The sequence below is a fragment of the Syzygium oleosum genome, unplaced genomic scaffold, assembly GCF_021117445.2.
Source record: "Syzygium oleosum isolate NSW1041296 unplaced genomic scaffold, Sole_v2.1 Sole_v2.02, whole genome shotgun sequence".
Lineage (NCBI taxonomy): Eukaryota > Viridiplantae > Streptophyta > Magnoliopsida > Myrtales > Myrtaceae > Syzygium > Syzygium oleosum.
The window spans coordinates 23234788-23467354 of NW_026607486.1; the positions used below are offsets into that span (position 1 = coordinate 23234788).

General features: G+C 39.8%; 21 protein-coding genes, 4 long non-coding RNA genes and 8 pseudogenes across 33 annotated transcripts; 17 read left to right on the plus strand and 16 right to left on the minus strand.

The window, feature by feature from the left end:
- Nucleotides 1-1479: 1479 nt before the first annotated feature.
- Nucleotides 1480-7520, plus strand: LOC115684820 (cycloartenol synthase-like; annotated as a pseudogene).
- Nucleotides 7521-8110: 590 nt separating this feature from the next.
- On the minus strand, nt 8111-11820 carry LOC115684948 (protein RETICULATA-RELATED 4, chloroplastic-like). Its single transcript, XM_030609913.2, has 9 exons — nt 11232-11820; nt 10605-10820; nt 10097-10165; nt 9668-9799; nt 9528-9581; nt 9402-9446; nt 8796-8935; nt 8400-8525; nt 8111-8310 (listed from the first exon to the last, which is right to left on the minus strand). Exons 1-9 carry the CDS (start codon nt 11766-11768, stop codon nt 8262-8264), a joined length of 1368 nt encoding a protein of 455 aa, XP_030465773.2. The 5' UTR covers nt 11769-11820; the 3' UTR covers nt 8111-8261.
- Nucleotides 11821-12100: 280 nt separating this feature from the next.
- On the minus strand, nt 12101-14157 carry LOC115684908 (uncharacterized). 2 transcript variants are annotated; one of them, XR_008815931.1, is made up of 2 exons: nt 13642-14157; nt 12101-13408 (listed from the first exon to the last, which is right to left on the minus strand). It is a non-coding gene; the product is annotated as an uncharacterized LOC115684908 (long non-coding RNA). The 2 variants fall into 2 exon arrangements; XR_008815930.1 differs by having other exon boundaries at nt 13547-14157.
- A 136-nt stretch (nt 14158-14293) lies between these two features.
- Nucleotides 14294-17426, plus strand: LOC115684863 (50S ribosomal protein L1, chloroplastic). Its single transcript, XM_030609796.2, has 7 exons — nt 14294-14742; nt 15318-15497; nt 15583-15637; nt 15853-15980; nt 16519-16602; nt 16912-17037; nt 17121-17426. Exons 1-7 carry the CDS (start codon nt 14383-14385, stop codon nt 17256-17258), a joined length of 1071 nt encoding a protein of 356 aa, XP_030465656.1. The 5' UTR covers nt 14294-14382; the 3' UTR covers nt 17259-17426.
- Nucleotides 17427-18209: 783 nt separating this feature from the next.
- LOC115684862 (structural maintenance of chromosomes protein 5-like) lies at nt 18210-37699 on the minus strand. 2 transcript variants are annotated; one of them, XM_030609795.2, is made up of 30 exons: nt 37504-37699; nt 36568-36745; nt 36249-36402; nt 35672-35745; nt 33962-34111; nt 33761-33865; nt 33545-33690; nt 31589-31700; nt 31325-31480; nt 30316-30437; nt 30075-30219; nt 29921-29986; nt 28115-28243; nt 27836-27934; nt 27536-27701; nt 27303-27448; nt 27044-27107; nt 26823-26947; nt 26573-26650; nt 23364-23436; nt 22710-22813; nt 22454-22570; nt 22299-22376; nt 20901-21000; nt 20768-20822; nt 19513-19561; nt 19348-19435; nt 19192-19264; nt 18763-18866; nt 18210-18640 (listed from the first exon to the last, which is right to left on the minus strand). In XM_030609795.2, the coding sequence occupies exons 1-30, from the start codon at nt 37539-37541 to the stop codon at nt 18573-18575; spliced, it is 3162 nt and encodes a 1053-aa protein (XP_030465655.1). In that variant the 5' UTR covers nt 37542-37699; the 3' UTR covers nt 18210-18572. The 2 variants fall into 2 exon arrangements, with proteins under 2 accessions (XP_030465655.1, XP_056164913.1); XM_056308938.1 differs by lacking the exons at nt 18210-18640; nt 19348-19435 and having other exon boundaries at nt 18760-18866.
- Nucleotides 37700-39068: 1369 nt separating this feature from the next.
- On the minus strand, nt 39069-42456 carry LOC115684907 (uncharacterized). Its single transcript, XM_030609854.2, has 5 exons — nt 42111-42456; nt 41627-41704; nt 40861-40960; nt 39767-39909; nt 39069-39411 (listed from the first exon to the last, which is right to left on the minus strand). Exons 1-5 carry the CDS (start codon nt 42408-42410, stop codon nt 39202-39204), a joined length of 831 nt encoding a protein of 276 aa, XP_030465714.1. The 5' UTR covers nt 42411-42456; the 3' UTR covers nt 39069-39201.
- Nucleotides 42457-47116: 4660 nt separating this feature from the next.
- LOC115684821 (receptor-like protein EIX1) lies at nt 47117-50255 on the minus strand. The gene has a single exon (XM_030609700.2). It carries the CDS (start codon nt 50253-50255, stop codon nt 47121-47123), a length of 3135 nt encoding a protein of 1044 aa, XP_030465560.1. The 3' UTR covers nt 47117-47120.
- A 5324-nt stretch (nt 50256-55579) lies between these two features.
- LOC115684790 (phenylacetaldehyde reductase-like) lies at nt 55580-58483 on the plus strand. Its single transcript, XM_056308364.1, has 6 exons — nt 55580-55858; nt 55958-56127; nt 56491-56682; nt 56961-57123; nt 57451-57637; nt 57939-58483. The coding sequence occupies exons 1-6, from the start codon at nt 55753-55755 to the stop codon at nt 58081-58083; spliced, it is 963 nt and encodes a 320-aa protein (XP_056164339.1). The 5' UTR covers nt 55580-55752; the 3' UTR covers nt 58084-58483.
- Nucleotides 58484-60793: 2310 nt separating this feature from the next.
- Nucleotides 60794-64947, plus strand: LOC115666101 (phenylacetaldehyde reductase-like). Of its 2 annotated transcripts, none has more exons than XM_056308363.1 (6): nt 60794-62226; nt 62761-62930; nt 63119-63310; nt 63832-63994; nt 64285-64508; nt 64593-64724. In XM_056308363.1, exons 1-5 carry the CDS (start codon nt 62109-62111, stop codon nt 64473-64475), a joined length of 834 nt encoding a protein of 277 aa, XP_056164338.1. In that variant the 5' UTR covers nt 60794-62108; the 3' UTR covers nt 64476-64508; nt 64593-64724. The 2 variants fall into 2 exon arrangements, with proteins under 2 accessions (XP_056164338.1, XP_030443755.1); XM_030587895.2 differs by having other exon boundaries at nt 60844-62226; nt 64285-64471; nt 64593-64947.
- A 4244-nt stretch (nt 64948-69191) lies between these two features.
- On the plus strand, nt 69192-71713 carry LOC130137385 (phenylacetaldehyde reductase-like). Its single transcript, XM_056308365.1, has 6 exons — nt 69192-69438; nt 69881-70053; nt 70147-70337; nt 70431-70594; nt 70848-71034; nt 71173-71713. Exons 1-6 carry the CDS (start codon nt 69318-69320, stop codon nt 71315-71317), a joined length of 981 nt encoding a protein of 326 aa, XP_056164340.1. The 5' UTR covers nt 69192-69317; the 3' UTR covers nt 71318-71713.
- Nucleotides 71714-72127: 414 nt separating this feature from the next.
- LOC115663277 (phenylacetaldehyde reductase-like) lies at nt 72128-75247 on the plus strand. The gene is made up of 6 exons (XM_030585293.2): nt 72128-72461; nt 72932-73101; nt 73323-73514; nt 74021-74183; nt 74665-74851; nt 74935-75247. The coding sequence occupies exons 1-6, from the start codon at nt 72143-72145 to the stop codon at nt 75077-75079; spliced, it is 1176 nt and encodes a 391-aa protein (XP_030441153.2). The 5' UTR covers nt 72128-72142; the 3' UTR covers nt 75080-75247.
- Nucleotides 75248-76670: 1423 nt separating this feature from the next.
- On the minus strand, nt 76671-82367 carry LOC130137346 (notchless protein homolog). The gene is made up of 8 exons (XM_056308152.1): nt 82226-82367; nt 79502-79724; nt 79050-79113; nt 78470-78580; nt 78048-78185; nt 77519-77661; nt 77388-77442; nt 76671-76772 (listed from the first exon to the last, which is right to left on the minus strand). Exons 1-8 carry the CDS (start codon nt 82365-82367, stop codon nt 76686-76688), a joined length of 963 nt encoding a protein of 320 aa, XP_056164127.1. The 3' UTR covers nt 76671-76685.
- Nucleotides 82368-82637: 270 nt separating this feature from the next.
- On the plus strand, nt 82638-83435 carry LOC130137387 (uncharacterized). The gene is made up of 2 exons (XR_008815832.1): nt 82638-82948; nt 83068-83435. It is a non-coding gene; the product is annotated as an uncharacterized LOC130137387 (long non-coding RNA).
- A 5291-nt stretch (nt 83436-88726) lies between these two features.
- LOC130137383 (phenylacetaldehyde reductase-like) lies at nt 88727-91255 on the plus strand. The gene is made up of 6 exons (XM_056308361.1): nt 88727-88978; nt 89426-89595; nt 89689-89880; nt 89974-90136; nt 90390-90576; nt 90715-91255. Exons 1-6 carry the CDS (start codon nt 88861-88863, stop codon nt 90857-90859), a joined length of 975 nt encoding a protein of 324 aa, XP_056164336.1. The 5' UTR covers nt 88727-88860; the 3' UTR covers nt 90860-91255.
- A 568-nt stretch (nt 91256-91823) lies between these two features.
- Nucleotides 91824-94882, plus strand: LOC130137384 (cinnamoyl-CoA reductase CAD2-like). The gene is made up of 6 exons (XM_056308362.1): nt 91824-92007; nt 92504-92673; nt 92896-93087; nt 93561-93723; nt 94210-94396; nt 94486-94882. The coding sequence occupies exons 1-6, from the start codon at nt 91890-91892 to the stop codon at nt 94628-94630; spliced, it is 975 nt and encodes a 324-aa protein (XP_056164337.1). The 5' UTR covers nt 91824-91889; the 3' UTR covers nt 94631-94882.
- Nucleotides 94883-95016: 134 nt separating this feature from the next.
- LOC130137380 (notchless protein homolog) lies at nt 95017-101034 on the minus strand. Of its 4 annotated transcripts, none has more exons than XM_056308358.1 (14): nt 100982-101034; nt 100749-100898; nt 100233-100314; nt 100046-100135; nt 99566-99691; nt 99089-99216; nt 98341-98540; nt 97890-97953; nt 97312-97422; nt 96890-97027; nt 96364-96506; nt 96233-96287; nt 95564-95620; nt 95017-95474 (listed from the first exon to the last, which is right to left on the minus strand). In XM_056308358.1, exons 2-14 carry the CDS (start codon nt 100896-100898, stop codon nt 95391-95393), a joined length of 1428 nt encoding a protein of 475 aa, XP_056164333.1. In that variant the 5' UTR covers nt 100982-101034; the 3' UTR covers nt 95017-95390. The 4 variants fall into 4 exon arrangements, with proteins under 4 accessions (XP_056164333.1, XP_056164331.1, XP_056164332.1 ...); XM_056308356.1 differs by having other exon boundaries at nt 100977-101024; XM_056308357.1 differs by having other exon boundaries at nt 100749-101034.
- A 2236-nt stretch (nt 101035-103270) lies between these two features.
- On the plus strand, nt 103271-106565 carry LOC130137386 (uncharacterized). Of its 2 annotated transcripts, none has more exons than XR_008815830.1 (4): nt 103271-103562; nt 104448-104659; nt 105828-105922; nt 106118-106565. It is a non-coding gene; the product is annotated as an uncharacterized LOC130137386 (long non-coding RNA). The 2 variants fall into 2 exon arrangements; XR_008815831.1 differs by lacking the exon at nt 103271-103562 and adding an exon at nt 104849-105057 and having other exon boundaries at nt 104630-104659.
- Nucleotides 106566-107199: 634 nt separating this feature from the next.
- Nucleotides 107200-112118, minus strand: LOC130137381 (polyamine oxidase 1-like). Its single transcript, XM_056308360.1, has 10 exons — nt 111849-112118; nt 111475-111724; nt 111124-111255; nt 110970-111031; nt 110710-110864; nt 109516-109659; nt 108666-108815; nt 107953-108207; nt 107508-107589; nt 107200-107413 (listed from the first exon to the last, which is right to left on the minus strand). The coding sequence occupies exons 1-10, from the start codon at nt 111898-111900 to the stop codon at nt 107337-107339; spliced, it is 1359 nt and encodes a 452-aa protein (XP_056164335.1). The 5' UTR covers nt 111901-112118; the 3' UTR covers nt 107200-107336.
- Nucleotides 112119-116559: 4441 nt separating this feature from the next.
- On the plus strand, nt 116560-125724 carry LOC130137379 (alpha-N-acetylglucosaminidase-like; annotated as a pseudogene).
- Nucleotides 125725-129081: 3357 nt separating this feature from the next.
- On the plus strand, nt 129082-130086 carry LOC130137347 (hypersensitive-induced response protein 1-like). Its single transcript, XM_056308153.1, has 5 exons — nt 129082-129270; nt 129402-129522; nt 129681-129772; nt 129843-129939; nt 130022-130086. The coding sequence occupies exons 1-5, from the start codon at nt 129082-129084 to the stop codon at nt 130084-130086; spliced, it is 564 nt and encodes a 187-aa protein (XP_056164128.1).
- Nucleotides 130087-131606: 1520 nt separating this feature from the next.
- On the minus strand, nt 131607-133596 carry LOC130137412 (uncharacterized). Of its 2 annotated transcripts, XR_008815862.1 has the most exons (3): nt 133027-133594; nt 132541-132856; nt 131607-132427 (listed from the first exon to the last, which is right to left on the minus strand). It is a non-coding gene; the product is annotated as an uncharacterized LOC130137412 (long non-coding RNA). The 2 variants fall into 2 exon arrangements; XR_008815861.1 differs by having other exon boundaries at nt 132541-133596.
- A 5793-nt stretch (nt 133597-139389) lies between these two features.
- Nucleotides 139390-140707, plus strand: LOC115667473 (beta-glucosidase 13-like). The gene is made up of 5 exons (XM_056308800.1): nt 139390-139695; nt 139821-139852; nt 139958-140060; nt 140155-140263; nt 140359-140707. The coding sequence occupies exons 1-5, from the start codon at nt 139626-139628 to the stop codon at nt 140525-140527; spliced, it is 483 nt and encodes a 160-aa protein (XP_056164775.1). The 5' UTR covers nt 139390-139625; the 3' UTR covers nt 140528-140707.
- A 9707-nt stretch (nt 140708-150414) lies between these two features.
- On the minus strand, nt 150415-153250 carry LOC115661450 (cucurbitadienol 11-hydroxylase-like; annotated as a pseudogene).
- Nucleotides 153251-154569: 1319 nt separating this feature from the next.
- LOC115661447 (cycloartenol synthase 2-like) lies at nt 154570-159072 on the minus strand (annotated as a pseudogene).
- Nucleotides 159073-160933: 1861 nt separating this feature from the next.
- Nucleotides 160934-163446, minus strand: LOC115661442 (U-box domain-containing protein 44-like; annotated as a pseudogene).
- Nucleotides 163447-166284: 2838 nt separating this feature from the next.
- On the plus strand, nt 166285-168203 carry LOC115661451 (ras-related protein RABA4c). Its single transcript, XM_030583724.2, has 2 exons — nt 166285-166840; nt 167634-168203. Exons 1-2 carry the CDS (start codon nt 166614-166616, stop codon nt 168079-168081), a joined length of 675 nt encoding a protein of 224 aa, XP_030439584.1. The 5' UTR covers nt 166285-166613; the 3' UTR covers nt 168082-168203.
- Nucleotides 168204-170165: 1962 nt separating this feature from the next.
- LOC115661444 (chaperone protein dnaJ GFA2, mitochondrial) lies at nt 170166-178253 on the minus strand. The gene is made up of 18 exons (XM_030583720.2): nt 178069-178253; nt 177846-177948; nt 177679-177753; nt 177240-177325; nt 176966-177049; nt 176842-176880; nt 175654-175749; nt 175042-175086; nt 174858-174945; nt 174673-174737; nt 174515-174589; nt 173156-173228; nt 171776-171867; nt 171585-171656; nt 171290-171346; nt 171141-171189; nt 170680-170746; nt 170166-170566 (listed from the first exon to the last, which is right to left on the minus strand). Exons 1-18 carry the CDS (start codon nt 178156-178158, stop codon nt 170470-170472), a joined length of 1353 nt encoding a protein of 450 aa, XP_030439580.1. The 5' UTR covers nt 178159-178253; the 3' UTR covers nt 170166-170469.
- Nucleotides 178254-180722: 2469 nt separating this feature from the next.
- On the minus strand, nt 180723-182400 carry LOC115661445 (60S ribosomal protein L6-like). Its single transcript, XM_030583721.2, has 4 exons — nt 182068-182400; nt 181556-181662; nt 181197-181378; nt 180723-181104 (listed from the first exon to the last, which is right to left on the minus strand). Exons 1-4 carry the CDS (start codon nt 182319-182321, stop codon nt 180949-180951), a joined length of 699 nt encoding a protein of 232 aa, XP_030439581.1. The 5' UTR covers nt 182322-182400; the 3' UTR covers nt 180723-180948.
- Nucleotides 182401-183246: 846 nt separating this feature from the next.
- On the minus strand, nt 183247-185278 carry LOC115661446 (thioredoxin-like protein Clot). The gene is made up of 2 exons (XM_030583722.2): nt 185047-185278; nt 183247-183730 (listed from the first exon to the last, which is right to left on the minus strand). The coding sequence occupies exons 1-2, from the start codon at nt 185189-185191 to the stop codon at nt 183477-183479; spliced, it is 399 nt and encodes a 132-aa protein (XP_030439582.1). The 5' UTR covers nt 185192-185278; the 3' UTR covers nt 183247-183476.
- A 1902-nt stretch (nt 185279-187180) lies between these two features.
- Nucleotides 187181-191455, minus strand: LOC115661443 (O-fucosyltransferase 20-like). The gene is made up of 6 exons (XM_030583719.2): nt 190573-191455; nt 190166-190334; nt 189247-189336; nt 188671-188954; nt 188280-188538; nt 187181-187813 (listed from the first exon to the last, which is right to left on the minus strand). The coding sequence occupies exons 1-6, from the start codon at nt 191205-191207 to the stop codon at nt 187574-187576; spliced, it is 1677 nt and encodes a 558-aa protein (XP_030439579.1). The 5' UTR covers nt 191208-191455; the 3' UTR covers nt 187181-187573.
- Nucleotides 191456-215301: 23846 nt separating this feature from the next.
- LOC130137398 (uncharacterized) lies at nt 215302-216451 on the plus strand (annotated as a pseudogene).
- A 5685-nt stretch (nt 216452-222136) lies between these two features.
- Nucleotides 222137-227194, plus strand: LOC115663171 (cycloartenol synthase 2-like; annotated as a pseudogene).
- Nucleotides 227195-228436: 1242 nt separating this feature from the next.
- Nucleotides 228437-230655, plus strand: LOC115663172 (cucurbitadienol 11-hydroxylase-like; annotated as a pseudogene).
- The last annotated feature ends 1912 nt before the right edge of the window (nt 230656-232567 follow it).

The window sequence follows — 232567 nt, forward strand, 5'->3', positions numbered from 1 at the left end:
ATGGTGACCATGCAAAATTTAAGGGATAAGAGCATTAGATGCACTTTCGTGACAAGAAGTGCACAATAAGTGCACGGGAAGTCCTAAAATTTGTCAGGAAAGTGTAATCAAATCCTAAAACATTAAATTTTCCAAAAATTTACTCTAGGAAAGTTATAATTTAGTATTATTTATGATATGGCAAACCAAAGCGTATTGGTGACCATGCAAAATTTAAGGGATATGAGCATTAGATGCACTTTCGTGACAAGTGCGCTATAAGTGCACGGGAAGTCGTAAAATTTGTCACGAAAGCGCAATCAAATCCTAAAACGTTAAATCTTCCAAAAATTTACTCAAGGAAATTTATAGTTTTAGTATTATTTATGATATGGCAAATATGGTCTGCTCTAGGGGTGTGTCTTTCGGTATTGATTGCTGGTCGAATTTTGGGTTAGATTAGAGTAGATTAGATGTGAAAAATTTCACCAGGTTTTTGGTGGTTGGATGAAACTGAAAGTACCTGTGGCTGTGACACACCCGTATGGCTTTTATTTTACTGACAGTTTGAAGAAAATGGTTTGCGTTAAACTAACAATTGCATGCTTTCTGCAGGATCCACTTCTATACATATAAGATGGGTAACGTGTGTTGTTGTGTCCAAGTTGAGGAACACACGGTAGGTTTAACGAAGAGGATTGAAAAGTTTGACAGAATTCTTCAACCTGGGTTTCATTTTGTTCCATGGATTTGCGGATATCAGCTCGCCGGGAAGCTGTCACTCCAATGGCAGAGTTTGCTTGTTACGAAAGTGCAGTCAAGTCCTAAAATTATAAAAAAATGTAATCAAGTCCTAAAATTTGTCAAATTGATCAAATCAAGTGATAAATCTTCGTGTTATTTACTCGAGTCTTTTTTTATTTAAGGGATAAGAGCATTAGATGCATTTTCGTGACAAGAAGTGCACAAGAAGTGCACGGGAAGTCCTAAAATTTTTCACGAAAGTGCAATAAAATCCTAAAATATTAAATTTTCCAAAAATTTACTCAAGGAAAGTTATAATTTTAGTATTATTTATGATATGGCAAACCAAAGCGTAATGGTGACCATGCAAAATTTAAGGTATAAGAGCATTAAATGCACTTTTTTGACGAGAAGTGCACTATAAGTGCACGGGAAGTCCTAAAATTTGTCACGAAAGTGCAATCAAATCCTAAAACATTAAATCTTCCAAAAATTTACTCAAGGAAATTTATAATTTTAGTGTTATTTATGATATGGCTAATATGGTCTGTTCTAGGGGTGTTTCTTTCGGTATTGATTGCTGGTCGAATTTTGGGTTAGATTAGAGTAGATTAGATGTGTAAAATGTCACCAGGTTTTTAGTGGTTGGATGGAACTGAAAGTACCTGTGGCTGTGACATAGGCCTTTATTTTACTGAAAGTTTGAAGAAAATGGTTTGCGTTAAACTAACAATTGCATGCTTTCTGCAGGATCGACTTCTATACATATAAGATGGGTAACGTGTGTTGTTGTGTCCAGGTTGAGGAACACACGGTAGGTTTAACGAAGAGGTTTGGAAAGTTTGACAAAACTTTTTTACCTGGGTTTCATTTTGTTCCATGGATTTGCGGATATCAGCTCGCCGGGAAGCTTTCACTCCAATGGCAGAGTTTGCTTGTGAAATGTAGAACAAAGACCAAGGTTTGTTCAATCTTTTGTGTTTGTGCAAACTTCCATCAACATTTAGGTTTCATTCTAGACGATTTTGCAATATAGTACACAAATGCTCCGGTGATCATCTTAGTGGGAAACAAAAATTGTTTGAATCAGCACATTGCTCCTTGAATGTTTTGTTTTCAAACTATTATGAGAACTACATTTTCACAATTAAACTAGCTTTTGTGGGTTTGTCGAGAAGTATTAGTGCGGATCTATTGATGTATTTCAAATAATTAGTGAATTTAGAGTTGAATGTTGATGAATTTATCAATTTCCTTTTCTCGTTTTAGTTCTATGATATGGCAGCCTGTCACTAGTTACCAATTAACATGTAAATGCTTGAATAAGTAATGACCTCACGTGATATTTTTCTCACAGGACGATGAGTTTGTCAATGTTGTTGCATATGTGGAATACTGAGCCCTCCCAAACAGAGCATATGATGCCTTTTACAGCCTCAGCAATCCGAGGAGTCATATCCATGTTAAAGCGATCACTGGTATGTGCCAAATGAATTTCATCACATTGGTATAAATATAGTATCGGAACAAATTTGTACAATTTGCATGCGCAAGTAACATACTTTAGTCCTTCAATTAACACTTGAAGTGAGCAACAATAATTGCATCCCTGATTTTGTTGTTTTAATCATTCCAGTGATTGGAGCTATGGTTGCTGCGCGAAACTTGGATGAAGTTTTTCAGCAGCAGGATGTAATTTCGCAAGTTGTTCTAAAAGAACTCCAACAGGTTGTCCACTCTAGACTTCTTGATATTATTATGAGAATTAAACTGAACTGGAGTTCTCTAAATTTTGCAGGCTATGTTTAACTATGGATATGATATTGAGCAAGTCCTGATCATTAACATTAAACTGGATGAGTGTATCGAGCAAGCTATGATCGAAAAAAATGCTGGTAAGCTTGAAATTTCGATTGCTTATTGATTCTAGATAATTGTTCAACATGGTAGAATTTTTAATTGGTTAGTGACACATGGCATTGTGTCATTTGCAACTCTAATAGTCCATATGTCAAAGGTTTAAATTTAAACCAGTGTACTTCACTGTAGATACGGTCCGTGCCATCGCATAAGCAGTATATACTATTTTGAATGTAGTTGGTGTGCACTTACTCTAATTGATACAACTTATTAGAGTAAATCTCATGTTTACAGAAGACAAAAAAGGATTCACATAATGTCTAACTATAATAACATTATTTCATTTGCATCAGACGAGAAATTAGGCTTTGTTTGGTGCTTAAATGCTACTTCCAAGATACACCACTACATGTAAAAGTATATTTTGATCTGCATCATATTTGGGTTTACTGAAGTTTTGTTTTTGTTTTGGACCGAGGGTTGCAGCAATCAAGAAGGCTAAAATCAAGAGAGCTGAAGGCGAGGCTGAGTTCAAGAACGTTGTGGATGGTGTAAGACAGAGTGTGCTTGGCTTCCTATAGAGCGTCCCAGGAGCAAGTGCAAAGGATGTCATGGATGCGGTGCTCACGGCTAAATACCTCGACACCATGAAGGAAATACGTGCATCATCAAAATCTGATGTCGTATTCATTCCCCCTGGTGCAGGAGTTGAAGTGGGCATCCATATCTGTCAGTAACCGAGGTGGGGGTTGATTGTTGGGAGGGTTATCTTTAGTGTTTGCGTTCTTCATGAAACACAAGCATGCATGTGTGCATTTGTGTTTGTGTGTATGTGTGTGTGAGAGAGAGAGAGAGGGGGACAGAGACAGAGGATAACAACAAGGTCTGTGATTGGAGGTGCAACAACCCTCTGCCTCCTGAAATATGGCTGCTTCCTTACATTCTTCCTATTCATCCAGGTCTTCCTCGATCCCACCAAATGTTCCTGGTTCCACGCCAAGTAATGTGTCTCAGAATATTATTCTCTTTGAAATGCTATCGATTTTGCCCTTCCGTACTTTTGTTGATCTGAGATAGATGGCGAATGTAACTTTTTGCCTATAATCTTCGTTTTATCGTGCTAATCAAAGTGTACTCATTACATCACATTGTTTCCGGTTTCAAGAATGAAAAGTTTCATCTCAAAATATTCAGTTAACAAATAGCTTAATTTTCCAACTTAACATATGTTTCTGCCAACTTAACATATTTGACTGCAAGTATAATAGGAACGACAAATCAAAAAGCAGTCGTGCATGTTTCTTCTTTTATAGGACACATGTGGTGTCACTGTCGGATGGTGTATTTGCCTATGTTTTACTTGTAGGTGAAAAGATTCGTGTCTCCATCGAGTCACCTCGTTTTATGCCTTCGAAAGGAACTCTATGTGCGACCTTACAATCAGATCTATTGGGAGCTAACTAGAAATTTATGTGCTAAAGTAATTCCTTTTCACTTGTGTGGTAATGGAACGGCAAAATCTCTGCTTCGGTTTCTCTTGTATTACGCCTATGTAAGACATGACAGAGACAACTGTTCACATGCATAGTTCCTGCAAGCTTAGAAAACCTTATCGCTGAAGTATGCACGAAAAAGATAAGTCGTCAAATACTGATTTCTCATACTTGCCCAAGAAGATTTGTACTATCCTCACCGTTGGATCCAAGACATGTTTTTGTCAGTTTTGGAGTTGTTTACGCAAGGTTGTGGAACCCGTCTAGCATGGTGGCCTTTCTATAAGATAAGACAGATTGCTCTAAAGACTGTAATGGAGCACATCCACTATGAAGATGAAACTAGTAACTACATTTGCACTGGTCCTGTTAGCAAGGCAACTCCATGAGATCCCTTGAAGTGATGTGAAAAATAGGGGCTTGTTGCACCTATATCCATCTTATTATATGTAGAAACAATATTGTATGCCGGGGACATGTGTTAAACATGGTCTGCTGTAGGGTAGAGAACCCAAATTGAAAGCATACAAGCATCATCTCTCCAGAATCAAAGATTATTTATGGGTGGCTGAAGATGGAATGAAAATGCAGGTACTGGATTCATATAATGTATTGTAAACTTTTTATACAGTTTGTTGTGTTTTATGTATAACGTTTATTTTGATAGATCTGCACAAAGAAATGCTTTCAAATTGGCTATACTTACAGGGTATACAGTGGCTCTCAACCGTGGGATGTTGCATTTGCTGTTCAAGCTCTCCTTGCTACCAATCTTGTTGATGAATGTAGCTCGACCCTTAAGAAGGCGCATGAATTTGTCAAAAACTCTCAAATACTTGTATACTACTAAACTCCTTTATCCTTTTCAAGCTACATATTTGTTTGATGACTTGCAGAAATAGTGTCTGAAGTTTTGCAACACAACTAATCCAAAGTTCTTTTCATTAAAGGTCAGAGCTGACAGCAGAAGAGATCTTGCCGATTGGTACCGCCACATAGGCAAGACAGGTTGGCCCTTCTCTACTCCTGAACATGGCTAGATCATATCCGACTGCACTGCAGAAGCATTTAAACTAATATTCTTAATGCTTCGTGTAATGATTAGAGCAAAGCTCATCTAGTAATATGCGACTGTAGCACACTTACATGGCTATTTCAGTTCAGAAAATATGTTCTAGTAATTTAGCATGGTGAGCTGGCTTAAAATTGACTTTTCTCGTCAGAGAAATTCATGAAGGAAGTAAATCATGTTCACCTTGGTTTTTGAATTACATGAAAAGAATTGAGGAAAAGGACTTATTTAATACAGAGTATAGGGGGTAATTCTTTTGCTTGCAGGCGGCATTATTATTATCAGAAATGAAGCCAAGCATCCTTGGAAATGCGATAGCATTCGATCAACTATATGATGCTGTAACGTGATCTTATCCCTTCATGTACTATAAATTAACATCAGCCAGTTATCCACCTTCATTATGGAAAATTCTTGAAAGCTGATCCTCTTTCAACTCTTTATGTTAAAGTTGATGAGAAGCCAACACTACTGATGTATTTTGGTCGTTGATCACAAAAAGTTGGTATTCTTAATTCGTATTATTAGAAAGTAATGTGACGATAATGAGAGAACTTGAAAAAGTTATATTTGGATGAGTTTTTATGCAGTATGCTGTAAAAACTTGATACTGATGTGGCAGAACCAAAACAGAGGATTTGAAACGTATGAGCAAACAAGATCATATTCATGGTTAGAGGTATGATTTCTAGCTCTCTTCCATCTGGTTTGAACCTGGAGAGAATCCGACATGTTTTAAAGTACACGAACCTTTTTTGTCATGCAGATGATCAATCCATCAGAAACATTTGGAGATATCATTATCGATTATTTGTAAGATCATGACGCAAAATTTTTCGATTTTTATGAATTCTACATGGAGAAATTACTTATTTGACGATGAAGAAAAATATATTACTCCAGGTGAACAGGAAAAATGCATGCTTTGCCCGGTAAATCTTTTTTGGCTGCACCAATAAGATTTTCTATCATCAGTGTAGCGTAGAATCATTCTTATTAGATGTCTTCTTGTTGTTTGACTAGCAAATTTCTTGTATTTAGGTATGTAGAGTGCACTTCTGCAGTTTAAGGCGTTCATTAAGTGATATCCAGGCCACCGAAGAAAGATATTGAGGCATGCATCTCAGAGGCTATTGAATACATTGAAAGGATACAGCTACCTGATGGTTCTTGGTCAGTTTCCTCCCTCAAGATGGTTATCACTTTTTTTAGTCATAATGATCTTAGCAAAGGCCAAATTTGGATAATAAAATGTCCCACGTTGTCATCTATTGATTTTGAAAGCTTAATTCGCCTTCAATCTGTCGGCAAATTATATTATCTAGGGTCTGTCTGGAGTCATTTCCTTATATGGGGAGTCTGTTACACCTATGGAACATGGTTTGGGATAAATGGATTGGTTGCTGGAGGTAGAACATATCAGAGTAGCGAGAGCATCACAGGAGCATGTCATTTCCTACTGTCCAAACAACTCGATTCTGGTGGTTGGGGAGAGAGTTACCTTACAAGAGATCAAATTTGAAACTTTCTCCTTTCTTTATCCAAGGTCTTTACGTTCAGTCCTTGAAGACAACTTGAATTGGAATGCAGATTGTAATGTATTTCAATTTTGAAATTTGACAACATGCCAACTACACCTAATAATTGCCATAAGACTGTCTACGAAGAACTTTGTATTGTAGATGATAAGGTGCTCTCTAACTAATTTTTTTATGGTATTTGGGTTTCCATCTGGGTACAGAGATATACAAACTTTGAAGGAAACAGAGAGCACTTGATGAATACTCGTTGGGCTATGTCGGCTCTTATTGAATTTGGACAGGTACATAGACGTGAGCTTGTCCTTGAGATGCATAAACGCTAGTAATTCGCTTCTCATGATCCTGAATGATTGATTAGGCTGTGAGAGATCCTACCCCTTTGCATCGTGCAGCAAAAGATTTGATCAATTCGCAGATGGAAAATGGTGATTTCCCTCAACATGAATGTTGAATACTGGAGGTGCAGCACACGCATGCAGTGCTATAACCTGCCTGTATTACTCGCCAAATATATTTGATAAGACTCTTGGGTGCTAACGTTTGAGTGTCACATAATTGACTTGAATCATCTTCACACTTACCTACTGTTAGTAAATAACAAGGATTCATAAAGCGTGTCTGTAAGTGCCATAGAACTTATCATGCCATGCTCATGAGTATTGATTGAACCATGTCCTCTGGTCATAATTAATTCTTTTCTCGCCAGAGTTTGTGGGAGTTTTTAACAGGAACTGTATGATAACGCATGCTACTTACAGGAACAACTTTCCTTTTTGGGCTCTGGGAAAGTACTACAATTGTGTACTGAGACATCCCGAGAATGTCAACTGAAATCATGACAACAAGGCAACTGTTGAGATGAATGAAGATACTTCTTAGTTGTGCAAATCACGATGGTATAATCTCATATCTGGTTATAACTTCATAATGTCCACTCATAGTGCAAAGTAATAATAATATGAAACAAGGATAAGGAAAATTGGGTACAGAATTGCGTTCGATTCTGCATGTGTTGAAGTAGAACTTGATATGATCTGCTAGCTCACTAAAATTCTTAAGAGAAAGAAATTAACACTGGTATTGTGTAAAACCAGTGGAGTATATGTATATGTTAGCTATCGGTATATCTAAATGGTGAAAAGTACATGAAGAAACATATAGGCACTATGTGTATCTATACCAGTTACATAATCATATGACTTCCCGTCATGACCTTTTTTTTGGGCCAGCCATGGAGACCTAATTTAAACATGTTACAAATTCATGTCTTCATATAGAACTAACTCCATTCCCTTGCATGACTTCCTGAAACATAGCTTGCCGACTTTAGCCAAAAAATAAATGATACATCAGATTCTGGTTCAATAGCAGAACTATTAACACTTTGTGTAGTCACTTGTATTATAAACAAAAAGCAACCGGAGCACAAATAAAACCACATCCCAATATATTTTTTCTTCTCATGAATGCGTCATACACTGATAGGTTTATTCTTGCACAGGTAATCTTACATATGCACATTCCAGAATTACAATTTGCTGGTGAAATGGAAGCTGAATGTCTAACAATGTATTATTCTCGAATCTTTTGAATTCCTATCCATCGCGCATAATCCACCCACCTGTTACAAGAGAGAGAACAAACATGTGCTTCTTAGAGCATTAAAGAAATTTGTGTTATTGAAATGACAGTCGGCGTGAAAAGTCTTACATCAATGAACCCAAGAATGTATTGCCAGTTCGAACAGCGAAGCATAACGCACTGAGAATGATCTTGTGCTGGTGTAGCAAGGGCTCTAGGATTCTCTGTTCTATAACTCCAGCCAGGACCTGATATCTGTTCACCAAAATAAATAGCAGATTATCTTATGAGATATATACACGTGCGTGCACACACAGATACAATAATTAAAAAGGAGAGTGAATGACACAAGTGTTCTCTAAAATAAGGCTATCCCTCTAGCTAATTGGTAAAGTTAGACTGAATGCAGACCACATTAGAAAACTATCTGCGTCTACACCAGTCCCTTGCAAACTGTAAATATCCAAAACAACTATCCAGATATAAGCATGGGCTATGAAAAGTGGGTAACACGCAGCCACAAACCTTAAATTGCTAGAAACTGCCATGTATACTCCGTATGCAACACTGGTGGAGAGGACAGGCACATCCTCTGCCTCAACCGCAAAGGTTTTATCGAAAAGCTTTCTTGTATTTATCAACACATTTGTCAAACCTGTACCAATCTGAAGAACAATTTTCAGGATTGTGCCCAAGAAGACAGTAACAATGTTACATCCAAAATACTGTTTCTATTTAGCATATACAGGGAAATTAAAAGTAACAAGCTTCAACAGTATTTCTTCCTTGAGTTCAACACCGAGAGGAAGTCCACAAATATTACTAAGAAATTCCTTCGATCTAAAGTCTGAAGGACCCAAACCAAAAGGTTCGACCTTCTAAGAGGTTCTGTTCATGTAAACTTCCGGCCAGGCCCTTGTTATTGGTATGGCAAGCAACTACAATGAAATATGCTGAAAAATCTCAGGAAAACATTCTTCTATCCCTTAGGTGAGTGAGGGGCTCGTAACAACCATAAAGGACTCAGAACAAGCATTAACTATACATAGAAGAGAACGACATAAACAGAGGAGACTCTGATGCAATGATAGCTGCCAAAATTTGAAGCATTGCTGATTCAAAGTGACATACCAAAGATGCACCAGTCCCGACTATGAAAAGCTTGGCCCCATTACGCTGTTCTACAGAAAAAACCATTATAAGTTCTGATCTGTAGTGAAACCATTTCGTCAAATTGAACTAAGTGCACACACATACCAGAATTGCACCTATTCTCTGCAACAATGAGTAAGAGCTACCAGCCAGAGCAACCTGCGTGTAGATTGTCAAAGTAAATGAATTGTTATACACCGTCAATCGTAGTTCAAAGAACTATATCTAATGCCAGAGTTAATGACCTGAAAAGCATTATCAGGACAGCCATAGAAGAACGTAGAAAGTGCTCCAGCATTGACAGCGAGGGGGGGTCGGAGAGAAACGGTGGGAGCAGGAAGCCAGACCAGCATAAAATCTGCTATAATGGCCATCACCTGTCGCTCAATAGAACGAGGATTATTAGGATGCCCAGAATGAGAGATTAAGAAGTGTATCTAGCAATTTGATTAAATGAAGACCAAAATGAGTTAGGCGTGACACCAAATTTTCCATTGTGGACCAGACGCTTTTCCCATTACTTAGCGGCTAAGCTAAATTTTAATGCCATCAGACTCACTCAATCTTTGCAACATGACAAGTGTATATTGAAACAAAGCATGGGGTTATCTAGAAATAATAGTTCATATATTCTAAGATGATAACCACATAACATTCAAGAGAGACTTCCATACCACATCAGCGAAAACAAAATCCAGCTCCTTTGTAAACTTTTCTCTTCGCCGCTCCAACTCTGCAGCACTCTGTTAAAGTAGCAAAAAGGTACATGATCACATTGTTGTATGTTGCATACTTCCATTTTATCTTTATGATGGTTTCAGACTTCAGTTAACTTTACCCATGAATAGGAAACACAATTAAGAAATCCAAAAAATTACTTTCCACTACAAGAAAGAAAAAAAAGAACAGGAAACAGAAAATGAACAGACTGTAATTTCAAGTAATTGTTCAGTGATTTGTGCAGTGCCTTTCAGATTTTTAAGGTCTCTTCCATTACATTTCCTAGACTTAAAAGTTTCAAACTTCACTAATCTTTGATAGCTCCTTGGACACCCTCAAAGAGTTTTAAGTTGAGAATAGTTTCAAGAGTCGCTTTTGGAGAACCGAGATATATTCTAGCGTGACCCGACAAAGCATGCGTGTGAGTGCAGTATAAGCAGTATTACAATCGGAGAGAGCAACCTTGGTGAAGATGCCAACACCACACTCCATTGCAACCTTGGCCAAGAACAGATCATCAGCAAGTAGCCTCTCCCTAAATCCTCCAAACTGAAGCAACCACCGGAACACCGCTGACTTCTCAAGCTCCAAGTACCTCTCCACCACTGCTGCCGGCACCTTCCCCGCCTGTATTGCTGTGGCCAAGTCCTTGGGGATGCTGTCCAATGTCCTCGAAACCTGATTGAGCACAATCGCATCAATGTAACATACAATGTGAATTGCATAGATTGAAATTGCACAAGTACGTTCAAATTTAACTGCGAGAGGGGACAAATAAGTCTTACGATTAAAGGAGTGCAGTTCCTCAAAGAAAATCAAACTGAACAGAGTGTACATTTTTATTTGGACATGCACCAAAAGGTAGTCTAAGGCATGCGCAAGGGTACATGCAAATCAATAAATATTATGCTAACATTTTGAATTATGACCAAATGTAACTCTTGATTAAGCTAAATGGATCATATTCAAGCATCTAACAGAAGCGTCACTAATCTTAGCATCTCTAGCACTATCGATGTAATATTTCAGCATGAACATGTACACATGGTATTACTGCCTTTATTGATGGATGCAGTTTGTGGAGGCTACCTCAGCTAAAGCAAGGAGAGCCTCGATTCTGTTGCGGGACCCAGAGCCATCGCCACCGTCTCCTCCACCGCCACCTCCTTTTCCGCCTCCGCCACTGCCACCGGGGCCACCCCCGCCACCAGAGTAGAGAATAGGTGAGAAGCAGCGGCCACGGGGGATGGCAGAGGAATGATGTGCAGGGGAAGTAGAGACCAACGGTCTAGAGCTCACACGGCGTGTCACGATCATGAAGCTGTGAGAGGGACTGTCATGAGAGTGGGGGCCGTGGTGGTGGTTATGAGCTGTAAACGAGAGAGCGGGAGAGTGTGGAGAGAGGCTTAACGAGAAAATGGCAAAAGCCATGTTTCTTGCTGAGTCTGGGTTTTTCTGAGACGGAGACAGAGAATCACACAAACACAAACCAACACAAAACACTTCCAGAGACAGAGGGAGAGAGAGAGAGAGAGAGAGAGAGAGAGAGAGCTGTACAGTAGTAATGACTGACTGATGAAGTGATGAGAGGCATGAAAATGAGTGGCAGAGCAAAATTGTGGCCATTTGTTTCTGTGTAGTGGTCCCACGTCCGATGACTTTTCAAGGAAGAAGACGATCCACAGGCTTTTGTCACTCCCTTCTTTGGATGGTGAATTAGTGGCTGCAAATTCTGGTCTTAACCCACACCACCCCCCTCCCCCCAAAAAAAAAAAGGACTCGAAAGTCTGGGAACTAAACAACAAATCTGGAAGAAAAGGTTCAGGTTATATTGCAGACGTGGTTTGATGAACTACGTTAATCAGAGCTTGGGATATTGGTGATGAACATAGCAGCTGCTGACCTATGATTACTGATTATGGCGATTATAAGACAAACATTATTAGATTAGTGCAAGGTTTAGAGGAAAAAAGAGATTCCATTTGCCTGATCAGTACATCAAGAAGAAAAAGCATACAAGAAGCACGGAATATAAGGCTGAAAAAACATAAAAGCAACATATTCTAGAGGTAGAAATTTCGTCTTAAAATAGATAGGTCCCTCAATGATGAACCTTCCGCCAATTTCAATGTAAAAAGCAAGGTCCATAATGCTGATCTCTCATTCTTTCTTCTTCCTATATCACCGTTGCGATAGAGGACAATTAGAGATATGCAGCTGCTGAAGCGAGGGAAACAGAAACAGGCCAGCTTTGGAAAGGAAGCAAGTACGGGTCAGTTGAAGACATTCACATACCAAAGGGAGGCAAGTTTTTGAAAACCTCTGGAACATAGATATTTCAGCTTCGGAAGATCTCCACCAATCAAGCTCGTCTAAGAGGCAGGAAGCAGCAGAGGCGATCCCTTTCTCACCGGCTGGAGGCACCAAATCAGGACATGTCCGAACCTGAGTTCTCTAAGGATTTTGAGTTGTGCAAACCCCATCAAAAAGGTGCTTGAATATTGTGACATCCTTACTCCAGAGTAAGGTTACCCTTCGATGGAAAAGTTGACAACCCTGCACATTTAATCATCCATAATTGTCGAAGAGAAGTGAGGTTGTACATGTGATTTGGCAGGGCATTGAGTTTGTTGCAATCATATATCTAGAACTCCCTAAGACGAGCTAGGAAACCCTCCTTCAACAAAGTATGCTTGGGACCCAACTAATCCCGACCTCTCTGAGACTGTTGAGGTCATGGATGCCTTCTGGTATGGAACTCAGGTTTTGAGTCATAGATGCAGATAGGCTCGAGGAACCAACATTCCTGGAGACAACAGTCCTGCAGTTGAGGCAACCAACATTCCACAATCTTGGGTTACCATTTTGTTCAGTGAAGGGAGCTGGTCATGTAAGGTTCTGTAAAGTTAGGACATTTGACAACAGAAAGCTCGATTAGCTGTGAAAATCGTTGGAGGCCATGTTAAGATCGAACTTGAGCGCCGTCAAGTTCAAGCTCATCAAAAACCAAGTAGGAGCATAACGCATAACTGTTCACCTTGCACTCTATCGCAACACATCTCAGCAGAGAATTCGTCTCCTCTGCGTCTTCCAGAATTGTCCGAATGGGCACCATGATCTTCCTCCACTTGCCTGGCTTCGGTTCGATCCCAAGCCTGCCTCGCCGCCGTAGGAGGCTGAGAAGCTCACAAGAGGCCAATCTATCGAACAACACCTGGAGGAACACGCCAAGGCAAAGCTCGCCAACCACCATCTGGTTTTGCTCACTGCACAGTGGAAGACGAAAATCAAGGCGAATAAGGCAAGAGGAGCAACGCACTCCCAGTGGCGAAACTTGATGGAAGAGAGATCAACAATGTGAAGATGAGCATAAGACATCAAAGGAGGAGATTCTGTCGGAGTACTTGAGAGCATTGGCAGGTCTACCGCTACTTTGACGTCTAATCCCTACTTCTGAAAGAAGAAGAAGTTCAAGTGCAACTTGGATTCAGAGACTCACATTCAAGTGAAAGTCTAGGGCTCTGTGAAACAGAGCAACTTCTCAGCTGTCACGCGGGTGTCGTCAGTTGTTAGCTATGAGTATGAATTTCATGTCATTTCCTTCAATCATGAATTCATTCTTACTGTGTTATGATTCCTTCCGCCATTTTTACATTTTGATTAAAAACTAGCAAAGTTCTTGACCATTTCCAGCCGTCTCGATGTTGACAAAAGAAGAAGCATGCATGCATATTGGAGAGCTACAAATTCCTAGAGCATTTATATAAACGGATGGTTTAGTCTATACCCAAAATCAAATTTCTATTTTTCTTTATTTTTCCGTGTAGGATTTCAAATCTTGTTAATGAAATTTCAAGTTCTACGATACTAATTCTATCACATTCTATAAAATAATCTCGTGTAAGGATGAATCATACGATCAATAATCTCAAGTGAGTAAGTCTTTTGATATTTTGTTTCTTTCATATAAAATCAGATAAATTTATCAGATAAAATTCACTTGAGATAATAATATTCTTTTCCTAACAAACTACTTAATGAAATGGCCAAGAAAAACAAAAGAGAGAAATGGGAAAAATAAAAAGGGAGGAGCCAAGAAAGTGAATTTTAGCGTATAGCAGAGAGAGAAACAGGATAACAGCTCCTCTTATCTCATCTTCTTTCAATCTTCCCCTTGGTATAGCATCGACAGTCCTCCGCTCTCTCAAAGCCAAGCACTAGACCCCAAAAAAAAAAAAAAATGGCGTCTTGCGCAACGCCGTCGCCGGTGGCCCTAGCGCGCTCGCCGTCCTCCTCCCTATCCGCAGCCCAGGAGCTCACCTCCTCTCTCCTCTCCTTCAAGAATCACCGCTCTTCCTTCCTCTCTCCCTTGATTCTCAACTCCCTCAATTTCTGCTGCTTGGATGATTCCAGAACCAGGCACCACGACTCCGGTCGCGGCAGCTCTCTCGGCCTTGTGGTGGCCGCCGTGGCCTCTGCCGCAGAGGCGGAGGTGGTTGAGGAAGGGGCGGAGGAATCCAAAGAAGGCGCTGCTGTTTCCACCGTTGCCCCGCCCAAGCCTAAGAAAGGGAAAGCGGCTTTGCCACTCAAGAGGGACAGAGTATGTAGTTTGTGTATTAGTAGGGTTCTTGTGTTGGCACTAGTTTTTTTTTTTTTTTACTTATTGTCTTAGTTCGACTGTTCAATCCGAGTATGAGGAAGAAAGATGATTCTTTTCCATGACTTGGCTTAATTATCCTACTAGTCATTAGAAAAATGCCCACTGGAATTTAGTTGTCTAAGGATTAGAAGAACGAGCCTCTTAACAGATTTCATGGTTTGTTGGTTTGTTCACTTAACATGTGCTTATGATTCATGATGTATCATCGTTTGTCTTACTTCTTTTTCCTTTATAATCTCTGATTTTTGTTGTTGGATAGTTGGAAAAATCAAGTAGTGATTCTTATGAGAAGTACGACTTCTAAGTTCGGTTTTCAAGTTTTACTTTCTGAAATTCTCAGAGCTCTTTATGATGATTTACAATAAGATCTACCTATACCTTGGCACCTGGTATAAGTCCAAATTGCGGAGCTCAAGTCATGTTCATATATTGCTCTTATCAAAGTTTTAGCAAGCATTTTGTCATTTTTCTTTATTCTCGCTTGCCCTGGTTAATTTACATCTTTTAAATGCCAGACGAGGTCGAAGAGATTCTTGGAAATTCAGAAACTTAGAGAAAACAAAAAGGAGTATGACCTGAGTGCGGCAATTTCCTTGCTGAAAGAGACGGCACGTAGCAAGTTTGTCGAAACTGCTGAAGCCCATTTCCGGCTGAACATCGACCCTAAGTACAATGATCAACAGCTGAGGGCGACTGTGAGTTCTCTTGCTTGCTTCATACCTTGAACTCATGTTTCTGTCAAATAGATTTTCCTCATAGTCCAATAATCTCTGTCTCTAGGTGAACTTACCCAAAGGAACTGGACAGACCGTCAAAGTGGCTGTGCTTACTCAAGGTGGTAGCTCAATCCTCAGTATCATTTTGCTTATTAAGCCGACTCATGCTTTGATGAATGATGGTGAACTCAGAACTGTCATTATATTATCCACTTGTCATCTGAACCGCGTATCAAGCATTGACTTGGAAGTAAACACACTTGATGAATTTTCATTGGACAGCAACATAGTTATTGTTGCTTTGACTCATCATGGAGGTGCTGATCATCTGTAGGTGAAAAGTTCGATGAGGCAAAGAATGCAGGAGCAGATTTAGTTGGAGGAGAGGACTTGATAGAACAGATCAAGGGAGGATTCATGGATTTTGACAAATTAATTGCTTCCCCAGATATGATGCCCAAGGTGCTTCTCTGCTATTTATATGACTGATTATTTGTTTATCCGAACTTCTGCTTCCATGTGCTTGAAGTAACTTCTAAATCTTGTCTGACGAAGAACTGTGAAGTAACATGTCTTCTCCCTATGATATGTTGTCCTGACAAGTTGCAAATCTTTGGTAAGCATATAATTTTGCGCTGGTACTGGTGGCTCATCTCATATTATACATGATGATGATGATGGTTCAGATGGAATTCAACTTTTAAGGGGTGTGTGTGTGTGTTTTACACATTTCTCAGGATTTGGTTGATTCATTTGGAAGCTAAAGTAGAAATTGCCTTTCTCTGATAGTGTTTTAGCCGGTCTTATTTGATATGCCTGCAAAATATTCCTGTGCAATTGGTTAAGAGGGACACTGAAGGTTTATCTAGCTGATCTTTAACTGGTAACTTTTGCTCACGGGCTTCTTGATGAACTTCTGTCAGGAACTTGCTATCTATGCACATATCCAAGCTCTAAGATTTCTGGTTTGTATTTTCATAAAGTATTTACTGTGTGTCAGGTTGCCAGTTTAGGAAAGCTTCTTGGACCACGAGGACTCATGCCAAATCCAAAAGCTGGCACAGTGACAACTAACATACCTCAGGTATAGTTGAACAGGCAAATTTTCATGCTTTTTTGTTCTGCAGTGGTTGCATCAGATGTACTAAGTAGTTCATTTGTTATTCTGCAAACTCTGTCAAGAGTAAGTCCATAAAACATGTAATTGCTTGATTTATTAATGAGATATAGAAAGTCAACGTTGTTGTGCATCCTATGATCTATGGATGGCAGTTGAGAGAGTAGCCGCAAGGCTAGTATATGTGGCACTGTTGGTTCTTTTAATTAGCTGATACGTAATTATACAGGCTTCGTGGTAGGTAGGAGGAATGACCATGCCGAATTGTTATTTCAGGCTATTGCAGAATTTAAGCAGGGGAAAGTTGAATACAGAGCGGACAAGACTGGGATTGTTCACATACCTTTTGGAAAAGTTGACTTTCCCGCAGAAGACCTCCTCGTGAATTTTCTTGCCGCAGTAGTATGTTCTCATGCTCCTATGAGATGAGTTGTTTCGTCATCATGCTGATAGTATACTAAATATCTGCTGTGTTTCTTCGACAGAAATCTATAGAAGCAAACAAGCCATCTGGCGCAAAAGGAGTGTATTGGAAAAGTGCACACATATGCTCCTCAATGGGGCCATCTATTCGGTTAAACATAAGGGAGATGCTTGATTACAAGCTCCCATCAAATGCCTAAACAGTAAGGCTGTAAATTGTCTTGCCTGGGTTCGTGTTCTTACCTCTTTGAGTATTGAGGAATGACATTGTCCATAGAGGGATATGAAAGTGAGAGCAATCATATGAGGGATTGCATGTCGCGAAGTACATTTCATTGATGGCCTCAAAATATCTATTTGCTTCTATAGATGGCTGTGGGCATGAGCAAAATACTAAGATGAATTGGGACCTTACACTCAGTGCTTGCACCTTAAATTAAGGTGATATACCAGCATGTTGTACATGTGCTTTGATGGTTAGAGGGTCCTATTTTATAAGTCATCAAACGGCAAGATTAGCAGTATATGAATTTTATTAGGAACTTCGGAATGCGACGTCCAAGAGAAGAGAAAACCCCATGCACATTATGTGCAGAAAACCCTTATGCCTGCCTTGGGCAATTTCAAACATAGCAAGCCGGCAAGATATGGCCTTTTTCAGATTAAGTTTCACTTCATGGAGTGATTTGTCTTCCGTGGGCGCAGATTCCTGGATTGATTAATAAGATCATTTACCTACCTCATGGAACGCTAAGTGCAGAAAAAGGTGGCCCCTCTCCGTAAAGTACATTGATGAACCACTGAAAATGACTTTTCACCCTCCTGAAGGAAAGAAGTTAGCTTTACGGTTGTGAGTGGTCCTTGTAGAATTCCATCCGGTCTGGAATTCAAGATGGAGCCAGAGTATGGCCAAAGTGGCATTCAGGAAACTTAACATCATCTTGACTTAGCTGCACAAACCCCAGATCATAATGCTTTGTCTTCGATCATAGTGTCGGATCAGATGTTTCAGCTTGGATGGTAAAATGAGCAGAAAACATTTTAGGCGCTGATCAGCAACAGAGAAAACAAGGCGCAGTTTGAAGGAAATTTCGTAAGGTTTTCCCATTATCCCTTAGATTTGATAAAATGTTCAACAGAAATCTGACAACTTCAGCCGGAGCTCAATGTGGAGGCTACACCAATATCATTTACTATTTAGATTAGTCGACATTACTGTGCCAAGTCAGTTAACTACAATCTATACAAAGAACAGCGCGGCAATTTGTCACCGAGCAGCAATGTCAACAGCGTCCCATGAGCACCAGGGGCATTACTGACTGACATGTTAAATACTATGGTGCTCGTAAATCCAGATGCAACCTTTATTTTTTCTATACAAGAACTAAGAAAACTCTAATGCCCAGCACCAAAACTTAGGAGGCATATTTGACACAAAACTGACATGTAGGCAGAAAATGTCTCGCATCACACTACCAAATGTTATTACATCCATGCAATAAATATAGTAGAGATCAATATCGGCATCGACTTTTGCCAACCAAGCCTGTGACTGAACGCCAACACTCACCGCTGCTCCACACTGCATCAACGCAACATAATAAGTAGAGCTTCAACGTGACTTTATAGGTAAAAATGAGAAGTGCACAAATATCAAACAAAGGGAAAACTAAACATTCTGTTAAACAAATGGTGGTGTATGACCTTTCGAAGGCTGCTCTATCCAAGGCCCATTCATTATATTCAGGATGCTACATGCTTCGCTGTATTCCAAATCCGGTAGCAACTTTGGAGTAAGAAGAAAACACCTGCACCATGTGGTTTGAACAAATTATTTTATTCCTCTCTCTCTCTCTCGGTGTGACAAATCCAAATAGAATTGTTTTCTTTCTTGGCAAGGAAATTAACAAATCTTTCATAATTAGAGGCTATAAACCAAATAGCATTGTCTATTTAATCTTGAACAGAAAAAAATATAAAAGATTTCAAGCATTCTTACTGTGCTGCATACCATGCTCAAAATTGGGACCTATACATTCCACACATTGGGGGATGAACGGAATCAACAACGTATCTAGGCTATCCTAATAAATAAATGCGGAAGTTATCTGCATCACTCGTAGGTTTGCTTACTGGGGTGTATTGGGTTGGCTGGCAGATCTGACTAATTGCTGAAACATCTTTCTTTCATTGATAGGGTCCATTCCTGGAAGAACCAAAAGATATCAGAGAAATGTTCCTAGGTATTATTCACGTCAACAGCTCAAGAGTACCAAGTGGCAGCAAGACCTTGATTTATCTCATCAACCACCCTAAATGGACAGTTAGTCAGGTCTTGAAGGGAAACAAGATAAAGAATAGTTGATACGGAGCGTTCCTGTATTTCAAAAATATGTTACCCACTCCCGTCATGCTTTAAGCAATGAAAAATTAAATATTTAGACTACCAAGTACCCCTCCAGATTGGTGGTGAGCGCTAAGAACTTGAAGTTGTCCAGCTTGCCTGATTTACCACACAAGAGGATTAACATCAGAATAAACAATGGAACCAGTATATAATAATACCGACAAACAGTGACTTAGAAAAGCACTCCATGTAAGGCAGAGTAACACAGCGGCTCTATGGCAAGACTGGATAATAGTGCATTTCATATAGAAACTGCAAAAGAAGTGCTTAAACTGAAGCAGTTTCTTCTTTGGTAACCCATGATTGTAACATATTTCACAGAATGGAAAGACTCAAATATAACCAAAAATTCATGTAAGAGTGACCAGTGCTTTATTTCTGAGTTAAACCGTATCCTTCCAAAGTTTGACTCCATAAACCTTTTGTGAAAACCTTAGAAATTACCCATGAAGAAAAAGATAATAATTATGCTTTCACATTCCATTGATCTCATAATAATTACTCTGTTTCAAGAATCCACTTAAAGGAAAGAAAGCAATTAGCTCCCATTTGTTGACCAACTGATGGCCGGAACATCGAACATCCTTTGAACTACCAAATTCATTAACATGATTATTACAATCCTCCCATAGAATCCCAAAGGTCTCCATAAAGATATTTGACGATGGTAGCGCAAACTGATCAAGTTGACGATACTCACATTAATAGTTATATCAATTCCTTTTCTTGATATAACCCTGAAACTGATAAACGTAATTAACTGAATAGGAATGATTCTGGATAAACTAATTTACATTGATAACCCAAAAGCTTAAACTATTAAACAAAGGTAGATTACAAGCATATAAAGCTTATATAAACTCCAATGACAAGCGATATGGGATACTTTAGCACCCCTGCTTACATGCATACAAGACTGCAAACAACACATGCCATTGAAAAAAGAAGACAAGCAAAATAAACCTGAGGCAAAACTTGACTCTGTAATCATGTTAGAAAGTCCAATCCAAAACCGTAAACTACTAAATGGAGGGAGACTTTGTGCATATAATGCTCATATAAACCCGTAGAGAAACAACGTGAGATAGTGTAATAAATTTCAAGCCGTCAATGGATCATAGAAGTAACTTCTGCCAAAATAGTTTTCAAGTCAGGCACACGCTTCTTCACATTGATCTTAATAATTTCCTCGATAAAGATATCTCTTGTATACAGGCAATAAGTTCATTCAAAAGTCAGTTAAAACATGAAGCAAAGTCGAACAGACTTAATAGAAACTATGGCAAGCTCGAATCCATATACCTGAATTTCACTTTTATAAGTATTCCATATTGATCAAAGTCTGAGCCATGCTCATCTGGACAATACCATTGAATAAGTGAGTATGTAATCTTTCCAGCAAATAAAAAAATTATCTTTAAAATCACATACACACCCAATGAAACCTCCCCTGCAACAGCCATCTCTTGGAAATTATGACTAAAAGTTTCGTTAATCTGACTCACAATATTTCTCAAGGTAGGCAGCCAGTATTCCTGCAGAGAGTTTCACATCAGAACTTCTACAGAGAAAATCAACTCATGAGGATGCTGGTAGAAGCAATCCTGTAGTTAACACATGCATCTTGGAGAAAACCAATGATAACAGCGCAAACCGGAAAACAAAATTATAATAACTAAACAACAGTTACTTATAATGACAAAAGAAAAGGAAAGAAAAACAACACCGATACAATCGAAAAAATAATCACAAGTAACAGTTAAATGCATGAAACAATGTTGCACTTGTCTCTAGTCTTGATGACTAAATGCTCTCAACACTTGTGATTATTCCAAAAATTTTACATAGGCTTATATGGCAAAATGCCAAAAACTTAAGCCGTCCACCTAGTAGTTGCACTTTCAATTTGCTATTGGCTATATATTACATAAGCATACAAAATACCAGGAGACAAACTTCATGGGGAAAATGGAGCTCTCTTCTTTTTTTTCCGTTGTATAATCCAGAAGAGCCTGAAGGATCCTCACACTAATATTCTAATCCATTTTTTTGTACCCATAATTTTCTTCACCAGCATCACTGGAACCAAAAGGTGAATAGCTTCTCGCTGGAATTTCATTCCCCAAAGGAAAATCTATCGAACCAAACAAACTGTTTTCAATATGATTTCTACTTTGGATCATGAAACTGTACGACTTGACCCCCCATTGCTTCTCTTTTCAACTAAATGAGGTTTTCACCCAAAACTACGTTAGACTGTATACGGTAATTGCACAATTTACAGATAAACATCCACAAAAGCATAGGCATCATCAGAATTAATGTAGAATATCCATGAAGCATAACGAAGTCAAATGGTTCAGGCTTTCCATTTACCCTATCACACGACTTATTATGGCCGAAAATTTGCCTTTCATTTGTTAATACACCCAACAAAGCGAGTAATTGCAAAAACTTAAGATGGCAAATCTTATAGTGACATATACGACAATTGGACCAAGTTTTAGCACTAATGAGAAAGAGATCATTGCATTAATTGAGCCACGTTGCCTTAATAATAAATGTTACAATACAGTATTAGGACATTATTTTGCATGAAACCTCCTGGATGCATAACTGAACGGAAAACAGCAATTTCTAGTAAGATCATGCTCAAATTTGGCAAACAAATCTACTCATCATATATGCCAACTTGTACGTCCAGATAAAACTGTAGAGGCCATTCATACATAGTGAAGATAAATGTATATACATGCGTGCTACATCATTTCAGCTTTGAGACTAGTAGTTAACCCATCCAGAAACAACTTCAAGCAACAACTAAAGCCCTCACCTTAAGGGCATTTATTTCTGCTAAACATCTTGTCAGTTCCCTTTTATCAGCTTCGTGTTTCCTCGCAATTGCCTCTATCTGTAAATTAAGTGAAGTTAAGGCAGAGGTAGCATATGTTTGATACCAATGAAAAAGCAAGAAAGAGCAAGAGTTGCCTGGCGCTGACGATCCTCATATTCTGCCAGTATATTGGGGTTTAGAAAGAGAATTGAATTAGCTTGAGAAATATTATCTTGTATAGCAGCCTCCAGTTCCTCAACAGTAGTTGGTATCTGCACACAAATCCGTTTACCCTCTGAGGAATATATACCAATATTGCCAAGTGAACTGCTTAGTAAATCTAAACCAAAAATGATAGCTTAAGCATTTGGGTGAAATTATTAAAAAAAAAAAATTAGAGCAAGGACCAACCTCAAGGAATGCCTTTTCAAGTTCTGGAGTAATCACTGTGACTGATTCTGCCTGCTGCTTGGCAGCACCTAGCTGCCGCCTATGATCTTCTACCTCCTTCTTACCTGATGATAAAGAAAATTGCAAGTTCACCAGAGGTAAGCACATATAAACTGCAATTGCAATTCTCATCCAACAATTAAACAGCTGCAGAATCCTTGCAAATGAAAGTTTCTGCTGAAATCCTGGAAACCTGGATTAGCATGATCGGTCAAGGTAAACAGAGCCACTAGCAAAAAAGTGTCACCGCCATGCCTCAGTGTTGGTCTATATCTACACGAGGTTAAGAATTCTTTTTCAAGAATTCCAGTTTTTTATATAGCATCAACATTAACAGAAAACCCTAAATATCTTTCATTTACATCCCCAAGGTATTGAGATAGTCAGAAACCTTCTGTGATCTCTTTTTAATTTTACAAGTTTCTCTTTTATATGTTGTATATAGTCTGTTATATTTTTTTCTGACATCTTCTCAAGATAGCATGACAACATGTTGTTAATAATACCCTTTCATGTTTAACTCCCATGTAGTGCGCAGGTCTACTACTAGTTTGATAGGGAAAATATATGAAAAAAGTACTTCAATCAAAAGGAATAAAATCACAGAACACTCACAATACTCCAGGTGCAATGATGCTTGCAGCGCAAATTTCTCATGCTCCTTGAGACTGATTTCCATTTCTCTAATCTAAACAAATAGAACAGGAATACAAAGAAGTAAGATTTAAGATGATATTAGCCCAATAAAAAACTATCCATGACAGATTAAAAATGATACTAACCAACAAATTATCCATGTTGTACAAGCCAAAAAGAGAATAGAAAAGGAACTCCTTGAGAGGTGAGACTTGAAAGCCAAAGATGGAAGAGGCACAGTAGTTATGGGAGCTTGAAATATACTAGGAGTCTTCTAAAGATGAAAAGCAAAACCAGCACTATTGAATCACTTCATTTTAGGTCATCCACTATCCCTCCCTTGAGCATGCAAAATGACTGCTGTGAAAATGCACATGAAAAACTAAAAACTTGACTAGTGACCTGCCCAGTTTTTCCTACAAGAATTTAAACAGATCCCTGGCATAGCAATCCCCTCCTTTAATTTATAAACAAAACTGTATTCCCTCCATGGAACTTGTTCTAAATTACTATTACATGAGAAATATTCAAGAGCAATACTCATTTAAAACAAAACTGAAAAAACATCGATTGGTACAACACTCTTTTTTGTTACAAGTATCAGTGGATGCAACACTATGAGATGGAAAAATCAGTGCAAGAACTCAATAATCGTTTCAAGGAAGTAGAGATGTATAAGGTTGAGAGTCTGATCCTTCAAACTATCTGTTATTGCACTGTCTTGTCACCAAAGCAAGTTGCACTCCAAAAATTCTTGGGAATGGAGACACAATGGAAGAATTCAAGACTGAAACAATTGAATAATGGTTCTCAGGATACCCAAGACAAATTGCCAAAGTTGAGAAAGAACCTCCAGTATTGTTGAGACATACAGTGGAGAAATAATTTGAGTGGATTCACCAGATGCTTTGCACAAACAACAGTAGTCTACTGAGACAAACTTCCACTTTCTGAGACAATGAGGAGATATTTATTCCAAGTCCTTCCAGCAGAAGGAGATCTCAGGTGGCACATTTGAAAGCCAGAGAGCTCAAGCAGAAAAGAGGCGGGAGGGGTATTAAAGAATTTCCAATAGCTAGGTAATAAGAATTAACGGGGAAAACTTCACTCTTTAGAAAGATTCAGCTTATCTTCCCCACAGCCTCTAATCATAGCATTAGAAAGGACAAAAAGAAAGAACAAACAGGGCCATGTTCCCAATGATTAAGACAGGACACCAATTAACAGAGGGTGAAACAAGAAGGGAAACAAGAATCATAAGGGGAATCAACATGAGAAATGTCATTGAGCATTAAACTCTATAACCATTACCAACATCGAATGGATGGATGAAAGTATCCTGGCCTTTTCCAATGTGTTTTCATATGCCAAGACCAGACCGGCAAGACACTTACAGAATTCTCGATGAACTTTGATGCAGAAGAGGAATTAAGGCAGGAATAAAGAATGAAGCTGCATCCGTAAGACAGCAAACTCAACCCAAAAGGAGGAAAAAAGAAAATTCACATCTTTAACTGCTAGAGCTATCTTAGTGATAATTCGAGAAGGATGCTAATCTGACATATTAGAAAAATAAGGAAATATTCTTAGATAAACTGGCCATAGGTTACTATGAATCGTATGAGATTCAAGTGAAATATATATCCTCCAACTTGAAATATCTTCAAATGGTTAATACGACAAGATCTAAGACTGATAAAGATCAATACCTAGTACCTTCTTATACACCATGAAGAACAACTCTGCTAAAGAGCAAACAGATCATAGAAATAAATAGGGATAAGAACACTAGGAGTGCCATATCTTTCGTACGGCACTCACTTGAGTACTATAACTTTTTTTTTGCTCACTTGAGTGCCACAAATTTAAAAAGTCAATCACTTGAGTGCCATTGGTGATTTGTCTCGCCGGAAAATCCGACATGGCATTAATTTATTATACATCATCCAACGTGGCGTGCCAGCAAGCTGAAATCAGCAATTGAGAAGGCAAACGGTGTCGTTTACTTATCTTATTGAAGAACCCTAGCCTTATTTTAAAAATTGGGGCAAAATTCAATTTTTCTCTTCAAGAATCCTAACCAAAACTCAAACCCCAAATCTTCAAATTGGGACAAATCAGCTTATCAAATTCGCAATGGGGGGCAGAAGCAGAGAAGCGACTCACAATTACATCAACAAAGCCAAGATTCGTTGCATAACAAGCACTGATTTTTCCCTCCATGTCGTTGCCTTCATTCATGCATTTACTCTTTGTCAAGTGAGAGAAGATGACAGTGAGGAAGTGAGAGCTCGCTCAATAGAGAGTGAGTGAGCGAGAGCTCACTCGACAGAGAGAGAGAGAGAGAGAGCGAGTGTCTAAGTAGAGAAGACAAAGCGTGCTCATAAGAGAAGAAAAGCCCTAAGTTTTTAGAGAGAGAGCTCACTTCAATTTCATAGAGGAAGCGTTGAGAAAGAAAGAGAGCAAAAAAACGTTGTCGTTTGAGGAAGCATGGTTAGAGAGATAGAAAAACGTCGTCGTTTATGTGGGCAAGCATTTAAGGGGAGAGAGAGAGAGAGAGAGAGTCCTTTGCTGAAACGACAACATTTATTAATACACTTGCCATGTTAGACAAATATTTCCACGTTGAACTTCAATATACTTTTAAAAATTCCACGTCGGAACGAAAAATTAAGTAAAAAATCCACTTAGAACGATTTGCCGGAAATGGCACTCAAATGAACGAGTTTACAACAATGTGGCACTCAAGTGAGCGAAAAAAAAGTTATGGCACTCAAGTAAGCGCCGTACGAAAGTTATGGCACTCCTAGTGTTATTATCCCAAAGAAATGAAACTAAAAATAGCTAATGATCAAGAGGATCCACTTAAGCTTGTTGAGAATTACTACTGCAACATGCCATATGACAGACTATTGACATTTTCTTTGGCAGCAAGGAAACAAAATTCCACGGATAAAGTAGGAATAGAAAACACAAGGGAATGGCAATAAGGTCATTCATATGAAGCTCCAGATAACTGTATTAGTGTTACTATTCTTAAATTATCACACAGGACCCCACTGCGGTCTCTCTAGCTTCATTTCCATTTGTTCCCATTCAATTCACAGAATGTGAAAGAAAAACATAATGGATTTGTCGTAGGTAAACAAAAGAAACGATGCATCGTATAGCTACTGCATAATAAGTACCTTTGCATCAAACTCAATAGAAGCCATATGTTTATCGGCAAAACTTCTTTTGTGAGAAAAAGCCTCACCAAGTAATTCCTGCAGAGTGTAAACAGCAAACTAAGAATCTGACATTCCTAAGAAAATGAGACAGGCTAGATGTCAATGTTTTGAGGAAATTCTGGCACAAAACAGCAACAAAATATATTGCAGAGTTAATATTCAAAAGGCAAAAGAAGCACAGGGCTGGAGCTTCAAGGTCACTCTAGACCTTCACACGAAGTGCACATTTGTATCGCTCAGCATTAAATCCAGCAGCCTGCTCAGCAAGCTTTTTCACAATAGTATCCAGGTCATCCTCCTCCTGCAGAGAAGCCAACTTCTTTTTCCTTTGATCTGAAATTGGTTAATGAAACAACCATCAAGATCATGAGCCAAACAAATAACGATGATATATATCGTCTTAATAAGGATTTGTTAATTTGAACTTACCAACACGATTTACCATTTCTTGCTTCTTTCTATTGTGATGATTGATAGTATTGACTATCTCCTCCTACAAGACATTAACAGCAAATAGTCTTTCATTAATGGGTCGCAAATAACGTCCACCATCAAGTCTATCTGAAATTGGCACTCATATATCAAAAACTAGTCCAATTAAGGAAACAATGGCACTTTTTTATAAAAATAACAAGTGCCGATGACAAAAACAAGCATAAAATGGAAGTTCCATTTCTTTTCTGCATACCCGCCGCTTCCGAAGCTTCGAAGCTTCATCCTCTATCTGTCTTATGTCAGACTGGAGTGGTTTCAGACTCTCCTCTAAATCACTAATACGATCTTCCAGGTCCTTTTTCCTGGATCGCAGCCTTTCTATTTCCCCGGCATCAGAACCTATGCAAATGGTGCGGAGACAAAATTTAGCAAACAGAATTCAACAAAGATAAGATATTGATCTATGAAGGTCTCTAGGATACATACTACACAAGAGAAGACGTGAGCGATCAACTGGGTCCACACTCCCTGAAACATGGTTACCATATCTAGACCTTGACCATCTGTAGTGATTATCTGGAGTCCAAAAATCTAAAATTCCCAACTTTGAAACGTCATCTGCCTTCTGATCAGTTTCTGTTGTTCCAATGTACTGATGAATCAAGAACACAGTGGTGAGGCCAAATAAAAGGGTTCTGTCCATTACTTAAAATTAACAAACTCCCTGCTACTGAGTTTATTTTCTTCATAATTCAAAACTGACTGCTGTGGAAGGCTTAAACATACCGAGTATTCCAGACCAAATTGACTGATCATAACCTCCTTGACAGCATCAGGAGCATCAAAGACTTGGTCCAGCCGGGAATAGATGCCAAGTGCACGCAACTGCCCAACATTCACAAATACTGTGAATAAAAGGAATTTCAATTACCTCAACCCATTCGACCAAAAAAAAAATTATCTCAAACCCCCACCTCAAAAAAAAAAAAGCCAAAAAAAGAAAAACGACCCAGAAGAAAAGGAATTTCAGGTTTCTCAACATTAAATTGGCCTGTCAGTTCATACCTTCTCTGGAATGTGAAGAGGTTCTTTATGGCGACCACTTTTACCCACATAATTCAATACAGGAACATCAAATGGCCGGAGATTTTTTACAAGGAAGTCTCGATCCCCAGAATCTTGAGTTATGAAAGACTGAAATCACGTAAGAACATCATCCAATGGGGTGAGAAATTATCACTGATGGAAGAGAAAAATACCAAATGGAGTGATGAATAAAGAGATATATAATTAGGGAATGACCATATGGAAATGCAGGGACAGTGATATATGCACTTGTGCAGAAGAAATAATAATAATATAAATTGGGTGCAGAAGAATTACTATAAAAAAGAATGTGTGCTGAAGGAACAGTACTGCAGTATATCTAACATTCTAAAAAGTAACCAACTATAATAAAACGTTGTTAAATTAAATAAAAAAAAGTCTCAAATCCATGCCCCAATTAACAGTTCTTACTTATTATCCTAGGAAAGCTATACTGTGTGCATAGCAGCCATACTCCAAATTTGTTATCTGAAAAAAGGATATAATTGTGGAATTCTTGGAACTGCCAATATGCCTCCTGCTCAAAACTTGCAGGGAAACTCGCAACTCATTACCTATCGCGCATCCTGAGGCATAATTGTCAAGACAATCAACACGGACTTATGCATATCTCCACTCCTATATGAATCAGTCTAGGATTTCCATATTGACGGAGTAAAAAATATATAGCCTAGCTACCCAAGGGCGTAATGTAGCATTTCCTTATTCCTGTCCCTTGCTGATTCTCAACTACCCCATAAATAGAGAGAATGCATCAACCCAACAGCTGGCTTTATAGTCAAAATAGAAATCCAGCCTTGATATGAAGCAATAGCTTCAATAAAGGCTTCATGATGCCAATATGCTCATGGCAAGCATATGCAATCAAATGGTGCAAAGAACAATTGACTACCTTGTCGTGCAGATTTTCACAATATTCGAGCAACTACTGTGTATAATAGGAGTTTATGCATCACCAGAGTAAAATGTTACTTTCTAGTCAAATAAAAGGATTGAAGAAGGCCAATTTGGAGGGAATAAGTTAGAAATGAGGATCACAAGTCCAATTAGTGGATAAAACAACTAGACTCTGGAAGTTAAGCTCTCTCAGAGACTGAAAAATATACCATTACCATGGCTTAGCAACTAGACAGCTATGTTACTACCTCAATTTACCAGGTGTCAGTTATGTTCATCAAAGCTTCAAGTGGAACTTAATAGCTGCTTTCCTTTCATGTTTTAATGACATAATCTGGCTCATCATATTTTTCATATCACAAGTTAATCATCTGATAACTAGAGACCTCAGGCCCACCAAATACATCTCCACAATTCAACTAAAAATAAGCATTCCACTGAAAAAATCTGGATTTCATATTCAAGCCAGCTCGGTCCTTGAGAAAGGCAAATCGCCAGCCCTTTCAAGTGCCTCACTGTCACGTTCTTCAGATAGGCCAATATACACAGGCCAGACATTTAGACTGTACCGCAGTAAAGGAAGGCCATGTCAACCAGCCAAAGGAAAGATAACATCTGCCAGGTACTATGCCAGTAGATACTGGAACACATGGGCCAAACTTTGCAATGGTTTAAGACACCATGAGTCTTTGATAACAAAAGGTATTTGCTTTTGCAACAGAAGCTGGTCGATAACAAAAAATGTCACTAGGAATGATGACCTAGAAATGAAAACCTACTAGACAAGAATATAATCAAGACTAGCCCAGAGTGGAAAGGAACAAAGTGTCACAAAATAACTTCAAATGATACATTCATCACATGTACCTTCCACATATAATAAGGGATGTGGCCTTCTAAGTAACTAGCATGGTCCCTGTCTGAAACATTAACCTGATTTCACAGTGTAATAGAGTTAACAGTGAATTGAAGGTAATAACCGTTAGAAGTAAAACTTGAATTAACAGAATTATTTGAGTACCTCAAGTAGCACAGGACCATACACCTCCTTATTCAATGCAGATCGATGTTCTTGCAGCCATTGATAAGCTTCATATATCTTCTCAGTTCCAGAATGTTTTAGCGCATATAGAAGTTTGCTCTTTGTACTCTCCATATCCTTCAACCTACAAAAAAAGCAAGTGAAATACCCACATTTTTCCCGATTTAAATAGGGGGGAAAATAGCAATTTTTGACAGGGTTAAGTGCCTGATCATTATACCTGTCTACACAATGATGCAATGACATTTTAAGTTGAACCAAACTTCTTTCCTGCTCTGACTTTTGCTGCCTCAGGTTCCTCTCAGAATCTTCTATTTCTAGGATAGAAGCGCGTAACTTGATCTGACAAGAGACAACAAACAAAGTATCAAGAGAAAAGGGATAGACGATGAATAAGGCTTGCAAGTTAATAAAAGTCCAACGGTACTATGAGCTGTTGATGTTTTTTAATAAGATTGGCTATTTAATAAGATTTATGTGACTATGCCATATAAGGATGCCATATCATGAGTGTAATTATATTTCCTTCAACACTCACTCTGGTGTTTTTTTCAATACACTATTTATTCAAGCTCATTCTTTATAATAATTGATATCGTTAATGGTTGTTAAGTGTACCACATCTTTTTTGACGTATAAACTCTATAAAAAGAACAGAGAAATGCATATTGAATGAAATCCAACTACAATCCCGATAAAGTGTCTCCTTCAAATCACGTAGCAATGGATTGACATCTCTCCCCTACAAAGAGTTCTATATAAGAAAAATCTGCAAGATAAAGACTGTAAGATGACTTGAGAGATTGGAGGCTACACATTTATAACCTCCTTGGCAACACTAGTTCAGAATTAGAGAGAGAGAGAGAGAGAAACAGAGAGAGCGAGAGAGATTCCTCTAATCATCTTAATATTCATCTCAGAACCTGCAAATCGGAAAAGGTACTACTATTAAACATCATCACATGCAAGTCAAATAATCATTCCTGACGGCATAGTACATTTGGAGAAATGGCATTAGGACTGTCAGCTTTTATGGAGCTTTGCCGAGAACAATGTCATGAAAATCAATAAAAGATATTGCTCTTAAGGAATTTGGCCACCGACATTTCTGAATTTAGCTTTTGTATCTTACCTTGTTACCCAGGCTTCAGAATAACTCCTTCTCAAGTAGAATTTCACTCAACTCAAAAAAATGAAAAACAAAATTTAAGTAATAAGTTATGGCATACAATTTCAGCTGTCGGTGGCTCGTATGAAGTCAAATCTTTAAGTTCTGATTCAGCAGCAGCAAGTTCCTCTTTTGCTCTTAAGATTCTTTGCTGCCGGGATGCTTCTTGCTTCCTCAAATCCTGGATTTCCTTGAACTTTCCCTGTGCTTGCACCTCCTAAAAGCATGAAAATAAAGTCGGCAATAATTGAAAATTTTTAACTAAGAAAGTGACAATCACTACAAATTTTTTACAGAGTAAGGAATACAAATATAGCCACTATACCAATTGGGTTTCCTTCTCCATAATTTCCATGCGTCTCTTGGCATTGTCACTTATGAGACTGCCGACTTTTTTACATTTAGCTTCCAGTGCCACTTTATCCTTCTTTTGTTTCCTATAACCAGTTAATACATCAGCCAACAATTAAGGTTCCAAAACAGGAATGAAACCCAACAAAGCAGGAGTTCAGTTTAAACTTAAATGTCTGACCAAAGAAAAATTATAACTCTAACTGCCGACAAAGAGAAGACGTCAAGCTGCTATTCCTCCAACAATTTTATTATTTGGAGGGAGAGAACCTGAGGTTATTTTCCAGTCTAGAGTCTTATTTTTTTATGTAAAGAAAAGATGGTTACACGTTTTGAGTAGTTTGTTAGACTTTGTAGACTCTCTCTATATAACTTTCTAGAAGGGTGGTACCCCCTTGGTATCTTTCTTAAATTAAATTCTCTATTGCACTAAAAAGAGATAAAAAAAATTCTTTGGCCCATACTCTCACTTCGAAAATCAAAATTACTCATTGACCTAATAAATGGAGCAGCCACATGATGGAAGTCAATTTTCCACAGCTGAAAACAACTAAAAATCTCAGTGGAAAGACAAAATCCATACTGTTCAATAAAATCCCAAGTATCGTCATGCAAAATTTTGCAATCAACACGAGCCACGAAACTACAAAATGAGAATGAAAGTGACATGCATACATACACCAGTATCTTCTACTTGATTATATTATAATCAAACTTGCACTTGGTAAGATCAAGCACAATAACTAGAAAAATCAGTTTGATTCACATAACATTGGAATTGCTATAAAAAAAAATGCTTGAAAGCATACCACCACAAGACCCTACCATCATATAATGCATCCACAACAGCTAACCATAGTATATCTCATTCCAATTTCTTTAGCATACTAACATTACGAAATGTCATCAGCACTACAATTTGCATATTTTTGTGACCCATAGTTCTCCTACATTATAAAGATCTAGAATTTTTAAAGAAAATAGATCATGGGCTGTGAGAGCAACAAAGATCATCTCTTGCAGGCAAACACTTTGGAGCAAAGATCTCATTGATACACCAACTGCTAAAGATATCCAGAAATAACAAGGATGATGTTGCAGAAGCCCAGTGACATCTCAAAGTGCACAATCAACTACTACAATTGCTTAGTACATAAGCAAAGTGGCACCATGGTAATGCCTAACCTGGAAATATATACTAATAGTAGTACATAATGTAAGCTTAAGGGAAAATAATACAGGACAGCAATAAAACCATTGATACTTGATATGATTGGGAGGTGAAACACCAACAGGTGCGCAAAATGAGTAGCAAACACGAGAATGACTAATTAGATGTATTAAAATTCGAGAAAAGTGAAAAGACTGGATTAGAAATGAATCTTTTCAAGGAAAAGTCGGGTGTCAACGTACTAAGGATATGATAAGAGAAGCTCGTTTTAGATGGTTCGGTCCCATGAAATGAAGACCTCCCAATGCTCCACTGATGATATGATTATTGGATGGAGCTTGGAGGAGTAAGAAAGATAAAAAAGTACGTGGAATTCGACAATAAGGAGATGTATAGAGCACTTGGATCTTTCAGAAGACTATCCACAGAATTGAGTTAATTGGCGCAAAAGGATTCACATAACAGACTCCACCTAATGACATAATGCCTCTGTTGCTAGTTGCTACAGGTATACGCAACTTTCTACACACATGTAACAACCAAGGCTTGTCCAACCTAAGTAGGACTAGTTACTTGATCCTCTGTTTCATTGCACAACCTTCCAATACACACAAACACATATATCACAAGGTCGTGTAGACAGTGAATACATGTCCATTCTGCTTAAACAGGCATATATACAGATACAAAAAATAGTACAATAGAACATATCCTCCACATCTATTAGGCATTAGCACACTCACAGATCAAGTTACATACTCAATGGGCTCTTTTAAATCATTTAAAGTCTTTGCAGCTTCATTTAATTTGTTCTTTGCATCATTTTCCAGCTCTTTAGCCTTCATATATTCAGCTTTTTTCATGTCATACTTGAGCCATGGCAACTTCTTCTTCATCACCTTAGCCTGCAAATGATCAACAAAAGTATGTAAATAAAGCAAATGAGAACAATATCAACAAAAAATGAACACAAACCTTTTCTAGCAATGCTTCCCTTTGTCGTACACGCTTAACATCTTTCTCTTGTTCAGCATTAAGGGCTTTCAACTGATCCAGTGTTTCTCCATTTCTCTCAACAGACTAAAACAGAGTGGAAGAATTCAGGAAAGTATGGTTATTTCTGAAACTTCTCACATCATTGACAGGAGGAAGAAAGAGACAAAGTATAAAACGGACCCGCTCGATAATCTTCAAGTCATGACTCTTCTGAATAAGAGCGTCATGCTGGATAGGAAGCTGAGGATCACCAACAGCCTTCTCCGTCTCTTTCAGAAGTTGCACAGGAGTCAACTTGGCAAATTCACAGACCCTGTCTTGCGGCAGAAACTACACACCAACAGCCATGCACCAAAGAAAAAAGGATGGAGTAAACCATCCAAGAAAAGAGATGAGTTGATTATGAAAGTTGCAAGTGAGAGATTTAACAAATGAGAATCTGTTTCATAATTCGTTCTTGTGTTATATGTAAATAAGCTATATGCAAATGACGACAAAAAACATAAAAAGGAGGAAGTTCAAAGAACAAAGCACAAACCAACATTTCATATTACTCGTACAAACAATCAAATAATTTAGATGTAGAAGAACTGCATGCATTAAAATAGAGAACAATAAAATTATGATACCTCAATAAAAATAGACATAAATTTGCATTTTTAACAAAATCTGCTGTACAAGTTTTACAGGAGCATATAAGCCGCAGTTTTCCCGAAAATAGAACAGAGCCAGACAACGGTGATATCATAAAGGAAGGGCAGGTTGGCTGCGAGGATGTTTACACTAAAAGCACAGCAATACTCGTAATTCTAGCTTCAAAGAAATTATAATAATCATCAGAATTTATTTTCAAAAAAGGATTTTCCTCCATCATACAAAGAACGTGAAGAGATAGCCAGACGATCACTCACAATATCTAAAAGGAAAAGCAGGTTGGCTTCAAGGATGTTTACACAAAACGACAAGCAGGATAGGTAAATCTAGTTTAAATAAATTATACTAAGCATCGGACTCTCACATTGCTTGTCTATGGGGTTCTAATAGGCCTTATATTCATATGGCCTCCCTCCACAGATCAACTTAAGCTCGGAGGTTGAACTTTCTAACATGGTACATGAGCCAAGTTTGCCCCACATTTATTTGTGAGTGAGGCTCCCCGTTCGTCAACTTTACATGCAGTTTGCAGTCTGGTTTGCACGTGATAAGGAGTGTTTAAGCATCTCACATCGCTTGTCTATGAAGTTTCAATAAACCCTTTATTTCTATGGTCTCCCTCCACCTATCAGCTTAATCTTTTGAGTTGGACTTTCTTAACATTGTTCAATATAAGAATTTCATTATCATGCCAAAGAACAAGAAGAGTTACAAATATGATAGCCACATTATGATATCTTAAGACTAAAATCAGTTTGGCTTCAAGGACATTTATGTAGGATCAAGCTAGACTGCAAGTTTAGCTTAAACTAATTTAAAGAAAGCCTCAAAATTGCTTTTCAAGACAGCGAGTTTGATTAGTTGTGCCAACAGATGTGAAAAGACCGTTTGCTATGCAACAATATTACAAGGGCCAACCTGAAACTTCTCTTTCATCACCTATACTGTGGCACAACTGGCTTCAAAAAATGGGACCTTTGAAAGCTCAGGTTAAAACTAAGATGCTTAAGCAGTTTATTCTTAGATGTAAGACTACTATCTAGTTAGGAATGATTAGTTGTCTCCCTTCTTTTATATAATTCCCCAATTCATCTTGTAATTCATGATGCATACACCATGTTTACTTGGTTTCTTCTATCTCCATTCCACAAAACAATCTAATTACATAAAAAAAAAAAAAGGCAAAAGAATGTTAGTCCGAATATAGAGCACCCTTAATGCTGAAACCAAACTTACTTGAGTTAAATTGTTGACTTGAATGTTGAATCTTTGAGTAACAGCGAGTATCTCTTTCTTGGGCACCGCTTTGCCTGAAACATGCCATGTATCAGTAAGTAGAGTCTCTCACGCCCCTCCACCCAACCCAAAGAAAATGGAAACTCAACAGAAAATTTTGAAACATTGGTTAATGCATCCTGGGAGAGAAAGAGAATCTGCTTTCTAGAAACTCAATTGCAATCAAATTATAGAACTGTTAAATGCAAATTCTACTAAATTTGAAAAGAGAACTACATTTGAAGCAACAGTGCTAGAGAAAGTGCTGCGAACCAGCAACGGTATATATCTACTAAGCAAAATGGGTGACGACAGTCAGTCTCATAATGTCAATTTCTACGCCAATAAACCTAGAAAACATATGTTTCATAAGACAACTCCACCAGCATTATGCACATATCTGGAATTCTAGTTTCTGTCTACTTGATACAGGCCTCCAATCTCAACTAAACACAATCATCGGGAAACGAAGTGGTAAATGGTGAATGCGGTGATAAAAACCTAAATTCCACTTCGTGCCAAGCATTAAATGTCTTACCATTAAACAACCAGTCAGAATTGTTCTGAGTACTAATTTTACGAGTGATGATAATCTGTTCCTCCTCCGTGTCCCCTCTCAAGAAAATTTTAATGTATCCATTTTCCTCTCCGCGCTTCACATATGCTCCAACATTTGTTGCTCTTCCAAGCAGCTGCAAGTAACATAATTCTGAACAAATTATAGATGCACTTGTGCATGGTGCACCTGCACATGCGCTCACGTACACACACAGACACTCGCACGCATACACACACACACACACACACACACAATATGTAACAAGCTAACAAGTGATCAAGTTCCAAAGATGACTAACCGAAGGGTCGCCTCCAAGACCTAAAGCAATGGCACATACAATAGAACTCTTCCCAGAACCGTTTGGACCAATCACGAGGTTCAATCTCGAGCATGGTTTGCATTTCAAGTAATCAAAAGTCATAAAATTACGAAGTTCAATCTCAACAATATTCCCGGGCAAGTAATCATCTTCTCCCCTGAAAGAAAAGTTCAAAAAGACAAATTCAACTCTCTGCAATTGTAGAATGTGACATCATTTTGGAAAATGCCAGAAAGCGAATAAAAGGTATCTTTTGGTTTGTAAAAGAGGATGAAGATTAGTAGAAAGACTCCATTCCCATGACTAATTCCAATCATGCATCCGGTCAGCAGACAAAGCTTAGCTCTATCTAAGAAATTTGGCCTGGCCGTATCACAAGAACCTGACATCCCTCTAGAAATGCGTACGTCCCGCTTGGCCAATGTTAATTTTTCTTTGCACAAGCTTAAGCGCCGTGCTGGCTCACTAATCTCCCCTCTGGATGTGCATCCAGACTTTACCACCCATTTCTTTTCTTTACTTCAGGGCAAGTCACCCATTGAATCCACTAGCTTAATCTTCAAATAAAAATCACCTACTGGTCCACCCAATTAACCGATCAAATCACCTATTCTCGTCACTTTCAAACTCTCTGCTTTTCGGATTACGAATCGAGCCGGGGACATCACACCAAACATAATTCTGTCAGTGAGAAAACATCAGTCCGACTACTTAAGGTTTCAGGCGATATCAGCATCAGTTTCTTCGGTCGATCCCACCATCACCGGTTAAGAAAGAGAAAGGCTCCAGCTCTGGTTCTCGCGGCGGCAATTCTCGAATGACGGGACTCAGGAGGAAGATGGGACGAACAACGAACAAACGCAAAAAGGCTCCGCAGAGAGAGAGAGAGGAGCGAGGGAGAAGGGTGGTGCGGACCTGACGATCTTGGGGCGTTTCGCGGGAGGCTCGGCCATCGGTCGCCGAGAAGCTTAGAGCTCGAGAGGTCGGCAGGGCGTCGGTGAAACCCTAGGGCGGGGGGGATGGGGATGCGGATCAAGCCATGGCGAGGAGCGAGCCTGCTAGGGTTCTGCCGCGGAGAGACGGCGAAGCATCCGCAGGGGGGTATGGAGAAAGCAAGAATTGGCGCGAAAGGAGGACTTTAGAGGACTGACGTGACGTGGAGGTCCAACAAAAAGAAGAAAATTACAAAAGTCGTCCCCGTGCTATTGGAAGAATTCAGTTCTGGTCCACGGAATACCATTTTGTTGCACTCTAGTCCCAAATTCATATCCGGTCGTGGGGGCGCCTACGTGTATAATTTTTTTAAAAATTAAGACTTTTGGTCCACGTGCTTTTAGGAATGTTCAATTTTAATCCCGGTGCCGTTGTTTTCGTTACAAAACTAGTCCTCCTGTTATTTTGCGAGGGAAAATTATTTCCTTCCATCGTATTTATATCCGAGATCTTAATTGGAATGTCGAATTAAAGCCGAGTAGTAACCAGTAGTTCCTATATTTACAAGTTCGCCGATTTAATCAAAAGCCTTATTAAGATAGAATGCCATTGTAAGCAAGTCTTTATAATCAGCATGATGTGGAGTTGCCGATGATACTATAATCTGAATATTTCTAATAAAATCTCTAAGCAAGTACAAGGACTACATTCTTTAAAATGCGAAGACCAAAAGATATAACTTTTTTTTAGAAACCTGTATACGTTGACGCCACGTGTTGATTTGCCAGTACCGACTCGGTATATTCCATCCATATATAGACGGAAAGTTGAATTTTGTCCTTGAATTGTTGCCATAAGATAAAATGGGGAACCAAATATGTCAGAGATATGGAACAAGGACCCAAACTGAATTCACGTAATAGTTCCAGCACGAGTTTTATTATTTCCCCTAAAGAAAGTCTTTTGTTATTCGATGTTTCTATACTCTTTCAGTACAAAAAAGTCACTAATTATTTAATGAATTAATATATAAAGTGAAGTTATAGACTGTAAACAACCATTTGGAAAAAGCTTTCGTAATGTATTTAATTACACTTAATGCTATTCGATAGTTACTTACATTTACACAATAATTAGCGCATCTTATCGGTCTAATTCTAATTTTGTTTGCCTATTTTAATTCAAAGAAAAATATTCTATCGTGATAGGCATATGATGATATGTAATTAGCGAGTGGTATCTCCTCCACCTTTGAAGTCTCTCTTTGCAAACATAATGCATGCTTATCGGTGATCTTAAAAGTTAATTTTTTAAACACAAGATTAAATCCAATTGATAACATAAATTTCCTAGGAAGGGTATGTTTCCAAAGCCAAAATAGCCAGGCATACAATCAATTTTGTGATCCATTGGATGTCCTTTGCAAAATATAAGGAAGATTGAATATTCTAGCTGATCAATTATTTGACTGTGTCTGTAGCCATTATAGGTGCGGAAATAACTGTAGCAAGTAGATGAAATAGAGGAGAAACTGAAGAGAGGGGCGCTTCTGTCCAAGCACTGCCGGATAGTATGTCCTTCATAAACTAATAATAGGTGCTGGTTCAACATGTACTTCTTTCTCAGATGAATTAACACTAAGATTACATTCTCTCTGTCGTGGAACCAATGGAGCCACTGTCACTCTGATTTGTGTAGATTATGGAGGATATACAACGAAGCGGATGACAGGAAAATGCAGACAGAATAGCTTAGCAGATCCAAGCCAGTCGCTATTGTCACCATCTTGCTCCTCTCAAACATCTTCACCAAAAGGATCATGACTATAACATGTCCCACTTTCGTCTTCAGTTCGTCGAGTGAACTGATTTTCATCCACTTAGGGCGCTCCTTCAAGCCAAAAGAAAAAACATTAAAAATACCGTTTATCTAACCCCGAAAAAAGCTGGAGTTACAAATAGGAAAGCATAAGCCCAAATTAAGAAGTCCGTCATTAAGCAAGGCTATTTAAAACAAGGGAAGATTGTCCACAGCTGCGCTACCTGCTACAAGTTGATCTGTTGAAACCTCTTAGACTGACAAGTTTTTTCTGTGTTTAATGCAATCAGCAAGAGCATGTCAAGTGTCTAAATCTTAGCGACAGCAGCTCATGACTATGACACAACATTTTTTTAGTGGTGTATGATACAAGCAAATGCTGATATAGCAGAAGGATGCCCCAGCAGCACACGAGTTCGAAGCTTACCTTTAGAGCAAACATCCCGAACAAAGAAGAGCCCTTGAGAGCACGATCACCAGAAGGTGGTGCATCAGGAGATACATTAGTGATAAATAATCCATACAAGCCCATACCGAATATTAGCATGACAGTTCCAGCCAGATAAACATCTGTATCAGACATATATATTATTGGCATCAGCTTGAGATGGGAGAAAAAGAAAAATGGAAGAGGTGGGAAGAATACAGTTCAAGAAACAGAACGTGTGCTTTACTGGGATGACATAAACGTACAATGTTGGTATTTGAAACTTCATTTTTTAAGACATCGCAGCATGATTGCAGGAACCAGTTTTTTTCTTACTCTACTTGCTGGATGGGGATTGATGTACTTGGCCATGATGATTGGAACACAGTACTCAAGATAAATTGCTAATATCAAATTTAGTATCTTTTATCCCATCTGAGGATATATTTACTATGGAGTAGTGTAGCTAAACAGAATTAGACATACAAAGAGATGAAACACCGATACACATAAAACAACTCCTTTACTACGGACAATTACAGCTCTTCAGTTTAATGACCAAATCCGATAATGGACGATACTGAAATGTAAAATCCAAGCATGGACCTAAAGATTGAGGACCTAAAGAAGTTAGAGAATTATAAGAGGACCTAGATGAATGATTTCTGCCATTTCAATGGCTCACTCAAAGGAACGAAATGGAGCACTTAGAGTTTACAAAAGATTTGATACAAGATTGAGTAAAATGGAGTTAAAAGGATTTCACATAACCAAGCCCACCATGTGGAATAAGGCTTAGTTACAGTAGTTGTTGTAATGGCTCACTGAAAGGAAGCTAACCATCGTGCAGCCTCTCCTCTCATATAGATACGGTGAATGGGAGTCAACTACTTAATATCTCAGATACGAAGTTAATCAAGATCAACTATCCTTAAATTATAGATTACTTGTTGTGGATGATGAACGGGATTTCTGATGTCGAGAGGAACGCATGCAGTAAATCAATGGTATAAATGCCAAAAGTTCAATGAGCTCGCTTGTTCAAGATGATGCTTGTTAAAGGCAGGAGATCAACTTATCTATCAAGTCCTTACCAATGGCTTCAACCAGTTTAAGAACCATCTGTCCAGTGTGAATTCCTTTCACGCAGCTTGACCAGTACACTTTATATGCCTCAACAATGTAAACACTACCCTACACAGATCAGAAGCAGTTATATTCTGCACCGCACTGAGAAGAACAGTATCTTAATTCGAAAAGAAAAAAAGGGATTTTCTCATTAGACAAAACTCAACATGAGACTCGAAACACAAAACGGCTAGAAAAGGATCAAAGCCTGTCCTCCGGGTTCAGACAGCAAGAGATTGTGTTGAAAGGGGTTTGATAAGGCCTCTCTTTAATCAGCAAAACACGAGTTCGGAAGTGAATCAAATAAATCTAGGTCAGAAGAGGGTATGAAATGGATTTATTTAGAGATGCAGTGCTAACAGTTAAGCACCAAATTAATTTGTTTCAAATCCCCAGAAATAACAACAGGAGTTGTGTAGCATATAGCATCTTCAATTGTTATGTGTTACGTAAGGAAGCCTGATGAGCTGCCAGTAACTTGGTTAATCCTTGGAATACAGATAGCACGAGCAACTCAGCAATATCTAGAAATGCATCATTCCCTTCACCCCTTTTATTGGTTTGGCGGATAAACTTCTTCCATTAAGTATCTAGTTTGCAGCTCCAGTGATATTCATTTTAGCATAAGACGAAAACTATCGCTGAAAACGTGCATTAGGATTTGGTAATTCGTGATTTTAAGGTTCGAAACCTCTAGCTAACATGGGCATTAAAAGTATCAGGAGGGCTTACATTTAGGAAGCACAAAACCGAACCCGCCAATGAACCTCCAATAGCCAAAAGCGCCAAGAAGCGGAAGTCAAAGATCACCTGCCCAGCAAAGGAGGACTACTCTTTGAACATAGATGCACTAATAAAGGCAATCAACACGAAAGAATACACTGTTCATGAAATCAGAAATAAAGAGCCACATCCAATAAAGCATTACAATCAAGCACAGCTCATTACAAGTCCATAGCACAGCAATAGCTTTGGCAGTTGATAACACGTCCTTCAGTTCATCAGGACCCTCAAGTAATTAAGCACATATACTCAGTAAGTAAAACAGGTACTCAAACATTCAAAACCAACAAACCCAAATCACCGAAGCTCTTTCTAATTCAATGTAGCCGAGCAATAAACAAACTTCGTGCAACTGAGGAACGATAATTGATCAAAGAAAGAGCAAACAATCGAGCGAACAGACAAGCTAAAGAACTGGGTCGGTTCGACTCACCTTCTCAATGTTCGACTCGGCAGCCTGAACGAAGCGGACGAGGGGGCTGCTGTTGGGACTAGGGGGTGCGTACTTGAAGCTCTTGTCCGGTGCTCTGGCGGAAGACAAGACGGCTCCGATCGGGTTCGTGGCCGTGGTCGACGGCGAAGACAGCGGCGACGAATCGGGAGACGTCGATGGCGTGCTGGAGGCGACGGGACGGGGGAGGCAACGTCGTTTGCATGGTCGGCGATGAGCTTGCGGTCGCACGGGCAGAGACACGAGCGCTGCAGAGACGGAGGAGGAGGCGAAGAGAGCCATCGGACACCGGCACGAACCCAGAGACACACGATCGGGGAGGTAGAGAAAGATATTTTTTTTTTCAATTATTGGGGCTGGTAACCGTTGAGTAATCAACGGTGGAGATCGCAGCAGGAGGCGCGCTGCGCTTTCACCAGCTGCAGTACAACTGCAGATATTTTTACACGCGCCTATCGAGATCAGTTGTAGCCCGTTTTCTTATCCGGTCGTTGAAAAATTTGACTGCTCCCCGTATAAACTTACTAAGGTAGATGACAATATATCTATCGAGTTATTTAAGTTTATACAAAACTTACTAATCACTTCTAAATATTGATAAATGAAACGTTACTAACCAGTAACCACATTAATCTGAGATTATTTTTCTTCTTTAATAAATTTAATACTTATTACTCCCTTATGGTAAAAGTTATTAAGCATCTTAAAAGTTAACTCAATGAATTCTGAAAGTAGTAATCATATATTTTACTTTTCTTTGTTAAAAGTTACTAACCATTTTGAAAATCAATTCTAAACTTTTCAAATTTGTTTAATGTAATCCTGAACCTTTTAGTGAAAATGCAATCAATTCCTCTTGCCCAAGTCTTGCCTGAAATTACCGACTTGGCAGTCTAGCGCCATGGACAATGACTCTAAATTGCATTATTTTGCTAATTTTTTCAGTTAGTAACTTCTATTTGAGATCACCGAGACTGACATATCAACATTCATTACATTAAGATGTGAATTAACTTTAATCTCTTGCTAACTTTTTATATTGGCAACATTTGTTTATACTTCCAAACTACCAAATATTGTAAAAATCTATCAACATTTATTTTTGTGGCTTATCGAGGTATTGAAGTTACAGACTTTTATTAAAATTACCAACTTTCGTTTGATTGATGTACCAAGCATGATAAAAAGTTAATAAGGGCATGTTTAGTAAGTGGCCCAACAGTGCCTGATTCTATTCTTTTGTTTCCGGGAACAAAAAAAGGACAGAAATCCGTTTGATAAATTTTTTGTTTTCGGGCACAAATTTGTTCCCAAAATCAGTTTTGAAACATAATTAAGAATAAAAAAAAATTGATTCTTTATTCTGGGAACAATAATAAAAAATGGAAAAGAATTTTTTTTTTCTTCTTCTTTCTTGGCATGTGGCCAGTGGCCGGCGAGGGCTGGAACCTCACGGCCTAGGAGAGGACCGCCCTCGCCAAATCTGGCAAGGGCGACGACGAGGGTCCAGCCCTCACCTAGGCCGCAAGGGTCTAGCCCCTCGCCCTCGCTTGTGGCCGGCGAGGCCCGCGACGCCCTCACCGCCGCCAGCGACTTGGCCATGCCAAGGAAGGAGAAGAGGAAAAAAAGAAAAGAAAAAAAAAGAAAGAAATATTAAAAAAATTCAAAATATTATAAAAATATTATTAATAAAAAGAAATTTTGTGCAGTTACTAAAAGCATTTCTGTTCTTTTTCTATTTCAAGAATAGAAATTTTGGACAGTTACCAAACACCTTCAAATGCTTAGAAATTATTTCCGTGAATGAAATAAAAAAAATCATTTATGAGCAAAAATTATTTCTAGGAACAGAATGGTTATTAAACGCACCCTAAAAGCGTGAATGCTAACCATTCTGTTCCAGAAATCAATTTATGGCCAGAAATAGATTTTTCTATTTTTATTCAATTGACGAGTTTCTTTGTCAAAACACGCGTTTATAATGACACAAAATTTCTTCCTCCCCAGCGGCTGGCGGGCGGTGGCTAGAGGTGGCTGGCGATGGCGGGAGGTGGCCGATGTTGGGTGGTGGTGGACGACAATGGGCGGCGGTAGAGGACGGTGGCGGGAGGGCGGCGGCAAATGGTGGGAGGTGGCCGGTGTCGCGCGATGGCAGAGGACTATAGACGACAACCAGCGGCGGAGAATGGTGGCAGGAGTGGGCCGGTGTCCACTCCAGGAATAGAAATTTTGAGCAGTTACCAAACGCCTTCAAATGCTTAGAAATTGTTTCTGTGAATAAAATAAAAAAAATCATTTCTGAGAAAAAATTATTTTCGGGAACAGAATGGTTACTAAACGCACCCGAAGTGACTAAATAAGGCGTTGGTAAACCACAAAATTACTATTGGTAGATTAATGAAGTAGTTGGTAGTCTTATGTTGATACTTTTCTGTACCTATATCAAGTAGAAAGTAACTAAAATTAGTTGATATCTAATTGGACGAATGTTGGTACATTAGTCAAATGTTAGTAAGGGAATTAAAGTAATTGGTATCTGTTTACACCAAAATCGGCATGGAAGTCAAGTCGATTTAATGTCAAAATCCGACGGACAATGGAGCTCAGTCATCTGCCGAAGTACGTTTGGATAAAATTCGGGAATGTAGTAAGCGTGAATGGCATCATGTCCCGAATTCTGTGATTGGAGAGAATCGGTAATTTTACCGAAAACATGAAAAGTTTACATTTCGGGAAATGCTGAAGCTATCGAAAATCGACAAGATCACAACCCAACCACGTGAATCGTGACAACAGGAAGTTATGAGCAAAAAGCGGAGATAGTGAGCACGAGCAAATCGTGGGAGATTATTTATCCAAATTGGAAGTCATTCCAGCGGTTGAGATCAAGTTTTGGTGGACAATGAAATTGGAAAACGTGGGTAGATAAGGCAGTTATTGAAAGCGCCAAGATTCAAAATTCGAAAACAAAGAAGTAACCGACAAGCAGTTACAGGATAGAAGGAGATATAAATACTCAGAAGAAAGAAGAGGAAAGGAATCAACAACAATGCAAAAACACTCAAGCTTATATGCACTTTAGTTTCCTCTGCACTTTTACCTCATGCGTTTACAGCTTCCTGTAGCTTTAGTTAACCTTCAAGTCCTTTACAGATTTCATAGGAGTATTGTAACGTAGTTAGAAACTTTGTTGATCTCAGATCCATTTTCAATCCACTCAATTTCTACCCGCTTCCTTATAACCCCGCACTACACTCTGTTTTTCGCTACGATTTTCCTAGAAATCAAGCTACAGAACCTACTTTAATAAAAACCGAAAATCGAAGTTTCGGTGAAGGATATTCCTCATTGTAAAGCGAGCGAACAGTATCCTAATGTGATGGACGCTAGTATACCAGTCAAATCAAAGTTGATAATTTCGTATAAAAGGTAGTAATTCCGAGGCCTTGATAAGCTCTAGAAATAAACGTTTGCATATTATTAAAATAGTTGACAATTTATTATGTACAAATGAAGCTCAATACTCGTCAAAACTTGTTAGTAAGTTACTAATGTGTGACTGAATAAGCAAGTAGACACTTTTTGTTGCGAACGATATTTGACATATACCAATCATATCAGAGCTTTAGGGTGCGCATGGAATGCATTCCGGAATAAAAATTCTGTTCCGGAATGCATTCTAGAACAGAATGACGTTTGTTAAAAAAATTTCGGAATGCATTTCAGAGCGATTTTTGCATTCTGGAATAAAAATGCGTTTGTTAAAAATACTTATTCCAGAATGCATTCTTGATTCCAGAATGCATTTTTGATTCCGGAATGAGTTTTTGGCAAGAAAAAGAGAAGCTACTTTTTGTAGCTTCTTGATTTCGAAATGCATTCTCCCTATTTTCTCATAATTTTTTTTTTTAGAAAATGGATAAAAATTGAAAAATTCTAGAAAAATTCATAAAAATTTCCAGAAAATAAAAAAAAGTCAGATTTCGGGAAAATATGAAATTTGGTGAATTTTTTTTAAAAAATAAAAAAAAATCAAAAATTTGAAAACTTCACAGAATAGCTTAAAACACATGTGGCCACCCACTTTTAGTGAAATTTAAATATTTTGAGGTGCCCAAAAAAAAGAAAAATAATAAAAAAATAAAAATTTTCAAAACTTTACAAAATGGCTTAAAATACCTATGACCCCCACTTTGAGTGAAATTTAAATTTTTTGAGGTGCCCAAAAAAATAAAAATAATAAAAAAATTCAAAACTTCACAGAATGGCTTAGAATATCTGTAGCCACCCACTTTGAGTAAAATTTAAATTTTCTGATGTGCCAAAAAAAATAAAAAAATAAAAAATTTCAAAACTTCACAGAATGGCTTAGAATACCTGTGGCCACCCGCTTTGAGTGAAATTTAAATTTTTTGAGGTGCCCAAAAAAATAAAAAATAATAAAATAATTCAAAACTTCACAAAATGGCTTAGAATACCTGTGGCCACCCACTTTGAGTGAAATTTAAATTTTTTTAGGTGCCCAAAAAAAATTAAAAAAAATCAAAAATTTCAAAACTTTACAGAATGGCTTATAATACATGTGGCCACCCACTCTGAGTAAAATTTTAATTTTTTTAGGTGAAAAAAAAATCAACAAATCAAAACAGATTTCTGGAGCAGAATTAGTCATGTTTTACCAAACAGATTTCTCCTCCAGAAATCAATTTCTGGCAAGAATTTGATTTCTGGAGCAGAATGGTTACCATTCGCACCCTTACCAACCCCGTGCTAGGTTTACATATTTAAGCACAGGGAACAAACAAAGTTCCCGTCCGCGATACATTACATATACACCTTTATGGCTTCGGATGCAGTTCTATAGACAGACAAAGAAATATAGTAAAATGGCACAGCACATGTCGAGTGCATTATTTCTTGGCATGACCCTGAAAGTGCATGCTTGGCCTGATCAAGGGGTTCAAGTTTTCCAGAACAAGGATCAAAAGCCATTTACCTCCGGCCTCGTCGCCTATTTCTCCGCAGCTTCGCCCTCCTGTTTCCAACGGGCAACCACCTTTCGGCAATTCTATCTATAATATCAAAGTATGCCTCCGCCCAAGAATTCTTGATGTGCAAGACAACAGCCGGAACTAAGATACCGGCAGCAAATCCAAGGCCAACGCTCAAGTAAAACCACTTATCGATGAACTCATCATCATCGCCACCATCCTTGGTTGTCCCTTGTTTGTCAGGTTCATCAGCTGGACACGTGACATTAAGGGGAGCACCGCAAAGTCCTGGGTTTCCAAAGTATGAAGAAGGGCCGAATGTTGTCATCTGTCGTGTGTAAGGAATCTTGCCTGAGAAGTTATTATCAGATAAGTTCAGATAACTCAAAAACGACAGCGACGACATGCTTTGAGGGATTGCACCAGAAAACCTGTTGCTTGAAAGATCAAGCGATGCCAGTTGGCTCATGCCTGAAATGCTTTCAGGAATCTGACCACCAATGCTGTTCCTTGATAAGTTCAGAACGAGCAATCCAGCCAGTTTTGTCATCTCTTCTGGAAGTTCTCCATCTAAATTATTTCCGGAGATGTCTATGCTAGTGACAAGGGAAAGAGTCTTGGTGTACAGCTGGGGCTGGCTTTTCGTGGTCACTACGAAGTTCTCATCATAGTACATGCCTCTGTACTTCCCGTAAAATAGGTACTCGTTTCTAGCTTGCCCTTCCACCATTGCTTTAAGATATCCAAAGCTTGTAGGAATGTTACCTGTCAAGTTGTTTTCTGCAAGATCCAGCATTTGCACTGAACTTAAACTTGAGAGCTCGTGAGGAATTTCTCCAGAAAATGCATTGGACCTCAAACTTAAAATTCTCAACTTGATGAAACCCTCTGCCATCCATGCAGGTATGGTGCCATTCATTTGGTTGTTGCCAAGATCTAGTGTTTCTAAGCTCGACAGGTTCTTGAATGAAGATGGAAGGTCTCCTGAAAGCTTATTGTTGCTCAGGTGCAGTGACTGAAGCTGTTGTAATTGGCCCAAAGATGCAGGTATCAACCCCGATAGAGAATTATTTTGCAGGTCTAGTACCTTTAGGAACAAGCAGTTCCCTATGCTTGCAGGAATGCTTCCACTCAAATTGTTGTTTGCCAAGTCGATCACCTCAAGCAATTGCATTTCTCCTATAGATTCTGGGAGCCGACCTGTTATTTCGTTAGATGAAAGGGAGAGGAAGATCAAATTTGGCATGTATTTGCTTAAATTTTGCGGAATGCCACCTGCAAATTGGTTGTTAGAGAGGTCTAATAATTCAACCTCAGAAATGGGAAGAGGGAACGGTCCCTGAAAAAGGTTAGAGCTGAGATCAACATCTGCAAAAGGAGCTATTGGCAATGGATTAGGTAATTGGCCCTGCAACTGATTTAGAGACATGTTTAGGAGAGAGAGATTGGAAGAAATATCCCAAAACCAGCTTGGCACAGGCCCCGAAATGCTGGCATTTGAAAAACCAAGATACATGATCTCATTTTGATATCTAAGCCAGGCAGGGAAAGACGGACCAATCTGGCACGATCCCATGCCAAGATTCCGGGCTTGGAACGGGGGCATCCAATTGGCACTGACATTTAAAGTGAAAGAGTTGGACGAGAGATCTAAGATCTTCATTTTGCGTAGACTTGCAAAGTGTTCTTCGGATAGTATACCCGACAAATGATTGAAAGACACATCGAAACCGTCCAACTCAGAAAGCTGTCCCAGTTCAACGGGAAGAGTCCCGTTCAATTGGTTCCCACCAAGGCCCAGACTGGTGAGGTTCTTCAGAGTCCCAAGAGAAGAAGGAATCGGCCCTTCAAGAACGTTATAGTCGAGGTTAAGTTCCTCAAGGTTCTTAAGTTGGCCCAACCAACTTGGCAGATAACCACTTAGCCGATTGTTGCTCAATGTCAAGTACCTCAAATTAGGCAGGGAACTCTGGGAATCACAAGTTTCAGATCCCCTCTGGAAGATTTGCGGCAAGCTACCTGTCAAGTTATTGATGGATAAATCAAAATTAACTAAACTGCAAAGTGAACCAATGGAGCTCGGTATTCCTCCCCTGACCAGATTGTCAGAAAGGTCAAAATTAGTGAGAGTGGTCATTTTCCCAAGGGAAGTGGGAAGTCTCCCGTGTATTTTGTTAGCAGCCAAATCCACAACTTCTATCCTTTTCCATGATCCTTGGAAATACTGAGTGCAACTGGCTGAGAGATTTTTGTTTCCAGATAAAATTAGGATTTGCAAATGTGGTAGCTCGCCTAGTCCAAGAGGGATCCTTCCATATAGACCACTGTAACTCATGTCAACACTAACAAGGCTGCTTACATTCACGAGCCATTGAGGGAACTTTGAATCGAAGATGTTGAAACTGAGGTCCAGAACAGCCAGTGAAGTGAAGTTCACCAAACCAGGTGATGATATCAAACCAGATAGGCCACAATTGGACAGATGCAACCCAGACAACGACGGGAACCCGTTTAATACATTGATCCATTCGGAACTGACCATTGAAAGGTCCACTCCATCAAGTGCAAGATATTTCAGAGAACCAAGACCAGAGATCCACCCGAGATTATTAGCACTTAAGCCAGAAAAGTCAGAAGAAAGATCAAGATACTGCAAATTTGAAGAATTTCCTAGATTTGGAGGAATTGCACCACTAAACCCGGCATGTGACAGGTTCAGGTACCACAGGTTCTCCAAAGAACCGACAAATTCAGGAAGTGGAATGCCATCAAATTTATTTGAGCTCAAGTCCAAGTATCTCAAAGACTTGAGTCGCGCTAATGAAGGTCTAATTTCTCCACTCAGTTTCCAATAACCGTAGGCACCAGAGTTTGGTCCATATGAGCCGTGAAGATCAATGCTTATTACCCCTCCGGTCCTCTCATCGCAGACTATTCCTCGCCACCGGCAACAATTGCTACCTTGCCATGAGGATAGGTGATTATCAGGATCTTGAAGGCCATTTTTGAACTCAATTAGAGCTTCTCTGTCAGACTCTGAGCAATTCCCAGCAGGGATATTGCCATCACAAGGCGATAGCCATGCTAAAATGGAGATAGAGACCAGTATAATACGAAGGGATGAATCTCTCTTCATCTTGATCAGAAGATGTAAAACTGTAGGTTGCAGCACAAGGACTAATAACCTGGGACTAGTTTGTTTCAAGTATTCCTCAACAAGACAAGGGGGATCAGCGTCATGACATGTCCTAAGAAAGTGAAAGAGATGTGGATTGATTGATTCTTTGCGGGTAAAATTTTCAGGCATGGAGTTTAAAAAGGTTCAATGATTTGAAAAACTAACGTCATCTATTGTATTAAATTCATTGTTAGGTTTTGGAGTCAAAGAGACGGCATTCATGGATTCATTCACATGACCCGGTCATCCCATTCCTGCATCAATATCAGATCTTTTTATTATATTGTGCCATCTCATACGTTGATCTCGTTTCTCAAGCACTGCATCAAGTCAGCTTTTGAAATTGCTCTTCTTTTTTACTAACAACAACAAAAATGGGAAAATTTTCAAATAAGGACATGAAGTACCCTTATTTTTTCAAATAAAAGCCTAAAATTAACCTTCTTTCAAATAATAGCTTAAGGTATCCAAATCGTCTCAAATAAGAGCTTGAAGTAGCCAAATCGTCTCAAATAAGGACTTTTGACCGGCTGGCCAACATGTGACTATTCCAGTAGGGGTATTTTAGTTAAAAAAAATAAATATATTTTTTTAAATTTTTTTGATTTTTTTTACTTTCCTTTTCTTTTTTCATTTTTCCTCTTTCCTCGGCTGGCCATTGCCACGCCTCATTGATGGCTAGCGACCTCCGGCCTCAGGTGAGGGCGACCCTCGCCAGATCTAGCGAGGGCAGCCCTCACTCTCTCCAGCACAGGCGAGGGCGACACTTGCCTAATGCCGGTGAGGGCTTCCCTTGCCCGCACAAGCAAGGGCGACCCTCGCCTAAGTATGGCGACCTCCGCTAGCCATTGGTGATGGCCGGCGGAGGGAAGAGTAGAAAAGAAAAAGAAAAGGAAAAGAGAAGGAAAAGAAAAAAGAAAGAAAAAAATTCAAAAAACAAAAGGATAGAAATGCCCTTCGGCCGGTTAGGTCAAGACCTTCTTTGAGACTAATATGGCTACTAAAGGCCCTTATTTGAGACAACGATGGCACTTTAGACTCTTATTCAAAACAATGTTTATTTCAGACTCTTATTTTTAATTTTCCCAAAAAAATATCTTGATGATCACACTTCCTGTAAGAAAAAAAGTGCATCTTGAACCCAGTATCTTAACTGATGCCAAACATGAATACTTGTAGACTTGAATAGAATAGGGGGAATTACATTTATCTTTTTGTAGGTTTAAGTCGAGGAAAAGAAAATAACGGGATTTAGAGAATGGTGGGAGTCTGAAACTAATTTGCAATATTCTTGCGCATGGATATATAAATTGTCCACACGCCTAATACGAGCACTTAGTTGACTCCTGTCCATGCTCAACGGGTCAAGCAAGGAAAGATTCTCCCTTCCTCAAGTCCATCACATCCTTCATTGATACACGGAAGGATTTGGCCAAAAGGCCTTTATGAAGAGATGACTATAACTCATGTAAATGAAGTAAAAAATGAAGGATACGATGGACTTGAGGAAGGGAGAATGTTTCCTTGCTTGACCCGTTGAGCATGGACAGGAGTCAACTAAGTGCTCGTATTAGGCGTGTGGACAATTGGCTAAGAATAACATGTCTTCAAAAGAAAGGCTAAGAAATGAAGGAGATTTGATGAACCTTCTTTCTTTTTTGTTCTTCTTTTTAACCATGGAAAGGAATGAAGTCGAGGGTAAAAACCTAAAATGGTTGGCACTTCAGTTGCTTCAAACCTTCTTTGGTCCAATTTCAATAAGCATGGAAGGTTACGATCCAAAAAGCAGGTTGGGTATGATCCAACATACATGGTTTGGTACTAAAATCAGGTTGCCACAACTTATGATAGCTAAAGAAAATTTACGATCCAAGAAAAGACAAGCCACGGCATTTTCAGAAAATTTTCTGCATTCATGAAAGGTCGTGAACCAAAGGTGGTATACGAAAATAAAAGCTATTTTGCGAGTGCAAAAGGTGATTTATGAACTTTAGTATCAATTATGATACAATTGGCATTTAACTGCGAAAATGAAAAGGTGAACTTACGAAACGTGAAGGCATCTTACAAACTCAAAGGTAAGTTACGAACTTTATCTATCATTTACCATACAATAAGTAACATTACTGCAGAAATGAAAAGATCGGAAGGGTAATTTACGAGACCAAGCCTTGAATCAGTCAAAGAGAAAGAAAGAATCAGAGGATTTTTACATTTTTATATTGTAGTCGGATTTTGTACTTTATCTGTTGAAATTAATATAATTTGACATACACTATATATGATCGAAATCATAGATTAGAATGTTATTTCTTATTTGTGTACAGACACGTGAAGATGTGTTCGCGAACATATATCCACGCAAAACACGTGGTAGTTTTTTGCCATGCCATTTAGATATAAACTTCAACTTATTGATTTGTCATTTACCAACTTCGGTCTTAGGACTTTAAATTCGATTAATTTAGAAAAAAAATCTTGAAATACATTTTTATAGATTAATTTTATTTTAAAATTAAACCATGATAGTAAAATCAATTTAAAATATTTTGTTTCTTTTAATTTGAAAATCGAAAAATCAGGCACAGATGAAATATCTTGAAACAAATTTTCGACCGACATATCTATTATATATAGTCAAAGCTAGAGCTTAGAGAATATTTCTTCTAGTATTTTCCATGTGGCACTTCACTTTGCAAGACACATGGCATAATTTGCAAGATGGACCATACCAATAAGCTTTTAGTTTATTTTTATTTTTATTTATTTTTTTTTTTTTGTAACCGAGGATTCGCCACCGTTCCCCGGGGACGAGCCCGCACAGGTAATTGGAGCGCCTATACATCGGGGGAGACTAGCCCAGCAACCCACCGCCATGGCCCCTACTTAAATTACGAAATCGAGCGAGGATTCGAACCCAGAACCTCTTTGAGGGAAGGAAAACGCCCACCAACTCGGCCATGCGCAGGTGGGTAGCTTTTAGTTTATTCATCTCTCATCTGTAAACTTCTTTCCTTATTAATTTTAAAAAATTCAAGAAATGGATAAATAGTTAAAGACAGAGTAAATCTAGATTTGATCTCTTACTAAGTTTAAACTTGAAAATTTTGCTAAATTAGAGAAAGCATTTATATACTTCTTGACATGTAACATATTGTTAATTAGTTTCTTATATATATATATATTCTTCAATATATTATATAATTTGAATTTAAATGATTTAATTTTTAATCAAGATAACAATAAGATATATTCAATAAAAAGTTCTAAAACTAAAAATAAAGAAAACGCTCCACAAAGAATAAAAAAAAAAAAGTAGAACAAATAACGACACATGTCCTTAATGGAGAAACTATTGTTGATTCAAACTATAACTTTTATTCCATTCAAATAAATCAATTTAGTGCATAAATAATGACAGTAAATAAAGAAATCCACTTAATTTAATATTCCAAAAGTATGGATTAGGACATCACGAGCTTTAATTTTCATAATACATTTTGTCTTTGTTGCTGTGACTTACTTACAACATAAAGCATTTGCATTTTATTAGTTATATTTAGGTTTCTGAATGAATTTTTTTCAAAAATAGCTTCCATTATTGTACTCTAAAAATTACCTGTTCAATTATGTTTTACATGCTTAGGAAACATAAAAGAGTCTTTCATGCCCGAATCTCAGGCATCCTCAAATTATGCTATTCTTCTGGAAAGATACCTGTAAAGACATGCTCGCGCAAAGCACGGGGTTAAGTAATGTAGTTAATTTTAAACTAAACAAAAAACGGACATCTTATGAATTTTTTTATAACAAAAAGTTTATGTTTTATTTTAATTATATTTATTTGATCTAGAGGGCTTAATTAGTGGATCAAGAATTAAGTAAAATGAGACAAGGAAACTTTAATAAATTAAGCAGGGATAACGTGGAAGCTTTTAGTATAGGGTTAATACCACGAAAAACTTCAGATTGGTACACCCGTGACAAATTTATCCAAAACTAATTTTTTAATCACAAAAACTCCAAAATAGTACACATATGACAAATTTACCATTTGTTAGTTTCCGTTAAATTGGATTAATATCATGAAAAATCCCAAACTGGTACATCTGTCAACTGCCACGTGTCATTCAACTCAACAATTTGATTGTAAAATTTAACGAAAACCAACGAAGGATAAATTCATCCCATATGTACCAGTTTAGGGTTTTTGGTGGTAAAAATATAAGTTTGCGGTCAATTTATCACATATGTACCGGTTTGGAGTTTTTCGTGGTATTAACCATTGTATATCTAGTAATTTAGCTTTGCCTGTACAACAACACAAAGATATAAAACGATAATTTCCTTTTTACTACCTAATTTTCTCTCATGATGATAGTAAATTCCCTAACGTTTTCGTAAGTTCTGTGCTCTTGGGATCGTAACTTTCTTTCGTTGTTTATAATTTTTCTCAACACCGATAATAATTTTCCTTATTTTCTCGTGAGTTCTGATGTCATATTGTGCGTTGTATTACACGTAACTTTCCTATGAAGTTCATAAGTTCCGTTTGTGAACTGCCTCAGCGATCGTAAGTTCCCTTTGTTCATTGTAAAGTTCTTCCATTGGTTACTAACTTACTAAAGGCTTAATTACGATCGCTGACATATAAGAAGTAATCCATTGTTACTAACTTACTAAAGGCTAAATTACTATTATACTTTCATAAAACTGTCGGTAATTTATTTTTTATTTTTTTTATTTTTTTGGTAACCCAGGGAACCCCCGCACGGCCGACAGCCGGGGAGTAAACCCTGGGGGCGACACGTGCTAGCCACCACACACGTGCCACCGGTTAAGTCACCCTGCGGCGCTCGGGATTCGAACACTCAACCTTTTGCGAGAGGAAGAGTGCGCGCTCCAGCAGCGCCACCCAGGCGGGTGGTACTGTCGGTAATTTATTAACATGTTACAGGTTCAATAAGTGGCCAGTCAGAGGTGAGTTACTAATAGGTTTGAAATTTAACAAAGCTTTACATGAATTTCCGGCACGGAATAATGTTCCGCATTTTCATGCACGGAACCCTAAAAATCTGCTTGTTGTGTTCTTATTCATGTAGCCCTTCTTGGGCTTTGTGGTTTGAGGGCCTTAACAGAGGAGGCCAGATGTAGAACCGCTTGAAAATGCGCCTATAGTTCCAACAACTAATGTCCAGAACCAGACATTATAAATTACCTTGGACGGCTTTCTTCATCAAAAGATGCTCCAAGAGCAAAAGATGCTCCAGGTGTGGCCAAGACTAGTCATCTAGAAACGACGGAAGCAATGAGTTTGTTACCTTCTCTGGTGCATCTACATAACAATCCAACTGCCAAGAAAGTCTGCTTTAAGTGCACCATTCTGTGAAGCTTTCCTAGAGAGGTCACAGACCAGTGCCATAGATCAGAGAGAGAGAGAGAGAGAGAGAGAGAGATGAAGGTGGTGTGTGTGACAGGAGCATCCGGTTATATAGCATCATGGTTGGTGAAACTCCTGCTCCAAAGTGGCTACACTGTCAAAGCGACTGTTCGTGACCCAAGTCAGTTCAAGACCCTTGATTACATTCGCACATGACATCGTTTGTGGCTTCATCATTCCAAATCATTACAACTTCTTGTTCTAATATTACATGTACCAGGTGATGCAAAGAAGACTGGGCATCTGCTTGCTCTAGATGGAGCCAAGGAGAGACTTCATCTTTACAAGGCAGACTTACTGGAAGAAGGATCTTTTGAATCTGTTGTTGATGGCTGTGATGGTGTCTTCCACACTGCATCACCTGTGCTTCTCACCCCAAAAGACCCCAAGGTTCTTTTGCTCTCTCAAAGGCTTGTGTCATGGTCTCTCAAATGTTCTTTTTTCCTTTGTTTCTTTGGAAACACAGCTTACAAATTTTGTTGCCAAAGCAGTGGTTTTGTATATTGTATATTGTTGTGGCCATTGCAATTAAATGCAGGAGTTGTGACAGTCTAGGTATAGAGGACAAAGTAGGAGCCAATTTCAAACTGTTAGCATGAAATCAAGGGCAAAAAAGAACAGAGAAGCTTTCTGCCAGGGCAACACATCTAAGTCTTTAGCACAATGCATTTATCCATATCGAGGTTTCTCCATCTCTGTATATGCTCGACTTCAATAAGTTCAGTAGTTCATACTTGTCTTTCCATGTCTCAGATGGAGCTGATAGATCCTGCAGTGCAGGGAACAATTAATGTTCTTTCTTCTTGTGCCAAAGTCCCAACAATCAAGAGAGTAGTGATAACATCTTCTATAGTTTCAGTTGCATTCAATGGAAAGTCTTTGACTTCCGATGTGACAGTAGATGAGACTTGGTTCTCTGATCCAGTCTTCTGTGAGAAATCAAAGGTAATTATACATGATATTTCTAAATTCAACTAAGTCATCAGAACATGCTGTTTTTCACCTTTCTTGTATCATCAAATAATTCTTAGAAAATGTCAGAAATGCAGAACATTTTCATTTTTGTTTATAGTTGGATGAACTGCATAAAAAATTTTTACTCAGATATAAACCTTGGATCTGTTACAAGTTCTTCCTAGTAACTTTAAACCATCACAGAGGAGCTAGCATGCATCAACTACTCAAATTTGTTTCATTGTGCACTTCTTGCTTTTCTGTTTCAGCTTTGGTATCCAGTTTCGAAAACCTTAGCAGAAGAGGTAGCGTGGAAATTTGCAAGAGAGAAGGGGATCGATTTGGTCACGATGCATCCTGGGTTTGTCATTGGTCCCCTACTACAGTCTTCGCTTAATCTCAGCGCAGAAATGTTTCTCAACCTCATCAATGGTAGTCTCAAGTAACTGACAAATTTATTACATTGTTTATTCTGATGAGATTAGGATTCTTACAAGTAAAGTTGTTCCCATTAAATGGTACTTTTTACACGATTTGTCCCCAATAATTTGTCCACAACTTAACAAGCAAATGTCAAGAGGAAATATATGTTGATTCATTTTATGATGTGTGATGGAACTTATTAAACTGATACAAACGGCAATAGATGTGATGGAACTTGATTCGATGAAATACACAGATTTATTGGAACCATCTTTATGACACTAGGAGACTTAGAAGTGAAGTTGTTCCCATCTGATGCTGAGATATTTGCTGCAGGAACTCAAACTTTTCCTGACACAAGCTACAGATTTGTTGATGTAAGAGACGTTGCACATGCACACATTCAAGCTTTCGAATCTCCTTCCGCTAACGGCAGATATTGTCTTGTTCACAAAGTCGTGCATTCTCACGATGCTTTGAAGATCTTGCGAGAGCTATATCCTGCTCTACACCTTCCTGATAAGTAAGATTCGCACATTAGATGTCCGGTTATGATATTCTTATAGTGTACTAAACTTGTCTGCTAAAAAATTCCTGGCCATCTTCCTCATCATTGATCCCTATCCCTCTGTTTTGAATGATGTCAAAAAATCTAATTTCAGCACTCTCAAAATTTTGTAGCATCAAGTATAAAAATTTAAGGAGTAATGTCAGGAAATCTTTGCGCAGAATACCAAATGATAGTCTCAAAACATTTCATGTTTTCTGTATTTTGTGCAAAAGACTATAACAAGACGACTCACATTTGGCTTTGCTAAAAGCAGAAGTGAAGATGAAGAGCCTTCCGTGCCAACCTATAAAATATCAAATGAGAAAGCCAGAAGTCTGGGCGTCAGTTTCACTCCCTTGGAGGTGAGTTTTCAGGACACTGTGGAGAGCTTGAAAGAGAAGGGTTTCTTCAAGGACTGATGCTACAACGGGCGACTAAAAGAATAAAAACTATGCCAAAGTCGATTAGATGGGCATTTTCTGCCGCAACACACTTACATCAGAGTTTCCTTCGGGGCGATCTGAAATTTTCAAATTTCTCCAGAATTTCTACAATGCCACCTGAAGCTTGCGGATGCAGCTATTGTCATTGTCAGACGAATGTTTGACTGTTATCTGTATTGAGTAGCTTGAAATCCAGCGGCAATCCAAGGAGTTCACATGTGCATGGTAGTGAAACTCAAGCGTCCTGTGTCAAAGGGATAAAAGAGAAAATGGCAATAAAGACAATGGGTCTAATAACCAAAAGTCTACGTGTAGTAAAGGTACAACCGATGCAGTCAATTCCAGGAAACAGGAAGATGTTCTGGCCTGCTATCCGAGGGCAAAATGCCAATCCAATTGAGCAACCGGCGCCACAGCATACACCTTTCCTCCCTCGTTCAAGAAAACAGCGAGCAGGGAGATCTTCTCAAGCCTCTTCGCAGGCTCGTAGCCTCTCAATGACAACATTATCCCCAGCCGAATAAAATGGCTATGGTGCGGTGGTCGTAAACAAGGTAAGTTTCATACGCACATCCTAAAGTCAAAGAAAAACTGAAGCATGTTTCCCTGGATCAAAGGAAGAGATGCTGAACTTCTTAAATTTCCATCACCTCTCTCGGTGAGGAAATTGCTAAGGCACAAGTGCTCAACTTCCACGAGCTATCCCATTTCACCGCATGTCTTTCCCAAACCCTACAGTAGATTACCACTTATTTATAGATTTTCAAGTTGGCGGAACTATTTGTAAATCATCGATAACATAATATTTCGACCATCCACAAGCCTGATAGAAGATTACCATATAACTTTAAATTTTACAAGAGGGACGTAACTATTTGTAAATTACCAATGAAATAGAATATTACCAACCAAAAATCCAATAGCAGATTTACCGCTTGGAAAAGCAATCAGCGTGGTGTGGTTGGATTCACAACAAAAGCAATATACTTAGTTCGGGTTACATGAGACAACCAGGGAAAGAGGAAGAGAAACAAACTAACGAGATGTTCCTATATTAATATTCCAAGCCAAATGACACATTTGAGATATGGAGAAATTTCACACATCCAAAAAGATTCGGATACTTGAAAAACATAAATCATAGATCGGCTCCTATAGCCGCATGGCACGCAAAGTTACTCGCCATAGATGAAGTGTGCATGATTCATGGTTTTTTTTTTTGCCTGTACACTCCGCAGGGATCCCACTATTTTTTTCTCGGCTACTTTTAAATCATATCTCGAATTTGAATCCGTGTACAAATCGTGACCCAACACACAAATCACGTAATAAATCGATGGATTGTTTTCTGTTGGAGCGTGTAGTGTACATCTGAAGAGCAGTATATTCAAGTTTGACCTGTTTGACTGAATATCATTAGACTCCTCTGAAGAGCGTCTAGTGAAGTCTCTTTGTTAGCCGCACGATAAAGGTGTTCATATCCATATATATTGGTTGTTGCTGTTCAGAGCAGTACTCGTGGGTTCTATTTAGTTACTCCTTTCAAGCCGCGAAAGAGGGATTCTTAGGGTGCGCATGACAACCATTCTGTGCCCGGGAACTATTTCTGAATAGAAATGATTTTTTTTTATTCTGTGCCCGGAAACAATTTCTGTGCATTTGAAAGCATTTGGTAAACTGTCCAAAATTTCTATTCCTAGAATAGAAAAGAACAAAAATGCGTTTGGTAAGTACAAACAAATTTCTTTTTATTAATAATATTTTGAATTGTTTATTTTTTTTTTCTTTCTACCCAGGCCATGGCCGGTCGCCGGCGACCGGCGGCCGGCCACAGCCCAGGGCCGGCGAGGGCGTAACGGCCCTCGCCGGTCGCCGCGGAGGCGAGGGTCCCCCTTGCCGGCGAGGGCGAGGAGGCTCGCCGTCGGTCATGGCGAGGTCGGCCTCGCCCGGATCGGGCGAGGCGGCTCGCCGTCCCGGTCGGGCGAGGCCGAGCCTCGCCGTCGCGACCCACGGCGAGGTCGGCTTCGCCGTGGGTCGCGACGGCGAGGCTCGGCCTCGCCGGATCTGGGCGAGGCCGTCGTGACCCATGGCGAGGTCGGCTTCGCCGTGGGTCGCGACGGCGAGGCTCGGCCTCGCCAGATCCGGGCAAGGCCGACCTCGCCATGACCGACGGCGAGCCGCCTCGCCGGCGCGGCGAGGGTCCAACCCTCGCCCTCACCGGCAGGGGGACCCTCGCCTCCGCCGGCGGCCGGCGAGGGCCGTGACGCCCTCGCCGGCCCTGGGGCGTGGCTGGTCGCCGCGACCGGCCACAACCCAAGAAGAGCAACATAAAAAGAAGAAAAAAAACCGATTCTAAAAATTGTGCCGAGACGGCGACCGGCCACAACCCAAGAAGAGCAACATAAAAAGAAGAAAAGAAAAAGAAAAAAAAATTGATTCTCAAAATTGTGCCGAGAAACAAGAAGCAACTTTTTTTTACTTCTTGTTTCTCTTCCAAAACTGTTTCTCGGCACAAATATTTGCAAAAATGTGCCCGGGAACAAAAAGTTTACCAAACGCATTTCTGTTCCCAAACTATTTCTGGGAACAAAAGAACAGAAATTTTCACTGTTTGGCACGTTACCAAACGGGCCCTTATTTGTCGCCCACGAACAACATCAAAGAGTATCTTACTTCCAATTGAAATCGTGTTCAAAATGTGAGGTAATTGTCAATGATTTGTTTTATCGAGCAATTACATGAGGCTAAACATAGTGGTTTTGGGTGTAAATTTGTTAGAAATAATAGAATTGATTTTGGTATAGTTCTCAAGAGCCTGTATTGTAGAACATGGGAAATGCTTCAGTGTTGAAGTCGGTAATATTTCCACGTTGGAGTAGAGGTAGTAAAGTTTTGACAGGAAAATGTCCAGCTTGCATATTGAAGACAAGAAGTGTTCCAATTGGAACTTGCTTCTTAAACCGACTTCATTGAATGACCTGACTCAAAGTTGGACTCCTCTTAGTGTGTAGACTACAGTGAAGCAAACACCAAGTCTTGGTTTGATTCTTCTTTGGCAGTAATTGTGGGGGTAGCCGTTATATATGTGTACGCTAAGTAGAGTTTCATGAAGAGAGAGAAAAGATAAGCTTGTAGAGTTAAGCTTAGAGAGAAAAGGCTTGTATTGTGAAGCTTGTATAGAAAGGTGTGTTCTCCGTGTAAGCCTACGCAAAGGGCATTTTGAATAGAGTACTCTCTCCTTTGGGTATTTGTGTGCTCCTCTTACCAAAACCTTCAGAATTTTTGTATCCTTTTGGTTCCAACAAAATTAGGATTGGTAAACACTCGAGCATGTTGGTGTTATAGCTCTTCAATTTTTCTATTGATTAGTGTATTATATGATGCTGGCTCTCTCTCCATGAACTAGGTACCAACACTTAAGCCAAATCACGTAAATCTCTTGTTTTTATTTATTCTCTGGTGATTTCACGTTGAACCGCATTACTATTACAATGCTTTGTATGGAATTTTAAGTTTTCTCCTAGTTTTTGCTGGAGTAGCGAGGGGCTTCCTAGTTACTTTAAATTTTTGCTAGGCCATAAAGAAACGTTGTAATCCGAATGAACTGAATTTCTTATAATCTGCAGAAGACGTTTCTTTCATCTTAGCCCTCTTCTCATAGCTCACTTTTTCTTTATAAACAATCGTACCGCTCATCTTTTCCGTTGTTCTAGAGATAAAAGCCACTCCATGAAAGAGACTTGCCTTGACGATCTATATCTAATTAGTAAACTATCCCTTATGGTCAAGAAGACTAGGTGGTCATTGTACCATTCAACTTTTTCTGGAAACAAATTTAAACAACGAGTGAAAGTCCATGCCTCAAGCCGGTCAAATAAATGATCTTGACAAAGTGCAGAGGTTGAATATCTCCTGAACGTAATAAAAGAGAATTCCCACTTATAAATGTATTGCACTCAGTAACCCTCTCATCCCCAGTTCCAAGGAGGAGAGGAGCAGAGATGAGTGCAGCAGAGAAGGTGGTGTGTGTAACCGGAGCGGCCGGTTACATTGCCTCCTGGCTTGTCAAGTTTTTGCTTCAGCGTGGATACACGGTCAAAGCAACTGTACGCAATCCCAGTAAGTTTTTATCTTTGTTCGCACTCCATTGTTCACAAATTGGATTTTTAATCTTTGGTTTGTCCATTTTAGTAGTAGAATGGTTTACTCTTTCTTAGTTGAAGCTTGAAACATTCTAGATAATACGGAAGTTCTACTAAAATCTGTTACTCAGTTATGATGAAAACTATTCTCTTATAATATATCTTACCTTTGCAATTAACTCATCTATACATGTGTAATTGTTTGTAAGTGTGTGTGCATGCCTGTATATATACCTTATGCTTCAGGGTACATACGATACAATAGCATCCAGAGTCACTAGCTAAAGACATGAAGCTCTTGTAATATCTGATTCCATTTGCTTAACTATTCAAGTTTGGTTTAATACACAATCATATGCTACCTCTATAGCAAGATCCAATGCGTGGCGTACATTATAAATTTATATTTGTGGTCTTCTTATCTATTGACAACATTTCATGTTATGTGACTGAAAGCTCCCAGAGTTTTAATCTATTAAATCAAGTTCTCCTTTCTTGAACGCATAAACAGATGATCCAAAGAAGACACAGCACCTTCTGGAACTTGAAGGGGCTAAGGAGAGACTCTATATATTCAAAGGAGAATTGCAGGAAGAAGGGTCTTTTGACTCAATTGTTGACGGGTGTGAAGCTGTTTTTCATACAGCATCACCGGTTTTTTTCTCAGCTTCCAAGCCTGAGGTATCGGTATATTGCAGTTGTACGTCATGATTTTCTGTATTTGTTAAATGTGAAGTGTCACATTTTTCAAATTCCAGTTCTTTTTCCCTGGTCTTCTGGTGCAGTTCATCAGACGGCACATGATCTAACATTTCTTGGATGATAAGACAAAACCGTTCTAATCAGATTCCTTTCCTTACACATTGCAGGCTGACATAGTCGATCCTGCAGTTAAAGGTACCCTAAATGTTCTCAGATCATGTGCAAAGGTCCCTTCTATCAAGAGAGTGGTTTTGACGTCCTCCATGGCTGCGGTTGTCTGCAATGGGAAGCCTCTGACCTCTGATGTGGTAGTTGATGAGACATGGTTCTCAGATCCGGCATTCTGTAAGGAATCAAAGGTGTGTAAGTAAGCTGGCTTATGACAGTCGGATCTCTTTTGCTTGGTCTGTGATGCCCCACCAACTGGATGAATTTTTCCAATGAAAAATTTTCAATAGATTTGATTTTGACTGGTATTGGAGCATAATTCATGTTAATTTAATCGAATACTGAGGCTGAACATGTTCAGTCCTGGCTTAATATTAGTGGCCCAGCAGTCAAGACGCATCGTCTTCCTTGCCGTAATGGTTTTTCATCGACCTATCTGATTAATTCCTCAACCTTCAAGCATGTCCGTTTGTTTGCCCATATTTGGCCATTGTAGATACTAGTTGAGTGCCTCGCCTCACAGAATACCTCTATATGACCATTAGATTTATGGGATGGACCCCTTTTGAAGAATTACTTGTCTAGTCCTTCTTATCCATTGACTTCGAAATGTCAAACAAGGCAGAGCAAATTCAGAGTCATGTTGATGTCAATCACATCCATCAGCGGTGCGAGCTCTCTCATCGCCTAACTTTGGTTTAATTATTTTCAGCTTTGGTATGTGCTATCTAAAACCTTAGCGGAGAAGGCAGCTTGGGATTTTGCAAGAGAGAATAGGATGGACCTGGTCGTGATAAACCCTGGACATGTGATTGGCCCTCTCTTGCAGCCTACCGTCAATCTCTCTGTGGAGATGATACTGAACCTCGTCAATGGTATTACTTAAAATTTAATGCTTGACATGTCTACCATGTTGTTTTCCATGAATGGAAATATCTTTCAACACATACCATTAGCCTTGTGTCAGCATTGTGGTTCTCATTTGTTGCCTGATATTGACGGTTCATTTGTATGCAAATGATTGAGGACTTTTCACCAAATTTTCTCTGTGAGATAGAGACCCAACTGCACATGGAAACTCATTTTCCTACCAAAGTGCACTTTGCTGTTGTGTTGTGACTACCAAAGTGCACTTTGACTACAATTTGAGGCTTATACAATGCAGGAGCTCGAACATTTCCCAACATCTCTTACAAATTTGTTGATGTCAGAGATGTGGCACATGCACATATTCTAGCTCTTGAAAATCCTTCAGCTTGCAGCAGATATTGTATGGTTGGAGAAGCTATTCATTGTCATGGCGTTTTGAAGATCCTGCACAACTTTTATCCTACACTGCACATCCCTGAAAAGTAAGCCCTCATATTTCTTCAATGTCTAAAGAGAGAGGTACATTTTATGAGCATCCCTAGAAGAAGTCCTATCTACTGCACATCAACATTATTAATGGTGCATGATTCATTGTTAACGCAGATGTGAAAATGACGAACCATTCGAGTTGGCTCCTCGGGTGTCAAGGCAACAGATTGAAGGTCTGGGTGTGAAGTTCATTCCTTTGGAGGTCAGCCTAAGAGACACTGTGGAAAGCCTCAAGGAGAAAGGCTTCCTCTGTGTCTGAGCTTCCTGACAAGCGACAAGGAAAACCCTATACTTCACCAGCATATATACAGTTTCCATGAACTTATAGTCATAATAAGCTTCCAGTAAAATTTAATGCTTCCCTCTTATTAGACTCCATCGAAGCATGCATGATGTCTTATAGTCACTTGCTCAGTGTAAGTTTGCAGACTCTAAACTTGAAAGTTGATGATGAACGTTGTTTGTTGAAGCAATTTTCTGCTTTTGCCAGTGATTTCTATTTCTAGCTTCATGTCCGACTACTTCTAACAACCTGACGTTTTGTATGTGAGTTGAGGTGAAGCTATGCCCTGTGTTTGTTCTGGGACAGAAAAGGCAACCTCTAACATGGATGATGGGGAATCCTAAGAACCATTCATGGTTCGACAAAAAGCCAAAAGAATCACTGGGAAGGTGAGATGTCGATCATTCCCATGTTCTGTTTGAAAGGCTTTTCATTAATCTACTCCTACTACGGGTCAAATGATGAATGACTAATAATAGGGCCACTAATCTCCACACTAATTTCCTGTTGGTGCTCCGCCATAATCCATCACAGTAAAGCTGCACTTTAGTTTCTTGCGTGGTGCACGATGGTCAAATTTAATTTTTAAAGGCACTGACATGTGATTGGCCCTCTTGGGATAGTCCATATATTGATACTTTCCATCTCTATCCCTTTTGGGCTTCTGGGAATAGCTCTTCTTCTGGCTTTAAAAATTATGCGAGTTTCGGTGATTGGGCGCTGATTGTGCTACAATGTTATGACAAATCCGTTCTTGCGGAACGAGAGAGTCTCTACATGCTATACCAAGTTGATTTATTTTTCAGATTTGTAGAATTTCCTTCTGACCAAAACAAAATTTGATGTTCATGTTTAAGGCAGATCAACTTCTAATGCATAAAATCGAGAAGACAACAAACAAATCAGGACTGATATTTTGAGCCCTTCCACCTTTGAATAAATATACAAACTTTACATTTGATTGGGACTGAGAAAACAAAAAACAAAATAAAAATCTATGATCTCTAACAATGACTGATGATGACGCACGATGTGTGGTGCATAGCATGTGGGTCGTCCGAGTCATTTTCACTAATGTCCATAAGCCTCGCCTGTTAGTTTTGACTCCTTCAGAGTCCGAATCCGACTTCCTCTCGGATTCAACTGCACCAAAATCAAACGCCGCCTGGTGAGACTCCCCCCTCCATCTGTAGTCGTCCACCATTCATTACGATGTTTAACATTTTTGTTCTGCGGACCTAATTGTCAACGTTCTCGTTCAGATGGACAGTTGCCTGAAACCCGATCCTGACGAACGTGATGAGCCAAACGGGAGAAAATTAGAAGTTGGGTGTGTGTTAGTCTCCTCCTCCTCCTGTCAAATTTCCCCAACCCCCACCACCTTTTTTTTAATTCTTTCCTTTTCATTTTAATCAAGGCTTATACGATGCAGGAGCTGTTACATTTCCTAATATGCGTTGAGGATCTGTCGATGTCGGAGATGTTGCACATGCGCATATTCGAGCTCTTGAACACCCTTCAACTAGTGCCGGGTACTGCATAGTAGGATAACTCCTATACGCTCACGACGGTTTGAAGACCTTGCACAAGCTTTGTCCAACATTGCACGTCCATGGTGAGTCCTCGCTTTATTTCAACTTCACAAGAAAGGAACATTGTCATTCTACCGTTGATTTATGTAGATTGAATTCAGTGCAAAGGATTTAAAACCAAAAGATCGAGCGACTTGAAAGGACAATGCTCAATTTCCAATCATCTGTACAAGAGGAAATGCAATGTCCTGATGCCAAACTGTTGCCCTGTGAGCCCACCTTTCAGAATGACATGGCTACCAAGACGAACGGCGACGGCATTTGGTGATCTGCAGAATCGAAATTGTATGGTGCATATAATTCGAACACATATGTTCGTTTCTCTTATATGTTATGCTTACCCATAACGTTTTACTAGCCCGGAACTATCAATTATATTGAAACTTTGGCAAAGAACAAAAAAAGAACGGCAATAGAATGAAAAGATGGTCATCTCAGAGAAAATTAGTAACGATGAAAAATGCTGCGAACCTTGACTGACGGAGAACACTGTAAAGTTTAGGGAGCTGTAAAATAATTTTATAAAATTTAACAACTTTTAACTACTAATGGAATCCAAATCTAACATGGAGAATAGTAATTTGAACTTCCAACTCGGCCAAGAGACGAGTCGGTCACAACTCTCAAAGATGTTTGATAAAAATGTCGGAGCCTTTTGCGTATATTATGTGTACTGTAGAACCTTGAATTGATGTATGATCAATCTAAGATTTCCCGTTATTAGCAATCTTGTAATTTTACTATTGGATGCGAGATTTGAAAATGATAAATTCGTTATTTCAAAATTTACGAGAAAAATATCAAAAAAGCTAGGCCTATACCATTGACATTGGTGCCAATTTAGTCTTAAACATTTTTTTTGTGACAATTAGTTCCTAAACCTTTTGTTTTTGCGCCAATTTAGTCCTTCCGGCTAATTTCGGTCGGATTTTGCTGACGTGGACGCCCACCAGTCAGCCACAAGAGCTGACGTGGATAACTTTTACTAATATTTTAATATTTTTTTGAATTTGTATTTCTTTATTTCTTTTCTTTTTCTTTTCCTCCCCTCCCTCTTCCTTCAGCCGGTCGCCGAATTGGCGATCGACCAGAGGCAGGCGAGCCACACCGCAGTGACGGCAAAGGCGAGCCTTGCCATGGCTGAGCGAGGCTTGACCTCGCTAGATCCGGCGAGGTCGGGCCTCGCCCGGCCTTCGCCAAAGGCCGCGACCTCTGGCGAGGGCCAAGCGAGCCTCGCCGATGGTTGAGCGAGGCCCGATCTCGCCGGATCTGGCGAGGTCAAGGCTCGCCCGGCCCTCGCTAGAGGCCGCGACCTTCACCCTCGTGGTCTCTGGTGAGGGTCGGGCGAGCCTTGCCGGCGGCTGGGCGAGGCACGACCTCACCGGATCTGGCGAGGTCAACCCTCGCTCAGCCATGGCAAGGTTCCCCTTCGTCGTCGCTGGTGAGGGCGAGTCTCTCCAGTGGCCGATGTGGCTCGCCAGAGGCCGGCGAGGTCTTCTTGCCCCTGGCCAATTGCCGGTCCGACGACTGACCGAAGGAAGAGGGAGGGGAGGAAAAGAAAAAGAAATAAAGAAATAAAAATTCAAAAAATATTAAAATATTATTAAAAGTTATCCACGTCAGCAAAATCCGGTCAAAATTAGCCGGAATGACTAAATTGGCACAAAAACAAAAGGTTTATGACTCAATTGGCACCAAAAAAAGATTTAGGATTAAATTAGCACCAATGCAAAAGGTTTAGGACTTTTCTAACACTTTTCCCCAAAATTTACTATTGGATGTGAGTGTGGTAAAATCATTATATTGTTTCTAAGTTACTAACGAATTGACGGGCGAGTTGCCAAATCTAATCGAAGAACAAGTGGTGGAATAGGGTGGCCATTCAAAGTTTCCGCATCCATCTTTCTAATTGAAGAGCAAGGGCAGAATTCCATGGCGTTACACGACCCTCGAACGGCACCAAAGCATAATGCAGCTGAGATGAACATGTAGATGCCTACTATGAACGTGTTTGGAAAGATTTAGCCAATGTAGATAACGTCGTAGTGTGACATTGATAAAATTTAGCCAATATAGATGTGGTGTAACATGGAAAAAATTTTATCCATGTCACACAATGGCATTGTCCAATGGCCGCGCCAGCTAGATTTTCTCAAATTTGGTGTTGGTGGGACTTGATTAAAAAAATTGGATAAGTAGAAGGACGTGATAAGAAAAAGTAAACGATTCGAAGAACTGTGTAAGTACAGGAACGAAGAGTAGAGTTCGGCTTTTTTATTACAGTAGTTACCAAATCTTTCAGAAATACACCACCAAGGAAAAGATAACGGAAGTCACCCTCAGTTACGTTACAACTGAAGGATAGATTCGAGTAATAAACTACTTTACACATCCTTGGCCATGATGGATAAAATACTAAACAAAGATTAGATAGACTTATTATGATATGCATTAATATTGATAATCCAGGCACGAGCACGGAGCTCGACTATTTGGAAATCCAGTAAATACCCCTTAAGTCTCATGAAGAGGCAAATTCAGTCTTTAGTTTGAATATGCGACTCCGACCCACAATAGTTTACACGCAATTAATGGAAAGTTACATGGGCTATATCGAAACGAATATTTCCTAGAGTCGCGGCATCGCAAGACATTTCTTTGAGCCGTCGCCAATTCAGAAAAGTAAGTTGCCTTTGAGTCAGGCATGACACAAGTGATCAAATAGTTTGGCCAGTGCCCAACACTTGTGGTCAAGAGTAGGTGTTCGTTCAAAGTTTCTCCATCTATCTTCTCTGATTGAAGGATTTAAGTCTGTCAGACATGTGATTCAAGTTGAATACTATCTAAAAGCAATCCAAGATGATTTTTTACCTTATATATATGTAGATTGCAATCGGTATATACCATCTGAAGGCACAGGAGAAGAAGATTCAGCTCCAAGGATAGCAGGGGAAGAGAGGGAAAATGAGCACAACGGAGAAGGTGGTTTGTGTAACTGGAGGGGCCGGTTACGTAGCATCCTGGCTCATCAAGTTGTTGCTTCAGAGTAGCTATACAGTCAAAGCGACTGTGCGCTCACCAGTAAGTTCATAGTTTTATCTTCGAGTTTTGTTCTTGACAATTTTTTTGTTTTAGTTTAATCATTCTGATGCAAGGACTTCGTACCAAATTCCGCTTTTATCAGGAAGTGCGCTTTTGTAATCATCTCTTACCTTTTGGGTTCACTCGCATATGCATGTATGTACTTGGAAGTGCGTCAGTGCATATACTTTTTTGTCTGTGTGCTTTTGGAGCCGCTGGCGATATAACATGTTCCGGAGTTCACTACCTAAAGAGTTAAACCCTTGCCATATTTGAATCCATTACATCTTAATCCTGGTTTATATAGTAAAGGATATATTGCACCTCCAGTCCAGATCAAGTACAAAGCATGTGTCATGATTCAATAATCTGATGTCATTCTATCAGAAGGGACTTAGATTGTGATCTATCAAATCTAATTCTGCATTCGTATATGTGCATATAAGCAGGTGATCCACGGAAGACGCAACATCTTCTGGCACTTGAAGGGGCCAAGGAGAGACTCCATTTGTTTAAAGCAGAATTGCTCGAAGACGGTTCCTTTGACTCGATAGTCGATGGGTGCAGAGCTGTTTTTCATACAGCATCACCTGTGGTTTTCTCAGCTTCCGATCCCCAGGTGTCTGCATATTTCAGTTCATTTCACTTTGCACTGCAGATGCTTCTTGGGCGATTCGGTGAAATCGTACTGATGATCTCCTTCATATTGCAGGCTGAAATAGTGGATCCAGCAGTCAGAGGCACCTTAAATGTTCTCAAATCATGTGCAAAAGTCCCTTCTATCAAGCGAGTGGTCGTGACCTCCTCCATGGCTTCAGTAGTGTACAATGGAAAACCTCTGACCTCTGATGTGGTAGTTGATGAAACATGGTTCTCTGATCCGGTTTTCTGTGAGCAATCAAAGGTAAGATACTTTTCTTGATATTGTTAGCCTCTTTTGCTTGGTCCGTTGTTCATGATCTCGTTCATCGCAATGTTGTGGCTCTGCTATTTTCGGCTTTGGTATGTGCTCTCCAAAACCTTGGCGGAGAAGGCTGCTTGGGAATTTGCAAAAGAGAAGAGGATCGATCTGGTCATGATGAACCCAGGACATGTGATTGGCCATCTTTTGCAGCCTACTGCCAATCTCTCAGTGGAATTGATATTGAACTTTGTCAATGGTATTACTTAATGGTTTCTAGGTCACATGTACTATATTCCATGGAATGGTTCATTCTTCCACACATCATGTCAGCATTTGGCATCTCTTTAGGTTCTGAAATTGACCAGTGGAGAATTCATTCAACGTCATAATTGCATAATCACATGTAATCCATTTCCATGTGCAAGAAGAAACACAGTCGCACGAGGAAATTCATTTTCCTTTAAAAAATGGTGTCTGCAGTGGGAATAATCGAGGCATGTTTGATGTAGGAACTGAAGAATATCCCAATGCGTCCTACGGATTTGTTGATGTCCGAGATGTTGCACAAGCACATATTCAAGCTCTTGAAAACCCTTCAGCCAGCGGCAGATATTGTGTAGTTGGAGGAATAATGCACCGTCACAAGGCCTCGAAGATCTTGCGCCATCTTTATCCCACATTGCACCTCCCAGAAATGTAAGGTCCCATTTTTGTTTTAGTCCGTAGATTAAATCGTAACTTTTTTTTCTTATGAGCAAGTCGAGAAGTGGTCTTTTGTCGAGCATATACACTAACGTTAGCCGATGCTGCACGAATCATGCATTTTGAACACAGATGTGAAGACGACAAGCCTACTGTGCCAACTCATAAGATATCAAGGGAAAAAGTAGAAGGTTTGGGCGTGAATTTCACACCTCTGGAAGTTAGCCTAAGAGACACTGTCGAAAGCCTCAAGGAGAAAGGTTTCCTCTCTTTCTGAGCTTTTCCTTTGGAGGTCGGCCTAAACGACACCGTCGGGAACCTCAAGGGCGAAGGCGGAGCCTCTCTGTTTGAGCTTTTCTCGATCAACGACGCTGACCGCATAGTCATACTCGAAAGGTTTCACATAATGTATTGTATTTTTCTTCTAGTTACCGTCGTTGGGCCATGTATGGTGTCTCGTACACTTGTTGAATAGAGCTTTGCATCTCTAAACTTGAAAGATGATGCAACGCTGAATGTCTATCCTTTGAGTTCTATTGTCTTAGCTCATCTGCAGCGGTAAAAGTTCTCTTGAGTTAGGGTGAAGTAATATGTCTAGAAGCGGTCCAATGACCGCGGTGGCGTGGTGATTGTACGCGAATTTTGTTTATATTCAATAACAATATCGGGATAATTGAATGTACTGACATTGGAAGGATTTTATGGAAAAATCGAGCGAGTTAAAGAGCTCAATATATCCGAGAAAAAGTTTGAGGATCCGATTACAAAATAAGAGAAGCATAAATTAAGGGTTCAAATATGATTTATCCCAAATCAAGAATTAAATAAGTACAACCACTTGATTTTTTTTTCTGTTGACTGAAAATATAAAAGAAAATTCCAAATTGACATCTCAAAGCTTAAAATAAAGCTGCTTATGAGGAGTTGCAAGAGTTCCTCTTGAACTTGAGGGCGCGCCCCCAGGATATTGGAAAGCAATGCGAACCTTTGGGCTCAAAGAAATGGAAAAATCTGAACTTTTCAAAGAAAAGTCCAAACGGAAGTGTAAATTATCATTCAGAAAGGGGGTCGACTCGATCGGTACAGTAATGTCGCATGCGTAATGGCTTACGAGTTGCAAGAAGCCATCTGTCGTCAGTCAAACGCGACAAAAATGGGTTTGGATCGTGACCAATATTTGGTTTTTATAAGTCTATCTGCTCCACCTCCGAGTCTCCATTATTTGTTCACTCTCACCGGACCACACGGAGACGAGACCAGTGCGTGCGAACTCCACTGGTTCTGGTGCCAAGAACCAGAGAAGATGAGCAGTGCAGAGAAGGTAGTGGGCGTGACCGGAGGGTCGGGCTACATAGCTTCTTGGCTGATCAAGCTCTTGCTCCACCGTGGCTACACTGTTCGAGCCACAGTCCGAGACCCATGTAAAAAAAAAGTTCCCTTTCTTTACTCTCTGCTCTTTTAGCCTTCTTGGGCATTGTCAAGCTGTTGAAATTTGATAACTCGCATGAAGTTGTGTCGAAACCTTTTGTTAGTGTGAAACCATCATGTTATTGCTTTTCTCTGAGAGAAAGAAGAATTTTGGTAGCTTCGTTAGTGTTGTGTTGTAGATTGCCCTCTAATCTATATATCTGCCCAAGAAAGTTCAAATCTTTTTGCATCCTGTTCGACTTTGTTGGAGGAGCGGCACGCTTAAATCATCGTTTAGATTCCGGATTCTTGATTTACTATAATTCTCGTGTCGGTTTTGCATAAGTGAATCGAGGAAACTCTTCTTGTTCCACCTATGCCTTTCTGACTATAGATGCTACTAATGTGTCAGTGAGGGTGCTTGCAAGTTTTTGAATTTCAATCAGTTGAACAGAGATTTCTTATTCTTGTGCGTGTGCAACAGCCGACCCAAAGAAGACAGGACACCTTCTGGCACTCGAGGGGGCTAAGGAGAGGCTGCATTTAGTCAAAGCGGAATTGCTGGAAGAAGGGTCTTTTGACTCCGTAGTCGATGGATGCGAATGTGTTTTTCACACTGCATCCCCTGTTCTGCTCTCAGCTGCTGACCCCCAGGTGCTTCAATCTTGCCATGCCAATCATCTTTCATGATTTGTTATGTGTTTAAATTCCAACATTGTCCTTGCTTTCCTTAATAAGTAGATAGATCACGGACAAACGATTCCATTCCGTGTGGAAGGGGGTTTGCGTTTCTTCTGCCACGATGAGTTTAGTTTCGTTTTTCTGATACTTTTTATGAGAATTTTCTAAATGATTTCTTCTATTGCATAACTCAGGCTGAAATAATCGATCCTGCCCTAAAAGGCACCCTTAATGTTCTAAGATCGTGCGCCAAAGCCTCTTCTATCAAGAGAGTGGTTGTGACGTCCTCTATGGCTGCAGTTGCATTCAGTGCAAAAACTCTGACTTCGGGCGTTATCGTTGATGAGACTTGGTATTCAGATCCAGAATTTTGCGAGAAATCCAAGGTTCGTGTATCAAAATTTCCTGACAATATTGCTGTCCATTTCTTTCACCTGTGAAATTTTACTGTTAGAATTACATTCAAAGTTCCTGTTACACGGTGAAACTGGTAAAATGCTGATCCTGAGAGGAGTTGGGACATCAGGGAACATTTCTCTCTTAAATTACATAGCTTTCACTAGACACTTTTTACGGATGCCCGAACCAAGGAATGCCAGTCTCATCGCTGACAGTTGTTTGGGTTACTCTTACAATTTAGTCTGGCACAATGGTAGATGCTACATATGCTTGTTGAAGATAACAGTTTCTATATACTTCGATTCCCGGAGGAGAATTACTTATCTTTCGTTTCCTTTAATTGGTAATCTCCGAATGGCTTAGATGACATCGAATGAAGTCCCTGTCACGTCAATGGTTATTTTTTTTTTGGGTTGAACATGTCGATGATTATTATATGTGTTGAATGAGGCTAAAGATTCTAACAATCTAACTTTGATTTATCAATCTTCAGCTCTGGTATATGCTTTCAAAAACCTTAGCAGAGAAGGCGGCTTGGGAATTTGCCAAAGAGAATGGAATTGACCTTGTCACGATAAACCCGGGATATGTGATCGGCCCTTTCTTGCAGCCCACTGTTAATTTCACCGTGGAGACAATACTGAACTTCACTAATGGTATCATTATCATCTGGCCATAAATTATGTTTGTTATTAGATCTTTGCCATTTTATTTCAGAGTGACTCCGTCAAACATTGGTGCTTACTTGTTCTCATTACCCACAAGATAACCTCAAGGAGTTACGATAGAACTATCTTTCTGATTGAAGACGATATCAGTGAAGTTGTATGCCCTCAATCATACTTATTAGTTATGGCCACATGTGTCCCAAGGTGTATTTCTCCATTAGCCCGTGGAATAGCTATCCTTCTTTGCTTGTAAACTGAATTTGGCAACATGAGGTCCTGAGGCCCTTACATTCTATTTACTGAATCTGGCTTATGATGTGAAGCGTCTGCTTAATTGGCTGCACAGCACACTATTATAATCAGTTCTGGTAGATTTCCACATGGGACATAGTTTTAAACTACTGGCAGAAGCATCCAGTATAAAGTTGTCTCGACATTTGCATGGGTGTAATTGAGGCTTATCCTGCAGGAGCTCGAACATTTTCAAATACATGCTATAGATTTGTCGATGTCAGAGATGTGGCACTTGCACATATTCTAGCTTTTGAAAATCCTTCAGCTGGCGGAAGATATTGCATAGTAGGAGAAGTCGTACACTGTCATGATGCTCTACAGATATTGCGCAATCTCTACCCCACATTGCACCTCCCCGAGAAGTAAGTTATCATTCTTCCTTAATTCTTAACTTATCTTCTGTCAAACTACTGGGCATCCAAGAGATCACGGTTGTTTTGTGCAGATGCGAAGATGAGAAGCCTTTCTCGTCGAAGTATGAGGTATCAAGAAAGAAGGCAGAAGCTCTGGGTGTCAACTTCACTCCATTGGAGGTGAGTCTGAGAGATACCGTCGAATGCCTCAAGGAGAAGGGATTCATCTCTGTCTAGGCCGTTGCTCAAAACAGCATATCACAAGCTAATAATGACTTGTGGACCTGTGTGGTCTGTCCTCAGCTTTTTAGTTCCTCAATAATACAATTATTATGAAGAATGTATCATTACTTTCACAGATAACTTTCCCAGTTTTTCCCAGCTAATCTTGAAGTAATTATTGTTTACTTTCTTTGTGTAATTTGCCTGCCGAAACGACTCAGCATGGAGTACATCAGAAATAATCTTTTAGACTTTGTAAGCAATGTTGAAAACTTGTGAGATAATTTGAGTTAATGATTCGACCTAGCGGTTAATCCAAGAAGGCTCCTTTCTGGCCAACGTACTTGACTGCCATTATATGTAAAGCAAATTGGAAAATTGAAGGGTTCGCTATAACTTGGATATGAATATCAAAGGCTGATTCTGCCCATAACTTATATTACCAAAATAGTTGTGACTCATGATACTCTGAAATAACACAGCATTGAACAGTGTTTCTTAGCTTAACAAAACCTTAAGAATATAAGCCGGATTGTTAGTAGACAATGCATACTGGCTGCGACTGCCATCCTGATGCAAGAGAGCTTTACACGACCAAATTGCATCCAAACTTGCGGTACCTGATCATTGAGTGTGCACTTTATGTCTTCGGCCGTAATATGGGTTACCAAACAATCAATTCTTCACTTCTGATGAAAGCATTTGAGCTGCCATCTCATTTCGTTTGCATATGTAATGGGTCTGATAAGCCTTTGTATAACTCCATATGCATTACCCCATCCATAGCTTCAACCGAAGGGTTCATCAACGGTTATAACGCAGCGGAATATAGAACCCTAGACAGGATCCATGTGTATATTGAAATCGAGACAGAAGTTCAATACTTACCTTTTACATTCGAACGTAAATTGACAATTGATTGTGTCTAGATTAGCGTCCCAAGTGTTGCGCCTCTACCGGTATCCACACACGCGAACAGAAGTCTCCAACGATCCAAGTGCTAGCTAAAGATCTTGAAGTTTCTTTTCTTCAACGCCTTTTGATTTTCGATATTCTATCAAAAAAACCCTAGACAGAGAACGATTCTCTATCTATTTATACAGCCTCATTATCCAGCGGAATTAAAAGAAGTGGGCCAGGCGATTTGGGCCCGCCAAACCGTCCACCTTCAATCGTACATTTAATCGTTATCTTATAACGCACACGACCGCGTAGATAAGTTGAATAGGAGAATAAATTAAAATCTATTTCTTATTTTAAGTAGATCCCGGCGCACAGAAAATATTAACTCAGTTCGCTTTTGTGTGTGACCCTATAGGTTCACTAAACATTAGCAGTGTGCTCAAAACCCTTTTTGGCCCACAAGTCATAAGCGGTCTTTAGCAAGACATTATGACTACCTAAGTATAGTGAATGTCGATTTTTCGACACAACATAATCCACAACTAATACTAGAGTATCAACCTTGATTGATTCCTAGGGCAGACCACCAACATCAACACCTTATCTTTACCGCCAGAAGCTACTTTCTCACCATCCGGACTCCAATTGACCGCAAAAACATTCTCATGAGAACACATACTGAAATAAGTAGTCCATGATAGACACACAAACTTAAAACTTATATGATGACAATGTTAAGTGAACAAACCTCATCCGCATGACCTGGAAGATCTTGTTTCAACTTCTTTGTGCGAATATCCCAGATCTAAAAGTAAGCCAAACTTCGAGCGAACATTTAAGCATTCAAATCAGGCAAAAATTCATAATAATCATAACCAATAAAAGGAGTAGACTCCACATGCTATCGACTTTTACAAATAGTTCAATCAGAACCAAAACAAGTAAGAGTACATCACTCAAACTTCTTTACATACTATAGATCATTTCTAATATTATAAAGATCATACTCTGGTTTACAATATCCTCATCACCATATATCGCAAAAGAAGTAACCCTAACATGGTCCAATAGTTGACCACGATAGGAGTGATCAATGACTTGAGCAGGAACCAACACATGGTTCAAAAATAACTTTAAATAGGCCATTGAGATCTCAATGAAAACAAGTTGCACCAGAACAATAGCAAAAACCAAGTAAGAAAATAACCTAATTGCATGCATCATAAATAAAATGATTTCCTCCATAACACATTGATATTATTTTCACAGATAATATTACAAGCTCTCCTATTACAATACTAAGTGACCACACTTAATTTTCTTAAATGCCAGCACATGACGCAAGTTTATTTGGATACTAAATATATTTCTAACTACTTTATGGAAACCCTTCAAAAGCTATATGCTTTGTGCAACTAACCTTCAGAGTAGAGTCTTTGCTCCCGCTCAAAAGAAGTATACTATCTGCAGACCAACTGTGCATTATGTAAATCATGATTAGAGATCATTCTTGAGTGGATAAGACGAGCAACGTTTGAAAATATCTCAAACCTTATCTGATATACAGGCCCGACATGTCCCCTGAATGTAGCAACAAACTTCCCAGTAATACCATTCCACAACTTCACAGATTTATCAAACGAAGCACTAGCAACCCATTGTCCATCAGGTGAAAAATAGACATGATTCACGAGCTGCAAACAAAAAGCATAATTTCCCACATTTAATATGTCAAATTTTACACTTAAGACAGTTCAACGAGGATCTAACGTACTAGCCTCAAGAAAATATTAAGAGGATGTCTCATCTATTGAACCAGTGCCACCAGGACCACAATGTGGAGTGCATCCTTGTTTAGCATCATCGTGCCAATTGATAGTATATCATGGAAGACAGTCTTCTAAATACAGTTAAGACTTAGGGGAATCCAATCACATCATCATGCCAATTGATAGTATATCGTGGAAGACAGTCTTCTAAATACAATTAAGACTTAGGGAATCCAATCACAAAGGAAAAAGCAGGCAGCTGTGAAATCTCTCTCTCTCTCTCTCTCTCTCTCTCACACACACACACACACCTGTTGATGACCGGTCATTCGCGTTTTTGGGTGCTTGCTGGCTGAAGGTTCCCACAAAAACATGGTAAAATCATCAGATCCAGAGACCAATCTTTCAGGAGCATTGCCTTTCATTTTCTTGTACCTTTCTAGTGCAACCTATGTTTATCAACAAAATACAGAAGTTCATATAACAGTTACCAGAAAGTAGAACTAAAAATGTGCATAGACCTGAAGGGAGAGAATCGCCACAAGGGGAGAGAAGATGCACAGAGCAAAAAGACATTGAGCAAAATGTGCATACTAGGTTGTAAGCAAATAATGTGCAGATAGATATAACTGATGCATACTAGGTTGTATAAGCAAAATGTGCAAAGAGAAATAAATGTGTAATTTCTTGCCTCATGATATGAAGATGATTCAACATAATAAAAGTTACCTACTTGCTTCATTTCTTCAGAAGATGAATACTGTTTTCCAGTGTGATCGAAAGCTCCAGTCCGAAGAACATACTCAGTGCTCAGAGCAAGGGAGTTAACCCAGTGTCCATGACCCTACAACAAACATTTTATATATAAGGATGATCATAAAGAAAAGAACAGAGGGATCTAGCAGCAACTTAGATTAAGAATGTGGACTTGGAATAACAGCTTTTTTAGCAGTAGAAACCAAGAAAAGACATAACCACGTGAGCCATAAAAACTAAACTCCAACCTAAATAAGCAGTTCATATCTCGGCGACATAAAAAAATGGTGGTATTTCCATTCTTAACATCAACATCTCCTGAGAACTAAACAATGAAGAAGTTCAAGGACATGATATCACCAATAGCTGGGCTAGACAATATGCCCAATTAGTATTTGGTAGGTCACTAGGTGCCAAACTGCCTCCTCGCACCAAAGAGATCAAGTAAATCGTGCTACTCCAAAGGCACAAATAAATCTAAAGCTTTTGTGGAGAAGAATAAAACAGGCATGCAATGACCATGCAATCTGTATAACAAACTTTATAAAAGATGTTACCTTCAATTCCCTTATCAGCTTCCCCTGGGAAGTTTCCCAGACTTTGATTGTACAGTCCTGGGAGCTGCAAGAAATTTAAAATAATTACTTCATCAGGTAACAAGTAGTAGAAGCAGCAGCAGTTTGGCAAAGTCCAAGGATATTTATTTGCTTGGAAGAAGAATTTACATGTCACCACGTAATCTTAGGTCAATTAGAAGTATGATTTAGTCAAGAAAACTTCTTCATGTTGTTTTTTTTGTTGTTCATGTAGCACGGCACTATCATATGGACATTACTACATCACAAACTGATTAAATATTTATCTCAGGTTTAAGTTGCCTCTCTTGTGTCCCAACTTGTCAGTGGAACAGCTATTCAGGATTGGGAGAGAGAGTTAATGACAAAAATTTAAAACCATTAAGTAAAAGGCAGTTTCACCGACAATTGCCAAAATTAAGGAAGTTGCATACCTAGTATATATTACACCATCTCCTCCCCACTTTACGCACGTAACAGCTACAGTGTGACCGCTCCGACATATTACACATTTCCTTAGTGTTACGTCCCATATGCGGGCATCACCATCTTTACTAGAACTCACAAAGTGACGGCTCGGTGAACTCAGATGGACTGGTTCCCAAGATATACCGGTGATCCATTTCTTGTGGCCCTGACATAAAGCAGATTCAATGTCTTAGTGGCACAGAGACTATTCTTGCTATGCAAAAGCCACTTCAACACCTCACAAATTAATGTCAAAAACGGTAAAGGATGTCAGAAAGCTTCCTCAACAAAAATGGTACACCATTTATCTCTTCCCACAGATGCGAAGCTACACAATAAACTGTACTTACTACGCTAAACTTATGAATATCATCCAAATTAACGCCAACACTGCTCCCACTTATTTTGCCACAAGTATAAAATTAGAAGCGGCATATTTGTGCTTTTATCCACCATTTCATCATCAATATGGAGAGTTATAAACCAAGAAATATTAATAGGAAATGGAGTTCCATGGAATCCTTGCGGGAAGTATTCTCAAACATAGAAGTGTAACACCAAATGTCCAAAACTATTTAGTCTGAACAACTTTCCATAAAATAGATTTAGCACCAAGTTAAATAAAGTCTTAAAAGTAGCAAATTGCATTAAAAACCCCAAACTTTATCTTATGTCCCAAATCTACCCCAAATTTTTTTGGGAAAATTTCAATTAAGGGCCCCAAGTGGGGTCAAATTCTCAAAAGAGGGCCCAAAGTGAACATAGTGTCAAATAAGGGCCTAAAGTGTTCAATCAGTCTCAAATAAGGACTCGAAATGCCCAAAAAGTTTCAAATAAGGACCTGAGTCGCCGGCCGGCGAGAATGTTACTGTTTTGGCACCGGAACAGTAACTTTTTTATTATCTCTTCTTTTCTGTTTTTTTCCTTTTCCTTTTCTTTTTTTTTCTTCTCTTCCTCCGCCGGCCATAGCCGGGGCCGGCGGAGGTCGCCGGCCTCAGGCGAGGCCGCCCTTGTCGGCATCGGGCGAGGGTCGCCCTCGCCTGGGCTGGGCGAGGTCAGCCTCGCTAGTTGCCGGCGAGGTCGAGCCTCGCCAGATCTGGCGAGGGCTCGGCCCCATCGGTCGCTGGCGAGGCTCGACCTCGCCAGCGTCGGGCGAGGCCGGCCTCGCCTGCAACGGCAAGGCCGGCCTCGCCCGACGCCGGCGAGGTCGAGCCTCGCCAAGGCCGGCGTGGGCCGAGCCGTCGCCAGATCGCCCGACGCCGGCGAGGTCGAGCCTCGCCACATCCGACGAGGGCTCGACCTCGCCGGCGTCAGGTGAGGCCGGACTCGCCTGCAACGGCACGGCCGGCCTCACCCGACCTCGCCCAGCAACGATGAGGCTCGACCTCGCCGGCGTCGGGCGAGGCCGGCCTTGCCGTTGCGGGCGAGACCGGCCTCGCCCGACGCCGGCGAGGTCGACCTCGCCCGGCCCGGGCAAGGGCGGCCCTCGCCCAACGCCGGCGAGGGCGGCCTCGCCTGAGGCCAGCGACCTCCACCGGCCCCAGCTATGGCCAGCGGAGGAAGAGAAGAAAAAAAAAAGAAAAGGAAACGGAGAAGAAAAAAAACAGAAAAGGAAAAAATAATAAAAAAATTTAAAAAGTTACTGTTCCGATGCCGGAATACTAACATTCTTGCTGGTCGGCGGGCATTTTGGCCGGCCGGCGACCCAGGCCTTTATTTGAGGCTTTTTGGGCACTTCGGATCCTTATTTGAGACTGATTGAATACTTCAGGCCTTATTTAACACTATGTTCACTTTGGGCCCTCTTTTGAAAATTTGACCCCACTTGGGGCCCTTAATTAAAATTTTCCCAATTTTTTTCTATCTCATAAAAAGTCACCAACTTTCATTTTATACCTAAATCTATCCTCTATTATTTTTCCATCCAATTATACCCTTAGACTCTGATGTGTCATCTATTTGTCATTTTTTACACGTTAGTTTAGTTAAATTTTTTTTCTCCTTCCTTTTACCGCCGCCATGGACACTGTTCATCGTCTTCTTAGCATAGACATGCTCGGCCATAGTTCATCGGCGCTCACCCATCGCCACCCAGAACTCCGACGCCACACCACGACCTCCGACAACCCCTCCACGACTGTGGGCAGTCGTCAGAATCAACTCCGACAGTCTCAACCGAGACCCCTATTTTCGGTTCCAATTTTTCAAGCTTCAAGAAGGCATTTTTATTGGCCATTACCTTCGCTCAGTCATCCCCGCAGCTTTGTAGAATTATTTCATGCTCGGACGAAAACAGAACAAGCCCAAGCTCTTCTCTCTCTCACTCTGTGCTCTATGGTCGGCCTCCATTAATGGAGGTTGCCACCCGCGATTGAGGCACGCAACCTCACATTTGAGTTAATCTCTCCTCTTAAGCTCAACAAAATGGAACCAAGACTCAGTTTCGCACATGCCTTTGAGCTCTAACTCACATAATCACTTCAAAATCGAATCATTTTGGCCTCAAAGATCTTGAGGGAGACCTTGATTTCAACCATTTTCAGTCGTTAAAACTCTCGGAACTTGAACTTATTTTTGGTAAGTCTCACTAAAATGCATCAAGACCCATCATCACTATTTCAACCCGCGACGAGTCCTTAATTTCCAGAGCAAGAATAGCTAAAATGCCCTCCCTGTGATTCCATCGGTACCAAGTTCTGCTACTAAAATAGCTCCAACCTCTTTTAGTCGCGCCACTTTTGCAAGAGCTATTGTGCCTACAGGACTGCCGGCGGTGCCCTCTGCAACATCCCCGTCGAACGCAGCATCCCGAAGGCCATCGGTTGATGTCATGGCTAGGTTGATGGTGGTTTGTTATGACAAAAGTAAAAAGGATAAGAAGAAAGGAAAAAAATGAAAAAAAAAATTTATTTGGAAGATTAGAATGACGTGGAACTCACAAGTCAAATTCTAAGGGTATAACTGGACAAAAAATAACAGAGGGCAGATTTGGGAAGAAAGTAGAAGTTTGTGATTTTTTATGAGATAAAAAATAGTATGGGGTAGAATTGAGACATTACCTATAGTTTGGGGTTTTTAATGAAATTAGGCCGAGTTGGACTTTTCACCAAATTTTCCCTGTGAGATAGAGACCCAACTGCACATGGAAACTCATTTTCCTACCAAAGTGCACTTTGCTGTTGTGTTGTGACTACAAAGAGCATAATTTGAGGCTTATACAATGCAGGAGCTCGAACCTTTCCCAGCATCTCTTACAAATTTGTTGATGTCAGAGATGTGGCACATGCACATATTCTTGCTCTTGAAAATCCTTCAGCTTGCGGCAGATATTGTATGGTTGGAGAAGCCATACATTGTCATGGCGTTTTGGAGATCCTGCACAACTTTTATCCTACACTGCACATCCCTGAAAAGTAAGCCCCCACATTTCTTCAATGTCTAAAGAGAGGTACATTTTATGAGGATCCCTAGAAGAAGTCCTATCTACTGCACATCAACATTATTAATGGTGCATGATTCATTGTTAACGCAGATGTGAAAATGACGAACCATTCGAGTTGGCTCCTCGCGTGTCAAGGCAACAGATTGAAGGTCTGGGTGTGAAGTTCATTCCTTTGGAGGTCAGCCTAAGAGACACTGTGGAAAGCCTCAAGGAGAAAGGCTTCCTCTCTGTCTGAGCTTCCTGACAAGCGACAAGGAAAACCCTATACTTCACCGGCATATATACAGTTTCCATGAACTTATAGTCATAATAAGCTTCCGGTAAAATTTAATGCTTCCCTCTTATTAGACTCCATCGAAGCATGCATGATGTCTTATAGTCACTTGCTCAGTGTAAGTTTGCAGATTCTAAACTTGAAAGTTGATGAACATTGTCTGTTGAAGCAATTTTCTGCTTTTGCCAGTGATTTCTATTTCTAGCTTCATGTCCGCCTACTTTTAACAACCTGAGGTTTTGTATGTGAGTTGAGGTGAAGCTATGCCCCGTGTTTGTTCTGGGACAGAAAAGGCAACCTCTAACATGGATGATGGGGAATCCTGAGAACCATTCATGGTTAGACAAAAAGCCAAAAGAATCGCTGGGAAGGTGAGATGTCGATCATTCCCATGTTCTGTTTGAAAGGCTTTTCATTAATCTACTCCTACAACGGGTCAAATGATGAATGACTAATAATAGGGCCACTAATCTCCACACTAATTTCTGGTTGGTGCTCCACCATAATCGATCACAGTAAAGCTGCACTTTAGTTTCTTGCGTGGTGCACGATGATCAAATTTAATTTTTAAAGGCAATGACATGTGATTGGCCCTCCTGGAATAGTCCATATATTGATACTTTCCATCTCTATCCCTACTGGGCTTCTGGGAATAGCTCTTCTTCTTGCTTTAAAAATTATGCGAGTTTTGGTGATTGAGCTCTGATTGTGCTATAATGCTATGATAAATCCGTTCTTGCGGAACGAGAGAGTCTCTACATGCTATACTAAGTTGATTTATTTTTCAGATTTGAAGAATTTCCTTCTGACCAAAACAAAATTTGATGTTCATGTTTAAGGCAGATCAACTTCTAATGCATAAAATCGAGAAGACAACAAACAAATCAGGACTGATATTTTGAGCCCTTCCACCTTTGAATAAGTACACAAACTTTACATTTGATTGGGACTGAGAAAACAAAAAACAAAATAAAAATCTATGATCTCTAACAATGACTGATGATGACGCACGATGTGTGGTGCATAGTATGTGGGTCGTCCGAGTCATTTTCACTAATGTCCATAAGCCTCGCCTGTTAGTTTTGACTCCTTCAGAGTCCGAATCCGACTTCCTCTCGGATTCATCTGCACCAAAATCAAACGCCGCCTCGTGAGACTCCTCCCTCCATCTGTTGTCGTCCACCATTCATTACGATGTTTAACATTTTTGTTCTGCGGACCTAATTGTCCACGTTCTCGTTCAGATGGACAGTTGCCTGAAACCCGATCCTGACGAACGTGATGAGCCAAACGGGAGAAAATTAGAAGTTGGGTGTGTGTTAGTCTCCTCCTCCTCCTGTCAAATTTCCCCAACCCCCACCACCTTTTTTTTAATTCTTTCCTTTTCATTTTAATCAAGGCTTATACGATGCAGGAGCTGTTACATTTCCTAATATGCGTTGAGGATCTGTCGATGTCGGAGATGTTGCACATGCGCATATTCGAGCTCTTGAACACCCTTCAACTAGTGCCGGGTACTGCGTAGTAGGATAACTCCTACACGCTAGCGACGGTTTGAAGACCTTGCACAAGCTTTATCCAACATTGCACCTCCATGGTGAGTCCTCGCTTTATTTCAACTTCACAAGAAAGGAACATTTTCATTCTACCGTTGATTTATATAGATTGAATTCAGTGCAAAGGATTTAAAACCAAAAGATCGAGCGACTTGAAAGGACTGCTCAATTTCCAATCATCTTTACAAGAGGAAATGGAATGTCCTAATGCCAAACTGTTGCCCTGTGAGCCCACCTTTCAGAATGACGTGGCCACCAAGACGAACGGCGACGGCATTTGGTGATCTGCAGAATCGAAATTGTATGGTGCATATAATTCGAACGCATGTGTTCGTTTCTCTTATATGTTATGCTTACCCATTACGTTTTACTAGCCCGGAACTGTCAATTATATTGAAAGTTTGGCAAAGAACAAAAAAAGAACGGCATTAGAATGAAAATAGGGTCATCTCAAAGAAAAGTAACAATGAAAAATGCCGCGAACCTTGACTGACGGAGAACACCGTAAAGTTTAGGGAGCTGTAAAATAATTTTATAAAATTTAACAACTTTTAACTACTAATGGAATCCAAATCTAACATGGAGAATAGTAATTTGAACTTCCAACTCGGCCAAGAGACGAGTCAGTCACAACTCTCAAAGATGTTTGATAAAAATGTCGGAGCCTTTTACGTATATTATGTGTACTGTAGAACCTTGAATTGATGTATGATTGATCTAATATTTCCCGTTATTAGCAATTTTGTAATTTTACTATTGAATGCGAGATTTGAAAATGATAAAATCATTATTTCAAAATTTACGGGAAAAGTATCAAAAAGTCATAGACCATTGACATTTTGGGTTCCTCTAGTGCTAAAAATGCAGCAGAATCTATAAATCGAAACCCTAGACAGGATCCATGCGTATATTGAAATCTAAACAGAAGTTCGATATGTACCTTTTGCAGATCGAAGGTAAATTGACAATCGATTGTGTCTGGAATAGCAGCCCAAGTGTTGCGCCTCTACGGGTATCCACACACACGAACCGAAGTCTCCAACGATCCAAGTGCTAGCTAAAGATCTTGGACTTCTTTTTCCTGATCGCTTTTGATTTTCGAGACTCTCTCAAAGATATCTGAATAGAGAACGATTCTTTTCGTATTTTCTTGAAGGCGTTTTTTTCTTAGGGTTTTTTTTGTCACCCACACGCTATATATATATATATATATATATATATATATATATATATATATATATATATATATATATATATCCTCATTATCTACACGAATTAAAAAAAGTGGGGCCGGGCGATTTGGGCCCGCCAAACTGTCCACCTTCAGTCGTACGTTTAATCGTTATCTCATAACGTGCACGACCGCGTAGATAAGTTGAATAGAGAATAAATTAAAATCTACTTCTTATTGTAAGTAGATCCCGGCGCACAGAAAATATTAACTCAGTTCGCTATTATGTGGGACCCTGTAGGTTCACTAAATATTAGCAGTGTGCTCAAAACCTTTTTTGGCCTACAAGTCATAAGTGGTCTCTAGCAAGACATTATGACTACCTAAGTATAGTGAATGTCGATTTTCTAACACAACCTAATCCACAACTAATATTAGAGTATCAACCTTGATTGATTCCCAGGGCAGATCACTAACATGACATTGGTACCAATTTAGTCTTAAACCTTTTTTTTGTGCCAATTGAGTCCTAAACCTTGTGTTTTGCGCCAATTTAGTCCTTTTGGCTAATTTCGGCCGGATTTTGCTGACGTGGACACCACCAGTCGGCCACAAGAGCTGACGTGGATAACTTTTAGTAATATTTTAATATTTTTTTGAATTTTTATTTCTTTATTTCTTTTCTTTTTCTTTTATTTTCTTTTCCTCCCCTCCCTCTTCCTTCAGCCGGTTGTCGGACCGGCGACCGACCAGAGGCCGGCGAGCCACGTCGCAGTGACGGTGAAGGCGAACCTTGCCATGGCTGAGCGAGGCTTGACCTTGCCAGATCAAGCGAGGTCGGGTCTCGTCCGGCCTTCGCCAGAGGCCGCGAGGTTGCGCCCTTCGCCCTCGCAGCCTCTAGCGAGGGCCAGGCGAGCCTCGCTGATGGTTGGGCGAGGCCCGATCTCATCGGATTTGGCGAGGTCGAGGCTCGCCTGGCCCTCACTAGAAGCCGCGACCTTCGCCCTCACGGCCTCTGGCGAGGGCCAGGCGAGCCTCGCCGGCGGCTGGGCGAGGCACGACCTCACCAGATTTGGTGAGGTCAAGCCTCGCTCAGCCATGGCAAGGCTCCCCTTCGCCATCGCTGGCGAGGGTAAGCCTCTCCGATGGCCGATGTGGCTCACCAGAGGTTGGCGAGGTCTACTGGCCCCTGGCCAGTTGCCGGTCCGACGACCGACTGAAGGAAGAGGGAGGGGAGGGAAAGAAAAAGAAAAGAAAAGAAATAAAAATTCAAAAAACATTAAAATATTATTAAAAGTTATCCACGTCAACGAAATCCGATCAAAATTAGCCGGAATGACTAAATTGGCACAAAAACAAAAGGTTTAGGACTCAATTGGCACCAAAAAAAGATTTAGGATTAAATTAGCACAAATGCAAAAGGTTTAGAACTTTTCTAACACTTTTCCCCAAAATTTACTATTGGATGTGAGTGTGGTAAAATCATTATATTGTTTCTAAGTTACTAACGAATTGACAGGCGAGTTGCCAAATCGTATCGAAGAACAAGTGGTGGAATAGGGTGGCTGTTCAAAGTTTCCGCATCCATCTTTCTGATCGAAGAGCCAGGACAGAATTCCATGGTGTCACACGACCCTCGAATGGCACCAAAGCATAATGCAGCTGAGATGAACATGTAGATGCCTACTATGAACGTGTTTGGAAATATTTAGCCAATGTAGATAACGTCGTAGTGTGACATGGATAAATTTAGCCAATATAGATGTGGTGTAACATGGAAAAAATTTTATCCATGTCACACAGTGGCATTGTCCAATGGCCACGCCAGCTAGATTTTCTCATATTTGATGTCGGTGGGACTTGATTAAAAAAATTGGATAAGTAGAAGGACGTGATAAGACAAAGTAAATGTACATGGACTTGATTCGAAGAATTATGTAAGTACAGGAACGAAAAGTAGAGTTCGGCTACCACCGCTCGCAGCGGCAGCGTTGGCTTGTGCTCTTGTCCCCCCCACAAAGGGATCGGAGTTCGAACCCCAGCGTAGTCGTTAGGGATTCTTAAGTGTGGCGCCGTGGTGGTGGGTCCTGCGCTAGCGTTACCCCAGGTTTACCCCTCCGGCTGTCGGCCATGTGGGGGGTTCCTGGGTTATTAAAAAAAAAAAAAGAGTAGAGTTCGGCTTTTTTATTACAGTAGTTACCAACTCTTTCAAAAATACACCACCAAGGAAAAGATAAATTTTGTAACGGAAGTCACCCTCAGTTACGTTGCAACTGAAGGATAGATTCGAGTAATAAAGGACTTTACACATCCTTGGCCATGATGGATAAAATACTAAACAAAGATTAGATAGACTTATTATGATATGCATTAATATTGATAATCCAGGCACGAGCACGGAGCTCAACTATTTGGAAATCTAGTAAATACCCCTTAAGTCTCATGAAGAGGTAAATTCAGTCTTTAGTTTGAATATGGAACTCCGACCCACAATAGTTTACACGCAATTAATGGAAAGTTACATGGGCTATATCGAAACGAATATTTCCCGGAGCCGTGGCATCCCAAGACATTTCTTTGAGCCGTAGCCAATTCAGAAAAGTAAGTTGCCTTTGAGTCAGGCATGACACAAGTGATCAAATAGTTTGGCCAGTGCCCAACACTTGTGGTCAAGAGTAGGTGTTCATTCAAAGTTTCTCCATCTATCTTCTCCGATTGAAGGATTTAAGTCTGTCAGACATGTGATTCAAGTTGAATACTATCTAAAAGCAATCCTAGATGATTTTTTACCTTATATATATGTAGATTGCAATCGGTATATACCATCTAAAGGCACGGGAGAAGAAGATTCAGCTCCAAGGATAGCAGGGAAGAGAGGGAAAATGAGCACAACGGAGAAGGTGGTTTGTGTAACTGGAGGGGCCGGTTACGTAGCATCCTGGCTCATCAAGTTGTTGCTTCAGAGTGGCTATACAATCAAAGCGACTGTGCGCGACACCAGTAAGTTCATAGTTTTATCTTCGAGTTTTGTTCTTGACAATTTTTTGGTTTTAGTTTAATCATTCTAATGCAAGGACTTCGTACCAAATTCCGCTTTTAGCAGGAAGTGCGCTTTTGTAATCATCTCTTACCTTTTGGGTCCACTCGCATATGCATGTATGTACTTGGAAGTGCGTCAGTGCATATACTTTTTTGTCTGTGTGCTTTTGGAGCCGCTGGCGATATAACGTTCCGGAGTTCACTACCTAAAGAGTTAAACCCTCGTCATATTTGAATCCATTACTTCTTAATCCTGGTTTATATAGTAAAGGATATATTGCACCTCCAGTCCAGATCAAGTACAAAGCATGTGTCATGATTCAATAATCTGATGTCATTCTATCAGAAGGGACTTAGATTGTGATCTATCAAATCTAATTCTGCATTCGTATATGTGCATATAAGCAGGTGATCCACGGAAGACGCAACATCTTCTGGCACTTGAAGGGGCCAAGGAGAGACTCCATTTGTTTAAAGCAGAATTGCTCGAAGACGGATCCTTTGACTCGATAGTCGATGGGTGCAGAGCTGTTTTTCATACAGCATCACCTGTGGTTTTCTCAGCTTCCGATCCCCAGGTGTCTGCACATTTCAGTTCATTTCACTTTGCACAGCAGATGCTTCTTGGGCGATTCGGTGAAATCGTACTGATGATCTCCTTCATATTGCAGGCTGAAATAGTGGATCCAGCAGTCAGAGGCACCTTAAATGTTCTCAAATCATGTGCAAAAGTCCCTTCTATCAAGCGAGTGGTCGTGACCTCCTCCATGGCTTCAGTAGTGTACAATGGAAAACCTCTGACCTCTGATGTGGTAGTTGATGAAACATGGTTCTCTGATCCGGTTTTCTGTGAGCAATCAAAGGTAAGATACTTTTCTTGATATTGTTAGCCTCTTTTGCTTGGTCCGTTGTTCATGATCTCGTTCATCGCATTGTTGTGGCTCTGCTATTTTCAGCTTTGGTATGTGCTCTCCAAAACCTTGGCGGAGAAGGCTGCTTGGGAATTTGCAAAAGAGAAGAGGATCGACCTGGTCATGATGAACCCAGGACATGTGATTGGCCCTCTTTTGCAGCCTACTGCCAATCTCTCAGTGGAATTGATATTGAACTTTGTCAATGGTATTACTTAATGGTTTCTAGGTCACATGTACTATATTCCATGAAGTGGTTCATTCTTCCACACATCATGTCAGCATTTGGCATCTCTTTAGGTTCTGAAATTGACCAGTGGAGGATTCATTCAACGTCATAATTGCATAATCACATGTAATCCATTTCCATGCGCAAGAAGAAACACAGTCGCACGAGGAGATTGATTTTCCTTTAAAAAATGGTGTCTGCAGTGGGAATAATCGAGGCATGTTTGATGTAGGAACTGAAGAATATCCCAATGCGTCCTACGGATTTGTTGATGTCCGAGACGTTGCACAAGCACATATTCAAGCTCTTGAAAACCCTTCAGCTAGCGGCAGATACTGTGTAGTTGGAGGAATAATGCACCGTCACGATGCCTCGAAGATCTTGCGCCATCTTTATCCCACATTGCACCTCCCAGAAATGTAAGGTCCCATTTTTGTTTAAGTCCGTAGATTAAATCGTAACTTTTTTTTCTTATGAGCAAATCGAGAAGTGGTCTTTTGTCGAGCATATACACTAACGTTAGCCGATGCTGCACGAATCATGCATTTTGAACACAGATGTGAAGACGACAAGCCTGCTGTGCCGACTCATAGGATATCAAGGGAAAAAGTAAAAGGTTTGGGCGTGAATTTCACACCTCTGGAAGTTAGCCTAAGAGACACTGTCGAAAGCCTCAAGGAGAAAGGTTTCCTCTCATTTTGAGCTTTTCCATTGGAGGTTGGCCTAAGCGACACCGTCGGGAACCTCAAGGGCGAAGGCGGAGCCTCTCTGTTTGAGCTTTTCTCGATCAACGACGCTGACCACATAGTCATACTCGAAAGGTTTCACATAATGTACTGTATTTTTCTTCTAGTTACCGTCGTTGGGCCATGTATGGTGTCTCGTACACTTGTTGAATAGAGCTTTGCATCTCTAAACTTGAAAGATGATGCAACGCTGAATGTCTATCCTTTGAGTTCTATTGTCTTAGCTCATCTGCAGCGGTAAAAGTTCTCTTGAGTTAGGGTGAAGTAATATGTCTAGAAGCGGTCCAATGACCGCGGTGGCGTGGTGATTGTACGCGAATTTTGTTTATATTCAATAACAATATCGGGATAATTGAGTGTACTGACATTGAAAGGATTTTATGGAAAAATCGAGCGAGTTAAAGGGCTCAATATATCCGAGAAAAAGTTTGAGGATCCGATTACAAAATAAGAGAAGCATAAATTAAGGGTTCAAATATGATTTATCCCAAATCAAGAATTAAATAAGTACAACCACTTGATTTTTTTTTTCTGTTGACTGAAAATATAAAAGAAAATTCCAAATTGACATCTCAAAGCTTAAAATAAAGCTGCTTATGAGGCGTTGCAAGAGTTCCTCGTGAACTTGAGGGCACGCCCCCCAGGATATTGGAAAGCAATACGAACCTTTGGGCTCAAAGAAATGGAAAAATCTGAACTTTTCAAAGAAAAGTACAAACGGAAGTGTAAATTATCATTCAGAAAGGGAGTCGACTCGATCGGTACAGTAATGTCGCATGCGTAATGGCTTACGAGTTGCAAGAAGCCATCTGTTGTCAGCCAAAAGCGACAAAAATGGGTTTGGATCGTGACCAATATTTGGTTTTTATAAGTCTATCTGCTCCACCTCCGAGTCTCCATTATTTGTTCACTCTCTCACCGAAGCACACGGAGACAAGACCAGTGCGTGCGAACTCCACTGGTTCTAGTGCCAAGAACCAGAGAAGATGAGCAGTGCGGAGAAGGTAGTGGGCGTGACCGGAGGGTCGGGCTACATAGCTTCTTGGCTGATCAAGCTCTTGCTCCACCGTGGCTACATTGTTCGAGCCACCGTCCGAGACCCATGTAAAAAAAAAGTTCCCTTTCTTTACTCTCTGCTCTTTTAGCCTTCTTGGGCATTGTCGAGCTGTTGGAAGGAACAAAAAGAAAGAGCTGTTGAAATTTGATAACTCCCATGAAGTTGTGTCGAAACCCTTTTGTTAGTGTGAAACCATCATGTTATTGCTTTTCTCTGAGAGAAAGAAGAATTTTGGTAGCTTCGTTAGTGTTGTGTTGTAGATTGCCCTCTAATCTATATATCTGCCCAAGAAAGTTCAAATCTTTTTGCATCCTGTTCGACTTTGTTGGAGGAGCGGCACGCTTAAACCATCGTTTAGATTCCGCATTCTTGATTTACTATAATTCTTGTGTCGGTTTTCATAAGTGAATCGTCGAAACTCTTCTTGTTCCACTTATGCCTTTCTGACTATAGATGCTACTAATGTGTCAGTGAGGGTGCTTGCAAGTTTTTGAATTTTAATCAGTTGAACAGAGATTTCTTATTCTTGTGCGTGTGCAACAGCCGACCCAAAGAAGACAGGACACCTTCTGGCACTCGAGGGGGCTAAGGAGAGGCTGCATTTAGTCAAAGCGGAATTGCTGGAAGAAGGGTCTTTTGACTCCGTAGTCGATGGATGCGAATGTGTTTTTCACACTGCATCCCCTGTTTTGCTCTCATCTGCTGACCCCCAGGTGCTTCAATCTTGCCATGCCAATCATCTTTCATGATTTGTTATGTGTTTAAATTCCAACATTGTCCTTGCTTTCCTTAATAAGTAGATAGATCATGGACAAACGATTCCATTCCGTGTGGAAGGGGGTTTGCGTTTCTTCTGCCACGATGAGTTTAGTTTCATTTTTCTGATACTTTTTATGAGAATTTTTCTAAATGATTTCTTCTATTGCATAACTCAGGCTGAAATAATTGATCCTGCCCTAAAAGGCACCCTTAATGTTCTAAGATCGTGCGCCAAAGCCTCTTCTATCAAGAGAGTGGTTGTGACGTCCTCTATGGCTGCAGTTGCATTCAGTGCAAAAACTCTGACTTCAGCCATTGTCATTGATGAGACTTGGTATTCAGATCCAGAATTTTGCGAGAAATCCAAGGTTCCTGTATCAACATTTCCTGACAATATTGCTGTCCATTTCTTTCACCTGTGAAATTTTACTGTTGAGTTACATTCAGAGTTCCTGTTACCCGGTGAAACTGGTAAAATGCCGATTCTGAGAGAAGTTGGGACATCAGGGAAGATTTCTCTCTTAAACCACATAGCTTTCAATAGACACTTTTTACAGATGCCCGAACCAAGGAGTGCCAGTCTTATCACTGACGGTTGTTTGTGTTACTCTTGCAATTTTTTCTGGCACCATGGTAGATGCTACATATGCTTAACGAATATAACAGTTTCTATATACTTCGATTCCTGGAGGAGAATTACTTATCTTTCGTTTCCTTTAATTGGTAATCTCCGAATGCCTTGGATGACATCGAATGAAGTCCATGTCATGTCAATGGTTATTATATGAGTTGAATGAGGCTAAAGATTCTAACAATCTAACTTTGGTTTATCTATCTTCAGCTTTGGTATATGCTTTCAAAAACCTTAGCAGAGAAGGCAGCTTGGGAATTCGCCAAAGAGAATGGAATTGACCTTGTCACGATAAACCCAGGATTTGTGATTGGCCCTTTCTTGCAGCCCACTGTTAATCTCACTGTGGCAGCAATACTGAACTTCGTTAATGGTATCACTATCATCTAGCAATAAATTATATTTGTTATTAGATCTTTGCCATTTTATTACAGAGTGACTTCGTCAAACATTTGTGCATACTTTGTTCTCATTACCCACAAGACAATCTCAAGGAGTAACTATAGAACTGTCTTTCCGATTGAAGACGATCTCAGTGAAGTTGTATGCCCTTCTCAATCATACTTATGAGTTATGGCCACATGTGTCTCAAGGTGTCTTTCTGCATTAGTCCGTGGAATAGCTATCCTTCTTTGCTAGTAAACTGAATTTGGCAACATGAGGTCCTGAGGCCCTTGCATTCTTTTTACTGAATCTGGCTTATGATATGAAGGGTCTGCTTAATTGGCTGCACAGGCACAGTATTACAATCATTTATGGTAGATCTCCACATTAGACATAGTTTTCAACTACTGGCAGAAGCGTCCAGTATAAAGTTGTCTTGACGTTTGCATGGGTGTAATTGAGGCTTATCCTGCAGGAGCTCAAACATTTCCAAATACATGCTATAGATTTGTCGATGTCAGAGACGTGGCACTCGCACATATTCTAGCTTTTGAAAATCCTTCAGCTGGCGGAAGATATTGCATAGTAGGAGAAGTTGTACACTGTCATGATGCTCTACAGATTTTACGCAATCTCTACCCCACATTTCACCTCCCTGAGAAGTAAGTTATCATTCTTCCTTAATTCTCAACTTATCTTCTGTCAAACTACTGCACATCCAAGAGATCACGGTTGTTCCCTAACGGTGCAGATGCGAAGATGAGAAGCCTTTCTCGTCGAAGTATGAGATATCAAGACAGAAGGCAGAAGCTCTGGGTGTCAACTTCACTCCATTGGAGGTGAGTCTGAGAGAGACCGTCAAATGCCTCAAGGAGAAGGGATTCATCGCTGTCTAGGCCGTTGCTTAAAGCAGCATATCACAAGCTTGCTGATAATGATTGTGGACCTGTGGTCTGTCCTCAGCTTGTTAGCTCCTAAACTATGCAATTATTCTGAATAATGTATCATTATCCACTTTCACAGATGACTTTGCCAGTTTTCCCAGCTAATCTTTAAGTGATTAATTTTTACTTTCTTTGTGTGATTTGCCTGCCGAAAAGACTCATCATATAGTACATCAGAAATAATCTTTTAGACTTTGTAAGCAATGTTGAAAACTTGTGAGATAATTTGAGTTAATGACTCGAGCTAGCTGTTAATCCAAGAAGGCTCCTTTCTGGCCAACGTACTTGACTGCCATTATGTGTAAAGCAAATAGGAAAATTGAAGGGCTCGCTATAACTTGGATATGAATATCAAAGATTGATTCTGCCCATAACTTATATGACCAAAATAGTTGTGACTCATGATACTCTGAATTAACAAAACATTAAACAGTGTTTCTTAGCTTAACAAAACCTTGAGAATATAAACTGGATCATAAGTAGACAATGCGTGCTGGCTGCGACTGCCATCCTGATGCCAGAGAGCTTTACATGAACAAATTGCATCCAAACTTGCGGTACCTGATAATTGAGCGTGCACTTTGTGTCTTCGGCCGTTTTATGGGTTACCAAACAATCAATTCTTCAGTTCTGATGAAAGCATTTGAACTGCCATCTCATTTCATTTGCATATGTAAAGCGTCTGATAAGCCTTTGTATAACTCCATATGCATTACCCCATCCATAGCTTCAACACCTTATCTTTGCCGCCAGAAGCTACTTTCTCACCATCCGGACTCCAATCGACCGCAAAAACCTTCTCATGAGAACACGAACTAAAATAAGTAGTCCATGATAGACATACAAACTTAAAACTTATATGATGACAATGTTAAGTGAGCAAACCTCATCCGCATGACCTGGAAGATCTTGTTTCAACTTCTTTGTGCGAATATCCCAGATCTAAAAGTAAGCCAAACATCGAGCGAACATTTAAGCATTCAAATCAGGCAAAAATTCATAATAATCATAACCAATAAAAGGAGTAGACTCCACATGCTATCGACTTTCACAAATAGTTCAAACAGAACCAAAACAAGTAAGAGTACAACACTCAAACTTCCGTACATACTATAGATCATTTCTAATCTTATAAAGATCGTACTCTGGTTTACAATACATCACCATATCTCACAAAAGAAGTAACCCTAACATGGTCCAAAAGTTGACCACGATAGGACTGATCAATGACTTGAGCAGGAACCAACACATGGTTCAAAAAATAACTTTAAATAGGCCATTGAGATCTCAATGAAAACAAGTTGCACCAGAACAACTGCAAAAACCAAGTAAGAAAATAACCTAATTGCTTGCATCATAAATAAAATGATTTCCTCCATAACACATTGATATTATTTTCACAGATAATATTACAAGCTCTTCTGTTATAATACTAAGTGACCACACTTAATTTTCTTAAATGCCAGCACATGACGCAAGTTTATTTGGATACTAAATATATTTCTAACTACTTTATGGAAACCCTTCAAAAGCTATATGCTTTGTGCAACTAACCTTCAGAGTAGAGTCTTTGCTCCCACTCAAAAGAAGTCTACTATCTGCAGACCAACTGTGCATTATGTAAATCATGATTAGAGATCATTCTTGAATGGATAAGACGAGCAACGTTTGAAAATATCTCAAACCTTATCTGATATACAGGCCCGACATGTCCCCTGAATGCAGCAACAAACTTCCCAGTAATACCATTCCACAACTTCACAGATTTATCAAACGAAGCACTAGCAACCCATTGTCCATCAGGTGAAAAATAGACATGATTCACGAGCTGCAAACAAAAAGCATAATTTCCCGAATTTTAATATGTCAAATTTTACACTTAAGACAGTTCAACGAGGATCTAACATAAGAGCCTCAAGAAAATATGGAGAGGATGTCTCATCTATTGAACCAGTGCCACCAGGACCACAATGTGGAGAACGTCCTTATTTAGCATCATCATGCCAATTGATAGTACATCATGGAAGACAATCTTCTAAATACAGTTAAGACTTAGGGAATCTCACATCATCATGCCAATTGATAGTATATCATGGAAGACAGCCTTCTAAATACAATTAAGACTTAGGGAATCCAATCACAAAGGAAAAAGCAGGCAGCTGTGAAATCTCTCTCTCTCTCTCTCTCTCTCACACACACACACACACATACCTGTTGATGACCGGTCATTCGCATTTTTGGGTGCTTGCTGGCAGAAGGTTCCCACAAAAACATGGTAAAATCATCAGATCCAGAGACCAATCTTTCAGGAGCATTGCCTTTCATTTTCTTGTATCTTTCTAGTGCAACCTATGTTTATCAACAAAATACAGAAGTTCATATAACAGTTACCAGAAAGTAGAACTAAAAATGTGCATAGACCCGAAGGGAGAGAATCACCACAAGGGGAGAGAAGATGCACAGAGCAAAAAGACACTGAGCAAAATGTGCATACTAGGTTGTAAGCAAATAATGTTCAGATAGATATAACTGATGCATACTAGGTTGTATAAGCAAAATGTGCAAAGAGAAATAAAGGTGTAATTTCTTGCCTCATGATATGAAGATGATTCAACATAATAAAAGTTACCTACTTGCTTCATTTCTTCAGAAGATGAATACTGTTTTCCAGTGTGATCGAAAGCTCCAGTCCGAAGAACATACTCAGTGCTCAGAGCAAGGGAGTTAACCCAGTGTCCATGACCCTACAACGAACATTTTATATATAAGAATGATAATAAAGAAAAGAACAGAGGAATCTAGCAGCAACTTAAATTAAGAATGCGGACTTGGAATAACAGCTTTTTTGGCAGTAGAAACCAAGAAAAGACAACCATGTGAGCCATAAAAACTAAACTGCAAACTAAATAAGCAGTTCATATCTCAGCGACATCAAAAAATGGTGGTATTTCCATTCTTAACGTCAATATCTCCTGAGAACTAAACAATCAAGAAGTTCGAGGACATGATATCACCAATTGCTGGGCTAGACAATATGCCCAATTAGTATTGGGTAGGTCACTAGGTGCCAAACTGCCTCCTCGCACCAAAGAGATCAAGTAAATCGTGCTACTCCAAAGGCACAAATAAATCTAAAGCTTTTGTGGAGAAGAATAAAACAGGCACGCAATGACCCTGCAATCTGTATAATAAACTTTATAAAAGATGTTACCTTTAATTCCCTTATCAGCTTCCCCTGGGAAGTTTCCCAGACTTTGATTGTACAGTCCTGGGAGCTGCAAAAAATTTAAAACAATTACTTCATCAGGTAACAAGTAGTAGAAGCAGCAGCAGTTTGGCAAAGTCCAAGATACTTATTTGCTTGGAAGAAGAATTTACAAGTCACCACGTAATCTTAGGCCCATTAGAAGTATGATTTAGTCAAGAAAACTTCTTCATGTTATTTTTGTTGTTGTTCATGTAGCACGGCACTATCATATGGACATTATTACATCACAAACTGATTAAATATTTATCTCAGGGTTAAGTTGCCTCTCTTGTGTCCCAATTTGTCAGTGGAACAGCTATTCAGGATTGGGAAAGAGAGTTAATGACAAAAATTTAAAACCATTAAGTAAAAGGCAGTTTCACAGACAATTGCCAAAATTAAGGAAGTTGCATACCCAGTATATATTACACCATCTCCTCCCCACTTTACGCATGTAACAGCTAGAGTGTGACCGCTCAGACAAATTACACATTTCCTTAGTGTTACGTCCCATATGCGTGCATCACCATCTTTACTAGAACTCACAAAGCGACGGCTCGGTGAACTCAGATGGACTGGTTCCCAAGATATACCGGTGATCCATTTCTTGTGGCCCTGACATAAAGCAGATTCAATGTCTTAGTGGCACAGAGACTATTCTTGCTATGCATAAGCCACAACAACCAGTTCGACACTTCAACACCTCACAAATTAATGTCAAAAATGGTAAAGGATGTTAGAAAGCTTCCTCAACAAAAATGGTACACCATTTATCTCTTCCCACAGATGCGAAGCTACACAATAAACTGTACTTACTACGCTAAACTTATGGATATCATCCAAATTAACGCCAACACTGCTCCCACTTATTTTGCCACAAGTATAAAATTAGAAGCAGCATATTTGTGCTTTTATCCACCATTTCATCATCAATATGGAGAGTTATAAACCAAGAAATATTAATAGGAAATGGAGTTCCATGGAATCCTTGCAGGAAGGATTCTCAAACATATAAGTGTAACACCAAATGTCAAAAACTATTTAGTCTGAACAACTTTCCATAAAATAGATTTAGCTCCAAGTTAAATAAAGTCGTAAAAGCAGCAAATTACAATCAACTGAATAAGATACTTTCTAGTCTTATAATTCAATAAGGATCATACAACAAGTGGATTGCCTGATGGCTGCCCGGTCAATGGATCCCAGCATTGGAGTTCCCCAGCCTTGCTTCCACTTACAAGATGCTTACCATCAGGTGACCATGCAATACAGAGGACCCAATTCTTGTGCCCTGAGCAAGAAGAACTGTTCATTAAAAGAACAGATAAAAAGGAAACCAAGTAATTTACCACTGCAACAAACTGCTTACTAACATTTTTCCACCCACAATCCACTCCACTGGTGCAATGTTCAGCTTATGCCTCTAGGAAAATTCAACCTATCGCACCTTCCCCCCCCCCCCCGCCCCAAAAAAAATAAAAAATAAAAACAAAAAACCCAATGGTTCTCCAGCTAAGCAAATAGAAAGCAACTATACAGCAAGTAGGCATGCGTATATTTAGATGCCCCCATGATGGGGAAGGGAGCATACAATTAGAAACTTGAAGGACATAAGGAAATAAGAGATTCAGATATTCAACCTTTGCATGTAAACATAGGGGTCTGAGTACTTAGGTCCCACAATCGGACTGTGGTATCTCCTGAACCACTAGCCAGTTGCTTCCCGTCAGGACTAAAGGCTACAGAAAGAACAGCTTCTGAGTGACCTGCAATGACAGAAAAATGAACCTTTAAAAGGGCATTCAATCTGTACATATCAGACTATTAGGCATAATATAGGCATTGCTTATTAAGAGCAAATTAATTACAACATGTCAAGCAAAGGTCCTCCAGCACTCCATAAGGATTGAAACTATATTCTCCATAATCAACATCCTTCTAACAACATTGCTCTCCTTGATACAATGGCACCCCACCCCACCCCCTTCACCAAAAATAAAAAAAACTGATAGTATGTTATGATATGTCTAAGATCAGCCTAACTGAATCAAGTATACTATGAAAGATGGATAGTGTCCAGCAGCTACCAGAGCTGATGAATAAGAAAGTCAGCCTCATACCAGCAATTGTTGCTGAACAGCGATTTACAGGACGAATTCGGAAAATGGCTTGTGGCTGATAGACTATGGCCAAGACCTTCTCCACCGAAACTGCAATGTCAACCCAAATTAAAAATGAATGACAGATATGCAGTTAGAGACCCGAGGAAGCTCCTTAAAAATATGACGCCTTTGCTTCTTTACTGACCTCTGTTTTTCTGTAAGTAAGATTCAAGACGGACAACGAGCTCCTGGTCCGATATATAAAAAGTATACGGCAATTTCTCCTCCTGGTTATCCCAAAAGTATAAAATCCATTAGAGAAAAAGGGAGAAAATTGAAAAACTATCTCGGCCATGGATGAATTTTAGTAAACAAGAACGAAAATATGTAAATCAATCAACAGGAAATTTTTCAGAAAAAAGTTAAGCATTGACGACCAGAGGGCTTTGGCAATTAAACAACAATCTGGAAGTCAGTGTTTCACTTCACACAAGAGAAAAGGTCATGTTCTAAGTTAAGAACATGTTCACATAATGAGTAAACAAAGTAAAATTAATAAAACGGTATACACTTCTCAACAAGAACCGCGTGAGACCGTGAAACCAATCTCTCCAGGGAGAAACACGCCCAGTCCCGCTTAAAATTCTAGGTCTATGCTCACGTATACAATTGCAACACTGCATCAACACAAGCAAACTTGAAGATCAAATTCAAATCTTACGTTGTTGAGGAGCTTATTGACCATCTGTTGAAGTTGTTGAGGGCCAACGTTCTGAGGAAGGTACATGGGAGGACCCAAGGTTGTTCCTTCCGGATCCACCAGTTGACACATCACGTTGTTTACATCTCGCTCCTCTGCTTCCACCTCCATCTTTCCCACGACAACAATAAAAATTCAATCTTCTCTCTTCGAATCTCTGATAAAAATCGAAGCTTCAATTGATACAACGATACTGGGAGCGCGCAGATAAATTGAGAAGTACGTTTGTGATCGCGACGGAAGTAGGGCTGTCAAAATGGTCACAAACCCATATTTTAACTCATATTGATAAAAATGGGTCATAAATAGGTCAGCTTAAACTTATAATATGGGTCAAAATGGGTTCAAAAGAAAGAGAAAGGTCGAAAAATATGGGTTTCGGTGGGTTAAGTAATAAACCCACTTTCAACCCAAACTACTCTCTTCTCTTTCCCCCTCTGCAGACGAAGCAGCAGCACCACCGCTCCTCGCCTCTCTCTCGCCCTTGAATCTCGCCGCCCCCTCTCCGCTTCTTCCGTCCCTCCGCCTCCGGTCGTCTCCTGGTTGCACTCGCCGCCGCCGCGAGACTCTGTCCCCAATCGAACGATGTCGCTATTCGAGGATGACGACAACGACTGAGTCAACTCGGACTGAGCCGACGACCGCTTAACCCGGTGGAAACCTCCTCGAGGACGCGGTGGGGCTCCAACACTTCCGCGAGTAGAAGTGGCCGCCGAAGATCCCAACCCGGGTGAGGACGTGATTCGGGATCGGGGGTGACCAGAGGCTCAGAGCGACGCGAAAGATCCGAACTCGAGTGAGGAAGAGAGGAGCTTCAGGATCTAGAAATGGAATGACGTCACCGAGAGAGCCATTGACTGTTGCCTCGAACAAGAAGAGAGAGAGAGAGAGAGAGAGAGAGAGAGGAGAGTGAGAAGCAGAAGAAGATTGAAGATGGAGATTTACATGGAAGGAGAGAGAGAGAGAGAGAGCAAGAGGCATACAGAGGAGAGAGAGATGAGAGAGAGAGAGGGAGGTGTACCGACAAATTTTGTGTTTATTCGGTTTTTCCTTTTTTTTAAGGAAAAAAAAGGAATGTCATTGTAACTCTTCATTTTTTTTTTACTTTGTTTCTCTTTATCGGTTTTTACGCATAATTATAATTTTCACGTCGGATTTATCCAAAAATAAAACGTATGTATCCCTGGATGCATGATTGATCGCATTATCCAAAAATTAAAACATGTTCCGATTTATAGGTTTTTGACATTTTTTATTTTATTTACTAATTTTTTATTACTTAATATAATGTGAAGTTTTTATCCATAAAACATATACATGTAAAAAGCTTAAAAGAAGTTAAATGAGTGGGTATGAGTTTTCCTAGAATATTAATGTGTTTTGGTAATACGGGTCAGGTCGGGTATGGATCGAGTATGAGTCGGGTTAGGTATGGGTCATAAAAATTGGGGAAAATTCCAATTTATGGTCCAAAGTGGGGCCATTTTCTTAATTTGGGGTCCCAAGTGGACTTAGTACCAAATTGATACCCAAAGTCCCCAAAAAGTGTCAAATAAGGGTTTGGGTCGTGGTAGAAGCAAAATACTCGTGGTAGGTGATCCGCTGGATTGTTCCGTGAAGGAAACGGTGTTTTTATATTTTTTTTTGTTTTTTTCTTTTCCTTTTTCTCTTTTTTTTTTCTCCTTTCCCTCCGCCGGCCATTGCCGGGGCCGGCGGAGGTCGCTGGCCTCAGGCAGAGGCGGCCCTCGCCGGCGAGAGGGACCCAGGGCCGGGCGAGGGTCGCCCTCACCCGCCCAGCCCAGGCGAGGGCGGCCCTCGCTCGATGCCGGCGAGGGCGACCCTCGCCCGCCCCGGGTCGCCCTCGTCGGCGAGGGCCGCCTCCGCCTGAGGGCCGGCGACTCACGGCCGCGAATGGCCTATGAGGGAAAGGAGAAAAAAAAGAGGAAAAGGAAAGAAAAAAATAAATAAAAACACTGTTTCGTCACGAACAAGCATGGATCACTACGGCGAGTATTTTGGTCACGCGACCCTGCACTTTATTTGACACTTTTTGGGCTTGGTACCAATTTGGCACTAAGTCCACTTGGGACCCCAAATTGAGAAAATGGCCCCACTTTGGACCCCAAATTGGAATTTTCCCTAAAAATTGCATTGTGTGAAAATGGATCAAAACGGGTTATATGGCTCAATATAGATCGGACCATATTCGATCCGACTCAAATCCGAACCGATCCACCCATTGACGGCCTAGACGGAAGTGAAGTTGGGGGGGGGTCCTAGGGTTTTAGGCGGGCTTTTGATGACGACCTGATGCGGTGCGTGTTGGTTCACCGTGCTATGGTGGGGACGATGTCTTATGAAGTAACTAAGGCTTGTGTAAAACAAGAGAGAAGAAAAGATAAAGAAATATGAATAGAAGATGAGGAAGCACCGGTCAAACTCGCTCCTCAGAGGCCGACCCCTGATGGGGAGTGATGGTACGATGATGCTCTGTCCCCTCTTTCTTGTCGGAACAGTTCTTCTCCTCTCTTTGTAAAGAAACACTTGAGAAACCCAGTTCGTTTTCTGTTCTTGAACTATGTCCGAGTACAACATAACGATTTTAGCGCTGATGTTGCTGCTCAGCGTGATAACGGTAACTTCATCAGCATCGCGGTCGCCGGATGTCATTGAGTCTCTGCTCACCCGACCGGAGTCCAAAAGGGCATCCCCATCGGTTCGAGAAACGGCTGCTGAAGGCCTTCTTAAAAGATTGCTTCCTTTCCATTCGCACAGGTTCCAACTCAAGATCGTACCCAAGGTCTCATCTTTTTCATTACTCAAGATGCAATTCCATTTTGTTTCCTCAAGTCCTCTGGAACGAAAATAGAAGCTGGGGGTCTGCTCTCTCCATTCATTGTCAAGCCGCAGCAATGAACTGAGGAAATGTGAAAATGTCTAGCCTTTTGGTGACCCTTATCAAGTCACTGCGCTTTTCTCATTTCCGATTTAGTGAGAGTTAAATCTTTAAGTAAATAGTAAGCTAGCCGGACCCAATTCATAGTTTCTTGGACGTTCTTTTAGGTGTCGATGAAATGGATTTGTTCCCTTCAGTGATGGCGTCAAAATTCCTATGTATCCCTCAGAGTAGAACTCACTCTAGTGTATCGATGGTCTCGGTAAAAGTTACTTGCGATGTTGGCATTGAACTGTCTTTAGCTTTTCCAGTTTAAGTACGTATCTCTAGCTACTGTAGCCAAAAAAAGTGGTTCAAGTAATATCTTTCTTAGGGTCTCTATTAGCAGTAACCGTTAGCTGAACAGTGAAGATGCATGCTTTGTGCTCACCCGAAGAACATAGCATATGATCAGGTTAAGAAACTGTCCCTTTGCAAACTTTTTTTCTCAATGTCTTTCTGACACATGATAGTCATATGAGTGTAACTGTCAGTGGTTTGCGCTCACTTTCTTTCAGCTTGCCTATGAGGATGTTTGTGGTGGAAAGAACTGCTTTTTGATTGAAAATTACGAGGAGAATGATGGGCCTGAGATACTGTATGTAGTCATTGTTTTTGTCAAGTGGAGCAGCGTGCCTTTCATTTTTAATCGCGTGAAGGAGTATTACCCAGTCTTAGTTTGTGAGTTATGCATTGTTGAAGCTCTTTTGTCTATTTCACTACAGGATTAAAGGTACCACAGCAGTTGAATTAGCATCCGGCTTGCATTGGTATTTGAAGTATTAATGCGATGCTTATGTTTCCTGGGACAAGACTGGTAGCATACAGGTGGCTTCTGTTCCTAAGGCAGGATCCCTGCCTAGGCTGAAGGGCAAGGGTGTGATGATTCAGTGATCCGTCCCATGGAGCTATTATCAAAATGTTGTTGCATCAAGTTGTAAGTTTTCTTCACCATGGGACATTGAGGCTTTGGCGATATTATTAGCAAGTCGGTAGCTAGTTCGTCATGTTTGAGGTAAGTGAGGCAAAAGCACCTAGGGTCCCTCTTGCATTTGGACATACTATCTATTTGACAGTGTTTGTTCTTCAAGGAGCTAATGACTTGATGTCATGCGATTCATCGTAGAGTCTTATGTCTGGTGGAATTGGAGTAGATGGGAAAAAGAGATCCTGGATCGCTTTGCAAGGAGTTCACCTACCATTGGCCTTTACTGGACAAGAAGCCATTTGGCAAAAAGTTTTCATGGTGACATTTCACATGATCCTGTGTAAAATTGGTGACAAAGTAAAAGCAATTCTTAGTGTTGATTTCGCCGTAACAACTCATACTGATTGGTAAATAAATAGATGAATTTACTAACACATGACCGAGTGATCTGATGGCTATTTCCATTACCTATCTGACATTCATCATACAAAAAAACCATATTAAACGAAGTTGCCATAAGATGGTCTTGAAATGTTTCTCGTGTTTCTTTATAGCAAATTCATGTCATTTGTTTGTCTATTGCTATTGATTGACGAGTACACATTTGAAATTTAGCAGATGCCTTTTTGTACCCGATTTCCCAATACCTAGTCTAGAAAGTTATCGGCTTATGAATAGGTAATTGCATTGGTGCTATTGTCTGGATCTTCAATTAATTAAAACTCATGTTTCCTACTGTGTTCTGAGGTTTAGTCAGTTTATTGTTTCAGCTTTTGTCCGTTATAGCCATGCCTGATAATGATAGGCTTATCTAGCTGATTTGTCCTCTTTATTGTATTAGCAAGGAAGAACTAGAAGATTTTTTTGGCGGACTCGTGTTTCTTGCGTTGGCTCGCATGGGAAATTTGCTTGGGTAGGTAGAGGAGTTGTGATTTCTGCATCTTCTCTTTTTTTTCGATGATAAAAAAGGGAAAAGAATAGGGTAACTAGTTGAACAAATTTAGGAGTATTTTATATTAGATGGTTCTTTACACTATGTTTGATAATATGATTCTGCTAGCTAACTCATTGCTCCGCCTCGATGTGCAATATAATGCATTTTGTTCTCGCTTTGAAGGCTTTCTTTTCATCATCACAAGCATTTGGCTTCTAAGGTGTAATAATTTCTTCATCATAGGTGGGGTGACCCATTATCACAGAACTTGTTGGATCAACAGCTAAACTTGCAGTAACAGATATTGTCCTGGATGTCAGAGCTAGGCATGTTTCGAGGTATAGAAGAACTCTTTTCCAGTTTAGAATTATTGATAATCCAGGTATCCTTTCAGTGAGATTATCTACGATAGAGTTGTAGCAGGGAAAATTCAGAAAATTGCCATCAAAGGGACCTTTTTAGTTAATGTCTATTGTATATCTGTCTGATCATGCTGGTCATGAGACTCCTGATATGTATTGTTGTACTTTCAGTTCTTCCATCCTTCTCTGGGAATGTTCCAGAAGCATTGAAGAAGATACATTCGTCAGCTAATATAACTAGACTTGGGGACCGGTATGGCTAGACTCGGGGACTGGTATGGCTCTTTTTCTGTTTGTAATTTCTTAAGTGTTGATGACTTTGATGACCTTTTCACTCTTATATTGTCCTCCCATGCATCCCTTTTTTGTCTTCCTGCTTGGGTTCGATAAGTTCTTCATCTAGATACAGTTTTTGTTAAGATGCTACACATGGCATTTTTTTAATTTCCTTGTCAATTATAAGACTTGTAAAACAAATAGAGAAAAGGTCAAAGACATTATTTTGTTTTACTACCTGGAAGAGGATAGTCAAGAAATTCGGTCGACAATATTTCTCAACGTCCAAGATATGATGTATCTGATACATGCTAGCAATAAAGAAATCTTATGCTATTCTGAATGTTCCTTACAATGCAAGAGATGCTCTTTGAGTGGCTACTCAGAGATGAATAAAATTGGTTACTTGGAAACTGAACTGAATTGCACTAGCATCTTCTGAAGTGAGCTTTCATCTGCAACTAGGGCGTCAAATATTTCTGACTTTAAGATTTTGACATGGTATTTTCTACTGCCTAGTAGCAATTTATCCAGATTAATGAGCAATTTTGTCTCTAAGATTAATTTCTGGCAAAAACCATTGTTTCTTTCCTTCGGGACCATAATACAGATTTCATAGTCAAGTTTCCGGACTGGAATCCATCAACAATCTCGGCATCTAGCTTTAGAAAGCAAGAGAAATGCTATTACCCTTTGATCTACCCCCTTTAATTCAAGTGACGGTCTCTGACTTTCCTCAGGCACATTTGTTGTATTCTACTCATGACGTGGTTGATGCTGGGAATTGTCCCAAGGAAAGTCTACCGTTTAGGTATAATCTCAGACATCGTTAATCTTTGCTGTTTAAAATTTTCTCACCTTTCTACATAAGAGTGGATGACCCAGTAGAAGACCTAGGAAAATCACGATTGTCTTTTTGCTAGGTAGATTGAATTTGAAGAACTGCATTGCAAATATATGCAAATTAGCTTAAGAAAGAAAGGCAGAGCTGATTGGATTTAATTTTTGCCTTTAGCAGGTCATGCTGATTTAGAAAGTTTATAAATGTTATTGTCAATTATTTGAATGGGAATCATATGATTGATGGGCAAGTCCACTTGAGAGTCTTCTAATCTCATGGGTCTACCAACTCGCTTTTCCTTTCCTTCTCCTTCCTCATCTCCTCCAACAAAGCCTTACTTGTGTCTATGCCTATATCATCATCAGAGAGAACGTGTCACGAGCCACGTCTTAATTGTCTCTGTCAAGATATTCACTCAATTCCAGAACGAAGTACATATACTACCTGCGAGGTATCCACCATGTACATAACCGCTGAATCTTTCGCTTGTGTGTTCACCAGTGAAAAAGATGCGTCCTACCGAGGCCTGAGAACATGTAAAAAAAACCTGTTTCAGTTACACGTACAGTTAATAGCTAATTCAGGAAGAAGCGCTAGAGCTACCAAATTTATAGTTGTCTTGGAACAACGAAAGGAAAAAAAAAAACTTATTCCAGTTGCTTCTCTTAGGACATCGTAAAGGCAAGAGAATCTAAAGCTGCTAGAGATTTCACATAGAAATTAACCCCTAAAGGGAATGATTCAGAAAGACCTACATCTTTTGTCAAGCCATAAATAACAACTTGTCTAAGCTTGGATATCCAGAAGTAAGAACTACGCTGATCAACATGTAAACACGAAAACGGGAACTACCAGGATTCGTAATATTTGAAGCAAGATAAGCACCTACCTTAATGCTTTGAACGACCTGATGATTAGATATGACGGGGTACTTGCTGTAGCTGCAACGCTGAAACTTGTCATTCAACCAGCGGGGCACGAGTATATCGGTGGCGTTAGGTATATTGGGCCCAAACATATCCCTAAGCACCTCCATAGCCTCTTTCAGTGTTTCTTCGTCAGATCGACTCTCCACACGCTTTGATTCTCCATTTGTCAACGTCACAACCAGAATATTGGAACCAGGGTATGCATCCTCCATGTGCTGATGACATGCCCAGAGAGGAACAAAACAATCATCTTTATCAGATGAGTTTCCCTCAAAGCATTATGCAGTCGCTTAAAAACATTGCTCGAGATTTCACATCAAAGCATACAGTATCGAAGGCCATGTGTGGTAGATACAATTTACAGCGTTTTCCCAATGAAAGTAACGTAATTAGTATCAATACCTCATAATTAAACAAATTGGCTGCATTAGTAATGCAATTCCAGAGTGCAGCTAAAGAAATAGTCCAGTGTACTACTTGTTAACACGACCAAACATGACCAAACATGTTAACCTCATAATATTGAGCAAACAGTTTTTTACACTTTCTAAGACGCCCAATGGATGATATCAATAAGCACTCAATTCCCCAGAGAGTAACTTTTAGGACAAAGAAAACTGGAAGAAGAAGAAAGAAAAACCGTTAGCTAGCTGCAAAAGGTTTGTTCACAAACCTGCCAAAATGTGTAATAACCTCTCCGTTCGTGTGCATACATGAAGAACTCTTTCCCGGGTCCACAAGGCCAGAACTTTTCAGGAAACTTTAGGTAGATTTTCGTGTACACCGTCACGTCAAGCTTCTCTATCGCCTCCATCTTCCATCTCTGGTGGGCATTATTTCACAAATCAGTGCAACACTTCATCGAGCCAAGTAAAATGGACAATAGATCAAACATCGCTCAGCTTCTTTTGGGGACCACCAACTAAAGAGAAGCCGTAATCATAGTTGTTGCTTAAACCTCTAGACACCATTATTAAATAAGTAAACGTCCAAATGGACACGCATAGTTGTAATTTTTATGTTTCGTCCTAAAGAGCAGCCAGTTTTTTGGCGCGGGATGACATCCCAGGATTCGTCGGTCCTGAATTCTTTCACGAGGAAAACGTTCTATTGGGAGTCAACAACAGTTGTGCAGAATAATGATGATATTGAATTCTAATTGATATTGCTAGTCTTCTATGAATATTGAGTAATTAGTAGAGCAATTGGATGAATTAAATGGTCAACATATTCCGGTAAATGCAAGGGAAAACAAGGACGACAGTATAACCAAGAAATTTTTTTCAGTGTGTTTACAGATTCATTCAATCAACCAAAAGCAGCATTTTGCGCAGAAGTGTTTCACAATATTTATAAGAATCTTGTTAGGAACTTTCACGTATTAATTATAAGGCGCAATAATTCCGATTCGTACTAGTCTTTGATATTATTCATGCGATTTCAGTGCACCCTGTGGACTTTTCAATTGGGGAACTGGAAAAGGGAGACAGTCAAAGAAATAAGGAACGAAGGAAGATGTGTACGGGCATGGATGGCCGGAACGAGATGAGGTCACTCTTGAGAACCCCAATGCTAACGGACAAAATGGCATAATTGGCACTGTAGACATAACCATCCTCTGTAGTAATAGTAACTCCGCTGCTCGAGTGTTGTATTTCCCGGACAACCTGCCCCAAATCCACTCGTAAATACAGTGGCACTGGCATCCAATAAAGATGGAAGAAGTTTATCAACATAACTGAATGAAAACTGTGCAGTGGTCAGACGAAAAGATTCATTACCCTAGCGAGATTCGTTCATCCACAATCTGACATTATAGAAATAAGTAAATTGTCTCTGCTAATTTCCACCTATTGGGCACTAGTCATCGATTTTCTTCATTCTTGTTGCGTGTGAATTTGAGTAGGCAAGGAAACACCACATTAAATGGAGAAAATGACAACACTTCATATGTTCATGTTCTTCTATTTGAGTAGATTTGACCTCCCCAATTATTTACTTCTATATGAGGTCATCATGTTCACTGTATAGTGTATACGATAATGGACAGGAGCCAGTTGGCCCAAACCGTTGCTTATTGAGTGGTATACAGTCTTCTTTTTCGATATGAAATGTTGATAAAATGGCATTGATGTAAAAAGGTTGCTTTGCTTCTCAAACTAGAATCACTTGGACATGATAGCAACGGGAAAATTGTTATCTGCACTTGATACATTAAGGTCCAACATATACGATCCGTTGAATCATATAAATCCCACGTGAGATCCATGCAAGTAGTAATGTTGCATAACGAGTATGAATATTATAAGGATCCCAGTTGGAGAAAAAAATTAGTCCCATGCTTGATGAGGTAGACCTGGGACTATAGTATCCGAAATGTATATGATATGACATAAATAAATGAATAAATAATTGGCTAAAACAGCTTTTAGGGAACGTCGTCATCGACAAACTCCAAGGATGGGGCCAATCAAATCTCTTACAGCCAAGTGAGAAAACAGTTGATCCACACAAAACAAAAATTGGGGTTTTTCCGCACACTTTTGTTATTATTACCATAAACCATTCTCCGTCACTTTGTTTCCGTCTGACGATTGGATGATTAAAAAAACAAAAATTAAATTAAATTAAAAAAGGTAGGCATCATCTCCTAAATAAACAACCAAGATAAGAACAAAAAGGAAAAAAAAAAAAGAAGAGAGAGAATTATTGTTTACCTTATTGAGCTGAAGACGACTGTCCAAAATCTTGCCCTCGGACGTAACAAGAAAATCGTGCGCCATTTTGCGTACCAATTCCTCGTATCCCCTCTCGTCCGCCACTAAGTATTCTCCTTCCCCATAATCAAGGTAAGTCGGTATAGGCTGGGCCTCTGCCCAAGAAGAAACACCAAATGGGAAAAACTCATCGGCATTGCATACATCCTTTTTTGCTGCCAAATCTGAAGTTTCAACTGCACTAAAAAAAGCCGACTAACCGGGCATCTCGTAGTCGTGAAGCACGAAGTCGATGGCGAGCTCTAATGGCGTCTTCGCCGTCCTAAACATGCGCGAGAAGAAAGAGAATGAGATCGCGCACGGTGGAGAAACAAAATCTCGAGGGCATGAAAGTTAAGCAGGAGAGGGAATCACGAAGGAGGCTCTGTCGCTCCGGAGAAATAGTCACCGCCATCCGTTTCCTGCTGGTTTCTCGACTTCTCGGTAGCCGAGTCCACCGCCTTTCTGTACGAGTCGGCAGCGACTTCCCTCGGGAACACCTTCCCACTGAAACGAACGAACAAACTGCGTCAGCATCGAAACCGAACTCCCCTTGCGGACGGTGAAAAGGTATTGCAGAACTAATCATCTTCGCTTTTTTTTTTGCTTAGATTCACGCTCGAAGAACGCCCCGCAAGTGCCGAGAACAAAGATAAGCTCTCCGGCTGGAATGTGACATTATTGCTGACAACAGAAAAAACTCGAAAGGAAGGGAGAGGATCAGACCTGCGATCGTAGATGTTGTAGCGAGCATGACTGAAGTCGGAGAGGCACGTCCGGAGGGAAGACTTGGCGGCAAGCTCCCAAACGGGATTCGGCACCTTACCTCCCACGCCGACGATCCAGCCGGCGCCGAGCTCCACTGACACGCCTCCGAACGCTTCCTTGCGCATCCTGCCCCCGATTCGGTCCGTCGCCTCCAGTATGACGATGTCCTCCACGCCGTTCTCGGCCAGAACCTTGGCCGCGGCAATACCTGAAGAGACGTCCCACGAGGCCACATACACGAAACATCAGAACTAGTCGCAACAGATACATACAACAACCCAAGTGCAGACACGCCGCGGTCGCGGGCGGGGGACAGGAGGTTTCGTGCGTACCGGAGACGCCGGCGCCGACGATGATCACGGAGGAGCGAGACGGAGGATCCATGAGGGAGAATTAGAGAGAGAGATGCGTCACGTACTTTGGTTCGACGGGAAATGAAACAGGCGAGGATTTTAATCATGGCAGTGGAGGGCAGTTCGGTCATTTCCGCGGGGGCAGATTTGGAAATTTGCGGGGAAGTTTTATGGCAGGGTCGGCGTAATCTTTGCCCGTGCGGATTCGAGTGTCCACCGAAAACGAGATTAGTGTCCTCCTAAATGCAGGGTCAGAGAGATAATCTCAAGATAATCTACCTTTTCAATGAGATTTTTTATTGGATTTTTTTACGTAATCAATCCACGCATTAATATACCTAGTTAATGTAGCAGATTCATTGCTCCTTATGTGCTGGAAATTTTGAATTGGATTGGTACTACAAAAAAGCCCCAAACCGATATAATCGTAAAAAATTTATCCCAAACTAATTTTTTTATCACCAAAAATTCTTAACCGGTGACAAATTTATCTTCTATTAGTTTCTATTAAATTTTACCTTCAAATTTCTGAGTTGGATGACACGTGACAGTGACAAGTGTACTAATTTGAGGTTTTACTATCCGGTTGTCATAGGTGTAACAATTTGTGATTTTTTGTGATACTAATCCAATTTAACGGAGGGTAAATTTGTCACAAATATACCAGTTTGGGATTTTTTGTGATAAAAAAATTAGTTTTGGGTAAATTTGTCACGAGTGTGTATCGGTTGGAGATTTTTTGTAGTCAAAATATTAGTTTATGGTAAATTTATCACAGATGTACCAGTTTATGATTTTTCATAATATTGACCCTTTGGAATTTTCAACACATAAGGAACAACGAATATCAATAATTTGAAAACTATATATGCTCTTTTTAAAATTTTAAAATTTTTATTATTTAACAAAAATGAGTCAATGATAAATATTTTCATCATCAATGATATTTTTCTGTGTATTTCATTGAACTATAAATGAGCCCATTTATACGCTGTTACAAAATGGCCATCTATAGTAATAATGAAATTATGATCCGAAGAGAAACTCATAATAGAATAACGAAATTATGATCTAAGAGATTATTAGAATCAGACAATATATTTCTAATAAGAACTATTTTATATTATTCACGTCCAATTTTTTAATAGGATATTAGGCATTTTCCACTAAGCAGAAACTTATTAATTCCTCTAATTTATATCTCGTGGGTAAAAAGTAAGGCATACCCGTCCTCCCTGCCTCTGTAATCCTTTTGATAGATGACGATGCGATGATGGCTTGCTGCTCCGCCCCCAAAAAGCCAACGGTAAGGATGGGTCCCTTCCTTACATGTCGTTTCCCTCCCGAAGCAACCAAAAAAAAAAAAGAAGAGATAATGACAAAAACAGTAATTCAACTTTGACTCAACGTGCAATATAGTCTCTAAACTTTTAATTTATTCAATATAGTCTTTAAACTTTAGCCTAATATTCAATATGATCTCTAAACTTTAAATTTGTTCAACGTGGTCTCTGGACTTTTGGTATATGTTCAATATGATCCCTGAACTATATGAAGATGTTCAATTCTATCCTTGAACTTGAATTACTGGAAGGAGATTGAATAAATTAAAAGTTCAGAAATCATATTACACATTAGATTAAAATTCAGAGATCATATTAAATAAATTAAAAGTTCAGATATCATATTACACATTAAACTAAAGTTCAGAGATTGTTCGTGTCATTTTTCAAAAAAACATCAAACAGATCAAATTTAGTGAGCCTTCGTACTCTTCCGGCCTAGTACATTGAAGGAAAAGAAGATTTGGGCAGCTGTGTCATCATCATGTGTGAAAAAATCACATGGTCTTTGTTAGCAACGGGTCGACATGAGGGTCTGATGCGGTGAGCATTCGATCCCTGATTTGAAGATTTGGCATGGAGTCCGCGGCGATCGTCATTGATGTTGTTGGGTGAAGGATAGAGCTGGCGTAAGTCTAATCAAGGTCGGCAATAATATAATAACGATGCATAAGGATATGTTGTCGCTTTTAAGTGCGCCGTAGAGAAGCATCCGTATTGGAAATGATTTATGCCGCTATTGCAGATGATGAAAAATATCATGTGTTGTGCCCTGTGCATGCTAAGTAGTTGAATTTCAATTGATTATCCGTACACGTGATAACAATATACTTAAAGTATATGTGACATTTTAGCTATACATCTAGTTTCATATATGTTGGCTCAGATATTCAAAATATACTTTTAAGTTCAAGTGAGTGAATACAAATATAATTTGGGCAGTTTATCAAATAGATGAGTAGGAATAGAGAAACGATCGGGCAATTTGGCAATCCCACCTAATCAGGGATATATACCCTATAGGCTTGACTTTCCAATCGACAACCAGGCTAGATCACCACCTTCGCCTAGGGGCAAGATGGTTAGGCACTTCAAAGGCAAGATGCCCAAGTACTTCAACAGATAGCCAAACAAACTGCAGTGGTAATGCAGCGCATGGGAGATGGTGGAGGAGTTGTCGTGCCCATGATAGAAACCATACTCAGTTTGGGTCGATGCCTTTTCATATTCGAGAGGTTGTAAAATGCTTGATTTTTTAGTGTTCACTGGTGAAAACGAGCAATTGATAGTGGAACACATTAGTAGGCCTGTGGCTCAATGCAGTGAGGCAAATAATGAGGATCATCTGAAACTAAGATTGTTCACACTATCTTTGTAAAAAACTGCCTTTACTTGGTATACCAATTACCAACCAATTTGACTCATAATTGGGATGAAATGGAAGGACAATTTCATGCTCAATTTTATAGATCGGACCCCGAGGTAACTATCGCAAATTTGGCTGCGATTGAACAATAACAAGTCGGTAGACCAATACATAACTCAACTTAAAAAAATCGAGAAATCAATGTCTCACTTCGCTCATAGAAAGGGAGTTTACTGCATTGGCTTTCAGTGGTTTAAAATTTGCCTTGAGGGAATGATTCGAAGGCCATCCATTTAATGATTTATTCCAGTAGACATTGAGGGTGTCTAAGAACAAAAATCTTCTGAAAGAAAAAACACAAGAAGCCATATAAGGATTGCAAGCCGAGTGTGGCTTTGGTCGATGATTATGATTTGAATTCCAATGCGGAATTGGGTCATGAAAAAGAAGCAGAAATAGCCGTGGCTAAAATGAATCTAGACAAACCTTGCGTCTGTCAAGTTTTAAGGCCTACCAGAGTAAAATAAGCTTTTATGCTAAGAACAAAGACATCCAGATTTTTTCGTTCGACATGACCAAGCAAGATGAAATATTTGATTCACTTCCGAAGGATCTTTATAAAATTAACGGAGGGCCAAATTATTCCGAATAGAAGAATTAGCAAAGAAGAAATATTGCAAATGACACGACTCATGAAGACATAATATACTGCTAATTACATTATTTTTAAACGAACTAGTCAGAAATATTACAATTGAGATTGATAAGAATAAAGTTAAAGTCATTTTAGGATTAACCGCATCGATGGCTAAGAAGCAATTACAGACGGTGATAAGAAAAATTAATTTTCTACCTCAGTTTATTGCTAATTTGTTGCTGAACAGCTGGTTACAGGACGAATTAGGAAAATGGCCTGTGGCTGATAGACGTTGGACAAGACCTTCTCCACAGGAACTGCAATATGAACCCAAATTAAAAATGAATAACAAATATGCAGTTAGAGACCTGAGGAAACTCCTTAAAAGTATGACGACTTTGCTTCTTTAATGACCTTAGTTTTTCTGCAAGTAAGATTCAAGAGGCACAACGAGCACCTGGTCTGCCATGTGAAAAGTAGACGGCAATTTCTCCTCCTGATGACCCCAAGAGTATGCAATCCATCAGAGAAAGAGGGAGAAAATGGAAAACTATCTCGGCCATCAATGAAGTTCAGTGAACAAGAAAGAAAATTTGTAAATTCATCAACAGGAAATCTTTCAAAAGAATGAAGTACCAACTACTAGAGGGCATTGCCAATAAAACAACAATCTATAAATTGGGAATTTAGTGTTTCGTCTTCACACAAGAGAAAAAACCCGTTTTTAGTGAGAAATAGGTCTAGTCCCACTGGAAAATCTAGGTCTGAGCTCATATGTACATTTGCGTTAACGTAAACAGTACATCAACACATGTAAACTTGAAGATCAAATTCAAATCTTACGTTGTTGACAAATAGAGGAGGAGCTTATTGACCATTTGTTGTTGAAGTTGCTAAGGGCCAAAGTTCTGAGGAAGGTACATGGGAGAACCTAAGGTTGTTCCTTCTGGATCCCACCAACTGGCTCATCACAGTGTTAACATCTCTCTCTGCTCTGCTTCCACCTCCATCTTTCCCACAACAACAACCAATTTAATCTTGTCTCTTCTAACCTCTGATAAAAATCGAAGCTTTAACCGATCGATGATACTGGGAGTCCGTAGATAAATCGAGAAGTAAGGCAGATTCTGAGACAGTACAGGAAGTGAAAACGAGGGTTCCAAGGATTTAGGCGTGGCAACGATGTCTGATGAAGTAACCCAACTGGCCAATATAAAACTAGTAAAAAAAGAAAAAAAAGAAATAAGAACAGACAACGGGGAATCTCCAGTCAAACTCCCTTCTCAGAGGACGACCGGATGGTGATGATCCGATGATGCTCTGTCCTCTCTTTCTTGTCAGAACAGTTCTCTCTGTATACAGAAACACTTGAGAAACCCAATTCGTTTCTGTTCTTTAACCATGTCCGACTCCAACATGAAGATTTCGGCGCTGATATTGCTCCTCAGTGTGATAACAACAACTTCATCAGCGTCGTTGCCGGATGTCCTTGACTCTCTGCTCGCCCGACTGGAGTCCAAAAGGGCATCCCCATCGGTTCAAGAAACGGCGGCCGAAGGCGTTCTTAAGAGATTGCTTCCTTTCCATTCACGGAGCTTCCAATTCAAGATCGTACCCAAGGTCTCATCTTTTTCATTACGCACGATGCTTATCCAATTTATTGCTTCACGTCCTCAGGAACGAAGTAGAAGCTGAGCCTGTACTCTCTTGAGTTACTGTCAAGCCACAGCTAATGAACTGAGGAAATGTGAAAAAGTTCAGTCTTTTGGTGACCCTTACAAAGCACTTTTCTCATTTCCAATTCAGCGGAAGTAATAGCTTTAAGAAAATAGTAAGTTAGCCGGACCCAATTTATGGTGTCTTGACAATAGGGCGTTGTTTTATGTGTTGATGAAGTGAATTTGTTCCCTTCAGTGATGGCGTCAAAATTCCCACGTTTGCCTCGGAGCACAATTCACTCTAGTGTATTGATGGTCTCCATAAAATCGACTTACGATGTTGGCAATGAACTGTCTTTAGATTTTTCAGCTTAAGAATATTTCTGTAGCTTCTGTAGCCTGTAATTGCTTTCATAAGCTATCTATTAGCAGTAACAATTAGTTGAACAGTGAAGATGCATGATTTGTGCTCACCTGAATTAGGGGTGAGCATGATGGACCGCCCGAACCGAAACCGGACCGGACCGGACCGGACCGGCCGGTTTGGTCCGGTTCTCGAGAGTATCGGTCCGGTTCCCGGTTCCTAAAAGTGAACCGGTTTCCGGGCGGTCCGGTTCCCGGTTCTAGGGTGAGAACCAGACCGGACCGATAAATATATATATTTACTTTTTAAATTTTTTGAAGAAACAAAGAAAGCCTAATCTATTCCCTCTTGCCTTTACCAGTTTTTTTAAGGATTGGTTCCATTGGTTCAATTGGAAAATGGAATTGGTTCCATTGAAACGTGATTGGTTCCATTTGAAAATAGAAAAATAAATACATTTATTTATTTAAAATAGAAAACCTAATTTAAAAGTACGTGGTCGGTTCCATTGGAACCGGACCGGGAACCGCTCACCCCTAACCTGGATGACGTAGCAAATGATCAGGTTAAGAAACTGTCCCTTTGCAAACTTTTTTACTCATTGTCTTCCTGACACATGAGAGTCACATGAGTGTAACTGTCAGTGGTTTGTGCTCACTTTCTTTCAGCTTTGCCTATCAGGATGTTTGTGGTGGAACGAACTGCTTTTTGATTGAAAATTACGAGGAGAATGATGGGCCTGAGATAATGTATGTAGTTATTGTTCTTGTCAAGTGGAGCATTGTGCCTTGTTGTTAGTTTGTGAGTTGTGCATTGTTGAAGCTCTTTTTATTTGTCTATTGCACTGCAGGATTAAAGGTACCACGGCAGTTGAATTAGCATCTGGCTTCCATTGGTACTTGAAGTATTGGTGTGATGCTCATGTTTCCTGGGACAAGACTGGTGGCATACAGGTAGCTTCTGTTCCTAAGACAGGATCCATGCCTAGGCTGACGCACAAGGGTGTGATGATTCAGCGACCCGTCCCATGGAACTATTACCAAAATGTTGTTACATCAAGTTGTAAGTATTCTTCACCATGGGACATCGAGGCTTTGATGGTATTACTAATGGCAAGTCTAGTAGCTAGTTCGTTATTTTTGAGATAAGTGAAGCAAAAAAGTTTTTGACAGTTTTTCTGCTTCAAGGAGCTAATGACTTGATGTCGCATTATTCAACGTAGATTCTTATGTCTGGTGGAATTGGAGTAGATGGGAAAAAGAGATAGACTGGATGGCTTTGCAAGGAGTTAACCTACCATTGGCCTTTACTGGACAAGAAGCCATTTGGCCAAAAAGTTTTCATGGTAACATTTCAAATGATCCTGTATGAAATTGGTGACCAATGAAAAGCAGTTCTTACTGTTGATTTTGCCGTGAGGACTCATACTGATTGATAAATAAATAGATGAATTTACCAACACATGATCGAGTGATCTGATGACTATTTCCATTACCTATCTGACATTCATCATCCAAAAAGAAAATAATAAAATAAGTTTCCATAAGATGGTCTTGAAATGTTTCTCCTGTTTCTTTATGGCAAACTGATGTAATTTGTTTGTTTGTTGCTGTTGCTTGAGGAGTGCATATTTGAAATTTAGCAGATGCCTGTTTATACCCAATTTCCAATACATATTTGAGGTATTGACTTATGAATATGTAATTGAGTTGGTGCAATAGTCTGGATCTTCAATTAATTAACCTTTCGTGTTTGCAATTGCGATCTGAGGTTTAGTAAGTTGTTTGTTTCAGCTTTTGTCCAGTTATAGCCATGCCTGACCACTTATCTTGCTGATTTGTCCTCTTTTTTGTAGGATTTCAATATCAGCAAGGATGAACTAAATGACTTTTTTGGTGGACCTGCGTTTCTTGCATGGGCTCGCATGGGAAACTTGCATGGGTAGGTAGAGGAGTTGTAATTTCTGGATCTTCTCTCTTTCTTGGATGATGATAATGGAAAAGAATAGGGTAGCTAGTTGAATAAATTTAGGAGTATTTTATATTAAATGGTGCTTTAGACTACGTTTAATACTATGATTCTGCTAGCTAACTCATTGCTCCGCCTTGATGTGCAATATAATGCATTTTGTTCTAACTTTGAAGGCTTTTTTTCGTTATCACAAGCATTTGGCTTCTAAGGTGTAATAGTTATTTCTTCATAGGTGGGGTGGCCCATTATCACAGAACTGGTTGGATCAACAGCTAAACTTGCAGAAACAGATATTGTCTCGGATGTCAGAGCTAGGCATGGTTCCAGGTATGGAAGAATTCTTTTCAGTTTAGGATTCCTGATAATTCAGGTATCCTCTCAGTGGGATTATCTATGATAGAGTTGGAGCAGGGAAAAGACCGAAAATTGCCTGCAAAGGGACTTTTAGTTAATGTCTATTGTCTGTCTGTCTGATCATGCTGGTCATGCTGGTCATGAGACTCATGATATGTATTGGTGTTCTTTCAGTTCTTCCATCCTTCTCTGGGAATGTTCCGGAAGCATTGAAGAAGATACATCCTTCAGCTAATATAACTAGACTTGGGGACTGGTATGTCTATTTTTCTGTTTGTCATTTCTCAATTACTGAGTTTGATGACCTTTTCGCTGTATTATGGTCCTCCCATGCGTCCCTTTTGGCTTCCCACTTGGGCTAGGTAAGTTCTTCATTTAGATATAGTTTTTGTGAAGATGCTACATATGGCATTTTTGAATTTTTTTTTTTTTGCCAATTTAAACTATCTTGAAGAAACAACAAACCTTGCGCTTGCATCTGCACATGTTAACAGGCCTTTTGCTTATTATAGTTTTGCTTATATAGGAATACTGTTGATGGTAATCCAAAGTGGTGCTGTACCTACCTTCTTGATCCTTTTGATCCTTTATTTGTTGAAATTGGGGAGGCTTTTGTCAGCAGACAAATCAAAGGTGCAGTTCGAAAGTTCTTGTTTTTGTTTGCAGCATTAGCCTTGTGCAATTTTTATGTGTTGTTTCTCATCCTAGACTCTGATGATCATATTGTGGTGACAACTTGGAAACATTTTACAAGTAATGGCTACTTTGTGCCTCTGATTGCATAGAATTACACATGGAGGCTGGGGGATTACATAGTAAGCCATAAAGCCCATCCCTTAGTATAGGGTGTGAAATAGAGACATAGGGAACTGGTCACCTGTACTTATGTTTATTTTTTTATATTCTCGGATTCTTCATTGCAAAAAGTTTTTCAGCCAGGGCTATATTCACTCTTTTTAGTTTATTGTCAGCTGATTTGACTACTCAATCTTGATTTAAGCATTTCATATCGTTTCTCATGCTAGACGAATGTGTAGGGGAAGTATGTTGTTTTATAAAATTAAGTGTGGCTCATTTTACCTTTCAATGTATTTTGTCTATAAAATTTTCTTTAAAAGAAACTAATTTTGCAGTTTCTCTTCTGTGTCTAGGTGATGCATTCCTTAAAGAGGAACTCTTTCTCTGTATCTTGGGCTTTTTAGTTAGATTATGTTGTGTCAACTGTTGAGTTTTGCTTTAAAGAGGGGAACCACTTGACGAATCTGATATCTTTTCAACAATTTCACTGGCATGCCGGATCATTGTGTTGTTCATGACTATATCCAGTCTAGTCTGCATTAGTAATTTCTCGCCAAAGATGCATGTGGTGTTCTGACCTCTATTATTTTTCACCACAGAGTATGGGGATGTGACAGACATCTATAACTGGTAATGTCTCACCTTTGGCTTTTATTGAACATTTACCACCCGCCTGGGTGGCGCTGCTGGAGCGCGCACTCTTCCTCTCGCAAAAGGTTGAGTGTTCGAATCCCGGGCGCCGCAGGGTGACTTAACCGGTGGCACGTGTGTGGTGGCTAGCACGTGTCGCCCCCAGGGTTTACTCCCCGGCTGTCGGCCGTGCGGGGGTTCCCTGGGTTATCAAAAAAATAAAAAATAAAAAAAAGAAGTATTTGTGTACATTGTCAAAGTGAATTTGTTCCCATTTCTAGTTGCATAGGTACATAAAAATGCAACTTTTCTTTCTTTCTTTTCCCTGTTGTGCCTTGTTTGGATGAGTCTAGGATACTTGAGTAATGCTGAGGATGTATAGTATCTTAGGCTTGTAGCACTGACTATGATGACAGGCTTTAGATTGACTTCTTAATGGCATAATATGCTGTCTGCTAGGTGCATTCTGGTGATGATTGTTTATTAGAACCTCCGATATTCACATGAGGATGCTTTGGAAACATGCAGCAGTGGATACCCTGTAGTTTCTATTGAAAATATTCTTTTTTCCGGAAGGTGTCTGGTAACATTGCATTGTTCTTTATGTAGTGATACATTTAATGAGAACTCCCCGCCTTCAAATGATCCAACATACATCTCAATGCTTGGTGCTGCAGTCTATAGAGCTATGTCACAGGGAGACAAAGAGCAGTGTGGTTAATGCAAGTATGGTCCTCAATCTCTCACCTGATCCATCCTTCGGTATTTAGATGTCCAATTGCACTTTCCCTTGAAAGTGATGTTAACATAGCTAAGCTATTATTGGTTTGACTGATGGTTCTCTCAGGACAAATTCTTAAGATGTACATAAATTTTTGCCAAAACTGATGATTATTTCCTGTGGCACCATGAAACAAATAGAGATAATTTACAGTCGACGACAGAGGTAAACTCCAAATTTTGAAAAGGCATTCACTTGGGTCAAATGAACTTTAAAACTCTCCAAGACCTCTGATTGCATGTCTTTTTCTTGCAAGCTTCGGTTCTTTTACAAGTTCTTCTTTAGGTCTAATCTTGTTATATGTAAACAAACTTTTCTGAGACTCTAATATTCATGTGGTACTATACTGAAATTCTAATGTGTGCAGGGTTGGCTCTTTTATTCAGACTCTGCCTTTTGGAAACCACCTCAAAAGAAGGTATGTTTGTCCCTGAAGTACATCATGTGTTTCCTCTACTTTCAGACTGCATGACTAGATTAGTCTTATTGGTAAATGGAACAACTGTAAGCGCATGAGCATTGACCTTGTGCTCTATTATGATCAATAGTGTTTGTGTACTTATTTTAATATTCTTCCTGGATATATGTTTATGTTGAATCTTATCTACTATTTCTTTGTTGCCTAATAATAATCAGTAAAAAGAAAGAAAGAATAGCTGATGCAGTGCCCTATAACATTTGCGGAGTTGCGTTCTATTTGTGTTGGCTTTGTTTGTCAAGACAATGTGTGTGAAAACATAAAGTTAGTCCTTTTAGCTTTGCTTGGTTGTTAACAGAAATGGCTGTTGAAGGAAATGTATGATTGATTAGTTACTTCATAGATCTGTTGCTAAATGAAGCCAAAGAGTTTGGGTCATCTCATAAACATCTCTCTTTTTTTTTTCATACATAATGAAATTTTTGGGGATTGGTTTATCTGGATACTTAGTCTACAATGTAATGCCCTTGGTACAATAATGAACGTGTGAATGTGCCTTTCTAAATAATTATTTGAGAAAGTATCCTTTTTTGCTTGATTTTAGGAGTGAAATGTTAATTTTAAAACGCTTCAAGCACCTAGTGTCTACACTGCCATGAAAGACAGTTACCTACACTTAGATGACATGTGAATAAAAGACCATGTTCTGGGAAATACAGAAGCAGCCGGAATTCTTCAAAGTATGTGATGTCCAATTGATCAACATTTACCGTTGTAAGTTGGGTTTGGTTCAGCATTGGATAAATCGGAATTGAACCTGAATATTCGTTAACCTTTTGGTGCTCGAATTCTGTCAGTCTCGCTCGCTGTGCTTTCGCTGCACACAGGTAGCGACTGATATGATAACAATGAAATTTGTGATATGTGCAGGCACTTCTGCATTCTGTTCCAGTTGGTAAAATTATAGTTCTTGACCTATTTGCTGATGTCAAACCAATATGGGAAACTTCTGCTCAGTTCTATGGTACTCCTTATGTCTGGTAATTAGCTCTCATAGTTAATTAATCCATATGTCTGGTAAACTTCTGCTTGAGCATTCAAGACTGGATAGGAAACTTACCACTTATCCATGACTTTTTCCTTCTCTTCTGAAAATTGAGTAACAATTATCAATTCAGATCCTCAATCGTTGATGTGTATCAGGTGTCTTTTACGTAATTTTGGTGGAAATATTGAAATGTATGGCGTATTGGATGCCATATCATCAGGCCCAGTTGACGCTCGCATCAGTGATAATTCAACTATGGTATGTCATACCAGTATTTGCCTCCTATGTGGTGTTCAACTTTCATATATACATACGTACGTACATATGTATGTATGTATGTAGATGCTTGAAGGAGAAGCTATATATAAACTAATAATATCAGCTACTTGAAATGTTATTGCTCTGATGACAACTTCATTCTTCCTAAAGCAGACTCACTTATAATCTATTCCTTCCAGGTAGGTGTTGGCATGTGTATGGAGGGCATTGAACAAAATCCCGTTGTTTATGAGTTGATGTCGGAAATGGCATTTCGGAGTGAAAAAATTCTTGTTGTGGTAACTATGGCTTTCTATCTTTGCTTCTTGTTTGTTTTCTGAAGTAGAATGACATATCGTCTTTTTCTTGAAAGAAGGAACATCTCCACATCTTCTACTTTCTATAATAGTGTCTTTAGTTGCTAAACTTATTACCTCAAGAAAGGAAGTCTTCTGCAAACGCCTTGTTTTTTGGTTGCCTCCAACTTATGCTTTTCATGCTGACATGTCTGCCAGAAGATACTCATCTGAAGAAGGATGGAAATTTTGATTTTTGTCTTCCTTAGAAGAGCTTTTAGGATCGATTGCAAGGCTATGCGGGCCGAGTGCCTAGAGGCCTGAGAAGTTGGATAGCTTGGCTATGTGCCAACTCTGACTTCATTTCTTTTTCAGGAGTGGCTGAAGGCTTACTCTCGAAGACGCTATGGTAAGACGGTCCATCAAGTTGAGGCAGCTTGGGAAATACTTTATCACACTATCTACAATTGTACAGATGGAATTGCTGTATGTCTCCTAAAACTTCTATCAATCATCATGTACAGTATTTGCCTTCTTCGGTTTTCGAGATTTTGCTTTTGAAATGCTTCATCACTCAGGCTGCATATTATTTTGTTTTACTTCCTAGAAGAGGATAGTCAAGAAATTTGTTTGACAATATTTCTCAACGTCAAAGATATGATGTATCTGATGTATGCTAGCTATAAAGAAAGTCTTATGCTTTTCTGAATGTTCCTTGCAATGCACAAGATGCTCTTTGAGTGGCTACTCAAAGATGAATATGATTGGTCACTTTGAAACTGAACTGGGTTGCACTAGCATCTTCTGATGTGAGCTTTTATCTGCAACTAGGGCTTCTGATGTTTCCTACTTTATGATTTTGACATGGTTTTTTGTATTGCCTAGCAGCATTTTTTACAGATTAATGAGCATTTTTGTCTCTAAGATCAATTTCTGGCAAAAACCACTGTTTCTTTCCTTCAGGACCATAATACAGATTTCATAGTCAAGTTTCCGGACTGGGATCCATCAACAATCTCGGCATCTAGCTTTGGAAAGCAAGAGAAAATGCTATTGCCCATTAATCTGCCCCCTGCTAGAAGATTTTTGTTTCAAGTGATGGGCTCTGACTTTCCTCAGGCACATTTGTGGTATTCTACTCATTACGTGGTTGATGCTTTGGAGCTTTTCCTTGACGCTGGGAATCATCTCAAGGAAAGTCTACCATTTAGGTAGAATCTCAGACCTTGTTAAGCTTTGCTTTTTAAAATTTTCTCACCTTTCTACATTAAAAGAGTGGATGACCCAGCGGAAGTACCCAGGAAATCACGATTGCCTTTTTACTAGGTAGATTTAACATGAAGAACTTCATTGCAAATATATGTCTTTGAGCTTAAAAAAGAAAGGCAGAGCTGATTGGATTTGATTTTTGCTTTTAGCAGGGTCATGCTAATTTAGAAAGTTCATTTATCTTATTCTCAGTTGTTTTAATGGGAATCATATGATTGACGGGCAAGTCCACTATGAGTCTTCTAATCTAATGTTTCTACCTTTCTTTGTGTCCATTGTGGTAAATTAATTTTCACACTTAATGATTTAATGCTTATCATGATTCAATTAATCATTGCCGAAACAATTATTGGTCATTCTTCTTCCATAAACTAGGTTAGAATGATTTTCTCATGGAGTGTACCATGTTAACAGGTATGACTTGGTCGACTTAACACGGCAAGTACTATCAAAGCTAGCAAATAAGGTATATGTGGATGCTGTGACTGCTTTTCAGCAGAAGGATGCTAAAGCTCTGCATTTTCACAGCAAAAAATTTCTCCAACTTATAAAGGATATCGATTTGCTGCTTGCGTGTGATGATAATTTTCTTCTTGGGACATGGCTTGAAAGCGCCAAAGCATTAGCAATGACTCCCAGTGACTCCTAGAAAGTTCACTTATCTTACCGTGAAAGTTAAGACAGGCTCGGCTGCTACTGCAATAATTCGAGATTTTGCAACCACTCAAAATATGTAGAAAGGAAACTTGATGGAGACAATACCTTCTTTCGGGAACTGCACGAGTGGCTTGAAATATTCAGCTTCAGCCATATGAAGTGCATTCTGTGTATTGCTGGACAGAGCATTTAACAATTTGTGTGCATCATTTGAGGCAATCGAATCTTCGCAGTTAAGCATAGCCACCAACATAACAATACAGCCCTGTATTCTGCCAATTTGCCTCCTGACTGTGTTAAGATCTGAGAGACTAAGCAACATTCCTTAGTCTATCCTTGTCTTCTTCATCAAGCATTCTCTTCTCTTCTTCCCACTTTCTAGTCTCTACCCACCGAGTCCCCTCCTCCTTCCGTCTCTGTCCCTCCCTCCCTCCCTCTCTCCGTCTCCCCGTAGCCAGCTTAATGATGATAGCCTTCATTGTTTTAACATTCCATAATTTCATTAATCAAATACAGAATGGCTAGAAAGAATCAAGATATGGTACCTCGGACGAGATACTTACGCTGTCTTGATGCTTTCGGAAGCTTCACGCTGATTTGGATCACCTTCCACGAGGTAAATCAGCTTCTTAAGCCCACACCTCTAAAACATTTGTAATACCCAGTGTCAGCTTAACCATCGATGATCGCATCAAAAAGCTATTACACAGTGCACGCTAATGGGATTCTCATCTGATTCTGAAGTTAGGATTTCATCAGTTTACTCCAACAGAACAAAAACATGATAGGTCACACCTATACTGGATATCAAGTAAATTCTGCGGGAACCATAAGTTCTCTTACTAAGCTTTGCTCTCCTGCTTATTTTAATCACATTAGCTGATCAACTTTGGTGAAAAATTCTTTATAGTTGTTACAAACTATTGATACTAAATTACTAATATCAATAGCAAAAGTTTTTCTCCTATGGATCCAGTAACAGACAGCATCTTTTTGTCCTAACTACCTCTACATGTCAAAACATGAAAGAATGCTTTGCCTGCACTGCTAAGACACCAAATCAAGATAAAAAAAGAAATACGAGGTCTAACTTCAGGCTGCATAGGGTAAAATTTTGTAAAAGACCATCAAAACAAAATAAGAAATGACAAACTCTGCAGGTGATTTACACAAGGATTTACACAGTTACTTGATGATTTAAATAACTGTGACTGTAGGTACTAGTACCTTGAATTTCTGATCCTTATAGCGATTATCTCTGATGGAAGAACGCAAATCCTCAACCTTCTTTCTCTCTACTATTAAATCAAGAACATATTCAGAATCATGATATTTATGACGAGCTATCCAGATTTCATCTCCTACCGGCAGCCGCCTGACCTGCAAATAATTTTGATGAAAGCAATACAAGGGCAGTCAGGCAAGTTCAAGATCGTGGAATATTTTTTTTATGTATATGACATTCGTTAACTCGACAGTATACTACTTCATTGCGCTATGTGATAATCCAACTTGATGTCGATATAGAATTAGCATATTTGGGTTCACGTAAACACTATCAGTGCAAACAAAAAAAATACATAACTGTAAATATATTATGTATCTAAACATGATAAGGCGCCTGGATTATTAATTTTTTGACATGAAATAAGTGAAGTGAGTTTCATAATATATACTGTTGTGAAAATGATGTGCGCTAATCATATGTTAATTTAGTGCCTCTCAAGTCATCTATAAAATTCCAAACTCATAATATAAGAAGACAGTGATTTTTGTTTCATGAGAAAGGGTTATTAGCAACATCCGCTAAATAAATTATCAATTTAAACAAAAGACATCTCAAACTTTTTTAGAAAATGTTTTACGTACTAGAATATTTTCGTTCGAAAGATGATCATATTTGTCTAAAAATTTGATAGTTTGGAATTATCTATTGTGAAAATGTCTCCTCTCCGACTCTCGCTCTGTCACTCTCACTCTCTCATTCTCACTCTCCTCTCCGACTCTCTCTCGCTCTCACTCTCCTCTCTGACTCTCCGGCGACTCACAGCCTCGACTCCGTCGCCGTCTCTCCGGCCTCGACGCACGGCCTGGACTCCGTCTCCATCTCTCCGGCCTCGTCTCCGTCTCTCCGGCCTTGACCGTCAACTCCCCCACGGCCACACCTCTGGCCCTCGCTCTCGATCGCCTTCAAGTAAGTTCGAATCCCTAATCTTTAATCTAATAATCCACATTGAACTCCTGAGGGGGCATTCTAATTAGGATTTTGAGTGGAACTCTAGGTTCTTGCTCAAGAGCGAGTTCCGACTTTCTCTCTTGCGGACCACCTTTTCGAGTGGAAAACTCATTCATTCGGAATGGTCACAGATTGAACAAGATTCAATCAAGGTGTGTAAGAAAGATTTTAGGCATCTGGGGGTAGCAGATACACAATAGTTGCATCGGCTAAGTTATCCCGAAAGATGTATAACTACTGAATGGATAATAAGGCCATTTGTCAAGGAAAAGAAAATGAAGAGTCTTCACATTAGCATAATTGTTCAAATGAAGGCTCCGGCATTCCTGTTAAGGATTCGATTGTTCCATAGCTTCAAAGCTTGGAGGCCTTGCCCGCTCTCCGTTCTAAAATAGAGAAAGGGAATAGTGGGGCCAGGGAAGAATTATAACCAGGGGAGTTGACTTGAGTTTGTATACGACATTCTTTATTTTGTAGCTTAGAAGGCTGTACCCATCCGTGATCTATCTATCAGATAAGAAGAATTATAGTAGGAAGACAGCACCAACCGATCTGGACTTTCTTTAAGGGGGAAACTTAGAAGCTCGACTTGAAGGCCTTCCTCAGAACTAACTATCAGGGGAGCCCATACCTAAGAGAGTAGTTTGACTGGCAAATGAGTCTTTCTATCTATTGTATTAATACCGCTGTCGCTAAATCTTTCCGTTGAAGAATCGGATGAAAGACTGCCAGAGGAAGGCTAAACTCTCGGAGCCTAGTATTAGCACTTCACTTACGGTTCTTCGATCTGAGGTCAGAGGAAAGTAGAACTATTAATCAGAGCCAGCATTTGCTGGTTGGTGGCTTCTTTAAAACGAGCATTCATAAAGTGGTCCCAGCGGTCTAATGGGTATAATGTCTTCGACGTACAGATCTGATTTAGTTAAATCCCTTTGCCAGGTCTTAAATGAATTCTATTTCGGATCCCGGTGTAGAGCAGACCATGTTTGTCTTTTCAGTTGTTGATTATATGGGAATAAAAGAAATGGCAATGTTACTTATCGGGTAGGCATTGACTGTAAAAGAAAATGGTTTGCGTTAAACTAACAATTGCATGCTTTCTGCAGGATCCACTTATATAAATATAAGATGGGTAACATGTGTTGCTATGTCCAAGTTGAGGAACGTACTGTAGCTATTACGAAGAGGTTTGGAAGGTTTGACAGAACCCTTGAACCTGGCTGTCATTTTGTACCATGGATTTGCGGGTATCAGCTCGCCGGGAAGCTGTCACTCCAATGGCAGAGCTTGCTTGTGAAATGCAGAACAAAGACCAAGGTTTGTTCAATCTTTTTTCTTTTCCTTTTCTCGTTTCAGTTCTGTGAGATGACAGACAGCCTGTCACTTGTTACCAATTAACATGTAAATGCTTGAATAAGTAATGACCTCACGTGATATTTTTCTCACAGGACAATGATTTTGTCAATGTTATTGCACATGTGCAATACCGAGTCCATCAAGAAAGACAATATGAGGCCTTTTACATGCAGAGGAATCCAAGACGTCAGATCCAGGGATATGTGCTCAAGGGTATGTGCCAAATAAATTTCATCACATCAGTATAAATATAGTATTGGAACAAATTTGTACAATTTACATGCGAAAGTAGCATACTTTAGTCCTTCAACTAACACTTTGGGTAAGCAACGACTATTGCATGCTTGATTCTGGTGTTTCAATCATTCCAGTGATCGGAGCTATGGTTGCGGTGCGAAACATGGACGAAGTTTCTGGGCAAAGGGATGAAATTGCCAAAGCTATTATGGAAGAAATGAAAGAGGTAGTCCACTCTAGACTTCTTGATGTTATTATGAGAGATAAACTGAACTGGAGTTCTCTAAATTTTGCAGCCTGTGGGTCTCAATGGATATGAGATTCTGCAAGTCCAAATCTGGGATGTAAGTTTGGATAAGGGACTTGAGCAAGCTATGATTGAAGCCAAGAATGGTAAGCTTGAAATGACAATTACCAATTGATTCTAGATAATTGTTCATCATGGTAAAATTTGATTTGTTTTTGTGGGTTGCAGCGAAGAGGAAGGCTGAAGTGGAGAGACACGATGGTCAAGAAGTGTCCACGTCCGCTGCTATGTAGTAGATACACGATGGTTAGCAATCCAATGGTAGAATTCTTTTGTCTTCTGTTCTGTTTGGGAAGCTTGATTGTGGAATGGTAATGAAGACGGTGTCTATATTTCTGTCGAGCAGTTTGTTGTGTATATAGGATGATGTGTTAAGAAGTCCTAATTTGACGAAAATAGGTGGTTTTGGTGTGTAAGCGTGTACTTCTAGTCTACTGTTTCAGAGGGGGCTTCTCTGTCAGATATAAGACAGTGAAAATTGAATGTTTGCTTCTCTGTACTGTTTGGGAAGCTTAATTGTTGAGCAAGTGTACTCTTTTTTTATATTAATACACAACAGATTGTTTGGGGTGTTCGTCCGCAAGTTTGGAAGTTGAAATGACAGTTGGTATAGGAGTTGCTGATTGGCTGTTAATTTTTATCTGAAGTAGTTTGGTGGCTGGATTTGGAGATATAGTGACAGGAGAAGGTAAAGAGAGATTCATGTTGAGCAATTGTACAGGGGCCATCAAATTCTTTTCAACATCCCAGGATGAAAGAATCGAACGATTTTGAAGGCATAGACAATGCACGGTCACACCATAATTTGTCGGGAGGCAGAAGATAGCAGCATGGTGGTTGTTTTTAATGCTTGTTAGAATTCTTTTGTCTTCTGTTCTGTTTGGGAAGCTTGATTGTGGAATGGTAATGAAGACGGTGTCTATATTTCTGTCGAGCAGTTTGTTGCGTATATAGGATGATGTGTTAAGAAGTCCTAATTTGACGAAAATAGGTGGTTTTGGTGTGTAAGCGTGTACTTCTAGTCTACTGTTTCAGAGGGGGCTTCTCTGTCAGATATAAGACAGTGAAAATTGAGTGTTTGCTTCTCTGTGCTGTTTGGGAAGCTTAATTGTTGAGCAAGTGTACTCTTTTTTTATATTAATACACAACAGATTGTTTGGGGTGTTCGTCCGCAAGTTTGGAAGTTGAAATGACAGTTGGTATAGGAGTTGCTGATTGGCTGTTAATTTTTATCTGAAGTAGTTTGGCGGCTGGATTTGGAGATATAGTGACAGGAGAAGGTAAAGAGAGATTCATGTTGAGCAATTTTTAAGCTTTCATACGATGAAGAGAGAGAGAGAGTGTGAGAGATCTGCAGGTGCAAAGTCACTAATTGAGAAGAGGGAAGGTGTTGAAATTTTTTTCCTCAAAAGATTAGTTTGAAAGCCGCGGCAGTGTGTACCAGATTCTCCTCTGCCTGGCGTGCATTCACAAGATTGGTAGGTCGAGATCGGTCGCTTTTACTTGTAAGTTGTAACTAAATATACAAACAGGGCAAACCATTGCCTAAATTAAAGAAAAACAGGGTTAGAAAAACTGAGGGAGCACTCTTTTAGTCAATTCGTAAACTACACGGAAATGGGAACAAAGATGACAAGGGATTAAAGCCACAAAAGTACCAGGACAAACCATTCATTACTCTTTTCGATTCGCCGCTTCATTGATGACAATTTCATGGAAATGAATGTTAAAAGCATTTAACGATAGAGAGAAAGAGGGGGGAATAGCTGAGCCTTTGATTTAAGCTATCAAAATTACAAGTTCCAACCATCTATTCTTTCTTGACAAGTAGTCCTAATAAAAGATCAAATAATACACAAACAAGAAAGACATCTGACTGCTGCACATTATGCCTCAATCCCTGTATCCTCTCATCAGTGTTCTTCAGTTCATCTTGCTTGGCCTTCACGAGCACGAAGGTCACGATGGCAGGGCTCCTGGAGGAAAAGATGCCAATGGGGCTCTCCGGAGGCCGAGGCGAGCGCCTTCTTAATCTGCAGATCAAGACATCTTCGATAAAAAAGAAAAATAAAAGTAAGATTAGTACGTGTAAGTGAAAAAACAACGTGCTGACCTCGCAAGTACAAAACGGTATACTCAGACCAGTGAATTAAAACCTAGGATGGCATTAAGAACCCATCTCAAATAACAATGGCTTTAGAAAGAATGAGTAGTTCATGTTCAGCCTATTCTAGCATATCATAAGAGTATAATGGGATCTGCTGAAACCGTGATTTCGCATTTGTTGTTACAAACTGTGGTTGGGACAAAGCATACAAACTGTGAAACTTATGCAAGGGAGAAACCTTTGCAGCACTCATGATAGGCTGTGCATCAATGCCTGAGCTCTGCATTGCTTCTTGGGCTTTCTTTGAAGCCTCGAAAAGAGCTGGGGAGTTCTCCAGCTTTCTGCAACAATGAAGCCGCAACATCTACACCCGGTTTCAGAGCATCTGCAACAATTTGGAAAATACTCTGTGCAGTGTTTAAAAATCCCGAGCTCACTTCCTGAACGTGGTCAATCGTCTTCTCAACCTGCCAATTCAAATTTCAGAAGCAACTTCAAGATACCAATAACAGGGCTTTCACCGTTGAAATAATCTTTGCGACTCTTTACTAAAAAAAAAAAAAAATGCAGGAACTTTTACCTCCGTGATAGAAGAGAAAATCTAGTCTTTGGGGAGGCTGACAGCTCCAGCTTCATGGGGAGGCGAGAAGAGAGCAATGGAGCAGAGAGCGGCGAGCGCCGGATTTTTTCGAACGAGCGCCGGAGCAAGGACGGAGTGAGCGTCGAAGCAGGGGCGACCTTAACGTGCTTCATCCTGTGGTTCAGAACCAATAACAGTTGGGTATAACAATATTTCTGCCCCTTGCAAAACCGGGAGGATCATAGTCCACTCTAGATCCAAGGCAATCATACAGCCAAGCTTTTATCTTACCATCAATGGCAGTGGAGAAAATAAACTGCAGTAATGAAAAAGTGAGTTATATAGTCGACTCTGGGAAACTGCTGTCAAAATAAATTTACCAGCTGCACATCTAATTCGGAAAAACTGGTAATACAGTCTGCTTGAAATGATAGAGTATAAGCCAAGAAAGTAGAAAGCGGCAAACTGCTCTCAAAGCAGATGAACCTGAATATTTTCCTTGTAACGTGGGCAGACTGAATACACTGGAGCTTCATCGGAGCAGGGGTGGCCTTAATGTGCTTCGTCGGCGACGGTGGGGGAACAGCCACTTGACGAACGCTGGAGCAGCGAGCGAGCGAGCGAGCGTCGGATCGCAAGAGAGGGAGACCTTTGCTTCGTCGGAGCAGGGGTGGCCTTAATGTGCATTGTCGGCGAGGGCGGAGGAACGACCGCTTGACGAACGCCGGAGCTGAGAGCGAAGATGAGGGAGACCTTTGCTTCGTCGGAGCAGGGGTGGCCTTAATGTGCTTCGTCGGCGAGGGCAGAGGAACGAGAGCTTGACGAACGCCGGAGCTGAGAGCGAAGACGAGGGAGACCTTTGCTTCGTCGGAGCAGGGGGTGGCCTTAATGTGCTTCGTCGGCGATGGCTGGGGATGGCCGCTTGACGAACGCCGGAGCAGCAAGGAACGGCGGACCAGCGAAATCTCAGCGCGAAAAATTCAAAATTTGTGTGCAGGGCAGAGAGGGGGAGACACCTGTTTGCTTTTCTTCTCCTCCTTCGGATGAGGAAACGAAAGGACGGATAGGACTTAGGAATAAGAGAGAATATGCGAAAAAAGCAGAGCACCGGCTAGCATTCAGGCTAGGTGATAGGATGAAAATTACTTTTTTGTGGAGGAAATCGGGGCTGGTGAGCCGGCCCCACGGCTCCACGTGGAGCCACGTGGATTCGCATGACGCTTCATGAGTGGTTCGGGACCACGCTGACTTGGCGATCCGAGACCACCTAATATTTTCTCATTAGTTACTAGTGTTATTACCAGTCACTCACTCACTCGGATAATCTCATTCGACGTGGTTGGTCGGTCTATCAGAGGCCGACACGTGCTCTTCTCTCTTCTCTCTCCCGTTCGCTCCTCCCCCACCACCTCCTCGCGTGCTGTTATGGGGACGGTGGAGAGAATAGAGAGAGAGAGAGATGCTCATTAGACCTTGAACAGTCAACTTCGAACAAAAGCCAATTTGAGACCATCTCTCCTCCCTTATATATATATATATATATTAAAAATGGAAGCTCGCCTTTTGCGGGCGGGTGGATCCGTGGATGGACACTCGACAGCTTTTCTTGCTCTTTTTTCAATTCTTCTCCTTTGTTATATATATTAACAAAGCAACGACTGAGTTATAAGGATGAAAGGGTAGGTTGCTACTTCAGGACGGTTGCTCCGATCGATGGAAAAGTCATCCGGGATAAAATAGTTGTTGATTGTGCAACCGTTATGTGAATATATGAAGACATTTTGGCTCTTTAGGCTCATTTTCGTGCTCTGTAATAAAATCCTTCCAATGTCAGCACACTCATTTATCCCGATATTGTTATTGAATAATATAAAAAAATTCTCGTACAATCACCACGCCACCACGGTCATTGGCATGCTCCTAGACATATAGCTTCACCCTAACTCAGGAGAACTTACACCGCTGCAAATATTCGCAAATTGAGCCAGACAACAGTACTCGTATGATAGTCATTTAGCGTTGCATCATCTTTCAAGTTTAGAGATGGAAATCTCTATTCAACAAGTGAACGCAACACCATCCACGACCCGATGACGGTAACTAGACGAAAAATAGAATACATTATCAGCAACCTTTCAAGTTCGACTACAAGGTCAGCGTCGTCGTTGATTGAGAAAAGCTTAGATAGAGAGGCTCAGCCTTCGTCCTTGAGGTTCCTAACGATGTCGCTTAGGCCGACCTCCAAAGGAAAAGCTCAAAAAGAGAGGAAACCTTTCTCCTTGAGGCTTTCAACAGTGTCTCTTAGGCTAACTTCCAAGAAATGAGAAATTCACGCCATACCTTCTACTTTTTCCCTTGATATCCTATGAAGCCGACACAACAGGTTTGTCGTCTTCACATATGTGTTCAAAATGCATGATTCATGCAGCATTGGCGAACGTTAGGGTATATGCTCGACTTAAGACCACTTCTCGAGTTGCTCATAAGAGAAAAAGTTACCTTTTAATCTATGGACTGGAACAAAAATGGGAACTTACTTTTTCTGGGAGGTGCAATGTGGGATAAAGATGGTGCAAGATCTTTGAGGCGTCGCGACGGTGCATTGCTCCTCCAACTACACAATATCTGCCACTAGCTAAAGGATTTTCAAGAGCTTAAATGTGTGCTTGTCCAACGTCTCGGACATCAACAAATCCGTAGGACGCATTGGGAAATTCTTCAGTTCCCACATCATACGTGCCTTTGATTATTCCCGCTGCAGACACCATTTTCTTAAAGGAAAATCACTTTCCTAGTGCAACTGGGTTTCTTCTTGCACATGGAAATGAATTACGGGTACGTTTGGTTCAGTATTTTGAAAGCCCCTTTAGGGCCCAAAGCCCCTTGGGGAAAATTTTGGGTGTTTGGCAATTATTCCCACAAACAACTAAAAATTGACAAACATAAAAATGTACAAACTTTAGTGGAATGGATTTGAAAGCCCCTTTGGGGCTCATCTACAATTGATTCATTCACAAGAAATCATCATAGGTCAAGGTATGCGTCTCATCTATTATGATATTGTGAAAACCATCTTGCTCTAAGATTTTGGGTATGATGTTTATGCAAATATTAGGGTTTGATTTACATAGAATTGATTTGATCTTACATGAATAGCAACAACTCAAGTGCTTCTCCTTTATTGCCCTGTGTATCACTAGCTCAAAGAGACTGCCGCTCACGAATTGCATTATGCAACGGCTCCTTATTTGAGGTTATTTTTGCAATTTTCAGTCACAAACCCTCTTGTCACAGATCCATACCAGCCAACCCCACATTAAACTAATTAAAATTTTTTGTATCTTACCTTATCAAACCAACCCGTAAAACAGTAAATTTTAATCTCAATTAATCTAGCCCGCATAAAAAAACACTTACATCCCTTTCTCCGAATATACACGGAAATGAGTTGGAATTTAAATCCCCTTCAATGTGCGCGTATATCCTTTTCCATATTAAGCCATTTCTTCTTGATTTCTTTCCAAGAAGCTTGATGTGTGCCCGATTGAGCTCTCCCTTTCTCCGATATTCGTGCCGTTCGCTGTGCCTCTTTCTTGGACGAGAGTATGGCTGAATATTGCCCGAATCTGCTTCCTCTTTCCGGATTCTTGTCGAGAATATTGTCTTCAATTACGGCCAGATTTTTCTCATCGATTTTCGTCCTTAACGGTGCATATTATCTTTGCCTTCCGGAGACGATTGCCCCAATCACGTGCCCACCTTCCTTGCCAAGAATCATATATATTTAGCCCATGTTTTCCTTTTTGCTTCGCCCCAGAATCTTTCCACGAGCTAAATTTCCCATCTTGGACTTTGCTGAAATTCCTTTTACTTTCCCAACTTAGATGACCAATGCAGGGCAGACGTGGAATTCAGCTACGCAATCCACCACCGGGTCAATGAAATTATTCAATGCGCACATGCTTTAGAATGCCTAAATTCAACACAATATTAATATTTTTGTTTACGAGTCAAACTTGATTCCTTTTTTTTTTTTAATGTAATGAATGGAGTAAATTGAGTAACCAAAATTTAGGTGTCAACAATACCACGCTATAAAGTATGTTGGCCAGCAATGATATAACCTCAAGGGTTTTTGCCAGATGATTTAAACGTCAGGTGAATGATAGATAAAAGTTGCATTCAATTGAGGAACAATTGAATTTAAGGGACAAAAACACCTGTTCCGTCCATTTCGAGGACTCGAAGGAAAAGGAGAAACCTGTCCATTTGAAAAATATTCCGGACTTCTTTTGCTGCTCTCATTTTTGTCTTCCTCACAGCCGCTCCAACCATAACGTCTCCAGATTTCGTCCAATTCTCTCAGAACTTCTGAAATTTCTCGTCATTTCTCCAAATTTTAAGCTAATTCTATGACCGATATATGAAGATTTCGTCCCTCTTATACTTATTGCTCTATGTTTTTTTCTCTCTCTATTTTTACCCTCCACATCAAGGAAATCTGTCCGGAGGGGTTCAAATCCTATGCGACCCAACCTATACGAATCCCCAGGAGTTCGTCTATGAGCAAGGCCAAGCTGGAATTATTAAAGCCACGGTTTTCGTTATGTTCGATAATCGGATCGAAGTCGGAGTCCCACTTGGTTTTTGTAATTATATCTCCTAATCTAAATCAGGATAATAGAGAACAGACTCAACTTATCACAACTAAAAATTCATAAAAATGTACTTCACTCAAGCAGATAATAAATAAAGCAATATTATTTATTAGTTGTGGAATGAAACCACAAAGTTATTACATAACTCAATCAATTGCCTTTGTTCAGATGAAAGTCCAAAACTTTAGTGCAATGAATAGATCTTCTGGCAACCCTGAGAGCATGAATCCGCACAAGCTCTGACTTTCTTCACGTCCACTTCAACTTTCTTGGTGTCTGCATGAGTTCCAATAAGAAACAAGAAATTAAAAATGTTACTTATATCAGGATTGAAGTTCATTTTTTTTTAACAAGAGCATATATCGAAGTCCAAGAAACGAAATAATTTAGTACGCAGCTAGCTCTCGTAATTAAAATATAACAACGAAACATTGATAAAGAAACAAGATTATACAATAACTTTCTTGGTTTTATGAATTTGATAAGAAGCTACGTTCTCGATGCGAAGATTATTACCCGCATGATAGTCCATGCAAGTAGACAAGAAACAACCGACATCGCAATGCTCTAGTGCCGCAGACGTAGGGGGCCCTGTTAAGCAACGATTGATGCAGTCCGCACTGCATTGCAATGAATCGGGGTCAAAGATACAGAAAAATGCACACTTCAATGCACATTTCGCAGATATGCGTGCGTCGGCTACGATGGAAGACGACAGTATCAGAACCGCCACGAACATCATTGACCCCATTCTCTTGGATGCTGTTACCTCCATGGCCATATACACCCCACCTGTTATTAACCTCTCTCTCACGTAATGAGTTTTGAGCTAGTGTAGTGAGGTGTTGAAATGAGTAGCACCTTTATATACTGAGATATCCATTCAAGTTGCTGAATGAGTTGATGAGTAAAGAGGTAAGAAAAGGAAATTATCTTTTCCATTTAATGATAATATGCTTGACCTTATCCTTTAGTCGATTTGGAAATTTAGCTGAGAATTTCTTTTTTCTTACCAAATTTCAGGTCCAGTAAAGAAGGTGATATTAGTTGCCACCTATTGCGAGATTTTCTTCTAAATGTGGGTACTTGTCAAATTTGATCTCGTCAGCAACGAAACTGTACAGGGACAAGTATCAGGTATATATACACCTATCTCGGTGATTTCCCCTTCTTTTGGCAAACTATTGAGTTGAATATGCATGGTAATTGCCTCGTATATTATGCACAATCAGGCCGCTCAAAATGGGAAAATAGGCATGGTAATTGCAAGTTTCTGGATGACCCCAAGGCATTCGACGAACATCAGTAGGAAGGCAGCCTCTACAGCTCTTGACTTTCAGTTTGGATGGTAAGTATTTAATTTATCAGAAGGTACGTAAAAATTTATTCCCCCTAATACTCATAGATTGCGTTTGGTCATCTGGATTTTCTAGCTATGATAGGATTGAATAAGATATGATATGAAATCCAAGAAATTTGCTATATCATCTACATTGTTTGGTAAATTGTGAAAATAAAACCGGATGTTTTCAATATTATCATGTCCACTATTTGCTATGAACGACATATCATTGAAAAATAACCTACAAATTGCACAAATGGAGATGGTAAGAATCTCCTACGACACTCTTGTCTACGTCATTTAATTGCTTATTTTATTTATTATTTTTCCCTATCTTTTTTATTTCTTTTCTTTTTTATCTTCTTTCCCCTTTCCATCATTCTCTAATAAAATTTTATTGAATATTAAACTATAATAATATACCTAAAACATGTAATAAATATAAATAGTAAATATTTATTTTTATATATGGAATTTATATCATAAGATAGAAAGAATTTTGAATATATAAATAAATAAAAAGGAAATTGTTGTTATTTTTTTATTTTGAATTTTTTATATAAGAATTCAAATATTATTTATATTCGAATATTATTTAAATTTTATTAATTTAACAAGTTTGTTATTCAAGAAAAGTAACATTCATATTATGGATATTAGAAATCCTATCTACCTTTATCCTACTTCCTTCATGGAATAATTTTATCTAGGCTATATTCTTCCTATATCCGACTTTATCCTATCTTGGGTAGGTACCAAACACAGGATAGAATATCCTGTCCTAAATTTTATCCTGACTACTAAACATAGTAAGGTTCTAAATATGCATTTTCACATAATAGCAATTTTACCTCGACGAAAGAGTCATTTTTGCCCTTCCTCAGAAATTTTATATGTCACATGAGTAAGTGCATTGTGTGCCGATGACGTAAGGTTTGCTCATCCTATTACCTATGGTGACTATCAAAAATCGATGAGGAGATATGTTGGTGAACGGTTACCCAAAATCACAGAAGCACAGTCAGAGGCGCTAAAAGGCTCTCATGACTACATGGGGGTAAATTACTACACAGCAAGATACGTAGATGAATTCGCAACCCCTTTCACCACTCTCAATCTTAAGTTACACCACCGATTGCCATTGTAATTTGACCGGTAAGCATGCACTACCACTGCCCAATCAATTCATCCAATAATACCTCGGACAAGTTATTTACTCCCATGCGCTCTTCTTCATTGATTGCCTAATTAACTTTGTTTGTTATCTGTGTTGCTACCAGCTGAGAAAGATGGCATTCCGATTGGCCAACCGGTAATGTGTCTACCACAAGCACCTTAAAGAATCTATGCAATGTTCATGCGTTAATCGCATGCTAAGAATAATGCTGATATAGAAATTAACTAAACAAAATTGCAGACCGCTGCCGAGTGGCCGTACATATACCCAAAGGGTATCAGAGAGTTGATGCTCCACGTGAAGAAAAACTACGAGGATCCGACCATTTATGTGACGGAGAATGGTAATACATGTATCAATGTCGGTGACAGTAACTTTGCTTGGGTTGAGGGGTCTCCTTGTAATTTTTCTTTAATACCTGTTTTGTGCAACCACAGGAACGGTAGTTGCAAATAACAAATCGTTGCCGCCTGAAGATCCACTGATAGATAGATTGAGAATAAGTAACTTTCAGCAGCATCTCTCAAATCTCTCCAAGGCTATTGAGTAAGTAGTTCGATATCGATAATGGGTATGCATCGGTGGTAACAATGATGATATTTTGATAAAAAGCAATATATACACGAATTCGTCATTGACAGGGAAGGAGTGAATGTGAAAGGATGCTTTGTGCGGAGTTTCCTAGACGACTTCGAGTGGGCGGAGGGTTATACAACCCGATACGGCCTCATATTCGTGGATTACGGGAATGGATTGAAGCGATACCTGAAGCAATCGGCGTACTGGTTCAAAAGTCCTACGAAAGGATAATGCGACTGTCAACTTCTCCTTGCAGAGCGATGCCTAGCATATTTACTTCTTGCATGATTGTTGTCTTCATCGATATAAATGAGTGGAGAGAGTATGTATGAGCATTCGGATTGTTTTTAAAAGTGAAACAGATTGAATTTCTATCTACCTTGAGGATAAAGGGGCTGCGTCCCTGCAACACTTCTTGATCCAAACTGATCGAAGGAACAGGCATGAAGAGTCCGGTGGTGTTGGTTTGCAATTTTGAGGCACCGCAAATCTTTGCATTTCTTTCTTCCAACGTATAAGAATTTATATGATTTTTCCCCTTTTTTTTACTTTTTTTTTTATCCTTTTCTGAATTTAACTCAAGAAAAACTTATTTTTGTAATTTTGTTAACTTATCTTTTATGCAAATAATTGTACTTTTGTTCTTTATATTTCCAAATCAATTTGTCAATGTATCTTCTCTGAGTTTATTTTACTTTTCTTTGATTTTTATTTGTTGACAATCCTTTGAAAATATTAGCAATTTAAATCAAATTTAGAATAAATTATTGGAGTACCATTATCTTATTGGCAAATGATACAATTAATACCGATCGTTTTTATCATTTTTTAATCAAACTTTTGTTAGTACGACACATTTAGAAGCGGTCGTTGTTCATATTTTTCGTTTGCCATAGCCCCGTTGACATCAATTATGTTTCATATATAATTTTTTCCAAAGGCACGACCATAAATATACTTCTGCTTTTGCAAAAATTAGGTTTTCTTTCTCAAATTGGTTTGGGTCTTATCAAATTAGTTCATTCTGTCAAACTAAGGTAAAAAAAAATTAATCCGATAAACACATTATTGTTTCCTGATTGAATTCTTGATAAACTATTAATTTCCTTATGATGCAAAAAAACTTTCAATTTACTTTTCCACATTAGTTCGTTTTTTTATGTATTCGTAGGAAATTCTATTTATTTGAGTATACCTATATACATTTAACTTTATTCATAAACATTTACCTTTCATAATTTAATCTTAAAAGTCGATGTATACATAAAACATTTTACTTTGTTATTGCCTAATAACAATATGAAAATAAATAGTTAATGCTGTTATGAAATGTCTACAGTCAAATTTTGTTTTTTTGTAATAGCCAAAGTTAAAATGAGGCACTGATTCACCATCTAGATAAGAACAGAATGAAAAAAAACTACATTTGATGGTCCTAACAATTATGGTATGTATATACCAATATTCTCAACAAAATTATTCTTCTCTTCTCTTGGGTGCGCTTGTTTTGTGAAAAATAAATGATTTTGAAAACATTTTCCTAACAATGATCACTTATATCACTTATAAAAATGAATAAAAACATATTTTAACCGTCCACGAAAATATTTAGAAATAAATGATTATCGATAATGAAAAAAAGATTTCATTTACTAATTATTTCAAACGATACAAGTGATTATTTTTAGGAAAATGTTTTCTAAATCATTAATTTTTCATGAAACAAACGGAATCTTAAATGAATATTATGATGTGGAAATAATCTATTGGCTCAAAAGTATTTTACATGGGGGAAAAAGGGGGAAAATTTTAATTAAGGATCAAAAGTGGGTCTCTTTTATCAAAAAGGGACCTCAAGTGGACAATGTTTCAATTAAGGATCTAAAGTGCCCAAACCAGTCTCAAATAAAGACCCTAGCTCGCCGGCCGGCGAGCGTGAGATATTTCCGACGCCAGAATAGGGGCAATTTTGTCTTTTTCTTTTCTTTTTTTTCTTTTTCCTTTTTTCTTTTTCTCTCTTCCCACTTGTGGCTATCGTTGGCGACATCCGCCAGCCTCAGGCGAGGGCCACCTTCACCGGCATCGAGCGAAGGCCAGCCTCGTCGGCGTCGAGCGAGGGTCGCCCTCGCCTAGGCTAGAGAGAGTCGCCCTCGCCTTTGCCAGATTCGACGAGGGCCGCTCTTGGCCTTGCCGGATCGGGCAAGAACAAGGGTTGCCCTCGCTGGATCTGGCGAGGGCGAGGGTGGCTCTCGCCAGCCCAGGCGAGGGCGACCCTCGCCCGACGCTGGCGAGGGCAAACCTCGCTTGGGCTGACGAGGCCAAGGCCGGCCCTCGCCGGATCTGGGCGGGCAAGGGTTGCAGCGAGGACCACCCTCGACCTTGCTGGCGTTGGGCGAGGGTTCGCCCTCGCCTGGGCTGGCGAGGGCGTTCCTCGCTAGATCTGGCGAGGGCAACCCTCGCCCTCGCCCGATCCGGCAAGGCCAAGGGCGGCCCTTGCTTGAGGCCGGCGGACATCGCCGGCGATGGCCACAAGGAAGAGAGAAAACGAAAAAGGAATCCCCTGCCTCATTAGTAGAAGCAGCATCACCATTTCCAGCTGAATTAAGCTCAATCGGTTCTTGCTTCAACGCTGCGGAACCAGACAGAAATTCACCAGCAACATTGCCGTAAGCTTAAGAAATAGAAGAACTACTGCACTTCTTGCTAATCCTAGAAGCGGATGTTTAGCAGATAGCCACTGGCAAAGAAAAGGAGGGTTCCTCTTGACATTCAGCATATACATGCTCTTAAGAAGAACGCATCAATCAAAAGGTCTTCCACGTTATCTATGGATAGCATTATTTTTTTTGGGGAACCATGGCGGATGTGTTATGTGAACATGCAGACACCCAAACCATAAGCTAGTCATACGATTGCATGGAAAAGTACTAATGAAACTTGTCCACTTTACTGGTGGTCTCGATTGACGATTATAATTTACAAAAAGTATAACTATTTTACGACAATAATTTTTTTATTATTATTAATATTCTTTCCATTTTATGAGTGGCAACATATGTTCACCTGCCTTGCCCAAAAAAAAAAAAACATATGTTCACCTGTAACACACCAACGAACTGAACCATTCTCCATGTTTAAATACCTTTGTGGATTACGAACAGTCATTCGTTCTCGGAAGTGGGCCTGTTTTTTCGCTAGTACATTTTAATTGAAAAGAGAAAAACTAGAAGATGCATTTGATGGCTGTGGTTATGACCTACCATTTTATGTAGTGATTTTGGAATCGAAATGATCAGTGATAAACAGTGGCTAAATTAAATCTAACCTTTTAAAGTGAATAGCCATACATACTTAACGTACATTCCAGTTTAAATGGCGCCTATGCACTTGAAGTATGTGGAAGTTTTATGTTTAGCCATGCATGGGACTATGGATAATAAGGTATCAATGGTTCGGGTCGGGTCCGATTTTCATGATACTTGACCCAACTCAAAATACTGGACATGTGTGCTCGACCCAACCCAAGACAAGACCCGAACAAGATATAGCCACACGATCGGTCGAGTTTCGTGTTTCAAACAATGAATTCTAGAAAGCTGCAGAAGCGATTCGTCCCCAAATCGCCACAGAACAAGACCCCTAGGTGCCCCAGCTCTGCTGCCATGCTCTCGAGCTCCCCCCAGGGTCCGCCGACTTCGTCCACCTTCTTGAGCGTTTTGTGATGAAATAAAGAATTAACTCATAATACAATAAACAAAAGAACTTATTTTTAGTGATAGGTTGTCGTCATTGTTAAATTAAGCCCCTTAATTGCTTGTCCAACGGCGCACGCTTAGCTCCCTCATAGAGCAAATTCTAAGAAGCTTAAAAGAGATACTAATGTTCCTCGGACTTTGATTCCCAAACGTTGTTTTGATCATATTATTCCGGAAACATCTAATCAAAGCAAGAAACCAGTAGTTTGATTGCTAAAGTGAATTACTGATTATGGGCTAATTTACTGAGAATTAGAAAAACGAAATTTATGATAAATTTAGACTTTTCACTAAATCTTAAGTGAAGTTATGATTGTTAGGACTTTCAATCTTACGAGAACTTAAGGTAATTTATTATCGGTAAAGGTAGATTATTGACCATCTTTTTCATGGACCTAGTGGTAATTGCGATTATTAAGGTGAATTACCGATTATAGGTTCTATGGCTTACAACTATTTGAGGTTACTTTGGTATTGGTTAATTACTAAGTGATGGTATTCTTACTTTACGAATTCTAAAGCTAAGTAATTGCTTCCAAAGGAAACAGACAAGCTATCTTTCCGTTAGTAGATTACAAATAGTTTACATGCATTACTAGTAGTGTTGATTAATGGTTACAGGGTTAATATTACGAAAAATCCCAAACCGGTACACTTGTGACAATTTTACCCCGAACTAATTATTTGACAATCAAAAACCCAAAACTGGTACACCTGTGATAAATTTATCCCGAACTATTTTTTTGACAACCAAAAACCCCAAACTGATATACTTGTGACAAATTTACCCTCTGTTAGTTTCCGTTAAATTTTACTATCAAATTGCTAAGTTTGATGACACGAGGTAGTTGACGAGTGTACTAATTTGGGGTTTTAGCCCTCTGTTTGTCACAAGTTTTGCAATTTGTGATTTTTCGTTATATTAATCCAATTTAACGGACGGTAAATTTGTCACAAGTATACCAGTTTAGGGTTTTTGATGATTAAAAAATTAGTTTCGGGTAAATTTATCACATGTGTACCAGTTTAGGGTTTTTTGTGATTAAAAAATTAATTTAGGGTAAAATTATCATATGTGTACCAGTTTGGAGTTTTTGATAGTAAAAAAAATAGTTCGGGGTAAATTTGTCATATGTGTATCAGTTTGGGGTTTTTAGTAGTAAAAAAATTAGTTCAGGGTAAAATTGTCACAGTGTACCAGTTTGGAGTTTTTCGTAGTATTAACCCATAGTTATAATTTATGGGCATGGACAAAGTACCTTGGACTCTGAACCCTTATTGAAGCAATCGATTGACCCTTGCCCGTTACTGGAGAGGGCAGTACGACCCTCTCCAACAGTTGGCGAGGGTTACACGACCCATGCTCACTATTGACGATGATCGCATGACCCTCACCGATAACTGACAGGTGTCGCATGCTCGTTGCTTACGCTATTGCTAAGCAAGGGTCTCATGACCTTGATTTCGCATGGGTGATCAGCGACCCTCATCGCTAGTCTAGCGGGGGTTATTGACCCCGTCGAAGCTAGCCGTGCCATTGCCCAGCCACTTTCTATTTTGTTCCTTTTCTAATCTTCAATTCTAATAATTAATTATTTTGATTTCTTTTTTAAGTAAATTTTTTCAATTTTATTTATTTTCGTTTTTGGCTCCTTTAGCTCGCTCACGTAACATAAATTTGGGAGAATTACTTTTCGGCCCTTGTAAATTCAGGGTTGTCTCACTTTGGCCCGCCAATTTTTATTTCGCTCAGTTTGGCCTTTCCCTCCATGAATCCATCTCAATTTGCTTCAAATTGGCAATTGAAAATCATCACAATCGAGGGAATTGAATTATGCGCCTCACACGAGAATTTCCAAGTTGTTCAAAAGGGTATAAAAAGCTAAGACAAGCTCAAAGCAACTCTTCCAAAGAGAAACTAAGGTAGCGAATGATAACCATTCTGTTTCAGAATGAGTTCCTGAAACAGAAATAGATTTTTCTATTTCTGGTTCCAGGATGAGTTTCTGAAAAAAGAAACCCGTTTAATAACGACCAAAAATTTCTATTTCTGGAACAGAAACCCGTTTGATAAACAATACAAAATTCTATTTCCAGGAACAAAAATCCATTTTTTAGAAATGGAATAAAAATAATTAGAAAATCCAAAAAATTCCTAAAAATCTCAAAAAAATTCAAAAAATCCAAAAAAATTTGAAAAATTCTAAAAAAATTCATCACAATTTCCAAAAAATAAAAAAATTTAGATTTCGGGAAAATAGGAAATTTGCTGAATTTTTTCAAAAAAAATCAAAAAATCAAAAATTTCAAAACTTCATAGAATGGCTTAAAATACCTGTGGCCACCCACTTTTAGTGAAATTTAAATTTTTTTAGGTGCCCAAAAAAAATCAAAAAATAAAAAATTTCAAAACTTCACAGAATAGTTTAGAATACATGTGGCCACCCACTTTGAGTGAAATTTAAATTTTTTAAGGTGCCCAAAAAAATTTCAAAACTCAAAAATTTCAAAACTTCATAGAATAGCTTAGAATACCTGTGGCCACCCACTTTAAGTGAAATTTTAATTTTTTGAGGTGAAAAAAAAAAGCAAAAAATCAAAAATTTTAAAACTTCACAAAATGACTTAGAATATCTGTGGCCACCCACTTTGAGTGAAATTTTAATTTTTTTAGATGCCGAAAAAAAAACATAAAAAAATCAAAAATTTTAAAACTTCACAGAATGACTTAGAATGCCTCTAGCCACCCACTTTGAGTGAAATTTAATTTTTTTAGGTGCCTAAATGGTATTTTTGATTTTTTTGATTTTTTTGATTTTTTTTGGCACCTAAAGAAAATTAAATTTCACTCAAAGTGGATGGCCACATGTATTCTAAGCCATTCTGTGAAGTTTTGAAATTTTTGATTTTTTGCTTTTTTTCTTTTTTTCGGCACCTAAAAAATATAAAATTTCATTCAAAGTTGGAGGCCACAGGTATTCTAAGCCATTCTGTGAAGTTTTGAAATTTTTGTTTTTTTGCTTTTTCTTATTTTTTTTAGGCACCTAAAAAAAAATTTCGCTCAAAGTCGCTCGCCCCTCACGACTCCCCTTTCCTCTCGCCGTTTACGCAATCTATCAGGTTCTTCTATGATTGCTTTTTTAGAACTTGGTTGCACTTTCACGACAAGTTCACGAAAAGTGTATTAGAAATCCTAAAACTTATTACGAAAGTGTAATCAAGTCCTAAAACTGTAAAAAAATGTAATCAAGTCCTAAAACTTATCAAATTGATCTAATCAAGTAATAAATCTTTATGTTATTTACTCAAGTCTTTTTTTTTATTTAAGGGATAAGAGCATTAGATGCACTTTCGTGACAAGAAGTTCACTATAAGTGCACGGGAAGTCCTAAAACTTGTCACAAAAGTGCAATCAAGTCCTAAAACATTAAAAAAGTGTAATCAAATCTTAAAATTTGTCAAATTGGTCTCAAGTGATAAAAATTTATGTTATTTACTCAAGTCTTTTTTTATTTAAGAGATAAGTGCACTAGTAGTCCTAAGACTTGTCACGAAAGTGCAATAAAGTCTTAAAACTTTAAAAAAGTGCAATCAAGTCCTAAAACTTGTCAAATTGGTCAAATCGAGTTATAAAACTTTATGTTATTTACTCAAGTCTTTTTTAATTTGAGGGATAAGTGCATTAGAAATCCTAAAACTTGTCATATAATTACATTAGCACAATTCTACTGTTTCGTAAAAAGAAAAAACCTTTTTCTATATTGGTAGATTTCTGAAAAAGTTGTGAATGTCACAAAACTGCTGGTAAAAGAGTTATTGGTAATATGATTTCTCAGTAACTTGTTGGTAATATATGAACAATTGCAAATTATCAACTTTTCCTATCGTTACCAATTTTTATTTGCATTTCTTACAAACCCCCTATATCAACCAACTCTTATATAAGTTGACTAATTATTTGAGTGGCTTATCAACTTTTTTTTCGAGTAAATAACCAACTAGTTTTAGACTACTTACTCTCAATTGAGTTATATACCATCATTTACTGTTTTTGTTTTCACATCAATATTTTCTTATCACTTATTAACTTTTATTTATCTTTTAACAATACCTTAAAATTATCAACACTTATATGAATTTACCAACTTTTATTTTTGTGACTTGTCATCTTTTTTTCAATTAAATTACTAAATAAATTTTGTTTATCAACTCTCATTTAAGTTGTTCACCAATATTTATATTTTTAATTATCAACTTTTCTATTAAGTTGCCAACTTTATTTTTGTCTTGCTTATAATGGTTAAAATTTACCAAATCCTTTTAAAAATTACTAACCTTAATTAGTGATCATCAAATTTTTTTTCAATTGAGTTGCTAACTAATTTTTATGTTACCAATTCTTTTTTGAGTTAGCTACCATAAATTATTGTCGGGGCCCTCCCACGGTGGACACTGAGAATTTCTCTAGGGAATTGAACGGATTACCAAATAGGCGCATATAGTCTCTCTCGCGCACTTAGCACGAGTTCTCTCAAACCCTACCGGTTGCATCATTGGTTGATTTGATTAATTATGAAAATTTGTTCTTTTTTTTCAAGTGTTGCCACTAACCTATTTGAGGTCGGTTAGAAGGAAAGTGAAACGCGTCCACGAATTAGAGACCCAGGAATAAGGGCTTGGGTATGCTGAAGTTATTGATCTTGTCCATTTTTAATTCTTAGACACATTCCATCTTAGTGACCATGCGATATCAGACTCACGTAATAAATTAACATCATATCAATCAAGTACACAAAATAATATCACAACAATTAAATATGAGAAGGTGAAAATACGTTTAATAAAGCATGATACGAGTCCGGCAAAGAATGTTACATTGGCTTTGTTATTACTTCCCAAGATAGGACCCTCGTAAGCTATGCGAAAAACCAAACGTGTAATGCCTTGAACTGGGGAATTCATGCCTTCTGAAGCTAAATGGTGACCATGCAAAATTTAATGAAAATATTATACTACTATGCGAAAAATCCAAAGTGTAATACCTTGAACTAGCGAATCCGTGTCTTCTAATGCTTAATGGTGACTTAGCATTATTTTAGTTAACCTTGATTGCTATTTGTGGCTAAATGCAATTTCGATTTTTTTTATCTTTTTGTTTATCATTTTTTTTATCATTTTCTTCCCTTAATGACAAAATAACTTAAAATTCAAACAATAGTAAATGCATACCCCAAGAATGGTAGAAACTAAATACAATGCTTGGAATTGAACTAGATGTAATGCCAACATGTAATATGGCATGAAAATGATCCAAATATGCAACTGGATACCCCTAAACCGCTCTAGAACTCAACCAAGAGACCAAATAAAACCGAGGACCCGCTGCCAAGGCCCTTACACGATATGGAAAACAAGCTTCGGGCCGTATCTCGACACTAAACGAAGCCAAATACTCAGTGAAACGTCCCTACGTGTTAGGCCATTAGGGCTTAGGAAAGCGAACTTGATACATGCCGAAGCCACGAGTGAAGGTCAAAGTGGGACGAGTCGTCCCCTGCCCAGCAAGCTTTAAATCTGGGTAGGAGACTCGACGACGCCAACGACGCGCAACATGGTTCAGAAATTACTCAAAAATTGTCCCGACAAGTCCTCGAGCCACGAAGACTCTTAAACGCGGGCCCGATGCTAGTCTAAGAACCACAATAAGGCCAAACCGCCACCATCCATAGGTTGGAAGTTGGTGGACAGCAAGTCACAGTAGGTGCACATTGCACAAAATAAACCGACGCGGTGGGAAATTGACGAGATTATAACGTAGGCTAATTAAAACACGAACCTACATTAACATACATGAATTTAGATGACCAATTATCTCACTGAAATGGAGGCTAAACACACTAAATACAGATCTGGAACGGACTGGCCAGAGGGATAAACATTACAAAAACAACGCGGATACGGTGACAAAATCGGCGAAAAAAATAATTAACATGGACTGATTAGAACCCGAACCTACACAAACATACGTGCAATATGTGATTTAATGACGATTAAATAAGGACTAAACGAGCTTAAACCAGATCCGGAACGGACTGGCCAGCTAGCATACATATTGTGCAACACCGATTACAAAGCACAAATCCAACATTCAAGGAATTTAATGCAAGAAGAAAATAACTAATGTTCAAGAAATTAATTCGATCTAACACATGCACAGTTTTAAAAGATATGAACTCATCCAAAGAGAGATACGTAGCTAGATCCAGAACCGAGCCAAAATATAAAAATAGAGAGGAGATGCTTGTGTTACCTTGCTCATGACGGGCACCGATCAGATTTTTAACAATGATAATCCCCCAATCATTAGGGATTATATATCCTGTCAAACAAAGATGAAAACTCATACAGTTTCGTATTTTTATAAGTACATGGTCCAAGACCTAGTTCTGATGTATGTCATGCATGTATTTATGCCAAGACCATGTTAGTCTGCCCTCATGAAAAATAGATAAGAGACTTTACCATTCAAGTGAATGTCTTTTAAGTGTTCTTCTAACAATGCCGTGTGAAATGCTTGCCAACCTGAATGATTCATTGAAAATATATCATACCAATAGTTCATTATATATAGTCTTTAGAAAAATAGGGAAAATTTCCAACAAAAGAAGAGGAAAGAAGGAATCTCCCTGCCTCACTTGCATCGGGTAAGCCATCGATTTGTATTCTTTCTACGTAAATTTCTTCTTTACCCGAAATCCTTCGGTTGCAAAGCGCTTCCTCATTTTCCTTGTAATGGAATGGAGGTGAGAAGCTTTCTCGTGAGTGATTGCAAGGAGAGATCATCATCCATTCCAAAGTGAGAGCGTGCAGATGGGATTGGTCTCCTGTAGGCTTTTATATATGACTTCTGGCGAACCAATTTCTTTGGTCGAGAAGTCACATTTTTGGCTGCCACAGGAGGACCTCTCGCGAACAAATTGGTTTGGATGCGAGAAGTCCATCTCTGGCGACCAAACTTAATAATTTGGTCACCAGAGGTCATCCTTTAACGACCAAAAATGAAACTTGATCGCAAAATTTCAGTCACTAACTTATATATGGATTAATAAGTTAACAATTCACGGTAATTAATTAACTTACGATTAGTTCTTGAATCACTAGAGGGCTTTCTGTGATAAGCATAATGGTCATGGCTAAACCGGTGGCTACTGTTTTGAGGCTGGCAGCCACAAGCGCAACCATCACGTAGGTAACCAAATCACGTGTGAGAAACGGCTGAGTTTTCATGTCCTCCAGGAGATGGTCGAGGAAGTCTCTCTTAAGTATTCCCGGTGATGCCATTCTTTCAGTGATCTCCCGTTCAATGATGTTCATTAGCTTCTTTCGACTCTGTCATTCGCATAGAATTTTGACTTCACTTGCATAAGTACTAAGTTCAGAGCAGGAGGAATAGTACGTGCGTATTAGACGGAGTAGGATGGTAATACAATCAAAGGTTTCACCTTTAAACTCTTGTGAAAGGTCGTGCCGGGAATGTTTATTGGGAGAGACATGAGACCTTGATGGAGTCTGCTGATGTCCGCTGCTAGATTTTTCCCTGATCTCTCGGCATTGTAGCTAAATAAAAATCTTGAAGTCAATATAAATACCATCTGCCAAATCCGCAAGTAACCATATTGATCAAATAATTGAAATTCTATAAAAAAAAATAACAGTGTTAGTGTTCGGACTGTTGATATGGTTTGTACTTTGATACCATAAGAATTATGTGAGACTATTGTACGTCCGTCTCTAAAGATTTTAGATTCTTACCATTGCACAATCACGTTTCACCTCTACAAATTCTCGAGTTGACCAAGCATCTAGGGCTTTCTCAGCTATGGCTTGAAATTGAGGAAGGAGCTTATCTTTGAGTCTCTCGATCGGGACCAAAGTGACTTCGGATTACATTAGTAAGGTGTTTGTGTGCATACCCAGTTGCATTCGCCTTAACTTCTAAGCCTGTAGTAGTATCATGACCTAGGAGCTTAGCAAATGCATCTAAATACGACATTTCTACTGATTTCCCTTCTTCAAGAAGAATGAATCTATTGAAATCAGGATCTGCCGCTATCACTGCCGGTCGACCCACCAAGCTCATTTGAACAACGTCCCATACCTAAAGAAGAAAAATTCAAGGAAGTTCAGACACAAAACCACACACATGCCACATCCATCATCGCCATACAGTCGGTCAGAGTTTCAGTATTAACTAACTATCCAACTATCTTGATGATAGAGGTGAACGGTAAGAAGAAAAGGCTACAGAGGCCATGAACCATATCATAATCTTAAAGGAAAGACATGCAGGGCGTGAGAGCACAAGTACCTTTTAGTACTTTTCTTGAGGAAAGGAGGTATGTCGATGGACTTGCCAGGGAAGAACTCAATGGTCTCTCCTATGAATGGAAACCCCATGGAACCAGGAGGAAGCCTTCGACTACTAGAACGGATTCTCCATTTGCACTTCCAGTGTGAAACTGCAACTACCATTAGAGCCATAAGGCCCATCACAACCTCCAACAATTGGAATAAACCACATCTTCCACTCACAAGTAAAAGAAGACGATTTGTTTGGTGGGGTTTCCCCTTAATATCTCTGGACGAAGTTATGTGGCAATCAACAGGAAGAATTGGAAATCTGTGGGCAAGCGTTCTCAATGAGCCGCTTTAAATACTAATTGCCCCAAAAGCAAGTGCCCCTCTACTATCCCTACCAAGCAGCATCTCTAGATTAGAATAATCAGAGTGGTTCATCAGAGGAGCTGGATTTTGTTTCCGCTGATGTGGTATGGACGTCTATCTAGAATATAATGTGGATATCATCTCAGAATTTATGAATTAGTGTGTCTAGATAATCCCATGTTATGTTTCAATATACACTTGTCATGTTGCATAGATTTTAGTGAGTCTGATGGCATTGGTCCCTCTGTCTCACAATGGAATATTTGGGTTCATACCTTACTCATTTTGGTCTTCATTTTGATCAAATTGCTAGATGCACTTCTTACTCTCTCATTCTGGGCATCCCAATAACAGGTGATGGCCACCAAGCAGATTTATGCTGGTCTGGCTTCCGGCTTCCACCGTTTCTCTCCGACCTCCCCTTGCCATCAACGCTGGAGCACTTTCTACGTTCTTCTAAGGCTGTCTTGATCATGCTTTTCAGATCACTAACTTTGGCATTAGATACTTCTTTAGATTACGATGTACGGTAGAAAACAATTTATATTCCTTTGACAATCTACCTGCAGGCCGCTCTGGCCGGTAGCTCTTATTTACTGTAGCAGAAATTTGGTGCAATAGTGGTATACGTGCACTTAATTGAACTAGAGAGACGTTTTCACTATAGATCAGAACTTATAATGGTTTGTTCTGTAGTGCGGCATAACAGGGCCAAGCTTTCATAGTTGGAACTGGTGCATCTTTGGTACGTCACTTTAAATCGGCAACAACTCAAACTTTGCGGCTATCATTACAGTGGGGTCTCCTCTGTTTACGTCGTTCTCTTGTATGTATAGTCAATGCTTGTCCTGAGCCCCCCATTCAAGTGAAAGAATGTTTTACTGTTGTTTTTCTGTATATTGCAATATTCTTGCTTGCCATACCATTAACAAGGTCCTGGCCAGATGTTAACACGAATAGAACATGCTTGGGTTCATTGATGTAAGACTTTTGTCGCTGACTGTCATTTTAGGCTCCGTTCATTTGGCGGAAAATATTCTCTTTTTGGAAAATATTTTCCCGGAAGTCATTTTCCTGGAAAATATTTTGCCGGAACATAATTTTCCGGTGTTCGGCGATCAATAGGAAAAAGTTTCGGAAAATATTTTTCACCGGCAGGGGCGGCCGCGGCGGCGGGCCACGGCGGGCGGCCGGCGACCGGGCGAGCGGCGGCGGCGGCGGGCGACCGGCGGCGGGTGGCGGCGGAGGGCGGCGGGCGACCGGCGGCGGAGGGCGGCGGGCGACCGCGGCCGGCGGCGGGCGACCGGCGGCCGGCGGCGGGCGACCGGCGGCCGGCGGCGGGCGGCCGACGGCCGGCGACCGGGGCCGGCGGCGGGCGACCGGGCGACCGGGGCCGGCGGCGGGCGACCGCGGCGGCCGGCGACGGGCGACGGCGGCGGGCGACCGGCGGCGGGCGACCGCGGGCGGCGGCGGGCGACCGGCGCGGCGGCGGCCGGCGGCGAGCGGCCAGCGACCGGCGGCCAACAGTGGCGACCGGCGATCAACTTCCTCTTCCACGAAAAATATTTTCCCTCCCATGAGCAATTTTGCCTTCAATTTGAGGGAAAATGATTTCCTTTTTGTGAAAAGAGGAAATCATTTTCCTCAAAACAATGAAGGATTTGGGGGTGGGGAAGGAAAATGTTTTCCCACGGAAAACATTTTTCGCCCCCAAACACCGGAAAACGCGGAAAATATTTTCCGGAAAGATATATTATGTTCATTCATCTCAACATTTGCCTTGTTCTCATGATTTCAGTGGACATTTTTGGAAGGTCTCAGCACACAATTGTAGTACTTCCCTAGAGCCCATATAGGAAAAATGTTCTTGAAAGCAGCACATGTTATCGTACAGTTCCTCTTAATTCTGTAGTCTCCTGCAAGAAAAGAAATAATTATGATCAGAGGACATGGTTAGAAATTGGATGATCAATACTGATACGCATGGCATAAGAAGTCGTGTGGCACTCACAGACACGTTTTATGAATCAGTTATCATACTAACAGTTGTGGTGTGAAAATGATTCAAGTCAAAATATGTGAAACATAAACGGTAACACCCTAGAATCTTATCAGATACCCTTGGGTAGTAATCTAGGCAGCTTATAGCATTGTATGCGTCTGCTGCACCGCCAGTACTCGACATACCTGTTGTGGGAAATCACCATTATCCATCTGCGAATTAATCAACTCTTTTGCTGCATGATGCAAAGGGGTTGGATCTCTCACATCCTAATTAATCATTGTCAGGATCATGAGAAGTGAATTATTAGTGTTTATGTATCTCAAGGACAAGCCTCGTGTCTATGTACCTGTCCACATTCAATAAGAGTCAACATAGCCCAACTAGTATTCACCAAGTGCATTCTGTTTCCTTCCAAGTTCGTCTATCTCTGTAATCAGATGGAAACATGAACGTTGTAAAACAATTACTTAAAGAAACCTTGTTTCATCTACATTACAAAGTTCTTCGCAGACAATCTGCTAGTATGGTTTTAATTAGATGTAGTTGACATGCCATTGAACTTTCAAAATTGAAATGAATTCTGATTTAAGATGTCATGAAGGACTGAATGTAGAGACCCGGATAAAGAAAGGAGAAAATTTTTGAGCTTGATCTCTTGTGCATGCTTCATCCTGCGATGAAAGGTAACTCTCTCCCCAACTGCCTGAATCAAGTTGTTTGGATAGTAGGAAATCACATGCTCTTCTTATGCTTTCACTACTCTGGTATGTTCTACCTCCAGCAACGAATCCGTTGATCCCGAACCACGTTCCATAGGTGTAGCAGACTCCCCAAGATACATACCTAATTTAATTGTCAAAACAGTTGGACGATATAAATCATTAGGGGTTTGCAACACGAGTTTAAATGGAATATTAGCACTTTCAGCCCTAGTGTAATTGGAAGGAAATGACTCCAAACTCTACCTTAGATAACATTTTTTTGCCAACAGAATTGAAGGGATTCAACATCAATGGATGACAATGTGGGACATTTTACTATCCCAATTTGGCCTTTTCTAAGATTATAATGATTAAAATGAAGTAATAACCATCTCAAAGGAGGAAACTGACCAAGAACCATCCGGTAGCTGTATGCTTTCAATGTATTCGATAGCCTTTTTTAACGCAGGCCTTAATTTCTTTGATTCAGTGGCGTGGATATAACTTAATGAAGGCCTTAAGACTTTGGATTGCTGCAGAAGTGCACTCCACATAACTAAACAGAAGAAATTTGCCAGTCAAACATCAAGAAGACATCTGATAAGAATGATCCTATGTTACACTGATGAAAGAATATTGTGTTGGTGCAGCCAGAAAAACATTTACCAGGTGAAGCTTGAAAATGTTTTTTCACCACGAGTATTTTATTTTTCTTCCTCATCAAGCAAGTAAGTTCTCCAAGTAAAATTTATAAAAAAGTTAGAAGTATTGGGTCATGATCTTACAGATAATCGATAATGATATCTCCAAATGTTTATGATGGATTGATCGTCTGCATGACAAACAAGGCATGTGTACTTTATAACACGTCGGATTCTCTCCAGGTTCAAGCCAGATGGAAGAGAATAAGAAATCAAACCTCTAACCATGGATATGATCTTGTTTGCTCATATGTTGCAAATCCTCCCTTTTGATTTAGCCACATCATTGATGTAATAATTACAGTATACTGCATTAAAACTCATCCAAATATAACTTTTACGAGTTCTTTCACTATCCTAACACTGCTGTCCAAAAATACAAATTCACAATGCCAACCTTTTGTGATCAAGGGCCAAAAAAATCATCATTGTTGGCTTCTCATCAAACTTAACATATAAGAGTGGAAAGATGACCAGCTTTCAAAAATTTTCCGAAAACAAAAAAGTGGATAATTAGCTAATTTTAAATTATAATACCTGAAGGGATAAGATCACGTTAACAGCATCATATAGTTGATCAACTGCTATCGCATTTCCCACGATGCTGGGTTGCATTTCTGACAATAATAATGCCGCCTGCAAACAGATACAAAAAAACAAGGCGAACATGATTTATTTCCTCTATATATTTCTTTGATTGGAAAAATCAATTTTAGCCGAGCTCACCATGCTAAATTACTAGAACAAAATATCTGAACAGAAATAGCTATTTAAGTGTACTACAGTCGAATATTACAAGATGAGCATTGCTCTAATCATTACACGAACCATGAAAAAGATTACTTTAGGTGCTTATGCAGTGCGGTCGGATATGATCCAGCCATGTTCAGGAATAGAGAAGGGCCAACCTCCCTTGCTTATGTGACGGTACCAATCGGCACGATCTCCACTGCTGTCGGCTCTGACCTTTAATGACAAGAAAAGAACTTTGCGTTAATTAGTTGTTTTGCAAAACTGCAGACACTATTGCTGCAAGTCATCAAACAACTATGTAGCTCGAAAATGACCAAGGAGTTTACTGCCAGACAAGTACTTGAGAGTTCTTGACAAATTCATGCGCCTTCTTAAGGGCCGAGCCACATTCATCGACAAGATTGGTAGCAAGGAGAGCTTGAACGGAAAATGCAACATCCCACAGTTGAGAACCATTGAATCCCTGTTAGCACAGCCAATTTGATAGTAATTATCTATGCCAGATCCTTCAAAATAATCCTTGTACAAAAAGCACAACCAACTGTTTAAGAAGTTTAGGAAACATTATATCAATCGGTACCTGCATTTTCATTCCATCTTCAGCCACCCATGAATAATCTTTGATTCTGGAGAGATGATGCTTGTATGCTTTCGAATTTGGGTTCTCTATATAACAGCAGACCATGTTTAACAACTGTCCCGGCATGCAATATAATTTCTACATTTAATAAGGTGAATATATGGTGCCACAAGCCACAATTCTTGACATCACAAAAATTGATATAGTGGAGTCACCTTGTTAACAGGACCAATGCAGATGTAGTAACTAGTTTCATCTTCATAGTGGATGTGCTCCATAACAGTACTTAGAGCAATCTGTCTTGACTTGTACAAAGGCCACCATGCTAGAAGCGGTTGCACAACCTTGCCTAAGCAACTCCAAAACATGCCTTGGATCCAAGGGTGAGGATCGTACAGATATTCCTGGTCAAGTATGAGAAATCATTATATGACAACGTATCCTTTTTCGGGCATAGTTCGCCAAGTCCCGGCAACCGGCTAGAGGAGGAATAATAAAGAAAAAAAAAAGGAGAGAAAAATAAGAAAAATAAGAAAATATTAAAATATTATTAAAAATTGTCTACGTCAGCACTAACCGCGTCACATAAGACGGCCAGCGTTCACGTCAGCGATATTCCGCTAAAATTGATCAAATGAACTTAATTAGCAAATCATGAAAAGGTTTAGGGCTCAATTGGCAAAATCAAAAAAGTTTATGACTGAATTGGCAAAAGCAGAATAGATTTATGACTTTTTTAACGATTCCAATTCTTATGATATAATGTGGCCTTTAATGACAATGGAGACCATTACTTTTGGCATAAAGATGTATGTTCTTGTAACATCGTACAATTACATCAACTATGGCATCTTTGTAGGGATATACCTCCCCCCGCAACATCTGCATTCCTAACAATTCATGCATGTGGAGACTTACAGCTTAGCCAGTTCCTCAACTAATTAATTTTTCCTAAATGTCATTTAACGTTGTTAAGTGTTCATGCAAATGTTCTTTTGGGTTGATTATGATCGTAGGAGTTGTCTTAGCCATTCTAGAAAGGAAAATAACGATAGATTTATTGGTACTAAATTGAAACACCCAAGTATTGAAGAAAGAGCTCGAAATAAAGTGTGGTGAAGAAAATCCAATGCACGTCGGACAAAGAATACACATGGCTTTATTCTAAGCTCCAAGACAGCAACCCTCGTGAGCTAAATTCAAATTGAGTTCGATTTCTTTTCCAAAAGATCAATCTACTTGAACTAAGTTATATCCAAGGTAACCCACTAAAGGCATGCTAATTAAATAGCACTAAGCTAAGTCTAGTGCTTCCGACCAAAAAACTAAGGCTGCGTTTGGTCGACCGGATAAAAGTCAGGATAGGATATGTTTTATCCTATCCTGTGTTTGGTGGTGGTCCAGGATAGGATAAAGTCGGATATAGACCGGATAAAAAAATCCGAGGGGGGGTGGGATAGACCTGGATAGGATTTCTAACGCCTATTTTTCTAGAAACCCTACGCTCCACTCACCGTCATCTTCATCCCACACCTTGTGCGCTTTCACCAAAAAAATTTCTCGGCTTTTTTTCCTTCACCGACTCCTCCGGACCCGTGAATAGCAAAAAAAAAAAAATTATCCTATCCTACTTTAAATCCGTAGTCCACCAAACAGTGGATAGGATATGAAGAAATCTCAGAATTTCTTATCCTATCATATCCAGTCCTATCCTGTTTAGAAATCCGGACAACTAAACGCAGCCTAAAAGTCTAGTGCTAAAAACTTGACATCCCTAATCAAGGCCTCTATTTCTTGCCATATTCTGATTTTTATTTTCATTCTCGAAAATTTAGTATTATTATTTATAATTAATTAATTTTTTTTAAATCGATAATTTTAAATTCCGAAAAGAAATAAAGGGACCCGAGCTGGGCCTCTGGCCCGATCTCACCTGGACTTCACGGGTCCACACAAGAGTGATTGTGCTAGTGGAAGTCTTTTATGACTCGGTTTGTATTTGTAATTATTTTCTATGCTATGATTGTGCTCACACTCCCGCACCGTTTTAACCTCCTCCGTCATTGAGTGCATTTGCTTTCTTAGAGTTCCTTTCTGCTAAGAACTTGTCACGAAAAGTATATCGAAAGTCTTAAAACTTAAAAAAAATATATAATCAAGTCTTAAAACTTATCAAATTGGTCTAATCAAGTGTTTGTTGAGGAAGAGACAGCCGAGAAGACACAAGTCCTCATGCTAAATGCCAAATTCCTTCTAAAACATCAGCTTTCTAGAATTCTTTTCCCTGCTCAATCCTCTGTTATTTAATTTGTAGGGCGTGCCACAATCTGTAGCTTCTCTCCTTTTTCCTGGAGCCATCCGTGAAGTGAGCGCAAAGATCCATAATGGTCTTCTTCAAGCGTCAACACAAGAGTGATTTGTGCTAGTGCAAGTTTTATATGACTCGGTTTGTATTTGTAATTATTTTCTATGCTATGATTATGCTCCCACTCCCGCACCGATTTAATTTCGATTCCTCAGTCATTGAGTGCATTTGCATTCTTAAAGTTCCTTTCTTCTGAAAATTTGGCCGTGGAAGATGAGACTGGATGGACTTGTTTTCGCCCTTCTGCAATATAAGATCTAGTTTGCCACTGAAAGTAATAATGAGCAGGGCAACTAAATGAATGTCATTATTTGCTGTCAAAGCCTAGGGCTGATTTACTCTTCGACGACATCTTGAAGCATAATGCAGATTGAATATCTTTTAAGGAAAGTTGTTGTAAGATAGAAGATATCCAAATTTTAAACATTGAAATGTTTGAGGGACATGCACTTACCCATTTGTCCAGGTACCAAATATTTGTAAAATAAGTAAATAACGATGTTTTAGGAAAGAAAAAAGCGATTAAAATCTCTCAAAAGGAAGAGGAATTTCTTACTTAACGTAATAGTATCGATAGACATATTGCGACGGTGCTCTTCTGACCACAAAATCTTATATTATGGTAGATGCCCAACCGGGATTATAGAAAAAAGATAATAAAAGGCGATTAAAATGTGTAAATCTCCCTACATTGATGGTGGTGAGAGAGGATGATAATTGATAGCAATTTCTTAAATTAATAAAAGGCCTGATGGAAAAGGCTTATGAATACCTGTATGGAAGGCGCGCAACAATATCGCACGTGCTGGTCGATCTAGGCACGTGTCTAATGCCTAGTGGCTTGCCAAACCCATCAATATCGCAAATGTTCAAGAAACGATTCGATCGCATTTGCCTCCAAAGCTAAAAGGTCATGGTGAAGTTTTTCTCTTCCCTAAAGGGAAAACCATGACCCTCCATCTCAAAAACAACAGAAATCGAAAATGGCGAGCTGCCGCCGATACATTCAATCATACTCGATGTGCTTGAAAATTACAAACACTGTCCCTTTCTTATGGAACACATAGTGGGCTTTATTATCATTACATACGTACTTTCTTTCCCTGTCAAAATTTACAATACCCAATATTATTTTTGAGAAAAATAATGAATTTTAGGTTGTGTACTGTATATTTACACAGCGAGGAGTTCTCATGATTCTTCCACTAAAGTAACTTACCAGCTGAGACCAATCACAACCAGGTGAAGCTAACAAACAATTTTCTCCTGAAAAAGGAGCTAACAGATGATGAAAATACACTCGAAATTGCGTCATGCTCAGAAGTAGCTAGACTGGATTTGCAAGAGTTCGAGCTGTGCCAGTATTCTCGCAACGGTTGATTTCAATCTGGAATTCGCGCTCTGGGCAAGATCAATGAGCACCATCTGAGCGGATGCTCCATACTTCAGTCTGTGTTCATCAATTCTGAAGATCTTCTCTAGCATTTGTTAACGCTTTCTCCTGAGCCTTCGTATTTCCTGATTCCAGAACTTTTATCAGGGCCGGGACACCCGACATTTTAGCCAAGTAATTGCTTCCGTTCTCGCAATTCTCGTCTTGGATGAGAGTTGCGAGCGCGTCCAGAACGGCTTCATCGGCTTCTCTCTCCTTGCTTTCCAGCGCATGGATCAGTGGAGCGACGGCGCCTGCTTTGACGATGCAAAATGTGCATTTGACCCCGCAGAAGCTATCGTGAACTTCACAAAGTGCTTTGGAGGAAGGGGACACACATAACCACCTCGATCTTTTAAATTTTGCAAGGGAGAATGAGCTTTGTGATAATTGAGCCAGCGCGGTCGCAGCTCTGGCTCTTGCAAGTTGTGAACCACTGGATGGCAACTTCACAAGGGAAAGAATAGCCCCATGTTCTGCAGAAAAATGTTGCAGTTTCTTGTCAGATGGAATAGTAAATCGAATCAGTACACCTGCAATGCTCTCTTCCAACCAGAGCTCGGCCTGATCTGTGGATGTTGAAGTCGCAGAACTACAACTCTTTGTTGACAACAAAATGGGCAGCAAATTTGCCCTCTTCATCGTATCCGTCGCTTTCTTATCAGCAGTAGGGAGATTGCTCAGCATGCCAACTGCTGCAGCTTTTTCAATCGCACTTATGGAGTTTGCTGTAATGCTGACCGGAGTGAATTCTCCTAGCAGCTCTCCCAACTCTTCCGGTGAATCTTTGGAAAGAGCGTAAAGTAATTTCAATGCATCGGTTCTTATTTTACTGTTACTTTCAGTAAGACAGGGAAGGAGAAGTTGAAATGCACCCTTCTCCCCCATTTTCCTTTTAACTCTGGATGCACTTGGATGGGCTGCACTGGAGTTGAGAGCTTGTAAGAGGTGACACTGGATTGTTGGACTCGACAGATTCAAAAGTGAGAACAACTGTTGAGCCACTTCTGGATTGACTAAAACTGATTCTGATTGAGCAATTTGTGCAAGAATAGCTGATGCAGGCTCCCGGAGAGTCATCAGAACCAATGTAACAGAGAAAAGTAGCTGAAGTAGATAGCCCACAATACCAGAGCTGACTAAACGCTGGATATTCTCTGCCAAGCTGGATAGGTCATGCAGTGCACTCAATGCAGACAGCTTAGCTTCAAGCTTCCCTGTACTGAACATTTTGACAAGGGGATTTATTGCCCCATCTTCCCCAAGAGAAGCTTTACTTTGATCGGTCAGCTCCATCCGCAAAAGTGCAGAAGCCATAAGAATTTTGCTCATGTCAGAACCTGCAAAGACATTTTGTCAATAGATGACATCAGATAAGGCTCCGACATCTTGCGAGATCTTTGACAGAGTTTGATAGTTGTCTGCCTTAAAAAAACACATGGAAGCGCAACCATTTATTGACGCGCAGCACAAACTAATAATTGTTATTTCGCAATCACTCTATTCGTATTCCAAAAGCACTGATTTACTCTTTGACGAGGCATATTCTAGAAACTCTGATATCAGCACCTAGGATCAACAAGATAAAATGCGTTTCAGATATCAAATGCCTTCATCATCGATTTTAACTGCGTATATCTACCCTCAGCAATCCAATTGCACATTAATTAAGTGAAGGGAAGTCAGGGCCAGCTAGGCACTATTAGCTGTAGCCACTAAACGGAGTTAATAACAGGCAACTATACACTAATTCATAGAACTCACCGTTTGATCCACACGAAGGTACATGCACAGTGACTCATGAAAACTACACATGATATACCGTGAAAGTTGAGACAGGCTCGGCTGCTACTGCAATAATTCGAGATTTTGCAACCACTCAAAATATGTAGAAAGGAAACTTGATGGAGACAATACCTTCTTTCGGGAACTGCACGAGTGGCTTGAAATATCCAGCTTCAGCCATATGAAGTGCATTCTGTGTATTGCTGGACAGAGCATTTAACAATTTGTGTGCATCATTTGAGGCAATCGAATCTTCGCAGTTAAGCATAGCCACCAACATAACAATACAGCCCTGTATTCTGCCAATTTGCCTCCTGACTGTGTTAAGATCTGAGAGACTAAGCAACATTCCTTAGTCTATCCTTGTCTTCTTCTTCAAGCATTCTCTATCCTTCTCTTCTTCCCACTTTCTAGTCTCTACCCACCGAGTCCCCTCCTCCTTCCGTCTCTGTCCCTCCCTCCCTCCCTCTCTCCCTCTCCCCGTAGCCAGCTTAATGATGATAGCCTTCATTGTTTTAACATTCCATAATTTCATTAATCAAATACAGAATGGCTAGAAAGAATCAAGATATGGTACCTCGGACGAGATACTTACGCTGTCTTGATGCTTTCGGAAGCTTCACGCTGATTTGGATCACCTTCCACGAGGTAAATCAGCTTCTTAAGCCCACACCTCTAAAACATTTGTAATACCCAGTGTCAGCTTAACCATCGATGATCGCATCAAAAAGCTATTACACAGTGCACGCTAATGGGATTCTCATCTGATTCTGAAGTTAGGATTTCATCAGTTTACTCCAACAGAACAAAAACATGATAGGTCACACCTATACTGGATATCAAGTAAATTCTGCGGGAACCATAAGTTCTCTTACTAAGCTTTGCTCTCCTGCTTATTTTAATCACATTAGCTGATCAACTTTGGTGAAAAATTCTTTATAGTTGTTACAAACTATTGATACTAAATTACTAATATCAATAGCAAAAGTTTTTCTCCTATGGATCCAGTAACAGACAGCATCTTTTTGTCCTAACTACCTCTACATGTCAAAACATGAAAGAATGCTTTGCCTGCACTGCTAAGACACCAAATCAAGATAGAAAAAGAAATACGAGGTCTAACTTCAGGCTGCATAGGGCAAAATTTTGTAAAAGACCATCAAAACAAAATAAGAAATGACAAACTCTGCAGGTGACTATCAGCGACATTATTACACAGGTAAAACAAATTATAACATGCAAATGAACAGCTAAATATTCGCCATCAGGGATTTACACAGTTACTTGATGATTTAAATAACTGTGACTGTAAGTACCAGTACCTTGAATTTCTGATCCTTATAGCGATTATCTCTGATGGAAGAACGCAAATCCTCAACCTTCTTTCTCTCTACTATTAAATCAAGAACATATTCAGAATCATGATATTTATGACGAGCTATCCAGATTTCATCTCCTACCGGCAGCCGCCTGACCTGCAAATAATTTTGATGAAAGCAATACAAGGGCAGTCAGGCAAGTTCAAGATTGTGGAATTTTTTTTTTATGTATATGACATTCGTTAACTCGACAATATACTACTTCATTGCGCTATGTGATAATCCAACTTGATGTCGATATAGAATTAGCATATTTGGGTTCACGTAAACCCTATCAGTGCAAAAAAAAAAATACATAACTGTAAATATATTATGTATCTAAACATGATAAGGCGCCTGGATTATTAATTTTTTGACATGAAATAAGTGAAGTGAGTTTCATAATATATACTGTTGTGAAAATGATGTGCGTTGATCATATGTTAATTTAGTGCCTCTCAAGTCATCTATAAAATGCCAAACTCATAATATAAGAAGACAGTGATTTTTGTTTCATGAGAAAGGGTTATTAGCAACATCCGCTAAATAAATTATCAATTTAAACAAAAGACATCTCAAACTTTTTTAGAAAATGTCTTACGTACTAGAATATTTTCATTCGAAAGATGATCATATTTGTCTAAAAATTTGATAGTTTGGAATTATCTATTGTGAAAACGCGCTTGTCTCTATTACCGAGTTGAGTGGATATGCACCAGTATTGCCATTTTAAGGGAAAATTAAATTTACCGAGTCACTTTCTCCTTAGTACCTTCCATCATCATCTCTCTTCTCCATCACTAGCATTGAAGAAAAACAAGGCTATTAATCTGACCAAAAAATAATGTTATTAATAATATCATTAATTTTAATCGAGCCATGCCAATTGGGAAATACAATGGACTTTTTTCAACAGTCGACTAAAATTGTTGCTTCACGTGATAAGCACATTTTAATAAGAAGAATTTAATATTTCATGCATTATTTCGGTGGGGGAAAAGACAAATTTATAGATGCTGAGAAGTACGTGCCATTCAATCTGGAAGGAAGCAAAAGCAGGGCCTTTTTTAAGGCATAATTTTCAAAAAAACCCCAAACTTTACGCTTTGTCCCAATTATACCATGAACTTTTTATTGTCTCAAGAAAAACCTTAAACTTTTATCCGAGTCCCAAATCTACCCTACCGTTATAACTCCGTCCAATTAACATAAAAAAAAAAAAAAAAAAACAGAACCAGCAGCTGCGGCGTGGCCAAGCCTTCGCCGGTGGCCGCCGGGAAGGAGCGGCGGCCCTCGCCTGGGCCTTCCATAAGGCCGGCGACCCTCGCCGGCCCCGGGCGAGTCGCCGGCGAGGCTGCGGCCCGATCCGGGGAGGGCGCGACCCTCCCCCGGATCGGGGCCGCAGGCCCTCGCCGGCGAGGGTCCTCGGCCTTCGGGAAGGCCTAGGCGGCCGCCGACCCAAGGCGAGGCCTCGCCCGGGGTGGGCGACCCGGGCGAGGCCTCGTGCGGGTCGGCGGCCTCGCCTAGGCCTTCCCGAAGGCCGAGGGTCGTCGGCCTTCGGGAAGGCCCGAGGCGAGGGCCGCCGCTCCTTCCCGGCGGCTGTGGCGGCTGTGGCGGCAGCCACCAGCGAAGGCTTGGCCACGCCGTAGCTGCTAGTTTTTTTTTTTTTTTTCTGACGTTAATTGAATAAAGTTATAACGATAGGGCAGATTTGGGACTCGGATAAAAATTTGAGGTTTTTCTTGAGATAAAAAAAAGTTAAGGGTATAATTAGGACGCGTAAAGTTTGGATTTTTTTTGGAATTAGCCCATTTTTTTTATTGAAGAAGTCAACCAAAACAGGGAGAGGAGAGGAGAGGAGAGAGGAGTGCGTTTAAAGAAGAAAAGGCCGGCACAAAGGGATGTTCGTTGCCTCCCACTCTCTCTCTCTCTCTCTTTCTCTCTGCCATGTCTGAAGCAAAGACTCGTCCAGCTCTCTACTTCCATCTTCAACGAATGATTCGCAGTCTTTTCCATACATAAGCTTCGTACTCGAATTTTGCGCCTGTTTCCCTTGTCTTCTTCCTCTGTTTTGCGCGCTTCAGTTTTGGACGACTTGACTTCTCATTAGGGTTTTTCCATTCATCCACCGCCTCCTCTTTGTAACCCATCGCTAAATATGTCTAATTTGTACGCCAACTTCAATCAGAACATAGACTACGTCTTCAAGATCGTCTTGATCGGCGACTCCGCCGTCGGAAAATCCCAGCTTTTAGCTCGGTTCGCCCGGAACGAGTTCAGTTTGGATTCCAAAGCGACTATAGGAGTTGAGTTCCAGACCAAGACGCTCTCGATCGATCACAAGACCATCAAAGCTCAGATTTGGGATACTGCCGGTCAAGAGAGGTATGTTGAGCTGGCCTAAGCAAACTAATCAGTCTGCAAACATAATCTAGAGCTCTCAAGCTATAAAATCATTATTTTTTTCCCCAGCAATTGTCGAATTCGCCTGACGCATCTGGCTTTTGCAATAATGAAGTGTTGTGTGTTTAAGTAGAATGTACCTACCAAATTCTTGACTGGACTGGAAGGATGGAACTGTGATCTGGTGATCGTCGTAGCCGATGCTCAATATGCATGACAACAAACTGGTCCTAGTAAGTTGGTCTGATCTTATTTGAGTGGGGAAGATTCAAGGCGAGTTTGTTCTGAAAATGTTTTTCTGTCATTGAATCAAGCAGCTGAGGGTTCTTGTAGGATCAAGTTCCTGCAATGTCATGACACAACATGGAGTCAAGTGTTCAATGAAGCAAGATTGAGTGACCTTATCATCTTTCCCACAGAGGAAAATAGAACCCCCACTAGCAGTTCAGGTGGATCTAGTTCCAAAATAAATCTGGTATTTTCTTGAACTGACAGATTTAGATGAGATTTCTCGCCTAAAGATGCTGGTGGAAACCAACCAAGACACTTGTAGGCTGCTACGTGGATACTTATTGAGTGTATATTTGGAGGTTGACAATTTAATTGTCCTAACTTTCGTAAGTTATAGAGTGGTAATCACAGTTGAGTAACTGATCTTCGCATATGACTGTCAAAAGAGGACGATGTTTGTTTAAGCATCGATGTACTGTTTTCATTTTCCCTGCCAAATTTCTGCTCTTTATTTCCATATTCACATGTCTGCCCACTCCTTTAGGTACCGGGCCGTCACCAGTGCGTATTATAGAGGTGCGGTCGGAGCAATGTTGGTTTATGACATCACCAAACGTCAATCTTTTGATCATGTAGCCAGATGGTTAGAGGAATTGCGAGGACATGCAGACAAAAATATTGTTATTATGCTTGTTGGCAACAAATCTGACCTGGGGACTCTTCGAGCTGTACCCACTGAGGATGCCAAAGAGTTCGCGCAAAGGGAAAACCTTTTCTTCATGGAGACATCTGCCCTTGAGGCCACAAATGTTGAAACTGCATTCCTCACAGTCTTGACAGAGATCTATCGAATTATCAGCAAGAAGGCTCTGGTTGCAAACGAAGAGTCCGAGTCTGGAGGGAGCTCACTTTTGCAGGGTACGAAGATAGTTGTTCCTGGACAGGAGCCAGAACCTCAAGGAAAGACTTACAGTTGTTGCTCGTCTTCATAAGAGCATGTGCTCTCGACCTCATGCCCCTGAAGATTGGTGGTGTTTTGTCACATAGATCCTTTATACCTGTATAACGAATATAAATTTCTGCATAAATTTGAGAATTGATATCATTCTTGCAAGTGTTAGCAAGCAGAAAGAATTTTCTTGCCTTTTTCCTGTTATGTGGTACTCTTGATGGTTGTTGGGACGTACGTGTTTTGAAGAGGTTAGTTCTTAGCTAAGATATTGAGAACAAAAGGTTTGCGTGGTAGTTTGTGGCCAATAGCAGAGTGATCCCTGCCATTACACCCATCTGCATTATGTGTTGGATTGTGGCTTTCAACAGACTCCAATTAACAATTCTCTATCTAGGGTATTGAGGAGGTATGTGAGCGTTTGGTTCCTGCATCCATTTCTTGTTCCAGCACATGCATCTGTTTCAATTGAAGGACAAAGTAAAAACTATAGGCCTCTTTTCTGTGCCACAAATTGATGTTTGAAGCAACTAGCAAGTAATCCTTTTGCCTTAGATCCAGGCTCTGAGATGTGGCAGTTTTTTTTTTTTTTGGTCAAATGAGCAACTGAAGCCATGAAGGAGAAACAGAAACTGTACCTTATGTATGATAACAGGATGAATGATTCATTTCTGCAAATTTTAATTTCGTATTGGGATTTTTTTTTTTGTTTTCCTGTGAAAGATTTGATGGAATGGATCGTTTTCTGAAAAAAGCTACCACCTATTGCTGGAGTTGGTCATGGTTCTTTTGGGTCTTCAGATGATATCTTGCGAGCAGATTTATACCACCTGAGAAATGGGTGTAATGATGATCAGAGTACTTAGGAAACACCTGGTTGCTGGGGGAGCCGTTCCTCCTTGTCCCCCAGCGAATAGGTCGATGTTTTCCAGGTGAAGAAATGGACCGCTAATCCTATAATACCGTGAGAGTTCGTTCGTTGGGAGTAAACCATGCAAGGCAATTGCTTTAGGGGAAGTAATAAGTATATTTATTGGATGTGTATGTATGTAGATCAAATAAGGTAATACTTGGCCTAGAAAGGCAGAGATTAGAATGTTTGAGGAATTGGATGGTGGATTGATCGATAATCGATGAGACAATGAAGATGTTTTGAGCTTGTCGAGATGATGAGTTCCAGCTGGTGGCAAGCGTACGGAATAGGAGGAGGTCTTGAAATATGTTGGTGGACTTTGACCTGGATGATTACATACGATTAATTAATGTGCATTTGTTTTCTTCCTTCGTGTCTCACTGACTGTCATCAGTGGGGCTTTCCTTAACATAGATTGATGATATAAGAATAAGATCCTTCAGGAAATAGCTGGCCACTTTTACATATTGAACTTTCTTTCTCAAGCAATCAGTTGGTGCTTTTACACTCGATGTCCATTTAGCTTCGAATTGGATGACATTCAAATTCAAAATGAGAGATCTCAAATGACAGTGACACCTAACTGTAGCGGGAGTTCTCCAAGCATATAGCCGCACAGCCGCAGCCAGGCGGAGACAAGTATTCTTACCTTCGGTATATCCGTCATGACTGGCTTCATGCATTGCATATTCAATCATTAATCTGGAAGGATAAATGCATTTCCAAATTGAAAAGAGTGGGAAAAAAGAGCAAAGAGACCGTTTATGCTGTGCATTCTGAATGATTGACCTGTCATGACTGGCTTCGTGGATTGCATATTCAATCATTAATCTGGAAGGATATATGCATTTCCGAATTGAAAAGAGTGGGAAAAAAGGCAAAGAGACCGTTTATGCTGTGCAATCTGAATGATAAACCTTTCGTAACGTCTTCCTCAAACTTTTTAAGTTTGGCTTAGGCTGAAAAGCCATGAACCATTCTGATTTTCTTTCCATGATCTTTGGCTGTTTCACAAGTTCTCTAAGACTAAGACGTTTACTCCATGGCATATTGCAACCATTTGAATCTAAGAAGGCATTGCTTGCCCAGCCCGACCAGCCAACATGAACTCATGCTAACAGCTTTTACAGGAAAGGGAATCAAGTGATCTGATGCCGTTGAAACAAATTGGAGTTCACGGTCCACCCTAAAGCATCTCAATGTGCACAGGCATAAATCATCATAACTCAGTGGTACACTCGAGGAATTTTAGTCATTCAATGAACTTACATGTTCCCACTAGCTAGCGTATCAAATACAATAATCGGTTTATATATTTACAGTAACCTTACCTTTGATGCAAAGGGAAATTCCGCCTCAACTATTAATGTTGATTATTTTGAGCAAATTACATTTGTTAATAATGTAATCAAAAGCAGAACCACTTCATGCTACAAAATTGCAGAGACCAATAACTCCTTTTCAATCTCCATTCTGAAGGCAGTCTCAAAGTGACAAGGAAGAGAGTAGACATTTCTCCTAGCCAGATGCACCTGCTGCTGTACGTTTGTCATATTCACCTTGCTCTTCCTTTGCGAACTCTTCAATCAACTCCCTTTTTCTCTGGGTTAAATTCCTGCAACAATTTGCATAATGCATGTTAACTTACTCCTATCTCCCCCTATCCAAAACTTCCAGAAGTACTACTAGATGACTCATCAAATCACGAGCAAAACACAGCGAACATACGTTGGAATGCTGACGTTGAAATGCACATACTGGTCGCCAAATGAGAAAGAGCCCCGAGTTTTAATCCCTGTCAAAATTGCACAAAGATTAGACTATCATGGGCAAGTGCAGTAAAGTTCTACAAGGAGAAATGAGCAAATTTACTGTTTGCACGTAGTACCCCGGGCTGACACATGGAGCTTTCTACTTTGGTATACTAGAATAACTATCTGCTTATTTGAAAGTGTAGCAGAAAGCAGAAATGATGTGAAAAGAATTTACAGATATCGCGAAGAAAGATACTTCATTGGCACTACATGTAAATTCAACATAGGAGAATATTACAGTTTCCGCATATTTTCTCTCAAATAAAAACTAGATTGTAAAGCTCCAACAAAAGTAGCAATTATAAAACCATACATATAAAAGCAAAAACATTACTAGAAAAATACTTGTTTGTTCGAAATCAAGAAAATTTCTACCTTTTTTCTTCAAAACAACCTTCTGACCAGGCTGGGTACCAGGACGGACCTGCAAGTCAAATTCAAACACTGGTTCAGCCATGATAATGGAACAGGACAACAATCAAGCCAACACCTGTCAGCCAAGTTCCACTGAAATTCTGACTGACCTTGAGGACTACATCTCCTGTCAGAGTAGGAACTTGGATGGTTCCTCCCAAAATTGCCTGCAGAGAACCAGTTGTCACCCATTAGCATGACCAAGCATCGATAACACATGCAAAGATACAACATTTGGTAGAAGAAAAAGAATCTCATAATGGTTTCTGGTTACAGCCAGTTTCTTAAATCATGAGTCAGACAAAGACAGGAGTGTAAGTTATTGCTTTGCCAATTTTCACAAAGTTCAAAGTTCCAATTACTATAATGTCTGAAATTGCTGTTAATATAGCAAAGCAGTTGCACCTGTGTGACTCCCAAAACAGCATCAACATGGATGTCGGCACCTTCTCGTCGGAAAACAGGATCTTCACGGACCTGCAAGAAGTGCAATTGCAAAGTAATTATGCAACTCCAGGAACCAGATGGTCTAGACCAGCAGATGGCATTTCAAAAGTAGCAGAAGACAATACACAATTAAGGTGTACTGCAAGTACCTTAATGGTCACATAAAGATCTCCGGGTTGGTTTCCATCAGGATCTGCACCACCACTTCTATTCACTTTCATAGTATTATCGTCATCTACCCCTGAAATAGCGAGCTATTGTCATGAGCCAATTATCCAGCTCAGCAGTACAGCTAAGAGGTACATTAATGGGTATCACATAAATGACAGCAAAAGGATCTGTTCTCTCCACCTCCTCACAACTTAAAACTCTACATGAATTTGCAACAGAAATCATGACAAGTAAATGATGGGAGGGATATATAAAGCATCTTAAAGCAAACTTGTGAGATTCAACTCTCCATGTAATCATCATTTTCTATCCATGCCCAGTTTACAATTCTGACGACTGCAACAAACAATGATGAAGAAAATAACGAAAACACTTGTCTAGTCTTTAAGAGTTCCCACACACAACACACTGCTTTAATTCATCAGCTCTCACTGGCACCTGAAAAAAAACCTACTCACTTCTGATTCAGCTTAAAAGCCCAAGAAATGATATGTCCCTGTTACGAGAAGATTCAGAAGAGGCTAGTAGTGGGAAGAAAAGACTCTATCCAACAAATATAGGCAAAGAAGCTTCTATTTTGTACCAGACAATAAACCTGGACTGGGTGGCCAGATCAATTGGTTGAACTAACAACCAGCTGATAGTCTGGTCCAGGTATTTGGCCGAACTGGTGATGTTCAGAACATAGACCAACTAGGGATTGACCATTGATTCAGCCCCGGTATTGTGAACCAGTTCATGTCTTCAAAATAAATCAACCCGACTTTGGCGTCTTGGCCTCCTTGGCATTGGTCAGGCAGTAGTTTCTAAACCTCGAATGGATAGCCAATTCGACAGATTGAACTGAGAAACGGCTGGTAGTCTGGTCCCATTATTTAGCTAAACCAGCTATGGTCAAACCCCAAAACCTGGGTTTGACTACTGAATCAACCACTGCACAAGCGACCCCATCCACTTCTCCAAACAGGAACAACCCTACTTTAGGGCCTTGGCCTCTCGGGTATTGATTTGGTTTTCTAGTGTGCGCATTGGTTTAGGTGACCATATCTCTAGGGTTGGCTTGATATGGCTGGAATTGGGATTTCTTAAATTGTCTGACCCATTTGCACCTTGCAACAAGATAAATTGCAAAGCTGCTACTAAAGGGACTAGAACCATGGACCCTAGTGTCAGATGTGCGCCCCTCTATCACCTAGACAGATATGCTCCACGTAAAGATGAAAACATCACCACTGGTTCAACTGCCAACCCACAACCTGAACGGTTTTTGGCTGGTCTGGATTAGAACACTGACATATCTGACAAGGGAAGCATAAAAACCATGCTCCTTGCAAAATAAGTCTATCCAGTAAAAGTACCTGGCATGATATCCAATTTGACTGATTTCGATCCCATTACAACCCTTTGACCCTTGCATGTCTTGCAAAAGCTCTGATAAACAATAACATGAATATTCAAATTAAGTAGCAAAATAAGTTAATACAACACAGGTATTAAAGATATGTAGAAATTAATTCAAAGACAAAAAGAGAATATCAACGCAATTAATTTACAAATTGTACTTCCAAGTATTAGAAAGAAGTTCTAACACATCATCTTTGACCGAAAAAAGGACAATCATGTAGTGGTGGCCATACACCAAGGTAATGAAACATCTGTTTGTCAATTTATCTAATATATCCACAATTTTGTTCGTGTAAACTCCAAATGAACAAGAAAAATATATAGCATTTTCCATGGTAAGCAACAAGCCTCGTGTTGTTACTCTGACATACCTCTTTTCCGCCTTTTTCGGGGTACACACACACACACACACACACACACACAAAAGAGCCCTCGCAATTTGCAGTCTTTTCTCACTATTCTAGATCTTTCCTCCATAACAATTAAAATTATTTACTTCCAAAGAAAAGAGAGACGCCAAGCAACCAAAGATATATGTTCCTCTGGAGTTCAGAGACCACATAAAAGAAATCATCATTTACAGCTATTCTGGAGCTTTCCTCACTAATCAGTTAGGAGTATTTTACTAATCAATAAAAGACAGAGAAGTCAAACAACCAAAGATCACTCAAGAGTTCAGATTCCACATAAAAGAAGTCATTGTTTACAGCTAATTTTCAAAATTCTACCTATCTCAAACACTACTCTGCATTATAAATCAGCCTTGTTCAGGACAACATCTAACATACACGATCTCCATTCCCCAATTCACCTCTTCTATGCGACCCTATGCTTCATACATGTAGTATAACTATGACACTTCCAATCTATAATTGTTGCATCTTAAGGGTATAAAAACAAGGAAACCAAGTGATTTTGGCATACATAACATGCTTTCTAGAAAGACTATAAGGTCAAATTCTGGAAGTTGAGCTGGCAGGCATGCAGCGCAGCCACTTTGAAAGGAATAACTGAACCAAGAACAAAATTGCCAAGGAAGTAAGAGGACTAGTCTAATATGTTTCTTAATGCAAAAATTAAATAAAGAGAAGTCAGTGAATAAAATAAAAACAGCAAGCAACAATAGTTAACGCTGGCCAGTAGTCTTCCAATAGTTCCTCCACAAAACCAGTGCAGGCGAGTATACTGAAAACTTACAATCAATGCAACTAATTCAAACATACTATCAAGCAAATCCTAGGAGCTTGAAGCAGCAGTTTGGTTATTTACGAAAAGGTTTAATATGTGTACATAAATAAGGATGATTCACATACCGATACAGTTTTTCCAGATCCTCCGCACTGACTACAAGTTTGACGGATACTAAACATGCCTCTTTGAGTGTATGTCTGCAAATAAGCAAAAGAATACTTCAGCCGCATCAAATTTTTTCACCATCTAAATTGACAACCATATTGTCATCAGAAAGCACCTCCCCTGCACCTCCACAGCGTCTACAATTTTCTGGTTTTGTCCCAGGAGGTACACCAGTTCCACCTGCCAAAACACAGAAGGTAAAAGCAGGAATTAGTAATTTGTAAATAGTATTTCTATTGGGGGAAAAAAAGCCTAAGTTAGCGGATAAGGACATCAAATAAATTGAAAGAAAACATGTACCACAGCCTTGACAAGTTAAAGGGGCTTGAAATGTAATTGTTTTAGTGCATCCCTGGACAGCTTCCATGAAAGACAGCTCAATAGAAACCTACGGGCAAACATGAGATCATAATTATATGCAAAGTTATACTCTCACACACGAACACATAGGATGAGCACCAGTAACAGATAAAACTTAGCATACCTTCACATCCTGGCCACCAAATCTTTGCCTAAACATATTGAATATCTGCTCTCCATCCAGTGATCGCCAAAGATGTGCAAAAGAATTCATTAAATTTCAGGAAAAAATTACATCTTGAAAAACAAATGTTAAAATAAAGGCAAAATGTCTACACAACATAAAGAATTCTACAGTCGAGATCAGCACCAGATCTCAGAAAATAAAAAAGCTAAGCAACTGGAAGTATTTTTACCTAACCGAATATAAAGTTGTTCTACACAACGAAATTGTATAAAGTATTGGACGCCCTTAAGGCAAAAGTGAGCAATAGCCAGGTGCAAGCTACTTAAACATGCCTTATCCAAGTAAATATTCTAGGCTGAGTCCCCCAAGTACATAATCTATGCAATTCGTCCTTGTACATGCAATTAACTCGCGTTGATAATAACCTCCACTAGTTCCACTACGATGCTGTCAATTTGTTGACTGAAAAATTGAAATCAACAGTACACATCCAAGAAAAGCAGGCTAGAAGAATAGCAGCTCAGCACTCAAAGAATAAGCAAGACATCTTGTGAAATTTCAGAAGAAAAACAAGAAGTAAATGCAGCCAACTAAGAACAAGATTATTACATCTCCATTGAAAAGATCCTCGAATGGATTATTAAATCCACAAAATGCAGAATCAAAGTCTGGGTTCCCTTGCTGTTCAAAAGCTTCATGGCCAACCTGAAAATTTACAGCACTCCATCATGCATACACATTCTGTATAACAGATGCCACAAAGGAGAAAAGGAAGAGAGCATAACTAGAAGCTAAAGTTAAAGATAAGCCATACACATGCAACGATCAACTAAGCAAGGATAAGCTCATTAATTTTTCCAATTAATATTGGAATCTTATCCTTGAAACTTCAATAAACAGGATAGAATAAAAAATTCAGTGGGAGGCAACCATGAGAATAAACAACTCTCTTTCATTCCAAAAGGCATGTGTTTAGGATTCGTGCATGCTATCTAGTACATCAAGAACACAGGTAGATGATCAAACTTACAGTCACAGGAGACCTTCTGTAAGATGATAATTCTTTGTTCATGCACTGGACGTTCACAAATATATGGTGGTACAATTGTAAAATGAGATGCAACCAGCCACACTTAGAATTTGAGAAGCAAATCATTTCAGAGACAGTTTTAATCCGATCTTACTAAAACAGAACTCCATCATAGAAGGTCAAGGGAAAATGAGCAAGACACTTGATAGATACCAAACCTCCAGATCTTTCAACACATAGCATTTTTGACAAAGCAGGAAGTAAAGCAACTCTTGTCTTCAGAAGGCACATGAGCATGCATGAAAATGAACTAAAGGAGGCCAAATTCTATCACTATAGGATGTCAGTCACATCTATGGTAGTGAATGAACATGATGCTTAGAACAATTTCTATCATTCTTTATAAGCATAAAAAACCCATTAAGATATTTTTCAGACATGACTATCACACTATTCCAATTATCAGAAAGGGATGATGATGGAAGCAGCTTTCATTACTCAAACTCCACAAGCATGCTATATTTCGGCTACTATTTTGTAACAACAGAAGAAAGAAGCAGTTTTCATTGCTCAAACTCCACAAGCATGCTATATTTTGGCTACTATTTTGTAACAACAGAAGAAAGAGTAACCAAATGCAAAGACGTGATAATGGGAGAGATGATGACTAATTGCCACAAGTCAATACTTGGGTTCAATCTCTTTAACACAAGACGAGCGAACAAGATATTATTGTGCAAACTTAAAAGCAGTCCGATATCCAGCACCTGGTCATAGACCCGTCGCTTCTCTTCATCTTTTAAAACCTGCAAACAAAATATATTTAATCATTCCTTTCACAAGAATGAATATACTCCATTGTCAGCCAGTCAATAAATTTTAAAGACTTACCTCATAAGCTTTTGAAACTTCTTGAAATTTCTTTTCAGCCTCAGGGTCACTTTTATTAGTATCTGGATGGAGCTTTTTTGCTAGCTGTTGAACAGTAAACAAATTACAATTACTTATTTGAGAAGTGGAGAAAAAGGGAGACAATATCAAAAGAAGAATCCATGAAAAAAATCTACATCTGAACAAAGAGACCAAAACCATATGCCCAGAAAGATCAAAGAGGTGAAGAAATTGATATGAGAAGGTAGACAGCAAATCAATGACACGAACATACCCCATAGTATGCTTTCTTGATTTCAGAAGGACCTGCATCCTTGTTTACACCAAGTATTTCATAATAATCCGGGGCATACCTAGTTGCTGGTTCAACAGAAAAAGGAAAAAAAAACGACATTAACACAAGATAGAGAACAGAGACAGAACAGAGCACAAAGGATGGAGACAAACTGCAAAGTAAAGAAGCTCAAGGAGGATATAATGATGACAATTAATATCAATTTTCCAAAAAGAAACTATTGGCAAATGAAAGTCGAGTCCCATCTGTAATGAAGCGATTCAGAGTAAAACAGGAATATGTTGGCTAAACATATGGTTCAACGAGATAAACATAATGACTCTTGTTAATAGAAAACTTTAGTTTCGTACTTTCAAAACAATTCACGGGAAAGATAGCAAGGGAAGGAGGGAAAGACTCGGAAAGGAAGATCAGCTACCGGTGCCGTGAATTGATCTTGCAGAACCCCAATTGGAATTGGAAACGCCCAGGAGAAAACAAGTCCTCAAATTACCTGCATCGCCAAAAAAACGCCAAAGGGATGAGGACGGAAACAGAGGAGCGACTAATATAGGGACGAGCGAAAGTGCGGGAAGCGAAAGGTACCATTTTGAGAGGGAGACGAGCAACAGCTAGAAATCCTATTGGCGATCCCCCAAGATCCAGAACCGAATCTCCTAGGATCACCTCGGAGCACCGAATTGAAAATCTGCAAGCGGCGAGAGGACAAGCAAGAGCATTATGAACGCTGAATTCGCACGGCGAGGATAGGCGGAACGAGGGGAGTGCGGGGCGAGTTGGGGGAGAGAGAGAGAGAGAGAGAGCGTACAGAGGGGGGAGGGGAGGCGTTGAAGAGGCTGGAGGAGAGGGAACGGCGAGCGAGCAAATGGAGGAGCTTGGCGCCATGGGAGCGAACCATTTGGGAAGCGTGCAGGTGTTCCCCCGAGGAAGCTGGAAGGGAACCCTCCTCGTGGTGGCGGTGGTGGTGGTTGTCCAACAGGACCTACATGACAACGGTGGGAGGGAGGGGAAGTGGTCGATGCCAAAACCCCTACAAAAACCCTAATTAACAACGGGGGTTTGGAATCTTCTAGTCCCTCCCGTCCCAAGCGCACGCGCACAGACAGAGAGAGAGAGACACAGAGAGAGATGACGAATGGGTTTTATATGGACAGAGAGAGAGAGAGGACTGGGACTGGGAGGCGCTTCTCTGGGTCGTTAGTTGTGGTTCGCGGCGAGGGTATTTTCAAGAGGCCCTTTTTGTTTAGGGTGCGAATAGTAGCAATTCTGTTTGAAATCAGTGCTGCCAGAAATTGATTTAGGTCTCTTAGAAATTGATTTACGGAGGAGAAATATGTTTGGTAAAACATGACTAATTCCTTTCCAGGAAATTGATTTCTGAAAAAATTTGTTTTGATTTGTTGATTTTTTTTGCACCTAAAAAAATTTAAATTTTACTCAAAGTGGGTGGCCACATGTATTATAAGCCATTCTGTAAAGTTTTGAATTTTTTTATTTTTTTATTATTTTTTTTGGCACCTAAAAAAATTTAAATTTCACTCAAAGTGGATGGCCACAGGTATTCTAAGCCATTTTGTGAAGTTTTGAATTTTTTTATTTTTTTGGGTACCTCAAAAAATTTAAATTTTACTCAAAGTGGGTGGCTACAGATATTCTAAGCCATTCTGTGAAGTTTTGAAATTTTTTATTTATTTTTTAATTTTTTGGACACCTCAAAAAAATTAAATTTCACTCAAAGTGGGTAGCCACAGGTATTTTAAGCCATTTTGTGAAGTTTTGAAAATTTTTATTTTTTTATTAATTTTCTTTTTTTTTGCATCTCAAAAAATTAAAATTTCACTCAAAGTAGGTGCCCACAAGTATTTTAAGCCATTTTGTAAAGTTTTGAAATTTTTGATTTTTTTTGGGCACCTCAAAAAATTTAAATTTCACTCAAAGTGGGTGGCCACATGTATTTTAAGTTATTCTGTGAAGTTTTGAAATTTTTAATTTTTTTTTATTTTTAAAAAAAAAATTCACCAAATTTCATATTTTTCCGAAATCTGACTTTTTTTTATTTTCTGGAAATTTTTATGAATTTTTCTAGAATTTTTCAATTTTTATGCATTTTCTGAAAAAAAAAATTTGTGAGAAAATAGGGAGAATGCATTCCGGAATCAAGAAGCTACAAAAACTAGCTTCTTTTTTTTGGCCCAAAACACATTCTGGAAGCAAAAACTCATTCTGGAATCAAAAAAAGAATGTATTTTTACCAAACGCGTTTTTGCTCCAGAATGCAAAAATTCTTTCGGAATGCATTCCGGAAATTTTTTAACAAACGCATTTCTGTTCCGGAATGCATTCTGGAGCAGAAATTTTGCTCCATAATGGATTCCATGCGCGCCCATCTCTCCCAGGAATAACCGCACTTTCTTCCTTAATTTCCGTGTTTCTTCTAATCGAGTCCTTTCACGGTGTTAATTTATCCAATTAAAATGTCCTTCCTTTCCATTGCACACGGACATATTTCGATTATTATTATTATTACGCTGAAGAACTGTTCTTTTAAATGTCCATCAAGCTGAAAAGGGGAGTCCATTTTGAATGAAATTTCTTCACAGGTTGTTCCCCAATTTTCTAGCACTTTACCTGCGACATCTTTCAATCCACACAATTTGTGCGTTCTCGCTTTTATTCTATCGAGGACAAGATTCAAGAAACACTTCAAGTTAATTCTTTCGAATTTGCAAATAAATTAAGAAAGGGGAAAAATACTAAACCTCACGAACCCTTTCTTTCTTTTTTTCAATTTTAAAGACAAAAGTAGATTGCTGAATGATCCTAACCGGCCTTAAAATTGAACCGGAACAGAGTGTGGTGAGCAGCTCTTACTTTCCTTCGGTTGTCAAAACAATGATAATCGACACGTGGAAATCTTTCCAACAGTCGACCACCATGTGTCTGGTGCGGTCGTCAAAACAATGCCCCCAGACACCCAAATAGTGAAGTGCAATGTACCGTGAGATAAAATTAGCCATCTTATTGGAATATTGGCAGCCCATCTCCAAAATGCAAACCAATGTACATGTACACCATTCCTTAATGAAGGAATGGATTCAAGCACCTGGCGATTTCTACATATCGAAAGAAGCAAAGTGCAACACATTTGATGATGGATTGCATTGCAGTAAACAAAAGAAGCTCTCCTCCTTTGTTTAGTCGTCCTACGTAACAACCACCAAGGATAGGCACTCTGCTATCTCAGCAACCAACAAATCCTTGATTACCCCCATCCAATCAAGTGACTTCACATATTCACAGTCCTCAAATTCTAAAACGAGCATACAACTCCAGAGAGACTGGACACCACACTCAAAAGTGTCCCCAAATCCAGAAATGGAGTGCCGGGTTTTCACCAAATTTCTGCACTTAGACATGAAAATGAGCACAGCATAGCCCATCGAATTTTTTGCACTTGGGGGGAAAAAGAATCGATTTTGGCATATGGAATTACTTCAAATCGCGAACTCAGGACTCAAATGGAGGAAAAGACAGAAAACAAGAATCCATCCAACCAAATTTAACTACATAACAAACATTGAGATGCCTACTATAATCGATAATCTTAAAAGCAGTCATCTTCTGAGCCAACTCAAAATTTGGAGAGAGAAATATAGAAAGTCCGGAAACCAGAAGCAGTTCACACTGTCTAGAAGACCAGCTCGTGCGGCTTCATGCCCGCCTTCAAGGAGAACCTGGCAGCTAAATACGTCTTCAAATCCGGCACGCTCTCGATTGATTTTATCAATGCCGCGTCCACTGATTTCTGATCATCTTTCTTCTCTTGCGGAAGTACATTCTTCTCCTAAATGTCAGAATCAGAACAGGTAAGTATTCGGGTGCAGAAGAACCATCTAAATACAAGTGAAGAAGACATCCAGAGTTGAGAAAAGTGACCTCTTTCTCTGCCTCAAAGAACTCGCCTTCCCCTTTGTTTTTCTTTTTCTCAACTTTCTTAGCAAAGTATTTGTCATCAAATTTCTCAGTATTAACTCCGGACACATCGACCTTTGTGGAGGTTGCGATGACATAAGACTGATTCACCCGTCTTAGGGGCACACCATTGATCTTGAATGGCCCTGCGATATAAAGTCAAAATTCAGGAAGAATACAAGCAAGGTGATAGAGCAAATAAGCCCACGTCTAATAGCTGGACACCTAATGCATCAATGACAAGAGCAGCAAAGACAAGAAAAAATGGACCGCAAGTTAGGACAAGGCTAAAACACGAAAGCAGGGTAGGATATAGTGCTAACCAGTAACCAAGAGCAATCCGGAGGAGTGCTGCTTCAGAAACACAACTCTCTTTCCCTTGAATCTCCCGGCAAGTATAATTAGCACAGTTCCGGGGGTGATGCTTGCCCTACGAATAGAACCAAGGGAAATGCTTAAACAGCAGGCAAAAGCACCAGAATAGAGCTTCAGTCATCGCTCAATCAGAACCAAACAGAGCCCAATGGAACAATAACTGAACACCGATGCCAATGTCGTCAAAGAGTACAACCCGGAAAAAGGAAACGCGATTGAACTTCACCTACTATGTGAGCAGCAGCTAGCTGTAAGCAAGGTGTCTATATATGACCATTCGAAAGGGTCGTGGTAAAGCCAATTTCACTCGCAAAAATCTATCTACAAGCATCCCTCTTCTTAGCCAGACATACTCGCAAGACATCATCATCTAAGCGAGATCGTACGCAACAAACAAAATCCACTAGTGTACTCAATAAGATGAAGGAAAACGAGCACAGAGTCAAAGTCATGTGCGGACCTGAGCTTGGTGGGTCTGGGGTTGCGCTTGTTGAGGAGAGGCTTCTTGACGTCGTCGGCAGGGTAGAACTTGGGGAGTTTGGAGGCGGCAGGGGACGGTGGTTTGGCGACGGGATCGTGGCGGGGGAAGGCGCCGCCGTTCTTGGCCTTGATGGCCCACAGGCCCCTCTTGTGGTACATCTTCGATCTCGAGAACTTGCCAATCCCCCGGATCAGCTCCGGATTCCTGCTCTGCTTCTGCTGCTTCGGCGCCATTTCTGATCTCTCTCTCTCTCCCCCACACTCTCTCGCTCGCTGAGGCTGCAACGACGATGCGAGAGGCAGGGTTCGCTTCGCTTCGCTTAAGTATGGCCAGGCAAAACTCAAAAACCCTAGCTCCGCACTGTGGCTCTACCAAACTTCTCCACCGTTGGATTGTGTCCATTTTAATCTCAGCCATTCGTTTTCCTCCCCCTTAGCTTCGCCTCTTTAAACCACTAGCCCCCAAAGAAATCTGGACCCTTAAAAACCTTCAAACTTCGATCTATGCCGCTGGTTTCAAATCCTAGGATGTCAAAATTTCCAAAACCAAAAGAAAAAATACATCTCAGCCAAAAACAATTAACTTTTTGTCCATTCGAAGCAATTCTTTTAGAATTTCCATATTTTATCTCAATATAAAATGCGATATAAATACGCTAAAGTCACAAATCTGGACCGTGCACACCTGATCAATTTTATATGGAAAATCACAAAGTTATCCAATTACGATGGGCTTTGAAGCATGGACTTTTAGGTCCCGCGTGAAATCTTGGCCCGCCTAGACTCGGTGGATTTAAGCATAGAAATGGAATGATTATTTTAATTACATCATGGTGGGCCTACGGAATGGATCTTAAAGTGCGGCCTGCTCTGCCCATCGATGAAATCCAAACGGAGAGACTTTAGGCTGAACAATTATAGATAAAAAATGTTGGAAGGACTAAAAGACTTGGAATATCATTATTGAATGGGGGCAAGATGGAGAATAAGTAAAAAAAAAATTCATTAACTTAATTTTCACCATGCGGAGGAAGCCAGAATACTAATGCTAGATTGAAGGCCGCAAATAGGCTTTCAAAACCATTTACCGAACACGTGAATTGTAAGACGAAGATCTTTCTCCGGGGCCAGCAAATGCGTGTGTAAATCCACACATCAATTCGGGAAAGATTTCGTTCATGCTCAATAATAACAGAGAAATACAGAGCAGATTTGGTGCAAATCATTCAGCTACTTTAGACAGATTTGTGGTTTAAACCCATCAAGGAGAATCATATACTAGAGACAACTTAATATTAACTCAATGATGCAACATCAAGCACCAATTATTAAGCAAAACTGATTTTGATAAGTGAGAACCCTATTCAGTATATGTAAAAGCACGACAGCTCATGTCCCAGCAATGAGGCCATCTATTTTGCGCTCGATGTGGGCCTCGTGGTCTTCAAGTCGACCTTTAACCACATCATCCTCCCACAGCATCAGCGTCGGAACTCCGGTAAGCTTGAATCTGGGGTCTACCCTCCATGGGTGTTGGGGATTCCTCCAAGTAGGTCGGTCTCCAACATAAGCTCGCAGAAGCGCTACATTATCCGATGATGCTTCCAGTTTTTTGTAGATCACAGGTTCAGCTCTCACACAATCTGAAGACACAAAAGGAGTCAGAATGACAAGATGCCAAAAATACCACAAAAGATGTGGACCGTCTAACTTTGTTAGTCCAGTCCATTCAAAATAGTATCCCTATCCCAGTTGTTTACATTTTGGTAGGTTATATCCCTACATGTTCAACGCCAATGCTTGGCTCGTTCAATGCCAGGGACAGGCATCCTATAGAGCTAATGTTGGCTTACTGTATATCCCTAGGAAGTTTTGACATCCTAGTCTACACATTGGATTCACTAAGGAGACCGACTATGAACCACGGAAAAGATGTCGCAGTATGAGTTTGCTTCATCCATCAGACTCATCAAAGCATAATCTTACAACACAAAAGGAGTCCACCAAAAAACTGGGGATGGGGCATCTAAACTGCTACTTTGCATTTCAGAAGTAGCGGTTAGTTTCTTGGAACATCTGATTGTGGTCGAAGATGGTTTTAAGACTACTGGATAATATCATAGAAATTCACAAAGAAGCAGTCCTCCTTCATGACAAACTGTCACCCTCTCTTTAAACGTGCCAAAATGGCAGTGGACTTATCCTGAACTTTCTGCTATGCTCGACATTAGAACTGGGACCTTTTGATGAATTCCTCAATAACAAAATAACAAAAGCAGCTACAAAGCTGCCCCTGGCCAGCAGGGTCAGTGACACAGCAGGTGGACAACTGAAAATTAGGGATGAGGTTTGATCCTGGATCAGCCACTAATTAAACGAGCAAGAGCAATGGGACAGTAGGAAAGCAGGGTTGAATTATCGTGTAATTGAGCTGACACAAATGCAGCCGCAGATGCGGGCATAGGAAGGCTATTCCCATGACCAGCGTTGCAAGAGTCCTTTTTTCATCTTTTCAAAAGGGCAACGCAATAACCCAATGATAACCAGCAACGCGAAAGCTTTTCGAGCTTTTGAAATCTAAGTCTCAGCAATGAACTTTAAACACACAAACCCAAGGTAAGGTGCTAGCGGTACCAGAATCCATATGAACAATAAAACCCAAGGAACACGGACACTATCCGATCGATCACGCCTCTTGCCACTACATCAGCAATTGCGGGAATGGGGAAATTGGGGGCCCGAAAATGGCCTCTCGCTCAAAAAAAAAAGAAAAAGAAGCTCCTTTTAAGAAGAGGATCTCCGATGGGTCTCGCCTCTTCAAACTAAATCAGGATCGCATGTGTAAATTCTAATTAACGAGGCAGAGGCAGAGGCAGAGGCAGAGAGACATAGGAGGTGGATCAGAAGGAATCAGAGATGAGACAGTGATAAGCGCGAGAGAGAGGGAGGGAGAGGCAACCAGGGCACCAGCTGAGAGAAGTGGAAGGGTCCTTGTCAGCCAAGAAGAGGATGAGGTTGGTGTTGTGGGTGGGGGCTTCCGATCTGAACTTCTCCAACACCGCGTCGAAGCTCGACACCGTCGCATCCAACACCTTCAGCGGCATCTTCTCCTTCTTCTTCTTCCTCCTTCAGAGAGCGAGCGAGAGACGACGAGAGGTTTTCGCGGTTCAGTTTCGGGATTAAAGGAACCATTTTTGGGACGTGTTTTCCTAAAATACGTGTGCTCTGCTCATGGGCCTTTCCGTCGTGGGTCTGTAGAGTTACGGCCCAACAAACGCACGTGAATCCCATCACATTGTGTTTAAAAACAAGAAAATGGTGGGAATAAAAAATGATTGGCAAAAAGGCAAACGGTTTGAATGAGTGCGCGGTATTCTTATAGCCGTGCTCTGCAAGCTTCGGTCAGGGATCATGATACTCTGCTTCGTCTCTCCATTATAAATAAGCACCCCCTTTCTTGGTGCGAATTGATAAAAAGAAAGTGCAATACCCAACCTTCCTCGCTTTCCCCATCAAAACAGAGGTCGTGCCTTCCCAAAATGCCTTCATTTCGAGCTATTTTTAGCTGCTTCAAGCTCATGCCGTACTTACCCATCAGAATGCTACTTGGGTTGCCCGCGACTATTCTGTTCTATCTACAGTATTCAAAGTGAAGTCGGTACTATAGTTGACTATCGGATTTGCAGTGCGTAAGAAATCGAAGAAGAATTAATATATTAGCACAACGCTAGTTGTGTTGCTTGCAGACTACTCTGTTCCATCTACTTTATTCAAAGTGAAGTGGGTATTTTAGTTGACCAATGGATTTGCAGTCCGAAAGAAAATCGTAGAAGAATTAATATATTAGCACAATATCATCTATATAAAAATCAGATGCGTGGTCAAGAGTACAAAATCGCCCACAACCAGGCCTTACTTGAGTGCGTACTATGTAAGCTTGATGGAGGAAGTTGCATACCAACTACTAAACACGTTTTTAACATACAAAAGAAATAGATGCATGTACCCATTGAATCCGGTGATGATGTTCCAAAGCTAAACAAACAGACGAGTGAATTGGTATCGACAAAATCATTATACAAGAGATTATCCCAAACCCACAAAAAAGTAGCGGTCACTCCCATTCAACATTATCCCTTTATCTATTTGGACTCCTAATTAATATTGAAGATTAACAGATTCCTGCAAGGTTACCAATTAGAAGTTTTACAGAAGGAAAAAGAAACGAGACCGAAGCAATAAAATGTTATAAAAAAAGGTCAGATGTAGTTGAGTTAACATGCTGAAAGTGGAGGCTAGGAGAAGCAAGAAACACAAACCCTACTTGGTATTTTCGGCCATGAATTGTCAAGCAAGAACTTCGGACTTGGTCAGTTAAATTACATGATGCGTTAGAATAAATGAATTGTCTAAGACAAATCAGTCAAAATCAAGACTTCTTGCGGCCCAAGGCAAAGCACTAGCTTCCTGCAAAGGCGGAGAAACGTGTTCGAGTCTTTTCCAGGGACTTCTTCAATTTTACAGACAACAACTTACACCTGAAGCGTTCAACTCTGGATTTTTTATTTCCTAACGAAATGCCTTTTAGCTACCGCATTATTTTAGGCATTTGGACGTTTAACAAGATGTAATGCATTCGGGCAACTTATAAATGGTCTTTATTGAATAAATATGAAGCTGCTCCAGTAGAAAGCCTTTACATGTTTGTTTCTTATGGCACTAGCCAGTAAGCACCGGTCCTCACAGCCATTTGGGACCCAAGGCCTCCTGGAAGAATTCTCACGACTCGCCCCATGGACTCAGCTCCAGTCCATTACACTCAGTCTCAATGACAGGCTAGACCAATATATGACCATTCCACAGAATATCGAGCATTGGACAAGGCACTGCACAGTGCTTATCTCGTGCTGCTTCCATACTCTCTGTCAATTATGCCATCTCTCTTATTCCTCCCGCATAATTTACTAACCGCAGGTTCTGTGTTCCCAACAAGCACTATTCCAACAATCACAAATAGCAGCATCCTGTGGACTGAATGGTGTCTACCTGAAACCGCGATACTAAAGCAGTAACTCTAGTAAATCTGTCAAGCGTGGTACAGCAAAATCTTAATTATAATCGTATTCTATACAAAGTATTACATATATACATTTACATTTAGAGATGCGGTATAATGCTAATCGGAATACTACAAAGAATGATCTAAAAACAACAATACCTATTCTCAAGTAAAGAATGAAAAAATAAGGCAGTCTAGAGATCTTTTCTCATGTCTCATGGATAAGCAGATTCGTTCATCTATGCATAGTTTCTGCTCTAGCAAGAATATTGGGTCCACCAAAATTGTCCATCTCTGATGACAGTTCAAAGGATCGTCATTGCCCCCACCAGGTTCTCCAGGGGCTCTAATCCAGATCAATCTGCTCAAATATATTGACTTTTCGATGAAGCATCATCAACCTCAACTTCTTGGAAAATCTCATTTGTCACATAGACGAACGGGTCTTATTTGAGCTGTTGCACATACACTCAGGGACAGGGTACTTGGTAACATCTCTTCCACTTTTGCTTGTTCTGAGCTCAGGCTGCCCTAATGAATCCCGATGCAATGCTTTGATGATTCTGTTAAAATCTTCTTCAGGGATAGAGGAGTTCATAAAAAAAGGAAGCATGTGCCTTTTGTTTGGTGTAATATACTTCTTGTGCCCCAAATAAGCCCTGTGTCCCTGTTTAGATAGTAACACTACCAATTAAAACTCATGAAACCTTTCCATGTTCAGATTTAGTCTCAGTCATTGAAATTTCTAAATTGCAGAGGTTTCAAGAATTTCCTCTTTCTACAATGTAAATTTTAAAGGCAGTTTTGGACGTGGATTTCCAGGCGTAAACAGTTTGTATGTTTGCTTTCATTGGGTGCTTTAACAACACCTCTTAAGTTTCTCAAAAGAGCAAAGGCTATGTAACTCTTGCAGACGCAGTAGTCCATGCTATGTGAATGTCACTAGTAAATGGAGATCAGTAAATGTGTTGAATGGTACAAAGACATTGGAGACTCAAAAACGCAGCCAAGGCTCTAAGTAATTCCAAGATTTGTTACTGTCGAGGGTATTTTGGTCAAAAGACTAAAGCACGAAAGTTAAAGGGACCAAGTCCAATAATTAAGAAACAAGCGATTATTATCTAAATGCAAACCTGGATGGCGTGCCCCATATTCCCACCATGGGATGGCATGAAGACATCACTCCTCTCAGAGACTATGTAGTCTATGGCAGCCATAAAAGAGGCTCTGTTGGCAAATGGCTCTAGTTCTCCAGGTAAAGCAAGATCTACCTTGTTGTATAAATAAGAAAATTCTTCAATCAATGATCTCAGAGCTTCTTTACCACCCAGTGGATGCCCTCCAGCCCAGTAGATCCGTGAACTCTTTGGGGCTCCTAGAGCTTTAAGCAGCCTAACAGACGCACATCAAATTTCATCGAATAATGTCAACAAAGATTGATGATATGGAGAGTTTAGAGAAAATCAGTGCGCAATAAGCCACCGGCACTCTTAAGGTAGTTCCTTATCGAATTTCAGAACTCACCTGGTGACCTCCAATGCATTCAATGGGCAGAGACCAGCCAACTTTCGGTCATGGTAGCTCATGTTTGATCTTGCAGTGAGAAGTTCCGGCCGCCGCTTCCTCTCATTGCTTACTATTTCATCATACTCATGGCTCAAACCAGGAAGACAACCAGTCCTCACCCACACATCCTTCTCCATTCTTAGATGTAAAGCTAGGTAAGGCCCTTCGCTGCTCATCCTCTCTGCAATCTTGCTACCAAGTTCCAAAATTGGCAAAGCAAACTTCAATGCATGAAAGGCCACCTGTTGCAAATAAATAAGAAATCAGATTCTATAGTGTATCTGACTTAGTTGAACTTAGCTAAATTCGAGATAACCATAGATATACTATCAGGCCTTCCAACTAATTTTATTGCGTAGACTCTTTTGGCCCTTGGGGGAGCATAATGAGCTCTTACACAAATGTACAGTAGATGCCACAATCTGCAGCATCTCTGGCCTATACTTCAAGAATCTTCCTTCGGTAACAGCTACTACAACAACAGCAACAGATATCTAAACAAAAATTTAAAATGAAGTGCAGAACATAAAGTACCTTGCATCGCAGCCTCTGGAGATCTGAAGGAAGATCCTTAGATAGCCTCGAGTCTAAACCTCGCAGGAGCAAAACGCCCTCTCTGTTGAGCTGCAGAAGCAATGGAAGCTGCATGAGGAAGAAACTAGAATCCAGACTCGTATATTTCTTACAACCTAGACTTTTTAACCTCACGGTGAAAATTTCATCTGTAAACTAAACAAAGGCATCAAAACGGTGAACTAAACAAATACTTCAATTTGTCTACCATGTGGTCCCCAAGCATATATTCCAGGAAACATACATTCTGAAGGAGTCAATTGATGAGAAAGTATCTCATGCATTGAACATATTGCATATGTGTAAGTAAAGCATGTCAATAGATTTACTGAAAAAAACGCCATGTGTAAAAAAAAGGAAACTCGACTATATGTTGCAACTTCAAGATATGCCAACTCTACAGGGTGACAAGTGGTGTCCAATATATGTCCAATACACAAGATATCATCCCACAAGATATGTGACAACAGTAGGGCTGTCTCTTCAATTAGTCGGCCCGTTTGCCCAAGCATGTTTTCCTAAGAACTCAACAGACAAAGCTTGATTTCTCTATGAGATATAGCTTCCTAAATTGAATAGATTATGAAAACTTCGTGGACCAAAAGGAAAGAAGGAAAGGATGTTTCCATTTGGTAAACCGTTATGCTTCTGCAACTGTCACGGCATAACAGTTGTAGATTCACGCATAGCCACTGCTACAAGGCCCACCCTGCTTTTCAATCCTTAGAATCTTTTACATGAAAATGTGGGCTGTAGTAGTGCCCACTCATAGCGACCGGGGGATTCTCCTCTCATATATTTTGTCCCTCATACAAAAACTAGCCATATAACAACTGGAAGTCTGAGATATAATGCTGAAATCCAGAGTGTAGATTCTTACCCTTTTGAGGTACCGCGAACGAATCCAACCGGGAGAGACATGAAGAGGAGTCCGCTTCTCCTCCACCGGCCGTGTCATTATATGAGTGGATGGCAGCGATGAAACTATATGGACGTCATCGGCAAGAATCCTCTTAAAGTGATCCAAATCAAATATATCAGAGAATTCACTGCAAGAATGAAACGAGAAAGCAAACATTAGAACATGGGGGTGCATGCTATTGTCCAATGAGCTTCTGTGAAGTAGGAATAGACTCAGAAAGCCGAGCCCAAGTACAACTGGACCGAACCTCAAACAGATCAACCGAACCAAACGGTACGAGATCAAGATGCATTGTCCACAAAGTGAATGTCAATGAGGCAGAGAGAGAAATCTGAGATGCAGAGCAGAGGTTAAGGCAAAGAGACCTTTCATCTCCCCAGATGACGTTGACCTGCAGGATTGGGACGACGAGAGAAGCACCAAGAACCCTAGCGATGACCACGGCATCCACAATCTGATTCCTTTGCTGATTCATACCACCAGAGACTACCACCACCAGATACTTCCTTCGGTTCTTCACTATTCCTTGGCTAGCTTTTCTGTACTCCGGACTGAACACCAAGCAGGGGCGGTACCCCAGACCGTCCGGCTGCTTCCAGAACTCACTCTCCTCGCTGGCGTTTCTGGAGACGGAAGGCTGCTGTTCCTCAATGCTTCTCAAAATCTGGTTGGTCCGAGCGTTGGGGTCGTGGACAGCGGTAGCGATGGCAAGCTGCGACCTTGAGAACCCATCGGAGGTCGGACAGGGATACGGAGAGAAAGGGGTGAGAGGATCAAGGTTGAAGCCCACCTTGAGCATGCCGAGAAGCCCGACGAGGAAGAGAGCCAAGAACCAGAGCCGGGGGCTCCTGTAGGAGGGGGGAGAAGGAAAGGTGAAGAAAGGCTTGGAAGAGGACTTCTTGGGGGAGACGAGGAGGGACTGGAGGGAGGAGGAGGAAAGGGAGGTGATGATCTGGGAGGGGACTGAGATGTAGGTGAGCTTCTTCTTGGGTTTGGCCATTGCCAAGAATAGACAGAAAACAGAGCGTCTGGGGCTTTTGCTTGCCCGAGGGTTGGAACGAAGAGGCGCTACTCTAGCAACGCAGGTGGTCTGGTCTGCCTCGTTTTAACGGGTCTGTCTCAGAGGAAGACGAGAGAGGCAGAGAGAGGGAAGGCCAAGTCTTGGGAAGAGAAAAACAGGGGGGAGGAAGGGAAGACGCGGCTTTGAAGAAAGGGGGAGGGAGAAAAAGTGGATCGGGTTTTGGAGCGTTTGGAGAAAATATTCGGTGGTTTGCACACGCCACGTCAATGGCTGACGTGGTACGCATATTTTACTCTCATCCACTAACAAATAGACACATGGCTGCTGATGTGTATTAAAAAAAATGATGTGGAATTTCTTTCTGTTTCTTCGTTCTTCAACAACGCACTACTTCTTCATCTGGGTTTCCATGGACGGCGGCGGCCGGTATGGACGGCCGCTCATCCACTGGCGACGGCGGCACGACTTCTCTTCACAGATCTGAAGACGCGCAGGAGGGGTGGCCATGGACGGTGGCTCGTCCAGAAATCACGCGGAGGTCGGCCATGGACGAGGGTTTTGTCTTCCTCTGTTCATCCACGAACGAACTCCAGATCTGGAGCAATAGGTGGCCGAACTTTAAAACTAGGGCCAAATGACTCAATGCACCATCCATGGCCGCGAGAGAACACCAGATCTGAAGCCATGACTTGAGCAGGTTGGGTGGCCATGGACGGTGGCTCGTCCATAAATCGCGCGGAGGTCGGCCATGGACGAGCGCTTCTTCTTCCTCTGTTCATTCACCAACGAAATCCAAATCTGGAGCAGTAGGCATCTTGAAACACAAATCGAGAAATCCCCACGCAGTTCACAGAACTTCATTCCCAGAACTTCATCCTGTCGGTAGGGTCAAATGACTCGAGCCACCGTCCATGGCCGCGAGATTTTTGAAAGAACGCCAGATTTGGCCGCGGAGGTCGTCGCTCAGATCTGTGGACGAGAGGCCGTCCATGGCCGACCGCTACTCTGCATCTCCATATCTGTGGACGAGCGCTCGCGGCCAAGACTTAGCCGCCGGGACAACGGAGAGGGTGGACGCGGAGGTTGGCCTGGATGCGGTGATCGATCGTCGCTCAATAGCCAGATCTGGTTTGCTGCTTAACAGCTTTCAGCTCGAGTCTTGGCTCGTCCATGGTTGCCGGCGACAAGCTCAACAACTTTGCCGCGGACGGTGGTGGCCACGGTAGGCCGATGGATCAAGGATGGTGGCGGCGGCGGCGGCTTGGCGGTGGAGGTAGCCAAGCCCAGCAGAGCGGAGGTTGAAGGAGTTCTCAAGAAGGAAGAACAAAAAGAAATTCCACGTTATTTTTTTAATACATATAAGCAGCCATGTGTCCATTTGTTAGTGGATGAGAGTAAATTATGCACGCCACGTCAGCCATTGACGTGGCATATGCAAACCACTGAATATTTCCTCGTTTGGAAGGGCTGTGGTGTTGCGTTCCGTGTGGGGGTGGGGGGCGTGGGTTTCTCCTTCTCCTTCGCCTTCTTGTCTTCTTTTCTGACTATAAATATTGTGATTCAAACGCGGGCTGGCTGGCTGGCTGTTTCAAAATCGGGCCAAGCGACCTGGCATCGAATGCCCCCCAAGCTTTCAAATATTTTGGCCAATCAAGCAATCGATAAGATGTTGACGTACCAAACTAAAATTTACTCCATCAAGGTGGTTCCAGCTAAGCTCCGAGGAAATAAATCCCCCCTTCCCCCTCCCCCCGCTCTTTCGCTGCCATCATTGCACTCCTGAACACGTAAATGCACTCACTTCCCTTCCCACCCTCGTTTTCACATAACTAGCTCATCCTCCTCCTCCTCCTCCTCCTCATTGTTTCTTAATTTTCACTTTTGGTTTCCCTCCAACTAATTCATGATTACTTCATTGAGGTTCTCTTTCTTGAATGTCTCCTCGATTTAAACTTTCCCTAGCTCTCTAGCCCCCCCATTTTGATGGCCACTGCCACGTCGCTTTCGGTCAACTTTTTCTAGTTCTTGTTTTTTTATTTCTGCTCGATTTAAGGCGCGATCTTATGACCAATAACCCTTGAGAACCATTTGCACGCATCCCAACCTAAGAAAAGCTTATCGCTTCTTAATGTTGGCCAAACGATGATCGGATCACTGCTGGCCGAGTTGATTCCGTCGGTGCATTTTCTACTATTCGAGGTTTAGTGATTAGGGGATGTCCGAATTGTTGCTATAATCAAATGCGCGTAAAACACGCCACAAAGACGAGGGTAATTAGGGAAAGGCAAGGCATTTAAAAAAATGTCCCTTATCCTCATCCATTCCCTCCCCCCCCCCCCCCCCCTACCAAAATAAAAACAATAATAAAACAAAGAACAATTTGGGGGAGAAATTAAAATAAGCAGTGGGAGTGCTGCCGTCTTTGACTTGGTACAATTAAACATTGCAAACGGCGCCTTTAGCCATAACACCAACCTCCTCCTCCTCCTCCTCCTTTGCAGCGTGTCGTCGATGTACTGAACCGGGGAATGGGAATTTAAAAAAAAAGGGATTGGTCGATGATGGGGGGTGGGAACATGGGTGGGTTCAGGGTTGGGGTTGGGGGCTATCTTACTTCTCGAGGATGAAGCGTGTCGTCTTGTGTATGGCCAGCTCCACCTCTGCTGTCCTCCCCCACTTTTATCCTTTTCTTTTCATATTTTAGAACACAAACAATAACAATAATAGTTCCATAATACGAGAGAGAGAGAGAGAGAGAGAGAGAGAGAGACGCCATTCCACCGAGAATTCCCCGACATTAAAACATCGACAAAAACGAACGAAAGAAAAGGAGGGGTCGAGTTCCCCTTTCTAGCTTTTTTTGGGGCCCGACCACAGCCCTCCCCAGCTGGCATTCCCTGCCACGCCGTCGCCTTTTGCACCCTTTCTTTCTAGGGAGAGCGCCAAACATGGTTGGTATCCCTCTCCGTAATCTCCTTCCCCAGGAGCGTTGGTAATTCTGTATAACTGTGACCGCGTCGTTAGAATTGGGGTGGAGGAGAGATGGTGACGCACGATGTCACCCGCTGATCGAAAAGTCAAGTGCTTCCCAACCACGTGTTCGTATTTCTAATTCAATCTTCATCATGGGGTCGACCATAACTTATTAAAAGCAATGCATGGTTAGGAGCATAATCTCCAGGTCAACAGGATATCCAATATTGCATCCCCAAGCCCTCTACCGTTCCTACTACTTCATCGAGTGCGACATTTGTTATGGTTCGTCGGCTTTGTCAATGCAAGTCTGGCACAGCTTATGATTTATATTATACTCTTGGAGCGTGATCTCCTTCTAGGCAATGCCCCGTCATCATTTGCCTTTGTGTAGGTATGGACTTCGGCAGAATCTTTTTTGTTGAAGAACCCTCGATGATTAATTAACACAGTAGATTTATAAGTGAATTCCTTACCGAGGTACGTGAAGATGAACATGCGCAACGAAAATTGAGCATTGCCTTCTCTCTCTATTCCAACACCAGTGATTATCACATAAGGCACGTACCTCATGCAATGTGACACGTAAGTTATTATCACACAATAACTATTGCGGTCCTATATTTCCTCTACAACGGTGCATAACATGTAACGCGGATTCCAAACTAAGACGGCAAGATTATATCTATGTTTTTTACAAAAAAGATGCAGAATAATTGAGGACATGTATGATGCAGAGGATCTCCAAATCCAAGATGCTTCCCCTAACAACTTCAATTATAAGTGTGATCATTGCCATATGATCATGGTACTGTTGGGGCTGGATGGGAATTCCCAACTTTGGTTGTTTCACCCGGTGTATTATTAGTAGGTCTACCAGCTCTTCAGAAGCCTATTGTTGTCCAAGCACCAATTGGCATCGACCCTGATCACGTGAATGTGCTTCATGCTATTTATCATGCATGTGTAGAGAGCGCATGTATCTTCATTTGTCATTGATTGTTTTGTATTCACTTGCTGCGGTTTTTGCTTTTTATAAAGAAGGAAAGAAGATGGTGGGAGAGGAAGCGATGAGATAAGAGCGAGACAGAAATTGTTGCAGAAGGAGGGAGCAAAGGGATAGAAAAGGCCTCTGTTTCTTACATGTGACCATTGTCTCCTCCCATGTGCATTCCCTTGAAGAACCACCCACATGATATAATTTTGTGTCCATGAATGCTGGGGCATCTCCCTGCCTCTCTCTCTCTGCATTATTGTGGCACTCCACATTAAGTGGTTTCTCGAGGGTGTCGAGTTGAACCTTGAAATACAGACCTCACTTATTATTCTCTCCTCTCTTGTTTGCTTCGCCCGCCTCTCTTCAGTTTACGTGGGTGTCCTCCCTCCCCTTTTTCGACCCTTGTGATAGTGATCATCTGACAGTGGCACCCCATCAAATAATTGTTTGTTAAACGCCAATGCACCTTGCCCCTCAACTTCACCATTTGATCCCAACTTATCTATCTGCCCCTCCTTATTACTGCCAAAAGATTGACTTTGGCTTTAACAAGTCAAAAATGTCGCTCAATTCTTTTACTTCAAAGTAGAAGTTTGTAAGATGAGGTAACCATTAACAATATTGGCTCTCACGGGCGTACCTCTTCCTTGAGGGGTTCCCTACGAGCAACTTGAGAACGCAAGCATGCATGGTCATCATATAATGAGGTTATGAGGTATTCATATCGCGGGATAATTGTCAAAAAAATCATAAACTTATTGTACGGCGGCTAATTCTAAACATTTCAATCATACTAATTTAGTTTTAAATTTTTTAACAATTTGCCAATTTTTGTCAAAAATCTCTGATGGGGATGTTAGCCGCCTACGTGGTGTGACTGAAACTAACGTAGACATTTTTTGCAATTTTTTTTTCTTTTTTTTTCCTTTCTTTTCCTTTTTAATTGCGACGAAGGCACGGGCGCCCTCGCTTAGACGAAAGCTAACAAGAGCAAACTGCCCCTATCCTCAAGCCCTCACCCAGGCAAGTGTGGCTCACCTTGACCCTCGCCAACAACCGTGCTACAAACCATAGTTTATTCTTAGGCTATGTTCACTAGAAGCCCTAAAACTTGTCACCAAATTGTAATTGAGTTCTAAAATTTATAAAAAGTGCAATCAAGTCCTAAAACTTGTCAAATTGCTTTAAATGAGTCCTAAAGTTAACTCCGTCAAACTTACTAACATAAAATGCTGATGTGGTGCTGACTTGGCTTATTTTAATATCTTATCTCTCCTACATGATCAAAACGACGTCGTTTTGGTCCAAATTTGATTTTAATACAACTTTTATATAAATTAAATTTAAAAAATAAGCTAAAAATAAAAAATAAAAAAAAGGACGAGGAGGATAGGCCCTCCCCCCCCGCCACCCCACCATCGCCGAGAGGGGCCGGCGAGGGCCCGTGGGCCCTCTCCCAAATCTAGGCGAAGGGTTGCCGACCCTCCCCCAGACCTAGCCAAGGGCCACCAATGGCGACCCTCGGCCAGGTTTGGGCGAGGGCCGGCGACCCTCGCCCGATATGGGGGAGTCCCTCGCCTACTGTCCCCCCACCCTCGCCAGCCCCTCCCAGCGATGATGGGGTGGTGGTGGCGGGGAGGGCAAGCCCTCCCTCCCCGTCTGTCCTCCTCCTCCCTTTTTTTAGCTTATTTTTTAAATTTAATTTAAATAAAATTAATATTAAAATAATGATTAAAAAAGTCACGTCATCGCCACGTAGGATAGAAAAAAAAGAAGCAATGTTGGTATTTTCGTTAATTAAATTGGACGGTATTAACTTTAGGATTCGATTGAACCAATTTGACAAGTTTTAAGATTTGGTTGCACTTTTTCTAAGTTTTAGAACTCAATTGAATTTTGGTGATAAGTTTTAGAACTTCTAGTGAATATATCTCCTTTTTCTTTTTCTTTTTTCTGTTTTTTTGGGGGGGTCAGAAAACACCGAATTTCGTTACTTGAGAAAAGTCCGCAGAAACAGTTCAACCGCTTCGGAACAAAGAAGGTCCCACGGGGATATTTACAACCCAATTTTGTGGTAATTTACTCTTACTCTGGGCTTCGGCAATACTCTATGGGCCAAGCTAATTTGCGTATGGGGCCTTAAGAGCAAACGGGCTTCGCGGATAAGTACTTCCACTTCCCAACTAATTTGTGCGTGGCCGTTGAGCTTTTTGCTTAAGGGGGACTTTCGACCAAGACTCGAAGCAATTTAGGGCTTCCACCAAATCAAAGCGCTGCCAGCCATAGTTAAACAGGAAAAGAAAAAAAAAGAAAAAAAACTTAAAAAATCATTCCCGTCAGTGCCGGCTGTGCCATTCATGTAGGGCGGTTAGCATGCACGTCAACGATTTTTAGCCATGGTCAAAAGGAACAAATTGGCAAGTCGTCAAAATGTTTACGACTAAATTGGTACAATTGAAAAATGTAGAAATGAATCGGCCACCGTACAATAGGTAAAGGACTTTTATGACAATTTTTCTTCCAGATCATTATTGTATTATTCTTAATTTTGTGAAAACTCACTTTTCCTCGAAAGTTTTTTTGAAGATTAAGGTGTTTATTTGAATGGGATGAAAAAAAATATCTTAAAATGTTGAGTAGCTCAACATAATAAAGAAATATAGTACTTTTTACTTTTTCTCGATTTTACGAGAACCGTTACATTTCTTTGAATATGAATATCTTTTCAAGTCTCCAATTGTTATATATAGATTAAAAGGATAAGTACATTGAAAGTATTAAAACTTTTCATGAAAGTGCAATTGAGTCCTAAAACTTGTAAAAAGTGCAATCAAGTTCTAAAACGTGTCAAATTGGTGTAATCGAATCCTTTTGATAACTTTGCCCAACTTGGCTAACGGAAAATGCCAATGTGGCTTTTAAAAATATTTTCTCTCTCCTACGTAGCAATGACATGGCTAAAACAACATTGTTTTAGTCCAAATCTGATTTTTAATACAAGTTTTATTTAATTTTTTTAAAAAATAAGCTAAGTTAAAAAGAACAAGAAAAAGAAACAAAATGGTTGAGAATGAAGCGCTGCCCTCGCTGCAGCCGTCCCACTTTTGCCATTTGTTTTTTTTTAAATAAAAAAGCCACGTCAGCATTTTCTGTTAGCAAAGATAGACAGAAAGGAAGGACTCTATTGACAAATTTTAGGACTTAATTACATTTTTTTATAAGTTTTAGGACTCACTTACACTTTTGTGAAAAGTTTTAATTCTTTTAATGCACTTATGTTTAGATTAAACCTCCAATTGCTAAAAGTAAACACGGATAGTAACCAAGTTTCACTATTTAGTAGGTCAAACTAAAGGAGGTAAAATTACCCATTTCAATGAGCTAGAGCAAGAAGAAACTAGCTTTCGTGATGGGATTAGATATTCCCCGAATGGAAGTAGATATACATTCTATAAAGCTAAATGTTAGATATTCTGTAAAGCCAAACCCATGAGAGATCGAGAAGGCTGAAACTATTTGATAAAGTCGGCCTTTTGAAATCGGCATGTCGGACTATTATAAGATTCGAATCCACTCTATGTTACAATAAGCCCACTTTTGTAATCATCTCGTTTTACCTCATTTATCAAAAGAAAATTAAACACCGTTATTGCGAGTGATTCTTCTACAATATTGGTAGAATATGCACAAGACTACATTGCCTTTGAGGCGAGTGAAATCTCACATCAAGCATGCTTGGATGAGCGGAGCGGTTTATGTAGTTCTAAAGGTCGACCATTTGGAACTAGTATTCCGGGGTACTACGAATTTTTTTTTTTTTTTTGGGTCAGTGGACTATGAACACTCGACTCATTCGGTGTTGATTATGGATTTCTACTGATGAGGTCACTTATCCTTCTGTCCTTTTTCGCATTTTAAGTTCACTTTAGGAATTTAGGGGTCTTACTTCATTCAGCAATCCGGTCTTTTATAGATTTATGAGTTGATACCACGAAAAACCCTAAACTAGTATACTCGTGATAATTTTATCCCGAACTAATTTTTTGACCACCAAAAATCCCAAACTGGTACATCTGTGACAAATTTACCCCGAACTACCTAAAACTGGTACACCTGTGATAAGTTTACCCCGAACTAATTATTTGACCACGAAAAATCTAAAACTGGCACACCTGTGACAATTTTACCCCAAATTAATTTTTTGACCACTAAAAACCCCAAACTGGTACATTTGTGACAAATTTACCTTCCGTTAGTGTCCGTTAAATTGGATTAATATCATGAAAAATCACAAATTGATAAATTTGTGACAAGCAGAGGGGTAAAACTCCAAACTGGTACGCCCGTCAACTACCACGTGTCATTAAACTCAATAATTTGACAGTAAAATTTAATGAAAACTAACGGAAGGTAAATTTATTACAGGTGTACCAGTTTAGGAATTTTAGTGGTCAAAAAATTACTTCGGGGTAAAATTGTCACAGGTGCACCAGTGTGGGGTTTTTGGTGGTCAAATAATTAGTTCGGGGTAAAATTGTCACTGGTGTATCAGTTTGGGGTTTTTTGTAGTCAAAAAAATAATTTGGGGTAAATTTATCATAAATATACCGACATGTGATTTTTCATGGTATTAATCCTAGATATATATATGTCACCCCAAATTGACTTTTTGGAATTTGTTTATAATGTACACTTTATTCGGAGCGATTTCTACTTTTTAAAATTTGCCTTTTTGTTAATCTCGCAGCATGTGCATTTTGATTCTCTTTTTATCTTAAGCACCTGAAACTTTCATATAATATGTACATGTTAATCCGTAGATTCATGTATAATTTATTTCATAATTTTTTAATATTTAAATAAGATTTTAAAGTTTGATGGGATGGTTAAAAAGGTCAGTTTTGACCTTTGACAAGTCAAGGCACACAAATACATCTCCCGCATAATAAGCCCAGAAGACAAGTGTGTGCGGAAGTTGGGCTCTCCAATTGAAGACAAACACCACGTGGCATTGGGAGCGCTGAATTTTAGTAAAAACTAGCATGGGCCGCGTGATGCGTAGAAGAAAACTAAATTTTCCATGTAAAGGGAAAAACCATAAAAAATCACTAAAAACCTCAAATTATATTTATTGTGATATATTTATCCCGAAATTTTTTTCGTAACTCCAAACTTTTATCCGTGTGACACATTTACCCTCTGTTACGATTTTGTGAAAAAAAAACACCGTTAAAAGTCCTACGTGGTCGCTGACGTGGACGACGGAATGCGAACGGCACTGACGTGGCATCCATGTGGTGTCTTAAAAGCAAAGCAACGTCGTTTTACATCTGACGTGGCTGAAGAAATAAAAATAAAAAGGACACATCTCTCTCTCACAGTAGCTTCACGTTCAAAACTTCTTCCGCCATGTTCAAGAGCTCTTTGAAGTTCTACGATCTCCACCTACACGAATGAGCCCTTTCTTTGTGATCAGTCTCTCTCGCTTGCTCCAACGTTGCTCCTCTGTTGCCTCCCCCCCTCTCCCCCTTGAATTGAAAAACAACATTTGTCCCAAATTCTAGGGTTTGTTCATGCTATCTCTCTCTGGAAATCTCAGTCCGTGCTTGCGATTAGTTGTCAAATGGAGAAGCCCAATTTAGTCTTCTCCGTTAAAGCTTCCTGAGGCCTGAGATGGGCAACGAGATTCCTCGCTTCTCTTTGATCGTTCATCTCCTTCGTGCGACTCCAGGAAAGCGCAAAAAGGAAGAAGAAACCACGAGTCCCCAACTGCATTAATGCCCTCATCGATCCGTTTCCTCTTTTCCGAAACTGTAAGACTTATCATCTTCCCATATTTTCTCTGCACTCCTCTTTCTCAAATTAAGCTAAGTTACGCGTGCTTTGTTTGGTTTAAGTAGCCCTATGTGATTTCTCTCTGCATATAAAGGCATTTGTACCTTCAAATCTAATGGGTCTTTCTTTACATGCTTAATTTTTCACATTTAGAGGTTGTTCGAGATTTGCGACATTTCTCAGCGTAATCTCTTGGTTTTATTTGCTCAGTGAATACACAATCCCTTTGGTTTATTTAGCTTTTTAACAACAATTACTAAGCTGTACTTTAGTACACTACAAAAAAAGTTGGTTTTATCGATGAATTTTGCCACGAAAAATTTGGCAAAATTCGTCGCTAAACGAATTTGTGACGAAATTAGCGACGGAAAAAAAATTCGTCGCTAATAGGTCATCGCAAAATTTTGCGACGGAAACTTTCAATTTTCGTCGCTAATTTGCGACGAAAAAAAATTCGTCGCAAAATTCGTTGCTAATTATTCGTGGCAAAATTCATGGTTAATTTGCGATGAAAAAAAATTCGTCGCTAATTATTCGTGGCAAAATTTGTTGCTATTTTTTTCAAATTTTTTTTTGGTTGCGAAATTGTGACGAAATCTTTTTGTGGCAAAAATCGTTGCTAATTATTCGTGGCAAAATTTATCACTAATTTGCGACGAACACATTTCGTGGTTAATTTGCCACCAAATTTTTTTTTGTCAGTTTTTTGCGACGACTTATTCGTGGCAAAATTCGTGGGTAATTTGCGACGAACACATTTTATGGCTAATTTGCCACCAAATTTTTTTTTGTCAGTTTTTTGCGACGAACTTATTCGTGGCAAGATTCGTGGGTAATCTGCGACGAACACATTTCATGGCAAAATTCGTGGCTAATTTGCCACCAAATTTTTTTTTTGTCTGTTTTTTGCGACGAACTTATTCATGGCAAAATTCGTGGGTTATTTGCCACGAACACATTTCGTGACAAAATTCGTAGCTAATTTGCCACCAAATTTTTTTTTGGTTAGTATTTTGCGATGAACTTATTCGTGGCAAAATTCGTCACTAATTTGCCACGAAAAATTTTGACTTTTGCCACGAACGTTGTTCCGAAATGAATTTGGCGATGAATTTTAATGAATAATTTAGCGACGTAGTCTGCAACGAATGTTGTTTAGGAACGATTTCGATTTGAAATCTAATTAACAACAATTATATAATTTATATTTAACATTGATAGAATCACAGTCAAGACAAGAACAAACACAAAAAAGAAAGAAATGGAACAAAGTACTAAATTTGTATGAAAAATCCTTGAGAGGATCCAACAAATTCAACTGCTTCAAATCCAGTTCGCTCTCTTATTGCAAACTGTTGATCTTGCCAAGAAGTTCTTTGATGTAGTCATGTAGTCTATAGTGTCTCCAAGAATCGAAGTCCTATCCATCTGCAGCGCAAACATCACAATATCAAACTCCTAACCCCTCTTAATTTTTTCACATCTATTCAACAGCAGAAAGAGGGGTGTTCAAAAAAGAATATATTAGGCTATGCTCACACAAAAGATCAATTCCAGAGGGCATGTATGCAAACCGAACACTTATTGTCATGTAGCATAAAGAATGATAGAAGTGCCTCTTGCATTAACTTAGTCAACCCAGGGCACAATTCTCTGCGAACTGACTCGTCAAATATCTAATCCAAAGTGATATCTTGTAAAGCCACCAAAAGCGGTCTCTAATATGTCAAGTCTTGCCTAGTTTGCAAAGACGAAAACTGGAATAGACTGCCAAACCAAAAGGAAGACCGTCATTAATCATTCCTAATTACATACATGGCAAAATTCACTTTTAACAATTTCGAGTAATACAAATAACAGATAACAACACAATATGGCATCATGATCATTCGAAAGATTCTTCAAAGAATCAATGCCAAGTAATTCAGATCCCAGCAACTCTGTTCCTAGAATGCACGTGCGTGCGTGAACAAGGGAGAGAGATAGCCGAGCATCAGCTTGATTAGTCCATTGTCTCTCTTGTACATATGCAAAAACAATTGTTGAACTTATAACAGTTGTTGAACTTTTAATAGAATAGATACATGTGCATTGAACAAATGCAACAACTAATAACTTGTCCTATAAATAAATAGATAATGCTGAAGCAAGCTTACCCTCGAGTTTGGAAATTTTAACTAGCAAGGATCATCATCATCATCATCAGCAATCTTATTATCATTGTGTCGCTCATCATTGTGCCCATCACCTTTTGGATTAGTGAGAGGTACACGAGGAACGTCATCGTGATCGAGGTTGAGGTGTCGCATGATCAATTGCAAATGTTGTTTCACTCCTCTTATTTCTTCATCCTTCTGTACAAGTAAATATTTCAGTTGGTTCAATTCTTGGGTCATTTGCTTCTCGTGTTGTGTCCTCCTTAAAAAAGCCACATTGGAGGATGAAGTTGCAGCAGCCGGCATTGTGTATATCCTTGACAAGGATCCCATCCCAAATATTTGACCTCTTCTCATTCCACCCGATACCTCCACCCATAATGCCATACTGTCAACCGATGGCTCGGACGCAGCAACACCATCGCCATCACCATCGCCATCACCATCACCATCACCATCACCACTAGCAGCAGTGCTCATTACAAGTTCATCATATTTGTCCTACATTAACAATATAGATGAAAATAAAAAAACTTCATATATATAAATACAAAATATAACCTTACATACCTTAATAACTTTTGCTTGATTGCCAGTCCATGTCTTAATTTTTTTCTGAAATGCGCGTTCAAATGTAGCTATAAATATCGGTTCCGTCTCCAATTCATCTGCCTACAAAATATAAACATAAATGAGTACTCATTGAATTAACTTACAACATGTTTAACAGACTTACCATTCTTTTTCTATGCTCTCTGATGTTGATAGAGCCCTCAGCATATGTGGCAGTCTCTTCACTAGAACTAGAAAGTTCGATTCTTCTTATTTATTTCACTGATTTGCTTATGCTTTTTGGTGTCCCAAGTTCTCTTAATTTTCGCCCAATTGTCAGCTGTAATAAAATCCGGCTTTTCTTGACTTCTCTTTGCTCTATTCATCACATTTCGCATGTATTCACCGGCTTTCTTCTTAAATTTTTTTCTAACTTCTTTCTCTTCCGCTTCATCCCACCTAAACTTCCGCTGCAAGCAATTAATAGAAAAACAATTGTACACTCAGTATGCTAAATCGAATTTAGTTTGTGAAAAAATAAAAAGACAAAACTTACCTTGAACTCATTCCACCACAATTCCTTTACTTCTTTTGGAGCGGTGGTCCAACTACTATACAGCCCCATCCAACAGTTATTGATGATTTTATTAAGTTTCCTCAGAATATACGTAGCATCCGTGAATCTGCAAACAGGTTATAACGATGTCAACATACGTAGCATCTGTGAAACATACGGATAATTCAGTTGACATCCATAATAACTTACATATACTTAAAAAAATAAAGTACTTACGAATTTCCAAATGGGGATATCATGAATCGGCTATCTTCTTTATCATTCAAGTGTTGCATTGAAGAAGAAGGTGGAACCGAAGGCGATGGAACTGAAGTAGATTCAATTCGCATTTGAGGGTCGGAGGAAGGGCCAATGTGTCTATCAGCATGTACTGGTTGAGGGTTAGATGAAAGGACAGGGGAAGAGGAAAGGGTCGGGGACGAGGACGAGGAAGGGGAAGGGCCCGGTCTTCTTTGTGAAGCTACACCACGACGCATGTGACCTCCACGTTTATACTAACAAGTTGAAGGTTAGACAAATATGTTAAAAAAATAGGAATATGTATTAGAGACAAATAATGACGTACGTCGTGAAGCTTACCATTTTGTTTTTGAGAGCAAGAGATAAACTTGGCCCCTGATAAAAAGTAAGCTGTCCGAAAATGTCTACGAGCTTAATTTCTGGTCATACAATAGTAAAATAGGGAGAACAACAGCAATAACAGGCAGTATTCCAGAAAAACATATGTTGCTTGGTCGGTGGCAGCAAACAGCCCAATATTCATCAAAAGAAAATTAACTTCTAGCCACTAGAGAGAGCTAAACAACACTACTTGTTGCAACAGCTTCCCAACTACCAGTTTACACTCAGTTTACACTCGAAGGTTGTGCAGTGTGTCAATTGGAGGACAGGCAAACAAAAGGATTGGTTGAACACATACGGATTTAATCTTGCCTGAAGTCTAGTTTTCATGGTGTCAATTGGGTAAAGTGCTGCTTCAACAACAACACCAGCCGTACCTCCTGCAACAACGCCCTCTGCAGAGTCAAAGAAACATAATCAGACAATCAAAGAAAACTCTTCTTTCATTCTGCGAGATATACTAGCGATTAGTTTGCCGTTCCTTAAAAGGAATAACGTCAAAGTTTTACTAGCAAATTTACACAAGAGGAAAATGTCTTTCTAAGGTCAAGAAGAACACAGAGAGAGTGTGATGTCCCAAAAGAAGGGGAAGTGCATATAAGAAGGGAGAAAAATTGATCAAAATGACTGCAAAAGAGTCCTCCTTTACCATTTATGATGCTACAGTTGAAGGAAGTAATGAGAGAAAATGAATCAAAAACATTTCGTCAAACAAATTTTCGCGTATCCAATACAAGACCAACATTTTCACTTATAATTTAGTGAAGAATTCAAGATGCACCAAAAAAATATCGACAAATTATACATTCACCACCAGCTTTGATATCATTGCCCCGCCCAGAACTAAACACCTTGAACTCAAGATCCAGCAAGAGGACATACCACACACTATTCGCCAAAAATCAAAAGGCCGGCCTTCCCTGACACCAACTTGCAGAGACTTCCCTTTCTGGTATTCGCCCAAATCGCGGTCCGCCTCACCTGTTACAACAAACCTACATGACATTCGTAATCACATTATAGCCCATTTTTTATTGGTTTCAATATTCAAACCTAGATATAAATAAAATAATAATGAAAGGACTCCAAAACGCCCAAAAAAACTTAAACCGAATTGAAATCACAATTCACACAGAATGGTTTTTTCTCAAAAACCCATGTAAATGACTCTGAAACGCCAAAAAACAACTTGCACCACGGCCAAAGGCCGTGATTTTTGATCAGCGGGCCGTTTCCACTTGACCGACCAAATTTCAGCTCATTCCGACCAAATTTCATTTCATTCCGACCAAATTTCAACCTAAATTCGACCAAATTTTAGCCCGTTTCCACTCGGCGAACAGAATAAATTGGCCGGAAATTCCAGTTACGGCTAACAGTCAACCCGAGATAAGTCATTTTGTTTCGCCCACGAACAGAACCATTCTGTTTTGCCCACGAACAGAACCATTTTATTTTGCCCACGAACAGAATCAAATTTGCCCACGAACAGAACAATACTTAAGCAAAAGCAGCAGACCCATTTTGTTTCGCCCAACATCCAATAGAAGCAAAAGCAGCAGACCCAAAACCAGCAAGCAGACCCAAGCTAATTCGTCCAACAGAAGCAAAAGCAGCAGACCTAACACAAACAACAGAAGCAAAAGCAGAAGTAGAAGCAAACGTCCACAAAAAAATTTAGAGAGCGTACCTCTAAAACTCTCGGACGACGATCCTCGCATTGGGTGTCCTCGCGCTTCCCAGCGTCAGCCGCCAAAGAATGCCGAGAATCGCGCTGAAGAACGCCGAAGGTCGTCGAGAATCGTTCGATCGAGAGAGAGAGACAGAGACGCGAATTTCAATTCTACTAGCCTTTTTTTCAAATTCGTGGCTAAATCCGTGGCAAATTAGCCACGAATTTAGCCACGAATTTCATTTCTACTAGCCCTTTTTCAAATTCGTGGCTAATTTGCCACGGATTTAGTTACGAATTTCATTTCTGCTAGCTCACACGTCTAACTCATTTTTTTTTCAAATTCGTGGCTAAATCCGTGGCTCGGATTTAGCCACGAATTTCAATTCTACTATCCCACACGCCTAATTCATTTTTTTCAAATTCGTGGCTAAATCCGTGGCTAATAGCCACAGATTTAGCCACGAATTTCAATTCAACTAGCCTTTTTTCAATTTCGTGGCTAAATCCGTGGCTAATTTGCCACGGATTTAGCCTTGAATTTAATTTCTACTGGCCCTTTTTCAAATTCGTGGCTAAATCCATGGCTAATTTGCCACGGATTTAGCCACGGATTTCATTTCTACTAGCCCACACGCCTAACTCATTTTTTTTTCAAATTCGTGGCTAAATCCGTGGCTAATTTGCCACGAATTTAGCCACGAATTTCAATTCTACTATCCCACACGCCTAATTTTTTTTTTTTCAAATTCGTGGCTAATTTGCCACGGATTTAGCCACCAATTTCATTTCTACTAGCCCTTTTTCAAATTCGTGGATAAATCCGTGGCTAATTAGCCACGGATTTAGCCACGAATTTCATTTCTATTAGCCCACACGCCTAACTCATTTTTTCTTTTCAAATTCGTGGCTAATTTGCCATGGATTTAGCCACGAATTTCAATTATACTAGCCCACACGCCTAATTCATTTTTTTTTTCAAATTCGTGGCTAAATCCGTGGCTAATTTGTCACAGATTTAGCCATGAATTTCAATTCAACTAGCCTTTTTTCAAATTCGTGGCTAAATCCATGGCAAATTAGCCACGAATTTCATTTCTACTAGCCTTTTTTCAAATTCATTGCTAAATCCGTGGCTAATTTGCCACAAATTTCAATTACCCTTGCCCACACACGACTAATTCATTTTTTTTCCCGACAATAACATTTCAGTAACAATAATAGCAATAATAATAATCAACAACAACAATAATAAGAATAATAATAATAATAATAATAAGAATAATAATAATAATAATAATAATAACAATAACAATAACAATAACAATAACAATAACAATAACAATAACAATAATAATAATAACAACAACAATAACAACAATAATACTAATAATTACGACAACAACAATAATAATAAATATGACAACAACAATAAACTCATGTCGAAATAATAATAATAATAATAATAATAATAATAATAATAATAATAATAATAATAATAATAATAATAATAATTACGACATAATTAGTAAAAAATCTCAAAAATCTAAATCTTCATCTTCACCTTCGTCTTCGTCTTGATCTTCATCTTCTTCATGAGCGTCGTCGTCGTCGTCGTCATCATCATCATCATCATCTGTCTCAAAATCAGATTCTGCAACACCTTCTAAATTTGATTCGCGAATTTCAGTTAGATCTTCATCTATCATTGCTCCACATGGATCTTGTAAAGTTGGAATGTTATATTTCTCAGTTTTAACCGTGTTACAAACTTCCTCTTGTTGATATGCTGTATCCTTCCAGTGTTCCTCGATTTTTCTTCGTGCTTTGATTTTACATACAACCCATGAATCAGTTTTGTCACGTTTCAAATTAGGATATGATGCATAATATACTTGAATTGCTTGTTGTGCCAACACAAATGGTTCATATTTCATATACCATTTCTTGTGATTTATTTCAACCAAATTAAACTTCGTATGCACTTTCATTCCTTTGACGGGGTCGAACCACCTGCACTTATATAAAACAACCCGCATTAATAGTCCGGGGTACTCTATCTCTATGATTTCATCCAACAAGCCATAAAAATCATTTTTTGAACTGTCACCATTGGATGACCGAACACACACATCACTATTCATTGTGGCTTTTCCCATTCCATATTCTTAAGTGTGAAAATTATACCCGTTTATGAAATATGCTGGCCAAGTTCGTACTCTTGACTTTGGACCCCATGACAAATGATATAGCAATCCCTGCTTTTCAACTTGATCATGATTATTGTGAACCTAAGGTCACACACGCAAAGTCAATAATATATATATTTAAATGATATATAAAATATTCATAACTTGATTTTGGTCTATAGGCAACTTACATATATTTTGAACCATGCTGCAAATTGTTCATGGCACAAACGGTCAAATTCATTTGGTGGTAGTCCATACATTGAAGTTTGAAAAATCCTATTAACAATTTACATTTATATATTAGTAAATATTTGACACGCAATATATATATTTGAAAATATACACTTACTCGAAGTATGGCTCCATTTCTGGACAGTTCCGTAAAATATATGTATGGGCTGCTTGCCGTTGTTCGCATGTTAAGCAACGAAACTTACATGCGCCGCTTGGTCGACCGATATAATTGAAAATAGAGAATGATTTGCAATTGGGATCAATGGGATCCTCATCATTTCTTCTTGCTCTCCGCCTCTTGCACTGCACGTGTAGCTCAAAATAGTATAATGCAAATGTTGTCACTTCTTCCACAATATATGCATTACAAATTGAAGCTTCAACACATGCCTTATTCTTCACTTTTTTCTTCAAATGATATAAGAACCTAGTTGCAATAGAAAGAAGTTTATCAGGACATAATACATAATAAAGTATTTTAAAATTTATTTTAAAATTTTTTTTACCTCTCAAATGGATACATCCATCGAAATTGGACGGGACCTGCAACTTTGGCCTCATAAGGCAAGTGAACTAAGAGATGCTCCATTGAATCAAAAAACGATGGAGGAAATATCCTTTCTAAGTTGCAAAGAATAATTGGAATGTCTCTCTCTAGTTTCTCCATGTGTGATGCTTTTAACTCTGTTGAGCAAATATCATGAAGAAATTACTTAACTCTGTAATGGCGTCCCATATAAAGTTTGGTAGAAGTTCCTTGAAAGCTATTGGAATTAGTCTTTCTATAAATATGTGACAATCATGACTCTTTAATCCTGTCAACTTGCATTCGTTCAAATCAACACATCTCCCGATGTTCGAAGCATATCCATCAGGAAACCGCATAGATTTCAACCATTGACAAACGACTCGTCTCTGCTCCTTATCCAATTTATAAACTGCTTTTGATTTTGGTCCCTTGCTGTTTGCATCCACATCTAGTATTGGCCGATCACAAATATCTCTCATATCTTTTCTTGCATTCAAGTTGTCTTTTGCTTTTCCAGTGACATTCATCACAGTATTTATGACATTGTCGAAAACATTCTTTTTAATATGCATGACGTCAAGATTATGATGAATAAGATGGGCCTTCCGATATAGTAGATTCCAAAATATACTACGTTTAGTCCACTTATGTGTACTTCCGTACGCAATAGTTGTGCCATGAGGGTTTTCAACAACAGTTGGAAAGTCCTGCACTCGCTCCCAAATTTGATCACCGGTCAACCTCAATGGTAGAGGTGTTTTTTCAATCATATTCTTGATGAACTCTTATTTATTCCTTCTAAATGTATGATTCGTCGGCAAAAATTATCTGTGACAGTCAAAATAGCTGGGGTTCTTACAATATCTTAATCTGAATGACTTTGATCTCTCCAAACATATCGGACATCCTAAGATCCCAGCTGTACTCTATCTAGATAACATTCCATAAGCTGGAAAGTCATTTATCGTCCAAAGAAGAGCAGCCTTCATTACAAATATTTGATCAGTAGAAACATCATACGTAACGACACGTTCATCCCATAGCCGTTGTAACTCTTCAATCAATGATTGCATATAAACATCTATCAACTTTTTCGGATTTGCGGGCTAGTCACGATCAGTGTCAAAAATATATAAGGTGTCTTCATGCACATACCGGGTGAAAGATTGTACGAAGTTAAGATAACTGGCCAACGTGAATAACTTTTTCCTGATTTCCCAAATGGGGCAAATCCATCAGCACAGAGACCTAACCTGATGTTTTGAGGCTCTATCGCAAACTCAGGGTATGTTCTATCAAAATATTTCCATGCCTCTGCATTTGAAGGATGACGCATTAGACCCTCTTCTGTTTCATGATTTACATGCCAAGTCATGTGTTTAGCAGTGGCTTGAGACGCATAAAGCCTTTGTAATCTGGGGATTAATGGCAGATAAAACATTTGCTTGTATGGTCTACGTTTCTAATTACGACTCTGACTCGTGTTAATCTTGTACCTAGGTTGGTTACAGAATTTACAAGATTCTGCATTTTCATCATCTCTCCAAAATAACATACAACCCCTACTACATACATCAATCCTTTCAACTAGAAGACCTAAGTTATCCACTAACTTCTTCATATCGTAAAAATCACTTGGCATGATGTTATCACGAGGCATTGTTCCCGCATTACTTCGACAAAAGAGTTGAAGCAATTCTCAGACACATTATGCTCTGCCTTCATATTTAACAATCTTGCTGTTACTGATAACTGAGTGTGGTTGTCACAACCTGCCCATAAAGGTTCATTTGCTGCTTTCAACACTTCCCGGAACTGATTAGATGGAAAAGTTTCATTACACACATTTTCATCAAGACCTGTTACTCTTATCTCTTCCAATTGTTCAAGTGTAGAAGTAAAACTAGTACTTGTATAGTTCGAATCTGAAACAACATTCTGACCAGCTGCATCAATCACCATCCTCTGGTATGGGTTCAATTGGTCATAATAGCTAATTCTTCCCTAACTGAAAATTGGTCACTTATTCGATATCCTTCATCAGATATAAATGGTTCACCATTGCAAGTCCAATTATAGTAGTTCGAAGTAAACCCAAATTTACAAAAATATTCTCTAACTTTATCACACACATGAAATTTACCATTACTGCACTTGTTACACGGACACCATAACTTATTTCTATCAATTAACTCATATTTACTACTAGCAAAGTCCAAAAATAGTTCTAACCCAGTACGAAACTCATCGATCAATCATCGACGTCTAAGTAAGTTCTTATTATACATTCAAGCCCTGTCTCTTTGCATTGTGTCTATATAAAAATAAAAAAATCTCGTAAAATATTAAAACCATAAAATTCTAAAAATTAAAATTTTATTTTTGACGAAATAATTACTTTGAAATTGAAAAAAATGAAAAAATTACCATGTCAAGAAGACTTATCCAAGTATTTGACTAAAATCTTTGTAGTAGAAAGTGCTCAATTTGATGAGAATTGCAATGTTCACTTCATCTGCGAGACTTTCAAATGGACACGTACCTAAAAAACAAATGACTTCAGATTTTTTTTTAAATAATTTTTTTTTTCGAAATTTTTTTTTCGAATTATTTTTTCATTATATTTTTCGCCGGCGTCGGTTTGGCGACCGGCGAGTTGGACCTCGCCGGCCATGGGCGAGGCCGAGCGGCCATGGCCGCCGCTCGACCTCACTGCCTAGATTTAGGCGCTGTTGGACCTCGCGGCAAGGTAGAGCAGCGGCCTTGCCCATGGCTGCCGCTCGACCTCGCCGCACAGATCTGGACAGCGAGGTCAAGCGGCAGCCTCTCCGTGGCTATCGTTGGACCTCGTGGCGAGGTAGAGTGGTAGCCATGGCTGCTCGGCCTCGCCCGTGGCCGCCGCTTGACCTCGCCGTAGATCTGTGCAGCGAGGTCGAGCGGCGGCCACGGGCGAGGCCGCTGGACCTCGCTCAGATCTGGGTGAGGACGAGCGACAGTGGTCATGGCGAGGCCGCTTGGCCTCGCCCAGATCTGGGCGAGGTCGCTGGACCTCGCCCATGGTCGGCGACGAAGTTAGAAGTTAGGAAAAAAAACAGAAAAAAGTCAATGAAATAAAAAAAATTTGAATCCAACAATGAATAGTTTTGCAACAAACTCTCTTCGTCGCCAATTAGCCACGAAATTAGCCACGTCATTTACCGGTAGAAAAGCTTTACCGAGACTGATTTGTGCGCGCGCAGAGAGGTTTATCAAGAGAAATGAAAGAGGGAGAAGGAGGGAGAACAGCGAAGAGGGATATGAGGAATTAACAGGGAGAGAGAAATTGGGGGTAGGGGTATATTACAAGTAGCGAGGGGGACAATTAGCGACTAATTTACTTTCTGTCGCAAATTAGCGACGAATTTATTTTTCGTTGCAAATTCCGTCGCAAAATTTGCGACGAAAAAAAATAAGTCGCTAACTCCGTCGCAAATTAGCAACGAATATTTTTTCGTCGCAAATTCCGTTGCAAATTAGCGACGGATTTTTTTCGTCGCAAATTAGCGACGAATTTTTTTTCGTGGCAAATTCGCGACGATATTTTTTTCCTTCGCAAATTAGCAACGGAAAAAAAATTCGTCGCTAATTTCGTCGCAAATTAGCGACGAATTTTTTTTCGTGGCAAATTCCGTCGCAAATTAGTGACGACATTTTTTTTCGTCGTAAATTAGCAACGGAAAAAAAATTCGTTGCAAATTAACGTCTAATTTTTTTTCATGGCAAATTCCGTCGTAAATTTGCGACGAATTTTTTTTTCGTCGGAAATTAGCGACGAAAAATTATTCGTCGCTAATTTGCGACGAAAAAAAATTCGTCAATAAATTCCTTCACAAATTAGCGACGAAAAATTATTCGTCGCAATTTTCCGTGGCTAAATCCTTGTTTTTTTGTAGTGGTAGGGAAATCAAATCTCTCTTTGATAATTACTTGTTGTGTCTCGAGTCAGAGCATATCCGCTAGCAAGTGCACGTAAATTGAATGTTGTCCTGTTTATTGTAAGGTTAGCCACATGCAGCGAGACAACACCTTGAACTAGCTAGTAGGATTTAAATTGGCAGTCTCAAGTCTTGACCAGTGAATTTGAGCTTAAATTTGCAATCGTTAGAGACATTAGACATTGTGTTGAATTGGGTGCAGTGATTAAGTAGAGTGCATATACGTTTGATAATGTAGGCACGTTGGGTATTAAGCACGTTTTCTCAGGAAAACTGACATGCCAAGTTCATATTGCTTAACAACATGATATATATTAAAGCATGTTGCCTTTTCTTTGCAAGGAAAATCGAGGAGTCTCTTGGCTTTAGTCTCTTACATACAAAAAGATGGAACATCGTAAAGGGGGAAGGACAACTACATTGATATTGAAATAGTAGATGACTTTGAGGATGAAATTTGGAGTGGAGCAGAGGGTGCTAACCAGGGAGAAATTGATGTTGAAGTTGAGCCTAAAGTTGAATTAAGCGATGAAGTTGGGACTGAACTTGTGGTTAGTGCTGAGGCAGGGCTTAATTATGGGGGGCTAGCCAGAGTGGAGATAGTGAGAGTGATGATGGCCTTTATTTTGAGAGCATATCCTATCTAGAGATGAAGAAGGGATGCATGAGGTGGGGATGGTAAGGGAGGCGACATTTTTTATTGATGTGGGACAATAAGACATGAATGAGGATGAAAATGATGAGGACCTCGAAGAACATGAAGATCTCAGTCCTCCTAACTCTAGAGATGAGGAAGTATGTGACCAAACAAGAGCTTTGACTATTAGATATGACCCTAGATGTGATCATAGAGAATTGCAATATGAGATTTGAATCTCATACTCAGTTTAAGAGGCAGTATAGAAATATGCAATCACAAATGGCTACAACATTGGTTGGAAGAAAAGTGAATTTAAAAAGATGCATGCGAAGTGTGTGACCAGATGTGAATGGTCCCTTTATGGTAGTTGGTTGAATAAAGAGAAAATGTTTGTTATCAAGACAGTTGGAAAAGAACATATTTGCCCTAGAAGCATGAGAAATAAAAGTGCATCTTACATTTGGCTTACGTAAGAGTTCTTGCCTAAGATAAGAGCTAATTTAAAATATACTGCAATGCAATTGCAAGCAGATGCAATGGAGATGTGGGGACTCACGTCAACAGAAGAACATGTTACAGAGCAATTGCCAGAGCTCTTAAGACTATTAGGGGTCCATTTGCTGAGCAATATAAGTTATTGGCATCTTATAAAGCTCAATTAATGCAATCTAGTAAAAACAACACATTTCATCTTTTACTTAGACACCCACAAAACATGTTGAAGAGATTTTATGTGGGCTTCGAAGGGTTGAAAAAGGGTTGTCTAGAAGGTTGTAGAAAAGTAATTAGACTAGATGGTTGTTTTATTAAGACCGTAGTAAAGCAAATGCTGCTTTGTGCTGTTGGAAGAGATGGAAACAATCAGATGTTTCCAGTTGCATGGGCTATTGTTGAAGGTGAGACACAAGATAGTTGGACTTGGTTCCTCAGGTTTCTATTTACAGACCTTCAAGTAGGCAGAGGTGATGGTTGGACCTTCATAAGTGATCAACAAAAGATAGAATGAGTCTCTAATTTAGTCAGTTCCTTTATAGTAGTGGTTTAATTACGTCTTACAGGACTTTATTAATGCATTTCAATTATGTCTTGCAGGGCCTTATCAATGCAGTTTCTTCATTGGCTCATTGTGCTGAACATAGGAATTGTTCAAGGCACATATATGCAAACTGGAAAAATTATACAGGGGAGAAACATTTCAAAATTACTTCTAGAAAGCTGTGTATGCCACATACGAGGTTGAGTTCAGCATAGCAATTGAAGGAATGAAAGGGGAGTCTGTTGATGCCTATGAAGACTTCATGAGGCAAGGGCCAGAGCACTTCTGCAGGGCATTCATAAAGGCTGGGCAAAAATGTGATGCCATCGAGAACAACTTGAGTGAGACTTTCAATGCATATATTTGCAAGCAAAGAGATGCCAATTGTTGATATGTTAGAGGCGATAAGAACGGCTTTGATGGTGAGAATGTATGAGAAAAGCTAATTGATGGTGGGTTCCCGAGATGAATTATGTCCAAGAATTAGGGCAGAGGTAGAGGAAGCAAAGGTGAAGTCTAGATATTGTGTTACCAAACCATGTATTGGGGAAAAGTTTGAAGTTGAAGTTGATGATGATTGATTTGAGGTAGATTTGAGAAGGAGGACATGTGCCTGTAGGCAATGGGATATCTCAAAAATACCCAGTAGCCATGCTATCTCATGCATCAATTTTATGAAATATGATGTTAATCCATATGTTGATGATTGTTTCAAGAAGGATGCCTATGAAAGATGCTACCAATTTCTATTGCCGGCATTGAATGGGAAGAAAATGTGGCCACTATCCACTAAAGTGCCAATATTGCCTCCGCCATTCAGGAAGCTTCAAGAGAGACCCAAGAAACAACGCAATAAGCAAGGTGCAAATGTTGAGAAAAGGACAAGAAAGAGGAAAGTCATGGTTAATCCAAATACTAATCCAAATAAATTGGCAAAAGTTGGGGCAATTATCTCATGCTCAAACTGTCATGACTTGGGACACAACAAGAGAACATGCCCCAAGCCTCTAGCACCAACACAAATCAAACCTTCGGTAAGAAAAAAGGGAGACCAAGAAAACTTATATATGGCCCAAGCCTCCGGTACTAACATGGCCTCGTGACGATACTTACTGTAACTTACATATGCTTTTCTATGCAGGGTAAAAAGGGGAGACCGAGAAAACATCCGAGATCAGCCATGGCGGAAGGGACATCTACCTGACAAGGAGATACAAGGATGCAAGAATCTGCAAGTCAGAACCACCATGACTCAATTGAGGCTTTTGGACCATGTGGAACTCAAGAATCTGCAAGTCATGCCCCACATTGAAGTAGATGTGAATTCCATCTAATTGTTCATAGCTAAAAAGCTGTTGCTTGTTCCTTTCTTTTGGACCATGTGGAACTCAAGAATCTGCAAGTCATGCCCCACATTGAAGTAGATGTGAATTCCATCTAATTGTTCATAGCTAAAAAGCTGTTGCTTGTTCCTTTTTGCTTGTAATACAAGTTCAACGCTAGTGTAGAATCTCGACTGCTTGTACTTTTTTGGTTGTAATTAAAAACAAAGAGTATAAGCATTTTGGTTGTAATCCGAGTTCCTTTTTGGTTGAGTTGCAAGAGTTCATTTTAGGTTGTAATCTGAGTCAAACACTAATTATGAATCACTATCTAATTATGGGTATGCTGATGTGATTAGATTAATGAAGTCGACATTTTGGTTGAGTTGCAAGAGTTCGTTTTAGGTTGTAATCCGAGTTAAACACTAATTATGAATCACTATCCAATTATGGGTATGCTGATGTGATTAGATTAATGAAGTCGAGATTTTGATGGTGGCTGCAGGTGATTGGTCTTGTGCACTTGTTCAGTTTAGTTTCTTGTTGCAAATATTGTGTAACTTACCATTTTGCTTATATTATTATAACATGTACAAATATTGTCAAGTAAATCAATGATATCCACCCACACTAGCACTTAATGGTTCATAAACTTTATAAACTTGGATATGCTAATACAATGGAATACAATCAAGTTATATTTGCTAATACAATTGAACATAGTAGGTAATATAATCCAACTTCAACAGCAACATTGCACACATCACTCCTATCAATACAACTATGCATCTCAAATAAAGCTTTTCTCTTGCTTCACACTTCCACTTTCACTTGTATAGTGTTCTGTCACTTCCACTTCTCTTCATTACTGACAATAAAGCGAGAAGGAAATGAGAAGCTGCAGGGCGTGAAGGAAATGGCCAACTTGATCAAGCCCTCTATATGGATCATAAGAGAGAAAGTTCCAAGTGAAAATTCTGATTACATTAATGCCTTAAAATATCTCAATGAGATGTACAACTCATTCCCATATTCAAGAGGATGATCTCAAGAACTAAATTATAGGGTAGGAGTTCTTTCCGCTGTTCCGGCAATCATAGCGAGCAAGTTGTTTCCAAACGAGACGCTGAGGTGCTTCGAAAGATTCTCGACAGCTCCCTCCCCGGTAACATATGCTTGCAAGAAGAAATTGAGCATGGTGAACATGGTGAGGTGGCCGTTCTTTATCTTCTTCACCTTGAGGATGGCAGCCTGGTCTGGATCCTTAGCGAGACCATTGGGTCAAATGGACCACCTGAGTGGAGTTTTTCCTCCAAATCCTATCAAGAGAATAGAGAGAGAATTAGTGGAAGAAAGAAATATGAGATGTTAAGGACCAACCGGTGTGTTCGCGCCACTGTATTTGTAATCTAACCACAACAAATTCACAGCACAACATTGATAGATTTTTCATTTGACTGAAAGCAAAAATTGATCTACTTTCTATGTTTGAAAACTTAAAGCTTGTGATGGTTAATGATGAAAATCATCTGAGAGTATGATCAAAATTTTGTCAAATTGGAACAACATAAATAACAACAAAGCATTGGACACCGTGGCAAGGTATATGCACTCTACTTAATCACTGCACCCAATTCAACACAATGTCTAATGTCTCTAACGATTGCAAATTTAAGCTCAAATTCACTGGTCAAGACTCGAGACTGCCAATTTAAATCCTACTAGCTAGTTCAAGGCGTTGTCTCGCTGCCTATGGCTAACCTTATAATAAACAGGACAACATTCAATTTATGTGCACTTGCCAGCGGATATGCTCTGAGTCGAGACACAACAATTGATTATCAAAGAGAGATTTGATTTCCCTATTGAATTACCGCTTAGTAATTGCTGTTAAAAAGCTAATAAACCAAAAGGATTGTGTATTCACTGAGCAAATAAAACCAAGAGATTACGCTAAGAAATGTTGCAAATCTCGAACAACCTCTAAATGTGAAAAATTAAGCATGTAAAGAAAGACCCATTAGATTTGAAGGTACAAATGCCTTTATATGTAGAGAGAAATCACAGAGGGCTACTTAAACCAAACAAACCACGCGTAACTTAGCTTAATTGAGAAAGAGGAGTGTGGAGAAAAATATGGGAAGATGATAACTTTTCCTCTTAGCTGCAACCCACAAAAACAAAGCTTTGAGTTTAGCTTTTAAGCACCAAACAAAGTCGAATTTCCAGCATTATACAAATCTGTTTTTCGTCCTTCATAAACATGAGATTTACTCTCATAAGTTTTCTAGATGGCCATAGACCTTATCTACAACGAAATATGCAGCTTTTAAATTTAAACCTTTGACATATGGCCTGTCATGTAATCATTAACCATTTAAAAATTTTACCCTGATGAACAATTATCTAGAATCAATTGGCAATTGAAATTTCAAGGTTACCATTCTTGGCTTTCATCATAGCTCGCTCAAGTCCCTCATCTAATTTTACGTCGCAGATTTGGACTTCCAGAATCTCATATCCATTGAGAAGCACAGGCTGCAAAATTTAGAGAACTCCAGTTCAGTTTATCTCTCATAATAACATCAAGAAGTCTAGAGTGGACAACCTGTTGCATTTCTTGCATAATAGCTTGGGCAATTGCATCCCTCTGCACAGAAACTTCGTCCATGTTTCCCACCGCAACCATAGCTCCGATCACTGGAATGATTGAAACAACAAAATCAGGCATGCAATAGTCGTTGCTTACCCGAAGTGTTAATTGAAGGACTAAAGTATGTTACTTTCGCATGTAAATTGTACAAATTTGTTCCAATACTATATTTATACTGATGTGATGAAATTTATTTGGCACATACCCTTGAGCACATATCCCTGGATCTGACGTCTTGGATTACTCTGCATGTAAAAGGCCTCATATTGTTTTTCTTGATGGGCTCAGTATTGCACATATGCAACAACATTGACAAAATCATCGTCCTGTGAGAAAAATATCACGTGAGGTCATTACTTATTCAAGCATTTACATGTTAATTGGTAACAAGTGACAGGCTATCATCTCACAGAACTGAAAGGAGAAAAGGAAATTGATAAATTCATTAACATTTAACTCTAAATTCACAAATTATTTGAAATACATCAATAGATTCGCACTAATACTTCTCGACCAACCCACGAAAGCTAGTTTAATTGTGAAAATGTAGTTCTCATAGCGGTTTGAAAACAAAACATTCAAGGAGCAATGTGCTGATTCAAACAGTTTTTGTTTCCCACTAAGATGATCACCGGTGGATTTGTGTACTATATAGCAAAATCGTCTAGAATGAAATCTAAATGTTGATGGAAGTTTGCACAAAGACAAAAGATTGAACAAACCTTGGTCTTTGTTTTGCATTTCACAAGCAAACTCTGCCATTGGAGTGACAGCTTCCCGGCGAGCTGATATCCGCAAATCCATGGAACAAAATGACACCCAAGTTGAAGAGTTCTGTCAAACCTTCCAAACCTCTTCGTAAAACCTATCGTACGTTCCTCAACTTGGACACAACAACACACGTTACCCATCTTATATGTATATAAGTGAATCCTGCCGAAAGCATGCAATTGTTAGTTTAACGCAAACCATTTTCTTCAAACTTTCAGTAAAATAAAAACCATATGGGTATGTCACAGCCACAGGTACTTTTAGTTTCATCCAACCACCAAAAACCTGGTGACATTTTACACATCTAATCTAATATAATCTAACCCAAAATTCGACCAGCAATCAATGCCTACTTGATAAGTAATATTGCCATTTCTTTTATTCCCATGTAATCAACAACTAAAAAGACAAACATGGTCTGCTCTAGGGGTGTCAATGTGGATTATTGTTATCAGCAGAAAGACTAAACAGAATAAAAGGAAAATAGCAAGATGTAAAACAACAAGATTACTAAAAAACTTCACAAGTAGAGCACAATACCGAATATGAAACGAAAAAACCGATTTGGTTCGGTTTAGCTTTAGAAACTGGATCTTTAGCAAAGTCGGGTGCGAAAGAAAGGCTAAACACCCCGAGGAGTACTCCCGCAACACTCTTGGTCAGCTCCTAGTCTACGGATGTCGTGGCATCAGTTCGGATAAAAAATCTCAATTCAGCTGCAGCTAAAGAATTGAATCTCTACACCCACCACGAGAGACGACAATGCCGACCTCGACTTCAAACATTTACTGCACTACAACCATAGCATAACCATATCTGAAAACCAAAACGGTGCAACACCCGACCCCCGCCCCTCGCGGAACCACGAAATTCGGCTTCAGTATCGAATCATTTTCGCAGGCTACTAAATCCGACCCCACACAGTGAGCGGAGCGGAGAGAGAGGGAAAGAGAGCACTGACCTCTTCTTCCTCGTCGAAAGGGCTGGGATCGTGGCAGCGATTCTTCGTAGCCGTGGAAAGAGAAGGGAGGATTTGAGCGCACGAGAGAGATGCCCTGAAGATCGCAATGCTCAAAGGCTGCGTTTGGTTGTCCGGATTTCTAAATAGGATAGGACTGGATAAGATAGGATAAGAAATCCTAGGATTTTATCATATCCTATCCATTGTTTGGTGGACTACGGATTTAAAGTCGGATAGGATAATTTTTTTTTTTGCTATTCACGGGTCCGGAGGAGTCAGTGGAGGAAAAAAAACCAGAAATTTTTTTGGTGAAAGTGCACAAGGTGTGGGGATGAAGATGACAGCGAGTGGAGTGTAGGGTTTCTGGAAAAATAGGCATTAAAAATCCTATCCAGGTCTATCCCACCCCTCCTCGGATTTTTTTATCCGGTCTATATCCGACCTTATCCTATCCCGGACCACCACCAAACACAGGATAGGATAAAACATATCTTATCCTGGCTTTTATCCGGTCGACCAAACGCAGCCAAAGATTGCATAGACAGCTTACTTCTTCCATTAGGCTTTCCGGACCCGTGAAGTCCAGGTGAGACCGGGCCCAGAGGCCCAGCTCGGGTCCCTTTTTTTCTTTTCGGAATTTAAAATTATCGATTTAAAAAAATCAATTAATTATAAATAATAATACTAAATTTTCGAGAATGAAAATAAAAATCAGAATATGGCAAGAAATAGAGGCCTTGATTAGGGTTGTCAAGTTTTTAGCACTAGACTTTTAGTTTTTTGGTCGGAAGCACTAGACTTAGCTTAGTGCTATTTAATTAGCATGCCTTTAGTGGGTTACCTTGGATATAACTTAGTTCAAGTAGATTGATCTTTTGGAAAAAAAATCGAACTCAATTTGAATTTAGCTCACGAGGGTTGTTGTCTTGGAGCTTAGAATAAAGCCATGTGTATTCTTTGTCCGACGTGCATTGGATTTTCTTCACCGCACTTTATTTCGGGCTCTTTCTTCAATACTTGGGTGTTTCAATTTAGTACCAATAAATCTATCGTTATTTTCCTTTCTAGAATGGCTAAGACAACTCCTAGGATCATAATCAACCCAAAAGAACATTTGCATAAACACTTAACAACGTTAAATGACATTTAGGAAAAATTAATTAGTTGAGGAACTGGCTAAGCTGTAAGTCTCCACATGCATGAATTGTTAGGAATGCAGATGTTGCGGGGGGAGGTATATCCCTACAAAGATGCCATAGTTGATGTAATTGTACGATGTTACAAGAACATACATCTTTATGCCAAAAGTAATGGTCTCCATTGTCAATAAAGGCCACATTATATCATAAGAATTGGAATTGCTAAAAAAAGTCCTAAATCTACTCTACTTTTGCCAATTCAGTTATAAACTTTTTGATTTTGCCAATTAAGCCCTAAACCTTTTCATGTTTTGCTAATTAAGTTCATTTGGTCAATTTTAGCTGAATATCGTTGACGTGAACGCCAGCCGTCTTATGTGACGCGGTTAGTGCTGACGTGGATAATTTTTAATAATATTTTCTTATTTTTCTTATTTTTCTCTTCTTCTTTTTTTTTCTTTATTATTCCTCCTCTAGCCAGTTGCCGGGCCTTGGCAAACTATGCACGAAAAAGGATACGTTGTCATATAATGATTTCTCATACTTGACCAGGAATATCTGTACTATCCTCACCCTTGGATCCAAGGCATGTTTTGGAGTTGCTTAAGCAAGGTTGTGCAACCGTTTCTAGCATGGTGGCCTTTGTATAAGTCAAGACAGGGGGGAAGAATAGCATTGGTGCCAAAACTTGTGTACGGAGGCCACTTTGGTGCCAAAAGTTTCATTTGGATCACTTAAGTGCTAAAAGTTTACGCCGGCGATCACTTAAGTGCCAAATCGGAGAAAAAACGATCACTTAAGTGCCAACGGCGAGAAATTCCAACCAAATTTAATACGTGGCTTTTATATTTAAATTTTAATGACACATGACATTTTCATGTGTATAATTCAATTTTTTAAATATTTTTTTCTGATTTTTTTCTTTCTTTTCTTTTTTCATTTCTGTCTTCTTCTTCTTCTACCATGGTCGGAGGCCAGCCACCGGCCATGGCCGGCCTCGCCGGGCGTCGCCTTCCTCCGGGCGAGGCAGCCGTGGCCTCGGCGAGGGCCGGCCTCGCCGGATCTGGCGAGGCGAGCCCTCGCTGGGGCTTGCCCTGCCTAGGCAAGGGCTGTGCAACGGCGAGGGTCGGCGAGGGCGGAGCTCGCCATGGCTGGGCGAGCTCTGCCTTCGCCGGTCCTCGCCAGTGTCGACGAGGGCGAGCCTCGCCGTCGCACAGCCACGGCGAGGCTCGACCTCGCCAGATCTGGGCGAGGTCGCCCTCGCCGGCCGCTCGCCATGGCTGGGCGAGCTCGACCTCGCCCCAGATCTGGCAAGGTCGAGCCTTGCCATGGCTGTGCGACGGCGAGGCTCGACCTCGCCAGATCTGGGCGAGGTCGAGCTCACCCGGCCATGGCGAGCGGCCGGCGAGGGCGACCTCGCCCAGATCTGGCGAGGACCGGCGAGGGCGGAGCTCGCCATGGCTGGGCGAGCTCTACCCTCGCCGGCCCTCGCCGTCGCACAGCCGTGGCGAGGCTGGGCGAGGTCGCCTCGCCTTGCCCAGCGACGACGAGCCTCCCTAGTGGACGTCGCCGGCGAGCTTCCCCCTGGCCAGAAGAAGGAGAAGAAAAAAAAAAGAGAAAGGAAAAAAGAAAAGAAAAGAAAGGAAAAAAGAAAGAAAAGGAAAAAAGAAAAGAAAAGAAATGCCACGTCAGCCTCCGCGCGAGCCACATCAGCTTGAGAAATTAATAAAAAAAATGCCACGTCGGATTTCCGGCGAAGTGGCACTTAAGTAATCGTTTTTCACAACTTTTGGCACTTAAGTGATCCGATTGAAACTTTTGGCACCAAAGTGGTCTCCGTACACAAGTTTTGGCACCAATGCTGTTCTTCCCCCGTCAAGACAGGTTGCTCTAAGTACTGTTATGGAGCACATCCACTATGAAGATGAAACTAGTTGCTACATCTGCATTGGTCCTGTTAACAAGGTGACTCCACTATATCAATTTTGGTGATGTCAAGAATTGTGGCTTGTCGCACCATATATTCACCTTATTAAATGTAGAAATTATATTGCATGCCGGGACAGGTGTTAAACATGGTCTGCTGTTATATAGAGAACCCAAATTCGAAAGCATACAAGCATCATCTCTTCAGAATCAAAGATTATTCATGGGTGGCTGAAGATGGAATGAAAATGCAGGTACCGATTGATATAATGTTTCCTAAACTTCTTAAACAGTTGGTTGTGCTTTTTGTACAAGGATTATTTTGAAGGATCTGGCATAGATAATTACTATCGAATTGGCTGTACTAACAGGGATTCAATGGTTCTCAACTGTGGGATGTTGCATTTTCTGTTCAAGCTCTCCTTGCTACCAATCTTGTCGATGAATGTGGCTCGGCCCTTAAGAAGGCGCATGAATTTGTCAAGAACTCTCAAGTACTTGTCTGGCAGTAAACTCCTTGGTCTTTTTCGAGCTACATAGTTGTTTGATGACTTGCAGCAATAGTGTCTGCAGTTTTGCAAAACAACTAATTAACGCAAAGTTCTTTTCTTGTCATTAAAGGTCAGAGCCGACAGCAGTGGAGATCGTGCCGATTGGTACCGTCACATAAGCAAGGGAGGTTGGCCCTTCTCTATTCCTGAACATGGCTGGATCATATCCGACCGCACTGCATAAGCACCTAAAGTAATCTTTTTCATGGTTCGTGTAATGATTAGAGCAATGCTCATCTTGTAATATTCGACTGTAGTACACTTAAATAGCTATTTCAGTTCAGATATTTTGTTCTAGTAATTTAGCATGGTGAGCTCGGCTAAAATTGATTTTTCCAATCAAAGAAATATATAGAGGAAATAAATCATGTTCGCCTTGTTTTTTTGTATCTGTTTGCAGGCGGCATTATTATTGTCAGAAATGCAACCCAGCATCGTGGGAAATGCGATAGCAGTTGATCAACTATATGATGCTGTTAACGTGATCTTATCCCTTCAGGTATTATAATTTAAAATTAGCTAATTATCCACTTTTTTGTTTTCGGAAAATTTTTGAAAGCTGGTCATCTTTCCACTCTTATATGTTAAGTTTGATGAGAAGCCAACAATGATGATTTTTTTGGCCCTTGATCACAAAAGGTTGGCATTGTGAATTCGTATTTTTGGACAGCAGTGTTAGGATAGTGAAAGAGCTCGTAAAAGTTATATTTGGATGAGTTTTAATGCAGTATACTGTAATTATTACATCAATGATGTGGCTAAATCAAAAGGGAGGATTTGCAACATATGAGCAAACAAGATCATATCCATGGTTAGAGGTTTGATTTCTTATTCTCTTTCCATCTGGCTTGAACCTGGAGAGAATCCGACGTGTTATAAAGTACACATGCCTTGTTTGTCATGCAGACGATCAATCCATCATAAACATTTGGAGATATCATTATCGATTATCTGTAAGATCATGACCCAATACTTCTAACTTTTTTATAAATTTTACTTGGAGAACTTACTTGCTTGATGAGGAAGAAAAATAAAATACTCGTGGTGAAAAAACATTTTCAAGCTTCACCTGGTAAATGTTTTTCTGGCTGCACCAACACAATATTCTTTCATCAGTGTAACATAGGATCATTCTTATCAGATGTCTTCTTGATGTTTGACTGGCAAATTTCTTCTGTTTAGTTATGTGGAGTGCACTTCTGCAGCAATCCAAAGTCTTAAGGCCTTCATTAAGTTATATCCACGCCACTGAATCAAAGAAATTAAGGCCTGCGTTAAAAAAGGCTATCGAATACATTGAAAGCATACAGCTACTGGATGGTTCTTGGTCAGTTTCCTCCTTCGAGATGGTTATTACTTCATTTTAGTCATTATAATCTTAGAAAAGGCCAAATTGGGATAGTAAAATGTCCCACATTGTCATCCATTGGTGTTGAATCACCTTCAATTCTGTTGGCAAAAAAATGTTATCTAAGGGAGAGTTTGGAGTCATTTCCTTACAATTACACTAGGGCTGAAAGTGCTAATATTCCATTTAAACTCGTGTTGCAAACCCCTAATGATTTATATCGTCCAACTGTTTTGACAATTAAATTAGGTATGGATCTTGGGGAGTCTGCTACACCTATGGAACGTGGTTCGGGATGAACGGATTCGTTGCTGGAGGTAGAACATACCAGAGTAGTGAAAGCATAAGAAGAGCATGTGATTTCCTACAATCCAAACAACTTGATTCAGGCAGTTGGGGAGAGAGTTACCTTTCATCGCAGGATGAGGTATGCACAAGAGATCAAGCTCAAAAATTTTCTCCTTTCTTTATCCGGGTCTCTACATTCAGTCCTTCATGACATCTTAAATCAGAATTCATTTCAATTTTGAAAGTTCAATGGCATGTCAACTACATCTAATTAAATCCATATTAGCAGATTGTCTGCGAAGAACATTGTAATGTAGATGAAATAAGGTTTCTTTAAGTAATTGTTTTACAGCGTTTATGTTTCCATCTGATTACAGAGATAGACGAACTTGGACGGAAACAGAATGCACTTGGTGAATACTAGTTGGGCTATGTTGGCTCTTATTGAATGTGGACAGGTACATAGACACGAGGCTTGTCCTTGAGATACATAAACACTAATAATTCACTTCTCATGATCCTGACAATGATTAATTAGGATGTGAGAGATCCAACCCCTTTGCATCGTGCAGCAAAAGAGTTGATTAATTCGCAGATGGATAATGGCGATTTCCCACAACAGGTATGTCGAATACTGGCGGTGCAGCAGACGCATACAATGCTATAAGCTGCCTAGATTACTACCCAAGGGTATCTGATAAGATTCTAGGGTGTTACCGTTTATGTTTCACATATTTTGACTTGAATCATTTTCACACCACAACTGTTAGTATGATAGCTGATTCATAAAACGTGTCTGTGAGTGCCATACGACTTCTTATGCCATGCGTATCAGTATTGATCGTCCAATTTCTAACCATGTCCTCTGATCATAATTATTTCTTTTCTTGCAGGAGACTACAGAAGTTTTTAAGAGGAACTGTACGATAACATGTGCTGCTTTCAAGAACATTTTTCCTATATGGGCTCTGGGTAAGTACTACAATTGTGTGCTGAGACCTTCCAAAAATGTCCACTGAAATCATGAGAACAAGGCAACTGTTGAGATGAATGAGCATAATATATCTTTCTTGTGTTTCTTAGAGAATTAAAAAAAATTGTGTTATTAAAATGACAGTCAGCGACAAAAGTCTTACATCAATGAACCCAAGCATGTTCTATTCGTGTTAACATCTGGCCAGGACCTTGTTAATGGTATGGCAAGCAAGAATATTGCAATATACAGAAAAACAACAGTAAAACATTCTTTCACTTGAATGGGGGGCTCAGGACAAGCATTGACTATACATACAAGAGAACGACGTAAACAGAGGAGACCCCACTGTAATGATAGCCGCAAAGTTTGAGGTGTTGCCGATTTAAAGTGACGTACCAAAGATGCACCAGTTCCAACTATGAAAGCTTGGCCCTGTTATGCCGCACTACAGAACAAACCATTATAAGTTCTGATCTATAGTGAAAACGTCTCTCTAGTTCAATTAAGTGCACGTATACCACTATTGCACCAAATTTCTGCTACAGTAAATAAGAGCTACCGGCCAGAGCGGCCTGCAGGTAGATTGTCAAAGGAATATAAATTGTTTTCTACCATACATCGTAATCTAAAGAAGTATCTAATGCCAAAGTTAGTGATCTGAAAAGCATGATCAAGACAGCCTTAGAAGAACGTAGAAAGTGCTCCAGCGTTGATGGCAAGGGGAAGTCGGAGAGAAAAGGTGGGAGCAGGAAGCCAGACCAGCATAAATCTGCTTTGGTGGCCATCACCTGTTATTGGGATGCCCAGAATGAGAGAGTAAGAAGTGCATCTAGCAATTTGATCAAAATGAAGACCAAAATGAGTAAGGTATGAACCCAAATATTCCATTGTGAGACAGAGGGACCAATGCCATCAGACTCACTAAAATCTATGCAACATGACAAGTGTATATTGAAACATAACATGGGATTATCTAGACACACTAATTCATAAATTCTGAGATGATATCCACATTATATTCTAGATAGACGTCCATACCACATCAGCGGAAACAAAATCCAGCTCCTCTGATGAACCACTCTGATTATTCTAATCTAGAGGTGCTGCTTGGTAGGGATAGTAGAGGGGCACTTGCTTTTGGGGCAATTAGTATTTAAAGCGGCTCATTGAGAACGCTTGCCCACAGATTTCCAATTCTTCCTGTTGATTGCCACATAACTTCGTCCAGAGATATTAAGGGGAAACCCCACCAAAGAAATCGTCTTCTTTTACTTGTGAGTAGAAGATGTGGTTTATTCCAATGTTGGAGGTTGTGATGGGCCTTATGGCTCTAATGGTAGTTGCAGTTTCACACTGGAAGTGCAAATGGAGAATCCGTTCTAGTAGTCGAAGGCTTCCTCCTGGTTCCATGGGGTTTCCATTCATAGGAGAGACCATTGAGTTCTTCCCTGGCAAGTCCATCGACATACCTCCTTTCCTCAAGAAAAGTACTAAAAGGTACTTGTGCTCTCACGCCCTGCATGTCTTTCCTTTAAGATTATGATATGGTTCATGGCCTCTGTAGCCTTTTCTTCTTACCGTTCACCTCTATCATCAAGATAGTTGGATAGTTAGTTAATACTGAAACTCTGACCGACTGTATGGCGATGATGGATGTGGCATGTGTGTGGTTTTGTGTCTGAACTTCCTTGAATTTTTCTTCTTTATGTATGGGACGTTGTTCAAATGAGCTTGGTGGGTCGACCGGCAGTGATAGCGGCAGATCCTGATTTCAATAGATTCATTCTTCTTGAAGAAGGGAAATCAGTAGAAATGTCGTATTTAGATGCATTTGCTAAGCTCCTAGGTCATGATACTACTACAGGCTTAGAAGTTAAGGTGAATGCAACTGGGTATGCACACAAACACCTTACTAATGTAATCCGAAATCACTTTGGTCCCGATCGAGAGACTCAAAGATAAGCTCCTTCCTCAATTTCAAGCCATAGCTGAGAAAGCCCTAGATGCTTGGTCAACTCGAGAATTTGTAGAGGTGAAACGTGATTGTGCAATGGTAAGAATCTAAAATCTTTAGAGAGGGACGTACAATAGTCTCACATAATTCTTATGGTATCAAAGTACAAACCATATCAACAGTCCGAACACTAACACTGTTATTTTTTTTTTTATAGAATTTCAATTATTTGATCAATATGGTTACTTGCGGATTTGGCAGATGGTATTTATATTGACTTCAAGATTTTTATTTAGCTACAATGCCGAGAGATCAGGGGAAAATCTAGCGGCGGACATCAGCAGACTCCATCAAGGTCTCGTGTCTCTCCCAATAAACATTCCCGGCACGACCTTTCACAAGAGTTTAAGGGTGAAACCTTTGATTGTATTACCATCCTACTCCGTCTAATACGCACGTACTATTCCTCCTGCTCTGAACTTAGTACTTATGCAAGTGAAGTCAAAATTCTATGCGAATGACAGAGTCAAAAGAAGCTAATGAACATCATTGAACGGGAGATCACTGAAAGAATGGCATCACCAGGAATACTTAAGAGAGACTTCCTCGACCATCTCGTGGAGGACATGAAAACTCAGCCGTTTCTCACACGTGATTTGGTTACCTACGTGATGGTTGCGCTTGTGGCTGCCAGCCTCAAAACAGTAGCCACCGGTTTAGCCATGACCATTATGCTTATCACAGAAAGCCCTCTAGTGATTCAAGAACTAATCGTAAGTTAATTAATTACCGTGAATTGTTAACTTATTAATCCATATATAAGTTAGTGACTGAAATTTTGCGACCAAGTTTCATTTTTGGTCGTTAAAGGATGACCTCTGGTGACCAAATTATTAAGTTTGGTCGCCAGAGATGGACTTCTCGCATCCAAACCAATTTGTTCGCGAGAGGTCCTCCTGTGGCAGCCAAAAATGTGACTTCTCGACCAAAGAAATTGGTTCGCCAGAAGTCATATATAAAAGCCTACAGGAGACCAATCCCATCTGCACGCTCTCACTTTGGAATGGATGATGATCTCTCCTTGCAATCACTCACGAGAAAGCTTCTCACCTCCATTCCATTACAAGGAAAATGAGGAAGCGCTTTGCAACCGAAGGATTTCGGGTAAAGAAGAAATTTACGTAGAAAGAATACAAATCGATGGCTTACCCGATGCAAGTGAGGCAGGGAGATTCCTTCTTTCCTCTTCTTTTGTTGGAAATTTTCCCTATTTTTCTAAAGACTATATATAATGAACTATTGGTATGATATATTTTCAATGAATCATTCAGGTTGGCAAGCATTTCACACGGCATTGTTAGAAGAACACTTAAAAGACATTCACTTGAATGGTAAAGTCTCTTATCTATTTTTCATGAGGGCAGACTAACATGGTCTTGGCATAAATACATGCATGACATACATCAGAACTAGGTCTTGGACCATGTACTTATAAAAATACGAAACTGTATGAGTTTTCATCTTTGTTTGACAGGATATATAATCCCTAATGATTGGGGGATTATCATTGTTAAAAATCTGATCGGTGCCCGTCATGAGCAAGGTAACACAAGCATCTCCTCTCTATTTTTATATTTTGGCTCGGTTCTGGATCTAGCTACGTATCTCTCTTTGGATGAGTTCATATCTTTTAAAACTGTGCATGTGTTAGATCGAATTAATTTCTTGAACATTAGTTATTTTCTTCTTGCATTAAATTCCTTGAATGTTGGATTTGTGCTTTGTAATCGGTGTTGCACAATATGTATGCTAGCTGGCCAGTCCGTTCCGGATCTGGTTTAAGCTCGTTTAGTCCTTATTTAATCGTCATTAAATCACATATTGCACGTATGTTTGTGTAGGTTCGGGTTCTAATCAGTCCATGTTAATTATTTTTTTCGCCGATTTTGTCACCGTATCCGCGTTGTTTTTGTAATGTTTATCCCTCTGGCCAGTCCGTTCCAGATCTGTATTTAGTGTGTTTAGCCTCCATTTCAGTGAGATAATTGGTCATCTAAATTCATGTATGTTAATGTAGGTTCGTGTTTTAATTAGCCTACGTTATAATCTCGTCAATTTCCCACCGCGTCGGTTTATTTTGTGCAATGTGCACCTACTGTGACTTGCTGTCCACCAACTTCCAACCTATGGATGGTGGCGGTTTGGCCTTATTGTGGTTCTTAGACTAGCATCGGGCCCGCGTTTAAGAGTCTTCGTGGCTCGAGGACTTGTCGGGACAATTTTTGAGTAATTTCTGAACCATGTTGCGCGTCGTTGGCGTCGTCGAGTCTCCTACCCAGATTTAAAGCTTGCTGGGCAGGGGACGACTCGTCCCACTTTGACCTTCACTCGTGGCTTCGGCATGTATCAAGTTCGCTTTCCTAAGCCCTAATGGCCTAACACGTAGGGACGTTTCACTGAGTATTTGGCTTCGTTTAGTGTCGAGATACGGCCCGAAGCTTGTTTTCCATATCGTGTAAGGGCCTTGGCAGCGGGTCCTCGGTTTTATTTGGTCTCTTGGTTGAGTTCTAGAGCGGTTTAGGGGTATCCAGTTGCATATTTGGATCATTTTCATGCCATATTACATGTTGGCATTACATCTAGTTCAATTCCAAGCATTGTATTTAGTTTCTACCATTCTTGGGGTATGCATTTACTATTGTTTGAATTTTAAGTTATTTTGTCATTAAGGGAAGAAAATGATAAAAAAAATGATAAACAAAAAGATAAAAAAAATCGAAATTGCATTTAGCCACAAATAGCAATCAAGGTTAACTAAAATAATGCTAAGTCACCATTAAGCATTAGAAGACACGGATTCGCTAGTTCAAGGTATTACACTTTGGATTTTTCGCATAGTAGTATAATATTTTCATTAAATTTTGCATGGTCACCATTTAGCTTCAGAAGGCATGAATTCCCCAGTTCAAGGCATTACACGTTTGGTTTTTCGCATAGCTTACGAGGGTCCTATCTTGGGAAGTAATAACAAAGCCAATGTAACATTCTTTGCCGGACTCGTATCATGCTTTATTAAACGTATTTTCACCTTCTCATATTTAATTGTTGTGATATTATTTTGTGTACTTGATTGATATGATGTTAATTTATTACGTGAGTCTGATATCGCATGGTCACTTAGATAGAATGTGTCTAAGAATTAAAAATGGACAAGATCGAATTATCGAAATGTTCTCAATATAAAGAGAAAAAGGTAGCGCGAGGATACTAATAACTTTAGCATACCCAAGCCCTTATTCCTGGGTCTCTAATTCGTGGACGCGTTTCACTTTCCTTCTAACCGACCTCAAATAGGTTAGTGGCAACACTTGAAAAAAAAGAACAAATTTTCAAAATTAATCGAATCAACCAATGATGCAACCGGTAGGGTTTGGGAGAACTCGTGCTAAGTGCGCGAGAGAG

Excerpts from the sequence above, each read along its gene's own strand:
- LOC115684948 (XM_030609913.2), bottom strand. The coding sequence starts at position 11,768 with ATGGCCACAATTTTGCTCTGCCACTCATTTTCATGCCTCTCATCACTT. Across the intron at positions 10,166-10,604 it reads GTGTTGGCATCTTCACCAAG|AGTGCTGCAGAGTTGGAGCG; the intron begins GTTGCTCTCTCC and ends CTACTTTAACAG. Across the intron at positions 8,936-9,401 it reads TCGGGACTGGTGCATCTTTG|ATTGGTACAGGTTTGACAAA; the intron begins GTATGTCACTTT and ends ATTGTTCTTCAG.
- LOC115684863 (XM_030609796.2), top strand. The coding sequence starts at position 14,383 with ATGGCGTCTTGCGCAACGCCGTCGCCGGTGGCCCTAGCGCGCTCGCCG. Across the intron at positions 15,638-15,852 it reads AGTGGCTGTGCTTACTCAAG|GTGAAAAGTTCGATGAGGCA; the intron begins GTGGTAGCTCAA and ends GATCATCTGTAG. Across the intron at positions 16,603-16,911 it reads TGACAACTAACATACCTCAG|GCTATTGCAGAATTTAAGCA; the intron begins GTATAGTTGAAC and ends TTGTTATTTCAG.
- LOC115684862 (XM_030609795.2), bottom strand. The coding sequence starts at position 37,541 with ATGGCCGAGCCTCCCGCGAAACGCCCCAAGATCGTCAG. Across the intron at positions 33,866-33,961 it reads ACTTGAAGATTATCGAGCGG|TCTGTTGAGAGAAATGGAGA; the intron begins GTCCGTTTTATA and ends ACTCTGTTTTAG. Across the intron at positions 18,867-19,191 it reads AGCCAACCCAATACACCCCA|GTGTTTTCTTCTTACTCCAA; the intron begins GTAAGCAAACCT and ends CACATGGTGCAG.
- LOC115684907 (XM_030609854.2), bottom strand. The coding sequence starts at position 42,410 with ATGGCTCTCTTCGCCTCCTCCTCCGTCTCTGCAGCGCTCGTGTCTCTG. Across the intron at positions 39,910-40,860 it reads TAAACTGGTTGAAGCCATTG|ATGTTTATCTGGCTGGAACT; the intron begins GTAAGGACTTGA and ends TGTCTGATACAG. Across the intron at positions 39,412-39,766 it reads TCGGGATGTTTGCTCTAAAG|GAGCGCCCTAAGTGGATGAA; the intron begins GTAAGCTTCGAA and ends TTTGGCTTGAAG.
- LOC115684821 (XM_030609700.2), bottom strand. The coding sequence starts at position 50,255 with ATGAAGAGAGATTCATCCCTTCGTATTATACTGGTCTCTATCTCCATT.
- LOC115684790 (XM_056308364.1), top strand. The coding sequence starts at position 55,753 with ATGAAGGTGGTGTGTGTGACAGGAGCATCCGGTTATATAGCATCATGG. Across the intron at positions 56,128-56,490 it reads TCACCCCAAAAGACCCCAAG|ATGGAGCTGATAGATCCTGC; the intron begins GTTCTTTTGCTC and ends TCCATGTCTCAG. Across the intron at positions 57,124-57,450 it reads GTTTCTCAACCTCATCAATG|GAACTCAAACTTTTCCTGAC; the intron begins GTAGTCTCAAGT and ends TATTTGCTGCAG.
- LOC115666101 (XM_030587895.2), top strand. The coding sequence starts at position 62,109 with ATGAGTGCAGCAGAGAAGGTGGTGTGTGTAACCGGAGCGGCCGGTTAC. Across the intron at positions 62,227-62,760 it reads AGCAACTGTACGCAATCCCA|ATGATCCAAAGAAGACACAG; the intron begins GTAAGTTTTTAT and ends ACGCATAAACAG. Across the intron at positions 62,931-63,118 it reads TCTCAGCTTCCAAGCCTGAG|GCTGACATAGTCGATCCTGC; the intron begins GTATCGGTATAT and ends TACACATTGCAG.
- LOC130137385 (XM_056308365.1), top strand. The coding sequence starts at position 69,318 with ATGAGCACAACGGAGAAGGTGGTTTGTGTAACTGGAGGGGCCGGTTAC. Across the intron at positions 70,054-70,146 it reads TCTCAGCTTCCGATCCCCAG|GCTGAAATAGTGGATCCAGC; the intron begins GTGTCTGCATAT and ends TTCATATTGCAG. Across the intron at positions 70,595-70,847 it reads GATATTGAACTTTGTCAATG|GAACTGAAGAATATCCCAAT; the intron begins GTATTACTTAAT and ends TGTTTGATGTAG.
- LOC115663277 (XM_030585293.2), top strand. The coding sequence starts at position 72,143 with ATGGCTTACGAGTTGCAAGAAGCCATCTGTCGTCAGTCAAACGCGACA. Across the intron at positions 73,102-73,322 it reads TCTCAGCTGCTGACCCCCAG|GCTGAAATAATCGATCCTGC; the intron begins GTGCTTCAATCT and ends TGCATAACTCAG. Across the intron at positions 74,852-74,934 it reads ACATTGCACCTCCCCGAGAA|ATGCGAAGATGAGAAGCCTT; the intron begins GTAAGTTATCAT and ends TGTTTTGTGCAG.
- LOC130137346 (XM_056308152.1), bottom strand. The coding sequence starts at position 82,367 with ATGACATCAACCGATGGCCTTCGGGATGCTGCGTTCGACGGGGATGTT. Across the intron at positions 78,186-78,469 it reads CTTCTGAAGAAATGAAGCAA|GTTGCACTAGAAAGGTACAA; the intron begins GTAGGTAACTTT and ends TGATAAACATAG. Across the intron at positions 76,773-77,387 it reads GCAAAGACTCTACTCTGAAG|ATCTGGGATATTCGCACAAA; the intron begins GTTAGTTGCACA and ends GCTTACTTTTAG.
- LOC130137383 (XM_056308361.1), top strand. The coding sequence starts at position 88,861 with ATGAGCACAACGGAGAAGGTGGTTTGTGTAACTGGAGGGGCCGGTTAC. Across the intron at positions 89,596-89,688 it reads TCTCAGCTTCCGATCCCCAG|GCTGAAATAGTGGATCCAGC; the intron begins GTGTCTGCACAT and ends TTCATATTGCAG. Across the intron at positions 90,137-90,389 it reads GATATTGAACTTTGTCAATG|GAACTGAAGAATATCCCAAT; the intron begins GTATTACTTAAT and ends TGTTTGATGTAG.
- LOC130137384 (XM_056308362.1), top strand. The coding sequence starts at position 91,890 with ATGAGCAGTGCGGAGAAGGTAGTGGGCGTGACCGGAGGGTCGGGCTAC. Across the intron at positions 93,724-94,209 it reads AATACTGAACTTCGTTAATG|GAGCTCAAACATTTCCAAAT; the intron begins GTATCACTATCA and ends CTTATCCTGCAG. Across the intron at positions 94,397-94,485 it reads ACATTTCACCTCCCTGAGAA|ATGCGAAGATGAGAAGCCTT; the intron begins GTAAGTTATCAT and ends CTAACGGTGCAG.
- LOC130137380 (XM_056308358.1), bottom strand. The coding sequence starts at position 100,898 with ATGGAGGTGGAAGCAGAGGAGCGAGATGTAAACAACGTGATGTGTCAA. Across the intron at positions 96,507-96,889 it reads GAATGACCGGTCATCAACAG|CTCGTGAATCATGTCTATTT; the intron begins GTATGTGTGTGT and ends TTTTGTTTGCAG. Across the intron at positions 95,475-95,563 it reads TTCCAGGTCATGCGGATGAG|GTTTTTGCGGTCGATTGGAG; the intron begins GTTTGCTCACTT and ends TCTCATGAGAAG.
- LOC130137381 (XM_056308360.1), bottom strand. The coding sequence starts at position 111,900 with ATGGATCCTCCGTCTCGCTCCTCCGTGATCATCGTCGGCGCCGGCGTC. Across the intron at positions 108,208-108,665 it reads GTTATTACACATTTTGGCAG|CACATGGAGGATGCATACCC; the intron begins GTTTGTGAACAA and ends GCATGTCATCAG. Across the intron at positions 107,590-107,952 it reads AGGTCGTTCAAAGCATTAAG|GCCTCGGTAGGACGCATCTT; the intron begins GTAGGTGCTTAT and ends ACATGTTCTCAG.
- LOC130137347 (XM_056308153.1), top strand. The coding sequence starts at position 129,082 with ATGGGTAACATGTGTTGCTATGTCCAAGTTGAGGAACGTACTGTAGCT. Across the intron at positions 129,271-129,401 it reads AATGCAGAACAAAGACCAAG|GACAATGATTTTGTCAATGT; the intron begins GTTTGTTCAATC and ends TTTTTCTCACAG. Across the intron at positions 129,523-129,680 it reads CCAGGGATATGTGCTCAAGG|TGATCGGAGCTATGGTTGCG; the intron begins GTATGTGCCAAA and ends CAATCATTCCAG.
- LOC115667473 (XM_056308800.1), top strand. The coding sequence starts at position 139,626 with ATGAATTCGCAACCCCTTTCACCACTCTCAATCTTAAGTTACACCACC. Across the intron at positions 139,853-139,957 it reads GCATTCCGATTGGCCAACCG|ACCGCTGCCGAGTGGCCGTA; the intron begins GTAATGTGTCTA and ends ACAAAATTGCAG. Across the intron at positions 140,264-140,358 it reads AATCTCTCCAAGGCTATTGA|GGAAGGAGTGAATGTGAAAG; the intron begins GTAAGTAGTTCG and ends CGTCATTGACAG.
- LOC115661451 (XM_030583724.2), top strand. The coding sequence starts at position 166,614 with ATGTCTAATTTGTACGCCAACTTCAATCAGAACATAGACTACGTCTTC. Across the intron at positions 166,841-167,633 it reads GATACTGCCGGTCAAGAGAG|GTACCGGGCCGTCACCAGTG; the intron begins GTATGTTGAGCT and ends CCACTCCTTTAG.
- LOC115661444 (XM_030583720.2), bottom strand. The coding sequence starts at position 178,158 with ATGGTTCGCTCCCATGGCGCCAAGCTCCTCCATTTGCTCGCTCGCCGT. Across the intron at positions 175,087-175,653 it reads AGGATCTTTTCAATGGAGAT|ATATTCAATATGTTTAGGCA; the intron begins GTAATAATCTTG and ends GATGGAGAGCAG. Across the intron at positions 171,868-173,155 it reads CAAATTGGATATCATGCCAG|GGGTAGATGACGATAATACT; the intron begins GTACTTTTACTG and ends TCGCTATTTCAG.
- LOC115661445 (XM_030583721.2), bottom strand. The coding sequence starts at position 182,321 with ATGGCGCCGAAGCAGCAGAAGCAGAGCAGGAATCCGGAGCTGATCCGG. Across the intron at positions 181,379-181,555 it reads CGGATTGCTCTTGGTTACTG|GGCCATTCAAGATCAATGGT; the intron begins GTTAGCACTATA and ends TTTATATCGCAG. Across the intron at positions 181,105-181,196 it reads TCTTTGAGGCAGAGAAAGAG|GAGAAGAATGTACTTCCGCA; the intron begins GTCACTTTTCTC and ends TCTGACATTTAG.
- LOC115661446 (XM_030583722.2), bottom strand. The coding sequence starts at position 185,191 with ATGCCGCTGAAGGTGTTGGATGCGACGGTGTCGAGCTTCGACGCGGTG. Across the intron at positions 183,731-185,046 it reads TTCTCTCAGCTGGTGCCCTG|ATTGTGTGAGAGCTGAACCT; the intron begins GTTGCCTCTCCC and ends TTGTGTCTTCAG.
- LOC115661443 (XM_030583719.2), bottom strand. The coding sequence starts at position 191,207 with ATGGCCAAACCCAAGAAGAAGCTCACCTACATCTCAGTCCCCTCCCAG. Across the intron at positions 189,337-190,165 it reads GTTCGCGGTACCTCAAAAGG|CTCAACAGAGAGGGCGTTTT; the intron begins GTAAGAATCTAC and ends TTGCTTCTGCAG. Across the intron at positions 188,539-188,670 it reads AATGCATTGGAGGTCACCAG|GCTGCTTAAAGCTCTAGGAG; the intron begins GTGAGTTCTGAA and ends TGCGTCTGTTAG.